We start from the raw sequence: 256,222 nt of genomic DNA, 5'->3' as shown, positions 1-256,222 counted from the left end.
CTGCCCGCCGGCCTGGGGGGGGGGGGTCGGGAGGCCCCCAGCTGTGGCGGCAGCAGGAGGAGGAAAGACATCCTTCCGCTGGTTTCGGACAGTCTGGGCCCCAGGCTGCCCCTGCTCCTGTGGAGACGGGAACTGGCTGAGCGTCTGTAGGAAGATGCGTAGGTTGGGGAGAACAGAATGGGTGGTGGGCGTGAAGGGGCAGGTCTCTGGGAGCCCCTCCCCAGGAGGCCAGCCAGGGGGCACCGAGGCCTAGAAGGGCAGTGGGAGGAGCACTGCGGCCTGAGGGAAGGCGGGGCCTCGGCTTTGGCGTTGGGGGGGGACAGGGGGCACTGTGGGCACTGGGGTGGCCTTGGGGCTGCAGTGAGTGGAGATGGAGACAGGGCCCACATCCTCAGCAGGGTGGACGCTGACCCTCCAAGGGCACCCAGAGGCCGGCCATCAGGTCAATGTGGGGACTCCCCCCGAACTGTCCCACCTGTGGCTGGAGCTTCAGAGAGAAAGGAGCCCTGGCCAGAGCTGCTCAGTGGTTAGAGTGTCGGCCCGTGACTGAAGGGTCTCAGGTTCGATTCCAGTCAAGGCCACGTACCTCGGTTGCAGACTTGATCTCTGGCTTCGGTCTGGGCACTTGCGGGAGGCAACCAATTGATGTGTCTCTTTCACATCGATGTTTCTCTCCCTGTCTTGCCCCCTCCCTTCCACTCCCTCTCTAAAAAAAAAAAAGAGAGAGAAATCAATGGAAAAAATATTCTTGCATGAGGATTAACCGAGAGAGAGAGAGAGAGAGAGAGAGAGAGAGAGAGAGAGAGAGAGAGAGAGAGAGAGAGGTGAAAGAAACTCAGTTGTTCTTACGAAATATCCTGAAGATATTAGCAACTATTGCAAAGTCTGAAACCTTGGGGTGGGCAGCCCAGGTGGACACTGGGCCCAGGGTCCCTGCCGGGGGACAGCCAAGAGCTGAGCTCATTTTGGCCACAGACTGTTGTCCCCACTTTTCCCAGAAGTGGAAGCAGAGGCTCCGAGGCCGTGGAGGGCGTCGGCCACAGGGCCCTGTGCTGCGCTCTTTGGCTGCCGACCTTCCTGAGGTTGTCCCCAGGGACCTCTCGCCCGAGGCCTCTGCCCGTCCCGCTCCCTTCCTGCCCAGGCTCCACACTGCCCACCTCCTAATCTCTCACTCATCCTGCACCCCCAGGAGTCGGGGGGGCACGAGGCAGGGTCTTCTCACCCCCAGGAGCGGAGGCTGGAGCAGGGCGTGCACCTGAGCAGGGTGCACAGGAGCGAGGTAGACGTGAGAAAGGAGAAAGCGAGGTGGTAAAGTTCCTGTTGGGGTCAGAGCCCAGGCTCCCGCCATGGGCTCCAAGGGGCTGCTGACCACCCTGCCAGGGGAACACATCCCCACTAGGCCCAGGGGGGGTGCTGGCTGTGCCCTCACAATCCTAGGAAGAGGAAGGAGGCAGCGTCCCCGTGGGCCTCCTGCAGCCAGGTGCCTGGCCCAGCCACCTGCTGGCAAGAATTATGACCCGGAGAGCATCCTAGCAGTCGTGATACTGAGGCCCAGAGAGGGAAATACACTTGCCTGAGATCACACAGCGACTTAGAGACCAGTAGGAGTCACTTGTCCCTCTTCGTCCATTTATCACTCAGCAGGCACTGCTAGCACACCTTCTGTGTGCTCGGCACTGGGGGGCCGGCCCTGGATTTCTGGGACTGGGGTCAGGTGACACCCGTGGCCTCTGGCTCTGCCACCCTTCCCACCGTGTCTCCTCCTGCTCTCTCTCCGCCCAGGTCACCTCTCGGGCCCCAGCTCCTCGCCACACGGCCCTTGCATGTGCTGTTCTTTCGCTTCCTATAGGTCTCTGCACAGACAGCCCTGCCCTCTCAGCTCTGTGCTGGGCATCTGCCCTCTTGTTTCACTTCTCCCCACCTTAAGGGCAGCAGCACCTGCCACAGGCCTGCACAAAGGAGGCGCTCAGTGAACACAGGTCAGCAGCCTCTGCACCCCTGAGCACGCGGGTCTGGAGCCCTCAGGCTGCAGATGGGAAATGAAGGCTCCTTGACTCCCCGTGATTCCAGGTCTCAGGGACCCAGAGCCAGTTCCCCTCAGAGGCCTGTTCCATTGCAGAGATCAGCACGAGATGAGGGGAGCCACCACCCAGAACAGAAGCAGAGGGGCGCTGGGACCCAGGTGGGCTCGATGTGTGGCTGTGCGTCCCCCCCCCCCCCAGGGCACAGCAGGTCACCACTGTGCACAGTGAGGTGGTGGGTCAGCCCCCAAAGTCCCAACTGACCCCAGAACCCAGAACCCAGGCCTGGGGGCTGAAGCCCTCGTCCCTCTCCAACGGCTCAAGGGGCCACCCCACTCCTTGGATCTAACTGCGCCTGGGAACCCCAGTTCCTCTGAGCAAACAGTCCTGGTGCTGAGCCTCCAGGGATGCGGAGGGCTCGCCTGCCCCAGGGCTGCCTGGAAGGTGTCTGCAGGCATGCTTCCACTGCATGGCCCGCCGGGCCACTGCCGCCCTGATCCCCGATGGCTCCAGGTGGTCCCCCAGGGGCTCCAGGTGATCCCCACCCTGAGGGCTCCAGGTGGCCCCCACCCCGAGGGCTCCAGGTGGCCCCCACCCCGAGGGGTTCCAGGTGGCCCCCACCCCGAGGGGTTCCAGGTGGCCCCCACCCCGAGGGCTCCAGGTGGTCCCCACCCCGAGGGTTTCCAGGTGGTCCCCAACCCAAGGGCTCCAGGTGATCCCCAACCCAAGGGCTCCAGGTGATCCCCACCCTGAGGGCTCCAGGTGGTCCCCACCCCGAGGGCTCCAGGTGGTCCCCCAGGGGCTCCAGGTGATCCCCACCCCGAGGGGTTCCAGGTGGTCCCCACCCCGAGGGGTTCCAGGTGGCCCCCACCCCGAGGGGTTCCAGGTGGTCCCCACCCCGAGGGTTCCAGATGGTCCCCACCCCGAGGGCTCCAGGTGGTCCCCACCCCTTGGGTTTCCAGGTGGTCCCCAACCCAAGGGCTCCAGGTGATCCCCAACCCAAGGGCTCCAGGTGATCCCCACCCTGAGCGCTCCAGGTGGTCCCCAACCCAAGGGCTCCAGGTGATCCCCAACCCAAGGGCTCCAGGTAATCCCCACCCTGAGGGCTCCAGGTGGTCCCCACCTTGAGGGCTCCAGCAGGTCCCCCAGGGGCTCCAGGTGATCCCCACCCCGAGGGCTCCAGGTGATCCCCACCCCGAGGGTTCCAGGTGATCCCCACCCTGAGGGCTCCAGGTGGCCCCCACCCCGAGGGCTCCAGGTGGTCCCCCAGGGGCTCCAGGTGATCCCCACCCGAGGGCTCCAGGTGATCCCCACCCTGAGGGCTCCAGGTGGCCCCCACCCCGAGGGCTCCAGGTGGTCCCCCCGGGGCTCCAGGTGATCCCCACCCTGAGGGCTCCAGGTGATCCCCACCCTGAGGGCTCCGGGTGGCCCCCACCCCGAGGGCTCCGGGTGGTCCCCCAGGGGCTCTGGGTGGACCTGAGGGCTCTGGGTGGACTCGAGGAAGCCTGCTACTCCCTTTCCACACGCTCTCTCCGCCCAGCACTGCTTCCCATTTACAAGGAGAAACCTGAAGGCCGGGGTGAGGGACGGTGTCAAGGAGGTGGGCAGCCCCACCCCACATTCTGCACGCGCCCTCCTGGCCACCCGCCCTCTGCCCTAATTGGACGGACCTGTGGCCTCAGTGCCCTGCTCATAGGTGCGAAGCCCTGAGGGAGGCCCGGCCTGGAAGGCTGCCCCCGCCCCCCACCGCCTGCTGACTGTGAGCCCTTTCCTCGAAGGCCTTGCTGGCACCCCCGGTGGGAGCGTCCCAGCGTCCCTGAGCCCTGTCCCACACTCCTAGTGCCCACACCCACCCCCTCCACCCCCTCCAGTGCTGGCCCCACGTAGACGTGGCCCTCTCTGGCCAGCCGGGCGGGAGACTCAAGGCTGTGCCGGGGATTTCCTGCAGAGCAGCTGGTGCTGGGTGGGCCACAGCTGGCTGGCCCCGCCCACTCCTGCACCAGGTTGGTCCAGATGGCCCCTGTGACAAGGCAGCCCAGCCACAGGTGGAGGGAGCCGCACGCTGTGCCCTGGGAGCGAGAGCAAAGCTCCTCTGGAGTCAGATGTCCTGGTCCCTGCGGTCCTGCCACCCCCAATCCCCACAATCAGCCTGCAACCCCCACCCCCAAAATGCCCTGCCTTGGCGCTAGCTCCCTGCCTGAATCCAGCCTCTCAGAGGCTGGCAGCACCTCTGAGAGGACAACACCCTCCCCTCTACTGTCAGGGCCAGGCTTGCCTGGGAACCCAATCTTCAGGGCTCCCCAAAAACCTCACAGGAAGGGGCCATCGTCCTCCCCTCCCCCTGTCACAGAGGGGAGCACTGCAGGACACAGAGGCGCTGCCTGAGGCGGTCCCTAATACCTTAGAATGGGGGGCTCATGTCTGAGGCGGGTCCCCAGTAGCTAAGAATGGGCAACTTTTATCAGTTGGGTCCACAGTATTCAAAAAGGGGCCTGTATCTTAGTTAGGTCCTCGTAGTGTAGAGCCATGGTCGGCAAACCGCAGCTCGTGAGCCACATGTGGCTCTTTGGCCCTTCAGTGTGGCTCTTCCACAAAATACCACGTACAGGCGCACATACAGTGCGATTGAAACTTCGTGGCCCATGCGCAGAAGTCAGTATTTTGTGGAAGAGCTGGTATTTTGTGGGAGAGCCACACTGAAGGGACCTAAGAGCCGCATGTAGCTCGAGAGCCGCGATTTGCCGAGCCGCAGTTTGCCGACCACTGGTGTAGAGCAAGCATGTCAAACTCAAAGGCTACCATGGGCCAAATAAACAAGGTTTAAGTTTATGTGGCTGCAAAAAGCAAAAGCTTCCATTTTCATAGAAACGTAGGTTTATTTCGATAGAGACATGCTGACTACAAAAAGCTGAAATAAATGAGTCATCGTTAACATAAAATAATAGAGCATTTTAATAAAAATTATTACTTTTTCTTGAACATTAACTTACCAGACACTGAATAACTTCACAAATTAATAAGTGTGACGCAAATAAACCTATTTTTCTTATTCTCTGAAAATGAAATATTTCCTGTTACACACACCAAACAAGTCAGTCCAAGACTAATGACGTGGCCATCCGCTGCTAAAATATTCGCTGCTGGTATTAGTGGAGAGAAATGGTGCGCCTGCGCGTAAGGGAAATGAATGCAACACAATTACAGTAACCAGTCATTAGCAAACGTTGTAGTTCATTATTAATAACTAGAGGCCTGGTGCATGAATTCGTGCAAGGGTAGAGTCTGGCCGGCCTGCCCCAATTGGCTGATCAGGGGCAGGGCTGGCCAGGGGTGGGGGGAAGGAGGAGAAGAACCACGGTCGAACTCCCAGTCCAACTCCCAGTTGAGGGGACAATTTGCATATTAGCCCTTTTTATATAGGATTATGTATAACAGGATATTTTAAAAATTAAGTTATGAAATTTTTATTAAAATGTTTCTTACATACTGTTATAATGGCTGGGCCACAAAAATATTCATTGTGGGCTGCATGTGGCCTGCGGGCCGTGAGTTTGACACACTTGTAGAGCAGTGGTTCTCAACCTTCTGGCCCTTTAAATACAGCTCCTCATGTTGTGACCCAGCCATAAAATTATTTTCGTTGCTACTTCATAACTGTAATGTTGCTACTGTTATGAATTGTAATGTAAATATCTGATATGCAGGATGGTCTTAGGCGACCCCTGTGAAAGAGTTGTTCAACCGCCAAAGGGGTCGTGACCCACAGGTTGAGAACCGCTGGTGTAGAGGGAGGGACTCATGTCTTAATTAGGGCTCAAGCAGCTCAGAGCATGGGCCATTTCTTATGTGGATCCCCAGTGGCTCAGAGCAGGGGTGTGTGTCTTAGGTGGGTCCCCGGTAGCTCAGTGTAGATGGCCCATGTTTAGGTGGGTTCTCAAAGCTCAGAAGGGAGTAGTGTCTTAGGGGTCCCCAGATACAGAGAGTAGGGGAGTGTTTGGGGTGTTTCCCTAGTACTCAGAGCAGGAAGTCTATGTCTGAGGGGAGGCCCTGCGTCCAGGGGGGGCTTTAGCAGCGGAGGCAGGGGCCGGTGCTCAGGTGGCTGTCCGTGCTGCAGGAGCCCCAGTGGTGGGCTGTGTGCAGGCAGGTCTCGCAGCAGCTCCTGGGCAGGTGTGCAATGTGCGTGAAGTGGGAGGAGGGGACCCGGGAAACAGTAACGCAGTGGAGAGCGAGGCAAAGAAGGGCAGGATGCCAACACTGGTGTCCTGGGTTGAACAGTGTCACCCCAATGCTCATTTCTACTCAGAACCTCAGAATGTGCCGTTATTTGGAAATAAGGTCTTTGCAGAGTAGTTAGTTAAACTGGGGAGAGCGTGGGTCCAAAGCCGCTGCCGAGGAGAGGACACAGGGGAAAGGCCACCTGATGGTGGGGGTGAAGACTGGCACGGTCACCACGGGCCGAGGGCACCAAAGGTCACCAAGAGGGCTGGCTGCTGGAGAGGCGAGGCGGCTCCCCGCGGGCTAGCAGAGGGGCGGGCCTGCTGACACCTTGCCTTTGGACTCCTGGCCCCCAGAGCAATAAGAGAATAACTTCCGTTCTGTCATGAAGCCATGAAGTGTGTGGCTATTGCACAACAGCCGTAGCAAAGCACCGCACAGCTTGCAGAGGAGAGAGGTGCTGCTGTACCCAAATCCTAACGCTGGAAATGCCATGGGCGCGGGCGTGTGCAGGTGCTAGAGGAGTTCTGAGGCTTCTGATGGAAATGCCTAGATTTCCTTGAAGAGACTGTTGATGGAAACAGAACCGTGGGAGGTGAGCCTGCGAGAGCGCAGGAAGGAGTGAGGAGCAGGCAGAGCAGGGTCTGCTTCAGAGCACGCCGTCCCAGCAGCCGAGGCGGCGGGGTGAGCATGGCAGGCGTGTGCTCAGAGGCTGCGGCTCAGAGGCTGCGGGACAGGCTCTGCGAAACGGGATGAAGACCGTCCCGTGAAGAGGCAGAAACGTGGCTGCACCGTGGTCGAGTGTTGAGCAGAAAGTAGACGTTTTAAGGGATGAACGTTTCGCTGAGGAGCTGTCCACGCTGGTGTGGGCAGTGGAGCCGGGTCTCCTGCGGCAGGTAACGGTCTCAGAGGAGAGAAGTCAATTGGGGAAGAAACTGTGAAGCGGAAGGAACCAGCGCTCGATGACTTGGGAAGGAAGTCCTTAGCCCGTCCAGACAGTTAAAATTAGGAAGTTCACTGTTTAGCCCTGGCTGGTTTGGGTCAGCGGATGGAGCGTCAGACTGTGGACTGAAGGGTCCTGGGTTCCATTCCGGTCAAGGGCACAGGCCCGGGTTGCGGGCTTGGTCCCCAGTTGGGGGCGTGCCGGAGGCAGCTGATCAATGATTCTCTCTCGTCATTGGTGTTTCTATCTCTCTCCCTCTCCCTTCCTCTCTGAAATCAGTGACGGTATATTTAGAAAAAGAAAAGAAAGTTCACTGTTTAGAAAGTGTGGCCCGAAAAGAACACCAAGGAGAACACGATGGTGCAGGAACTTGCTGAGGAGGTTCGGTGGGGACCTGGGTGCCCCCGCGCAGTGGGGTGCGGAACCAAGGTCAGGTGCCGGGGGAGGGGGCGTCTGGAGCTCCTGACAGTGTGGACCCCTGTGAATCACATGGGAGGCCGACACGGCGTCTGAGAATGTTATACGAGCAGAAACCCCGCCAGCCTGGCCCGAGAGCAGCGAGCAATGGAGTGAAGGAAGAAGAACTTGGAGGGCAAAGCCATGAATGCAGACAGAGACCAGAGGGGGGCGGGGCTGAGGCTGCTGCAAGGCCCCCAAGAGGAGGGGCTACAGGAACCAGGGACGCTCTTCTCAGGCCTGGGGCTCGCGGGACTGGCACGGGCCTCAGGCTTGCTTGGGGCAGTGGTCATCCTTCCATTGTCTCCCTTTGGACTGAGCTAAGACCGGAGAGATGTTGAGATGAGGAGGGTGTGTTTTAAACATGGGACCAAAGTGACTTTTGAGGGGGTCAGACAGAAGATGGGGGGTTGAACAGTGTTCCCCCAAGTTCATGCCCACCTGGAGCGCTAGGATGCGACCTTGTTTGGAGAGAAGGTCTCTGCAGGTGTGCTCAGCTGAGGTCACACGGCATTGGGGTGGCCCCTAAGCCCAGTGGCTCGGTCCTTGTGAGGAGAGGACACGCCGATGAGGTGGAGGCCCGGGGCGGCGGGCAGCACAGCGAGGAGCCCGGGGTTCCGCTGCTGTTGGAAGCCCCTGGCTTGTGGTACCTGGTGTGGTGCCCAGGTCACCGGTACCCGAGGCTGCTGTCAAGCACCTGAGGTCTGGAGGCAACGGAGCTCGGCTGCGGGGAAGCCCCCGGGCAGCATTGCCCCCAGCAGAGCCTGGACCTGGAGCCTGCCCGAGGCCAACCACGCCGCGTCCCCCTCCCCCGGAAAGCCCAGTGTGTCAGGGAGGACTAAGGGGGAGGACGCAGGCTGGATGGGATGCCGTTAGGAAGTGAGGCTTGTTCTATGCTTGGGAATCAATACATTGAGTAGAAAGTGTGGGTGGCGGGGGGAGCTGAGGCCACAGTTGGTAAGGAGGCCGCAGCCACTCAGATTCCCAGGACGAGGACGCTCGCTGGCTCGCTCGGGCCATCGCCACTCGCCCGTGTGCAGACAAGGTGACGGGTGGTGGTGACCTTGTCTCAGGGTGACCTTGTCTGAGGCCAGTGACCTGCGATTGTTTCTCTTTAACAAAAGAGCCCGGTGGCCCAGCTTCCGCCCAGTGCAGAACCCTCTGGCCCAGGAGAGGAAGCACACACAGCCGCACGGGGCTCTAGGCTTTGGCCCGGGTGGCTGCTGGTGGGGGGCCTCAGATGCCCAGGAAGAGGTGGGGTAGAGAACAGGAGGCAATAGAAGTGAGCGCGGCCACAGCCTGGAGATGCGGCAGCTTCCCCTCCCCCTTCGTCTTCAGGATGTTTGCTCCCAGAAGCCAGCCACCGCGAGGTAAGGAGGCTCAAACCCCCTTCCCCGCCAGGGGAGGCGTCCAGCCGGGACCAGGAGGCTGAGCAGAATGCCCGCAGCCGTTCTGAGCGGTGCTGTTGCCGTGCGGCCTTGCCCAGGGCTTTCTCTGCTGCTGCTCCGGAAGGTCAGATGCACTGGCCCCTGGCCTCCAGCTCTGGGACCCTGTGGCACAGGGCCTCCCTCGGAGCTCAAGCTGCCAGCAGCCATTGCCCTGGTTGCAGCCGCCTGAGGCAGCCCCTCTCACCCCCTCCCAAGAAGCAGGCCTGAGCCTGTCTCAGGTGTGGAAGGAGCTCCCTGGGCGCCTGCTTATTAGGACCGTGCAGCTGTCAGCGCAGGACAGAGGGCCAGTGGCATGGGGTCTGTGCTGGGCAGGGGGAGGCCAGCAGGGAGCACGGAGGGAGGGGAGTGTGGAGAGCATGCTGGCACACTTCAGGGGGGGAGGGGTCAAGTGCCGCCTTCCTCCCCTGCACACGCTGGCTGGGCGGGTGCACTGAGCCCCTGGATGCCTGACCCGCGGGCACTGCTTCCTGCTGCTTCCCTGGAGCAGCTGGGCGGTGGGCACACCCTGTCCCCAGCAGGCGCCCAGCCCTATCACCACAAGGGAGCCCTCAGCCAGTCAGCTGTCAGGACCCAGCACACGAGCGCCTTGGCCAGGACCGTCCTCCTCTCCCAGCCTCGGGCTCCCATCTGTGAGGGAGGCGTCAGGCCAGTGTCTCCTGCAGGTGGAATTCAGAACTGTCCTGTCCGTGTGTCCAGTGCACCCACCCTTAAACCTTTATTATGTCCTGCTTTCTGCTTAGATAACAGGTCCAAGCTCACACACAAGAAGTCAAGCGGCAGGAAGACATAACCACAGTCGGGCTGCCCAGAAGGGCAGGGGAGTCCCAAGTACACAGTCCCAGTTCGGGGAGGCCTGGCGCGCACAGGGCTGGTCGTGTCGCCTGCTCTCGCCCTCTGCGTGTCTCCAAGTAGTCACTTCAAACCTGTGGCCAGTGGCTCGATGGCATCTGAAGTGACTCCACGGTCTCCTCCTGAAAACCCAGGAGAGCCTGGCTTGTGCGGGCGCCTGGCAGGGAGGACACTCTGGTCAGGGTTCGGACCAGGGTGGTGAGTGGGCTCCAGGCAACGGCTGCCTGCATAAGGGCACCAGCTCTTCCTGTGGGATGCCGGGGCCTGTGCGTGGAGGGTACCAAGCAGCCTGGCAGAAAACGCTGAGGGAAATTCTTTTAATTTTTATTTATTTTTTTTAAATTGATTTCAGAGAGGAAGGGAGAGAGAGAGAGAGAAGCATCCATGATGAGAGAGAATCATCGATCGGCCGCCTCCTGCACGCCCCGCACTGGGCCTGAGCCCCCAACATGAGCCCCCAACCCGGGCAGGTGCCCTTGACAGGCCAACGCTCCGGGGGAAATTCTTCTCTCCCCAAATGCCTCGCTCTTTGGAGCTACAAGCTCAGATTACTTTTATTTTCAAAATGCTTTTAATTTTAAAAGCGTAAAAGAAAAAGAGGCAAAGCCCATGAGGTCACCTGCTCATGTGACTCTTATCTTGCAATGGAACTTCTTGGACTTGGAGTTGAAGTAAAGTTGAAGAATATTTTTTTAGAGAAAAACAAGAGGCATTTTACAATTCTAGTTATGCCTGAACTTGAGGGAAACACACCAATAACCACCTCCCCTACCAGGCTGATGCCCGGGCTCCCTCAGGCCACCAGTGCTGTGGGTGCTGTGCCAGAGGCTGGGGCTGAGGCAGGCAATGCCTCAGCTAAACTGGTGGGAAGAGGAGACCGCCAGACTAGACCCTAACCATCCCCCCGATATCTCTGGCAGCACGTGGAAGCCCCTTTTACAGAGCACAACACTGAGGCCCAGGACTTTCAGACTCCTCCCCCTGCACCAGCCTCCTTGGCTCCTTACCCCAGACTGTGTGCTCCCAGCTGCAAACCTAGATGGGGGAGTAAGTAAGTAATGGGGTGGGAGCTGGACCCCCAAATGCAGAGGTCAAGGCTGTAGTCAGTCCCTCGGCATCTGTGCGGGGCTCTCCTTGCCTCCCTGCCAGCTGCCCACATGTTGTCTCCACCAAGGAAGCCGTATGTGCTCTCCAACTCGCAGACATGGCACAGGCTTTAAGGTCAGAGCGTGCCTGTGCTGGGCAGGCATCAGGGAAGGCTCCCTGAGGAGGTGGCTGAGCCCGAGGGCGAGGAGACACCAGCCCAGCACCACCCAGGCACTCCTCCAGGTCTGGGCTGGGACGCAGAGGGCCTGGGGAGCTGGGAGAGCCCGGAGCAGGTGGCAGGTGCCCAAGTGCCAGCGCTGTGCCATCTTGGAGCGGGTCACCGCCTCCCTTGCCTCAGGAGGCAACAGAACCTTCTCTGTCCCTCAGATGAGAACGTTAAGGCCCGGCACGGGGAGGCCTGTCAGGTGGGGAGAGGTGTGTACAGGGCCCAGCTGGTCTATTGTCTGTGACGGGCTAGAACCTGGCCTAGTTTCTCTCCCTGTGCCGTCGGCGTTGCTGGCACCCTCCAGGAGGCCCTGGGAAGGTGCATGGGGCAGCCAGGCAAGGCCCATCCTGGCCGGGCTTCCACCTCCAGAACCAGCCCCAGGGCCCCCCTCTGCGCCCCGCGACGGCCTCGACAGCAGGTGGGTCCTGAGGTGTGGCAACACGCATGGCTTCCTTGGCACAGGAAGGAGGTCTCGGGCCACCCAGCTCCCAGCTGGTACAGGCAGAAGCTGGCCCACATGCTTGAACACCAGAACGTGTAGCTAAGCCACAGATGGCCGAGAAACCATGTCTGTTATGGACTGAACTGTGCTTAAGTCTTAACCCCCATCCCTCAGAACACGCCCTCTTTAGAGACAGATGCAGCCAAGTTGTTAGGGGCCCTAACCCAGCAGCACTGGTGTCCTGTGCAAAGGGGGAGTGTGGACAGATACGCACCTGGGACAAAGCAGCCATGTGAAGCCGCAGTGCTGCTGCCACAGCCGAGGAACCACTGGAAGCTAGAAGGGCCTGGGACAGACCCTTCCGAGTGTGGCCTCCGGAACCCCCGGACAATACGTTCTGCGGTGCTCAGGCACCCAGCCTGCGGCACTCGCTACAGCAGCCCCAGGAGGCACGTCCACCTCCTGGCCAGGCTTGGATTCAGCATGTGGGCTCCTGGAGGCCTGGGCCAGAGTGTGGCGCTGTGGGCGGCTCCCGGGCAGCTCCCACCAGCTCCAGCCTGCAATTCCAGGGCCACCGAGCTTCTCCCCAGCCTGTCCCCTGCCTACAGACAGCTGCCCTCCGCACAGCCCTGTGCACAGGGCTCAGACCCAGTGAGGTCACAAGGCCCCAGAGGTCGGCTCCGGCCATTCAGCAGGGAATTCTGGGGTTCCAGGTCCCCAAGTTTGGTCTGGGGTGGGGGGTTAAGAGGCCACTGGGGGCCCTGTAGACTCACCTGGCCTCCCGATGTGGCAGACGGGGCTTGGTTTCCCGTGGAGGAGCTGAGGAACGTCCTCCGGTGTGGCCCGCACGTCCGCAGTGGGAATGGGAGACAGGGGAAACCAACCTGACTCGCTGTCATACTGAACCTCAGCTTCCGCCGGGCTCGGAGAGCGAGGCGCCTGCTCCGCACTGCGGGATCCCAGGGAACACTCACCTATAGCCGCCACTGGCCAGGCCTCCAGAGCCAGTCCCGTCCACGGACCCCCTTCCCACACCTCCTGTGCCAGCCACACTAGCGGGTCCCTCAAGCTTCCAACGTGCGCAGACATCGGGGCCTTTGTTAGGGCTGCAGGACCGCCTAAGCCACTCGGCCCCGCATGGCTCCCGCTCAAAAGCCGGCCTGAGCCCAGTCTGGCTCCAGCTCCGGCTGTGGTCTGAGCCCCCCACCCTCCGTGGTGTCCTGGGCTGGGCTGGGCGGGGATGGGGACTGGGCAGGCCTCTTCAGAGGGACCAGGGCAGAATGGGCGGAGTCAGGAGAGTGCGGGTCCGCGGGTGTGTGCGCTGGGCGCGCTGCGCCAGACCCCAGGGTCCGAATCCTGCCCCGCAACCCAGGCGTCCCCGAGTGAGGCGCACAGTGCCTGCCCTGCCTCCGAGGGCCCGGCCCACAGTGACACAGTGGGGTCCCCCTGACATCTGGCCTAGGGAGGCCCGCTCCATCGGAGAGGCGGGGGAGAGGGCACCACCTGCGCCAGGCCCTGGAGCGAGACTTCCTGCTCCTGGGCTTCGCCCCACTTGGGCGTTGGGCTCCCTTGGGGCTGGCCCCGCCCCCGGGCCCACGGGGAAGGGGCGGGACTCTGAGAGGCGTGGCCGGGTGCCCCGCCCCGTCCCGCGGCCGAGTCGGGGCAGTCGGGCGGGCGGACCGCCGGGAGCGCGCAGGGATGCGTCAGGCGTCCGAGACCCTCCGTGGCAGGGCGAGGCCTAGGGGCCACTCGGGGGACGCCACGACCGCCCCCGGGAACAGTACAGGTGAGGCCAGGACCGCGGGGCGCGATCCGGTCTCTGCGCCCTTTTCCCAGACGGGGGGTACCGCACACCCCGGGAGGCGGGGGTTCATCTACCTCCTGGGAGACACCGCACAGCTGGCGGGGGCGGGTGGCGGTGTGCACTGCCTAGGGGGGCGCACTGCCTAGGGGGGCGCGCTGCCTAAGGGAGGCGCACTGTCGGAGAGGGCGCACTGCCTAGGGGGCGCCCTGCCTAAGGGGGGCGCACTGCCTAGGGGGCGCACTGCCTAGGGGGGCGCACTGCCTAGGGGGCGCACTGCCTAGGGGGGCGCACTGCCTAAGGGGGCGCACTGCCTAGGGGGCGCACTGCCAGAGAGAGCGCACAGGGGACCCACAGCGCGCGCGGGTGGGGGACCATGATGGGAGGAGGCACAGAGAGGGAGACCAGCTGAGGGCGCACTTCCCCAACCCTCTCCATCCCGCGGGCGTCCCTGGGGACCGAAGGCTGGCGATGGAGGCCAGACTCCTAGGTGGCCAGGTGCGCGCCCTTTCCTGTGGGTCGTGGGCGCCCCGGCCGGTGCTGGGGAAGTCAGCAGACGTGAGGAGATCGGAACTGGCCTCGCCTTGCGGGGATGTGCCCTGGTTCCTGTCTAGCTCCCAGCCCCCCTTCACTGTGGGGAACCCGAGCCTGGGGGGAGCGACAGCGGGGGGGGGTCCAGCAGATGCCCACTGGCCTTGACGCTCAGGGTATCCTTAAGGGCTGGAGGGCTGGCTTGGTGTTTGGTTTCGAGAATAATCTGAAGAGGGTTCACCTTCGTGCCGTGGTTCCGGGGTAGGAAGGCATCTGAAGCGCCAATGCCGACTTTGTCCCATGAACGCACCTGAAATCTAACGCTTTTAGGAACAGAATCAAGCCCGGACCATGAGCCCTGGATGCCCCAGAGCAGTGGTTCTCAGCCTGGCTGCACATTAGAATCACCTGGGAATCTTTTTAAAGTCCTGATTTCTGGGCCTCATCCTCTGGAAATTGTTTCTCTGTTATGGGGTGGGGCCACAACATGAGTAACAAAGAATTTCCAGAGGATGAGACCCAGAAATCAGGATTTTAAAAAGATTCCCAGGTGATTCTAATGTGCAGCCAGGCTAAGAACCACTGCCCCAGAGGCTCACTGTAGACATTGAGGAGTCTTGGCACCTGTGCCGTGCCCGGCAGGATAGGGCCAGGCGGAAGCTGGCCCAGGTCAGCCTGGGTGCAGCTGGTCCCACTTACAACAACGACACCTGCCATCAGGAGGCGGCGGGTGGAGGGGTTCCTCTCAGATGGGGAAACTGAGGCCCAGGGAGTTGAGTCACCAATAGGAGCTAAGACCTGCCCTGGCCTGGTGGGTGGCTTTATTTTGTTTGGCTGTTTGACATCCCAGGGCAGCTTGATGCCCAGTCCTGACCTGGGTGCTTCGCCGGGTGTGGGAGGGACACTGTGTATGCTAGCGTGCTGGGAGGAGGGTGTGGACAGAACGGCAGGGACTTGCCCAAGGTCAGCCAGGACAGGGAGAGGGGCCTTCCAAGGTTTGCACACAAAAGGCTGTTTGCAGAGGACTCTCCTGGGGGAGAGAGGCACGGAGTCCGGCCCTGCCCTCTGGCCGCCAGCCCAGCCCCAGCCCTGCTTCTGGCCTGCTGCAGCGCAGCTTCCTGCCCATGGAAGCCCTGGGTCCCAACCCATAACCCTCCCTGAAACTGGAGGTTGGAAGCCCCCTTTTACTTGGGGTGCGTCTCAGCCTCTGTGCCTCAGTTTCCGGGTGTGCTAAGTGGTGGACACTATCCACCTGCCCCCAGGCTGTTCTGCTCTGGGGTAACACCGTCCTTCCCACCGCACCCCTCCCCTGCCCTGTGCGCCCGGGCTCTTGGGCTGTGAAATGGGCACCCTTCTCTCTGTGGGGCTGTGAAGGGAGGGGTCTTTGGAGATAGTTTGGCACTGTCTAAAACACAGCAATGGGTTGTGTTTTTCCTGCAATCTGTAAAATGGGTGCATTACTCTGCTCTTCCTGAAAGTCCAACCAGATGGATTCAGTGTCCTGGGGCCTGTGTCCTTCCCTCGTCCCCCTCTGAGGCTGGTGAGGGGTGGTGGGGTGGGGGAACCTGGCTCAGAGCTGGGCTTTAAATGTTTGTTAACTGGCTGACTGGGCGCCCAGCCCTTGTAGAGACCAGCCTCCCACTGCCCACAGGCCCAGGCCTGCTCCCCGAGGCTCCAGCACTCCCTGCACCTGGAGGGCCGGGGTGGGGGGGGAGGGGTAGGACCCAGAAAGGAGGCAGCCGCAGGATGCGGGATGGTGAGGGTCGCTCTGGGTTCCCCTTGGCTTCCCTCTACAGAGGACATACAGATGGCAATAGACATATGAGAAGTAACATCACTGATCATCAGAGATGCAAATTAAAACCACAATGAGAGATCACCTCACACCTGCCAGAATGGCTACCATCAATAAATCAATAAACAAGTGTTGGCGAGGATGTGGAGAAAAGGGAACCATTGTGTATTGTTGGTGGGATGGTAAATTGGTGCAGCCATTATGGAAAATAGGATATTCCTCAAAACTAAAAATGGATATACCATACAACCCAGCAATTCTATTCTGGGTATTTATCTAAAGAAAATAAAAACACTAATTCAAAAAGCTATTTGCACCTCTATGTTCATTGCAGCATTATTTATGATGGCCAAGTTATAGAAGCAACCTAGGGTGTCATTGATAGATGAATGGATAAAGAAGAGGTGGTACATATATACAATGGAATATTTTATAGCAATAAAAAAATTGAAATCTTGTCATTTGCAACAACATGGGTGGATCAGAGGGTATTATGCTAAATGAAATAAGTCAGAAAGACAAATACCATGTGAAAACTTCTATGTGGAATCTAAAAACCACACAAAAACAGACGGAAGGGGGGGAGGGGACTGAAGTCAATCATATTGTGATGAGTTTGCACAGTGACGTGATTACCAGAATTAGTGGGGTGATCAATTGTAAGGTATCAAAATGCTAAATCACCATGCTATCATCTGGAACGAATATAACCAATATAAGGGTGTACTAACTATACTGAAATAAATACACTTTTTTAAATGTACACCAAAGGGGGGGAAAGGTACTTAGTTACGGAAAAATAGAGAAGTCACAGCGCTAAATGGAGGACTGGGAAGTGTTGCTTGCCTGGCGATCCTGGGGAAGGGCCACGTGGCCCGCCTGTGGCCGCCCTGCCCATCTACCCTGCCCCAAAGCCCACGTCCACCTTCTGGCCGGAAGGAAAGCGCGTGTCCAAGCCCACAGATCCTGGGAAGGGAGGAGCGTGCCCTGAGTTAGGTCTCGCCCGCCCGCCCACGCACCGCGCATGCCCTCGCCGCTTTGGCCTTTTGGAGACACTGTGGTCAACTAAGAGCCCAGACACTGGGCTCCGCCGTAGCCATTGCACCTCTCAGCGCCGGGGCCATGGCCAGCGAGTGTCCGTGGGGGGGTCCTGGACATGTGTAGAGGGGGCCCCCTGCCCCTAAGCCAGCACCTGGTGGGCTATTTGTCTTTCTAATCTTAACCAAGCTAAGAGGCCAAAAACTGTATTTTAGGTTTCAAATTTGCATTTCTTTGACATATATATTTCCCCTGAGTTTTGTAATAACTTTATGGAGGTATAAATTACATACCATATGATTCACCCATTTAAATTGTACAGTTAATGTGTACCACTCACTGGCTTTTAGAATATGCACAATTTTAGGACATTGTCATCACCCCAGAGAGACTCACATCCCTTAGCACAGTCAGCCCCCCCCCCAACCCCCGCAACTGCTAATCTACTTCCTGCCTGTGGATTTGCCTTTTCTGGGCATTTCACAGAAACGGATCGTACAATTTTGTACTGACTTCATGCGCTGATCACAATGTTTTGAAGGTTCCTCCACATTGTAGCATGTCAGTGCTTCATCCCTTTTTATGGTCAAATAATATTCCATTGTGTGGATGGACCTATTTTAGTTGGTGGACATTTGGGTTATTTCTCCTCTTGGCTACTGGCAACGATGCTGCTGTGAGCTTTGTATACAGGTGTGTGTGTGTGTGTGTGTGTGTGTGTGTGTGTGTGTGTGTGTGTGTGAACGTGTGTTTCTTCTGCTTCTGTTTCTAGGAGGGCGTCACTGTGACCTGTGATGATGCTCCATGTAACTGCTGGAGAGATTGTCCAAGCAGCCCCCATCCCGCCCTTTGCGGCCCCGCCCTTTGCGGCCCCGCCCTTTGCGGCCCCGCTCCTGCTCTGGGCTCCGCCTGTCCCTGGTTCACCTGTCTTCTGTGTGCAGACGACGACGACAGGGCTCCCTGGGGCTTCGGTTTGCGTTTCTCTGAAGCTAACGATGTTGAGCATCTTTTTATGTGGGTGCTGGCAGTCATCAGGAAACCTTTAGAGAAATGTCTTTTCAGAGCTTTGGCCATTTTAAAATTGGGCTGTTTGTGTTTTTATAATTCGGTTGTAATGATTTATACATTCCAGAGACAAGTCCTTTATCAGATACGTGATTTGCAAATATTTTGTCTCACTTTGTAAACCTTTTCATTTTCTTGGTCGTGTCTTTTGAAGTACAAACAGTTTTAACTTTGCTGAAGTCCAGTTTATTTTTTCTTTTGTTATTTGGCTATTGTTATCATATCTAAGAAACCATTGCCTAATCCCAGGTCAAGAAGACTGATCCCTATGCTTTCGTCTAAGAGTGTTAACGTTTTGGCCTTTATATTTATGTCTTTGATTCACTTTCAGTTGATTTCTGTACAGATGTGGGGACAGGCCCCGCATTATTCTTCTGTGTGTGGGTGTCGTCCCAGCACGATTGTTGGAGACCGACCCCTCCATGGCATCGTCTTGGCACCCCTGTCAGAGGCGAGGGCCTGCAGGTGCGTGGTCCCACCGCCATGTGTCCCTACACACCCCTGCCTCCGTCCCCATAGCTGTGTGGTGAGTTCTGAAATAGGGAAGTGTGAGTCTTCCAACTTGGTTCTTTTTCGGTCTGGTTTTGTTTGGCTATTCTGAGGCTCTGCGTTTCCTTGTGAATTTTAGGAGCAGCTTGTCAATTTCTGCAGAGGCAGCCGTGGGGCCTCTGCTCGGGGCGTGGACTCCGTCCGCATCTGCCCTCTTCACTGCGAAGGCTTCCGACCCCCAGCACGTGGCAGTTCCCATTTATTTAGCTCTTTAATTTCCTTAACAATGTTTTGTAGTTTTCAGAGTTTACGTTTTGTGCTGCTTTTCTTAAATTTATTTCTAAAAATATAAGTAATATATTTTTCTTGATGCTCTTGTAAATGGAATTGTCTTCTTAATTTCATTTTCAGCGTGTTCCTGGCCACTGCACTGAGATGCCTTGGGTTTCATATATTGATCTTGTATCCTGCCACCTTGCTGGACGTATTTATTAGTTCCCATAGGTTTTTAGCAGACTCCTGGGGATTTTTCTGGACACAAGACCATGTTATCTAATAGAGAAGTTTTGCTTCTTTCTTTCTGATTTGGATGCTATTCATTTAATTTTCTTAACTAAGTTTCCTACACCACTGCTTGGGGGCTCTTTGTCTTTTTTTTTTTTCTAACTTAACCTTTTTTGTAGCTGTGATTATTTTTTATCCTCACCTGAAGATATGCTTATTGTTTTAGAGCGAGAGGGATGAGGAGAGAGGGAGAAACATCGATGTGAGAGAGAAACATCCATCAGTTGCCTCCTGTGAGTGACCGACTGAGGATCGAGCCTGCGGCCTAGGCATGTGCCCTGACCGGGAGCGAACCCGCAGCCTTGTGGTGCGCGGGGTGAGCTCCCCCCCAGGGAGCGTGGCCAGGCTGTTGGACTGTTGTTGCGTCTTATTTGTGTACATGCTGTTTATGTCCCAAGGCCGCCCCTCTGGGGTGGGCTGCATGCCCCGCGTCTGCCCTTGCTGTGCTGTAGGAACCTGAGGTGCCGCACCGCCAGGCGCTGCTCCCTCTGTCTGGGCATCGGGCATGCCCGCCCCCTGCGCTTGGCCTTTCCGTGGGAAAGTGGGGAGAGCGCTGCTCCCGGGCCACGGGAGGCTGGGCGTGCGGCTGTGCGTGCATGCGGCGGGCCTCGTGCCGCTGGTGTGTGAGCCCACAGGCAGAGGCGTGCTGCCCCACCTTCTGCTGGTGACTCGGCCTATCATCCAGCTTTGCCGTGCCTCAGTTTCCCCTCTTCCTCAGAGGGCTGCAACCCAGCAAACACCCATTAGGTACCTGGTGCTGTTTGTGCGGATCCAGAAGGCAGCCCCCAGCTCACAGTGCGCCGGCTCCTGGTGGGGCAGAGGCAGGGTGGGCTCAGGCAGCTGGCCAAGCACGGCCACGCCCGGCCTCCTTGTCACCGCAGTGAGGGGCGTGGGCAGCCCGGCCTCCCTGAGCCCCGGGCATGTGAGCTGGTGGCGTGTGTGGTCCCCACACCTGTGTGAAAGGGGGCTTTGTTTCACAGTGGAGCCTCCATGGCCGCTGCCAGGTGGGCCTGATTTTGGGGGCTCTCCGGCCCAGTACAGATGGCCAGTGTGGACTATATCCAGAAAGCAAGTTTGCTGATAGGTTGGTAGCGGGTTGAGAAGGAGTCCAATTAAATTCTAAGGTTTGGGGCCAAAACCAGTAAAAAAGAGAGGGTTTGGTAACTAACCTCAAAGTGAGCATGGGGGCGGCCTGGGAGGGAGCACAAGGGTGTGGCTGGGTGGGCAGGCGAGCGGGCAGCAGGGGCTGTGCCTGGTGTGCAGGGTGGCCCGGCCGCACATCCCCAGGACAGGTCGCCGGAGTAACGGGCTTGGCCTGGAGGAGCTGGCGTCTGTCCCGCCCCCTTGCTCAGGCCTCGGCCACGGGGCCCCCGCAGACGCCTCCCGGTTAGTGTGTCCACGGCAGCCCCCGGTTCTCTGAGATGAGCCACTCTACCTTTCTGCCCAAGTCGGGGAGCCAGTGCTCAAAGTCAGAACATTCTGGAAAAGCAGAAGGAAGAGCCTCTTGCACGCAGGCGGGGAGGCATGTGGGGCGCCCACTGAGCTTCACTCCATGCGGGACACAGCCCTCCGCCCTCCGCCGGCACATGCAGCTATTTCAATGTTATTATTTTATAAAGAACTAGAGGCCTGGCGCACGAATTCGTGCGCGGGTACGGTCCCCAGGCCTGGCCTGTGTTCAGGGCCATCTTCCCCGGCTGCCCACAGCTGGCCCCGCCCCCCGCTGCCACCCACCCCCGGTTCCCCGTTCACCATTAGGCTATCGGAGCCTGCCGTCTGTGGGGAGGAACCAAGAGGTCGGCCGTTCTGCCCACTCCTTGGCCCTGCCCTCCACTCCAGCTCCCCGTTTGTCATTGGGCGATCAGAGCCTGCTGTCCAGGGAAAAGGACCAAGAGGTGGTTAGTGCACCTCATAGCGACTGGCCATCCAAGGCTTGCCTGCGCCTCGGGCCGGCCATTGGCGGCTGGGGGCCTGAGGGGACTGCGGGACTCTGGAGACAGGTGCGTGGAGCCTTGCCGCACGCCTGCCACCCTGGTGGTGATGAAGGGACTGGGCACCACCATCTTGTGGCTGTGGGCACCGCCATCTTTAAGGGCATGACAGTCAATTAGCATATTCCCTCCTTATTGGCTGTGGGTGCCACCATCTTTGTGACGGTGTGATAGTCAATTAGCATATTGCCCTTTTATTGTATAGGATGCCATGATTGCCTCTCTGTCCTTCTGTAAGGATGGCCTTGCTGAGATCACCAGATGTACCTCTCCTTGCGGCACCGTCCCCACAGCTGGAGACGGGGTGACTTCACTGCTCACTGCTGTGAGGCGAACCTCCTGGTGCAGAGGTCCTGGCAGCGGACTCATAATATTTCCATTGGCGACGTCCTCAGCTGCATATACGGCATAAGGCTCTCAATGCATTTGCCAGAACTCCGTCCGGGGGTGGATCTGCACCCATGAGCAAGGTCCAGAGGAGTGCCCAGGCCCTTGGCCTTTCTCCTTCTGCCTTTCTGCCGAGTTGAGGGCAAAAGATGAGCGCTCGTTTGAAGCGTTTCCTCGGTTCCTGTAGCGAGCGTTTCTGGTGCATGCTGGCCAGTTATCTCTCTCTGAAGCTCGCCCACGCGTCAGGCACTTCTTTATTTGGACGTTCGGCTTTCATGGTGTGAGATCTCTATGAATAAGGGCGTTGAACCTTTGTCCTATATCCTCCAAAGATCTTTTCCTGATTTTTAAACCCGAGTTTATGTTTGTTTTTCAATTATTAGGGAGTAACAAAAGCTTTTGCTCTCATGCAGGGCCCCCCCCTGCGCCCCCCGCCCCCAGCCTGCCTCTGGAACTTGTGCTGTGACTCCCAGGTGCCCGGCTGTCTGTCGCAAGGTCGTGTCTACTCAGAGCGGGAAGGAGCCCAGGTCCACTCCCCAAGCTGTTTCCAGGAAGAAAGGCTTAGGCGCCATTGCCAACATGCACTATTTGGTTAATTACACTTTTATTTCTTTGCAGTTGGCTACACTTCTCTGGTTGGGTTCCTGTCAAGGTCATCTTGTTTACAGCTGGTCTGCAACATATTGTGCTACATTTTAACGCGTAGCAAGAATAGCATTTAGTGAGGAACGCCCAGACCCTGGGACCTTGGCCTGTTACTTGGGTGATCCCTGTATTGTTGCTTTCATTGTCTTCTGATGCTGTTTTTTTTTTTTCTTTTTTCTGTGTGCCAAGCTTTGCACATGCGTTTTATTTTTTAATTTTTCCCTATAACTATAAAATCTACCTTTTTTCATTCGTAGGTGTGCATTACATCTCTTTTTAAAGAACCCCCTGCTCAGAATTTTTCTTTAACATCGGATTGTCTCCTTTAAAAAAAATGTTTTACCCATCCCCCACTCCCCCCGACATGGCCACCACCAGCCTGCTGTCTGTATGTTAAGGTCTGTTTCTGGTTTTAGTTTATTAACTTGTTTTATTATTTAAATTCCACATATAAGTGAAATCACATGGTATTTATCTTTCTCTATCTGCCATATCACTTAGCATAATCCGCTCTAGATCCATCCGCATTGTTGCAAGTGGCAAGATTTTATTGTTTCTATTGCTGAGCGATATCCCAGCGTGGTCTTTTCCCAGCACTGGGCCCTCAGGACACGGAGAGTTTGCCTCAGGTCAGTCGGTGCCCAGCCCCTGGCTCTGCCTGCCACTCCTGTCCGGGGCCTGGATGGCCCAGGGTTCACATGGCCGTCGGGCAGCCATGCCCGTCCCAGCCTAGGCTCCTGCAGAGCCCCTGCCTCCGGAATGGGGGCTCATGCTGTCACCTCTCTCCCTAGGCACGTGCACCCAAGTGCGGCCGCCCCAGAGGGGTACTCTCCAAGTGCTTCGCGGTGATGGGGCCTCTGTGGGGACTGTCATCGTGTTCCACTGCCCCTCAGGACACCAGATGGTGGGGTCTGGCCTCCTCGCCTGCACCTGGAAGGGGAGCGTCGCTGAGTGGTCTTCGGGGACCCCTGTGTGCAAAGGTGAGGCCCACTTCCCTCAGCTGCCCCCAGATCCGCGGGCGCCCTGGGAGGGGCCTGGTGCTGTCATGTGGACAGCATGGTGTCCACAGAGAAGGTGCCATGGATGCCAGTCCCGGCTGGGCCTCTGTGTAGGCTCCTGCTCCCGGTGCTGGTGACCCTGGTGGCTTCACGTCCATAGTGTGGATTCAAGTCCCAGGAGCTGCTCCAGACCCTAGGCCTGCCACTGACATGGCCACCACTTCCCAGCGGTTACCTTGCTGTCTGAGCTAGCGCTTACTGTTCTGCATTTGTTCATTGATTCAGGCTCTAAGCATGCATGTGGCAAGCCCTGATAGAAGACTCCATGTGCCAAGAATTCTAGGACCGGGACACGGAGGGCCAGGATGCGTCTGGCCCTGGAGCCCGTTGGGGAGAGGTTTTCTATTTGTATTTGTAGTGCAGGGTGTTGAAGGGTAATACCCAGCACAGCCGTTTTCAAAGGGAGGCCCATGTATTGTGTGATGAAAAGGGCTCAGTAGTCAGGACAGTTTGGAAAAGGCCATGTTAACTTAAAGGCTGCAGGACTTCTCAGAGCCTTTAAAATGCTCCCGTGTTGAGTGAATCTCGAGAAGGAGGGTATCTGCTAGGATTAGATTCCTAGAGATACACAACCCAAGACAACAGGGGTTAGCCACCAGGGGCTATGGGAGATTTCTCTTGCCATGGCCCTCAGGTTGGGAGTCCTCGGCTCACATGGTGCCCCACAGTGGGGACCCTTCCTGTTGTGGCTCTGTTGGGTTTGGCCTTGAGCCCAGCCTGCAGTGGGTGAGAGCCAGAAGGGCCTCCCTGGCACCATCAGAGCTTCTCCCGTGTGCCCCCACGAACTCACACACACTCCAAAACCCTGCTCCAACACCCCTTCTTGCGAGGCAGTCTTCCCTGTTAGCCTCACCCCTACAAGGGTTTGCACAGACCTTCGCCTTAGCAGCCAGCTGCCCTGCCTCCCGATGGCATGGGCTCCTGGGGGCAGGGGGAGCGCCACTGCTGGGCCTCGGCGGGCCGTGCCCGGAGCTGGTCTCGTCTCTCTTGCAGCTGTGACGCCCCATGAGACCTTTGGCTTCAGGGTGGCTGTGATCGCCTCCATCGTCAGCTGCGCCATCATCCTGCTCATGTCCATGGCCTTCCTCACCTGCTGCCTCTTGAAGTGCGTGAAGAGGACCGAGCAGCGGCGCTTCGACAGGCATGGTGGCCCCAGCGTCCTCGTGGGAGGGGGGCCTGTGGCCTTGAGCCCTGACCACTCCCTGGAGCCAGGAGCCGGCCCGGCACTGCCCCAGGGTGCCAGCACTCATGCCCATCTGGGCCTCCTAAGGGTGCCCAGGGGCATGAGGAGCAGGGTCACCCTACCAACAGCTGCCCTCACAGCCCACGACGGCTGCAGACACGGTCGGTCAGGGTCTGCACTGCGGTTGGGACGTGGCATCGTGGTCATGAGCGTCATGGCCCTGGCGGGCGTGTGGGCTGCGGGGACAGGGGCTGGCTCGTCCTGCAGTGCGTGCAGCCGCGAGCAGTGCGTGCTCCGCCATGGGGCCTGAGGGCTGAGGGCTGAGGCCTGTGGTATCTGCAGCTCCAGGCGGACTCTGCTCACTGTGCTTCACTGTAATTTGTCCTTTTTCGGAGCCCAGTGGAACCTTGGTTCTCGGAAGGCTGTTCAAGAAGCGATTTGTTTGTAAACTGAATCATTTTTCCCATTAAAGTAATGTACAGTGAATTAATCTATTCCAGACCCCCAATGATTCGTCTTAGCCTTCCTCAGTTGTCTGTGATCATTGTTTCTTTCACGTCCTTAGCTACATCAGCTTTTTTGGTGGCCGCTTTATGTTTTAAAATTCTGCCAAAACCGGTGTGGCTCAGTGGATAGAGCATCAGCCTGCAGACTGAAGGGTCCCAGATTCGATTCCGGTCAAGGGCATGTACCTTGGTTGCCGGCACATCCCCAGTAGGAGGTGTGCAGGAGGCAGCTGATCGATGTTTCTCTCTCATCGATGTTTCTTACTCTCTATCTCTCTCCCTTCCTCTCTGTAAAAAATCAATAAAATATATTTTTTAAAAAATTGTGCTAATCATCGATTTCACCATGACATACTCAGTAACCAGATCAGACATGCAAACACCTCTGTCCTACTTTGCAGTTATTTTTTTTTTAAGCTCTAGTGTTTTTCTCACAACTTTCCTTTTCACTTTGCTGCTGTCACTAACCTTAGGACCCATGGTACATATTTAATAATAATAAGTAGCAACAAAAGGAGAAAAACATGGAAATATTCACAGCACAATTTCCTGAGATGTTAATAATGCGAGGGTTAGCAGTAAACTGACTCATACTTGAGTATTTTCTTCGTCACTTGAGAGTCACATGATTGGTCATACAGGTATCAGCATGAAAGGGTTGTCAGGTCGAGAACTGAAGTTTTGTTTGACAACAGAGATTTTTTAAAATATATTTTTTAATTGATTTCAGAGAGGAAGGGAGAGGGAGAGAGAGATCGAAACATCAATGATGAGAGAGAATCATCAATCGGCTGTCTCCTGCACGCCCCCTACTGGGGATCGAGCCCTCAACCCAGACATATGCCTTGACCAGAATTGAACCCAGGACCTTCAGTCCGCAGCCCGATGCTCCATCCACAGGCCGATGCTCCATCCACTGAGCCAAACCAGCTAGGGCGACAAATAAGATATTTTTCTGTGAACAACTGAGTAGAGAACCGAATTGTTTGAGGTGGGAGATATATGAGAACTGAGGTTTGACTGTAGTTTTTAACATGGTGGTAAAATGTTTATAACATAAAAGTTGCCATTTAACCGTCTTTATGAGTAGAATTCAGGGGCACTAGTTCCATTCACTACACTGTGTCACTGTCCTTGACGACTTGTCTCTAGAATGTCCCTCGCCTGCTTGGCAGGTAGAGTGGTCTGGCATGTTCCGATGGCCCATGACCACGTCCCTTACCCCCGCCACCCCCCCACACACCCCCCCCCACCCCCCGCCCAGAGCTGAGGAGGCCACAGGGCCTCCAGTGCTCCCAGTCCAGCTTGCAGAGGCTCAGGGTGGCGGCCTGGGCCCTCGCGCACTGACTGCCTTGCATCTCTTCCCTGCAGAGCTGCCCAGCTGTGGCTCCAGCTGCGAGGTGAAGACTTGGAGACGCTGCAGGCCACCTACCTGGGCCTCCCAGGCTTGAAGAACAGCAGCAGCAATGCGGGGCCCAGAGGCCAGCCTGGCCAGGAGTGTGACCACCACAGCTTCACCACGTGGGCACCGGCCTGGGCAGTGGGGCAGGGATAAGGGCGGGGCGGGGCCTGGGTTGATCAGGACAGGGCAGGAGAACCAGGAGCCCGCGGGTACTGGCTGCCCCCTCACGCTGTGCCGCTCACCTGGGCCTCACATCCTGGCCCAGAGACAGGCTATGGTCCTGGTGGCACCTGTGCTGAAGCCGCACCCTGGCTGCGGGGCCTCCCACCCCGTGGCTTTATCGTGAGAATCACCCTGACGGAGAAGGCAAAGCTCCTGAGCCTGAGTGTCCTGTTCGCCCAGCCCGCAGGCTGCGCTGTGTCCTGTGGACTCGCTCTGTCCTCCCCCCTCTCCCTCTGCCTCCCTTTCAGCGCGCGAGCGCACACACACACACACACACACACACTCGGGGTTCTCTCACACACCCTCTTCTGACTCCCAGAGTCTGGTCTGGCTGAAAGTGGTCACCCGCTCTGCACACCCTCTCAGGACCCACGTGGCACCAGCAGCCCTGCCTCTCGGCTTTTCGTCCTGGTGGCCAGCGGTCCCTGCAGAGCCCGAGCTCAGTCTGGCTGTCGGGGACTGGCCCTTGGGCTGCGCTGCGTTTCCGCGCAGGTGCCTGGCTGCTGGGGCAGGGCGGGCGCCCCCACACGTGCAGACGGCGCTCTTGGGGCCGAGGTGAGTCCCTGCCGGCTGATGAGACAGGGTCTGCAAGGGGCCTCTCCCCTGGCCTCAGCTCTCCCCGAGGCCTTACAAAGTGTGATTTCAGCTCTGTTGTTATTCTTTTTTTTTTTCTGCGAGGAATGAGGATGGGTTCTGCTTTTCCCTTTTCATTTATTTTGTTGTATCGCCGTGAACTCGAGGCTGTTCTTCTCTAAAGCTTTATTCTGGGGAAATGTCACAGATGCAGAGGCGGAGACAATGTGTGCAGCTGCTGTCCCTGCTGGTGTCCTCAGCACTCACTGTCCCCATCGTGCCCGGCCGTGGGCTCGGCGCTTCCCTGGGAGCCCCGCCCCGACTGCGCTGGGTGCCCCCTCGGACTCTGTTGCACTGGGTGGAGGCAGCCTCAGGACCAGGCCCGCCTCACAGAGCGGGACCCCGGGAGCCCCGGGCTGCTCCCGCTCCCGCCATGGCCGCCTCCCTGCACAGTGAGGTCCTGGCAGGGCTGAGGCACCAGGAGTGGGCAAGGCTGAGGGCGGGCGGGCACCGCTGTGGGTGCTGCTCTTGGTGCTGCTCTTGTCCCACTGCACAGATGAGAAAGCAGGTGCAGGATGGGCTGGCCTGGCTGCCCAGGGTTGCAGGAACTCTGGGCCTGCCCCGCAGAGGGCTTGGTCCCCTCTCCTGCCCCTGAGCCACAGACCTGGGCCTGCCTGCTGGTGGCCGCACCTGTGCTGCCTCTGCCCTCGGCCTGGGACGCAGCTGTGGTTACACGGCTAGGGGACCCCGATCTCCGCTCCGATGGTCAGTGTTCACGAGACCCCCTGACTGCTCAGGTTTGGGTAATTGTTGGTGCTTAGAGCTGTTTCTCTTTTTTGAGATGACATTTTGGGGTGATCCTAGAAATAGACTGTTTAGGCCAAAGAGTCTTAATATTTTTATTACCAAACTAGAGGCCCGGTGCACGAAATTCGTACACAGGTAGGGTCCCTAGGCCTGGCCGGTGATCAGGGCCTATCGGGGCCTTCCTTCATTCGCGCCGCCCCCTGGTGGTCAGCGCACGTCATAGTGAGTGAGGGGACACTTTGCATATGAGCCTTTTATAGAGAGATTCTTCAGGGACCCAGCACAGTTGAGTGGAGATGATTTCCCCTGGCGGACTGGCAGGGCCGCCTCGCGGGAGCCCCTCTGCGTGCCTTCGTATTTCTTCATCGACCATGAGGAAGGGCGTTTCCTCCGGCCCTTGCTTGCCGGCTGCGCCCCTGGGTGTGGTCATCTTCTTTTGCTTTGCTGACGGGCCTGCTGGTGTTTTCCCGTGTGTGCTGGGAGCTTTGTGCACCCGGTAGAAGTGAGCCTGACTCCAGAGTTGGCGTGAGTCCTTTCCTTTTCGTGTTGGTTAAGTTGGGGTGGTCCTGCTCATGCCTTTCCTTTCCATGAGTCAGATTCCTTTCAGGCCCCGCCCGTGCGGCCCCTCGGGGGTTCACCCTGACAGGTTGTCCTGGCTCAGCTGGGAAAGCCCAGCGGAGCCGGGCAGGCTGTCCCCACCCCCTCACCCCTGCCCCAGGCAGCATGCATCCTGGGCGGCCAGTGCTGCTGCGGGCTGCATGGGTCTCCCCGGGTGGGTGCTGTGGGGTCGGGGCCTGCCCACGACGCCTGTCCTCAGACCTGGGGCCTTGTTCTCTCTCCTCTGATGGCCAGCTCAGAGCCATGTGGGGAACTGTGTGACCACCTCCCCAGAGGGCGACTTGGGGGCCACTCAGAATCAGCTCTAGTCAGGGCAGCTCAGGCAGGAAGAAGGAGGCAAGGCTGAGGGTGCATGGGGGTCAAAGCCCCTCCCCGAGCTCTCCCACAGCCCCCAGGATCCTGCTCTCAGTCCAGCTCATGGGGACCAGAGAAGGCAGCGCCTGCCAGGACTGCACAGCCTGATGGAGGAAGCAAGGCCCCCCAGCCTGGGCCTCTGGGTCCCAGGCAGGGACCCTGACAGCAGCCCAGGGTCTGGCCATCCTAGCCAAGGCCCAGGTGCCCTGTTCTCACACTGATGGTGGTGATTGTCATCAGCAAGGCGAGGTTTGCCCTTGACCTGCTTTTACTTCATAAAGACGTCCCAGGACTCGGCATGGCCGGCACTGTTCTCAGCTCCTTCAGATCTTCCCACTTCTAACCTTAGGGGTAAGCACTGCTCTGATTCCATTTCAAGGAACTTGTCCAGACCATGCACAGCTGCTAAGCATGAAGCTGCTTTAACGCAGGCTTTCTGGCTCCAAAGTCCACGGATTTGCCCCCAAGCTGTCTTTCCTCTTCACTAATTCATTGATTCATTCACGTATCCATGAAACCAAGAGATAATTTCATAATTCCTACTACTTCCAAGGGCTTGTCTGAGAATTAGCTGTGGGTGGGAACAGAGAGCCAGGAAGGCTTCTCAGAGGAGGTGGCACATGATGTGAGCCTGGATTTCGGGGAAGGAGGGAGACAGCCCCTGCGGGAGGGAGCAGCCTGCAGAGGCTGGAGGTGGAGCAGAGGCCAGTTTTTCGGGGGAGAAAGAGGAGCCAGGTGACATCTCAGGCCAAGGTCTCAGGTCTGATCAGCCTGGGGACTGGTTGGTTTGTGGGTTGGGGAGTAGGGGCCACAAGGGAACAGAAGCTAGAGAAGGTAGTGACCTGGCCCCCAGACCCCGGCCTGGGGAGGCAGCCTGACCTGTGGTTTTCACTCTGAAAAAGGCCCTCCTGACACAGCCCGGAGCGGGGTCCCTGAGGCCTGGGTCTCTGCGCGGCTCACTCACAGCCGCGGGCCTGCGGCTCAAGGCAGGGCACTCATGGCAGGGCCTCTCCAGCGGGAGAAATGGGGCTCCCCAGCCTTGGGGTGCTGGTCGGCTCCAGGCCCACTGAAGGCCATGGCCGTGCCTGGGGCCCAGCAGGGGGCAGTGTTGGGCCCATGGAGTCCTGGCTCTTTCCGCAGCTCACACCTCCTCTCTCTGCAGAGGCCTCGGAGCGCTGGCTGGTGTGGCCGGCTGTGTGGACAAGGACCCCCGGGCCCCTGGAAGTGCCGCCTGCTCACCCTGGGCCCCGGTGACGGTGCACAGTGAACCTCGGGAAGGCCCCGCCTGCCCCCAGGCCCACCGCTGCAAGGCCCAGACAGCCCAGGCCCGAGCCGCCCTCCACACCGAGGCGACCAGGCCAACCCGTCAGCTGGCCACCTGTGTTTCGACGTGTGTCCAGCTCGAGGCGGGTCAGTGAAGTAAGCCTCTGGTTTCGGGATCCTCAGGCCTGGTGCTGAGCTGGGAGTGCCCTGTGCCTGCAGCAGCTGTGACAGCCGGGCTCCTGGGAATCGCCCTGAGGCGGGCAGAGCAGCGGCAGCCCCCAGCCAGGGACCTGAGCGGCTGGACATGAGGACATCTGCTCCGCACAGCCCAGAGGGAGTGGACAGCCCGTCCTGGCTCCCAGCGGCCAGGCTGCCTCCACAGGGAGTGCTCCTCCCAGGGTCTGCGTGGCTGCGGGGAGGGTGGGAAATAAACAAGTCTCAAACTGAAAATCGCAGAGGGGGAACCACTGCTCAGTTCAACCCCTGCAAACCACTCAGGGGAAGTGTCTAGAATCTAGATGCAGCCTTTCTCCCACCCCCCCCCCCCCCGCACCCCGCTGTGCCTCTGGGCAGCGCGCTCAGCAGGGCAGGTCTCAGGGCCTCTCCTGGGGAGCCCTCTCCACCCCCCCCTCCCCCATGTGGGGGCTCGTCAGTGGGAGGAAGGCGCTGGATTGTGAAGGCCGCTGGTGGCTCCGGGTGCTGCTGGGTGTCAGCAGTTCCTGGGCGGTGGCACCTCCAGTGCCAGGGCTCCTCACACAGGCGTGGGCTTTCACGGTGAGAGCTGCCAGGGCCCAGGAGTCCTGCTTGGTCACTGCTGGTCAACACAGAGGCAGATCCCACTTTTGAGGGGAGGGCGCACCGGCCAGGAGCTCTCTCAGGCCCGATGGAGCCATCGCAGTCCCTGACCCTCCCTGCCAGAGCAATCGGATACAGAGCCCCCCAGCCCTGCTCCCAAGGGGGCGGCTGGAGGGAGCCCCATCACAGAGCAGCGCAGGGTCCGTCCTGGGTCCCCCGCAGGCTCCGCTCTCCACATGTACCGGAGAGCCAGCAAGGCCCCTCAGCCACGTGCCAGGGGTCCTGCGGGCCGACAGAGGGGGCAGCCCCAGCTTCCTGGCCCTGCAGAGGGCAACGGGAAGGGGGTCGAGTGCCTCGTCCTCAACTCAGCGGGAGCAAGCCCCGCGGGCCTGTGCCCAGCCCTCAAGGGAGGAAGTGGCGGAACCTGGGGGCAGGAGGCCTGCCGTGGGGGCTGGGGAGGGCAAGGGGAGGCCGGTGTTTTGTCCCCGGTGCCTGACCCTGGGCCGCTGGTCAGAGGACAGGAGGAGTGGGGTGAAGTGGCAAAAAGAGGGAGGCCCCTTTCCCCTCCAGCTCCCAGGAGCTGAGAGAGAGGCCTCCAGATGCCCACGGGGGCTGCAGGGGCAGAGGCAGGGGAGGCGGTGGTGCCCCGCTGGCAGGGTGCCGCCTGGTGCCGCCATTGCCAGGCGGCCTGGGGGAGGCGGCCTCAGCAGGGCGGTGCGTGGTCTGGGGGTCTCAGCGGGGTTGAGAGGTGCCCCACCAGGAGCAGGGACAGAGCTGCCTTCCTACAAGCTTTCCGAGCGCAGCAGCCTCACCAGCCATGGGCACGAGGGGGGTGGGCAGCTGGCCCCAGACCACAGCTTGTCCTGGGAAGAGAGAAACCCTTCTCTTCTGTTCCTTGACCCCCCACCTCATCGCGGGGCTGCGCATCGCTTGCCGGCCACAGGGCTCCTCTGCACCCCTTCTCAGCTGAGAAATGGGGACTGTGCCGCTGACAGCACGAGGCTCAGGGAAGTCAGGCTGTGAGACAGCCCCTCGGACAGCTCGGGCGCCACCACAAAGCCACAGCCCCTCATTGCCTGGCCCAGGAGGCTGGACGCTCTGCCTCAAGGTGCGGGCGGGTTGGCCTCTGGAGGCCCTTTGCTGGCCTGCCGACGGCTTCTCCCTGGGTCCTCATGGGCCTTTTCTTGGTTCATGAGAAGGGAGACAGGAGGACGAAAGTGAGCTCTGGTATCTCTTATGAGGACACTGACCCATAGGATCAGGACCCCACCCTTAAGACCTCATCCCCTAATTACTTCTTTAGAGGCCCATCTCCAAATGCAACCATGTGGGAAGGTAGGGCTTTGATTATGTGGATTTGGGGGCACACAAACATTCAGTCCATGCCAACCCGTCTCCCTAGTGTCTCAGAGGCCCAGACAGCCTCACCTGCTCCTGCAGGCCCAGTGTGACCGGCGGGGCTCTGCCCCCTGGAGGCAGGGGCTGCCTCCGCTCCAGCACACGCCTTGTCACAGGACTGAAGGGCCGCCTGCCTGTGCTTCAGACCCTAGGAGGACACACACGGGAGTGCGCAGCACAGACAGCAGGGCTTATTTTTAGGAAATGGCCCAGCCCAGAGACGGGGCTGCTGCTCAAAGACCTGGCGCCCGATGGCTTCCAGGGAAATCATTAATCACGGTGACTCAGGCGTCAGGGCCGGCCCCTCCCGATGGGTCAGGGCTGGGGGGGGGGGGGGGGTTGGGGGGGCGTGATCAGAGCCGCTGGTGCTGCGTTTCTGAGCCTGGAGCTGAAGCACACTGAGGCCTTGCTGTGATCTCTGGTTTGACTGAAACTGGGTCTCTGGAGTCAGCAGACCCCAGGCGTTGTTCCCAAGACGAGTCCATGCTGATCGGAACCTCCTTGTCCGGGCTTCCCCAGGGAGTGGCCGCAGGGAGCAGGGGCAGTGAGGCAGGTGCGGGGTGAGGCCACTGAATCAAAAGGAAAGAAAGAAGAGGTCTCGGGGAGGGGGGAGCCTTGCAGGGCGGCCCCAGCAGACCAGGGTCTGGGCTGGAGGTACACAGCTCCCTGGGTGGCTGCCTGGCGGCACTGACCGTGGCAGGAGGAGCCCTCGGTGTGGGCGGGCGGGCACAGCAAGGAGAGCGGCACCACTGGGCACTGGGCGCATCACCCTCAGGCCTGGGTGCTGGCGAGCCCACGGTGTGCAGTGGCTGTGACGGCTGAGCCTCGGAGAAGCCGCCACCGTCGCTGCTGGGGCCGTCCTCAGTCCTCATCCCCAAGCGGCGAGCAGGGCCAGGCTAGGAGTCGCCTGGGGACCTCACTGCCGGCAGCAGCCGCAGGTGGGCACAGGCTCCGGAAAGACTGTGCCTCACGACTCCCCCGCAGCTGGCTGTGTCCCCTGACCCGCTGCCGGGAGAGAGCCAGGCTGTGGCGACACCACCGCTGCCATGTTGTCCCATCTCTGCCGTTCCTGTCAGTTCTGCGGGGACTCCCCCCGCCCCCCCCCCACGCCTCCACACGTCTGGGAGCTCAGCTGGGTGCTCAGCAGGAAGGCGGTGCCTAGAGCATCCCTCCCGCATGGGGGCGGGTCCAAGGGTGTCTCCTGAGAGAATCAGGAAGCAGGGCTGTGGGTTCCTAAGGTCCGAGCCCAGACTGTGCCCTGTGGGCCGAGCAGTTAGAGGGGTGGCTGCCAGAGAAGGTCTAGGGATTCCCCCACCCCCCACCCCCACCCCCGCCAAACACCCTGACGCACTTGCTCTCAGACCCCACATCCAATCCTGCAGCAAGTCCTTTAGCTCAACCTCAGAATCCATCTGGGAACCGCCTCCCCGCCCCCATAGCCGCCACTCTGGCCCCGGCCTCAGCCTCCTCTGCCTGGACCAGGGTAGGAGCCACCTCCTGGTCTCCCTGCCTCCATTCTGGTCCCTGTCCCAGATTCAGTTTCCACAGCTACCAGAGGGTTGTGTTTCTTTATTGTGGTAAAATATATATAACATGAAATTTTACCAACTTAATTATCTTCCCGTGTACAGTTCAGTGGCATTAGGTACATTCTCACTATTGTACAACCATCCATTTCCGGAACTTGCTCAGGTTCTCAAACCAAAACTGTCCATTAAGCAATGCCCCGCCGCCCCGCCCCCCGCCCCCCGCCAGCTCCGGCAACACCATCTGCTGTCTGCCCATGAGCTGACTGCTCCGGGAGCCTCGTAGGAGTGGGAAGTGGGAGCACACAGTCTGTGTCCTTTTCTGGCTGCACGATGTCGCTGGGTGTGATGTCCTTAAGGTGATCCTTGTTCACTGCATGGATATAGCACGGTGTGGGCCTAAGAATGCACTGGCTGGATATTCAAGACCGCTCTAAGCATGGGTCTGATCGGGGTGCTCAAGGCCAAGATACTTTTATGCAGGTGCAAGGTCGCCGCAAGCCTTACACTGCACAGACGTGCCCTTCTGTGGCCACAATATGATTGTGAAACTATTGGCATGACGCCTTCTTTGTCTAAGGAGCAATATACAGGCTACTGACCAGCTAGTCTGAAGGGGAGTGTGAAGGAGACGAAGCTGGAGGACGGAGCTGAGAGCTGGGACTGCTACGATGTAAGGCTAAGAGCTCACAAGAGCTCAGCGATAGCTGCCATGTTAACCAGCCAGTGTGCTGGGCAGGGAGACAGGAGATGCTGCTGAGCGGAGAGCTCAGGTACTGCTACGATGTGAGGCGGTGAGTCTAGGGGGCAGCGTGCTGCTATTCAGATAATAGCTGTGGGTACAGAGACGGATGCTGCTTTGTGGGAAAGATGTATCTGTTCACCAGCCGGTGTGCGGCCGCCTGCTGTGTGGACTTTGTTGTGAAGGACTGTCTTGTCTGATGGCTGTGTGGCCACTGGCTTCAGCAATAAAGACTCATCCTTATACACCCACAGCCTCTCATGGCTTCTCTGTCTAAGACCCAGGGTCCAGGGAGGTCCAGCCCCAGGCAGAAGGCCGGACCCGACACCTGTTACTGTGAGCAGAGGAGAGAGGAGGAACGTGGGCTAAGTTCCCAACAGTTATCCAGCGGGCAGGGCTCAGGCAGGAGCCAGCCCTGGCACAGCCGGGAAGAATTGAGAATACATGGACTCAGAGCTGAGCAGGGCTCTGGCTGTCTCCGACACACGGGTTATCCATTTGTGGTTGATGGACGCTTGGGCTGTTTCCACTCGGCTGCTGTGAATAGTGCTGCTATGAACATGGGTGTGCACATGTATTTTTGAGACCGTGCTTTCAACTCTATTGTGTAGACAGAAGGTTGTTTTAAGAACATAAATCAGAGCAGGTCACCACACCTTCCCTCACTCCTAACTCTCAGACTATGGGCTCCTGACTGCCTGGCCTGCGTGACCCACCCCTCACCGCCCGCCTTTACCCCCCATCGCTCCCCTCCATCCCCCTGCCGTCCACATGCACAGAAAGGTCATCCGTGCCTGGGCTCTCATATGCACGTTTCCTTTGGAATACTTCCCCAACTATCATGTGACTTGCTCCCTCACTTCAGCGAGGCCTCTGCCCCTAAATGTAGTGGCTCAAAACCAATAATCATTTGTCATCTCACAGTTTTCAGTGAGGCCTGGCAGGGCAACTGTGGCTCCAGGGTCTCTTGTGAGGCTGAGGTCAGACCAGCCAGGGCTCTGGTTTCATCTGAAGGTTTGACTGGGGCCAGGAATCCACTTCCATGTGATTCACTCCCTCATGGCTGGTGGGTGCTGGCTGATGGCTGGGGGCCTCCTCCCCACATGGGACTCTCCTTACGACACAGGCGGGTGGCTGGCTCCCTAGAGCAAGTGGAGAGAAAGGCCGAAGCCACAGTGTGCTTTGTGACCCAGCCTCCAAAGTCCCGACCGTCACCTCTGCCCCATTTCACCGGTTGCACAGACCAGCCCGATTTGCCATAAGAAGAGTTTGGAGAAAAGTGTGACCCAGGATGTGACGATTGTGGAGCCATCTCGGAGCCTGACTGAGGCCCACATGGCCCCTGTCCTTGGGAGCTGATGTTCCAGGGGGAGAGGGACAGCAAGAAGTGCCGGCGACAGGACCGGGGGCCTGGGGAGGAGCGCTGTGGCAGGTGTTCCTCAGGGATGGACCAGACCCTGGGGTTTGTGCTGAATGGATCTGTGAAACATGAAGTTCTTAATATGAATGGAATTGAACAGCTTAGTACGGTGTTTCCTCTTTCTCTGAACATAGGAGTGTTGACCTCTTTCTTCCTGGTTTCTAGGAGCTCTTTATTAATTTGGGAGCTGAGCTGCCAACATTTCCCAGGTTTCTTGTTTGCTATTTGACTGTGATGACCTGTTGGAGTGGAGGCTGGAGACAGGCCTGCACAGGAGAGCGGGCCCTGAGAAAGTCAGGGGACGGCAAGTGCGGACACGTTGCATGAGCTCTCCCTGGTGGTTTAAAGTTGTATTTCCTTCTGATCAGATAAAGACGCCATGATGACAAGGTCTGAAAGAAGCAAAGGAGGTGGAAGCTGTCAGGCTGAGCGTCAGGGCAGTGCGTCCATGACATCAGGGACAGGTGGGAGCAGCCTCAGTCTGCATGGCCACAGGCCCTCGGTCCCTCCAGGCGTGAGCCCACAGTCCTCAGGGGAGCAGACCAGGGCCCCAGGATCCCTCCCCTCCCACCAGCGGCTGGGCCTCCAGCCTTAGCACTCACTCCTGTGGCAGTGGGAGGGGGAGGGGAACAAGCGAGGGGAAAGGGCTCCGTGCCTGGGGACGCCCTCTGACTCCGGGAGCTGCATATGCCCACCTGCCACCTGGAGTAGAGACCCAGACTGGCAGCCTCGCCAGTGCCGGCTCTGCGTGCCCGTCTGAGGGGCACTGGCCTTGTCTGTGCGCTCTGGCCCTGGGAGTGACTCCGCACCTGGACGTCCAGTCTCCTCCGCCACGCCACCACCCTTCCCCTCCATCCGAGCAGCTGGGAGGTGGGATGCTGGTTGCCTGGGAGCCCCTGCCCTCACGGTTCCCACTGTGTCACCTGTCCATCCAGAACCCCCTTATGGCACTGACAGTACTTCTAAGCAGGGGTGGGGAACGTCACACGCCAGAAGCCTCTGTGCACAGTTGCTGTGCCGACAGCGGGTGACAACAGTGGTGCCATGCCTAGACTCTGCCAAAAGCAGAGGGTTTAACGGCCGCCAGTGTAAGGAAGGAGTCACTGAACGACCTCGACTGAGGACGGTGACCGCTTACCAGGTGCAGTGCTGTGGCGGGGCGCAGGGCGTGCTCCTGAGGGTTTGTGAACTGCGGGGAGCCGGGGGAGCCGCGCAGCTCGCAGAGTGGAAGGGAAGGGAAACCGGTCAGGGCTGTGGGTCTAGTGCGCGGTGGCCTCTCGGAGCGGAGCCGTGTCAGGCTGCAGGGCCCAGCCCACTTCTCGGCTCCCTGCTGTCACCGCGAAACCAGTGAGGCTGGACTGAGGCTGAGCACCGGGCAGCTCGAGAGGAACAGGTCGGTGCTCGTTGTTATGCCCAGAATTCAAGATCCCCAAGAAACCATGCCAGGGAGTCAGTCCGATGCAAAAGCAGAAGGTCCTTTATTGAGTTAGCTAACCCGACCCGGGCCTCCAGTCGCCGCAGCGACCGGAAACCGAGTGCCACCCGTGAGAATAGTGAGGGGAGGGGAGCCGGCTGTGGGCCCTGCCGATTGGCCAGGCGCAAGTCCGGTCTTGTTAAATCCTGGGCGTGGCCAGCAGGGGCCTGGGCTCGGGAAGAAGGCACTTTTCTGAGCACATGGCCTCTGCCCCATCATTCCCCCCTTGTCTTGGAACTTCCGGCTCAATCATGAGACGGACTGCACTTTTATTTCACCGTCGCTAGGGGCCCGTAGTGAGCACACAGAACTATCAACTGAGCTATTTTATACACTTAACAAATGGTCCGGTGGAAGGGAAAGAAACCATTTTAGCTTTAACAACTTCTATTGAAATAGGATTTTTCTTCTTAAAATTCCTCCATGGCTATTAAAAAGCCAAATAAAGATTAATTTATTTACTGTCCTGATGTTTGCATAAACACAACAAGAATGGTAACTGACTACCTTTGCTGGAATTTCATGGTTGAACCTTAATGTGCCCCATAGGGCCAGGAAGCCAAGCCATCCAGCTGCCATCAGGCCTGCCTGCAGTATCTGCTGAGTTAGGTGAATCCCTCACCTGTAGCAACTCCACCTGAGCCCATGCTCCAGGCTTTAAGGCCCATCTCAGTAGCCCTCCTACTCGTTGCGGCCCAGAGTGTGTGGGGGTTCTGCAGGGATGCAGAGGCATCTTTACTGCTCCCCTTCTACTCTTACCAACCGCCAGTGATGGTAGGGCATGGGCCTGACGCTCCAGCGCCAGCCGTCTTCAGGGCTCCCAGGCAGGATACCAGGCTTTCTTCGTGGCATTCTTAGTGGCTTCAAGTCTTTAGAGCTCAGATAGGGCTCTTTAAAACATGATACTCCAGTCAAAGTTTTCCGTTAATAAAACCACTACTAGGCACCAGTCTTACTGAATCTATGCAAAGAAACGTACTTACTTAGCATTGCCAGATTTTGGAGGAATTACATAAGGAGAAAAACATACTGATTTACTCTAAGATTTTCTGACTTTCCTTGCTAATTTCTTTTCATGGATTTAAAACAAAACAGTAATTGTTGGTCCATGCCTCAGACTTTCTAATCTAAACAGGCTTTTTCCAGCTTTACTACCCCTGACATGGGCATGGTGACTCAGGCCTGCAAGACAATATTACAGGCTGTCAACTGTTAGCTGTCTCTCAACAGAGACCAAAACCTGATGGGCACCCTTCCCTGCCCAGTTGGGCACTTGTCCTCTTGGCAGCTAGACAACCTTTACTTTTGGGGGTCACCCCACACAGCTCCCTTCCAGGACAGCCAACATACATTCAAACCTGCAAAAGAATCAAAGGTTAATATAACATATCAATACAATGAAACATAATATTGGCATCATGGCCGCTTCAGGTAGCCAAATCTACCACTAAACATGTGATCCTATAAATGGTCCTTGTCTCTTTGGAGCCATATCCATGAAGATGCAGGCATTATCTAAGTGTATTACACAGTATTGTGGGGGCTCCTGGTGACAGGAGCGATCGCGAGTCATGTTACCGGCATCAGGCAGGTCAAGCACTCCGTAGCTTGAGCTTGAGCGGATTGTGTTGATCTTGATCGATCGATGCTCCATTTGGTGATGAAGTCTTTCCGGATGGACCCAGGTCGTGACGCCGTCTACCTTGAGAGCGGTGGGGGTCTTCAGCACCACACCCTTCCAACGTGGCTCTAGGGTCTCCCAGCAGTACCTTCTGATGTAGACCCAATCTCCTGGTCTGTGCTGATGAGGAGTTGGGGTTGGGCTGGTCCCATAGATGGCGTGGAGGCGCGACCAAATGTCCTCGTGCACCCTCTGGAGCCCTCTCAAGGAAAGAGATTGTTAAAGAAAAGCCACCCAGTCCTCACCAGTCTCTGAGTCAGATTCCTCCTCTCTTGGAGAACTTCCAAGTCCTGATGGCTTCTAGGTAACCCTGTTTATCAGTTACAGCACTCTGCTTTTTTTGTCTTTCTACCGGTTCCCTTTGTGGCAGAGCAGCAACCAGGCCTCTTTCAAGGGAGTGCGCTAGAAGTGGGTATCAGCCCCTCCTTTGCTAGCAGCAACAGGTACCAAACTCTTTCAGTACATTTGACCAGCTTCATTCCCGCCCACCTTTACAGATTCTAAGGTCCATTGTTTTCCTTTAACCAGCAAGCTAAATGACACTGGCCTCTATTATTTAATTCAGCACAGGCAGGGGGAAGGGCCCATGGAATCTCTGCCCTGAGGAACTGTGAGCCCCACCCTTAAATGTCCCAATCAGACTAGAAAAGTCACAAATATCTTTTAAATCTACCCCAGAATTCCAAAATCCCAACCTAGCACAGAATATATTTCCACACTTACATAAACAAATACAGTCTTGGGATCTTGAGCAGGTAACAGGAACACCGCCCAAGTCCCCTGATGGGGGCCTGACAGGAACAGATGTGGGGGCCTCCCTTTCCCACGTCCCAGGATGGGATTCTTGACCTATGTCTCATCCAGATAGAAACGGTACTCATATTGAACAAGGAAATCAAGACTAAATAGACATGATAACTAGATACATTCCCCATTAAGAACTTTGAGGTGCATGCCACATTTACATCACAAAATACCAACAAATCAGTTTCAGTTGTGTCAAGATACAGAACAAGTCCCTGAACAGAGGTGGTAGAAAACTGTCTAGGAATGCTTCTTTTCTATCTTTCTAAAACCCTTAGAGATTCTTGATACAATCCCCTAAAAGTTAAAGAGGAAGGAAAGAACCATTCAATGTCCTTCAAGAGGATTAAACACATGGGATCCTCTGACGTTTCAGGGGTACCAAGGAAGGAGAAATTAGGCCATGTTCAGCCCTTCTCACAATCCATCATTAGTGACCAGTCCCAGCTCACTGGTATATTATTCACTTAACATTTCTTTTTTTCTCCTATCACACCAAGGCCATGCTTTCCAGGTAGCTAGAACTCTTAGCCTTAATTCTTAGGTGATTAGCAATACATTTTAAGAGAACTGTGGTTCTACTGCTATCATACCACTGAAATTATATTAAGACCGTGATTGCTAATTTATTAAGTATTAAATAAATCCGCGAGGCTAGCACACTTTTTGCCCCATCCGCATTTCCACAGTAAAACTCCGCCTTAAAACTCCACCCCTGAAATCCCATCCTGCCTCAGTGAGCAGACACTCCTTTTGTGATTGGCTAAGTCAGAGGGAGGGGCTGTTCCAAGATGGCGGCCCCCAGGGGCGCGGCAGGCCATGCGGCCAACATGGCGGCTGCCAAGTCGGGCAGCTCAACATTGTGGCTGTCCACCGTTCTCTGACAGAGCAAACCAAAACCCCTAAAAGTAGATGGCCAACATTATATTGTAGACAAACAGAAATCTCATTAGCTGCTTATACTTTTTATAATTGTCTTAATATCAATTAAGTTTAAACTGGTTTTTGTATTAAAAATCTTCAGTTGAGGTCACAAAATCAATCCTCTCTTCTCAATCAGATTAATAAGCAAAGGCATTTTCAATTAACAGATTAACTTCTATCATTTAGACCTCATATTAGGCATATTTAGATCAACATTTCAGTATTACAAATTTCAATGCTTTTAGATGATTTGCACTTAAAAGTTTTAAGTTTCCAGCCAATAAGCCTGGCATAGCTGCTAAAATGGTCACAATTTTCCTGTTGGGGAAGTCAAGAAACAAAACCATAGCTATTCACATGTAAACTTGATTATCAACTTCCTGGTGGTACTTTGCCTCAGGGCAGGAAATTTCAAAAGAGCTACTTTAAATGGCCTTGAGAAACCAGTCTGTATTTCTTTCTTAGGTTCAACTTTGCCATTTTTAAGGCCAAAACAGTCTCGGGTTTTTATTCTGTACACAGCAAAAGGTCAAGTTCAGCTCAAAACTATGCGCACTCGTTTTTAAACTGGCCTTTTCCCTTTACATGTGTACAGAAATCCCGGATGCATTTATAAATTTGTAAACACTTTTCAATTACAAGAAGGATTTTAATTTTAGAATACACTTTCACCAGACATCCATTCAGAGTTTAAACAATCCATTCAATTCCTAACAACTTCCCCATTCCTGAGGGAGCTCTAAAGCCTCCCCCAATCTCCTTGAAATTATTAATCCAGCAAGTCCACAAAATAAAACGGAAACACAAACAACTAAAGGGCCCAAAAAAGTACAGCCTTCCAACTCCATGGAAGCAAAAACCGAAAGCTAGACGATGGCTGCGTGCCAACCAGCAGGAGCGACCCGCCTTTTCTCAGATTGAGGGGTTCCTACAGACCTTCCGACTCCGCGGAAGCAAAGCTATACCCCTTCAGATGGAGGATCAGGGCGTCCCCCGGCTCCTCCCGCCTATTGATCCTGTGCATCCACTCAGATCATTATTACAGGCATTTACAGGCATTTACAGATTTCAGAAGTGAGCTCACACCGGATAGATACAAAACAAAACACACGACACAAACAAAAGACCTACCGCGGTCAGTCAGGCCCTCCGGACTGGGGGTCCCTCATGGTGTTGGGGATCCCGGACGAGCCCCCAAAATGTTATGCCCAGAATTCAAGATCCCCAAGAAACCATGCCAGGGAGTCAGTCTGATGCAAAAGCAGAAGGTCCTTTATTGAGTTAGCTAACCCGACCCGGGCCTCCAGTCGCCGCAGCGACCGGAAACCGAGTGCCACCCGTGAGAATAGTGAGGGGAGGGGAGCCGGCTGTGGGCCCTGCCGATTGGCCAGGCGCAAGTCCGGTCTTGTTAAATCCTGGGCGTGGCCAGCAGGGGCCTGGGCTCGGGAAGAAGGCACTTTTCTGAGCACATGGCCTCTGCCCCATCACTCGTCACTCAGGAAGGACAGGCCTCTAGGACAGGAGTCTGCTGGGGACTGACGGAGGCCTTTGTGGACGATTCAGGAGTGGAGAGTAAACCAATGGAACTGAGCATCTTGGCCAGCCGTTCAGGGTGGAGCCCTTGGTGTGCCTGCAACACGAATCACGCAGCTGCAGAGCGATGAGGAGCTGCTTGAGTGCTACAAGCGTGGCCTCGGCAGCGACGCGCTTCCCACTTTGAGGAGACATGCACTGACATATGCATCTGTGTCCCCAACTTACTGCTGTGAGTTCTTTCCTTTTTAAAATTAACTCTTTATTGTTGAAAGCATTGCCTATGTCCTCCTCTGCCCCCATTGACCCCTGCTAGCCCGCCCTCACCCCGCCCCAGGCCTTCACCACCCTATTTTGTCTGTGTCTATGGCATATGCATATATGTATACAAGTTCTTTGGTTGATCACTTCCACCCACCCACCCTGCCCTGCCTTTCCATCGAACAGATTCCTCAGTCTGTTTGATGCTTCCTTGTCTCTGGATCTATTTTGTTCATCAGTTTATTTTGTTCATTGGATTCCACATGTGAGTGAGATCATGTGATACTTGTCTTTCTCTGACTAGCTTATTTTTCTTAGCATAATACTCCCCAGGTCCCTCCATGCTGTCTCAAAGGGTAAGAGATCCTTCTTTTTTACAGCTGCATAGTATTCCATGGTGTAAATGTACCACAGCTTTTTATCCACACATCTACTGATGGGCACTTGGGCTGTTTCCAGATCTTAGCTATTGTCAACTGTGCTGCTGTAAACACAGGGGTGCATACATTCTTTCTGATTGGTGCTTCAGGTTTCTTAGGATATATTCCTAGGAGTGGAATTGCTGGGTCAAACAGCAGTTCCATTTTTAATTTTTTGATGAAACGCCATACTCTTTCTTTCTTCCTTTCTTTCTTTCTTTTGTTCTTTCTTTCTTCCTTTCTTTCTTTCTTTCTTCTTTCTTTCAAGTTCAGCAGCAGGGAGACTAAACATTTGACAAGTATTTTTTTAAAGATATATTTTTATTGCTTTTAGAAAGGAAGGGAGAGGGAGACAGAGATAGAAACATCAATGATGAGAGAGAATCATTAATTGGCCGCCTCCTGCACGCCCCCTACTGGCAATCGAGCTGGCAACCTAGGCATGTGTCCTTGACCGGAATCAAACCCAGAACCCTCATTCCCCAGGACAACACTCTATCCACTGAGCCAAACTGGCTGCACCAGTCTGCATTCTCACCAGCAGTTTACTAAGGTTCCCTTTTCTTCACATCCTTGCCAGCACTTGTCATTTGTTGATGGTAGCCATTTTGACAGGTGCGAGGTGATACCGCATTGTCGTTTTAATTTGCATCTCTCTGATGATCAGTGATTCTGAGCATCTACACTAATAAAAGAGAAACATGGTAATTAGTGTCACTCCACTACCCTTCCCATTGGCTAATCCCCCTGTCACTCACAGAGTGGGGCCGAGATATGCAAATTAACTGGCAGCCAAGATGGAGGCCGGCAGCCAGGCAGCTGATGGGAAGAGGGAGGCTTGCTTGCTTCAGTGACGGAGAACTCCAACGTTCCCCACCTGACTTGCCGGCCTCTCAGCTGCAACTCTCAGCAACTATGGTGTGAATAAAGAAGCTAAAAAAACCCCAGAAACCTGCTTTACTCAGCGGAGCTTCAGCCAGCCGGACTGCAACATTGTATCAAATACAGACGGTAAACAAAGGCCAGAAACCTGTTTTCAGCAGCCGAGGCCTCAGAGCTAAAGCTGGCCCAGAATAAAAAAAAGAAAAAGAAAAAACGGAGCGGTTGGGAGCTTCAGTCCCAGCCTGAAAACAGCCCTCAGCCCCTTAGCCAGACTGGCCAGGCACCCCAGTGGGGACCCCCACCCTGATCCAGGACACCCTTCAGGGCAAACCAGCCAGCCCCACCCATGCACCAGGCCTCTATCCTATATAGTAAAAGGGTAATATGCCTCCCAGCACCGGGATCAGCGGAGCCATGAGGCCTTCCGGCACTGGGATCAGCATGACAGGGGGCAGCGCCCAAACCCCCTGATAGCCCTGCAGCTCTGTGTGTGACAGGGGGCGGGGCCCCAACCCCCGCCCCCCCCCCCCCCGTCCCCCACGGGCCCTGCTCTGTGTGTGACGGGGTAGAGCCATAACCTCCCCATTGGCCCTGCCCTGAGTATGAGAGTGGCGGCCCCCCAACCCCCTGATCCGCCCTGCCCTGAGTGTGACAGGGGGCAGTGCCCCAACTCCCCTATCGGCCCTACTCTGTGAGTGACAGGGGGGAGCTCCTCAACCCCCTGATCGGCCCTGCTCTGTGCATGACAGGGGGGAGCTCCCCAACCCCCTGATTGACCCTGCTCTGTGCATGACAGGGTATGGAGCCCCAAACCCCCTGATGAGCCCTGCTCTGTGTGTGACAAGGGGTGGCGCCGCAACCTCCCCATCCACCCTGCCTTGAGTGTGACAGGGCGGTACCCCAACCCTCCAATTGGCCCTACCCTGAGCGTGACTGAGGGTGGCATCGCAACCTCCCAATCTGCCCTGCTCTGTACATGACAGGGGGCGGCGCCCCAACACTCCAGTCGGCCCTGCTCTGAGCCCGAACAGGGGCTGCACCTAGGGATTGGGCCTGCCCTCTGCCACCCGGGAGCAGGCCTAAGCCAGCAGGTCGTTATCTCCCGAGGGGTCCCAGACTGCAAGAGGGCACAGGCCGGTCTGAGGGACCCCGTCTTCCCCCGAGTGCACAAATTTTTGTGCACCGGGCCTCTAGTCCTATATAATAAAACCCTAATATGCAAATCAACCACATGGCAGGAACGACCGGTTGCTATGACGTGTACTGACCACCAGGGGGCAGATGCTCAATGCAGGAGCTGCCCCCAGCCTGAAGAACCCAGATCAACCAAGGGGGGTGCCAGCGGGGAACCCTGATCGCCCCACCAGTCGCCCTGCAGAGGGAGGTGACTGAAGGCAGCGGGGTGAGGGCCCCGCAAGCAGGAGTTCAATTGCTAGCTATGATGTGCACTGACCACCAGGGGGCAGTGCAGAACGAATGAAGGCCCTGGCCTGCAGCTGGAAGGAAGGCTCGGGTCTGCCCTGATCGCTGGCCAGGCCTAGGGACCCTACCTGTGCACAGGGCTCTAGTTTTTTCATATGCTTATTGGCCACCTGTATGTCCACTTTGGAGAAGTGTCTACTTAGATCATTTGCCCATTTTTTAATTGGATTGTTTGTCTTCCTTTTGTTAAGTTGTATGAGTTCCTTGTATATTTTGGATATTAACCCTTTATCAGATGTATCATTGCCAAATATGTTTTCCCATGCAGTGGGCTCCCTTTTCAGTTTGTTGATGGTTTCTTTTGCTGTGCAGAAGCTTTTTATTTCGATGTGGTCCCATTTGTTTATTTTCTCCTTAGTTTCCTTTGCCCTGGCCTAGGAGATGTATCTGTAAACATATTGCTATGAGAGCTGCCTGAGATTTTGCTGCCTGTGGTTTCTTCTAGGATTTTTACAGTTTCACTGCTTACATTTAAGTCTTTAATCCATTTTGAGTTTATTTTGTGTATGGTGTAAGTTGGTGGTCTAGTTTCATTTTATTTTTTTTTTTTTTGCATGTATCTGTCCAATTATTCCCAACACCATTTATTGAAGAGACTGTCTTGACTCCATTATATGCTCTTGCCTCCTTTGTCGGATTGTTTTTTTAATATATTTTATTGATTTTTCACAGAGAGGAAGGGAGAGAGATAGAGAGTCAGAAACATCGATGAGAGAGAAACATCAATCAGCTGCCTCCTACACAACCCCCACAGGTGATGTGCCCGCAACCAAGGTACATGCCCTTGACCGGAATCGAACCTGGGACCCTTGAGTCCACAGGCTGACGCTCTATCCGCTGAGCCAAACTGGTTAGGGCCTTTGTCAGATATTAATTGAGCATAATGGCTTAGGTCGATTTCTGGGTTCTCTGTTCTGTTCCATTGGGCTCTATGTCTGTTCTTGTGCCAGTACCAGGCTGTTTTGAGTACAGTGGCTTTGTAGTATAACTTGATATCTGGTATTGTGATCCCTCCCACTTTCATCTTTTTCAAGATTGCTTCAGCTTCTCGGGGTCTTTCTTGGTTACCTATAAATTTTTGGAGTATTTGTTCTAGATCTGTGAAATATGCCATTGGTCGTTTAATAGGGATTGCATTGAATCTATAGGTTACTTTGGGTAGTATGGACATATTAATGATGTTAATTCTACCAATCCATGAACATGGTATATTTTCTCACTTGTTTATATCTTCCTCTATCTCTTTTTTCAATGTCCTGTAGTTTTCTGAGTACAAGTCTTTTACCTCCTTGGTTAAGTTTATTCCTAAGTATCATAATTTTTTTGTTGTTGCAGTGGTAAATGGGATTGTTTGTTTAGTTTCCCTTTATGATAATTCATTACTGATGTATAAAAAAGCCATTGATTTTTTGGGTGTTAATTTTGTATTCTGCTACATTGCCAAATTAATTTATTAAATGTAGTAATTAGGGTTTTCTATGTACAATATCTTTTATTTATTTATTTTAAAAAATATATTTTATTGATTTTTTACAGAGAGGAAGGGAGAGGGATAGAGAGTTAGAAACATCGATGAGAGAGAAACATCGATCAGCTGCCTCCTGCACACTCCCCACTGGGGATGTGCCCGCAACCAAGATACATGCCCTTGACCAGAATCGAACCTAGGGCCCTTGAGTCCGCAGGCTGACGCTCTATCCACTGAGCCAAGCCGGTTAGTTGATCATAGCAATAGATACAGAAACAGCATTTGATAAAATTCAGCACCCATTTTTTTATTAAAACTCTCAGAAAAGTGGAAATAGAGGGATCATACCTCAACATAATAAAGGCTATATATGAAAAACTGAAAGCTAACCTCATACTCAATGGGCAAAAATTAAAAATGTTTCCCTTAAGAATATTTACTATTGTACCAGCCTGGCATCCGTGGAATAAATCCTGCATGGTCATCATATATGACCTTTTTGACTATGTTGAATAAGAGTGGTCTTGTTCTTATTCTTAAGTAAAACTCTCATTATTCGCAGATGACATGTTATGTACAATATCATGTCATCTGCGAATAATGAGAGTTTTACTTCCTTCTTTCTAATTTGGACGCCTTTTATTTCTTCTTGTCTGATTGCTGTGGCTAGGACTTTCAGCACTATGTTGAATAAGAGTGGTCTTGTTCTTATTCTTAAGGGAAACATTTTTAATTTTTGCCCATTGAGTATGTGGTTAGCTTTCAGTTTGTCATATATAGCTTTTATTATGTTGAGGTATGATCCCTCTATTCCCACTTTTCTGAGACTTTTAATCAAAAAATGGGTGCTGAATTTTATCAAATGCTGTTTCTGTATCTATTGCTGTGATCATGTGACTTTTTCCCATTTTGTTTATGTGATGTATCACATTTATTGATTTGTGAATATTGTACCAGCCTTGCGTCCCTGGAGTAAATCCTGCATGGTCATCATATATGACCTTTTTAATATATCTGTGGGAGCCCGGCTGGCCCTTTCACGCCCCTGCCCCTCCTCCCAGGCTCTGTTCGCTCTCCACTCCTTGTTTATCAGGGTTCTCTCCAGCTGGTCCTCAGTTGATTATTCAGGATGTGTTTGGGGTTTGTTTGTTTTTTTGTATTTTAATTTCAGTTTGGTCCTGGGAGTGTGTCTGTGCAGCATCCACTTATACCGCTGCCATTTTTAACCTGTGCAAGCAGTTCTTTCCAAAACTTACCATCGCAGAGTCCACTGCATTCTAGACTGACAGACGCAAACCTGGAAAAGCAGTTGCAAGTAGCAATATCTTCAACACCAGCTAACAGCACATGCCTCGCCAAAGAGAAGCAGTTCCAGGCATCACATTACGGTGGTTTCAGTAAATGTTTGACCAAATATAGCAGGCTTATTTTTAAGTTGATGATTTTGTATGGCCCACAAAAGATGCTATAAATATCCAAATGGCCCTTGGCAGAAAAAGGACCATTGTTCTAGGTGAAATGAATGAACTAAATGGTAAATGCTAGGAGCCATGACACAGGGTGACAGATATGGGCTAACAGGGTCCAGGCTGGGTTCTACTGTGCTCAAGAGGACTCTCCAGAAGTCCCTGTGAGGACGGTGTAGGGCTTTCCAGGGGGAGCAGGCTCAGGCTGGGCATTTCCTGGAGCCGGGCCAGGTGCGCCCTCAGTTTTAGAGCATGGTGGCTCCCAGCAGTGACCACCACGACTTGGCCCCAGGGCTTGAGGTGTCCAGGAGATAACTGCACCCACTCTCTGGATACCCCAACTGCACAAACCTTTGATGGTCAGTTCCAGTCCTGTTTTACAGAGGACAACTGAGGCACAGACGTGGAAGGGGGCACATGGACTTGGGAACCTGAGCATCCTGTGCTGTCCAAGAAGTAAATACTGAGCTTGGGCCCCCACTCTAAGTCCAGCCCCAGCAGCTCAGATGAGAGCATGCTAATGGGGGAGCAGCCAGCACAGGCAGAGAAGGAACCAGGTATAAAACCAAGTGGCTGCTGGGAGGCCCTGCTTTCCCTTCCCACCACAGCTCTCCATTTTGTGGTGGGAGTCCTGTGCATTTGCATTCTGTGGGCCTGGAAGCTTCCTGGAGTGGGCACCAGAGCTGGAAAGGCCAGGCCTGACAGAAAGGGAGTGGACTCTGGGGAAGGAGGTATTTGTCCAAGGTCACCCATTTTACAGACTGGAAAACTGAGGTTCAGGCAACTTAAATGACCTCCTAGTCGGGGTCACACTGATAGACAGGTGGCCCACTTTTGCAGATGGGGGCTCCAGAGAGGGGAGTATCCCACTCAAGTCACACCATTGAGTCCAACTTCTATCTTGGATCAGGGCGTGGTCACTGTGCAGGCATTGTCCTCTTTGACTGATCCCTTTAGGGCATTAGACGTTCCCCAACCTTTTGCTTCCAGCTTGTACCCCCATGACCTGACCTTCTACATGACCGTAAGTCACTTCCTCTCTCAAAGCCTCAGTTTTAAAAAAAAAATTGGTTTAAATTGATTTTTAGAGAGAAAGGGAGAGAGAAGAAAAAGAATGAGGTGAGAGAGTAACGTCCATCAGCTGCTTCCTGCACGTCCCTGCTGCCATGAGCTTGCAACCTGGGCATGTGCCCTCACCAGAAATCCCACAGGCAGCCAAGCAGGTAGGGCCGGGGGCGGGACCAATCCAGGGAAGGAGCCAATAGGAGGGCACGGCGGGGCCAGGAAGGCGCGCCTGGGCTCTCACAGAGGCTGCCTCGGGCTGGGGGCGTGGCTAGAGTGAGGGGCGGGGCAAAGGGCCTCAGAGAATGCTGTGCCCGGCGAGCGGGGCTGAGGCTCCTGTTAAGAAGGCCTCAGGCTGGCGAGGGCGGGGCTCCGAGAGGCGGGTGCGGGAGCCCAGGCCCGTGGGGGCGGGGCTCAGTGGGGCCGGCTATAGGGCTTGGGTGGTGACATCGTCGTCGGGGGCGGGGCTTAGAGGAAGGGCAGGGCTAAGAAGAGCGGGGTTTGGCGCTTCCGGTGGGGACGCGGCCCGGGACCGCCCTGTTCAGTTGGGGGCGGAGCTAAGGGCTCCGGCGGTCTCTTAGCGGACGCTAGAGCAGCTAAGGCTTGAGGGGCGGAGCTTAGGGGATCAGGGGCGCGGCCTAGCGGGAAAGCGGGGCCTCCATGAGGGCGGGGTTAGGGTTGTGCGGGCGACGTCAAGACGCTGGGGGCGGGGCCTTCCGGGAAGGGGCGGGCCGCCTCGGGCGGTGGGCGGAGGTCAGCGGGGGCTAGCGGGCCGCGGCGGCAGCGGGAAGCCGGGCGGCTGCCGGGGGACAGGTCGGTGCCCGCCGGGGCACCTGTGCGGCCAGCATGACAGGTGAGCGTGGGCTGCGGCCGTGCCTGCAATCCCGGGACGGCACGCGCCCCCGGGGGTCTCCAGGGCCGGCTCCCCACGTCGCCCTGGGGGCCGCTCCTCACTCCTTGCCCCAGTGACCTTGTCCGTGACTGCTACCGCGACCGCGTGCCGGTGACCGCCTTCTCGCTCGGCGGGACGACGGGGGCCGAGGGCGTGGTCAGGCCCTGGAGGGCCCTGGGCGGACTCAGGCCGATGCTCACCTGTGGCCGGGCGGTGCTGGGTGAGGATGCCCCTGACCGAGGGGAGGTGAAGTGCTGGGTCCTGCTGTGCTTGCAGGGGGAGTAACACACTGTCCTGCCAGCCTCCTGACCTGGGTCGCAGGCGCCGCGCGCTTGGGCTGTGTGTGGCACCCAGGGACTCTGGCACCCCTGCACTGCACAGCTGGAGCAGGGACAGGCTCGGGAAAATGGGGGGCTAAGCCTCCAGCAACTACCCCGCCCCCCCCCATGAACTGGAGCTCTCAGCGCACTCCTGACCTAGCGGAGTAGGGCCACACTGCTCTGTGGACCCTCCCCAGTTGGAGAAGCCCCGAGTGATGGGCCATGGCAGACCCATGCAGAGTGGTCAGGGACTGTGGGGGCTCCCAGAAGTCACACCTCATCCCTGAGGGACCCACTCTTCTGCCTCATGGGACAGAACTCACCTGGGGGTGCACCAGGGGGTCAGGTAGGCCCAGAAGGCCCTGTCCTTCCCCCCAGAACTCAGTGGAGTCTCAGAATGGATCCTGCACACTCAGGATTTCAGGGGCTGGAACCTGGTGACTTCTGGGACACCAGGTCCCAGTCTAGGCCAGAAGGGACCCCGCTGTTGCCTTCCCCTCCCCTGTCATTCCTCCGAACCCTTTTTACTTGTGGCTGCAGATGTTACTGTTGCAGTGCTGTGGCTGTGGAATCAGTCCCTGCCTTGTGGTGTGCTAGAGAGAGAGCCGTCTCAGCTCAGCTCTTTCATGCCCAAGGCCAGGTCGGACTCTGAGACAGGAGGGAATCCCGGGAGATTCCATTCGGACTGGAGGCTGAAGCCCAAGCATCTGAAGTGCGTGGGCAAGGCCTGGGGGTCGGGGGCGGGAGGGACAGCGGGCTGAGCCTTAGCCAGGTGGAAACCACTGGGATGGTGTTCTTGCCTGGGGCAGGGCTCCTGGCAGGGTGGTGCAGCTGGGGGCTGGGCGCCAGGTGAGAGCAGTGGGGCCGGCTGACCAGGCCACTAGTGCAGGCGGGTGTCATGAGTCTGTAGTCCTAGCGCCAGCTGGGCATGGAGGTGGGGGAGGTGGGGAGCTGGCAGAATCCTGGTGGGTTTTGTGCCAGAGCATGTTTCTTCCTATATCCTGTAAAAACCATCTGGGACTGTGTATCAGGACCTAGACCAAAGTGGTTTCCTTTTCCGGTGCCTTTTCGTGCCTCCGAGTGGCCGCCTGGGTGTGGTGTGCGTGCAGTTGACAGCAACCACAGGGTGCAGCAGAGCCTGGAGCCTCATCCCACGGGCTGTGGCACTGTGCCAGGTGGTTACAGCTGGGGCAGTAGGATCCCCGCCTGGCTGTTGGCCCGCAGGGCTGGAGGAGCCCCGCAGGGCTGGAGGAGCTGCTGCAGGGTGCTGGCCTAGGTGCACCCACCTCCGTCCATTCATTCCAGAGGTCTAGGGACTGCCTACTGTGTGCCGGCCGCGTGCACAGATGCACATGGGGGAGAGATTCCGGATGTCAAGAGGTGGCCCGACAGTGCCTGGATCCACCTTGACCCATCACTCCCTAGCTGGCTGAGTTGTACTTGCTGTGCCTCAGTTTCCCTATCTGAAATCAGGGGAAGGGGGGTTGTGCTTGCACTGACCCAAGGATGCAGATGACCTGTTCCATAGAATGCCCAGCTGTGGGGCACAGCTGGCTGGGGCCCTTAAGAAGGAGTAATCAGAGTGCCGAAGCCGGGTGGCCGGAGGGTCCTGTCACGTGGCTGTGGCAGGTCCCTGGGCATCCTGCGTGCAGCTTGCTCACTGGTGGGTCTGCTGACGAGTCTGTATTCCAGGTAGATTTCAGGGGCTGGGAGAATTTAGAAGTTAGAGATTTGTTTTCTAGGGTAAAAAGACCCTCGTGTGAGCGGGCATTGGGAGGGCGAGATGAGGAAACAAATGGTCTGTTTAGTCAGCCCCACAGAGGAACTGGGGAGGAGACCCACATGTTCCCACATGATGACCCCATTTAAAAAAGTCACCTTACTGAGTATAAGTTTCTTACAAGTGAATGAGTCATTTTAGTGGATAATTAGGTAAGTTTGGACAAGTGTGTGCACCATGGAACGACCGTGCAGGCCCAGTCAGCCAGAGCATCTCCATCACTCCGTGGTGTCCCTGTGCCCCTGCCCAGGCAGCCCCACCTCAGGGGCATCTGCTTGCTTTAAAATTCAGCAGTGGGATTAGCACCTAGGGTTTCTTTCTATTTACGAGGTTTTATTTTAGAGCAATTTTAGTTTGTAGAACGTTGAGCAAATAGTTCAGAGGATCCGCCCCACCCCCACTTCGGTTCCCAGGATTGTTGACATCTTGCATTAGTATGTGCATTTTTGGCACTTGATAAACCAATTTCATAGATTGGTACTAACTGTAGTTTACGTTATGGTTCACTCCTTGTGTTGTACATTCGACGAGTTCTGAAAAGTGTAAGACGTCCTGTATTCGCCATTATTGTCATACGAGCAGTGTCACTGCCCTAAAACCTTTGCTCCATCCATTCGCCCCTCCTGTTCCCTAACCTCTGGCAACCACTGATCTTTTTACTGTCTCCATCGTTTTGCATTTTCTGTTGGAATCATGCAGTGTGTAGTCTTTTCACATTAGCGTCTTTCACTTTTAGAAATATGCATTTGTTTCCTCCCTATCTTTTCATGACTGCATAGGTATTTTTATCACTGAGTTATATCTCATTGTATGGATGAACCACAGTTTAAATATCCACTCAGTTGTTGTTTTTTTTGGTTGTACCACTTTAACAGTATTTCGGTGGCATTAAATACATTCACAATGTTGTGAAACCATCACCACTATCCATTTCTAGAACTTTTTTATCAAACAGAAACTCTATCCCCAATAAACAATAACGCCCCTTGCTTCCATGCCCCAGCTCCTGATGTTACTTTCTCTTTCTAGAATTTGCCTGTTCTGGATATATCATATCCATGGAGTCACACAATGTTTGCCCTTCTGTGTCTGACTTATTTAAACTTAGCATAATGTTTTCAGTGTCCACCCATAGCATGCGTCAGCATCTCCTTCCTTCTTAAGGCTGAATTATACAGACCACGTTCTGTTTACTCACTCATCCATCAGTTGCTTCACCTTTTGGCTATTGTGAGTAACGCTACTCTGAACACTGATGTTTGTTCAAGAATCTGTTTGAGTTTTCTGCTTTTAGTTCTTTTTTTTCCTTTTTATTTATTTGTTGATTTTAGAGAGAGGAAGGGAGGGGGAAAGAGAGAAACATCAGTTGGTTGTTCCACTTATGTATGTAATCGTTGGCTGACACTGTGTGTGCCTGATTAGGGACCAGACCTGCAACCTTGGTGTATCGAGTTGGCACGCTAACCCTCTGAGCTACCTGGCCAGGACTAAGTTCTTTTTAGTATATACCTAGAAGTGGAATTGCTCAGTTATATGACAACTCTATGTTTAGCTTTCTGAGGAACTATCATACTCTTTTCCACAGTGGCTGCACCATTTTACATGCCCACCAGCAATGTATGAGAATTCCAATTTTTACATCTTCCTTCTCCATGTATATATATCAAACTGAATTCAGCAGCACATTAAAGGAGAATGTAAGGATAGTTCACCCTAATAAATATGAACTGATATTTCATTGTGGTTTGGTTTGCATTTCCCTAATGACTAATGATATGAGCAACTTTTCATGTGCTTAGTAGCCACTTGTATATCTTTGGAGAAATTCCTATTCAAATACTATGCCCATTTTTTAATTGTATTGTTTGTGTTTTTTGTTGTTGGGTTTTAGAAGTTCTTTATGTGTTCTGAATATTATTCCCTTACTAGATATATGCTTCACAGATATTTTCTCTCATTCTGTGGGTTATCTTTTTCACTCTCTGTTTTTTCCACTCAAAATACTATTTATTTCTGGACTCTTTATTCTAGTCCATTGGTCTACATGTCTGTCTTTATGCCACCGCCACATTGTTTTGACTCTTGTAGCTTTTAAGTATATTTTGAAATTAGGAAGTGTGAGTCCTCCAACCTTGTTATTTTTCAGGATTGTTTTTGCTATGAGGGTTCCTTGATATATGAATTCTAGGATGCTTCGTTTCCGCAAAAATCATCATTGGGATTTAGATTGGGATTATATTGGATTTGCAGATCACTTTGGGTAGTATCGTCATCTTCACAATATTAAGTCTTCCGGTCTATGAACATGGGATGTCTTTTCATTTATTTGTGCCTTGTTCCATTTCATTCAGCAGTCCTTTTTGTAGTTTCCAGCGCACCAGTCGTTCACCTCATTGGCTAAACTTACTCCTTAGTATTGTATTCTTTTTGATGCTACTATAAATAGAATTGTGTTATTTTTTTTATTTTTCACTGTTAGTGTATAAAAAAGCAAACGGTTTTCTGTGTGTTGATTTTGTATCTTGCAACTTTGCTGTGAATATATTAGTTCTAACAGGTGTCTTTTTTTAAAAAAACATTGGGGTTTTCTATATATAAGATCATGTCATCTGCAAACAGAGATAATTTTACTTCTTCCTTTCCCCCGCTTTTCTTGCCTAATTGCTCTGATGAGGACTTCTAGTACTATGTTGAATAAAAAATAGTGAGAGTGGGTATCCTTGTCTTATTTCTTATCTTAGAGGAAAAGCTTTAGTCTTTCACTATTGAATATGATGTTTGCTGTAAACTTTTCCTATATGACCTTCATTATGTTGAGAAACTTCTTCTATTTCTAATGTATTGATTTTTTTAAATCAAGGAAGTGTATTAAATTTTGTCAAATTGTTTTTTGCATCACTTGAGGTGATCTTTTGTTTTTCTATTAATGTGATCTATTATAGTAATGTTTTTCATGTGTTGAACCATCCTTGCATTCTTGGAATAAATTCTTTTTTTCCCCCCAAATATATTTATTTTTATTGATTTCAGAGAGGATGGGAGAGGGAGAGAGAGATAGAAACATCAATGATGAGAGAGAATCATTGATTGGCTGCCCTCTGCACGCCCCCCTACTGGGGATGGAGCCCACAACCTAGGCACATTGCCTGACCAGGAATCAAATCATGACCTTCTGGTTCATAGGTTGACGCTCAACCACCGAGCCATGCCGCCAGGCCTGGAATAAATTCTTTTAATATGCTGCTGAATTCAATTTGCTAGTATTTTGTTGTGGATTTTGCATCAGTATTCATAAGCAATATTGGTCTATAGCTTTCTTGTAGTGTCTTTGTATCATGGCTTTGGTATCAAAGCAATGTTGGACTCAAAGAGTGAGTTATGGAGTGTTCCCTCCTCTCCAGTTGTTTGGAAAAGCTTGAGAGGGATTGGTGGTAGTTCTTCAAATGTTGGTAGAATTCACCAGTGAAGCTGTCTGGTCCTGGGCTTTTACTTGCTGGAACAATTTTGATTACTGATTTAGTCTCTTACTAGTTATACATCTATTCAGATTTTCTATTTCTTCATGAGTCAGCTTTGGTAGTTTGTGTGCTTTTAGGAATTTGTTCATTTCATCTAGGTTGTCCAATTAGTTGCCATTCAAATGTGTATAGTGTTCTCTTATAAGCCTCCCCCCACCGCCCCTGTAAAATTGGTAGTAATATCCCAACTTTAAATTCTGATATTAGTAATTTGAGTCTTTTTTGTTGTTGTTGTTAGTTTGGCTAAAGGTTTTGTTGATTTTTTCAATGAACCAACTTATGGTTTTGTTGAATTTTTTACTGTTTTTTTCTCTATTTCATTTACCCGCACTCTAATATTTTTCAAAAATATGTTTTTATTGATTTCAGAGAGAGGAAGGGAGAGGGAGAGAGAGAGAGAAACATCACGAGAGAGAATCATTGACTGGCTGCCTCCTGCACACCCCCTACTGGGGATCGAGTCTGAAACCAGGCATGCACCCTGACTGGAATCGAACTGTGACCCCCTGGTTCATAGGTCGATGCTCAACCAACTGAGCCACGCCAGCTGGCTGCACTCCAATCTTTATTATTTCCTTCCTCCGGCCTCTTTGGGTTTAGTTTGCTCTTTCTCTAGTTCCTTGAAGCATTAGGTTATTGAGTTAAGATATTTCTTCCATAAATTCCCCTCTCAGCACTGCTTTCACTGCATCCCTTAAGTTTTGATATGCTGGGGGGGTTTTCATTTGTTTCAAGGTATTTTCTATTTTCCCTGTGACTTCTTTGATCTGTTGGTTATTTAATTTTCACATACTTGTGAACTTTTCAGTGTTCCTTCTACTGTTGATTTCTAGCTTTATTCCATGTGATCAGAAAAGATCCTTTGTATAATTCCAATATTTTTAAATCAATTAAGACTTGTTTTGTGGCCAAACTTGTTTTGATGCCTACCTTGGAGAATGTTCCATGTGCACTGAGGAGAATGTCTATTGTTACTGTGTGGTGGAGTGCTGTTTATATATGTGAGACATTCCTGCCCTGGACGGTTTGCTCAGGGTCACGGGTTCGGTCAGGGGCACGCACTGCGGTTGCAGGTCCTCCAGCCCCGGAGGCAACCAATCCATGTGTCTCTCTCACGTCTATGTTTCTCTCTCTCCCTCCTCCCTGCCTTCCACGCTCTCTAGAAATCAGTGGGGAAAATATCCTGCACCCTGGGCAGGCACACGGCCTGCTGCAGACAGGCTGAGGGTGATGCTGTCTGGGGTGATGATTAAAAATAGAGAAATTCCCAGGGTTTCAGGAGCTGTGTGCCAGGAAGCGGGACAAAGACCAAATGTATATTTCTTATAAATCATAACATCACAGATAAATTTTGCCAGTCTCTGCCTTTGATGGGACAATTTAATTTATTTAGATGTAAAGCAATTACTGATAGAAATAACTTGTTTCTGCCTTTGCTATTTCTTTTCTGTATGTCTTGTAGCTTTTTTGTCCTTCAGTTCTTCCACTACTGCCTTCTTTTGTGTTTAGTTGGTTTTTTGCAGTAACAATATAGTGTGGCAATTTTCTTTGTGGTTACCATGAGATCATACATACTCTCCTAAACTTATAGCAATCTAATTTGAATTGATACCAACTTAACTCCAATCACATACAAACACTCTTCTCCTATACAGCTCTGCCCGCCCCCCCTGCCCCTATGTCCACCGGGAAGCGGGACAAGCTGGCACAGGTAGGTAAGTAAGGCGGTGCGGTGCATCTGTTCAGGCAGCTGGTGCTCAGGGACTCAGCATCCTCCCTTGGAGACCCTGTGCCCCCACCTGCCAGCCTTTACCCCACCCTTCATCTTTAAAGGCTTGTCATTGTAAAGAATGTTCTTAATGGAAAGAAGGTGCAGCGACGATGTTGTAATGGTGATTCTGAAAGAAAAGACAAAAGAAGAAGCCTTCCCAAACACCCCAGGCAGGCACATGGCCTGCTGCAGGCAGGCTGAGGGCGATGCTGTCTTCCTGTGACTCACGGTCCTGCCGCCCTGCCACCACAGCCCCCGAGCCTGCGCGCTGGCCCCGGGACATGTGCCTGTGGAAGCCGTGGGTCGGGCCTTGCCCAGGCTGCCTGTGCCCTTCCCAGGCCTGGGTATCTCCCGCGGGCTTTGTGGGGGCCCGCGAACAGCAGACTCTTAGCCCCTGAGTTTATTTCAGAGAAGAGAGGGGCAGAGGCCTGTCCCACACTGTGGACAGTTCTCACTGCACCCACCACCCCATCTTCAGGCCAAGGGGTTGGCAGGACATGGAGGGCTCTGGGCTGTGCGTGAGGCCCATGCAGGCTGGGGGTCAGCAGCTGTCCCGGTGCTTACAGCGGCGTGCCTCCCTGGCCTGGGCCCGCTGACTGAGGCCCCCTGCGCTCCTCTGCCTGTTTCAGAGCAGACCTACTGCGACCGGCTGGTGCAGGACACGCCTTTCCTGCTGAGCCCTGGGCACCTGAGCGAGCAGCAGGTGGACAGGATCATCCTGCAGCTGAACCGCTACTGCCCCCAGATCCTCAGCAACAAGGATGCGGAAAAGGTGAGGGGCGGGCCTGGGGGGCGGTGAGGAGAGCTCGAAAGTGAAGACCTGTCTCTTTGGGTGACCTTGGGCCCAGGGCTGGAAGTATCACGGGAGACATGTGACAACACGCCACAATGTGACATACCTGGGAGCGGGGAGCGGGGGAGCAGGGGTGCTGGCTAGGCCCCACCCTGGCATCACAGGGCTCTTCCGAAAGGTCATAACGGGCACATATTTTAGCTGTCATCTGGCTCAGCTGTTTGTGGACACTGGGTAAGAGTGGGTGACCTTGCCTGCTATCCCTGCTTCTCTGGCTCCCCCATGGGGCTGAGGTGGGTGCCAGGGATCAGCCAGGACTTTGGGGTCCAGAGCCTGCTGCCCCACGGGGTGACTGGGCTGCAGCTCCCTGCCTTGGCACAGGGAGGGGTGGGTCCCGGCAGATTGGAAGCGCAGGGACTGCTATGGGCTGCTTTCTCAAGTCGTGGAAGTAGCACAGGAAGTGAAAAAGGAGGAGCCCAAATTTGTATTGCACTGTTGAAATTAAAAGTCTAACACACATTCATTGTAAAAACCATTTGAACAGTTTCCCATGTTTGTACAGGAAAAAGGACACTCAGGCCTGCACTTACCTCCCCATTGTGTCCATGTGGAATGGTATTTCGCCACTAGGTGGCAGCACCAAGCTATGGCCTCCAGATCCTGGAGGTCAATGCCACGTGCCATGTCCACTGACCTTTAGAACTACACATTTCTCCATCAGACACATCAAAGGCGCCAGTTCTTTCCTCCTTACCCCTTTTAAATACTCGCATCACATTCCTGTAGACCCGTGGTCGGCAAACTGGCTCGAGAGCCACATGCGGCTGTTTGGCCCCTTGAGTGTGGCTCTCCCTAAGCCTTAGGAGTACCCTAATTAAGTTAATAACAATGTACCTACCTATATAGTTTAAATTTAAAAATGTGCTCTCAGAAGAAATGTCAGTTGTACTGTTATTTGGCTCTGCCGACCGCTGCTGGACGATAAACCACTAGAAGTGATCATGCCATCGCCTCAGCGCTGCCCTCACCAGCCCTGCAGGGGGCTCAGCACTCCCTTTCCACCACAAGCAAAGCAAACCGAGGCTTCAGTTTGCTGAGGTCACAAACAGGCCGCTGGGTTCCCACACGGATAACGTCCCTGCCGCCTTCCTTGGTGGCTGCTTTCCATGTCACGGGAGTGCGAGGACTGGCCGTGCTGTGACCCAACGCAGTCTTGGCACCGTGAGGCCGTGGTTCAGTCACTCTCTGCAGGGGCGTTCGGAGCCCCTGGTCGGAGGCACCTCCCACGAGAGAGCTGGAGCCAGTGGGGGGGAGGGGCGGGCGCGGCCCCTGAGGGCCTGACTGTCCTTTGTGTGCCTCCTGCCCCAGTTCCGGAACCCCAGGGCATCCCTGCGCGTCCGGCTCTGTGACCTGCTGGGCCACCTGCAGCGGAGCAGCGAGCGGGACTGCCAGGAGTTCTACCGCGCCCTCTACATCCATGCCCAGCCCCTGCACCGCCGCCTGCCCAGCAGGCACACCGGGCGTAAGTGCACGGCCAGCGCCGGGCCTCAGCATCCACCTGCTCGGCCAGAGTCCTCCCGCCACCGCATCTCCTCTCTGTGGTCCCAGAGCGGAGGGAGGGTGCCTGGCCACACAGATATCTCTGTCTTCCTGTCTCTGTCTCTTTCTTTTGTGCCAGTTTTTTACACAAAAGGTAGCATCTGCCTCTTCCACCTGTAACCCAGAGCATTGTGGGAACCCTCCCCTTGCTGACCGCACCGCCCCAGTTGGGCCAGCCTGAGTGAACCGGCCCGTGGTGGGTGCTGAGCTGTGTCCCTTTGACCTGCCGGGCCCAGGACAGGGACGCGCAGGCCCGACGGCAGCCCAGTCCTGAGGCGTCTGCACCAGGCCCAGGAGGAGGGGCTACTCTCCCCGAATCTTAGAATTTAGAGGCCCCCAGGGACGGGGTGGCTCACTCAGGCCATCAGCCGTGACGCCGGGCTGGCATCTGCCCCACGACGGGCGGCAGGACTGGCTCTGGGCGCCGGCACCGATGGTGCTGTCACGCCAGCCGTGGCGCCCTCCGGCCCTGCGCGGCCCGGCTCACGGGTGCCCTCGAGGGTGTGTGGCGGGCGGCCACTTGGGGAGGCCGGGGAGAGAGCACCTGCTGACGTGGGCATCACCAGACCTTTGACAGGCACCTCATGGTCACGAGGGAACAGTGCCCCCCCTCATGACTCCCAGGGTCCCAGGAAGTGGACAAAAGGAGACCCCCAACTATGCAGGGTCCCTTCCCCAGCACCAGCTCCACCACGCGGGCCGGAGGCTCAGTGACAGCACAGCCTGGTCCAGCTCTGCCAGGGGCTGGGGGCCCCGGGGGCAAAGGACCTCGGCAGCCCCCTTGGCTTTCTGAGGCCAGCGACCACTTTCCTCTCTGGCCCCCACCAACTGCGCCTCTGCTTCTGTTTCCAGAGAACTCCGACCTGGAGTGCACAGACCTGGACTTGGGCACCGCCAGCCACGCGCTCAGCGACAGGGGTAACTGCCGCCCCCACCCCGGGCTCCCCTCCGCCCCGGGGTCCCCTCCACCCCGGGGTCCCCTCCACCCCGGGCGCCCCTCCACGGTGGGCTCTGGCCATGTTGAGATTGCTCCCCGTGGACAGATCCCCCAGGGTGCTCCCTGGGGGTGCCCCACCCAGCTGACCCCACCTGGGTCCTAGCCTGTCCCTCGTGGCCCGAGGACTGCACCCGCCCTCAGGGGTACAAGAGCCGCTCACCCATGCTTCTCCCCCAGGACCCATGGCCTTCCTGGCCTGCCTCGGCCTGGCCGCGGGGCTGGCCCTCCTCGTCTACTGCTGCCCTCCAGGTGGGTGCCACTCAGCGCGGCCTGGCCCCGAGCCCAGGACAGAGGCTTCCCCTCCCGCCCCCGGGGCACAGTGCCCGCCCGGCTCTGCAGGAAGCCCGCCCGGCTCTCCGTGCCTCTGTGTTCCCACCGCAGTGGGGCAGTGGCCGGCTGAGGGGAGAGGGTGCGGGGCCCAGTGGTGGTGGCCCCAGTTCCTGCACTTGGCCCTCAGTGACCCCTCCAGGGGTCAGAGAACGAGGCCCCTTTGGGAGGAGGGGTGCATGAAGCAGGGCTCAGGGGTTAGAAAGCGCTGCCTGCGTGGGGCCTGGGGTCCCCTCCAGTGTCATGGCCCTGACGGGTGGCCAGAGGCCCAGGGCTGAGGCCCCCAGGCCCGGCATGGCCCCACCGTTCCTTTCTGGCCACGTTGAGATTGCCGAGGTCCTGGGGTCAGTGCCTGGCCGCCTGCTCGGCGGTGCGAGCCGCGTCACCTGGGTGTGGGCTGGCAGTGCCGAGAGGCCCTAAGACCCCCATGTGCTCCAGACCCCAAGGTGCTGCCAAGGGCCCGGCGCGTCCTGGGCTTCTCGCCGCTCATCGTGGACAGACACGCCAGCCGCTTCCTGCTGGCCTTCCTGGCGGCCGAGCTGGGGGGCCTCTGACGACCAGCCCCCCTCCAGCCCCCCTCCGCCCACTGCACACCAAAGAGCCCGCCTCCCCCGCCGGGGCCTCCTCTTGCCTAAAGGCTTGGATCTTGAAGGCACGTTCTCATCTTGCCAAGCTGTTCAGTGAATTAAACGGGAGTCTCCTGCCTTCTCAGGAGTGCTTTTGGGTGATCCTGACCTGAGACTCCACACACCTCAGGCAGAGGCTGCCCCTGAGGCTCAGGCCGCACTCCCCACCATAGGCCCCCTGCTCTGCCCGACCCAGACATCCCCCCCACTGCCCTGCCATGTCCCCCGCCCTCCACGGCCTCCTTCCAGTGCTCTCCTGAGCTCCCACCTCCCACACTCACCGCCTCACCTCCGCTCCGCCTGCCCCAGGCCCGTGGGGGGGGGGGGGGGGCCGGGGAGAGCACTCACCACCCGCCTCTGCACCAAGCCTGGGCTGTGGGCCCTGCCTGCCTGTGCCGCCCGGTGAGGCCGAGGCCAAGGTGGAGGCTGGTCAGCCGAGAAAGAGGACCCTGCACGGGGCATGCAGGCTGAGCCACATTTCCTCCCCCGCGGCCGGTCCCCACAGGCACCCGTGGAACAGCGCCCTTCACCCCCACCCACCTGGGAGGGGATGGCAGGTAGCAGTGGTTCAGAGCCTGGAAACAAACACCAAGTCTTGTCCGGGATCCCAGGAGAAAGGGAATCCAAACTGAAAACAGCCCAAGGAACATTCTAGAAGTTTTAGAGATGAAAAACATCATTGTGCTTTCCCAAGTCCTGAGCTCTGGCTCCTTAAGCCCTCGATCAGCTGCTGGGGTTTGGCACTGCTGTTCCTCTTCCTCCTCAGTGCATGGCCCCTGCCCAGGTGCTGCCCCCACCCCCCATCTCCTCTGGCTCACGCTGTGGGAGTAGCTCATGCATGAGGGTGAGCGTCACGTGTGGGGCCCGGCACTGCTCCCGGGACTCACTGCTACGGCTCTGCTGCGGACACGCTGGCTCCCCACGGGCCTGATGGGCGCCACCCTCCCCTTGTTGGGCCTGTTGCCACCTTCTGACAGGTGGGGGATCCGAGGCTTGGAGCCCAGGACCACACAGAAGCCGAGAGTGGGCTCCACCGCCCTCCCCACACGTGCACAGGCACAGGCAGTCATGCATGCACGCAAACACATGCATATGCGCAGCTCTTCTGTCCACGTGCACACGCATGGAGAGCAGGCTGTGGGCTCGGCCTGGCCCGGTGGGTCCTCTTGTGACTGTCTCCCTCTGCCAGCCTCCCCCCGCCCCTTTGGGGAAACAGAAGCATATTTGTCAACCCAGGAATCATGAGTTTGTGTTTTCCACGGAGGCTTCCGGTGGCACGAGGCACAGAGGAACCAGCTCCAGGACACGGGGTCTGCCCTTGGGGAAGTGGGTGCAGGAGCCCTCCCCGTGCCAGGCAGCCAGGACGGTGGCTGGCCACTCGCTCCACCACTCGGGGCTGCAGGCTGGGGCATCTGTGCGTGGGCACCTAGCTGGGCGCTGCTCCTCGGGCACACTGGGTAGCACTGCCCAGCAAAGCTGTCCCTGCGTGTCGCCCCACCCGCTGACCGCCTTACTGGGCACGTGGCCCAGGCAAGTTTCTGGGGCAGTTATTGCCCCCTAGTGGGCAGGTGAGCGAGGGGACGCCTCGGGGCCTGGCTCAGGGTCGGGGGTGAAGGCTGTGGTGAGCCTGCTGCCCACTCCCCAATGGGAGAATGTGTGGCGCTCCAGCCCCATGTCAGCCATCGCCCAGAGGCCCTGAGGCGAGACGGGACTAGTGCCTGTGCCACTTCCAGGGTGAGCTCGGCGGGGGCTGGGCAGGTCCCCAGGCCAGCAGACCCCTGCACTCAGCCTGGCACGGCCTGTCCATCTGCAGCTTCTCCCACCATGGCCGGGCAAGGTCCTGGTTCCTGGGTGAAGGTCTGCGGGCAGAAGCTGGGGGTGTTCTCCATGCTTGTCCTGCGCCCTGAGACACGGCTGGGAAAGGCGACAGGCAGCGCTGGGTGAATGTGACAAGGATGCGATGTCCATGTGAAGGTGACTGACAGAGATGCCAGGGGGCAGAGGCCCCAGGGGGCAGGGGGCGGAGGCCCCAGGGGGCAGGGGCAGACACCTGTCTGCAGGTTGCAGACTGAGAAATGAGTGCTTGGGTCTAAGCAGCCCAGGCTGCGGACTCCATCACAGCAGCCTGGACAGACTGAGGCAGGTCCAACAGACAAGCGGCCCAGCTGCCCTCACCTCAGGCGCCTGAGGCCCACGGCTCCCTCCCGCGTGAGGCGAGCTCAGTGCTGTCCCAGGGCCTCGGTCGCCCAGGAGCTGTGAGGCCAGGGTGCTTGTCTCTGGCTGCGGCTGGGCCACTTCCTGTGCTCCTGATGTTTTCTTTTATCCACGACCCCCAAGTCCTGCCCTCGAGGCCCCAGGCCCGCCCTTGAGCCCAGGCCGCCTTGGAGCTTCCTCAGGTCTCCGCCCCACGCCCTTCCCAGCGGTGCCTGGACTCTGCCTGGAGCTGGGGACCCGGCAAGGCCTCCCCTGGGCTGGGCTCGGGGAGGGAGAAGCGGGCAGCCCCTGTCAGTCAGTGCTCGCGACCTGGGGTGAGTGAAGCCCATCGGCACCGACACCACAGGCACAGCCTCTCCTGGTGACCCGCCCGCAGGACCTCACTGCTTGTCCCCAGCTTCCCCTGCCACACGCTGGTGAGGACAGGCTCGTGGCCACGCCTCCCACCTGTGCAGTGCTGCTCCCTTGCCTGGAGCACTCCTTCCTGCTCCCCAGCACCTCCTACTCCCGCTCAGGCCCCGGGCAAAGTGCCACCTCCTCCGGGAAGCCCTGCCCAACAGTCCATGTGCCGCACGGTGTTCACTGCACATCAGACCACACGCGCAACAGGGCCGTAGGTCTGACTGGAGCCTCGAATCCCTCTCGCCCAGCACCTCCTGGCTGGAACTCGTAGGCAGGCATCCCTCACGGGCTCGTGGCGAGGCTGCTGACAAGCCGGCCGACCACCGGTCATAGAAAAAGCGCAGCACGTGCAAGTGTGCACAGGACATAGCCTCTGACAGTAACATCACTGTTACTGTTCATGTGTTTACTATTTATACTTGTTATGGGGGAGTATACTCTTCCTACTTATAAAAGAAAAAGTTTGCTGTAAAACAATATGCCAAGCTAAGCTGGCAGCAGCCTCATGCATCTCTTTACCGCGTCTCTCTCTTTTTAAAATATTTTATTGATTTTTTACAGAAAAGAAGGGAGAGGGACAGAGAGTTAGAAACATCGATGAGAGAGAAACATCCATCAGCTGCCTCCTGTACACCCCCTACTGGGGATGTGCCCACAACCAAGGTACATGCCCGTGACCGGAATCGAACCTGGGACCTTTCAGTCCGCAGGCCGATGCTCTATCCACTGAGCCAAACCGGTTAGGGCTACCCCGTCTCTTGAGCAAATCATTTTCTCTGGCGCTCGATTTATTCTCGTTGTTTTGTTCACTGTGGCCGCTCAGCAAACAAGTCCACCGCCGACGCCAGCGAGACACACCGAGGGACGCCTGGGGAGGAAGGCAGAGATGGCGAACAAGGTTACAGAGGTCGACAGCCAGGCCACTGCTGGGCAGGCGGGCGTCACCTCAGCCTCGGTCTTGAACAAGAGGAGAGAGAGGAGAGAGAGAGAGAGAGAGAGAGAGAGAGAGAGAGAGAGAGAGAGAGAGAGAGAGAGAGAGAGAGAGAGAGCCGGCGCTGTGGAAGCATCTGCTCCCCGGATGCCTCGGGACCCACGGATCCAGCAGCTCCTCTCCTCCCTGGAGCAGCGCCCGGGCCTGGAGGGAAGGCGGCCGCAGCGGGTCCCGGGCACCAAGGTCACAGCCACCGGACAGGTCGCTGGTGTAGAGAGCGGCCAGGCCTGGCGCAGGCTGAGGCTGCTGGCTCTGGCCGGTGGGAGCAACTCAGGGCCCGGCATTCCCTCCCCAGTGAGCCGAGCGCGGCTGCGAGAGCTGCTGGAGGCGGCGGGAGGGCGGAGGCTCCGGGGAGCTGACTGTAAAGGAAACGCCGCGGGGACCCTTCCCGTGGGTGGAGCCGCCCTACCTGGGCGCCGGGGAGGCCCTGGTCCACAGGGAGGCCGCAGGCCGGCCGCTTCTAGGAGCGAGAACAGCCTTGCCCGGGGCCAGGGCAGGGCCCCCGTGGAGACCCTGTGTCTGGCACCGTGAGACCCCTTCCCGCGTGTCGGGAGCGCGCACGCCAGGGACCTGCGGAGCAGTGAGCATCCTGGGCGCGGCTCCTCTCCCAGATGCCGCCTCACTGCCGGCGGGAGATGGGGAAGGGCTGCGTGGGGAGCAACACACTTGCAGGATGTGCCGACTGTGGACAGGCGCCCTTTGTGGGTGCTCTTCACCCCGATCTCCAAGGGGTGTGCATCCTTTCAACCCCCTCTCTCGCCAGGAACCGGGGGTGCAGCCTTTGGCGTGTCCTGAGGCCGCCCTGTGCCTGGTTGCTGCGCAGCTGGGAGGCCGGGTGCCACTCCAGGGTGACGGCGTCCATGCTGCACCCAGAGCCTCGCTGTGCGTCCCCAGCGAGTCAGGACTGTCACTCAGGAGAAGACACTCGCGAGGTTCGTCCATGACGTCAAAGGCCTTGCCAAGCACGAGGAGCTGCCAGCGCAGCAGCTGCGGCTGAGAGGCCCAGGGCTCCCCTGGGCGGGGAGGGGGTCGCCCTGCGGAGCTCCTAGCGGTGGGCCCTGAGGAGCTGCTGAGGGAGGAGCTATTGGACCTGGAGCAGGAACGCGGAGCTGAGAAGAGCCAGAGAAACGGAAGCTGCAGGAGAGGGAAAAGAAGAAAACCCCCAAGAAGACGCGCAGTGAAGAGTTCAGCGGAAGCTGTTGCAGAGCTCAGCAAGCTCCTGGAAAAGTCTGGAAGCACCTGGCAGGAGAGGGCTGGTGCCTGCTAGTTTCCATGGAACTGGGAGTCTCCTGACTCCCTCCTGGCCCCTCTCCATCTTGGGCTGACAGCCGACGACTGAGCCTCCTTTGCTCAAACCTCTGACAACTACAAAGCACTGGAGGCCGGAGGAGCCAAAGTAAGTGGCTGGCCACGGTGTGTGATGGGCTGGGGAGCACCTTCCCTTCCGAAGCGCCGTCTCCCGTTTCCCGGCAGCTCTGCTGCCACCTCAGAACAGACAAATCATGAATGAGCAGGATGTTGAATGAGCTACAGTGGTCAGCAAACTCATTAGTCAACAGAGCCAAATATCAACAGTACAACGATTGAAATTTCTTTTGAGAGCCAAATTTTTTAAACTTAAACTGTATAGGTAGGTACATTGTTATTAACTTAATTAGGGTACTCCTAAGGCTTAGGAAGAGCCACACTCGAGGGGCCAAAGAGCCGCAGGTGGCTCGCGAGCCGCAGTTTGCCGACCACAGAGCTAGAATGTTGCGAGAGCATAGTAAGTGCCTACCTCGATATGGAAGTACACGTATCGCGAGCTTTCCCAGCGGGCAGTGGCCTGGTGCAGGGCCTGGGCAGCTACCCGCGGCCAAAGGGGGGCCCTGCGGGTGGAGAAGGCAGTCAGCGTGAGCCTTGGCTGAGTGAGCGTCACCTGCTGAGCGGCTGCCGGGGCCTGGACGGGCCTCCTGCTGTCCCCCATCCTGAGGCGGGTGCAGGCACAGGGCCAGCAGAAGGGGGCCCCTTTGCACGGGCAGCTCACCACCCAGGCCCTGGGAGCTCTGCCTCACAGAACACAGGGCCGAAAGCACCTGGTTTTCATGGCAAAGCCCCACCCCAGAGCCCCTTTAACATGTTAATTAAGTGCAATAAATTTTTTTAGAAAATGGCAAAAAAAAAGTTTGAAAGCATGGACCCCAACACCAAAAGGTTTTCATTGATAGAGAGGAATGTTCATGGAGCATTATATGCTTGCAACATAATCTATGATTCAAAAAAGAAATAAATTGCCCTAGAGGTGCTCAGTGGTTAGAGCACCGGCCTGTGGACTAAAGGGTCTTGGGTTTGATTCCCAGTCAAGGGCACGCACCCGGCCCAGGTCAGGGTGTGTGTGTCTCTCTCACATCGATGTTTCTCTCCTCCCTCCCTCCCTTCCACCATCTCTAAAAATCAATGGGAAAATATCCTCGTGCTTAAAATAATTAAAATAAAATAAAATGAGCAAATTGCCACTGACATAGTTCTGAACCGAGCGGCACCTTCCTCAAGGTGGAGTTGGGTCTCAGTGGCTCTGGCCCAGGAGGGGCTGCTGCAAGCTGTATGACACAGTTCTTGTTTTCAGAGCCCGAGATGCAGCTGCATCTTGCACAACACGGGGTTCCCCTTGGCAAGGGGGGCGGTGACTGTGGGCACCGGGCCGCAGGGCACTGACGCTGCTGGAACGGCTTGTTTACAGCTCCCACTGACTCAGCTCAGAGGCAGTGCTCCGAGGGAGCCCCGCCCGCCATGCTCCCCTGTGTCCCCCCAAACTTCTGCCCTGCGTCAGGCCCCTGCCACACAGGCCCTGGACCCACAGCATGATAGAGCCCAGCTTGCAGGGCTCAGGAGATGAAGAGATGGAGGACCTGTCCTGCCCTAGGCCTGCCCCTGAAGCCTGCGTTGGCTCCCCTGTATATCAGGGGCAAGAAGGGGACCCCTTTAGGGACTGGGGCCCTCCATCAGCACTGGCCAGGTGGCAGCTGGGACCTCATCTCCTGCTGAGAGGACCCCAAGGGCAGGCGCCGCTGGGCTAGGGAGGTTCCTTCTCGGCCCCCTTGCCCCACCCTGTCCGCTGTCACCTCCTGGGGGCGAGAAGGCCTGCCCTGGCCTCCCGCGCCCTCTCTCCTTCAAGGTGGCTGGGGTTTTGAGTGTGGAAGGTGAGGGTGAAGAGCCAGGACAGGGAGGCCTGCAGCGGAAGCCAGGCCTGGACACCGCGGGTCAGCCGGACATGAGTGGACGCGGTGCCCTGGGGTGCACGAGGACACCCTGGGGCCCCCACCCTGAGTGGGAGATGCCTGCCAGTCTCTGGTACAGAGCTGCTCCCTCACCCTTACCCCATCTGTCCGTCTTCTCCTGTCTGGCATTTGTGTCTGTCGATCACTCACCTATCATCTATCACTTATGTATCCACTTCTCTTTCCTCTGTTGATCAAGTATTCAATTATCTTCCCGTATCTATCCATCTTTCACCTACCAATCAGTTACTCTATCATCTCTTGGTCCATTCATCCATCATTGTCCAACTTTTACAGAAAGAAGGCTAAGCATACAGTCCCCTGCCCTGTCCCACTCAGAACCCGACTCAGGCTCCTCGTGCGGCTCCCTCCCCACCCGACCACTCCAGGCTCCCCCAAGGCCATGCAGGCCACAGGCAGGGCTCGCCCTCCTCCTGTGAGCCCTCCCCAAACCCCCTTCTCTCTGGTGTCCCTCCAGGACACCCCACACCCGTGTGCATCTCCTGCTCCTTAGACCCTCACTCATTCTTGGGGTCTCCCATGTCCCCTGGGAGGGCAGCTGAGCTGCAGGGCGGCGCACGGGAGAGGTGGGAGGAGTGGCGTGTGCGGGTCCAGGAGGAGCCCTGAGAGTTGGCTCTGCTCCACCCCGCTCTGGGCCTCAGCACACATGGATGAGTGAGAATGCTGTAGACACCTACTGAAGACCTACTGTGTGCCGGACACAGTCCATGGGTGGGGGCACCCGTGGGGAGACCTGGCCGACCAAGGTCCCATAAGTAGAAGCACAGGCATGAATGGGAAATATCGCCCCTCTCTGGCAGAACGCCTCCGCGTGGGGAGACTGGTGGGCAGGACGGGTTGCAGCCTGGTCTTAGGCCGGCATGGTGAGGGTGGGCGGGGCTCAGACAATGGCCAGGGGGACATGGTGGCCAGTGAGTCCAGCCCACAGCTCTAAAGGCCGAGTAAACCCAATGGCCCCCTGTGGTAGTGACAAGTAGAGGGTCGAAGGCCTGGGGAGGACTGCAGGGCTGCACACTGTCCCCAGGAGGTGGCGGCACGTTCCAAGGCCCAAGACGGGGGCATGTCTGGAGTGAGGGTCAGGGCTGGAGTGGCTGCTGAGGTTTGAGCCGGGAGCTAGTGTGTTGGGAGGTGGAGGCCATCATTGCCTGGTGGGCACCTTGGGATGGGGCTGTCCCCAATGCCCCCAGCACCCATGCAGGCCACCGGGCTTGGTGGCCCAGCCCCCCATCTGGGGCTGCCCCCGGCTGCGTCCGAACAGACTTCCGGTCCTGGCCGAAGAAGGAACCAAGCCGTGTGCTGGCCACATCGGAGGCGCTGCCATTGCTCCCGTGGCTGCGGGCCACAGGCCACGCGGGACAAGGTGCAGGGGGCGTTTGCCTGGACACTGGGGTGGCCAGGAGCAGGGCTGAGGGGCTGCACACGGCCAGGTGGAGGGGACAGTCCACAGCTGGGAGCCTGAGAGGGGAAGGTAAGATGAGACCCTCTGCCCACCCAGCCACTGTCCACTCTGCCCACTTGCTTTTCCTGGACCTCATCCACAGGGGCCTCCTTTAGAAACTCTCTCCACAGGACCCCAGGCCCCCCAAGCAGGGCTGCCCGGCTCGACCCAGGTCGCAACACTTTCGGAACATGCTTCAGCATTTCCTGTGCTCATGCCGGATGTCTCGCCCACAGGCACTTCTGTTTATCCATCCCTTGGTGCCAAGCTGACCTTCTCGCCCCACAGACCAGGCGGCAGGGTCACCTGACCATCTTAAGGGACCTGGGTGGGTATGGGAAGAGGAGTGAAGACGACAGGGGTTCCCCGGGATCCCAGGCCCCCGAGGGTCCCAGCTGAGGCCAGGCCCCCACCAGGAGATGGGGGAGCAGGGGTCCTGGTGGAGGAGATAAAGGACAGAGTGAGGGCTCAGGTCCTGGCGGCCTTGGGGTGAATGGAAGGAGCTGGGGGTTCCAGCCAGGTGAAGTGAGAGCCCTCGAGACAGGCCAGACCCCAGAGAGCACCAGGCCCTTGTTGGGGGCTCTCAGCCCACCTGGGGCAGCCCCGCTCCCCTTGCTCTCCTGAGAGGAGGGCAGTCACGATGGAGAGTGGGGCCGGGGGGGGGGGGGGGGGGCGGAGACGGTGAGCGCTGGGACTTGGCCTGGGCCGGTCAGGGGACCAGGCGGAGTGCCCAGGAGGAGGCCCCGGCAGCTGCCTGCCACTCTCCCCTGAACGCGAGGAGGCTCCAGTCTAGGTTTCTGACCCCAAATGCCCCCAGAGTTGATGTGGGGACCAGCCACGCCTCCCCAACCCTGACACAGGCACCCCAGGCCGTCGCCTTACAAACGCGCCACGGGCCCTGGGCCTGAGAAGTGCCAGGGAGCCCTGAGCCGGGCAGGGCAGGTGGGTCCCTTCGCTGTGAACAGCAGCCGGTGCAGGGCCTGGCCGGCCCACGGGCTGCCGTGCCGACAGTGTGCCGCCGGAAGGCAGGGGCAGTCAGGCCGGGAGCCCACTGCTGGGAGGTTACAACTGAAGCATCTTTTATTTTTTTGAATTCTCGCCAGAGGATACATGTTTATTGATTTCAGAGAGAGGGAGAGAGAGATAAAGAGAGAGAGAGAAAGAGAGAGAACAAACACATCAGTTGCTTCCCGTACTCGCCCCAACTGGGATTGAATCTGCAACCCGGGCAGGTGCCCTGACCCAATCCAGCCGCAGCTCGTCCTATCGGGACCGCACTCCGGCCACCGAGCCACGGCCGGCTGCAGGGACGCTGTGGAGTCGGCACAGGGTGCGCATCCCTCACGGGGCCCCGCCAGATGGGGAGCACCGGGGAGGCTCCCAACAGAGCGGACGATGACCGCAGTGGCCTGGGCCACGGCCTTGGGCCTGGGCTACGGGAGCTCTTCGACCCATTCTGTGAAAAGAAGACCCTGGGGCACTGGAGACCTGAGACTCTGGTCTCCACCGGGAAACCTGCCTGGAGATGCCAGGCGCCAAGGAGCCGCCAAGCTCCCAGCCTGGAGAAGGCACGTGAGGAGTGAACCAGGCCGTGGCTGCCTGGCGGAGAGGCCGGCACAGGCTGCCGAGCCAGGAGGGAGCTGTGCTGGAAGCCACACGGGAGGAGCAATCATTTTATTGGTCGTTTGTGCTTAGAGAAGCGGGGCTGGGGGAGGTGGGCATACGGCGGGCCCGGGGAAGCTGCTGGTCCAGGCTCCGGGGCAGGAAGGGCAGGGGCCACGAGCTCCCAGCGGTGTGTTGGCTGAGGGGGCATCTCTTTGTCCTTCTGGAAATGTCTCAAGACTAAGGCTGGCCCTGGCCCCTCCCGCCACCCTCGGGCCTGCTGCGTGTCTGTCCACATGGCCCTCCTTGGGGGTCCAGTTCCGCCTCTGGCCTCGCTGCCCCTGCTTCAGGGGGAGGAGCCACGGATGGAGCAGGCCTCACTGGCGAGTGTCCTCCAGCCCAGTCCTGGCTCTGGCGTTCGCAGGGGTGCAGCGCCCAGGCCGGGGCCCGCGGCCGAGGCAGCTCCTGGGGTCTGTGAGGCTGTGGTGGCACAGGCGGGCATCTGCAAAGGGCAGCAGAGCGGTGAGGGCTGCCGGACTAGGGGCCCCGGGCTATCCTGTGACCCTGCCTTAGTGGTGTCCATGGTGTCGGGGCCACTCCGACTCCAGAAAGGCCCCATTCTGACTTGGGCAAGCCTCAGTTTCCCCTCCGGAGTCACTGAGGGCTGGAGGGCCTGGCCCCAGCACACTGACAGGGACCCGGGGAACAGGGCCGGGAGGAGCCCCAGGCTTGGGGAGAGTCAGGGTCATGTTTGAGGACACACTGGGCCATTAATCCCTGGCCTGGTCATCATGCCATGAGTAAGGGAGCACGCTGGCATCCAGGTGCTCTGTGGGGTTCCCACACTGCCATGGGCATCCTGCTGGACAGACAGCTGCCTGTCAGCAGTCCACCCTTCCTCTGGTCAGTCAGGCCGCCCCGCCCTGTGGTGTGCAGCCCTGGCCGGGGTCCCGAGTGCAGGACCCTGGCGTCCCGTGTCCCGTTGCTCCCCTCAAGTCAGCAGAGTGACCTCCTGAGTCTGCCCTGGCGACACTCAGGGTGCTCCACACAGCAGGAGGCCACCGGCCTCCCTCAGCACCTGCCCAGCGGGGTGCCTGGCAGGCGCTGGGCCTCTGAGCAAGGACAGGGCTGCGTGTGGGCGGGAACGCTCCGCTGCAGGCATCGCCCACGAGGCCGGGCAGAGGCCGACGCGGTGGGGGCTGCTCACGGTCAGTGGCCGGAGGGCCTGGGCGGGCTGTGGCGGGGAGTGCCACCGGCCCTCACACTCACCAGAGCCTACTGCCGGGCGCCAGGTCCACCACAGGCTTCTGGACACCGAAGGCCGTGATGAAGATGTTCACCACAACGATGATGAAGACGAGGCCAGTGGCCAGGTTGTTGAGGAAGTCCAGTTTGGCGTGCTTGGCTGGGTTGTTGAGGTCGTACCTGACTGTGGGCGAGAGGGTGTGGACACTGCCCAGGCTGCCCGCACGGGGCCCAGCGGGGCCGAGCATCAGGCCGCCTCTGTCCATCAGAGACACGCCTGCTTTCGTGCACTACTGACAAGGGGCCTGGCCGGACGGGAGCCCAGAGGGGCCTGGCACCTGCAGCCACACAGCCAGTCATCCTGCCAGCCTCCCCTTCAGGTGACAGGCAGGGCAACAGGCAGGTCAAGTAACCGCAGGAGGTCACACAGCAGCCAGGAGGCGGGGAGGCACCCCCAGAGCCCTGCTGCTCCCAGCCCTGACCGCACCTGGGGACGGGGTGGAAGGACAGAGCCACGAGGGGCTCTCAGGGGCACATCCTGGACTGCAGGGCGAAGTGAGGTGCCCCCTCCCGCCCCTGGGCAGCTCTGAGGGCTCCCTGCTCACAGAGTATCCGATGGTGAGTGCCCCGCCCAGGAGGTGCCCGCAGGCCTGCAGGCATGGCCGCCAGCTCATACCCAGGAAGATGAGCAGCACGCCCACGCTGATCTGCAGCACCAGGGAGATGGTGATGAGGGCCACCAGGGGCACGTAGAAGCCGAAGCCGGGGCCCTGGTCGATGACGGCCTTCAGCTGCGAGGCGTTGGCCATCAGCAGGGCGATGTCCAGCATGCTCTCGGCGGCGCTCTTCTTGTTGGCGTAGTGGTTCACGTTGATGAGCCTATTCCTGCCCCAGCGCGTGGGCTGTGGGGAGGGGCAGTCAGTGGGCTGGCCACCGGGCAGCAGGGGCTGCAGGCCCACCCGGGACTCCTCCCGGGACTGGCAGGGAAGTGGGGGCTCAGGTGAGGCTTGAAAGGGAAGCGCTTAACAGAACAAGAGGCCCAAGAGGGTGAGTAGCCCCTGCAAGACCCTCCCTAGGAATCGAGCCCTGGAAGAGAAAGGAGACACACAACCTCAGCACACACGCAGGCTGGAAGCTGCCACCAGTGGCTGCCTGCACGTGGTCTCCCTTCCCGGGCCACTGCCCACGGCCCCTGCCTCCTCTCTAGGTCAGGGGGTGGGGATGCCGGGGCAGAGGTGGCTTTTGGGGTGGGAGGCAGATCCCTTCACTCGTCCAGCCCAGCCGGGAACTGCCTGCCTGGACCCCTCCCCGCCCAGAGCACCCCCGCTGAGCAGGGCGCACAGCAGACTCCAGAGCCGCCTGGGCATTCTATGCTGCAGTTGAGCTTAGATCTTCCTTAAGTTTCATTTAAAAAGTTTAAGCCACGTAATTGCGACATGGTTGACAGGCCATAAGCTGCGCACGTTTAATGCAGACGTTGCAGGGCCGGAGGCAAGTCCCCGCCCAGGCCTCCACATGCCGCCCCTGCCCCTGTGCACAGGGTTTGTGAGGACACGGCCGAGGCCACCCGCAGGGCGGCACTGTGACCCACCGCACCGGAGCCCGCCCCTCGCCTTCCTGCCGGCCACACCACAGGGGAGTCCAGACCCCCTCGCCTCTGCGGAGAACAGCCCGCTCCAAGCGGGGCCCTGCCACTCCCGGCGTCTCCACCTCCAGGGGACCTCAAACTGGCCCTGACTGGCCCTCCGGCCCTGGCCCTTTGTCCTCAGGGGCCGCTGTGCTGCCAAGCTGGAACCGTGGCCTCCTGGGGCCACAGGAGATCCTGTTTCTAGACTCAGGAAAGCTGGGAACGGGAGGCGGGTGTGGGAGGGGCCTCACGGTGCCCGGCCCACCTCCACGCTCGCACCTGCAGGAGGGGGGGCCTCGCTTTGTTAAGCTGAAGGTTAGTCTGGAACAACAGGCCCAGAGGAAGGAAGGATGGGCACACAGAACAGAGCTGGCTCTGCTGCCTGCCCCACTTTCCCTCACGTGAGCGGCTCTAAAGTAGTGAATCCACTCGGTTTAAAATTCCAGACCCAAAGGCACAGGGAAGGCGGCCTCCGCAGCCTGGGCCAGCCGCTGGGCCTCCCTGCAGCCCCCTGTGGGTCTCCCTCTGCCTCCCGCGCCAGGTCTCCAGCTGCGCTCACAGCGGGTGGCCGTGCCTCACGCCTCGGGGCTGCCCCCTCGCCAGGGTCTGGAGCCAGCGGCCACTGCCACGGGCCTGTGCCCCACAGCATGCGGCCACCCCTCGCGCCACACCCAGTGCATGCGTGCCCCTGAGTTTCATAAACCAAGAGGGCCAGAGTGCTCTCACTCGAAGCCACCCCAACGCTCATCCCAGGCTGCACGCCCAGAGAAAAAGCCGGTGCAGACTTACAAAGGGCACCACCTTCTGTGGCCACATACGTACACACGAGCTATGCATACAGATCCACACACACACATCCACACACACACATCCACACACACACATCTACACACACACATCCACACACACACATCCACACACACACACAAACACACATCCACACACACATCCACACACACACACACACACACACACATCCACACACACACAAACACACATCCACACACACATCCACACACACACAAACACACACACACACACACACACATCCACACACACACATCTACACACACACATCCACACACACACATCCACACACACACACACACACACACACACATCCACACACACATAAAACAAAGCCTGTACATAAACATAACATGCACACATGTGGGCACACCGTTATTAACATACATATATTAACATGCACATATATACATACACAATACACATGTATAAGCACACACACATATGTACACGCCCATATGAACCGCTGCCTGCCTCCCCAGCAGCCAGGAGCCACCTGGGAACCTCCTACCAAGACCTGGGCAGTGCAGGGGACAAACACCCTGTTAATGTGCTCCTGGGCCAACAGGACTTCCCAAAACCTCACCTGCGGCCAGGAGCTGGGTGGCTCAGGGCTGTCGGACTGTTTCCCCTAAAAGCCAGGAAGGGCCTGTGGGCAGGGAGCTGACTCCGTGCAGGGCTGCCACCCTCTGTGGACAGGGTCTTGCGGCCTCTCTCTGAAGGCAGCTCATGGTTACCCAGGCCACTGGCCCAGAACACACTGCTGTGCATCCTCCGTCCGGCAGGAGGGCGATTGGGACTTGATTCAAACCCAGGATTTGAACCCAGGTCTGAGGCACCCTGGGTGCCCAGTTCTGGTCACAGTATAAGGGATACTCCAGCCCACTCAGGCTTGAATGAGAGGAGACGGAGGGGACTTCCCGAGCCTCCAGCCCCCGCCCATTGGGCCTGGCTCCACTCTGCCATGGACCCCAATCCTAAGAACAGTGCGGAGCAAGGAGCCGCATGGGAGTCCTGCCTGTCCGCCCGGAGCCCATTTTCACATCTGCTGGGTGACAGACCGAGGACCCCAACAAATCTATGAGGTTCATCACCTGGCCCTCCCCTCTGGCATCCCTGCCCTGAGCCGGGTTCTCTCCCGTCTGTAAACTGGGCTGGCGGGATGGGGTGAGGGGTCCCAGTGGTGGCTGACAGCGGAGGAGGACTGTCCAGGAACGGAGGCCTGACTGGGCCGGGTGTCCCTCATCGGAGCTGCCATCGGGGCCACAGCACAGGCTGTGCCGGCACCGCCTGGGGCCACATCGGCCCACAGCATCCCCAGACCGTCCCCCTCAGCCAGCAAGAGGTCTCCACCCGCTCCAGGCAGGAAGTTTGGTGGGGACGGAGGGGGTGTTTCCGGTGGCAGCTGGGCTGTAGGCTGGGCGCACCCACTTCCTGTGGGCTCAGCACTGGCCTTCAGTGACCCTGCGGCCACATCCACGTCACCTTTCAGAACTTGGCTAAGACCCTGTCAGCCTTGGAATCTGCCAGGAAAGCAGAAAGGAGAGGAGCAAAGTTCCCCCAGCACCTCAGGCTGTGCGTGGCCGAGGTGGCCGGAGCCGTGCCCATCCTGTCCCACCCCCGTGCTGTCCTCAGCTGGCCACAGTCCCAGGATCTGCTGCAGCCGTGTCCCCGGCTGCCCCAACCCAAGCCTCCAGGCAAGACATAGCTGCAGGCCACTTTCACAATAACACTGACACTCACCATTCCTCCCGACATTAGCAAAAAGGAGCTGACTTACAGAAAACATTTCCGGGAAGGCCGGGGAGGGCTGGGCAGATGGGCCTACGTGCTCAAGCACATGGAGAGAGGCATCTCGGATCTCCCCACTGCCCTGGCCCAGAGGGGCTTGTCTGCCCAGAGCTTACATGTCTGACTCCTCCATAGGCCTGGCCACCTGCGGGGCGGACCATACCACCCCATTTCACAAACGAGGAAACTGAGGCTGGATCGACTCTGCACCTGCCCACGGCTGCGCGGTACAGTCCGGCTTCCCAGGTTGTTCTCCTGTGGCTAGGCCCTAGCCGCTAGGGGCGCGCTGGGGACACCGTCCACCCACCCCTGAGGAAGCCCTGGTTTATCCCTCCTCCCAGCAAACCTTTCTTCCTGCCCTCAGGCAGGGACGTGAAGGGAAAGCCTATGACGAGCCAGGAGAGTGTAGGGGAGAGTCATGCATGTCCGGCGTTCGCCCGGGGAACGCGCTGCCTGCGTCCCCACCAGGAGAGGGGCGTGTGTGGCAGGCGGGGATGCAGCACTTCACACATTAACTCCTTTAGTCCTCACAATGACCTCGAGGAGCACACTGCTACCACCCCACTTCACAGATGAGAAACTGAGGCACAGAGTGATGTGCCTTGAACACGACAAGGAAGGTCCTGAGGATGGGAAGGGAGGGAAGAGGCTGGGGTGCAGTGTCGGGTGGAAGTGGGCAAGCTGAGTGGCCCTGTGGCTGCCACCCCTCCAGGAGCTCCCCACTCGTGACCAAAGGAGCCAGACCAGTGTGTTGGCTCACGCAGGCTCCCAGCAAGGCCTGACCTCTCATCACACCTCCTCCCCAGAGCCCACGTGTTTGGTGGCCCAGCCTGAGGGCCTTTCTCTCCCTATTCCCTCTGCCTTGGGTGCCCTACTCCACATCGCGGGGGTAGGGGGCGCACCTGCACCTCTCCAGTCCTCCAGGGCCCACTGCCACCACACCAGCCCCTGGGGCTTCTGTCTGCTCTGCTTACGGGATGCAGAGCCACCCCGTCCAGAGCCAATGCAGTGTCCCACCCCCTCCAGAGCCAATGCAGTGTCCCACCCCCTCCAGAGCCAATGCAGTGCCGCCTCTCTCTCCAGAGCCAATGCAGTGCCCCCTCCTCCTCCAGAGCCAATGCAGTGCCTCCACCCCCTCCAGAGCCAATGCAGTGTCCCCTCCCCCTCCAGAGCCAATGCAGTGTCCCACCCCCTCCAGAGCCAATGCAGTGCCGCCTCTCTCTCCAGAGCCAATGCAGTGTCCCACCCCCTCCAGAGCCAATGCAGTGCCGCCTCTCTCTCCAGAGCCAATGCAGTGCCCCCTCCTCCTCCAGAGCCAATGCAGTGCCTCCTCCCCCGCCAGCGCCAATGCAGTGGCCCCTCCCCCTCCAGAGCCAATGCAGTGCCCCCACCCCCTCCAGAGCCAATGCAGTGCCACCTCCTCCTCCAGAGCCAATGCAGTGCCTCCTCCCTCTCCAGAGCCAATGCAGTGCCCCCACCCCCTCCAGAGCCAATGCAGTGCCACCTCCCCCTCCAGAGCCAATGCAGTGTCCCCTCCCTCTCCAGAGCCAATGCAGTGCCCCCACCCCCTCCAGAGCCAATGCAGTGTCCCCTCCCTCTCCAGAGCCAATGCAGTGCCCCCACCCCCTCCAGAGCCAATGCAGTGCCCCCTCACCTGAGACCGCAGGTCTGCAGCAAAGTGTGCAGCCAAAGCTGGGAGGTGAGCAGGACCCCTCCCTTCAAAACGACTTCCACCCTTCTGGCCTGGTGTTACCTGCTGTGCTCCCCACACAGCCCCAGGCCAGGAGAGAGCCCAGGGAGGAGAGCAGCTCCCCAGCACACAGCCCAGGGCTCCAAGGTTCCCGCCAGGGCAAGGCCAGTGAGCTCCCTCGCCAACTGGCTTCATCCCTAACCAGGACAGACATCCTGGGCCCCAGGCCGCGGGCTTTAGGGAGGGCGGGTAAGGGGCTGGCTGGGGGGGTTGCTGTGAGAGAAGGAGGGAAATGATGGTTGTGTGGGACCGGCTCCACCCAGGGCATCCACGCCACCTGGCGCCTCGCTTGCACGCACTCCTGGGCCCTATCATCTCTGCCCCCACCCCCCTCCAGGCCCTCCCCGCAGGGGGGCAGGAACGGAAAGACTGTCAACCAGTCCCCGAGGCTGTGCCCAGGGCAGCTTCACACCCAGGCTGGGAGTGCTGGGGCCCCCCAAGCGGCCCAGACCACCACCTGGGCCCAGCCCGGCAGCAGGGGGACCAAGGGCAGGAGGGCACCAGCTCTGATGTGGGGGGCACCTCTGCCCTTGCTTGCCCCACGCTCCCCACTCCCCTGGCCTGGCAGGGCAGGCGCTGCACAGGCCGCGGGCGGGTGCGGGAGCGGGGAGGGCCCCAGTGGCCTCAGGTTCCCCGTCAAGGCAACAGGGACTCTGCGGTCGCCGTGGCCGCCGCGGGTGATGTCACTGTCTGCCCGCCGCTGGCCCGGGGCCTGGAGGCGGGTACCCCTCCCGCCCGGGCGCAGGGAGCAGATAAGGCGGCTGCAAGTTAGAGGCTGCTGGGAGGGGGTGGCCGGCCGAGGGGAGATCGGGCGCCCCTGGCCCGCCCGATGGCAGCCGGCCGCGCTCCCCCTCACCTGCGGGGCGGCGAGACGGGGGGAGAGGGAGGGGGGGCGCGGGGCTCACGGGGCCCGAGCAGCGGCGCGAAGCCCAGGGAGGCCCCGCGGAGGCCGCGCGGGGGAGGGCTTACCGGGGCATCCCGGGCGCCGGGCGAGTCCGGCCGCAGGTCACCGTTGAGCTCGTACCCCTCGGGGACCGAGTCCATGGCGCGCACGGCCGCCGCCGCCTCGCTCCGAGCCTGAGGCCGCCCGCTCCCCGCCGCGGGTGTCCCGTGCGCGCCGCCCCCGGACCGGCCCGCCTCGTCCGCCCGCCCCAGGCCCCGCCCCGCCCGGCGCCCCGCCCGCCGCCCCGGGGACTCCCAGCGCTCCACCCTTCCCGAGGGAGGACCCGCGCGGCGCCCCGGCCCCTCCGCCCCGGCCCCACCGCCCCCGTCGGACAATTTTCATCCACAAAACAAGGCCCGGGACGGGCCATCGGCAAACCGCGGGAGCCCGCGAAGGCCGGGGCGGGGACCGGCGCCCGGCACACGGTGCGCCCCCGAGGCCGCCTCCGCCCTCTGCGCCCCCGCCTTCCGCCCGGGGAGCGGGACGCGAGGGCCTCCCACGCACTCGCCCGCCACCCCGCGTGCCCCCGGTGGCCCCTGGCGCCCTCCAGTGTGCGGGGCGGGTCAGAGCCCGGGGCTCCCGCAGCCCTAACTGGTCCCAGAACCTGGGCCTCCGAGGTGCCGGCGCGGAGCCGCCAGTGTGTGACCCCCAAGGGAGCGGCTGCTGCGCCCTCCTCTCGGGCCCCTGACCCCCTGACCGGGCCCCAGGCACCTCTGCCTTCGCCCCCTCCCGGTGGAGACCCCGACTCTGCCTTGCCCCCCGCGTCCGTTGATTTCCGCTCTGAAGCCCCTCCCCCCGGTGTGCCCTGAGCAGAGCTACCACCCACCCCGCGCTCCTCCAGCCCCCTGGGGAGGCAGCTGGCTGCGTGGGTGCCAGGCTGCGGGGCTCCGTGAGCTGAGCTTCTGCCAGCAGCTGTGTGGGCTGAGGCAGGAAAGGGGTCCCCTTAGCACGCGGCCGGGGCATGGTCTCCCCCAGAAACGGTAGCTCAGCGGGGTGGCCCCTGAGCCCCGCTGGCTGCGGGGGGGCGCAGTCATTCCGGCAGTCAGAGCCGTGCTGTGTGCCAGGCCCCAGGTCGCTGAACTGTGCTCGTGGGGCGGCCCTGCTGGGCCCAGGCGCCCCGCTCGGCTCTCCCTGGGAGCAGGTGTTCCCCGCACCTGACGGAGGACACTGAGGCACAGCTGGGGACAGGCCCCGCCGGCCAAGCACTCCGGGAGGTGGCGCAGCTGTCTGAGTGGTGGCCCCTGTGGTCTGCCTGCCTGCCTGCAGGTGGGCGCCTGTGGGGGCTGGAACCCGAGGCCGTGCCCAGCACTGCTCTCCACACACACACACACACACACACACACACACACACACACGCACACGCGGGCCCTCCCCCTGCTGGCCGCTGTGTTCTGTGTGTGAAACTGAAGGCATGGAAAATGCAAGTCACCCTGGGGATTTACCAGGAGAGGAATCATCCACTCAGCCCTGGTCAGGCCTCCCTGTGACCCCGGGCACATCCATGCCACCCGTTGGGCCCCGGCTGCTGTAGGACCTGCTCACGGAGGCATTCGGATCTGGCCCCTCAGGGCTCTCCTCCTCTGGGGCTGAGGTCAGGGTGTGTGTGCTGCCCCAGGAGCTCACCCAACGGCAGGCAGCCTCGTCTCTCTGTCCTCCACGCAGACCGCCAGCTGGGGGCTGGGGGCAGGGTCCCCTCCGCGGCGGCATTCCTGCGGCTGTCCCCAGCGGGCGGACTGCTGTCAGCCTACCTCCCAGCTACGGAGGCAGCTCAGAGAGCCGCTCAGTTCCCGGTCTGCCTCCCCTGCTACAGGCACAGGAGCGCAGGGTGCTGGGGCCAGTCAGGCCTGGCAGCGGCCCTTGCAGCGGCCCTTATGCTCACATAACCCAACCTGCACTCAGGAGCCGCTGGGAGTCCAGACTTAGACGTTGGCGCCCTTTGCACAGAAAGCACGTGCCCCTGCCCCAGCCACATGGGACTCACACCCCCACCCTCCCAGGGCAGCGCTGGTTCGGAACGGGCCAGGGAGAGGCGGCCAGGAAAGAGGTCCCGTGTCCATGTGCAGAAGGCAAGAGTGGAGGGGTGGGGGGAGTGAAGGGGCTGAGGAGCCTGCCCCTGCCTGTCCTGCACCACGAGTGTCTCGGTGGCTCAGCGGGGAGTTGGGGTGCCTGGCCTCCCACCCTGAAGATGCTGTCCTGTGGGGCTCCCGACAGCTCTGGTCTGGGGTCCCGTGTCCCTGCGTGCAGAAGGAAAGGCCGTGGTGGGCAGTGGGCCGACAGGCCTTTAGGTCTGGGTATGTCGCCCTGCTCTGTAGGGAAAACACGTGTGCAACTCACGCACACATGCGGACACGCACGACCGGCTGCACACGCAGCGTTGGCTGAGTGCACTTGCCCCTCTGAGCGGTGAGACTGGGCCATGCCTCCTGTCTGTAAAGTCGGGGTGCCGTGAAGAGGTGCCCCTCCGCACACTGCTGCTTGGAGCAGGCAGCCTCGACCCGGGGGCAGGCCCAGAGGTGCAGCCTCGCTCTGCTCCGGGCACTCCCTCACCGCCCCCCTCAGTGGCCCCTGGAGAAGCGTGGGTGTGGGGAGGAGGTGCGCTGAGACACCCTGTCTGTGGAAGTGGCGGGCTCCTGTCCCTCTCCATCTCTGAGAGGCGGGAGTGGGGCGGGGATGAGACAAGCTGGAGGTGGCGAGGCCTGCCCTGGCATCCTGGGCGGAGGGAGGCAGCCCTGGCATCCTGGGCAGAGGGCGGCAGGCCTGGCATCCTGGGCGGAGGGTGGCAGGCCTGTGCGAGGTCCTGGCCAGGAGGCTGGCTCTGCAGCTGCAGCTCTGCCCTCCTGGGCCCCGGGCCCGCCCACACATGCCCACCGCCAGGAGCAGCGCGCCTGGGGCAGCGGACACTCCCTAGGAGCTGGTGGCTGCCCACGGGGCACCCCGGGCACAGTTACATGGCAGTGGGTGGGGCCCAGTGCTCTTTGCTTCTGTCAGGCACTTTCAGGAACCACAGCCCCCACCAGGTGGTGACAGCGTGAGGGGGAGGGCGGCCACCGGAGGAAGGTGCCCGCCATCGCTCCCACTTTGAAGACAGGGGAGGAAGCGTCGCTGTGTCACATGGGCAGCCGGCCGAGCCTGGTAACCGGCCAGTAACACAGTGGGCACCTATGCAGGCACACCGCCCCCTCGGCCCTTGCAGGACTTGACATGCCAGGGCCACATGGAAAGGAGCAGCTGGCCCTCGAAGGCCCTGATCCCCAGAAACAAAGTGGGTGCTGAACTGCCTTGCAGCCATCAACAGAGCCGGCGCCGCAGCGGCTGGCTCCGGCAAGGGGTCCCAATGCGCAGGCCGTCTGCTCGCCTGTAGCCCGTCTCTCCCCGGCACGGGTAGGCCTGGCTCCACTGTCAGCTACTGGCACCTGTGCCGGCAGAGCCCTTCCCCAGCAGTCAGGGCAAAGGCAGCGGGGACAGCGCTCAGCCCATGGGAGCCCTGACTTCGGTGCAGCAAGTGGTGCCCCGTTTACCTGTAGCTTCGCGTGCCCTGGCCGCTTCCTGAGGGTCGGGGGGCTGTGCTGTCCTCACGACTCCCTCCTTCCTGCTGCCTGGAATACGGTGCAATGGCCGGAGCTCCCGCAGCCACTGGCCCAGGAGGAGAGCGTGGGCTGGGGGTCTCGCACAGCCCAGTGAAGACAGAGAGCCTGTCTCTCCAGTGGGGCACTGAGCCCAGACCCTCCCCAGTGCCACCTCCGCACTTCTCAGGGGGAGTAAGAAAGAAGTCTGTCTTGTTTTGAGAGCGCTGTAATCTTTTTTCTGATATCCACAGCTGATCTCAATCCTATTTTTCTTTTTTTTAAAAAAAAAAGAACGAACTATATTCTTTAGAAATAGTTGTTTTATTTTTTTTTAAATATATTTTATTGATTCTTCACAGAGAGGAAGGGAGAGGGATAGAGAGCCAGAAACATCGATGAGAGAGAAGCATCGACCAGCTGCCTCCTGCACACCCCCCACTGGGGATGTGCCCGCAACCCAGGTACATGCCCTTGACCGGAATCGAACCAGGGACCCTTCAGTCCGCAGGCCGACGCTCTATCCACTGAGCAAAACCGGTTTCGGCTCAATCGTATTTTTCATATATTTTCATTAATAAATCATTTTTTCTTTAAGCACAGAACATAACAACAGATTAAACACCGCCCCTCCCCTCAAGCCTATGTTGAAAAGCACATCCCACTGGCCAGCTGAGGCCCTCCGAAGTCTTCTTTCGAAAGTCCTCACTCCTGGGTGCGCCCACTCCCCTCCCGCCGCCCTTCTCTTGCCCATGGACTCCCGTTTACCTCGGGGCCTTCGCATGGCCCCTGCCCCCAGGCTCCGCCTTGTCCCCTGACTGCAGACTCCTGTCTGCCACAGCCTCTGGCCCTCACCATGCCCTGGGTCAGGCCTGAAAGCACTGGTCTTGTTTGTGTGGGGCTGACTGTGCCCTCCCGGGGCCCAGACATAAAGCCCAGGCACTGCTGACCCGCAGCCCCCCCACCCCCACCCCCCCGGCCACCTGCGCGGGGCACACCCTGGCCACGTCCCTTGCTCAGCCTCCCGGCAGCCCTCAGCGAGCGGGTGCGGCCTGTGCTGCACAGACTGACAAGGCCACGCTGGAGCCGCCCAGCCCCGGGCTCGGCTGGCCAAGAGCGGAGCCAGTGGCCGCGGGGAGCGTGGAAAGGAGGTGCCCTTTGGGACCCTCGGGGCAAGTGGTCTGTGGTTTGGGGAAGAGCAGGCGCCGGCAGCCAGGTCTCGTCTGGGTGCCCCTTCCTCTTCCCGAGGTCCCTGCTGGCTGTGGCCGGTGCCAGCGGTGGGGAAGCTGGGCAGGCCACGGCTGCCCCTTAGGAAGCTGGGTCTGAAAGCTTCACATCTGGCCCAGGGGCTCAGCGGAAGCTGCTGAGTGAGCAGTGAGGCGAGCAGACCCCGCTGACTCCCTCCTGCCTTCCCTGTCCAGGGCCAAAGCCTCTTTATTCCCCAATCTGGGTGCTGCCTCCTCCAGGGAGTCCCAGGTGCCCCGAGGGCATCCTCTCTGTACCCTGAGGTTTTCCTGCCCCCTGCCCCATGAGACTCCCCCCTTACTGGGGCTCAGGAGCTGCCTCCTGCGGTACCCCAGCATCCAGGTGCTTCCCAGCCCTGAAGGCTCTGAGTTGTGACATGACCTCGTGGTTCTGGCCGAGTGGAGACACTGCCACCCAGAGCCGGGCTGGGCCTGACGGTGCTGCCGCACTCCTGCTTCGGGTGGGGAAACAGGTTCCCAGAGCTGAGGTTGAATACAGGCCTCCTGAGCCCACCCACCCACCCTCCTGAAATGGGTGCCGAGAGCCACCCGGAGGCCATGGTGAGGCCCGAGGGAGCCGGCTTTTCCCTGGAGTGTGGCCACCTCAGACCCCAGGCCAGCACGCTCCAGGGCCTGCGGGAGCGGGCTTCGGGCCTGGTGTGCACCTGAGTGGGGAGGGGACGGCAGGCGGCCTCATCCAGGGGTGTCCTTGTCCCGCTCTGGCTGGCCAATCTCAGCACCATGAGGGACAGGCTCACCAGCCCCCGCTTCCGTTTCTGCCAGGCCCAGGAGGGGTTGCTCTGAGGACCTCCCTCTGTGCCCTGAGGTGGGGACTAGGGTCAAGTCATGGGTTTGACTGGGGACCCACTTCTGGGCACGAGCCATGTGCTCCTTCCCGCGGCCCTCCCTGTGCCTCGGCCTGTGCCCTCTGCTGTGGCAGGTCTGGGCCTGTCCGTGTGGCCACGGAAATGGCCGCCCTCAGAGGCACTGTTTGCAGTCGTTTCACCGGTGGCCTGGGTTCCTGCCACCGGTCACCTCTCACGGTCGAAGAGCAAATGCAGTCCAGCAGATGCACGCACTGCCCACCCAGGGCAGGCGGAGACCTTGTTTGCTGAGACCCTGTGGTGGGGCGGCCGGCGGGGAGCGGGCAGCTGTGGCTTCTGCCTCCGTCTGAAATGCTGGCTTCCAAGTTCCTTCCTCTGCTTCCTTCCTTCCTGCCTGCCAGCTCAGGCTGACCAGATCATCTGGGAGCTGAGGTGTTCCATTTGATTGCCCAGCTGCTGCCTACAGACTAGGGAGGGCGTGGTCAACGGCAGGGGCTCCGGGGCCGAGCCCCAGGGTCCAGCGCAGGGTCAAGGCGGTCCGGACGCCGGCCTCTTGGTGGGACCAGCTGCCTGTGCCGCTCCTGGGTGGTGTCTGCACTGGGCAGAGGCTGCCGTCTCTGGGGCGGCTCCCCGAGCGCCACATTCTCTGTCCATGGCTCCAATGGCACCGGGGTCGGCAGGCCTGGTGCTGGGCAGAGCCCAGGGCAGCATGCAGCTGGCTCTCACTAAGGGCATCTCCCAAGCTGATGGAAACCCAGGCAACACAAAGGGGTTTTTATCCGCTGGACGGCAGGTCCCCCTCTGCGCACAGGGAGGACAGACAGCCTTTCAGGAAGCCCCGCAGGCTGGCCCTCCTGCTCGGCAGGGTTTTCCAGATCCTTCTCCAACCCATTACTCATTCTGTCCTGGCAGGGCCTCCTGCCTCTTTCCTGCAGAAACCATGAGAAAGGAGAAAGCTGAGAGGGCAAGAGAGAGATGGAGGGGCAAAGAGGGAGAGAGATGGGGCCTGGGAGACAGAGGGAGAGGGACTGAGGGGGTCGGAGAGAGCTAGACAACAGAAACATGGAGACAGGTGAGTCTCATCTCCCTGGGGTGCTCTGCCTCAGCGGCTCCCTGGGTGTGAACAGGTGAGTTTATGCCTCCCCTGACACCCTCTCGTTAAGCTGAGAGCAGGCTTCACACTCCAGGATGTGACTTCCTGTCCCTGAAAATGCCTGTGCTTCCCTCCCAGCCGGTACAGTGTGGCTGTGCTGCTCCTGCAAAATGCACGATTAAGTCACAGTTAACTCCTAGTTGACACCTATAGTAGCTAAACCTTTTCATGTGTTCAAACCAACGTTACTAGTTCTTTGGGAAGGTTAAGAAGTAGCTTGGTTGCTAGTAATAGAGACCTTCACTTTCACATCTATACCCTTGTCTGGCCTCCCTCAGTCACTGGGCCTGTCTCTGTGCCCAATCAATTACAGCCAGGTGGCCTGTGGGATGTCAGAGGCTGGGTCACAAAGGACATGGTGGCTCTGGCCTTTCTCTCCTTGGTCACTCGCTCTGGGGAGCCAGCCACTTTGTCATGAGGAGACCGGGTATAGGGAGGAGCCGAGGCCCCTGGCCGGCACCTACTGGCCGTGAGGGAGTGAATCACAGGAAGTGGATCCCCAGCCCCAGTCAAGCCTTCAGATAAGACCTCAGCCCACTTAGAGTCACCCTGCAGAGTCACTGCTAAATTGGCCCATAGAAACTGATAGAGACAGTAAATTAGTTCTTTTTAAAGCCACTAAGTCTTAGGGTAAGTTGTTTCACAGCCATAGGTAACTTAAACAGTGAAGATTTGGGTCAAGAGGCCAAATTCTGCTGTGGCGTCAGATAACCCCAACACAGTGGTGGCAATCACACTGAGGGTTATTTCTCACTCACGCACATCTCCTGTGCACCCAGGTGGCATCCCGGCACCAGTGTATTTCACTCTAGTAGCAGGTCACTTCCTGTTACATTCAGAGGCCGAGTTGGGTCATGTGATCAAACCCAGATGTATGGAACCAAGAAAGTAACTGGGCACACTATGCGCATTGTTTCTGCCATAGGAATCAAAGTCACTACAAATGGCTACTACCTATTTTTAAAAATGACCTCAATCTAAAGATCATAATTTCAATCATTTTGAAATTATGATTCACAACTTTTCACTTCCTATGGAATAAACGAAACCTTTTTTCATTTTAAACCTGAGAGTATCCAAACTTCCACAGTTGTTACAAGACAGAAACTTGAAAACAAAGCAACTCTTCTTCACAAATATCTGATAACTAGAGGCCCGGTGCATGAATTCGTGCACAGGTGGGGTCCCTCGGGGTGGCCTGCGGAGATCGGGCCACAGCTCGCACCCCCTGCCTCACAGCCCCGCAGCCCCACCTGGCACCCTGCCTTGGCCTGGCACCACCCCCTCACCTGCTCCACCATCCTGCCTGCGGGGTGATCGATTGGGGCTGGGCTCCCCTGCCCGGCTCCCTCAGCACCTGGGAGCCAGGCGGCGGCCCCACCGCCACCGCTGGTCACCATCTGCAGGATGATTGGCGGGGTGATCAGGCCCCACTACACCCACCTTGACCTGGAGCCACCCACTCACCTGCTCCACCATCTCGCCATGGTCCCTCTCGTCGGGGCCCATCGGGGCCAGCAGTGCCTCCACTGCGGCCTGCTGCCAGCACCATGTCACTGATGCCTCCATGTTCCGCACCACCCCCTGTTGGTCAGTGCACATCATAGCGAGCAGTTGAACTCCCAGTCTCCCGGTCAAACTCGCGGTCAAATGACCGCCCGAGGGGACAATTTGCATATTAAGCTTTTATTGTCTACTGGAGGCCCAGCACACTAAATTGTGCGGGTAGGGTCCTAGGCCTAGCCTGCGATCAGGGCCATCTTCTGTCCATTCGCCAGTCCCCAGGCTGAACACCGCCTCCGCCGCTGGGGCGGGTAGGTCGCAGGTGCGCTCCGCAGCTTCCATCAGCGCCGCAAGCCCCAGCAGCAGCAGCAGCGGCGGTGGCAGTGATGGCAGCGGCGCCCGCGTGAGAGGCTCCAAGCAGGCAGCACGTTCCATCAGCGGCCGGCCCAGGGCACATGCATGGAGGTGAAGTCGCTGGCGCCTGCTTTCCTGCTGGCCTGAGCCCCTGAGCAGCCGGGGATGAGCTGGGGATCCCAACGGCCTGACAGCCAGCCCGGTCCTCCCGCCACCCACCCTGGTTCCCTGATTCATCATCACTGATCCATCGGAGCCTGCCGACTAGTGGGAGGGACCAAGAGGCCAGCCGTTCCGCCCGTGCCAGTCCCCAGTCCCACCACTGCCACCCACCTGCTGCCACCCACCGCTGCTTCCCTATGGTTCCCTGTTCACCAGCAGGCGGGGGTGGGAGGGTGGGGGAGTTGGGGGAGGGGAGGGACCGAGAGGTGGTCAGTACCTCATGTTGTTGCCCTAGCCGGTTTGGCTCACTGGATAGAGCAGTGATGGTGAACCTATGACACACGTGTCAGGGGTGACACGCGAACTCATTTTTTTGGTTGATTTTTCTTTGTTAAATGGCATTTAAATATATAAAATAATATAAAAAATATACATCTTTGTTTTACTATGGTTGCAAAGATCAAAAAATTTCTATATGTGACACGGCACCAGAGTTAAGTTAGGGTTTTTCAATTTGCTGACACGCCGAGCTCAAAAGGTTCACCGTCACTGGGCTAGAGCATCGGGCTGGGGACTGAAGGGTTCCAGGTTCGATTCCGGTCAAGGGCATGTACCTTGGTTGCGGGCACATCCCCAGTAGGTGGTGTGCAGGAGGCAGCTGATCGATGCTTCTCTCTCATCAATGTTTCTAACTCTGTATCCCTCTCCCTTCCTCTCTGTAAAAAGTCAATAAATATATTTTTTTAAAAACACCTCATGTTGACTGGTTGAGCGGTCGATCTGGTCGTTAAGCTTATGGTCCCTGGCCTTTTATTATATAGGATAATAATAAAAGCATAATATGACAGCGGAATAACCGTCTGGACGACCACACCAGGACACCTACTGGCACCAGGCCAGCCACGGCGGGTGTGATGCGATTGGTTGGGGGCCCATGATCGCCCCACAGAGGGAGGCCCAGGCCACTGACTGGCGGATGGGCGGGGCCTCCCTCTGCGGGGGGCAATCCATCGCAGCACCCCAGCTGGGTGGGCAGGGCCTACCTCTTTTGGGCGATCAATTGCAGATCCCTGTGATTGATCACCCCAAAGAGGGAGGCCTCAAGTAGAGAATATGTATCAAAAGGCTAAATTGTCTATTTTTTCTGATCCAAATAATTTTGCTTCTGGGAATCTAAAGAAGCATTCTTTACTGTCAGAAAGCTTTACATATAATTCACCATAGTGTTGTATGCAGTAAAGAAAAATCAGAGGCAACGTAGGTATAGACTGCAGTACCCCTGTGAGAGCGCCAGTGACCAGTCCGAGCAGTGCTTGAGTAGAGTGCCTCCCAGGCGGGCGAAGGTCGCAAAGGGAATGAACGCAGTGATACGCACGCTTACAGAACAGAAGCACTGAGACTCTGCGCGTCTCCTCGGGCGATGGGAGGGGTCGCTGCTGACTCGACAAGCTTCCTCCAGTGGCCCCGTAAGCCTGCCGGCCTCCTTCTCCATCCACCTGTGCAGATAATCGCATGTGTATTTCATACCAAGGCCAAGAAGGAAAAGGAAGGCACTTACCCAGAGGTGCTGGAGTGTTGGGTCCCTAATCAGAGGGGGATGTACTGGCTTCCCGCCTTCTCGAGGCGACAGCTCCCTGCGTTCTTGGGAGCTTCCCCAGGAGCAGGGACAGGGAGGGTGCAGCACAGAGGATGCTCTGGAGCAGCACCCGGAGGCTGGTCTTGTATCCATAGGAACCAGGTGGGGCCCACCATGGGCTCCTGGGTGCGACAGCCAGGCCTCCCACTCACTGGCCCCCTGTGCCTCCCTGACTCACACCGCATGATGCCAATGACCCTCCAGTGCCCACACCCCTAACATGCCAATCCATACCATGCCCACCCCCATAATGCCCACCCCCATAACGCCCACCCCCATAACGCCCACCCCCATGACGCCCACCCTCATAATGCCCACACCCCATAACGCCCAACCCCATAACACCCACCCCCATAACGCCCACCCCCATAATGCCCACACCCGTAATGCCCACCCCATAATGCCCACACCCCATAACGCCCACCCCCCATAACGCCCACCCCCATAACGCCCACCCCCACAATGCCCACCCCCATAACGCCCACCCCCATAACGCCCACCCCCATAATGCCCACCCCCATAATGCCCACCCCCCATAATGCGCACCCCCCATAATTCCTACCCCCATAATGCCCACCCCCCATAATGCCCACCCCCATAATGCCCACCCCCATAATGCCCACCCCCCCCATAATGCTGAGGCTATTTGGAATCATTTTTGGTTCCATATAAGTTTTTGGAATATTAGTTATAGATCTGTGAAATATGCTGTTGGTATTTTAATAGGGATTGCATGAGGTCTATAGGTTGCTTTGGGTAGTATGGACATTTTAATGATGTTGATTCTTCCAATCATGAACACAGTATATGCTTCCACTTTTTTGTATCTTCCTCTATCTCTTTTATTCAGTGACTTAGAGTTTTCCAAGTGCAGGTCTTTTACCTCCATCATTAAGTTTATTTCTAGGTACCCTATTTTATTTTTTGTAGCAATGGTAAATGGAATTGTTTTCCTGGGTTCTCTTTCTGAGAGTTCATTATTAGTGTATAAAAATGCCACCGATACCTGGATATTAATTTTGTATCCTGCTACTTTGCTAAATTCATGTTTTAATCTAGTAGTTTTTTGGTGGCTTCCTTAGGGTTTTCTCTGAATAGTATCATGGCCCCACAGCTTTATTCCCCGGCCATGGCCCTGGGTGCGTGGCCTGATGATGCTGTGGACTATATTCTGGGTAAGGGAACTTCGATAGTGGCCTGTGCTTTATTTTATCACTAGAAGCCCATTGTACGAAGATTCACACAATAGGCCTTCCTTCCCCTGGCTGCTGGCACCAGTTTTCCTCCGGCAGCCGGGACCCAGGCCTTTGGCCTGGCCGCAGCAGAGAAGCCAAGCCTCTGCAGTCTTCAGTCTTCAGTCTTCGCTCTGCACCTGCATATGCAAATTAACTGCCATCTTTGTTGGGTTAATTTGCATAGTCTCTCTGATTGGCTGGTGGGCGTAGTGGATTGACACCAATTAGCATGTTTCTCTTTTATTAGTGTAGATTTTTTTTTAAACTAGTGGCCTGGTGCACGGATTCATGCACATTGAAAAGAAATTAATTAGAAGAAATATTTTAATATTGCTATTCGCCCTTTCTCTATAATAGAAGTGTCAACCAAATTCACGATCGACAATGACAGATGGAAAAACACATGTGCGATTGGCACCAGCTAGAGCTTTATATGTACTGCACATGCACAAATCAACTTAGCCTTTTATATATATAGAATAAACTTGCTTAATTAGACCTGCTTTCTGATTTAGCTAAACATTTTCCCAGCCCAGTGAAGCACCCCAACTTCTCTTTCAGGTAATTGTCAGCAACACAGCAGTAAATATCAACAGGAAGCAGATTATTATTGTAGATCATGCAAAGAGAACAAAGCGTAAAATATTTAACTGCAGCAGTGTTTGACTATATTCTGTGCAGTGACAAAACCTAAAGTCATTTTCAAGTTCCACCATTTCTTACTTCTTTTTTTAAAAAATATATATTTTATTAATTTTTTTACAGAGAGGAAGGGACAGGGATAGAGAGTTAGAAACATCGATGAGAGAGAAACATAGATCAGCTGCCTCCTGCACACCCCCTACTGGGGATATGCCTGCAACCAAGGTACATGCCCTTGGCCAGAATCGAACCTGGTACCCTTCAGTCCGCAGGCCGACGCTCTATCCACTGAGACAAACCGGTTAGGGCCATTTCTTACTTCTTTTCAGTCGGGTCAAGTTTCTAAATTTTCTAAATCTCCATTTTCTGGCTAATGAAAAGAAAATAGGATTCCACTGAGTCTCCTATATACCTACTCCAGGACTTCTGTGAGGATCAAATGAGATGAGGCACGAGAAAACACTTCATAGACATTTGTTTAAAGTGTAAAACATTTGCACCTGGCTATAAAGTAAGCCGTGTTCTGAGCTGAAGAAACTCCAAGGGGGCTAGTCACTAGGCAGAGGAAGCCAGGCATTGCTATGTGACGTCATTACCCGGAGCCCACAGCCACCATTTCTGGGCTGGGCTGGGCTGTGGGCCACATTTTGTGCCATGGGGTCTCTGCAGAATTGGCTGCGATTTGGTGGGCTGTCACTCAGGGGTGGTGGCAGGGCCTGTGTCCCACTTGGGGGAAGCCGAGTGTTGCTTTGTTGGTGCCAGGTCTGCGGTGCTGTTTCTTTGTACATGGCCAGTGTGCGTCATGGCAGCTCCTGCATTGAGCATCTGCCCCCTGGTGGTCAGTGTGGGTCATAGTGACCAGTTGGATGGCTGGAAGAACACTTAGCATATTAGCCTTTTATATAGATAGATGTGTTTTAAAATTGATTTTAGAGATAAGGAAGGGGGAGGGTAAAACATGGATGTGAGAGAGAAGCCTTGTCAGCTCGCAGCAGCCCTTGCTCTGAAGTCCCTTCTCCTTCCTTCTCTTCAGCCTCAGGCACGCGGGGGCAGTATGTTTATTATCTCCTGGGATATAGCCATTTCGAAAACATGATAAGCTTTACGACTCCAAGGGACAGAGAAAGCACGCACGTTTTCTCCTAGGAGTGTTGGGGTAAATTTCTCTACTATCAGAAGTCCAGTAAGTGCTACTCAGCATTCCCTCCGTATTGGGGCTGAATGGCACGGGCGCTCCATGCGTGTCGCTGCCAGGCACACCGCACGGCCCTTTGCTCTCCTTACTTCCCCAGGGTTCCCTCTCCTCATCCTGGTTCTGCTCTGTCTCGGCGCCTGGACGTCCGTTGGCAGCAGGTTGCTCCCGGCTTTGTCACCGCCCACTCTGCCGCCTTCCCTGCCGGGCCTGGAGCTGATGGAGGGAGACCGCCTCACGTCTGTCTCTGTTCTCAGCTCTTCCTTCCACTTTCTCACTTGAGTTTCAGCCACAGTGGCAGCCACTGCATGCAGCTCTTCAAGTTCGAGCAGCCAGTGTTCTGGGGTGTCCTTGTACTCACGCAGAGCCCACAGCTTCTAACCCAGGGGCCCGCCCCACAGCGGCCATGGCCAGCTGCGGTTCCCAGGCGCTCCTTTCCCAGGCTCATGTTTTCCATCTCCTGGTCGGATCGCCAATTGTTGGTTCATAAAATGGCCCCTGTACCCGGAGGGCAAGGGGACTGGCAGGACCCTCCCAGGCTGGTCTTGGCCACAGGACCGTGGGTCTCAGCCCCTGCCACTGGGACCTCTGAGCTGGTAGCGGCCTGCCCGGCATCGGCCCGTTGCCGTCCAGCGGGTCTCAACAACACGGGCTGTCTCCAGGCTGGTCCCGGAAGCAGCAGGCTGGGGCCCGTGGGCAGAGCGTGCCGGCCCTCTAGGGTTGGCCAGGGCCGCCCCCCTGGATGACACTTCTTCGCCGCAGAAGGGCCTCACCCAGGCTTCAGGGAGCACTTCCGTGATGGCTGCCGGCGCTGCGGACACTCCCATGTGCTCAACTACTTGCATATCTTCTTTGGTGAAGTGTCCATCCAAGTCTTTGGCTCGTTTCGAAATTTGTTCATCATTTCAGCCTTGATTGTTTAAGGACTCCCTTTTTAATTTGCAAAAATGTTATTTCTCCCATCCCCCACGGCTGGCAACGACCAAATCTGTTCTCTGCACCTGTGAGATTTTGTGTCGTTGCTTAAGATTCCGCTTATAAGAGAGCTCATATAGCATTTATCTGAGGAGTTCTCCATTACGCATACGCGTCGTTTTTTGGAAACCGGTGCTGTAAATATTTTCCCAAGTCTGTCTTGTCTACTATTTTCTCAGTGGCATGTTTTGATAAGCAGAGGTTTTAAATGTGGTGAAGTTCAGTTTGCCAGATGTTCTGGTTATTTCTGTGCTCTCCCGCGGTCACTGCACCGGCTCATTGCCTCTGAGCTCCAAGCCCCTTCAAGACCTTGCCTGTGGGATGTCCTCCGTCCTCCTTCCCGTGAGGGCAGTGCCAGGCTCTTCCAGCCAGGGGGAAGGGGCTCTGTGGTGGGGCGAGGGCATCAGATGCCCAGCCACCTGCCCTGGCTGCTATTCCCGTGCCACCTTGCAGCCCCACCCTGGCCTGCTGATTACCTTCCATGTACCTTCCTTTTTTAAAAAATATATATATATTGATTTCAGAGAGGGAGGGAGAGAAAGAATGATGAGAGAGAATCATGGATCGGCTGCCTCCTGCACAGCCCCCACTGGAGATTGAGCCTGCAACCTGGGCATGTGCCCTGACCAGGAATCAAACCTCGACCTCCTGGTTCATAGGTCAACACTCAACCACTGAGCCACACTGGCTGGGCGCCATATACCTTCTCGATACAGGTTTTGAGCTGTAGACCTGTGCCTACATCCTGATGCCCTGAGCTCGCCCACCGTGTGCCTGACCACCAGGCCCATGGAGCCTGCACCCTGCTGGCTGCAGACCAGCCTGGCCCGCGGGAACCAGCAGACTTCCCTGGTGTCTAGTGGACACACACTGGCACACCCTCTCCATCGAGGCCTAGGCCCCCCCCAAGCCAGTCCTCTCAGTCAGGCCCTGGGGCTTCCTTACAGCTCACTAGCTCCCTCCCTCACTGTACCAAACGCCCTGCTCAGGCCTCACCTCAAACTGGACACAGACCATTCCGTCCACAGAGATGCTCTCTGAGAAGGCCTGTGACCAGCCAGCGAGGAGACACATATGTACATAGTTCACCATCTTAACCATTTTTAGTGCAAAGCTCAGTAGTGTTAAGCATATTCACATTGTTGTGCAACACGCCGCTAGAGCTTTTGCACCCTCCCAATGGAAACTCTGTCCCATTAAACACTGAGTGCCCACCTGGCCCCAGCCCCTGGCACCCACATCCTCCTTTCTGTCTCTATGAAGTTTCCCACGTCCACATGTTGCTGCGTGTGTCAGAATGTCCTTCTTTTCTAAGTCTGAATCATGTTGTTATTCGTATGTATAGACCACACTTCTTTATCAGTCACCGATGGGCACGGGGCTGCTGCCACCTGGGACTGGGTGGAGATTGCTGCTTGAGCCTGGGCGTGCAAGGACGAGCCACACGTGCTGATGACTATGGCCGGGCTTGGCAATGGCGGCTGCTTCCTGGTGTGTGCTTTGTGCTAAGACAAGGGAGGGAAGGTCAGGAAGACCAGGTGGGAAGGCTTGGGTGGAACCCAAAGCTGCACCCAGCCCTTGGAGCTTAGAAGACAGACTACCTGAGCCACACCTGTGCTGCACTGCCTTGCACACACTCTCACTCATACACACATGCACATGCACATGCACACACTCCCATTCATACATACATACACACATATGCTTGCACACACTCTCTCATACACACATGCACATACTCACACACACACACTTGCACATGCTCACACACTCTTGCTCATGCACATGCACACACTCTCATACACACATGCTTGCACACACTCTCATACATGCATGCACATGCACACACATGCTCTCCCTCACACCCCTTCGCTCTTAGCTGACCTCCATCTGCTTTTTTACAAGGGCTCAGACCCGTGCTGGCCGCCCTGATGCTCTGCGCGTGCCCCTCGGGGCCTCGGGGACACGGCACCAACCCTGCCGCTCCGGGACGCCCGTGGGCACCTCCGTCCCTGGGCTGCTCCTCCTCTGGCGCCGGGAGGACGCTCCTGCCGCCGAGAGCAGCTGCTCAGGACGGGAAGCCTCACTCTAATGCCAACCGGAGGAAGCGCTAACTCTGCTGACAGAATGCAGGGTCAGAAAGCATGTGGCTGGGCACGTCAATGCGGCAGGAGGTCAGCATTCACGGCAGGGAGCCCAGGCCCAGAGCGGGCAGGGCTGAGGCAGGGAGCGGGCTTGCGTTCTCCTGCGCCAGTGCCTTCCCAGGCTCGCAGGCCCAGCTCATCCCACCCCGCCTCAGCCAGAGCTGCGCGCTGGGCCAGGTTCGCAGCCGGGAGCTGCGCCCGGCGCTGTATTTGTTTCTTTTAAAATTAGCTGTCTTTTTAAAGGCAAGCATCGCTGGCGTACACTATTACATCAGCTTCAGGTGGCTGTGTGGCGGTTTGGCATGGCGACACCTCATAATCGATCACCCCCAACTCTAGTAATCCCCTGTCACTGTGCAAACTCATCACAATATGATGGACTGCACAGCGGTTCTCCACCCTCTGGCCCTTTACATACAGCTCCTCGTGTGGTGACCCAACCATAACATTATTTTTGTTGCTACTTCATAACTGTCATGTTGCTACTGTTATGAATCTTCATGTAAATATCTGATATGCAGGATGGTCTTAGGCGACCCCTGTGAAAGGGTCGTTCGACCGCCAAAGGGGTCGCGACCCACAGGTTGAGAACCGCTGGACTACAGTCCTCCTCCTTCTCCCCCATCCTCCCGCCCTCCCTCTGGTAACCACACCGTTGGTCTGTTTCTATGAGCCTGTTTTTGTTTTGTTGTTAGATTCCACACCTAAGTGAAATCATATGGCATTTGTCTTTCTCTGACTTATTTCAGTGAGCGTAATACCCTCTAGGTCAGGGGTCCTCAAACGACGGCCCGCAGGCCACATGCAAATACAAATATTGTATTTGTTCCCGTTTTGTTTTTTTACTTCAAAATAAGATATGTGCAGTGTGCATAGGAATTTGTTCATAGGTTTTTTTTTTTGAATTATAGTCCGGCCCTCCAACGGTCTGAGGGACAGTGAACTGGCCCCCTGTTTAAAAAGTTTGAGGACCCCTGCTCTAGGTCCACCCATGCTACTGCAGGTGGCAAGGTTTCGTTCCTTTTTATTGCTGATAATACTCCTTGAATGTATGTAGCACATATATTCATTCGTCTATTAATGGACACCAGGTTGCTTCCAATCTTGGCTGTTTTTAATAATCCTGCAGTGAACATAGGGGTGTACATATCTTTTTTTCCAAATATATTTCAGAGAGGAAGGGAGAGGGAGAGAGAAATATAAACATCAATGATGAGAGAGAATCATTGATCAGCTGCCTCCTGCATGCTCCCTTCTGGGGATGGAACCTGCAACCTGAGCATGTACCTTGACTGGGAATCAAACCATGACCTCCTGGTTCATAAGTTGACGCCCAACCACTGAGCCACATGGGCCAGGCCGTATAGTTTTAAAATTAGTGTTTGGAGCTCCTTTGGTTATATACACGGGAGTGGAATTGCTGGGCCATTAGGCAGTTCTATTTTTCATTTGTGAGGAACCTCCACACTGTTCTCCACAGTGACGGCACCAGTCTGCACTCCCACCAACAGTGCACGAGGGTTGCTTTTCTCCATATCCTCGCCAGCGCATGCGGTTTATTGACTTTTTTATAGTAGCCATTCTGACTGGTGTGAGGTGGTATCTCATCATGTTTTGTTTATTTGTGTTTTTTTTTAAATTTATCTTTATTGTTGAAAGTTCATTGCGGTTTTAATTAGCATCTCTGATGATTAGGAATGTTGAGCATCTTTTCATATGTCTCTTGACCATCTGTTTGTACTTTTTGGAGAAGTGTCTATTCATGTCCTCTGCCCATTTTGGGGTCAGATTGTTTATTTTTTGGCTGTTGAGCTGTATGATTTCCTTACATATTTTGGATATTAACTCCTTATTGGATGTATCATTAATGAATATCTTCTCCCATTCAACAGGTTTTTTTGTTTTGTTGATGGTTTCCTTCACTGTGCAGAGCTTTTTAATTTGATAAAGTCTCATTTTGTTTATCTTTACTTTTGTTTCCCTTACTTGAGAGAACATATCCAAAAAGATATTACTCAGGCTAATATAAAATAGTTTACTACCCATGTTTTCTTCTAGGGGTTTTAGGGTTTCAGGTCTTAAATGTAAGTCTTTAATTCATTTTGAGTTTATTTTTGTATAGGATGTAAGCGAGTGGTCCAGTTTAATTTTTTTTGCACGTATCTGTCCGTTTTCCCAACACCACTGTTGAATAGACTATCTTTTCCCCATTTATGTTCTTGCCTCCTTTCTCATAGATTAATTGACCATATGAGGGTGGGTTTATTTCTGGGATTTCTATTCTGTTTCACTGAACTATGTGTCTGCTTTTGTGCCAGTACCATGCTGTTTTGATTATTATAGTTTTGCAGGGAGCATAACTCTCACTTTGTTATTTCTCAAAATTGTTTTGTCTATTTGTGATCTTTTGTGATCCCATATAAATTTTACTATTATTTGTCTTGATTCTGAGAAGCATATCATTGGTATTTTGATAGGGATTGCATTGAATTTGTAAGTTTATTTGGGTAATATGGTCATTTAACAATGTTAGCTCCTCCAGCCCATGAGTCAATTCCTTTATATGCTGTCACATATGACAAGTGTGACTGTGAGTGGCTTAAGCAAGAAGATGTTTCTTTCTTACGCATCGAGGGTGCCTGAGCCGAGCAGGAAGGGCAGTGGTGGCATCACGCGGTCAGAAGCCCAGGCTCCTCCTATCTTCCTGCTCTGCCATCCTCAACACGCTCCCCCTCGTGCTCTGAGACAGCTCCGTGAGCTCCAGCCCAGCCAGCGGGGAAAGGGGGAGACAAAGGAGTGCACCCCACTCTCAGACACCTCTCAGAAGTTCCTGGACACGCTCGCTCACACCCATGGCCAGAGCTCATCCACGTGGCCAGGCCTAGACGCGAGGGAAGTGGGGAGGTGGGCTTTCTATTCTAGGCGCCATGTTCCCAAGTAAAGTCCAGGGTTTCTATGACAGAGGAAGAAGGGAATGGACAGTGGGGGGCGCCTAGCCATCTCCGTTACACACGCCTAACTCTAATAAGGTGCAATGAGTCCTAAAGTTTGCTCTGGCCAGTGTGGCTCCAATGGTTGAGCATCAACCTAGGCATTAAAGGGTCTCCGGTTCGATTCCTGGTGAGGGCACATGCCCGGCTGTGAGCTCCATCTCTGGTAGGGGCATGCGGGAGGCAGCTGATTTATGTTTCTCTCTCCCCATCTCCCTTCCTCTCTTTCTAAAAATAAATAAATAATAAAAATAATTTCCGAAGTTTAAATCTTACATATTTTTGTTAAGTAGCCTGATCACAGTATGAAATTCAAAATGGCATGTAGTGAAACCTGCCCCTCCCTCTCCTGCCCCCAGAGGGCAGCAGAGGTCACGTGGGCCAGCAGTTCTCAAAGTGGGTCCTTGGACGGGCCAGCATCCTAGGGGATTTTTTAAATGCAGATGCCTAGGCCATGGTCCTGTCTGTGGGTGGGACCAGGCATCCGTATTTCAGCTCGCCCAGGGGTTTCTGAGCCAGCTCAGTCTGAGGGCCAATCCGCGGGCAGCACTGCGGATGCTCACCGGCCTGCTGCTGTGTCACTCAGGACCACAGACAGCTCCTCTGAGCTGAGAAGGGGGCGGGGGGGGGGGGGTGGCCGGAGGGGATGGGGGAGGGACACGGGTGCAGTCACCCGCATCTCACCCAGGAGTGTGCTCTGACCTTGCCCGGGGCGCCCATCCCATAGCCAGTGCTGACACTCTGATCATTCTTTCATTTTTAACCTAATTTTTGAACAGTCTTATTTAAGTGACTCAAACGTTTTAAGAAGGCCTCTCCTGCATGCCGCCCCCACCAGCTCGGGGGCCCCACACCCAGGACATCACTGCCTTGGGGGTTTGTGTTTCCTGCCGGAACCTCTTGCTGGCGTGCGGCAGGGACACAGACACGCTGTCTCCACGCGTGGACTGGCAGGCTGTGCTCTCACAAGGCTGCACTTTGCACCTTGGTGATGGGGCCCACCTGGCCAGCCTGGGGCCGCAGGGGTTCTCTGGGTGACAGCTCACTCACAGCACAAGCAGGACCAGTGAGGCTTTGGACACCCCCTCCCTGGGTTTCTTTGGCCAGCGGTCAGCTCTGGTTGCCAGCTAGGTGAGGGGTATCCCTTCTCCCATGCTCCCATCTCCCAAATCCTGGGTCCAGGCTGGGCTCCGGGGGCCTGGCCCGCACTCCGCTATGGCACCAGTCTGTAAGTCTGTCCCACCGGGGACTGTGAGCTCGAGGGGCTCAGCCCAGGTCGGGTGGGGTGTGTCCTCACGAATGTTTGTTGAATGAATAGAGGAGTCAGCCTGTCCCTGCAGCCACCCAGTAGCTCTGGCCCTCAGGCACTTACTGCACTTTCTGGAGCCCCAGGGTCCTCTCCTGGAGCAGAATGGGGACCTCACAGTGCTGGGGCCACATTGAGAGACAGCACGGGACTGGGGACGGAAACAACATCCTCTCCTCCCTTCTCCCCAGAGGAACAGCAGTCTTGAGCACAGGTTAGCAAAGGAACCCAATTAACGGCTGATTACGCTCCCACGCTGTGCCAGGCGCCAGCCAGCAGGGGGCGCAGCACACCCGGGGCTGGAGAAAGGCCTGCCCTCGGGGGACCGAGTTGGAGGAGGCCCAGGACTTGGCCAGAGGAGTGTGGAGAATTCAGTTAACAATTATGTTGGGCACAGACAGCCAAGGGAAAAACAGACTTCCTCAAAATTAAACACTTTTGTGCATCACAGGACTCTACCAAGGCAGGCACCCACAGAATGGGAGAAAATATTTGCAAAGCACAGATCTGATCATGGTCTAATGCAGGGGTGGGCAAACTTTTTGACTCGAGGGCCACAATGGGTTCTTAAACTGGACCGGAGGCCGGAACAAAAGCATGGATGGAGTGTTTGTGTGAACTAATATAAATTCAAAGTAAACATCATTACATAAAAGGGTACGGTCTTTTTGTTTGTTTGTTTTATTCATTTCAAACTGGCTGGATCCGGCCCGCGGGCCGTAGTTTGCCCACGGTTGGTCTAATGTCTAGAATATATAGAGACCCCCCAAGACCCAGCAGCAAATGTTCAAACAGCTGGATTTTAAAATGGGCAAAGGACTTGAATAGATATTTCTCTCAAGATACGCAAATGGCCAATAACCATGTAAAAAGGCTGCAAATCAAAATCACCTCCCACCCATTAAGACCGTCAGGACCTCTGAAGCAGAGAGTAAGGCCTGGCAGGCGCATGGAGAGCGGGCCTGCTGCCGAGGGCGGTCTCAGAGGCTGCAGGGCGGGAGGACAGTCTGCTCGGCTCCGATGGCTAACAGTGACCTGTGGCCCAACCCCACATGCACCCAAAAACGTGAAGTTCATCGCAGCCCGCAGTGGAAGCAGCTCGAATGTCCATCATTGGCTGTCCTCGGCCGTCAGAGGAGTGGAGCTCGCGCCCAGGCTCCTGCCCAGAGGAACGAGGAAGCACTGTGAGTGAGGAAGCCAGGCACGGCACCTGGGGTACGATCCTGTTTATACGAAACAAGTAGCCCAATGCAGGACGTGCAAGAATGGGCCTTCCCCTGGCTGCCAGCACCACCTTCGCTCTGGCCGGAGCTGCCTTTCTGCCTTCCCACGCTGCCCAGAGGCCCGGAGTGCCTGGGGCTGTTCAGAATGCCTGTGTCCCACCGCCAGCCACTGGGGACCTGCTATGCAAATTAACCTGCCATCTTTGTTGGGTTAATTTGCATACTCACTCCTGATTTGGCTGCTGGGCGTTGCAAAGTTATGGCCAATTTGCATCTTTCTATTTTATTAATGTAGATGTCTTGAGTGGCACGTCCAGAGACAGAGGTGGACAAGTGGCTGTCAGGGGCAGGGAGGGTGGGAAGTGGGGTGTGACTGCTTGATAAGGGCTTTCCACCAACTTTCCCAAACTTTATTTTAAAACATTTTTTTTTCCAGCCCTCACCTGAGGATGCGTTTGTTTTAGAGAGAGGAAGGGAGAGAGACAGAAACATCCATCGGTTGCCTCCCATATACAGCCTGCCCGGAATTGAACCAGCAACTTTGTGGTGTGTGGGACAGTGCTCCGACCAAGTGAGCCACCGTCCAGGGCCCTAACTTTAGTAAATAAAGAAGCAATGATGGAAATCTCTAGGAGATAGTCAATTTTGGGGGCTGCGCCCTTGAAAACATGGCCTTTGATTTCCAGACACACGCGGGAGCGCACTGAGCAGGTGAGAGGGGGGCCCGGACCTGCCCCTCCTTCCCCTCTGCATCCTGTGGGCACTGTGGCTTCCTCCCCTTTTGTCTGCAGCTCCCTGAGTACAGCAATGAAGGACTGGAGCCACTACATTGAGCTGTGGCTCCTGTGTCACAGCCAAGACCCTGCGGTGTCCACAGAGGGCCAGCCCTCCCGCGCCCATCTCCTTAGCACCTGCACCGGGACTGGCTCCTCGTCCCCCGCCCCCCCCCCACCCCCCACCCCCGCGCCTCTGGTTGGGCTCCTGAGAGCTGTGCTGAGGATGAGGGAGCAAGAGGGACATCAGCCTCAAGCCCAGGATCATGCACATCCCAGCCCATCAGGACCCTGCGTTTGCAGCGGCATTGCCGGCATGTCTGTGTTGTCAGGTGCGCCTGCTGTTTCCAGCATTTTCTCCACATTCTGGTCTAACGGCTGAGCACCCGGCCGGAGAGGACGCTGGGCTCTGAGATTCTTCCCGAGGAAAGAAGCCAGTCACAGCCGTGGGTGTTCCTTAAATCACCTGTCTTCCATCCACTTGTCTGGTCGTCACGTTGAACCGTCACGTTTCTAAATTCTGCGTCATCTTTGACCTCGGGCAGCAGGACCCGCAGCGGCCTGGCTCGTCGGGCCCCAGAGTGAGGGACGCTGGGGGCGGCGGCTCCGCGAGACCGGAAGGTGCTCACAGCCGCCGAGCGTGTGGGGGAACACAGGAGTCACACAGGCTTTGTCGGTCAGTGTGAACATGCCCGCACGTTCATGAAATGCTGGCCCAGCGCCCCCCACCCCCATTGTTAGACAGCCCCGCCCATTTCCAGACATTTCCGCTTTCTGTTGACTGCATGTTCTTGTTAGCATCTTCCTGTGATGGGGGGTGGAGGGGGGGTGGGGGTGTGCGGCATGGTGAAAAGTTGCAATGTTGCAAACAAGTGTCTGGTGTCTGGTCTGGGCGGAGGGGCGCAGTGGGGCACTGGGTGTGCAGGCGGAGGTGGGGTGCTCACTGCCCTCTGACCCTGCTGTGTGGTCCTGTTACTGGACAGGGTCCTGCCCCTTGGTGGGTCTGCCTGGGGCCAGCCGGTAGTGTGTGGGTTCTTGAGTTTGTTAACGTAAAAAAAACATTGAAACCTGTAAAGAATTTTTGTGAGTTTATTTGAGCCAAACTGTCGACATATGCCGGGAAGCAGAACCTCAACGAATTGAGATAGTGCTCCGGAGAATGGCGGGGTTACATCCGTATTTATACATGAAATTCATTGGTGACACATTTAAGGAGGTGGGATTAAGCGAAGTGGGGGAAACCTCTGTGATAGTATAAAAAGTAAAATGATGGACACATACTCAGGTGGGTGCAGGAACAATTAACATGATAAATGAAAGAATCTGCGGCATCTGTCCTGGGCCCAGCACACCTGGCCCTGCCCCAGGGGCTCCAGATACAGGGAAATCACAAGTTACCCAGACATCCCAAGGGTATGTTATCATAGATGCAAAAAGACAGATAGGCTCAGTTACAGTAAAGGTTGACCTTATCAGTGAAGATATCGGCTTAGGACTTAACTGCCCACCATAACTGCTTTTAGTTAAAGTTTAATTTCAGACCATCCTTTGTGGTTACTTTAGGTCTCCGAGTCTGCAAAACTGCCATGCAGGCCCCTCCTGAGCTTGTCCAGTCAGCATGTGGCCCCTTTCGTCCACAAGTTCATGGAGGAAAGATTTCACAACAGGAGTCCAGGTGACCATGCGGGAACGTTTATTAAAGCTGGGACAGTAAAACAAGAAAGGGCTTAGCATAGAAGCAGCAACAGGAGAGCCAGGCTGGGCTGCCTCAGGTCTCTGGGAAGGCAGAGAAAAGGGGGCCTTGGGAAGGGGTTCAGGGGTGAGCCTGGGACGAGCTGCCAATGGTTGCAAGCCTCGTTGGGGTCCTTTAGGGTTTAGGAGGTGCCTGCCTGAGAGGGATGGTGGGGGAGGGAATTTCGGGAGCTGCTCCTAGAGGAGACAAATGCACGGGGTCCTTTGTCTCACAGGGGAGCCTTAGGGGAGGTGTCAGGGGAGGGTTCCAGCAGAATATTCGACAGCCTTCCAGGTGGGCTCCTCCAGGGCCGTGGTCCCCCTGATGGGTCAGTGCCAGGGCCGGGTTGTCAGTCATCACAGCTGGTCCTGGTGTCGCCCACCTGGTTTTGCTGCTTTTCTGGGCCTGGAGCTGAAGTACAACCGAAGCCTAGATGTTATCTGTGGGGCGGGGACCCGTGTATCTGTGTAAATTGCTTCAGTGTGTTCAGCTCTCTGCCTCCGTTTCCCTGTTCACTGGCTGTCAGCCCAGGGCCTGACGCTGGCACCGGAGGCGCAGGGCTAGTCTGAGCATCTTGAAGGCTTTGTGCTCCCAGCAGTCAGCCCTCAGGCCTGGGTGGGGCTCACTCCAAACACCTCTAAAGTGCAGGTGCCCCCTCCCCCGCCGTGGCCTGGAGACTAAGGCGTGGCTTGGTGGGGTCCCGGAACGGAGGTGGGCTCTGGCCCCGCCCACTCACTCCCCCCAGGGGCCTGCGGGAGGCGGGGGAGGGGGTAGAGGGGTGGACACCGGGCTGCGACCTGGCTGTGGGGGCAGGGGAGCGATGATGACGGTGACTCAGGGAACCGGCAGCGGGGCGGGGCCATGGGCTGGACAAGCCTCAGGCCCCTCCAGCTTCCCAGCCCACGGGGGCCGACGTCGCCGAGACCAACGCAGACCCGTCGGCTTGAATGTCCCCTCAGCCGGGAGTGAGCTCTCAGCTTGCTCCTGCGCACCCAGGAGGTGGCCGGCTGTAGGGGCAGCGCTAGGTCACACGGCCAGAGGCTGGGAGGCCAGTCCTGGCAGGGAGGGCAGGGAGGCTGAGCTCACGCCTAGGAAGAGGCAGGGAATTAACCCTGGCTGGTGTGAGAAAGGCTCGCCTGTCCGAACTCAGATAACGGACTGAGACAGAAGTGGGCAAAACCCAGACTCTTAATACGTTTTGGAGAGGGGGTGTCCGTGGCACAGGCCCCCGCCCCCGCAGCGATCACGGCCTATTTACCTCTAAGGTGCGAGAGTCCCTCCCCCGGGTCCTCATTGGCTGACTGCTATGGGCTCACCTGTTTCCTCATATGCCGCCCAGGTCTTGCTGTCTCCCATTGGGCCATTTAAAAATGGGCTGAGGCCTTTTCTAGTTGCCTGCATCTTCCCCTGTCTGAGGAGGTGCCCCGGGGTTCCCACCGTGATGCTGGCCCAGTTCTTTGTTCCTACATCCTCTTCCCTCCTCCCTACATTCTGTTTGCCAGGGACATTCGGCAACCGCTTCCTTTAAACGTGGACTCTGCTGGAGAGGATCGCAGAGGCCCCCTTCCCACGCTGGGAGGCCACCCTTGCCCTGCGTGAAGCCGGGTGCCTTCCCTGTGGGCACGGCTGCTTGGCTTGGGGATCAATTGGTACAACCTCTCCGGGGGACCATCTGACAAAATCTGTCACAATTACAGACGCACACAGCCCGCCCACAGCTGGCTGCCAGGTGAATGCGTGTGCCAGAGAAGCAAAAGGAGGTCTGTGTTCACCCAGACAGAGCACTGCTGGCACCCAGTGTGTGTTTCTCAGTACTTTTCTCTGAGTTCTGTTTTTAGTCCTCACTGGAGGATATATTTTCCATCGCCCCCCCCCCTTTTTTAAGAGAATGATGGGAGAGAGACACATCAATTAGTTGCCTCCCCCTGTTGCCCCAACCGGGACGGGAATCGAACCCATGAGCCATGGGTGCGCGGGCAGGTGCTCTAACCATTGAGCACGCCCGGGCTCATGCTTTTATTTGCTGTTTTGACAGCTGCTCGCTGAGCTCCCATGATGCACCAAGCAAGGCCCCTCGGGGAAGTCAGAAAGGTGAGAGGCCTGCTGAGGTAACATGTTATGCCCAGAGTTCGGGGTCCCCAAGAATCAACCACCAGGGAGCCTCCTCTGATGCAATAAACAAAGAGTCTTTATTGCAAACACGGGTTGGCTCCCAACACAGCAGCGAGACGAGAGCACGACCCCCAGGAGAACAAAGGTTATACAGGGCTAGTCATTGGGGGGGCTTAGGTAAGTGACATGGGTTACGGAGACTGGTCACTTTGGTCAGGGCCTTACAGCACAGTGGTCAGGAAGTGACCAACACATTCTAAGGTTTGAGCCATCCCTCACTACGTCCTGATTGGTCAACAGCGACGCATAGGGAACAATTTATGGTATAGCCTTGTTAGGACCTTAGCTGTGTGCCTTGAGCTTCATTGGTCCACTCAGGTGGTGGTTGGGGGAGTTAGGACATTTCTGGCATTCCTGTGGTCACTCCCGGGGCGGGGGGGGGGGGGGGGGGAGGACAGGCTGGAGACCCAGCTCTACAAGTATGGAGACAGTCAGTTCTGCTTTGTTCTTTCACACAGGTCTCGGGGCGTGGCCTGCCAGGGGACCCAGGGACGACCCAGGTGTCCTGCTGGATTTGATTGTTCCAACTTTTGCATTTTTCATAACTCTGAGGGAAACAACACAAGGCTGAGTCTTTGCTTTTCTCAAGGTGGATTCCAAAAAGGGGTCAGAGACTAGACGTAAGCGTGACCCTCCCTGCCTGCGCCTGCACCTGCACCCTCCGCGGCTCCAGGCCTCCTGGTAAACAAGGCCGCTAATGGCGCATGGAGATGGCTGACCTCCGCATGGAGATGCCCTGGATGGTTCTGGGAGAGGAACCCGGTAAGGCTGAGTGTGTCCTGTGCATTCTCTTTGGGGGAATTCGGGCTTTCCATCTCCACTGAACCTACATTGACTCACAGGAGCTTTTTGCAAATTAATGATGAGCCCCTCACTTTCCACAGCTGCTTTGAATCTTTTTTCTCAAGCAAAGGCCTGCCATTCAATCTGGCTTCCGAGTAGTTTGGAGCCAGTTTTATCTTTCTTCCTAAAGCCCAGCAGTGCTCCCCGCATGGCCCCACCAGCCATCGCTCTTGTCGGGAAGCCGCCCCGCACAGGGGATGAATGTTCACAGAACGCTCCCTCCGGGCTGCGACAGGCCTCAGGTGCGGTGCCCTGCCGCGCCTGCGGCCAGCTCCCTCCCCTCCAGGACTGGTTTCTCCACCAGTTAAAAGACCTGTTTTGCTGGCCGGTGTCTGCGCTGGCCTCCACCCTCAGCTTCCGGCCCCAGGCCCCAGGCCCTGCCACCTCACCCAGCCCTCATCCTGGGAGCAGGGCCAGAGCCACCTCACAGCCCAGGCAGCACAGGCGCTGTCCCGCCCTCCCATCCTTACCTTGTGACTGGCCGGGCTCTGCTCTGGCCTGGCCAACCCTGCAGGGCTGGGTGGACAATGTCCTCAGCCCCAGGCTGCCGGCAGCACTCTGCTGGTGCCCTTTGGGGGCCAGTCATATTGTAGGCCTTGACTTAAAGCACAGGGCACTCTGGTTATTGGGGCCCAACTTGCAAAAGGGCAACCCCGATAAGTTCATCAAGTTTCACTGCTGAGATTCATCCCTGGGTGTGTAGTGCACATAAAACCTAGACAAATGGAAATTGCCACCTGCTCCCCTGGCAGGCACCTCCTCTGTGCCAGGACATCTGGGACACTCCCATACCCCTTGCACAGCACGATGAGGATACGCCCTCGAAGGCCATGGGGGTGAGGCATGCCTGAGCCCCAGGAGGTGGTGCATCCCTGCAAGGGGCCCCATACTGCACCCCAGTCAAGGGGGCCCAGCCTGCACCCCAGGTCAAGGCCAGGAATGCTTTCCTGTTGGTTTGGGGAAACCCCCCTGCTCCCAGCCCTCAATCCGGAGGCAGGTGCCCCAGGTGGGGCGTCGGAGTGTTCCAGCCTGTTCGCAGGGCGGGGCGGGTGCAGCGCTTTTCCCAGGGCTGCTGTTGGAAGGGAGTGGCAGAGGCCAGCGCTGCCTCTAGGAAGCAGCAAGCTGGCCCAGGAGCCCCGCAGGGCACCGAGAGGACACAGCAGGACCCGCGCAGAAAGAATAAACAGCAATGGTAGCAAAACCTCACACCTTTTCTTGTGAGTTTCAAATTCTTCATAGTCTAGTTGAGAAAAAGAAAACAAGCCTGTGCCACACCCATTTCGGCCAGCGCGGGCTGTGGGAGGGGCTGCTGTGCCCACCCTGGAGCCCGTGGGGCACCTGGTGGGGCGGTGGGGCCTCTGCCTGGGTTGCATCTGCCCCTTAGGGACCTGCCATGTGCCCGTGGCAGGTGGTTAACAGTGTCTCAGAGCCTGGCTTCTCTGTGGATGAAATTTAGTTGCAGTTCCTGCTTCGTCTGGTGGCCTTGGGGCCTGAAGTCAGGATGCGTGTGCTGGGCCTGGACCAGCCCGGCCCGGGGAGCGACAGTCAGTGCTTGCAGGGTGTGGGGGCACGTCCAGGATGGCAAGGGAGGCTGTCTGCGTTGTGCCTGAATGGCACAGGGTGTCTCCAATCTGCTGGTCCTGAGTTGGAGGGGTCTTTGTCCTGTGTGGGGTGGGGCAGTGTGGGGTGTCGGAGGGGAGTCTTTGCCCTGCGGGGGTGGGGCAGTGTGGGGTGTCGGAGGGGGGTCTTTGCCCTGCGGGGGGTGGGGCAGTGTGGGGTGTCGGAGGGGGGTCTTTGCCCTGCGGGTGGTGGGGCAGTGTGGGGTGTCGGAGGGGGGGGTCTTTGCCCTGCGGGGGGTGGGGCAGTGTGGGGTGTCGGAGGGGGGGTCTTTGCCCTGCGGGGGGTGGGGCAGTGTGGGGTGTCGGAGGGGGGGTCTTTGCCCTGCGGGGGGGGGGGCAGTGTGGGGTGTCGGAGGGGGGGGTCTTTGCCCTGCGGGGGTGGGCAGTGTGGGGTGTGGAGGGGGGGCTTTGCCCTGCGGGGGGTGGGCAGTGTGGGGTGTGTCGGAGGGTGTCGGAGGGGGGTCTTTGCCCTGCGGGGGGTGGGGCAGTGTGGGGTGTCGGAGGGGGGTCTTTGCCCTGCGGGGGGGTGGGGCAGTGTGGGGTGTCGGAGGGGGGGGGTCTTTGCCCTGCGGGGGGTGGGGCAGTGTGGGGGTGGCCTCAATGGGAATGAACTGAGAAACCTGAAATCTGGACCTGGTCCCTCTGAGGCACCTCGGCCCATAGGCCCAAGCACAGCACCAGCCGGGGGCGCCTGCGGCTGGCAAGTGTGTTCTGTGACCAGACCCGCCCCCCAAGGGCCTCACTCCCAGACACTGGAGGAAGGGAGATGCGGAGAGACACAACCTTCACACACGTGACGAGGAGCCCAGGGCGCCCCACGCAGTAGGGGAGGGTCCGTCACCCGGCGGTGCTCCCGGGAGGGGCAGGAGGGGCCCCTTGTTCTCACTGGCCGTGGCACCTGAACTCCGAATGCCCGGCCTTGGCCAGTTCCTGGACGGACCTCTGGACTCCCCTGCAGGACTCACATGTGCTTCCACTCGACATCCATTATTCCGAGCACCGGAGTGACCCGTCCCCCCGGCGCCCTCCCCCCAGTCCTCCCAGGCGTCCTTCCCCCCCCCCGTCCCCCCGGCGCCCTCCCCCCAGTCCTCCCAGGCGTCCTCCCCCCCCCCCGTCCCCCCGGCGCCCTCCCCCCAGTCCTCCCAGGCGTCCTTCCCCCCCCCCCCGCCCCCCCGGCGCCCTCCCCCCAGTCCTCCCAGGCGCCCCCCCCCAGTCCTCCCAGGCACCCTCCCCCCCCTCCTCCCAGCGCCCTCCCCCCCGTCCTCCCAGGCGCCCCCCCCCGTCCTCCCAGGCGCCCCTCCCCGTCCTCCCAGGCGCCCTCCCCCCAGTCCTCCCAGGCGCCCCCCCCCCCCCCGTCCTCCCAGGCGCCCTCCCCCCAGTCCTCCCAGGCGCCCCCCCCCAGTCCTCCCAGGCGCCCCCCCCCCCGTCCTCCCGGCGCCCTCCCCCCGTCCTCCCGGCGCCCTCCCCCCCCTCCTCCCGGCGCCCTCCCCCTGTCCTCCTGACAGCTGCCGGATAAGCACAACTGATCACTCTCAGGACGCTTTTCACTGTGAGAACTTTTCACTTGCCTTTCTTCTTTGAGACATTGCTGCACTGTTGCCTGGCTGTGTCCCCTGTGTGCACACTCTGAGGCCTCCAAAGAACTGCTTGCCATTTATTTCTAGCAAAGCCTGCAGCCCTTCCTGGGTGGCTGGGCAGAGGCGTGTGTGCCATGCTGTGGACCACGGCACAGGACCGCCCCTCCGCAGCCACTGCGATCTCAGACTTTCCCGGGTCTGCTAACCCAGGGGTGGGCAACCCCTGGCACGCGTGCCAAACATGGCACGCCAGTCGCTTTTTCTGTCATGTGAAACCCTCTTATAAGCTACCATTTGCAATTTTTTTCTTAATATCGACTTTTTTATATATATATATATTTTATTGATTTTTTACAGAGAGGAAGGGAGAGAGATAGAGAGCTAGAAACATCGATGAGAGGGAAACATCGATCAGCTGCCTCCTGCACATCTCCCAATGGGGATGTGCCCGCAACCCAGGTACATGCCCTTGACCGGAATCGAACCTGGGACCCTTCAGTCTGCAGGCTGACGCTCTATCCACTGAGCCAAACTGGTTTCGGCGACTTTTTTATTTTTCAAATAAATTCAGTGTAAGTGCATCTTAGATAAATAAATAATTTTACATAACATGTATACATTAAAAAATAAATGTATTGAAAAAAAAACTAAGATGGAGGCATAGATAAACACCGGGAAATTGCTGCCTCCCACAACAATTGAAAACTACGTCAAAAACACAAAACGGACATCATCCAGAACTACAGGAAGGATGGCTGAGTGTAAATTCTACAACTAGAAGGAAAGAGAAAAGCACACTGAGAGCCAGAGGAGCTGCGGGAGTAAAGTGCAGAGGTAGGGGGCTCGCACGCGCGGAAAAGGGCTGGCACCTGAGGACGCGGATGTCTTTTGAATCTGGAGGGAGTCACAAGCTCCTGACGGCTCTGAACTCCGGTTCCGGGAAGTCTCTGGGGACCCAGGACTCATACGGGGAGAAACTGGACTGTTTGGCAGCGGGCGAACTTGAGGGCGGCTTTCCCTCAGAGGTGCTTGCAGCCGTTACCGGGACACTGAGACTCGGGACTCCTTAGGGCAGGGCTGAGGCTCCGCCATAGCTGCTTGCTCCGCCCTTTGATTCCTTGAGCCCCCGCCCCACCCAGGCTGCAGCAGAGGCTTTTGCATATGAATGCCCTGGCCCTTTGTAAACTGTAATTACCTAACTGCAGCCTGGCCAGACAGACCCAGAACTTCCAAGAGAAGGCCCAAGGCCCCACAGCAGCTTGCATTGCTTCACAGCTGAGCCTCATCAGGGCCAAAAAAAGGAAGGGGAATCTGCAGTTCTCTTCATAGTTCCTGCTGTGTAACCTCAGGCAGAGGCTAAATTAGCACCTCCTTAGATCCAAGAGCCACTGTACCCAGTGGTCAGAGGGGGACCTCCAGATCACAACTCCTCAGATCCATAAGGGACACACTCAGGGGGCAGTCTCAGTGAGCACCAAAGCCCCACTGAAGCAAGTCTTGCCCCAGAAGGGTGTCTCCAGCACAGAAGTTCTCCCACTGCAGACACAGCTGATTCTCACTGCCAATTGGCCTGGAGGTCAATTCCTCCCAGTGATCCTACAACAATCAAGGCATAGCTACCTCAGGTAACTGGGGAGGCTGAGCCACTGGGCCCTACAGGACACCTAGCACACAAAGCCACTCTATCAACACAGGGAAGCAGCCAAAATGCAGAGACAAAGAAACAGGTCACAAATGGCAGAAATGGAGGAAAGCAAACGACTGGATATAGAGTTCAAGGCCACGTTTATAAGGTTTTTCAAGAATTTTATGGAAACCGCCGATAAATTTAATGAGTCCCTCAATAAGTATAGTGAGACCCTGGAGGACATGAAAAAGGACCAACTAGAAATTAAGCATACACTGACTGAAATAAAGAATAATTTACAGAGATCCAACAGCAGACAAGAGGATCCCAAGAATCAAGTCAAAGATTTGAAATACAAAGAAACAAAAAATACCCAACTGAAAAAGAAAAAAGAAAAGAGATTCCAAAAATATGAAGATAGTGTAAGGAACCTCTGGGACAACTTCAAGCGTACCAACATCAGAATTATAGGGGTACCAGAAGAAGAGAGAGGGCAAGATATTGAAAACCTATTTGAAGAAATAATGACAGAAAACTTCCCCTACCTGGTGAAAGAAATAGATTTACAAGTCCAGGAAGCGCAGAGAACCCCAAACAAAAGGAATCCAAAGAGGACCACACCAAGACACATCATAATTAAAATGCCAAGAGCAAAAGACAAAGAGAGAATCTTAAAAGCAGCAAGAGAAAGACAGTCAGTTACCTACAAGGGAGTACCCATACGACTGTCAGCTGACTTCTCAACAGAAACCATGCAGGCCAGAAGAGAGTGGCAAGAAATATTCAAAGTGATGAATAGCATGAACCTGCAACCAAGATTACTTTATCCAGCAAAGCTATCATTCAGAATAGAAGGTCAGAGAAAGAGCTTCACGGATAAGAAAAAGCTAAAGGAGTTCATCACCACCAAACCAGCATTATATGAAATGCTGAAAGGTATCCTTTAAGAAGAGGAAGAAGAAAAAGGAACTCTTACCATTTGCCACAGCGTGGATGGAACTGGAGAGCGGATAAATACCACATGATCTCACTCATTTGTGGAATATAATGAACAACATAAACTGATGAACAAGGACTGATCCAGAGAAGGAGAGTCATTGATTGGACTGTCAGGCTTTGGGGGGAGGGCAGGGGAGGGTGGGGGTAAGGGGGAAAGATCAACCAAAGGACTTACATGCAGGCATATGGGCCTAACCAATGGACACGGACAACTGGGGGGGGGGGGTGAGGGCATGAGCGGGGGGGGGGGGTGGTAGAGGGTAACGTGGGGACAGGACACATATGTAATATCTTAATCAATAAAAAATATATTAAAAAAAAATAAAAAAAAATAAATAAATAAATGTATTTTTCATCATCATGTACTGTGTTTTTGTTGCTCGAATGAATTTTATTATTTCTTCAAGGTTCTTCACATACGTACACCTTAAGAGATATCAAGTAGGTGTAACATGTTCTCAACAAATTAGGATTGGCACGCAGAAGAATTTTGAGTCAGAGATTTGGCTGGTTTTGGCACGCACTCACAAAAAGGTTGCCCACCCCTGTGCTAACCTGATGGTGGAATGTGGTATCAGGAGGGTTTAACTGGAAATTTTCTTATTATGAGCAAAGTTGGGCTTTTCTTGTATTTACGAGGCAGTTGTATTTTTTCCTCTTAGTTGTCTCCTTCCATGACTTGTCTGTGTTTCTATTATGTTGTTGGTCTTTACTTACTGATTTGTGGGAGCAATTTATGAATTAAGAAAACTGTCCTTTGTCTTCCTACTTTATGGTACTTTTTGCTAGGCAGTCTTATATCATTAAATCCATCCTTCTCTTATCTGGGTGGTATGCATTGATGCCCATCATTCGTGGCCTCTGTATTTGTGAATTCACCTACTCACTAAAACTTATTTGTGACGCCATAGTCCATGGTTGCTGCCCTTCCAAGGTCATGGTGGACGTGCCAGAGCGAGGAAAGCCCGAGTCCCCACGAGCACGGCCCCGGCTGCCAGGGGCAGGCACACACTGCCTTCTGGTCCCAGTTCTCATCTCAGACGGGAAACCAGTGCTCTTTTCACAATCTCTCTGTATCGCAGTTTTTGCGTCTTTCTGCCTTTTTGTGAGTGGTTTTGCAGTTTATAATGGTCCCAACTGCAGACCTGGAGTCCTGTCCACCAGGAAGTGTGCGGGCCTCGTGGAGCAAATACACAGGAGGCTCAGGAGGCAGGAGCCACAGCGCTGCGCTTGGAGCTCAGTGGCAATGACCTGACAGTCCAGTGACCAAGCTGTCCCAAATGGGAACATACAGAAAAGTTTGTACTAGTTGGTTGAGGAAAAGCACTGTGGCCAGAGGCTTACAGGCGTGCGTCTGCGTCGCCCCGTGTGGTTCAGGGCCACCCGGTGTGCGGTCCCTTTCAGACGGCACCCTGACCTTCCTGGTCTCTGTGTCTCCCTTTAGCAATAGCACCTCCGTCTCCCTCCCTGGGGCCTGCCTGTGATGTGCCTGCTGGGCCAGTGCACTGGAGGCCTGGCAGTGACATGGCGCTGTGCCATGTCACGCGGGCACCTCTTCAGCCTGAACCAGTAGGGGCTGCCAGGGGTAGGCACACACGTGCAAGTGCACTGAGCAGCTAGGAACTCTCACAGGCAGAAGAGCTGCAGGCCAGCGGAGAAAGCCGTCTGCGGGCAGTGACTCAGAGAGGGCGCTCGCTGCACCCGGAGCTGCACAGCGCCCACAGAGTACAACGTGGAGACGGGGGGGGGGTGGGGGGGGGATAGGCCCTGCAAACCCCAGACCCCAGCTGGTCAGACATACCTGGTCTGTGGTTGGGCTCTGCTCCCAGGACCCCAGCCACACCCACTGGTTGGCTGCCAAGATTTGTGGCCACCCAGCTCCTCAGGCATCTTCCATCTGCCGTTCACACAAGCCCACACCTCTCCCAGGGGCATGGCCATGACCTCCAGAGCTCCACCCTGGAAATGAGGGCTGGACAGCTCTCCTGAGTCAGGCCCTTTCCTCTCTCATGGCGGGTCCCACCACAAGGGGCAGACACTGAGGCCGGAGTGGCGGAGCCCAGGAGGCACGCGCTCAGGCCTGCTGTGCTGCTGGAACCTGGGAACTTCAGATCCTCCCAGTGGTTCTCAATCTTCTGGCCCTTTACATACAGCTCCTCATGTTGTGACCCAACCATAACATTATTTTCGTTGCTACTTCATAACTGTCATGTTGCTACTGTTATGAATCATAATGTAAATATCTGATATGCAGGATGGTCTTAGGCGACCCCTGTGAAAGGGTCGTTCGACCGCCAAAGGGGTCGCGGCCCACAGGTTGAGAACCGCTGTCTTAAGCCCTTGGGAGGTGGAGTCCACTGCCACGCAGTGACTGATCAGAAACTGAAGTTCAGAAAAAGGAAAAGTGACAGGTCAAAGGTCGCAGCCAGTGGGCGGCACCAGGATGTGAATCAGACCCGTGCCTCCAGACACACCCTGCTCTCCACTGACCCTCACTTATCTCATCGCTGCCCCCTTTCCCAAGGACATGGGCCAGAAGTTAGGAGCAGCTGCCTCTTGTCCAAGGTGCAGAAAAATGCACAAAAGTAGGACATTTTGGTGTATCTCTTTCTGCTCCTTCTCCTGTGCAGTCACTTTCGACTGTCTCTCACTATAAGCCTCCACATGCAGCATTTGAAGGGCAGGGCTTCACCACGCGTGATTATGTAGGAACTAGAGGCCCAGTGCACGACATTGTGCACTGAGGGAGGTGTCCCTCAGCCCGGCCTGTGCCCTCTCGCAGTCCAGGACCCCTTGGCGACATCCCCCGAAGGGTCCTTAGTGCTGCCGTGGAGGCGGGAGAGGCTCCCACCACTGCCACTACACTCCACCAGCCGTGAGCCCAGCTTCTGGCTGAGCGGTGCTCCCCCTGTGGGAACACACTGACCACCAGGGGGCAGCAGCTCCTGCATTGAGTGTCTGCTCCCTGGGGGTCAGTGTGTGTCAGTGACCGGTCATTCCACTGTTCGGTCGATTTGCATATTAAGGTTTTATTATAAAGGATAGCATAATTTACTGAGCCATTTTCCAATTATTGAATGTTTATGCCATTCATGCTTATTACAAACAACCTTTCAGTGAACATCTGTAGGCACCACTGGCCGCAGAGCTGGTCCCTTCCTGGTATAAATTCCAAAAGGAGATTGTCCACGTCAAGGGTAGGAACATTGTTTGGACTTTGCTCCAACCCTGAACTTCTTTCCAGGAAGCCGGTACTTGTCGGCCCAGGGAATCACTTGCAGGCAGCAGACAAGACAGGGTGGTGACATGAACTGTCAGGGCCAAGAAGAGAACATCGCTTAGAGTCCAGGGCCTCCGAGGCGGTGGCTGCCCTGGAGAGCAGGGGATGGGCACGTTGGGTCTGAGATCAAACTAGAATTAAGGGAGGGTTCTGACCCCATGGCCTTCCCATTAAGATGGAGCCCCAAAGAAGAAGGAGTTTAGAAGCACAGAAGAGAGCTGAAGCTGATACTGGGCACAGCAAAGAGTGGGGTTCTTCCAATAGAGGGTTCTACACCATGGCAGTGCCAGGGGCCAGCATGAGTGAGCACATGGGGACCTCTGGGGCCCAGAAAGCAGCTTGCACTGGGGCTGGGAGCAGAGAGGAGCCTGAAGTGTAAGAGGGCGGCCACCTCCGGTGGTGCTCGGGCCCAATGGATGGTGGTGCTGCCATGCACTCACTACTCGCTCACAGGGGCAGTGTGACCAGCGTGAGGCCAAAGGATGCTGGATGCTGTGTGCCCTGCGCCCAGTGGGGTTGATGTAATCGAAAACAGGAAGAGATACCTTCCTTCCACTCAGACTCCTCCCAGCACCTCCACGGCCACCATGGCTGCATGGATGCAGATGCTGACAGAGCTGGTGTGGAGGGCACGTACCAGCCTGGCCAAGGACCTGCCCTGGAGTTAATGAAGGCCAAGAGGCAGGGCCTGGCCATGGAGGCCTTACGAAGGTTGGTCAGCAGCAGCCGCAGGTTGAGCAGCAGCTCGTGGTAGGCTGAGGGGGAGCTGGCCTATCATGTCCAGGACGCAGGTTGAGCTCGGGTCAGTCTGGTGGCCTTTCTGCTACTTCCTACCTGATGATCACAGGGCTACCTCTAAGACATTGTGGGATGAGTGAGAGAATTCCTACAAAGACACAGCTAGGTGCTGGGCATGTACCACGTACCTAGTAGTGCTGGCATCATCATTATTATTTTTATTTTAGCTGCTCGACTTACTTGGGGATCCACATCACCCATTGGGATCAGCGACCTATTCCCACTTTGGGTGGCTAGCAGTTTCTCAAGATCCTTGGGCCAAATTCCTGGGGCTTTAAGGAGAAATAAAAATGCAAACCAAGATGGCGGCATAGGTAAATGCAGGTACTCGCTGCCTCCACACCCACATCAAAATTACAACTAAAATACAGAACCACCATCATCCAGAACCATCTGAAATATTGCTGAAGGGAAGTCCTACTAGAGAAGTAAAGAAAAAAGCACGTTGAGGCTGGTAGGAGGGGCGGAGAGGCAGAATGGGCTGGTCTGACACCTACCTGTGTGATTTTTTAATCAGGAGGGATATCTCCAAGGCCTCCGATGAGAAGCAGGGGGTCCAAGCCCCACACCAAACCCCCAGCCCAGGGTTCCTGAGCTGGAAAGAGAAGTCGCCATAACTCCAGGCTGTAAAAACCAGCAGGGAGTGTGGCTGAGTGACAGGGAGGCTCCTGAAGACCCAGGTGCTCCTCTTAAAGGGCCTGAGCATGAACTCACATGGGCTCACTTCCTCTGAGCTCCAACGCTGGGCAGCGGTTTTGGGGGAATCCAGGGACATATGGAAAGGAACTGGACTGTCTGGTATCGGGGCAGGAAATTGGGGGTGGCTTTCTCTCAGACGGGGGTGCTCACAGGGGTCATTGTTCCTGTACTGAGACCATCCCCATTCAAGAGCTGACTGGAAGCTATATCTGAGTTCCCATCAGTGTGGCCCACACTGTTCACTCAGCCCTGGTGATTCCCTGAGACCCCACCGCATCCAATATGCAGCCCCACCCAAGCTGTTGTCAGCAGCGTTTTTATATGAATGGCCTGTCCTGGCTCAGGCTTCAGACTTTGCTAAAATCTTTTAAACAAGCAGCATCTGGAGTCAGCGTGCCCCAAACCTATCAGTAAGAAGCCCAGGACCTGGCGCTAGCCTGCCTTACTTCACAGCTGGGCCTCGCCTGAGTACTTCTAAGCAATACAAATAGCAGCCATCTTCAGATCTCTGTGTAGCTCCCACCAGGTGGCCCCAGGCAGTGGCTGAGTTTGCACCTCCTAGGAGGCCCCAAACCAGTGCACCTGATGGACAGTTTCAAACCATACCAGATTACAACTCTATACATCCACAAGTGAGGCACTCAAGGGGCAGACTCCAGGACCAAAGTCCCATTGAAGGAGGTCCTGCTCCATAGGAGTGTCTCCTGCCCCGCAGCTCTCCCACTGTAGTCTCAGCTGGTCCTCACAGCCAATTGGCCTGGAGGTCAATTCCTCCCAGTGACGCCAACAGCAATCAAGGTTCAACTACAACAAGATCTAGAGTGCCCAGTTGAGGTGACTAGGGAGGCTGAGCCACTGGGCCTTACAGGACACCTGCTACACAAGGCCACTCTATCAATTCCAGGAGACATAGCAGCTCTACCTAATACTTAGAAACAAACACAAGGAAACAGCCAAATGTGGAGACAAAGGAACATGTCACAAATGAAAGAAATGGAAGCAAGCAATCTATTAGATACAGAGTTCAATACAATGTTTATAAGGTTACTCAAGGATCTTAATGAGAGCTTCAAGGGACTTAGTAAGACTTTTAAGGAGCTTACTGAGGATGTCAAAGACATAAAAAAAAGACCAGTTATAAATTAAGCAAACAATAACTGAAATAAAGAATAATTTACAGGGATTCAACAGTAGAGTAGATGATTCTGAGAGTCAAATCAATGATTTGAAATATGTGGAAGCAAAAATCACCCAATCACAAGAGCAAAAAGAAAACAACAACAACCAAAATATGAAGATAGTGTAAGGAGCCTCTGGGACAACTTTAAGCGTACCAACATTCACATCATGGGGGTGCCAGAAGAAGAGAGAGAGCAAGATATTGAAAACCTATTTGAAGAAATAATGACAGAAAACTTCCCCTACCTGGTGAAAGAAATAAACTTACAAGTTCAGGAAGCACAGAGAGTCCCAAACAAGAGGAATCCAAAGAGGCCCACACCAAGACACATCAAAATTAAAATGTCAAGGGTTAAGGACAAAGAGAGAATCTTAAAAGAAGCAAGAGAAATGCAGTTAGTTATATACAAGGGAATGCCCATACAGCTGTCAGCTGATTTCTCAACAGAAACTTTACAGGCCAGAAAGGAGTGGCAAGAAATATTCGACATCATGAAAAGCAAGGACATACAACCAAAATTACTCCACCCAGCAAAACTATCATTTAGAATTGAAGGTCAGATAAAGAGCTTCACAGACAAGAAAAAGGTAAAGGAGTTCATCACCATCAAACCAGTATTATATGAAATGTGGAAAGGTACTCATTAAGAAGAGGAAGAAGAAAAAAAAGGTAAAAAATATGAACAATAAAATGGCAATAAATACATATCTATCAGCAATTGAATCAATAAATGAATAAGAAATCTAATGAATAAGATAAACTGATTAATAAAATAAAATCAGAGGCATGGAAACATAGAACAGACTGATGAAGTTCATAGGGAAGGGGAATAGGGGGTGGGAAGAGATTAACCAAAGATCTTATATGCATACTGGAGGCATGGATTCATGCACCGGTGGGGTCCCTCAGCCTGGTGTGCGGGGATCAGGCTGAAACCAGCTCTCTGACATCCTCTGAGGGGTCCTGGATTGCGAGAGGGTGGTTCTCAGGTGAAGTATCCCGAAATCGGGCTCCCTCCTCTCCGGTCCCAAGTGCATCATTCAAGAACCGCAGCTGCCAAGTCACCACAGCTCAGCAGCTCCTGCATTGAGCATCTGCCCTCTGGTGGCCATTATAGCTACCAGTTGGACAGTTGAATGGTCGGATGGTTGCTTAGGCTTTTATATATATAGATATGCATTACCTATGGACACAGACAATAGAGTGGTGAAGGCCTGTGCGGGTGGGGGAGGTTGGGGAGGGAGGAGGCAGGAACAGGGTGAGGGTGATAATGGGGGGAAAAAGAGGAACATCACCCCAGCTGGTTTGGCTCAGTGGTTAGAGCATCGGCCTGCAAACTGAAAGGTCCCAGGTTTGATTCCGATCAAGGGCACATGCCCAGGTTGTGGGCTTGATCCCCAGTGGGGGGCTTGCAGGAGGCAGCCTATCAATGATTCTCTCTCATCATTGATGTTTCTATCTCTCTCTCTCCCTCTTCCTTCCTCTCTGAAATCAATAAAAAATATAAAAAAGAAAAGAAAAAGAGGGACATCTATAATATTCTCAACAATAAAGATTAAAAATAAATAAAAAATAAAAGTTTGAAAAATGGCCTTTGTTTTCTTCTGCTCATCCCCATATTTCATGATCCACGTAAGCCCCTTGGGCCTCATGGCCCTCTGTTTGCAGAACAACTTGAGTCTGGTTTTGGGATGCTGCAAAGGGAATTGCCCAGAGGGCCACTGGCACCTTCTCCTGTGAGCACCCAGAGGTCACACCTGATTTCTTTTAGCAAGTCCAGAAGAGAGTGAGAAGCCAGGGCACAGAGGGCATCAGGGTGAAGGCACCGCTCCAGCTCTCAAACTGGCTGCTGCTGCCCCCAGGTCTCAGGCATACAGTCAATGAGGTACCCATGTTGCAGTTCCCAGTGGAGAATGGGCTGCAGTCCCCATTACTCAGGCCACTGACCGGGTTGGAATTACCACTGACTGGTCTTAGCTGTTCTTCCTAAAATTCTTCAGCAGAAAACGAAAATAAACCATTTCTAAGAGTTGTGTCCAGTGAAAAACATTCCTGAGGCCTAGAGTTGAGCCTCAGGGAAGGCTGTGGGCTGATGGACCACCTCCCCCGCCCCCCCCCCCCCCACCCTGGCTGCCTCAGCAGGATATGGGAGGAGATATCAAACACCTGCGCATCCTAGAGCTGCTGAGGGCTAAAGCTCTGTGCTCTGGACCACACAAAACAGGAGGTATGATTTTGCATCTGGTGCAAATCTAATTGAGTAAAATTAAATAATAACTATGCATAAGAGGAAAGGTTCAAACTGCAATTCGCTTATTTGATTCAAGCCTGCTAAGAATCTCCTGAGGAGACAACTGCCACCAACACACACATGCAGCTGCAGGGGGTGCCCTGGGTGTCACACTTGGATAGTAACACAAGGACCACTGAAAAATTTTTATTTCCACTTTTTCTGTCTTATAAATTTTCTATAATGTGAACATGCTTTTAAAAAATCAGTATGTATATCCATTCAATGAATATTTAAAAAAATAAGTTTTTCTTGATTTCAGAGAGAGGAAGGGAGAGGGAGAGAGAGATAGAAACCTCAATTAGGAGAGAGAATCTTTGATTGGCTGCCTCCTACTTGCCCCCTACTGGGGACTGAGCCCACAACCCAGGCCTGTGCCCTGACAAGGAATCAAACTGTGACCTTCTGGTTCATGGATCAACACTCAACCACTGAGCCACACTGGCTAGACCCATTCGATGAATATTATCCTATCTAATAAAGATGGAATATGCTAATTGACCCTCACGCTGTCGCAAAGATGGCGGCACCCACAACCAATAAGGAGGGAATATGCTAATTGACTGCCTCACCCTCAAATATGGCGGCGCCCACAGCCACAAGATGGCGGAACCCATCCCCTCAGCCCTGCTGGAGCAGCAGGTGTGTGGTAAGGCCGGGCCCGCATGCCTGCCTCCATAGTCCCCAGTCCCCTCAGTCCCCCAGCCTCCCAGGGCCGCCCGAGGTGCAGGTAACCAGGGCCGGCCGAGGCTTGCGCTGCCGGCAGTGGCAGCAGCAGAGGTGTGATGGGGCATTGCCTTCCCCTGATCTCTGGGTAGCCTCCCGCCCCTGAGGGCTCCCGGACTGTGAGAGGGGGCAGGCCGGGCTGAGGGACCCCCCCCCCCCCCCCAGTGCATGAATTTTCATGCACCGGGCCTCTAGTTCAGCCATAAAAAGAAACAAAGTACTGCCACCTGCTGCCACCTGGATGAGCTGTCAGTCATGCTGAGTGGGAGAGCCAGTCACAAAGGAGCACCATGGTGAGGCCCCGCTCATGAGAGTCCAGCAGAGGTGGCCCATAGAGACAGGAAGCCGCCTGCTGGGTGCCTGGGGCTGAGAGGGCGCGAGTGGGAGTGACTGGGAACTGGGACAGCTTTTCTGGGGAGTGATGAAAATGTTCTGGAATTAGAAAGTGGTGATGGGGATACAACTCTGTGAAGATACTAAAAACCATTGAATTGTACACTTTACAAGAGTGAATTCTGTGGAGTGTGAATTATGCCTCAATAAAGCTGTTACTTAAAAAAATCAACATGTTTTTAAATTTGGGAGTAAAGAAAATGTTACATCAGCGTATTAATTATGAAGAAGAATAAAATAAAGACTGTGCTATAGAACAGCGGTCGCCAACTGGAGGTCCGTGGACCACGGGTGGTCTGCGAGGTCCGAAAGGCTGGTGACTGCTGCTATAGAACACTGCCCCCATCGGGTGGGATGGGAGTGGAAGGGCCAGACTGCCCCCAAGCCACACAGGACTCTTCAGAGGCCACACAACCCCACCCACGTGTTCCCCCTACTGTACCCTTCCTTTGGTCTCTGAGAGGCCTCCTCTGCAGGTCCCTGTGCTCCCAGGGCACTCCTGCCACCCCCCACTCTGCTCTCCTGGTTCCACGCCCTCACCGTGCCCTCAGGACCAGAGCTCCCTGCTGTCCTGCCTGGTACCGGGCGGCTCCACACGGTGGTCCAGTGGCCCCTGCTGGCGAGGGGCTGCCTCCCTGTGCTGTGCCCTGTGGGGGCTCCAGGAGGCTGCACTTGGTCTGACCACTAGACGGTCCTGGCTGCCTGAGCTCACTCAGAGGCAGTCCCGGACATTGCGCTCCCTCGGGCAAGGCCAACCTCACGCTGTTGAGGTGCTTTCCAGGGAGGAGTGAGCAGAGGCGGGCAGTGGGGTCTGCCTTCCTCCCTCGCTGCCTCCGTGAGTGAACTTGTGTTGAACACTGACTGCACCTCAGCATTGTTGATTATGGCCATTATGTCCATCTCACAGATAACCAAACTGTTGACATGGTTCTGTTGCCTGCTGGGTTCTGGCCCTGGAAGTGCCCATCTTACTGACTAGGCTGGGCACCAGGGCAGACTAGACTTGGGGTTACTTGGGGCTCGCTGGCACTGGAGTGTGAGGTAGGCGTCTGAAAGCTCTTGGTGGTGGAGGGTCACCGTGGCTAGCTCTGTGGCTTGAGCAAGCTACTTAAAATCAAAAAGTCTCTGGGCTGGGCCTCAACATATTCATCTGTGACATGGAGAGAATCAACCCATTTGGCTCCAACAGCCACTGAGATGGCTGCTCCAAGCAGCAGAGAGAGGTGCTGCCATCACCAGCCAGGGCAGACCCTTTGTGGAGTGTTTTCCACCGGTTTGGCTGTCCCAGCCTAAGGCAACCAGACAGGCAGTGCTTCTCTCCCCGTCAGAGCCAGGGGTAGAGGCTCAGAGGCGTCAAGAGACGTGGCTGAGGACACACAGTGATCCTGGCAAAGTTCTGGTCCCAAGGTCTGTTCAAGGATGCCTCCGGCTTCCCCTTCCCGGATCCTAGGGTCTGTACCAGAGCCTAGCGCAAGGTTTCTCGCAAAGGGAACGGTGACCTCTCCACTAGCTGCTCAGCCATGGACTCCATGGTCATGGGGCAGCAGAGGAGTTAAGCTTCCTGCCACGGAGGCGTGTGAGCAGGGGGCCTGCAACCAGCCTAGGGCCGAGAGCACACAGCACTCAGCAGAGCAGGCTCTCCCCCTCGCCCAGGCCCTGAGCTGCTCTGTGATGTGTGGGGACACTGCTGCCATACTTTGCACACCTGCCGGCTGTGGGTGGGCATCGGCTCACAGGCCATAATGTGAATGGCCAGTCATTTCCTCCATCACCAGGCAGGCATGATGGCCACATGCCACCAGTGGGGCCAGGGCAGCAGAGAGGAGGCCAGTCTGGTGACATGCATCTGTCTGGGACATGCAGAGATCCACCCCTGCTGAGTTTTCCCTCGGAAAGGCGAGGCACGCCCATCCCAGGTTGGGACTCCTGGTGCCTCGAGGACGTACTGAGTCTTGAGAAACTGGCAGTCTTCCAGATGGGAGAAGCCAGGAGGTCAGGCCAGTTCTTCAGGGGGGATACTGGGCTCGGCAGGGCGGGGCGGCCCAGGGCCGTGCGAAGGGCAGGGCCAGGCTGGGTCTGTAGCCCCACAGGGAAGAACTTCACCCGCCCTCCTCTGCCCTCCTCTGCCCGAAGGCCCCCACTCGGGGGGAGGACCTGCTCAGGTCCCCACATCAGAGGGTGTCCTGGGGGCAGAGCTGGGTCTGCTGTTAACCCTTCCTCACGTGGACTCGGAGCTTGATGCCCGTCCCACGAATAGAAGTGAGGACTGCAGTCTGTATTTAGCAGGTGTGAGACACATGCCCAGCCCAGTCCAGCACTCCGTGGAACCATGGCTCTTGGGGGTTGTCCTGATCCGTGGCACCTGCCCATTTCCATGGTGCGATTTCTCCCGGTTTTGCCACGTGTGACTGCAGCTCTCGCCAGGTGGTCTCTGCTGGCTCCAGCCCCACCGGCACCAGCACCACCAGGACCTCACAAGTCGTGCTGCTCTGTAAAGTCAGCTGGCCCCGCCCCACGCGGAGGGCGTTGCTGAGTGCCTTTGTGCCACGGCCCCGGGCCCAGCAGCCACAGGTACACCACCTGTTTGAAAGTTTGTGTGCTTGACAGTGTGCCAGGCCAGGGGGCAGGGACCAACATGAGAACAGCCTGGCATTTCCCCTGGCAGCTGCCTCCCCGTGCCTCCCTTTCCGGCTCTGGAAGTGGGCCCATGACCACACACCACAGGCTCACGGAGGACAGGGGAGAGGGTGAGCTCAGGGCCTGCCCGCAGTGGGGCTGGGAAACTAGCAGTGTAGTCTGCGGGAGGCCATTTCCCTGACGCAAGGTTCAAGGTGCTCCAGAGAAGGGCATGTCTGTGGGAGTCCAGAGGATCTGCAGAGAGGACGGTGCCATTTAAAGGAGGGGGTGAGGAGGCGCTGGGGCGGGGCCTCCGCAAGGCTCTCCTGCCCTAGCCACCCACAGGGCAGGTCGCCTGTTCAGGAGCTCTGGGGCTTAGAGGAGATAATTTCGGCCTTTGGGGTCTCGGTTGTTCAACTGAAAAATGGGAATTATGAGGACAGCACTCACCCTCCTGGTGAGGTGGTGAGGTCGGGCGGGTCCTAGTGAAGTGAGAGGGGCACCGCACCCCTCCACCAGGCTGAGGCCCCGTTGGGGCGGGGCGGGGCGGAGGCATCTTGCGGTCTTCCTAAGGGCGGGGACCCCGGCGCTGGACCGCTGCCTTCTGGGCTGGCCAAGCTGCCCTGGCGCAGGGCTCGGCGGCCTGGCACACCTGCGGCGCTAGGTGAGGAGGTGAGCCTGTTTCTCCTCTCGCGGACACACGGGCTCTCCGGCCGGCAGCTGCGCGAGGCAGGTCCAAGGCCCGCGGGCCGGGGTCGCCAGGGCTCAGCGCTGAGCGTGCAGCGGCTCCCAGGGCGGGCGGAGGCCTGGGGGCCCGGGAGCCCGCCCGCCCGCCCGCAGGTGGCGGCCAGCCCCGCGGCCAGGTGGGCGTGCCAGCCCCGCCCCGCGCCGCCGCGGACGCCCCGCCCTCCCGCGCGCCGGGTCGGAGCCGGAGCCGGTGCGGAGCGCAGCCGCGCGGAACCCGAGCCGCACGCGGGAGCGCGGCCCGCAGCTGAAGGCTCCAGGGAGCGCGTCACGACCGGACCCGAGAGCGACCGGCCCGAAGCGCGGCCTTGCCCGCCCCGGCCGCGGCATGGACGGCGCCCGTTCGCCCTGTGAGTGCGGAGCCCCCCGCCGCCTCCTTTGTGCGCGCGCCGCGCCGCGCAGCCCCCTCCCCGCGCGCCCCTCCTGCGCCCCCGGCCGAGCCCTTTGTGGAGCCGCTGTGCGCTGGTCCCTCCGTCCGCACCCCTCACCGCCCGGCCCCCAGCTCTCAGCCCGGGCCCCCGGGGACAGCCCCTCAGGCCTCTTCCCCGGCCGGGCGGGCGGGCACGGCCTCCTCCCCCACCGGGCCGCTCGCGCCGCAGCCCCTCCGCGGGGACAGCCCCGAGTCCCTCCGCGGCCGGGCGGGCCCCGCGCGGCGCTGTCTCACCGCGGCCGGGACAGGTGCGGGCCCGCTGACGCGGCCTGTGTCCTTGCCCGCAGAGATGGACGGTGATGGCCGCCTAGACGCCCGCGGAGCGCCGGGGGAGGCCGGGCGCGGCGCGGAGCCCGCGGGCATGGCGGAGCCGACGGCGGTGCCCAGGGCGAGGGCGGCGCGGCCCGGGCCGCACCGCTTCCTGCGGCGCAGCGTGGTGGAGTCGGACCAGGAGGAGCCGCCGGGCCTGGAGGCCGCCGAGACGCCCGGCGCGCAGCCCCCGCAGCCCTTGCAGCGCCGGGTGCTGCTGCTCTGCAAGACGCGCCGCCTCATCGCCGAGCGCGCCCGCGGCCGCCCCGCCGCCCCCGCGCCCGCCGCGCCCGCCGCGCCGCCCTGCGCCCCCAGCGCCCCTGGCCCGGAGCCCGCGGGTGCGCAGGATCCTGGCCTGGATGCGGTGTCGGCGCCCGCCCCGGACCGGCCTCCAGAGGAGGCGGCAGAGGCGAGGAAGGAGGACGCGGGGGCGCCGGAGGCCAGGCCGGAGCCCGGGCCTGTCCGCCGGGATGAGCCCGAGGAGGAGGAGGACGATGAGGATGACCTCAAGGCCGTGGCCACCTCCCTGGACGGCCGCTTCCTCAAGTTCGACATCGAGCTGGGCCGCGGCTCCTTCAAGACGGTGTACAAGGGGCTGGACACGGAGACCTGGGTGGAGGTGGCCTGGTGCGAGCTGCAGGTGCGTGGTGGGCCCTGCATGTCCTCCTTCCGTGCCTGGCCCCCCTGGCCTGAAGCCGCTCTCACCTTTGTGTGTGACCGGCGCGTGGGGCGGGGTGAGGGGTGGCTCCGTGTGGTACCGATTGGGGGTGGAGGTGGGATCTCCTGGCGTGTGGCCTCCGATCTGGCACAACGTGGCCCACAGAGAGTGAGCACTTGGCGGGTGTGTCTCTCACGGCCCTCCCTACTCGGAACTCAGGGCTGTACTGACCCAGGTGGTCCAGGCGGTGTGGATCCTGTGTCCGTGCAGAAGTGTGGGGGCTGCCGGGCAGTCCTGGGCTTGGGAACTCTGAGCTGCTCTTTAATGAGCACCTTCCAGTCTTGCCAGGTGTAGGTGCCCTGGCCTGGGTCCCTAAGGGGCTGCCCCTGGCCCAGGCCTGTTTAGGGTGGGGCTGGTGGTCCCGGGCTGCTGGACAAGGCCTGGAGCTGCTGTGAGTGCTTCTCGGAGCTCCCAAAGCCCATTTGTTCACAAAGTGGGTACGTGAGGTCTTAAAACTAAGTCATCCTGAAGGCAGATGGGTGGCTTTTTTTTCTTTTCTTGCAAAGGCTCTGGGCATGCATTTTTCATCACCTTGCCCTTGCGATGGCTGTGTCAGTCCCAGCCCTGGAAGATTATATAAACCGAAACCCGAGCTGCCCTGGGCGCCGTGGCAGCCTGGGCCGTGCCTGTCACAGTGGGTGTTTACTGGCCCTCTGTCTCGCGGGGGCAGCTGTCCAGCATGAGGCCGGCGTCGGTGGTGTAAGCCGACCCCAGCGCCCGTAAGGCTAGCCGGGCCTTCCAGGTTTGACGCAGGCCACTGCCACACTGCAGGCCGCCTGCCTTTTGGTTCAGAAAAGGGATTTGGTTGCTCTGTCCTCCAGGCTCTGGCTAGATGTGTGTGTGTGTGTGTGTGTGTGTGTGTGTGTGTGTGTGTGTGTGTTTGAGAGAGAAGGAGAGAGAGCACGCGCACGCTGGACTAGGCTGGTAGTGCTGACTTGTCCTCAGCCTTTTTCCTGAGACAAAGGACCCAGAGGTCGCCCTCCCGAGTGAAGCCCTTGGCCCTGCTATGGAAATGCAGGCGTGTCCCAGGGAGTCCCCGGACGAAAGAGCTGCCCTTCGCCTTCATGGCCCTGCTGAGGTGGCCGGGGCCGAGACGGCACGGGAGTGAGTGGGCGTCACTGCTCACGAGAGTGCAGAGGAGCGAAGATCTGAGAGGGAAGATCGGGACGAGGGGTGGGGGAGGGGGGAGGAGGCTTCCTGGTTCTAGAGAGGGGGGGAGGAGGCTTCCTGGTTCTAGCAGTGCAGGCCCACCGCCAAGTGACCCGGCCTCCGGCATGGCAGTGGGCACCCCGGTGCTCCCGGGTAATGCCCAGGCAGGAGGCGGCAGGCCTGGTGAGACCTCAGCCGTGGAGCACAGGGGATTGGCCGTGGCATTGTGGGTGCTGTGACCCCGGGCGGGAGGAGGAGGCTGTCGCCCCTCATTTCCTTTAGGGCAAGGGCCTGAGCAAAGCTCAGAGGTGGAGCCTGCCTCGTCCAGGGCCTGGACTTGGTGGTGGGAAGGCTGGAGATGGCCTCTATGTGCCTTGGCCCGGCGTTACCGGGAGTCCCGAGCCAGCAGGGGAACCGTCCTGTGTCCCCCAGTGAGGGTCCTGCTAATGTTTGCTCAGCCAGGGCAGCACTGGGCGTCTGCCTGCTGCTGGGGGCGTGAGAGGACCAGCTGAGGGCAGCCGAAAACCTGCTCCTCACCCACCAGAGGCTGCTGTTTCCCCCATTATTAAGGACCCCACTCAGGCCAGAGGTGAGGACATAGGTGGAGAGGGAGATAGCATCATCCTGGGAGGAGGCCCAGCCTGGTGGCCGTCCACTTAGGCTTGGGGATGAGTGTGGAGGGTAGGGTGCCAGGTTAGGCCTGGAGGCCACTGCACATGGGGAGCACAGTGGGTGGCGTTCTGGCTTTGTGCCTGGAGAGGGGCTCCAGTGTGGACGCCTGGTGTCAGGCTCCCTCCCAGTGGAGGGTGGGTCGCCTTCAGTGCAGGGAGTTTTACACAGGAGGCTTCCTCGCCCTCAGGGCCTTCCCTGTCTCAGAACGCCTGGCCGGCAGCTTCGGACACCCGAAGTCCCACCCTCAGAGTCTGTGTAATTTCTCACCCTCTGCATGCAGGGGGTGTTGGCACCTCTGGGTGCCTCTGGGGCACCCAGAACTGAGACAGCGTCACCTGCTTGCTTTTTCTGGTTTCCTGCCCGGGGAAGGCCGTGCGCGTTTCTGGACCTCACAGTGTGACTTGGAGGACATCAGATCCCCTTGGCGTCCTCAGTGTTGGAAGTGCTTTGCCGAGGGAGCAGTGAGGCGTCACCTGAACTCTGCACATGTCCAGAGATGACACTGATGTTTTGGGGAAGCCATTTTAAAGCAGACTCCGGTCTCTTTTCTTCCAAGTGGGCGTTTATCCTGGCATCAGACCACATTACGATATTGAGGTAGGAAGTGCAAGTGTGCCCAGAATCGCTGCCCTCGCTCTGGCTCAGGTTCCCACGTCTCCACGTCCTTGGGCACCGCCGGCCCACGCGGGGTCCACGAGGACCCCTCTTACAGACGGTGCTCGGGTAGCGGCTGGTCCTGCCCTGCGGCCGGAGCGGAGTCTGCGCACGGCCCAGCTGCTCAGGTCACTGCACTTCTGCGCCGGTGGGAGACCTGGAGAGAAAACAAAGCCAGCCCATACGGGCCGAGGCGGAGCCTAGCTGGAGGCGCCTGGCCCACCTGCCTCTCCCAGGTCTTTCTCAGGGACCAGGCGTCCCTTCTGTCAGAGTCCTAGGCCCCTGGGCACCTCCCCCCATGGAGGCTCTGAGCTGCTGTTGCAGGGCTGGGCACAGCCTCCTGGGCGGTCCCCCTGGAGCCTTTGTTTCCCACGTGTGTCCGGGTTCAGGCCTGGCCTGGGGTCATTCTGCCTCATGGGGTGTGTCAGTCCTTGACCTTCACCCAAGCTCTGAGCGCCCCTTCAGGGTAACCCCGAGGCCAAGCCCCACTCCTCAGGCCCTGGGTCTCCCCAGTTCTGTCATGGAGCCATCCTGCACCTCTGTGCTGCCTGGAGGTGGCTGGCTCCCGGGGGTGGGGATGGCCTGGACTCAGGCCAGGGAGCAGCTTGTGAATGTGGGGACCACAAGACCTGATAACGTGTGACCTGCTGGTGTCCCCTGATGCGGCCACAGAGGCACCGTGTTCCCCACCTCCTGTGCCAGGCAGACGTCTGTGTCCTGTTCACCAGTCTGTGCCTCGGATGTGGGTGATGCGCCTGGGAACGTGCTGCATGTGGCCATGCTGACTGCGCCGGTCCACTCCCTGGCCTCAGAGGATGGCCAGCTGCCTCTCCTGTGGCCCTGAGCTCAGGCGCCTCCTGCCGGTACACCCTCCCCTTTCGTAGACAGGCCGTGCCCACCCACCTCACCAGCAGCCCAGCCAAGGTGGAGAGGCCCCCCTCCCAGTCCCTCCTGCTTTCCCAGGAGCCCTCCGCAGCTGACGGGAGGGGGATGTTCCGAGGGGATGGTATGCGCACGTAGGGGATGGTATGCGCACGTGTAGGACCTGAGAAGGGCTGCAGTCAGTTTGCAGGTGGTTACCCTGTGTTGGTATTTTTATTAACCTCCTAAGAGCTTAGTTTTGTTGCGAGAGCTATGTTTTGGAGTCAGTTGGATGCCAACACTGTGTTTGTTTTTTCCAAGTGAAGTCACACCACGGTTCTGGTTTGGTTGGTGAGAAAGGTTGGTACCAGCCACCTAGAGGCCTGTGAGGACCGCTCCTGCCGCCAAGGCAGGCCGTGGGTGCCTCTGCTTGGGTGGTGCTGGCGAGAGGGATGTGGTCTGTGAAGATGGACAGGCTGGGGCCACCATCGTGGGCATATCGGGCACTCTTGGCTCCTTCCCTTTGGAAATAAGCGCTCCTGAGACCGGCTGTGTGCCCTCTGGGCGTCCTTGGAGGCCCTGCTGTGTGGGCATCAGCTAAGCCTTATTCTGGGCCAAATCGCTGAAGGACTTGGGCCCAGACAGCCTCACGCCCTGAGAGGGCTGGCGGGCACCTCCCCACCCTGTGCCGTTTCTGGGTGGTGGCTGGGGGCTTACTTGAAGTGGGTGAGCATTGCTGGTGGGTTGTGGTTCCAGACATGATGGTAGTGAGAAAAAACATTGCTAAGAGGAGAGGGAGCAGATGTTCCAGAAGTTTCCGGCACCAGGCCCCGTGCTCAGAGCTCCGCAGTGCAGTATGGTTCATTGGCTCAGATGTATGGCATGGTTGAGTGTGTGCTCTGGTTTTACCTGGGGTACCACCGTGGGCGGGGCCCGTCACGGAGAGGCGTCTGTGAGAAGCGGCAGGACAGGGCGGGGTGCGTGTGGGGAGAGCCCGCCCTGCGGTCAGGGGCCAGCGGGCTTGCCTGCGTCTGCCACTCACCTTGCATAGCGGCCTGGACTGGCGGCCTCTGACCATCTTGTGGGGCCAGTGGCTCAGACCAGCTTCAGGCCAGAGCTGGTGATGCCCAAGGTGACGACACGGAGCTCCAGTGTCACTGGTGGGAGAGAGCTTGACCTGGCCTAGCAGAGGTGTGGCCACCTGCCTGGTCTCCTTTGTGGTCCGCGCCCCCGCCGGGCTGAGTGGCAGGCGGGTGCTTGCTGTAGGGGTGTTCAGGAGCCCTGCAACTAGTCACACAAACACCCTAGAAACAGGAGGCCTGCTCCGTGCAGACCCCAGCCCCACAGCTTCCCTTGGGGCGCCTCAGTTTACCTGAGTGAGGGCAGTGCCCGCCAGGCTTCAGGGCGTGGAGACTGGAGGGCAGGCACTCGCGGGCAGCTCTCCTCGCCCTGTGCTCCCCTCGAGGACACAGTTTTGAGAAGCACAGGTGGAAGGGCCAGGCCTGCCTGTCGCTCCCCGCTGGTGCAGGCCGCGGTGCAGGCCGACCAGGCACCCGCCCACTCTGCGCTGCAGATGAGGAAGGGGTGCGTGGAGGCAGCAGCTGGGATCTCCAGGAAGCAGGTGAGGCTCTGCCTCGACCACAGATGGTGGAGGCGGAGGTGGAGGCGCTGCGGGTCGGTAGAGGCCCGGAGAGATCAGTTCAGAGCAGAAGCCCAGCCCTGGGACGTGGGCAGCCTGAGTGTTTTCCTGCTTCAAAACGTTTCCAAATCTGGCTGTTCCTGGGAGGGCTGAATTCTAAGATCGCCCGGAAGCCTGGATTCCTACATCCAATTATGCCAGCATTTTAATAATATAAAGATTTTTGGAAAAGAATAAAATAAAAGATCAAGACTGTATATTGGGTGACAGAATAGCCAATAGATCATTGGGACAGACTAGAGAGCCCAGAAACAGACCCACATCGTAGAGTCAGCTGCCCTCGGGGAGGCAGGCAGGTAGGCGGGAGCAGCTGGCCACCCACGTGCAGAAAGGGGGTGTGTACGCAGAACTTCCTCCCTTCACAAAAGTTAGCTCGTAATGGATCAGACTCTGTAAAACCAGAGCTAACACTCTTAGAAGATAACAGGAGAGAACGTAGGTGGCCTCTGGCATGGAGATGACTTTTTAGATACAACTCCAGAAGTAAAATGCGAGAGAGAAAAACTGTAAGTTGAACTTGATTAAAATGGAAAACTGCTCTGCAGAGCCACTAAGGGAGAATGGAAAGACCGAACACAGACTGGGAGAAGGTCTTTGCCCAACACAGACCTGACAACGGACTGCGACCCAGAATGTACACAGAACTCTTAAAGCCCAACGACACCCAAGCACGCACAGGGTGATTAAACAATGGGCCAAAGACCTTAGTAGACACCTCATTAAACAAGATAATCAGATAGCAAATAGGCATATGAAAAGGGAAGACACCTCACATACTGACAGGGAAACGCAAGTTGAAACAGCACGCCTATTAGAACGCGAAAAAGCCGGAGCCCTGGCAGCCCAGCGCCGCCCGTGAGCCCCAGAGCGCCTTGCTGGTGGGAACGCAGATGGTGCAGCCACTGTGGAAGGCAGTTGGGAAGTTTCTTACGTAACACACCACACGATCCAGCAGTCCTGTTCCTTGGCGTTTACCCAAAGGACCTGGAAACTATGTCCACACAAAAGCCTGCACAGGATGTTTATAGCACTTGATTCACGGCCGCCAGGACTCAGACGCAGCCAGGGCGTCCTCGGCAGGTGACGGACACGCAGACCGTGGACATTCTGTGATTTTACAAAAGCTGTCAGACCACGGAAAGATACGGATGAACCTCATGTGCACGTGCTGAGTGAGAAGGAATCTGGAAGGCCGCCTGCTGTGACGTTCTGGAAAAGGCGAAGCTGTGGAGATAGTCAGAAGATGGGTGGTTAGGGCCGGTGGCCCTGAAAATGCTGTGTGGTAAGATAACGCTGGATGCGTGTCCTTGTACATCAGTCAGAGCCCGTAGACTGAACCCTGTGTAAGCTGTGGATTTAGGTGAATAATAACGTATCAGTATTGGCAAGCAGTTCTAGCAGACGTACCATGTTAATGCAAGATGTTACTAATAGAAGAGGCTGTGTATGGGGGAGAGTTCGTGACAACTACTTTCTGCTCAGTCTTTCCATAAACCTAAAACTTCTCTGAAAAGTAGTCTGTTAATTAAAAAACAGTGTAACAGCTACATTAAAGAAGTTTGCAGAAATGAAAAAAACCACTCATAATCCAAGTGACTATAACTTACTATTTTTGCATGTTACCTTGAAGCTTGTTCATATACACATACATCTTTTTTATAAATGCAGCTGCAATTGCAGGGCGTCATAGCTTTTACAATCTGTTGTTTTTTTGTTTCTAGAGTGTCTGCTTCCAGGGGCCTTGGTGCGGGGCGGGCTGGGGAAGGTGGTCCCTCACACCCACCTCACCTCCAGCAGGTGTATGTCCCAGTGTTGAGGGGTGAGGTCTCCACAGTGGCTCCGGACATGAGAGGTGTGCCGTGAGCCCTGCCGAGCGAGACGCATGGGCAGAGGAGCCCGTGGGGTGGTGGGGGCGCTGGGTCCTGGTAGTTGTCAAGAGCTTTTCTGGCTGGGCTTCAGGGGTGCCTCCTCGGCAGAAGGTCCAAGCCTGGCCATCAGCTGGCCGTGGGCAGGACACAGGTGGGAGGGGGGGAAGGAAGCTCTGAGCACATCAGGTCCTCAGAGCCACTGTTAGGGTCCCAGGCCTCTCCCAAATGAGGGGGTGCCGGGGAGGTGGGTCATATTTAAGCTCATAGAGCGAGACGGCAGCGCCAGGACTCCCCTGGGCAGTCACCTTTCAGCGTCCAAAGGGTTGCTACAGAAAGACGTGGAAGTGCGGGGTCAGGCAGGCTGCTGTGGTGGACTTCTCAGAGCCTGTAAGACGCTGGCCCTGTTGTGAGGCTCTTGAAGGGGTGGGCGTGGGAGGCGCCCCTCCACCTTGTCCTTCGTGCTCCATGGGACAGGACAGGCCATGGGGAGAGGTGTGCCCATCGGGAGGCAGATGCCCCCAGGGCATGTCTTGGCCCTGTTGCTGCTGGGGTTGGAGTGCTTGGAGCTAGACGTGGAAATCAGCCCTGCCCTAGACCCCTGCTGGTCTCCCACGCCCACTCTTCCCCTCGCCCGCTTCCCTGGCTGTGTGCCTGCTCAGGAGCCAGTGCCTGGGAACAGTCTCACCTACAGGCCACGTGACCAAGCAGTGCAGAACTTGGGTCGCCCTGAATCTGACTCTTGGAGATGGCTGCTGGAGGGCCCTGGCGCTGGCAGCGTCCACAGGGACAGACGGCTCCCTGCTCTCAGCCTGGCTGGGTTGTCCCCTCTCTCAGGCCTCACGCAGCAGACGCTGCCACACCAGGAATCCCAACCGCATCTTAAAGCAGGGAGTAAGGGCCTGGCTAGGTGTAGGTGTCACACTTGAATCTGTAAAGGAGAATGTTGGCTGTAATCCTCTTGGTCTCTCTGGCTAGAAGGGGGTTGCCAGGGGTTCTGGGAAAGGCTCGAAGGCCCAGGTCGGTTCTGTTCTGTTCCCTGGGCACAGTGGGTTTTGCTGGGAGGGTGGGCTGACCTGCCCTCTGTTTTGGGTACCTCATCCCCCCAGGTCTTGCAGGGGCCAGTGCTCCCTGAGGCTGAGGCATCCGCTTCTGGGTCTGCCCTGCCCCACCCCTCCATCTCCAGGCTGTACAGGGGACTCCCGCCCACCCTGGGACCTCTCCTCCCTCCTGGGAGCTTTTGTCTCTCCAGCAACCCAGTTTTTATTTCTTAACCAACTTTTTGTTTTGGAAAATGTAGGAAAGTTGTGTTACCAGTTTTTAACAGTTTTCCACACCTGCATTTCCTCTCTCCCTGCATATGCGTTATTCTGGCCCATTTACACCTCGCCCTGAGCACCCAGCAGCAGCTCCTATAGGAACAGGGCGTTTTCCCACACAACACAGCTGTGCGCATCGAAGCTAAGGGGGCGGCAGCCGCGGCTGACGTGGGCTGTGCCCATGTGCTCGGCATTTCCGCCTGGATCCAGGACTCAGTCAGTAATGGGGGGTTGCTTCTGGTTCTCATGTCAGTTTTTTTTTAAATAAATATATTTTAATTGATTTCAGAGAGGAATGGAGAGAGAGAGAGAGAGAGAGAGAGAGAGAGAGAGAGAGAGAGAGAGAGAGAAACATCAATGATGAGAAAGAATCGTCAGTTGGCTGCCTCCTGCACGCCCCTTCCTGGGGATAGAGCCCGCAACCCAGGCATGTGCCCTGACCGGGAATCCAACCATGACCTCCTGGTCCGTAGGTTGACACTCAACCACTGAGCCAGGCCGGCCAAGCTCATGTCAGTTTTAATCTAGAGCAGCCCCCCACCCCTTTAATCATTATTTTTGTATCTTTTGCCACCTCACCTTCTTCTTGGCCCCACAGTCTCTGACTTGGGCCCCCATGTGGGATGATCCTGTTGGAATCATCCAGGATTTGGGGAAGACAGATCAGATCATGCTGGTCTCTCCCAATGGGCAGTCAGGCGGGGCCGGGGCCTGACCCAGCCGTGAAGGGTGCTGCTGGGAGGCTGCTGCAGATGTGGGCCTCCTGGCCGCCTGCGCTGCCTGCCTGAGCCAGCCACCTGCACGGGGTGCCCACCTGGATTACGCTGGACGTGGTGCTGCTCGTACCCTGAGCTCCTGGTGCCGGCAGCGTGGGCTTCTGCAGGAGAAGGGGCCCTGCCCTGAGACTTGTCAGGGGACCCCGACCTCTAGGGGCCATCCTCAGGCCTTGCTGCCCGCAAGGGGCTTTTGTCCACCCCACCCCTGCTCATCCTGGAAGGGGGCAGTAGGGAGGAGAGGGCCAGGTCCCCCGGGTACCAGTGCTGGACCCCCCAGTGAGCGGGATGTCAGGATGGAGGTGGTGGCCGGCAGTGGGTGGGGAGGCCACTTCACAGGGATGTTTCCAGCTACTTTAGTTCTTCGGAATGTGACAGACGGGACAGGTGCTGAAACCTGAAAAAGAAGCTGCCCCGGAAAAGCTTCCATTGTGTGCGACCCCTGGGAGTTCCCTTCTCGTTGCTAGAAGGGATGCTGCCTGATTCATGAATCGTTTAGTAAAGCCAATTAAATCTTACAAAAAAGCTGCCCCGAATCTCCTGAGACAGCCATCTTCACTTTGGTACCAGCCCTTCTTGTCGTTTCTATGTTCTTGGTTTTCTTACAAAGTCATACTGTGCCCCCACCTGCGTTGTGAGCCCACGGCAGGGGTGAGCGAGGCCCTCAGCCTCCCTTATCCCTGGGTGGGGGTGGAGGTGGGCTGAGCACTAGCCCCGCCCCTGCAGCTGGGCCCAGCCTCCAGCATGGGCGAGGCCTGACACGTTTTGCAAGATGTGGGTGTGCCTCCTCAGCCCTGTGGCCAGGGCCCCGCCACCAGGGGAGCATGGTGGCCCCCTGGGAGCATGGCGGCCCCCTGGGAGCATGGCGCTGTGCTGTTTCTTCAAGCCAGAAAGGCATCTTGCCAAGTTGGCCAGCAGCAAACCATTGACACCTGCCCAGACAGGTTCCGAGGAATTTCTCCTTTTTAATTAAGGGGTTCAAGCAGGAGAGTGAGTTCACTTTTGGAAGAATCATTGCAAGGGCCCTGAAGGGCAAAGGAGAGAGGATGGGGAGCAGGTGGGTGCAATGCTGGGACCTCTCCCGGGGTTGGTGGGGCTCCCGTGTGCTTGGATTTTGGGAAAACCTTTTACACAATGCCAGGGCTGACCTGCTGGGACTTACGAGAGTTGAGGGTGGGCACAGGGTCCCTCCACGGCTGAATGACCCTTGGAGGAGCCCCTTTCTCCATCCTCCAGGGGTCACGGGCCAGCCTGTGCTCCTGCTCGGGGAGCAGGCACCTGGGGTCTGGGGTGGGGTGGCCACAGGCATAGGCAGAGAGGCCAGTTCTAGGGGCCCCATGGAGTGTTGTGGGCGGCGGCATGTCCTTGGGCCTGGGGACACACCGCACCCTCTGACCCTGGCTGCACACTGACCTGCTTGTGAGCTGTGCTGGCTTGGCTTCAGGATCGTTTGACCCTGACAGGATGCAGGGGGTTGGCTTGTCATTTGGGCTCTCTTGGAGCAAAGGCTGCCTCATGGGGCTGCCTTCCTGTCCGGCTCGCAGGCACGTTCTGAGCAGAGTGGGTCTCCTTGGGACAGCCCCTGAGCTGGTGCTTGAGGGCGCAGGGGAGGACTCCGGATGGAGGCTGGACTGGGCCTCATGTGGGCATTGAGCAGACTGCTCATGCTGGGAGGGGTTTGTGCCCTGGGGAAGGGCAGGGGCTGTGCTGTGGGGAGGGCAGGCTGGGCAGCGGAGGGTTCTGTTTTGACCGCGGGGTGATGAGACGGCTTCTCTGCTCGTGCATGGTAGTGCCACCAGTGATCTGGAACCACGCAGAGTAGGGCAGAGCCCACTGGGAGGGGGTGGGACGTGGTTCGGGGGCACCCCAGGCCCTGCTTCTCTGGCTCCCGGCTGTGGGTGGGATGTTCTGCCTCTAGATGCCAGTGGACCCACTGACCGCGTCTCCGGGGCTTGGGGCTTGTCTGCTCCTCCCACCTTGTCAGCTACCGCACGGCCTTCCTCGGCACGCAGGCCCGTGGGGCTGCACGAGGGGCTGCACAGACGCCCGCATTGGCCGTTCGTGAAAAGAAGGCTGAAAGGAGGCCAGAAAGTGAGTAAACTCAGAGAGAGAATAGGATGAGTTGAGGGAAAGTGGCAAAACCCATTAAAAGCAGATGAAAAGAAGTGAGAGTTTTTTAAAAGAAGTCGATAAATGGTATTTTATAAAAATAAGATACTGCCCGCCGGAGTGGCTCAGCGGCAGAGCATCGACCTAGGAACCAGGAGGTCACGGTTTGATTCCCGGTCAGGGCTCATGCCCAGGTCGCGGGCTTGATCCCCAGTGGGGGGCGTGCAGGAGGCGGCTGACAGTGGTTCTCTCATCACTGAGGTCTCTCTCTCCCCTCCCCTCCCTTGTCTCTGAAATGAGTAAAAAGACACCGAAGGACCGAGGCACGCACTTTCCTGTTTTAGAGCGAGGCTGCTGGAGCCGCGGTGGTGGGTGTGCGGCGCCCTTGCAGGGGGGCGGGCTGCGGCCGCAGGCACGCTGCTTCCTGTGCTGTGCGTCCCTGGATCTCCTGTTTCCTGCACGTGGGTCCCAAGAGTGTGTGGCCTCTCCTGCTGCCGTGCTCTTTGGGACTCAGCCCGGCCGAGCAGTGGGCAGCCGGCCCCTTGGCCACCATGTGGACCTCCACAGTCTGTTGTCCATCCACCCGCTGTCAGGTTCTTGGCAGTGTCCACTCTGGCGTCCTTGGCGGAGGGACGCCGAGGCGCATGGGCTCGGGGCGCCCCTCCCCTGCCCCCGGCTCCCAGAGCTGTTTTCTGTGCCTGTGTGCTGGGAGCGAGGTGGGTGGCGCCGCCTGCCAGGGCTCCTGTCTAGGTGACAAGGATGCAGACCCGCCCCGCGGGCCCCGCCGGCCCACCTGCCCCTCGGTCGCGGAAGCAGGTGTTCAGCTGGCGTCCGGCTCGGGTCTGTGGGCCTGGAGGGGCGCCCGCCTCTGTGAGATGCGCTGAGGTGACGATAAGGCACAAAGGCTGCTCTGTTCTGGAGGCGAGAGGGGCCTCTGGAGCCCTTTCCGGACATTCCTGAGACTGGCCTTTGTGTGGAGCAGGGCCGGGCCTTCCAGCCTGGCAAGGTGGAGCCGTCAGCCCCGCCTGCTGCCCCTTGTTCCTGGGCTGGGCCCGAGGTCGCAGTGGGGCGCACCCTTCAGGCTCACATTAGGGCAAACCCTCGGCCCCAGGTCTTGGGAGGGCCTCAGAGGAGCCAGGGGTCTAGGTCTGGGGTGGGTGCCTGACCGTACAGTAGAGGGGTCAGTGCCCAGTGGACTGGTGGGCCCTGCTGGGCTCGGTTGGGCTGCTACAGGCGCGCTGTGTGGTCTTGCTCCCGTGGCCTGTGTGTGGCAGCCGTGGCACCTGACCCTGGCTTCCCCGCCCACTGGCTGCTGCATGGACAGGCCGTGTGTGCCATGGTGTCCCGGGCTGCTTGTCAGTGTAGAGGCCTGCCTGCCCAGGGTGCTGCAGTGGGAACGGCGAGCCCTTGGAGGCCCGGGGTGCCGGCGGCGTGGCCGGGGTGCCGGGCAGCAGAGGCTTCCTCCTGCGACAGGGCAGGAACTGGGAAGGCGGATGTTGTATGGCTGATGGCCTTTCAACAGAAGGCTTCTGTTGTGTTTTCTCTTTGGGAAGGGAATATGCAGAGGGCGGGGCGGGACAGGTACAGTTTGGCGGAGGCTGGATCAGGCTGGTTTTGAAAGACTGAGTGTAATTACGAATGGCCCTGCTGACAGCCACAGGTCCTTGCCGGCCGGTGCGGACCTCCTCTTGTTGAGTTCTTCAGCCCTGGGCTGTGGGGCCTTGGGCCATGCCGCTGTGCTGGCTGGAGTCAGTCGGCTGCCTTGGCTGGTGCCCCTGGAGCTCAGAGCCCTGATCGTGATGGGGGCACTGGTGGAGGCCTGGTGGAGGCACTGTCTGGGCCGTGAGCATCTTTGTGGATGTGACCGCTGGGGCGCGAAAGCTGGACTGGGGTACCAGTTGGGGGTTGGGGTGTGGCCCAGGGAAAGGTGTGGCAGCCAGAAGGGCACGCGGGCCTGGCCCACTGGACAAGGGCCTGGGTGGGCAGCGGCAGAGGGTTGCGGTAGCTGGGGATGCAGACGGTGTGGCCACTCGGACCTTCCTTCTTCACTTAGAGAAGGAAAAGGAAAAATAAGAGAGATGGTGGCGCTGCCTAGACATATGGCGTGAATCCTGGCGCTGCCCGATCCGAGGGAGGCTGCAGGGAGCCTGGGGCAGTTGCTGGGTCCAGGCCCAGGGCCCAGTGGACAGCCAGGTGCAGGGCTGGGTGACAGAGGTGCCCGTGGCCACGTGCCCAGGGCCCGGTGGACGGCCAGGTGTAGGGCTGGGTGATAGAGGTGCCCGTGGCCACGTGCCCGGGGTCCAGTGGATGGTCAGGGCGCAGGGCTGGGTGATAGAGGTGCCCGTGGCCATGTGCCCGGGGTCCGGTGGACGGCCAGGTGTAGGGCTGGGTGATAGAGGTGCCCGTGGCCACGTGCCCGGGGTCCGGTGGATGGTCAGGGTGCAGGGCTGGGTGATAGAGGTGCCCGTGGCCATGTGCCCAGGGTCCGGTGGACGGCCAGGGTGCAGGGCTGGGTGATAGAGGTGCCCGTGGCCACGTGCCAGGGTCCGGTGGATGGTCAGGGTAAAGGGCTGAGTGATAGAGGAGGTGCCCGTGGCCATGTGCCCAGGGCCCGGTGGACGGCCAGGGTGCAGGGCTGGGTGATAGAGGTGCCCGTGGCCACGTGCCCAGGGCCCGGTGGATGGTCAGGGCACAGGGCTGGGTGATAGAGGTGCCCGTGGCCATGTGCCCAGGGCCCAGTGGATGGTCAGGGCGCAGGGCTGGGTGATAGAGGCGCCCGTGGCCACGTTCCCGGGGTCCGGTGGACGGTCAGGGCGCAGGGCTGGGTGATAGAGGCGCCCGTGGCCATGTGCCCGGGGTCCGGTGGACGGCCAGGTGCAGGGCTGGGTGATGGAGGTGCCCGTGGCCATGTGCCCGGGGTCCGGTGGACGGCCAGGTGTAGGGCTGGGTGATAGAGGAGGTGCCCGTGGCCATGTGCCCGGGGCCCGGTGGATGGCCAGGTGTAGGGCTGGGTGATAGAGGCGCCCATGGCCATGTGCCCCGCTGGGGGGACTGCAGGCGCAGTTGACTCGAGGGCCTCGAGGTGGAAGATGACCCTGGGTTCACAGTGGGCCTGGTCTTTATAGGAGGGGCATGGGGTCTTGGGGAGATGTAGTGGCGGAAGATGCCAAGGAACTGGTACTGTCTATAAACTGGACAAGGGGCCCGCTCCCCACAAAGCCCTAGGAGGCAGCCACGCCTGAGACATGCCTCCGCAGGCTGCTCTGGCCACAGCGCTAGGGGCTGCGGGAGTGACAGGGGCTGACAGGCTCCTATGCTGGGCGCTGGGGGACCATGGACAAGGCTAGCTTTGAGCCGGCCATTGGTAGCAACTGGCATGGCCTCCAGGTCAGGTTTCTGGGACAGCTGACTGGGTGGGGTTGTGCCTGGGTAAGGGCTGGAGAGGAGGGCTCACCTGAGGCCACACGGGGGTGTATTAACCTTCTGGCCGGGTCAGTGGTACCAGGGCCATTGCAGGCCTTGGAGGATAATATGAAAACAGGAGCAGGGACTGGGGCGCTGTGTGGGAGGTGCAGGAGCATTAACCCAGAGTGGCCATGATCCCTGTAGGGCCCCTCTGTCAGGAGCCGCCTGGTCCGGGCTCACTTGCCTGGCAGGGGTGGCGGAAGGAAGTGAGGCCTCTGAAGGCTGCATGTACTGAAGACACGCCAGGCTCCCGGTAGGGCGGCTCCAGGGACGGGCCTGAGCCCCCTGCGCGGGCCCCTGGCAGGTGTGGCTGGGCCAGGACTGGGTGCAGGACTCAGGGTTCTGTCCTGAAAGCTCCTCCTGGGGCCTGGCCTCTGGGCTTGGGGACGAGGGGCGCCCGTACCCTGTCTACCGTCACAGAGCTCCGTGTGCCAGGGCTGGGGACGCAGCGGAAGGGGTGGGGGGGGGGAGCCTGTGTCTGCGTGGCTCTTCCTCGGCACCGTTGCCCTGCCTGGCAGTGTCCAGGGGCAGGCCGGGCTGAGGGCGGTCCGGCTACCCGCACAGCAGAGAGAAGCCTGCGGCAGTGACAGCGTTAGTGAGGGGAGCTGGGGTATTAGAACAGGGCTGACCCGTGGTGCTCACGTCAGAGCGTGTTCATGTTGGTGGGAGATGCTGTTTCCTCCCGGCCTGAGCGCTGTTGCTCAGCACTGGCCCCTCCCCAGAATCTATTGCAGGTCAGCGTTACCCGGTCAGAGGCGCCAGTGACTGGGCAGGAGGGCCAGGCACCGCTCCTTTTCACGGCCAGTCTCTTCTGCCCCTGCCAGCACCTCTCTGTGCCGCCCCATCTCTGTCTGTCCCCATCACTGCTTTGTCCCCCTCCCCCACCCCCCGTGTACATGTCTCTGCCCACAGCTCAGCCGTCCTGCCCATCTTCGTTGCTTCTCCCCTATCTGCCCCGTCCCTGTCCTGTCCTCTCCCCAGTCTCTGCCCCATCTCTGTCCACTCCCTGTCTCTGCCCGTCCCTGCCCCCTTCCCCAGTCTCTGCCCCGTCCCTGCCCCCTTCCCCAGTCTCTGCCCCATCCCTGTCCTCTCCCCATCTCTGCCTCAGTGTCTGTCCTCCCCGTCTTGGCCTCTCCCTCCACCTGTGGTCTGTGCGTCTCTATTTCCTCCCCCATTTCTGTCCTCTCTCCCTCACCTCTCCACACAGTCCCCAGCCCCCTGCTGGCTGGAGCCCGTATCCATAGCAACCACTGCTGTTGTGGAAGCTGGCGTGGCTCCTCACCGTGGGGAGGTATTTTTGGCACCGCAGGTTCTATTTATTTTATCTTTGGTGTTGACTGCTGCTTTTGAGTGGAGTGCGCACTACCCAGGAAGAGCTCAGGGCAGCGTGCAAGGAAGCCTTTGCTCTGGGGTAGCTGCCTGCGGGTCCCCCCTTCTCTGTGAGTCCATTAGAGGTGGCCCCTCCCCCGGGGTCCGTGGACAGGGCAGGGGCACCAACTACTTTGTGCAGCATCTAGGGCAGCAGATAATGTAGGTCACGGATTGCATTGGGGTTTTGGTCAGTGACAGGATCCCAAGCGGGGAGTCTGGAATGGGGGCCCTGACCAGCCGCCGAGCCCAAGCTAGTGGCCAGAATACAGCTCACCGGCAGCACCCAGGCCCCATGGAGACCCGCGTGGAGCCTCACATGTGCTGGGCAGTCACGCCCCTGCTTGTGGGTGACCAAGGACACAGAAGGTCCTGCCTCCGCGGCCCGCGGGGCATGGTGTCTGTCACTCATACCCCTCCCATGTGGGCCCCATTTCTTTGGATGCCAGGGCTGCGTCCCCCCACTCATTCTTGTCCTGGCCGCTAGGGGCAGCCATGTTGCTCAGTGTTTGCAACTACTGTGACACGGCCTCACCCCTTGTCAGGGTGCCACCAGGATGCCCAGAAGACGCTGTCTGGCTTGGCACACCTGGGCGTTGGCTGGGAGCGGGTGAATTCCTAGGAGTCCTTCATTGGATCACCAGGGAGGAGGCAGCCACTTGGCAGGGGCCAGGGTGTGGTTGTCCTGTGAGCCAGGAGTGGGTCCTCAGGGCACCTGCTGCCAGCCGCCAGCAGGAGGGGAGCAGGAAGTCCAGCTAGTGCAGCTCTGGTCCCTCACAGCCCTCCCCTCGTTTTCTTGGGGAAGGTTGTGAAGGCATCTGGGGGCCAGTCCCTAGGGGTTGCCAAGCGCCGCTCCCTGTCTGTCTCGTCACCTGCTGTGGTGATGGCCTCTCGTAGGGGTCCATAGGGCTGCCCACAGTGCCTGCGCCTGGTGCGGCCGCCCCCTGGGTCATGCCTGGTGCGTCCACATTGGGGCCAGGTGAGCTGCACCAGAAGCAGGCCGAGGGCCAGAACCCCAGCGTCGTTATTTCTGACATCAGCTTGGCCCTTCCAGCAGGCCAGGAAGTGGAGACTGTGACTAACAAACCTTGTCCCACCCCCAGGTGCCATCAGAAGTCTCCCATGTTTACCTTTCCTTTTTTAAAAAATTAAAAAATATTTTTAAATTATTTCAGAGAGGAAGGGAGAGGGGGAGAAAGAGAGAAACATCAACGATGAGAGAGAATCGTTGATTGACTGCCTCCTGCACACCCCTCACTGGGGATCTAGTCTGAAACCTGGCATGTGCCCTGACCGGGAATCGAACCATGAACTCCTGAGCCACGCGGCTGGGCCATGTTTATCTTTTACTCAAGCCCTCAGACTTGGGTAGCCCCCCATGCACCCCTGGGGGTCACCTGCCCAGATCTCGGGCAGCTCCTCATACATAGCACAGTCCAGGACAGGCCACCCTCCTCTTTGACCTGGAGGAGACAGAGCCCCATATGGTCGGAGGCTTGTGGGTTTTGCAGTGTTGGGATTCTGTATCCAGCATGTTTGGTGCAAACCCCGGAGCCACTTACAGGACAGACACCAAAGGTGGCACTTGAGGAAATTGGGGGCTGCCCCTCTGTGGGGGGAGAGCCTCGGCCACACGGTGCTGCCGGGCACAGCCAGCACACAGCCGTGCGCTTTCTGCTGTAGCCGTGACGTGAAGCAGGCTGCGGAGAACTGGGGACACCAGGCAGGAAGAAAAGGTCACACACGCCCACTCCGCCCTGAGCACAGCCCTTTTCTCGCCCTTCCCCTGGCGAGGGTGACTTCCTAGTAAATCCCAGCCTGGCGCCTGCGCCCTCGCCCGCTCCCAGCTGCCCTGAGGCCCGCACAGCCCTCTCTCCACCGCAGGCCCTCGGGAGTGCGCTTTTCCCGTGACTAACTAAGCGGCCAGACTCTGTCCGGTCCGTGAGGCTTTGGAGGGCTCCCGGGAGCCCGAGGGGGCGGGTGAATGCGAGACAGACTGGTGCTACTCTGCCGCCCTCTGGACTTTGCCCCTGAGGAATATCTTGAAAACAGTAGAGGGAGCAGGTGTTTACAGGGCAGAGTGCCCTCCTGCCCCGGCCGCAGCACATGCTCCCCGGAGTCCTCAGGCCGGGACTGCAGGCCGGGGCTTTGCTCAGGAGGAGCCCTCCCAGGACAGAGCTGCGCAGTGACCGCAGGCGCCCCCCTCTGACCCCCCGGGAGACGGGGACGGCCAGGTGGCTGGGAGCAGGCGCCTCCTCCCTTGACATTAGCCCACGTCTGCCCCGGCCCCAGAAAGGAGGGCCCCTGTGTCTGGCGAGGAAGCCAATGGGGCCGGCCGTTCAGGTCCTGGGCTGGGCATCATGGGTACCTGTGGGTTCAGGGGGCACAGGGGATGGAGGAGGGGCACAGAGATGGAGGGAAGAGGCTCTGGGGTGAGGTGCCCTGTGAGGGCTGGAGGGGGAGAGGGAACCTCCTGCCTGGGACTGAGCTGGGCACCTGCGAGGGCGAGACTTTTGCCTCTGAGCGGCCCTGCTGTGGGTGAGCTGAGGGTGGGCACTCCCTTGTGGGCAGAGGGCCCAGATCCCTTCAGACCTCCTGGCCCAGGGTGGTGTGTGCTCCACGCTGCCCGAGACCCACTGCCTCCTGCAGTGCTGCTTCACCTGCGCCAGCCTCGCTCCCGGGAGTCTGCAGCCAGGACACAGGTCCACGTCCTTGGGCAGCTGAGCAGGGGGCAGGCAGGCAGGCCTCAGGCCTGGGGGGGTCCCTCTGCCTCGGGGATGCTGAGTCAGGGCAGCCCCCAGGCCTGGGAGCCCAGTATACCATTGTATCCCTTTTCTGTTTGTGCAGGAACAGGACAGATATGCCTTGTCCTTCTGTGGTGATTGGTTTAGGGGACACACGGATGCATGAGGAGTGTGATGAGGAATGATGGGGCCCGCTGGGTCCCCAGAAGTTCCCTGGGGGATACATCCCAGGAGGCTCACTTTCTGGGAGGGCTGAGATGGCGGTGGGGGCTCAGATGCTCGCTCCTCACCTGTCCGATGGACAAGAGGTAAGGGCCTCACTCTGCCATTTGAAAGTCTTTGGTGCGGTAGGTACTTCTCTTCCTCTTCAGGATGTGCTGTTTGGAAGATGTGGCCGGGAAAGAATAAACGGAAATCACGCCGATCTTACAGAAAAAAGGGAGAGGCCCAGCCATAGCTGAGGTGATGCGATGTGCGAGTGCCGTCATGGACAGCATGCGTGCGGTGACCTGGTGTGTGAGTGGTGTGTGGCCTGTGGCACGTGGCATGGTGTTCTATGTACTGTGCAACATGGGCTTTTTAGGTTGGACCTTTGCGACATGCGGTTTCTCCCTGGCTGTTGTGCAGCCTTCAGCCCCTCACTTATCTCTGTTATCCATCTCAGTCTGCATTCCTTCATTCACTTCCTCCTTCATTTATTCCCTCACTCTTCTGTCATTCACTCCTTCATTTGCTCTCATCCATCAGTGGTGGGGCCTCCCCAGACCCTGCAGGGGACCCCACAGGAACGGATTTCCTTCCTGTCTGGGTCTGTGGGTTTCAGCAGAGCCAGCTGCTGGAAGGTGGGATAAGGGAGCACTGGCTTAGGTGTCAGAGCTGCTCCTGTTGCTGTGCTTGGTGCAGCTTACCTGCCTGGTGTGGTCACAGCACGTGCACCAGCAGGCCAGTGTCCAGAGTGGCTGGCTCCTCCCTGTCCCTCTGTCTGATAGAGACCTGCTTGCTTCAGTCAGGCCCCCATACCGCCCCCTCCCCTGTTGTCCCCTAGGGTTTGGGACACACAGGCCCCCCACACATCTAGAAGCAAAAAGAGCCAGGCTGGCTGGTGGTCACATCTGACCTGCACTTGGGGGTGTTGAGCCTCTCTGAGCCTTAGCTTCCTCTTTGTAAATGGGCAGCATGCACGTGCATGGCTTTTAAGGGTGAGCACCAGGGGCAGAGGTCTTGTCTCGGGGTCATCTTTGTGGGCTTGGCAGGTGGCTGTCCAGTAGGTCATGGCCATTACATGTTTGCCTGAGGGAGAGAGCGATGGGGATGTTGAGGAGGGGCATTCCTCATCCACCTCCCCACTCCAGCTCTCCCAGCCTTGGGTACACGTGGTGTCGGACCTCAGAGCTGCTCCTGGCCTTGGGTTATTCGCATCTGTTGGGGATGAGACGTCACGGGTGGAGGTGGAGAAGACCCCGTGGGATGCCGGACAGCTTTTGTGGGTCTCAGCCCTGAGCTGGCAGGAGGCTTACCATCACCTGGGGAGCAAACACACCTTCAGGAAGGAAGCCCCACTGAGCACTGGCTCTGTGTTGTATTTGGGATTCTGTTCTGATTTTAGGGAAGGACAAACATGCCATCTTCCCGTGGATGATCAGGGCACACCCTGGGAGACCTGCGCTGTAAGGCTGGGCAACTGGAGAGGGTAGCAGGAGGACGACAGAGAGCAGGGCCCCTGGGTGGCATGCTCATTTCACTGTGTATTTGTACTTTGGGGTCATTATTTCATTGTATACTGTGTATCCACACAGTAGTGATTTTAACAACTGAGGTGTGGTCTCAGATGTGTCTGCCCAGTAGTTGGACAGACCATTCTTGGAGCTCCAGGCTTTGGGCAGTTTAGAGCTTGCACCTAGAAAGCTTGTTAGGCATTCTTTTACATTTTTTTTTTTTTAGTGGTTCCACTAGAGATTACAGCATGTATCCCTGATTATTAAAGTCTGATATAAACTTATAGGTCTTAGAACATTGAACTCTTTCTACCCCTACCCCCTCTGCCTGCCTTTTGTGATACTGCATCCAAGACTTTCTTTGTGTTTTTAGTTTCCAGGAGGTTTTTTGTTTGTTTTTTATTGTAATGTGGCTTGGTGTGGGTGTAGGTGTGTTTTTTATTTTTATTTAACTTTCTTGGGATTTATAACACATCTTGAATTTCAGTTTTGCAAAGTTTTGGGGCATTATTTTAAATATTGCGTTTGTTCTAGTCTTTGTGCCCTCTTCTTCCAAAACTCCACTTATACATGGGTTGGACCTTTTCACTGTGTTCTATAAGTTTTTTTAATCTTCTTTCCCTTGTTTTCCATCCATTTGTCTCTCCGTATTTCACTTTGAATATTTTCTATTCACATGTCTTCCAGTTTGCTGATCCTGTCTTCAGCTATGTCTAATCTTCTGTTAAACCCTTACATTGAGTTTCATTTCTTAGTTCTAGCTTTCATTTGATTTTTTAAAAAATTAAAAAAAAGTTTTTATTGATTTCATGGAGAGGGAGAGAGAGAAACATTAATGATAGAGAAACATCGATCAGCTGCCTCCTGCATGCCCCCTACTGGGGATTGAACCACGACCCAGGCATGTGCTCTGACTGGGAATCGAACCATGACCTCCTGGTGCATGGGACGACTCTCTACCACTGAGTCACACTGGCTGGGCTAATTTTATTCTTATTTTGCAGATTTCAGTTCTGGTGAACTTGGCCATCTTGCTCTCTATTTTCTTGACCACACTAATCACAGTAATGTAAAGTCTGTGTCTGTTAACTACAATATTTGGATCCTGTGGGGGTTTGTTGCTATTGTCTGGTTTTTCCTCTTGGTTTTCTGCTGTTTGGTCTTACCGCCTGGACTAGAGTAAAAGCCTGGGCATTACCCAAGGCCTCCCTCAGCAGGCCCTGCCAGACTGGGAAGCATTGTCCAGCATCTCAGCTTCCAGTCCAGTGCCAGGTGCTGACACTGAGACAGCACTGTCCTGTGGAAGCTGAAGTCTAGTGTGTATCTTTGTGTGGACTAGTGCATGTGAAGTACTCCTAGCTGTTGTCTTGGACTACAGAACACTAGGGAGAATGTGCTGGGTGCAGGCAGACACGGAGCTGGTCTCAGCACATGCCTTGGCACTGTGCGACTGCTGTCTAGTTCGGACTGTGGCCCCACGGCTCTTGCTGCCAACTTGGGGAAGAACCAAGAAGTTAGTTCACAGGGTTGGGCCAGATGTGAGCTGCAGAGCCTTACCTCACCTGCCCTGGGCCTCTGTGGTTCTTTGTAGCCCTGATCACATGGGCAGGTTTACCTGTTGATGCTCCCCAGCCCCTACCACATACTCTGGCACAGTGCCTGGCCCAGGAGACATCGTGGATGATCAGTTCTGGCAGCATCTCCACTGGCCTGAGGCTATCTGGTCTGTGAGGTCATCTTAGGTCTGGTGGTAGCGTTGCTCAGGCTGCCCAGGGCCTCTGGACAGAAGAGTGAGGTCTAGGTGACTTCTAGGTGACTTAATGTGGGGCTCAGAGGACTTGGCAGACAGTGCCTTCTGCAGCCAGAGGCACCAGGTCCCCCGCCTCTCTGAGCCCAAGTGCTAGAGCTGTGGATCTGAGCTTTCATTGGGGTGGGTTGTGTGCGGGGGAGGGAGGTGTGCTTTCTGGGGGAGGGTCCACAGAATTTAGCAGATTGTCATAAGGACCTTGCTAATCTGGGGTGCCCCAGCCTTTGGATAGGGGTGGGGCAGATGCCTTTTGACTGGCCCCACCCAAAAGAGTTGACCTGGGGGTGTGGGGTATTGACTGTCCTGCCCCACCTCTTCCTACAAGCATGATCCTCTGTCCATGGTGTGTCCACATCTATCTTTAGGGGGTCCCCAGGGCCTGGGGTGGGTGGTCCTTCCTGGCAATCAGACATGTGGTGTGGTCAGCTGCAGGGTGGCCACTGCCCAGCCTTTGTGTGCTGTGCTTCAGGGGCGCCTTGGGTGCGTGCTGATGTTCTTGCCTGGGGGTCTCGGGGGTCCTCCTGGTAGTCCCAGGGAGGGTGGCCAGTGCACATGCTCTTGCTGGCTCTCGCTTGCAGTTCACACCTTGAAGACCTGCTGCTCTGGTCCACTTGGGGTTAGAACTGAGTGCCCCTGAGAAGAGCCATGCCCTCCATGATGCCATGGTCCTGGGTGGTGTCTGCTGCCCTGGCCTCGAGGTTTCTCTCATCCCACCTGAGAGGGCTTGGGTCAGGAAGAAACCAACTCCGCTGTGACTCTGTCCATGCCCTGGACTGTTGTTGGGTCTTGTTCAGGTCTGCCCATGGCGTGGGTGAGGCCTGCGGTCCCTGGGGCAGGTTTTGTGGGGTGGAGGGCCTGCCCAGTCTGCTCCTGCCCCTGGGGGTGCTCATGCCCTGTGGCCATGACTCTGAGCAAATGCTCCCCACCCCCAGACTGCCAGCTCCATAGACTTGGCAGCCCCTCCACCCCACTCAGTCCTCTTCCTTCTCTTGGCTCCTCCTTAGCCTGTGCCCGCTGTGGCTTCCAACAGTGGCCCTGGCTGTGCCCCATGGTGAGGGTGGTGGGCAGGCCTGAGATGGGTAGGCCCTGCAGTTTGACCTTGACCCATGGCTTGGGTAGGGGATGGAGCAGAGACCTTCATCCCACGATGTCCACCACAGAGGGCCTATCCCAAAACTGTCCGCCGTACTCATGCCAGGGGCGGAGTCTCTCTGATAGGCAGCGGGCACCCCCACCCACCCTGACTCTCACTTCACAGCCGACCCTGCCCAGACCCCAGTGGAGGCCCGGGGATGGGTCACTGGACGGGCTGACAGCCGCACTGTGTTCCTGGAACCTGAGGAGGCCCTGATGGTGCTTCCTTGTGGTTGGGGACACACTCAGGTTGAGTCTAGACCAGGGGTGGGCAAACTTTTTGACTCGAGGGCCACAATGGGTTCTTAAACTGGACCGGAGGGCCGGAACAAAAGCATGGATGGAGTGTTTGTGTGAACTAATAAAAATCCAAAGTAAACATCATTACATAAAAGGGTACAGCCTTTTTTTTCAATAGTTTTATTCATTTCAAACGGGCCGGATCCGGCCCGCGGGCCATAGTTTGCCCATGGCTGGTCTAGACAGCTCTGCACGTGCTGTGATTTGCTCCGTCACCCTTGCCTGCGGGCTGACATGCCGTGAGCCCACGGTGAGAGAAGCAGTGCTGGCCTGGACTCATCTGTGGTGATAAGGTGCACTGTGGGTGGTGTGTGAAGCAGTTGGGAGAGGTGCATGTTCAGTCACATTTGTTATCTGTTTGGTAACTCAGTCCAAGAAAAAGCTGACCATCAGGGCTGTGCGGCCATAGGAAATAAGTGGAAATTGCAGTAAGCACTGTCCTATAGCAGACAAGCATGGCAGGTGGTCAATAAGGACTTTCAGGAAAACTGTTCCATTAGGTCTGTGGGTGTGGAAATGTGGGTCTGGACTGCGGTTTCATTCATGTGTTTGCAAAACGGCCAGAGAGACTATCAAATGCCCTGGGAACTGTTTCAGAGCGTGAAAGTAATGTCAATACTTACAGAGTGCTGGAGGTGACGTCCTCTAACTAAACAAGCTATGACAGAGCAGTCTAGATCCCAGCTCCCATGTGCGAGAGCACCAGTGTACAGTCTCCTATAGGTGGTAGGTGAGCCAGCCCACCAGCTGGCTCATGGTGACTCTACCTTTTGAGGGAAGAGCAGGGGTCCCATGACCCATGGTTTTCATTATTTTAAAAAATACTTCTATTTATTAAATATGTTTTTATTGATTTCAGAGAGAGGAAGGGAGAGGGAGAGGGAGATAGAAACATCAATGATGAGAGAGAATCACTGATTGGCTGCCTCCTGCATGCCCTCTACTGGGGATTGAGTTTGCAACCCGGGCATGTACCCTGATGGGGAATAGAGCCATGACTCCCAGTTCATAGGTCGATGCTCTCAACCACTGAGCCATACTGACTGGGCCCAGCATGGCTTTTAAAAGAGCAAAGGCCCCTTAAAGACACTGGTTTGGAGGGATTTGTGCACCTTCCCTCTTTAAAGATAGTGTTTATAGCCCTAACAGGTTTGGCTCAGTGGATAAAGTATCAGCCTACAGACTAAAAGATCTCAGGTTCAGTTCCGGTCAAGGGCATGTACCCAGCAGGGGGTGTGCAGGAGGCAGCTGATCAATGTTTCTCTCTCATTGATGTTTCTAACTATCCCTCTCCCTTCCTCTCTATAAAAAAATCAATAAAATATATTTTTAAAAATGTTTTTAAAGATAGTGTTTATACACGCTGTGAGGAGCCGGTAGCAGCATTCAGCTGTCCTTCTCCGGGAATGACAACTTTGTTGGCTCTGTGACAGGGAAGCTGTGAGTGTTGGAGTGCCTTACCCTCCCTGAGCCACCTGTTCCCAAGATTTTGCCCTCAGCCCCTGCCCAGCGGGATCTTCCTCAGGCCTGCGGGGGTGGGGGCAGAGATAGGAGGGGAAGGGGCATGTCTTAAGTGGTAGCAGTGGCCAGAGAACTCTCGAGGACTGCTTGTTTTAATAGCAATGCCTTTATTCTAAATGTGAATTAGAAACAAGAAAAAGCATGTACAGAGGGCAAGGTGGTGTCCTAGGTTCGCCCAGGTGCTTGCCTCCTCCCACAGCCACATTAAAGTCACTAGTACAACTCGGCTACAGAACCGCCCATTCAGAACCACACGAAAGCTGCTGAATGGAAGCCTCCCACTAGCAAAGTAAAGGAGAAAGCACATTGAGACTGGAGGAGGAGCGGAGGGGCGGAATGGGTTAGTGCGACACCCATGTGTGCCCTTTTATTTTAATCGGGAAGGATATCTTGGTGGTAGAGGTCCCCATGAGGAGCAAGGGGTCCCAATCCCACACCAAATCCATCAGCCCAGGGTTCTAGTACCGGGAAGAGAAGTCCCTGTAACTTTGGGCTGTAAAAACCAGTGCGGATTGTGGCTGAGTGACACGGAGGCTGTGGGAGTCCCTTAAGGGCCTGCTGATGGACTGACTCAGACTCACTGCCTCTCAACTCCACGCTGGGGCAGTAGCTTGAAAAGAATCGGGGACATACAGGAGGAACTAAATTGTTGGCATCAGGGCAAGAGCTGTGGGGGCAGCTTTCACTTGGACAAAAGTGCTGGCAGAGGTCATTGTTCCTTTGCTGAGCCTTCCCAACCACAAAGCCCACAGGCAGGTGCCATATCTGAGTCTCCATCAACCTGGCTCACACTGTTCGCCCTGCCCTGGTGATTCTGAGACCCTGTCCCACCCAAATTTGCAGGCCCACCCGAGCTGTTTCCAGTGGCTTCTCTATATGAATGGCTGGTCCTGACTCAGGCTTCAGATTTTCCTAAAATCTCTCCAGCAAGCAGCAGCTGGCCTCAGCATGCACATACCTCTCAGTAAGTAGCTCTGGGCCCAGCACTAGCAGCAGCCGGCCTTGGTTCACAGATTGGCCTCTCCTGGGCACCTCCAAGCCCAAACAAGTAGCAGCCATCTGCAGATTGCTTTGTAGCTCATGCCTGGTGGTCAGAGCCAGTGCACCCAATGGTCAGCTTCAGACCACACCAGATTACAACTCTACACATCCACAAGTGACACACTCAAGGGGCGAACTCAGTGAGCACCAAAGCCCCACTGAAGCAAGTGCTACTCCATAGAATCAGCTCCTGCATAACAGCTTCTCCTCTGTTACAACCGGTCCTCACAGCCTGTTGGCCTAGAGGTCAATTCCTCCCAGTGATGCCAACAGCAATCAAGCCCAACTACAACAAGACTGTTGTAGGGGTGTACCTAAAGTGCCCAGCTCAGGTGACTAGGGAGGCTGAGCCACTGGCCCTACAGGACACCTGCTACACAAAGCCACTCTACCAATTCCAGGAGACATAGCAGTTCTACCTAAAACATAGAAACAAACACAGGGAAGCAGCCAAAATATGGAGACAGAAACATGTCACCAATGAAAGAAAAGAACAAAACTCCAGAGAAAGAACTAAGTGACATGGAAGCAAGCAAAACTATCAGATACAGAGTTTAAAACAATGGTTATAGAATGCTCAAGGAACTTACTGAGAACTTCAAGAAACTTAGTGAAAACTTCAACAACATAAAAAAGGACTGGTCAGAAATGAAGGAAGCACTAACTGAAATGAAGTATAGTTTACAGGGAATCAACAGTAGAGTAGAAGATGCCAAGAATCAAATTAGCGATTTGGAATAGGAGGAAGCAAAAATCACCCAGTCAGAACAGCATAAAGAAAAAAGAATCCAAAATTATGAAGATAGTGTAAGGAGTCTCTGGGACAACTTTAAGCGTACTAACATTTGCATCATGGAGGTGCCAGAAGGAGAAGAGAGGGAGCAAGAAATCACTGGAAATCCCCTGAAACTAGTATAATATTGTATGGCAACTATAATTGAAAAATAAAAAATGACTAAAAAAACCCAAAAAGCATATACCACTCACCTGTGATTTCACATATTTTATTACTCAGGTGAGATAGGAAAGCACTTGGGATTAAAAGAAGTGAGTTTACTTTTAAAACTGCAGTAAATATTAGAGGGTGCAAGTCACAGCCCAAAAGTATGACATATCACACTCTATCAAGGTCTCTGCCTTGGTGGCCCTGGTGGGAGCTGGGGCCAGGACAGCCCCACCATCGGGCTGCTGGCCCCTGAGGACATAAACCACAGGTGACCTGCTCTCCCCGACCTCACACCTGCATACGGGACACTTCCTCCCGGGATACCTGCTCTGCCTTTCGCCCAGGCCATGGGAACTTTCCCCGGCCCAGGGGTGTCCCAGCTGGTGTGCCACCGTCCCTCACCATTCTCAGGTGTGGTGTAACTGCATGGTTATCTGTTCTCAGGCGTGGTGTAGCTGCATGTTTGCTGGGGTCCAGCCCCAGCAGGTCCAGGGGTCCCCAAAGGTGTGGAGGGAGTCGGCGAAGAAGGAATGACACGGAGACGGCGTTCAGTTGATCAGCAGCCTAGCCAGGATCTCTAGCCAAGTTCTGGTTAGGATCTCCAGCCAAGTTCTGTGTCCATGTTCCCTCGCTAGGTTCTCCAGCCAGGCTCTATCCAGGTTCTCCTGCCAAGTTCTGTTGCCAGGTTCTGTCCGGGTTCTGTTGCCATGTTCTCTCGCTAGGTTTTCCAGCCAGGTTCTGTCGCCAGGTTCTGTCCAGGTTCTCCTACCAGGTTCTCTCGCTAGGTTCTGTCTCTAGGTTCTGTCTCTAGGTTCTGTGGCCAGTTTCTGTCCAGGATCTTTTGCCATGTTCTCTCCAGCGAAGTTCTTCTGTCTCTAGGTTCTGTGTCTAAGTTCTGTGTCTAAATTCTGTGTCTAGGTTCTGTCTCTCGTTGTCTTGTTACATCTGTATTTATACCAGTTGATTCCAATCCTATCAATCTCTATTCCAAAGGTTAGGGCGTTTCTTATCTCCATTCCAGGGAGTAAAGATTATGTAGCTTAAGCATGATTGTTGGTAGTTAAAGTGATTAATTATCCACCTGGCACTTAGTTAAGGGGTTTTATTCCCTCCCTAACTTCAGGGGAAAATCCCTACCTGGGGAAACAACCTTTCTCAGAGAGGTGACCTTGGTTAAAACACATAGTGCCAAGAAGGTGAGCAAACATATTAAGAACAGTATGCCATATATGCCAGGTCCCTTGAAACAGCAAGGATGGACCGGCTCCCGGCACATGTTTATCCGTTCTCAGGCGCGGTGTAGCTGCATGGTTATCCGTTCTCAGGCGCGGGGTAGCTGCATGTTTATCCGTTCTCAGGCGCGGGGTAGCTGGATGGTTATCCGTTCTCAGGCGTGGTGTAGCTGCATGGTTATCCGTTCTCAGGCGCGGTGTAGCTGCATGGTTATCCGTTCTCAGGCGCGGTGTAGCTGCATGGTTATCCGTTCTCAGGCGCGGGGTAGCTGCATGTTTATCCGTTCTCAGGCGCGGGGTAGCTGGATGGTTATCCGTTCTCAGGCGTGGTGTAGCTGCATGGTTATCCGTTCTCAGGCGCGGTGTAACTGCATGGTTATCCGTTCTCAGGCGCGGTGTAGCTGCATGGTTATCCGTTCTCAGGCGCGGGGTAGCTGCATGTTTATCCGTTCTCAGGCGCGGGGTAGCTGGATGGTTATCCATTCTCAGGCGCGGGGTAGCTGCATGGTTATCCGTTCTCAGGCGCGGTGTACCTGCATGGTTATCCGTTCTCAGGCATGGGATAGCTGCATGGTTATCTGTTCTCAGGTGTGGGGTAGCTGCATGTTTAACTGTTTTCTTGGCTGTTGCCTGTTCCCCGCGAGGTTATCCACGGCCCAGACCTGCAACCCAGAGCCTCAGAGACAATCTGGTAACTGAGTTGGGCCAGTGGACGCCCACTAGGAGCAGGGGCCTTGATGGATTGAGCTGTGCCCTCTCTCCCGGGCCAGCCCCATCCCTAGAGCCCCATTCCTGGGCCAATCCTGCCCCTGCAGCTGCATGATCTGAGCTGACTTGGCACCCAGAGTCCCATCCTGGGCTGACTTCCCTGTATAAGTGATGGGTCTCTTTAAGCTTTTCTGGTTTTGATTTATGGTGTAATGGGGCTAGAGAGAGGTCCCGGGCCAGGTTTGACAACCTGTGCTCATTCTGGGCACTCTCTTTCCAGCTGCTTATTATTCCTCTGCCCTGTGTGTGTGGATCCCACACCCCTGGCTGGACTTGGGGTCCCTGGGCAGCTCTGCCCTCATGGGACTGGTTGGGCTTTGCCTGGCTGGAAGGAGATGGCCGCAAGACCCGACCTCAAATGGAGGGTGGCCTCTGAGTCTGAGGACTCAGCCTCACGGGCGGGGCTGTTGGAGCGGAGCTGGCTCCTCCTGAGCCACACGGGAAGCCCTTCATGCTCAGGGCTGCCGTTCCTGGCCAGCTTGGCCTCCTGACCCGAGCACCCCACTCACCTTGCTGCCTGCGCTCTGAGGGTGGCGCTGGGGACGAAGTGACATTTGCAACTAGCTTGGCTTTTTTCCTGTGGAGACGAGAGCCAGCATTGTCCAGAATGTTTTCTCCTTTGTAATCTGATTGGCTCTCACTATCTTTGGGGGAATAGGAGCCACTAATCTCGGCAGCATCAGGGCCTGTTGGCAGGGAGGCTGGTCTGTGACTACCCACCTGTCTGGGGGCATGGGCCGTCCCATAGCAAGGCCCTGTGAGCAGCAGAGCACCTTTCACCACTGCACCTGGAGAGAGCAACCTGACTGGCAGGGTTGGAGGGCCCCGCAGGGACCAGGAGCTTCCCTCCTGCCCTGGTTTGTGACCACAGCCGTCCCAGAAGCCAGGGAATGAGTTCCTCCCACGGCAGTGACAATGCCAGTTGCTGAGGGGCTCTGCCTCCGTGGAGGCACTGATCGCACAGCGATCAACAAACGGTGTCGAGGACTTGGACCAGTTCAATGGGGAGACACTGAGCAGCACTCTGAGGACCCGCCAACTGACCTTTCAAATTATCAAGCAGTGTGTCACGTAGTTAAAAATAGCCTGGTGGCTTAGAACATAAAGTAAGGTCTGTTTATCCTGTTTCTGCCCCCACCCAGCTCTGAGAGGCATTGTCTAAAGAGGTCGCCTCCGCATCGTACCCATGTCCTTGTCACCACTGGCCTGTGTCGGTCACAGGGAATGAAACTACCATGTCCTGGGCACCTTCCTCCCTCTTAGTTGTTGTCAGTTATGCTATTTATACAACACGAATCTTTTGCTCTGAGACTACAAGGAAATCTTTTACTTTGCTGCTGGCTAGTGCTGAAATATTGGCAAAAACAATTTCTATGGTAAGCAAGTCTGAGTTTCCTGTAGAATCCGTGGGCAGACCTTTGGAAGGAATTGGAACTGAAATGTCATTGTCCTGAGCCAGCTGCCCTGCGGGTGTGGTGCAGGGGTGCCCCACGGCCATGTCCAGTGGCGGGCACAGCCCCACAGCCACGTTCGGTGGCAGGCACAGCCCCACAGTCATGCTTAGCCACGTTCAGTGGCAGGCACAGCCCCACAGCCACGTTCAGTGGCATGCACAGCCCTGTGGCCGCGTTTAGTGGCAGGCACAGCGTGCCACACTCACTCATTGTTTTGTGTTGTGCGGAAGGAGAGTTACCTTTGAGTTCTCCAGCATTTGAGAATCAGACCTGGGGCCGTGGGTTTGACATCAGTTTGGCTGGGTATAGAGTTCCACATCAGAGTCAGCACTTTGAGGAGGCTGCCTCATTGGCTGTGCCCCCCAATAAACCACACCACAACAAACCACACAAACCCTTCTTGGTGGGCAGGGCTTGGTCTCAGCCCTCAGGGGTCTGAATTTCTCTGGAACTGGTCTGATGGTGGATCATTTTTTCATTTACTCTTGCTTTTATTCTAAACTAGAGGCCTGGTGCATGAAATTCGTGCACTGGTAGGGTCTCTAGGCCTGGCTGGCAATCAGGGCCATTTAGGGCCTTCTGGCTGCCAGCTGGGGCCTTTCTTCGCTCCCTGCCACCCCCTGGTGGTCAGCACACATCATAGTGAGCACTTGAATTCCTGAGGGGACAATTTGCATATTAGGTCTTTATATATATAGACTAGAGGCCCAGTGCATGAATTCGTGCACCAGTGGTGTCCCTTGGCCTAGCCTGCGCGATCAGGCTGAAACCTGCTCTCTGACATCCCCCGAGGGGTCCCAGGTTGTGAGAGGGCGCAGGCCAGGCCAAGGGACCCTGCTGGTGCATGATCAGGGCCGGGGAGGGAGGTGGGAGGTTGGCCAGCCAGGGAAGGACTGCGGGAGGGCTCGAGGGCGTGTCTGGCCTGTCTTGCTCAGTCCTGATAGGCAGGATCCCAGCAGCAAGCTAACTTACTAGTTGGAGCGTCTGCCCCCTGGTGGTCAGTGCACATCATAGTGAGCGGTTGAGAGGCCTTAGCATATCATTAGCATATTATGCTTTGATTGGTTGAATGGTTGAGCGGTCAACCGGACACCTAGCATATTAGGTTTTTATTATATAGGACTAGGGGCCCAGTGCACGAATTCATGCATCTTGAAAGGAACTGTGGGCTGTGAGGCAGCGGTAGGCACAGGGGCGGGTCTCAGCCCATGCTCTGCGCCCCCGCCCAGCCCCTCCCACCACAGCCCCTGGTCCCCTGTCTGCCAGCAGCCCCACTCCCGCCACCGCTCCCACGCACTGATGGTGCCAGCTCTGCTCACATCTGCTGATGGTGCAGAGTGATTGGGGCCAGTGCCAGCAGCGGGTGTGAGTGGGGCTGGTGCCGGCAGTGGGTGTGAATGGCAGCTGCTGCCTCGATCGCCCCCCAGGATCAGGGGGAGGTGGAGAAGCCCTCAGGGGTGATCGGGGCCGACAGCCACCACTCACATCTGTTGACGGCACCGAGCAATCAGCGCTGGCTGCAGGTGCGAGCGGGGTCATCACCGGCAGCGGGTGAGAGAGGTGGCTGCCAGCCCTGATTGCCCCTCAGGAGCAGGGGGCGGTGGAGAAGCCCTGAGGGTCGATCAGGGCCGGCAGCCGCTGCTTGCACCCGTTGACAGTGCCGAGTGATCAGGGCCAGCGCCGGGTGCCGGCAGCAGGTGTGAGCAGCGGTTCTGGTGCTGGTAGTGGGTGCGAGTTGGGGCCAGAGCCAGCAGCAGGTGCAGGCACCAGGCTGGACTGCTGCACATGGGAGTTTTCAGTAACTACTAGAGGCTCACCCCAATAAAAGCAAACGGCGCCCCACCTTGGTCTGGTGCCCCCCTCACCTGCTCCACCATCCCACTGTGGCCAACACCCACCATGTTCCGCGCTCTGCTGCCTGCTGCCAACACCCACCATGTTCTGTGTGCGCCCCCTGGTCAGCGCACGTCATAGTGACCAGTTGTTCTGTTGTTCAGTCTGTTTGCATAGTAGCCTTTTATTATATAGGGTAGTTCTGCTTTCAGCTCAGGAAAATGCTGTTTCTTTATCTCCTCTCCTTCCTGATTCCTCTCCTTCCCTCTGAGCTCCTGGTACATGTTGTCAGGACTTCCATCTGGATCTCCATGTTTTGATGTTTCTCTTCTATTTCTCACATTTGGTTTTGGATGTTTTCTCTTTATTTTTTTGACACTTGGAAAGTCGAGCACTGACTGACATATAATAAAACACAACTTAAGTGTACAAGCAGGTGTCTGTATTGGGGTGACTGCACCCAGTTACCTGCACCTGCCCCCCAGAAGCAAGTGCTGTTCTGATTTCTACCCCACAGTTCTGCCTTTTCTGGAGTTTGGGGTTGTTGAGAGTGGAGCAGCTCTGAACCCTGTGTGCCTGTCTTGTGTGGCTGCCTGTTTCTTTTCCTTGTGTGGGTACCTGGTGGGGTGTGACTGGGGCTAGAGCTGGGTGTGAACCTACCAAGGCTTCTTTGAGACTTGTGCCACCTGCACTTCCAATAGCCTCATGCCCGAGGGCTCAGTTTCAGCACCATCCAGGTTGGAAGGACGCTTCTTGGAATGACTCTGCAGGTGGGTATGAAGCGGGATCTTGTGATTGTAGCTGGATTTTCCTGATGACTCAGGATGCCAAGCACCTTTTCATATGCATCTTTTGTGTCACAGAGCCATTCTGCTCTTGTTGTTGTTGAGTTATAGTGGTACCGTAATGAACCTAGTTATGAATAAAGGAAAGGAGCAAAGGGAAGGCCAAATATTATAGCCATTTGTTCAGCTTTGCAAGGGAGGCACCCATCAGGGGGAGAATAGACACATGACCAGTAAGGTCTGGGTGAAATAGGGAAGGTACTGGCCATCAGTCACACCTGGGAACAGGTCATTGGCCAGAATGGGCATGGCCACTACACGAGCGGGAAGATTGGAGAGACTTAATCTCCTAAACAAAGGAGTTCTCCCTCTTGCCTTCTTGTGCTCCTGGTTCCTCAGGGGCTCTCATGCATCTGCGCTCCTGCATTCATCCCCGTGGTTCACAGCCACGTGGACCCACACACAATGGACTGTTGGACTGCAACTAGCCTGATGCTGCGTGGACCCAGTTCCAACATGGAACAGGAGCTCTGCACACTGGCTTTGCTTCTAGTTCTACTGAATCCACAGCTTCACATCTTCCAGGACTGGGTTAAAGGGGAAAGGGTCTTTAGAAACCCAAGGATTTAATTCCACACAAATAAAAATCATTCATCCGCCCATGTGCGTCACAGAAAATTATTTCTCTTGAGATATCATAAGGGCACGACTCCCAGTGCTCAGGGGGGAAGGGGATACCCCACTTCTGGTAACAGCAGGAGTTCATATGAGTCCCTGTCAAATACTTGTCTTGGGAATAGTACTTTCTTAAATATTTGATGAGTCGAACATGTCTCCATGTTATCTAGATTAAAGTTGACTTTTTGACTTGAAGACTATTATGCTAAGTGAAATAAGCCAATTTGAGAAAGACAAATATCACATGATCTCACTTATTTGTGGAATCTAATGGACAGAATGAATTGGCCAACAAAATAAGACCCGAAGCATGGAGGCATGGGACAGACTGACATACCTCCATACGGGGTGGGGGACAAGGAGAGCTAAATCAAAGAACGTATATCTTATATGCATAGGCCATGGACACAGGCAGTAGGGTAGTGAAGACCTGGGGGGTGGGTAGGGGCTGAGCAGAGGTGTGTAAAGGGGGAAGAATGGGAGACATCTGTAATACTGTCAACAATAAAAGAAAATAGAATCCCAGCAACAACACAGCACTGGTAACTCTTATGCAGCCAGCTCTGGGCAGTGAACTTCCACTGGACAGAGAGGCCCTGTAGCCTCAGAGGCCAACCCCAGAACACTGCCACCCAGAGGCTGACCCACAAACTGACTCTTTGCTAAACACAAAATAAGGCAGTCTGGGAAACAAATGCGGCTTGCTTTAAAATAAGGACTGTGGTTTACAACACAGAGGAACAGTGTATCGCAGGGAAACTCAACACTCTCCTGAATACCTGGCAGGTCTAAGGCGAGCCACACTGAAGAATAGAAGAACCGAAGGACCTTCACTACTGCAATATTTTTTTTTTTTCTTTTTTTCACCTTTTAACTAAGAAACCAATTTTTTTTCTTTTTTTTTCTTTTTTTTTTTTCTTTTCCTCTTCTTCTTTTTTTTTTTTCTTCTTTTTTCCATCACCTGATTTTACCCTTTTAATTACTACCTTCTTATTTTTAACCAGTATTATTACTGCTACCATTTTACCATTTTTTTTAAAAGTGCCATTTTATTTTCTCTTTATTTTATTTTGGGATTAGTGTTCTCCATTCTATTTTCATCGTTATATTATTGGTTGTTTCTAGTTTGCATTCATCTCCAGGGAGCTGTTGCTGGAATTTGTTGGGATTAATGGCTGTTTTATAGGAGTATTCTCCTCATATAAAAAGTCTCTTCCCCTCTTCCACTTCATTCTCTCTTTTCGCTCTTTTTTTTTCTTTTCCTTTCTTTTCTCGCTTTTACTTTCCCCCCTCCTTTTTCCCAATTTCATTTTTGCACTCCTTTTTTTGGTCCCTAATTTTCTTTTCTTTTTTCTCTTTTCTCTTTTTCTCTTCCTTCTTCCTTATCCCCTAATTCTCTTAATTCAGGTGGTCACCTTTATTTGGGGTTATTAATATCGTGAATATATTTGTGTATAGTGCCTGGTACGTGGTGCCTTGTTGTGTTGTATTTTGTGCCTTTAAATCAACACAGCAGATCCAAGCAACAGCAACCTCCTGAGCACCACACCCTCTGCTGAGGAACAGCAGCTGTACATGAAACCTCGCCCCACCAGCCAGAAGAGCCACCACAGCTGTGAACAGCACCCACCAGAGGAGTTGCTGCCAACTGAAGAGCAGCTGCTACCGCAACCGCCCGAAGAGGAACCGCAGACCAAGGAGTCACTGCCACCAAGGGAGCAGCCACTGAACGACTCAACGTCTAGATATGTCAGTGAGATCAAACATGGGTAGACAAAGAAACCCCCAAAGGAAAGAGAAGGAGGACTCGCCAGAAAAGCAGCTAAGTAATACAGAGGCATGCAACATGACAGAAAAAGAATTCAGAATAAGGGTCCTAGAGTGCATAAACCGGATGGAGGAAAAAATCGACAACCTCAGCAAGAAGCAAGAAGAAACAGATGAAAAAATCGATAACATATGGAAGAAGCTAGAAGAAACAGATGAAAAAATCGATAACATATGGAAGAAGCTAGAAGAAACAGATGAAAAAATCAACAACTTAAGTAAGACCCAAGAAGATATGAAGAGTGATATAGCTGCAATGAAAAACTCCATTGAAAGTATCAACAGTAGACTAGGAGAAGCGGAGGACCGAATTAGTGATTTAGAAGACAAGGAAGCAAAACACACCCAAAATGTACTGCAATTGGAGAAAAAAATGAAAAGACAGGAGGAGAGCCTAAGGGAGCTTTGGGACAACATGAAACGAAACAACATACGAATAATAGGGGTACCAGAACAACAGAAGGATGAACAAGGATTAGAAAACCTATTAGAAGAAATAATATCAGAAAACTTCCCTGAGGTGGGGAAGAAAAAAGTCACACAAGCCCAGAGAGTCCCAAACAAGGTGAACCCAAAAAGACCCACACCAAGACACATCATAATTACCATGGCAAATGTTCAGGACAAAGAGAGAATCTTACTGGCTGCAAGAGAGAGACGGAAAGTTACATACAAGGGATCTCCCATTAGATTGTCAAATGATTTCTCAACAGAAACACATCAGGCCAGAAAAGAATGGACGGAAATTTACAAAGTGATGCAAAGCAAAGGACTGAATCCAAGAATACTCTATCCAGCAAGGCTATCATTCAAACTTGAAGGGGAAATAAGAAGCTTCACAGACAAAAAAAGGCTAAGGGAGTTTATCACCACCAAGCCAGCAATGCAAGGAATGCTAAAGGGACTGGTATAAAAATAAGAAATAAAAAGCTCAGAAAGAAAACAGCCACACAAAAACAGAAATGCCTACAAACAAGTACCTTTCAATAATAACTTTAAACGTAAACGGACTAAATGCTCCAAACAAAAGACATCGAGTGGCTGAATGGATAAAAAAACATGACCCATACATCTGCTGTCTACAAGAAACCCACCTCATTAGAAGGGACTCACACAGACTGAAAGTGAAAGGATGGAAAAATATCTTTCAGGCAAATGGAAAGGAAAAGAAAGCTGGGGTAGCAATACTTATATCAGACAAAATAGACCTCAAAGTGAAGGCCATAACAAGAGATAAGGAAGGCCACTTCATAATACTAAAGGGATCAATACAACAAGAAGATATAATCCTGGTAAACATATATGCACCCAATGCAGGAGCACCCAAATTCATAAAAAAACTCCTGGAAGATATCAAAGGAGACATCGACAACAATACAATCATAGTTGGGGACTTTAATACACCACTGACAGCACTGGATAAGTCCTCTAGACAAATAATCAGCAAAGATACAGCAATCCTAAATGACTCACTAGATCAGATGGACTTAATAGACATCTTCAGAACACTTCACCCGAAAGCCAGGGAATATACATTCTACTCAAATGCTCATAGGACATATTCAAAAATAGACCATATATTGGGTCACAAGCAAAGTATCCCCAAATTCAAGAAAATTGAAATCATAAAAAGCGTCTTCGCAGACCACGATGGCATAATATTAGAAATAAACTACAATAAAAACAACCCAAAATACTCAAACACCTGGAAGCTGAATAGCATGCTATTAAATATTGATTGGGTTACCAATGAAATCAAAGAAGAAATTCGAAACATCCTGGAAACTAATGACAATGAAAACACAACAATCCAAAACCTATGGGACACAATGAAAGCAGTCCTGAGAGGGAAGTTTATAGCTCTACAGGCCTATCTCAACAAACAAGAAAAAATGGTAGTAAATCATCTAACTCTACAACTCAAAGAATTAGAAAGAGAGCAACAAGAAAACCCCAGAGTGAGCAGAAGGAAGGAGATAATAAAGATTAGAGCAGAAATAAATGACATAGAGACCAAAAAAACAATACAGAAAATCAATGAAACCAAGAGCTGGTTCTTTGAAAGGATAAACAAGATTGACAAACCTCTAGCCAGACTCACCAAGAAGCAAAGAGAGAGGACCCAAATAAACAAAATCAGAAACGATAGAGGCGAAATAACAACAGACCCCACAGAAATACAAATGATTGTTAAAAAATACTATGGACAGCTCTACTCCAACAAACTAGACAACCTGGAGGAAATGGACAAATTCCTAGAAAAATACAACATTCCAAAACTCAATCAGGAAGAATCTAAAAATCTCAACAGGCCAATAACTATGGAAGAAATTGAAGCAGTCATCAAAAAGCTTCCAGCAAACAAAAGCCCAGGACCAGACGGCTTCACAGGGGAGTTTTACCAAACATTCAAGGAAGAACTAAAACCTATCCTCCTCAGACTACTACAAAAAATTCAAGAGGAAGGAACACTTCCAAGCTCATTCTATGAAGCCAGCATCACCCTAATACCAAAACCAGGTAAAGACAACACAATGAAAGAGAATTACAGGCCAATATCCCTCATGAACATAGATGCCAAAATCCTCAACAAAATCTTAGCAAATCGGATCCAGCAGTACATCAGAAAGATCATACACCATGACCAAGTAGGATTTATCCCAGGGATGCAAAGATGGTACAATATCCGCAAATCAATAAACGTGATACATCACATAAACAAATTGAAAGAAAAAAACCACATGGTCATATCAATTGATGCAGAAAAAGCATTTGACAAAATTCAACACCCATTTTTGATAAAAGCTCTCAGCAAGGTGGGAGTAGAAGGATCATACCTCAACATAATAAAAGCCATATATGACAGGCCCACAGCCAACATCATACTCAATGGACAAAAACTAACACCATTTCCCCTAAGAACAGGAACAAGACAGGGATGCCCCCTCTCACCACTCCTGTTCAACATAGTACTGGAAGTGTTAGCCATTGCAATTCGGCAAGAAGAAGAAATAAAAGGCATCCAAATTGGAAAAGAGGAAGTAAAACTGTCCTTATTTGCAGACGACATGATATTATACATACAAAACCCTAGAGACTCCATCAAAAAGCTACTGGACTTAATACATGAATTTGGCAATGTAGCAGGATACAAAATTAACCCCAAGAAATCCGAGGCATTTCTATACACCAATAGTGAACTTTCAGAAAGAGAGATTATAAAAACAATCCCGTTTACCATCGCACCAAAAAAATTAAGCTACCTAGGAATAAACTTAACTAAAGAGGTAAAAGACCTCTACTCAGAAAACTACAGGACGTTGAAAAAAGATATAGAGGAAGACATAAACAGATGGAAGAACATACCGTGTTCATGGATTGGTAGAATCAACATCATTAAAATGTCCATACTACCCAAAGCAATCTATAAATTCAACGCACTTCCCATTAAAATACCAATGGCATACTTCAGAGATCTAGAACGAACTCTCCAAAAATTCATCTGGAATAAAAAAAGACCTCGAATAGCTGCAGCAATCCTGAAAAAGACCAAAGTAGGGGGGATCTCAATACCAGATATCAAGATGTATTACAAAGCCACTGTTCTCAAAACTGCCTGGTACTGGCACAAGAATAGGCATATAGATCAATGGAATAGAATAGAGAGCCCAGAAATCGGCCCAAACCAATATGCTCAATTAATATTTGACAATGGAGGCAAGAACATACAATGGAGCCAAGATAGTCTCTTCAATAAATGGTGCTGGGAAAATTGGACAGATATATGCAAGAAAATGAAACTAGACCACCAACTTACACCATACACAAAAATAAACTCAAAATGGATAAAGGACTTAAATGTACGACAGGAAACTATAAAAATTCTAGAAGAATCCAAAGGCAACAAAATCTCAGACATATGCCGAAGCAATTTCTTCACTGATACAGCTCCTAGGGCACTTGAAACTAAAGAGAAAATGAACAAATGGGACTACATCAAAATAAAAAGCTTCTGCACAGCAAAAGAAACCATCAACAAAACAACGAGAAAACCCACTGTGTGGGAAAACATATTTGCCAATGTCATATCCGATAAGGGCCTAATCTCCAAAATTTATAGGGAACTCATACAACTTAACAAAAGGAAGATAAACAATCCAATAAAAAAATGGGCAAAGGACCTAAATAGACACCTTTCAAAAGAGGACATTCAGAAAGCCAAGAGACATATGAAAACATGCTCAAAGTCACTAATCATCCGAGAGATGCAAATCAAAACAACAATGAGGTACCATCTCACACCTGTCAGACTGGCTATCATCAACAAATCAACAAACGACAAGTGCTGGAGAGGATGTGGAGAAAAAGGAACACTTGTGCACTGCTGGTGGGAATGCAGACTGGTGCAGCCACTATGGAAGACAGTATGGAGTTTCCTCAAAAAACTACAAATGGAACTCCCATTTGACCCTGTGATCCCACTTCTAGGAATATATCCCAAGAAACCAGAAACACCAATCAGAAAGGATATATGCACCCCTATGTTCATAGCAGCACAATTCACCATAGCTAAGATCTGGAAACAGCCTAAGTGCCCATCAGTAGATGAATGGATTAGAAAACTGTGGTACATCTACACGATGGAATACTATGCTGCTCTAAAAAGGAAGGAACTCTTACCATTTGCAACGTCATGGATGGAACTGGAGAGCATTATGCTAAGTGAAATAAGCCAGTCAATGAAGGAAAAATACCACATGATCTCACTCATTCATGGATAATAGAGACCATTATAAACTTTTGAACAATAATAGATACAGAGTCAGAGCTGCCTCAAACAGATTGTCAAACTGCAGCAGGAAGGCCAGGGAGGGTTGCGGGGCAGGAGGTAGGGGGGTAAGAGATCAACTAAAGGACTTGTATGCATGCATAGAAGCATAACCAGTGGACATAAGACATTGGGGGATAGGGGAGGCTAGGGGACTGTCTAGGGCAGGGGATAAAATGGACACATATGTAATACCCTTTGTAATACTTTAAGCAATAAAAAAAAAAAATAAAAAAAAATAAAAAAAAAACAATAAAAGAAAATAAAAGTTGACTTTTTGTACTTTAATGTTTCATTGGATTACAAAATATCTTATTTTTAAAACATTGAACTGTAATTTTCAAGAATTCTTGATTGTTCCTTTTTTAAAACTTTTATTTATCTTTTTTAAAAATATATTTTTTATTGATCTCAGAGAGGATGGAAGAGGGAGAGAGCGATAGAAAAATCAATGATGAGAGAGAATCATTGATTGGCTGCCTCCTGTACACCTCCTACTGGGGATCAAGCCCGCAACCTAGGTGTGTGTTCTTGACCAGAATCAAACCTGGGACCCTTCAGTCCACAGGCTGATGCTCTATCCACTGAGCCAAACTGGCTGGGGCTATTTATCTTTTCTTTTAAAAAAATCTTTATTGTTGAGGGTATTACAGATGTCCTCCTCTTCCCCACTTTGTTCCCCTCCGCCCAGTCCCCGCCCCTCCCCAGGTGTTCATCATCCCACTGCCTGTGTCCATAGGTAATGCATATATGCATACTAGAGGCCTGGTGCACGAATTTGTGTATGGGTGGGGTCCCTTGTCCAGGCCAGCGATTGGGGCTGATTGGGGGGCGGGGCAGCTGGCTGGGGGGAGCAACCGCAGGAAGTTGACCAGCTGGGGAGAGGGAGGGACCACGGGAGGTTGGCTGGTGGCGGGGGGGAGGGGCACTGCGGGATGTTGGCCAGCCAGCCCCCCTGATCAAGGCCAATGAGAGAGTTGGCTGGCTGGAGAGAGGGACCTTGGGAGGTTGGCCAGCTGTGGGAAGTTGGCTGTGGGAGCGCACTGACCACCAGGGGGCAGCTCCTGCATTGAGCGTCTGACCCCTGGTGGTCAGTGTGCATCATAGCAACTGGTCCTTTGGTCGCTTAGGCATATATATATACATACACTAGAGGCCCGGTGCACAAAAATTTGTGCCCTCTGCGGGGGGGGGGGGTCCCTCAGCCCGGCCTGTGCCCTCTCGCAGTCTGGGACCCCTCAGGGGATGACCACCTGCTGGCTTAGGCCCGCTCCCCGGGGGATGGGGCCTAAGATGGCAATCAGACATCCCTTTGGCAGCCCGGCAGCCCTCAGGAGATGTCCACTTGCCAGCGGGGAGTAGGCCTAAACTGCAGTCAGACATCCTTAGCGCTGCTGAGGAGGCAGGAGAGGCTCCCACCACCACCGCTGTACTGGCAGCTATCAGCCTGGCTTGTGGCTGAGCAGAGCTCCTCCCATGCGAGAGTGCCCTGACCACCAGAAGGCAGCTCCTGCATTGAGCACCTGCCCCCTGGTGGTCAGTGTGTGTCATAGTGTCTAGTCATTCCCAGTCCTTCTGCTGTTAGGGTCAGTTTGCATATTACCCTTTTACTATATAGGATAGAGGCCTGGTGCATGGGTGGGGGCTGGCTGGTTTGCCCTGAAGGGTGTCCCAGATCAGGATGGGGGTCCCACTTGGGTGCCTGGCCAGCCTGGATGACGGGCTGATGGCTGTTTGCAGCTGGTCACACTCCTTCAGGGTGGGGGTCCCCACTGTGGTGCCTGGACAGTCTGGGTGAGGGGCTGAGGGCCATTTTCAGGCTGGAGCGTGACTGAAGCTCCCAACCTCTCCTTTTTTTCTTTTTTTTTTTTATCCTGGGATTTATTTACCTCCTATGGCTGTCACTGGAACTGAGAGCTGGCTTTAGCTCTGAGGCTCGGCTCCAGCTCTGAGACCTCGGCTACTGAAAGCAGGTATCTGGGTTTGTTTGGCTTCTATAATTGAAACACTATTGCAGCTCCAGCTCTGAGGCCGGCTGGCTGAAAGCAGGTTTCTGGGTTTGTTTAGCTTCTATAATTGCAACATTGTTTCTTAGCGTGCAGATCAGAGGCCGGCAGTGGCAGGCGGGGAAACTTGGTTTCCTCCATCACTGGAGAAAGCAAGCCTCCTGTTCGCTTTAGCTGCCTGGCTGTTGGCCGCCATCTTGGTTGGCAGATAATTTGCATATTGCCCTGATTAGCCAATGGGAAGCGTGTCGGATGTATGGTTAATTACCATGTTTGTCTATTATTAGATAGGATATATATATATATATATATATATATATATATATATATATATCTCCTGTCTAATAGACAAACATGGTAATTGACCATGGGCTACGCCTCCCATGGGCTAATTAGCACGATATGCAAATTAACCACCAACAAAGATGGCAGCTAATTTGCATACTGCAGGCAGGGCGGGACAGTGCGATCCACCCGCCCTGCCACCAGCTGCCGCCTTCCCCGCCGCCTGCCAGGCCTGCAGTCCATGTGCGTGGCCCAGCGGATCGCATTGCGCCCGCCCCTCGCCCCGCCCTGCCCTGCCGCCTGCAGGGCTGATCGCGATCCGCCCGCTCCATCCCACTGCCCGCTGGGCCTGCCATGTGTGGTGGGCAGCAGGGCGGGGCGGCGCGGCAGAGGGCCTGCCATCTGCGACCCAGTGTGGGATCCGGTCCTGCCATCTGCCACCTGGGGAGCCGGCCTAAGCCAGCAGGTGGTTATCTCCCGAGGGGTCCCAGACTGTGAGAGGGCACAGGTCCGGCTGAGGGACACCCCCCACCCCACCCCCGCCAATGCACAAATTTTTGTGCACCGGGCCTCTAATATATGTGTGTGTGTGTGTGTGTGTGTGTGTGTGTGTGTGTATTCATTCATTCCTTGGTTAATCTCTCCCTGCCCACCCTTCCCTCTGAGATTCATCAGTCTGTTCCATGTTTCCATGCCTCTAGTTCTATTTTATTCATCAGTTTATTTTGTTCATTAGATTCCTTATTTGTTTATTTTGATTTTTAGATTCAATTATTGAGAGCTATGTATTTATTGCCATTTTATTGTTCATATTTTTACCTCTTCTTTATCCTTTTTTCTTTCTCCTCCCCCTCCTCCTCCTCCTCCCCTCCTCCTCCTCCTCCTCCTCCTTCTCCTCCTTCTCTTCCTCTCCCCCTTCATCCCCCCCCCCAACTTTGCCCTTTCCACATTTCATGTAATACTGGTTTGGTAGTGATGAACTCATTTAGCTTTTTTTGTCTGTAAAGCTCTTTATCTGACTTTCAGTTCTAAATGATAGCTTTGCTGGGCAGAATAATCTTGATTGTAAGTCCTTGCTTTTAATATTTCTTGCCACTCCCTTCTGGCCTGCAAAGTTTCTGTTGAGAAGTCAGATGACAGTCTTATGGGAGCTCCCTTGTAGGTAACTAACTGCTTTTCTCTTGCTGCTTTTAAGATTCTCTTTTTGTCTTTAAACCTTGACATTTTAATTATGATGCATCTTGGTCCATACCCTTCTTTGGGTTCCTCTTGTTTGTGACTCTCAGTGCTTTCTGGACTTGTAAGTCTATTTCTTTCACCAGGTAGGGGAAGTTTTCTGTCATTATTTCTTCAAATAGGTTTTCAATATCTTGCTCTCTCTCTTCTCCTTCTGCCCCCCCCCCCCCCCCATGAGAATGTTGGTACGTTTGAAGTTGTCTCAGAGGCGTCTTACACTATCTTCATATTTTTGGATTATTTTTTCTCTTTTTGCTCTTCTGATTGGGTGATTTTTGCTTCCTCATATTCCAATTGTTGATTTGATTCTTGGAATCCTCTACTCTGCTGTTGAATCCCTGTAAATTATTTTTTTTATTTCAGTTAGTGGATGCTTAATTTCTGACTGGTCCTTTTTCATGTCTTTGACATTCTCACTAAGGTCCTTGAAAGTCTCACTAAGCCCCTTGAAGCTCTCTTTGAGTCCTTTGAAGCTCTCATCAAGATCCTTGAGTAACCTTATAATCATGGTTTTGAACTCTGTATCCAGTAGTTTGCTTGCTTCCCTTTCATTCATTTGTAACACGTTTCTTTGTCTCCACATTTTGGCTGCTTCCCTGTGTTTATTTTTATGTATTAGGTAGAGTTGCTATATCTACTAGAATTGGTAGGGTGGCCTTGTATAGTAGATGTCTTGTAGGGCCTAGTGTTCAGCCTCCCCAGTCACCTGAGCTGGGCACTCTAGGTGCACCCCTGTGTGGGCTTAGTGTACAGTCTTGTAGTTGAACCTCTATTGCTGTTGGCCTGAAGGTCACTTGGCTGTGAGGACCAGTTGGGGCTACAGTGGAAGAGTGGCTGTGTAGGAGGCACCCCTGTGGAGCAGGACTTGCTTCACTGGGGCTTTGGTGCTCACTGAGTCTGCCTTTTGAGTGTGTCACTTGTGGATGTGTAGAGTTGTAGTCTGGTTTGGTCTGATGTTGTCTACCTGGTGCACTGGCTCTAGGGCCTCCCAGGAGGTGCTAAGTCAGCCACTGCCTGGGGCCACCCAGCAATAGATACAGAGAGGTCTGCAGAGGCTGCTACTTGTATTGGGCTTATAAGTGCCCATGTGAGGCCCAGCTGTGGAGCAAGGCAGGCTGGTGCTAGTGCTGAGTCTTGAGCCTCTTACTGATATGTTTGGGGTATGCTGACACCAGCTACTGCTTGTTTGAGAGATTTTAGCAAAGTCTGAAGCCTGAGCCATGATAGGCCATTCATATGGGAAAACCACTGCAAACAGCTTGGGTGGGGCTGCAAATTGGATGGGGCAGGGTCTCAGAATCACCAGGGCGGAGTGAACAGTGTGTTCCAGCTAGTGAAAACTCAGATATGGTTGCCAGTCAGCTCTGTGACACAGGAGGTCCCAGCACAGGAACAATAACCCTTGTGAGCTCCCTGATCTGGGAGAAAGCTGCCCCTGAGTTCCTGCTCCAATACCAGACAGTCTGGTTCCTCTCCGTATGTCCCTGGGTCCCCCCAAGCCACCTGGTGCTGGAGCTCAGAAGGTGTGATTCCATGTAAGTCCGTGCGCCTTGTCCTTTAAGAGGAACACCTGGGTCTCCAGCAGCCTCTGTGTCACTCAGCAACAATCCCTGCTGGTTTTTACAGCCCAGAGTTACGGGAACTTCTCTTCTCAGCTCTGGAACACTGGGCTGGGACCCCTTGCTCCACATGGGAGGCCTTTGCAGCTGAGATCTCCCTCCTGATTTAAAAAACACCACAGGTGGGTGCTGGACCAGCCTGTTCCACGTCTCCGCCCCTCCTACCAGCCTCAATGTGCTTTCTTCTTTACTTCTCTAGTTGTAGGGCTTCCATCCAACCCAATTTCAGGCAGTTCTGAATGATGTGGTTCTGTCTTTTAGTTGTAATTTTGATGTGGTTGTGGGAGGTGGCGGGTACCTGCGCCACCATCTTGGTTCTCCGGGAATTTTGATTGCTCCTTTTTCAGTAGAAACTTGCTCTCATTTATGTGTGTCAGCCTCTTGGACCTTCAAGCACATGAGCTAGATGTTCTCGAAGTTGTCTTTGTTTTCTCCTGGTATTCCTTTGCTCTTGGGTGCTCATGCCAGCTGGGCCCACTTGGCATGGCGAGGCTGATGGGGGTTTGTGGGATGGGGCTGGTTTGTGGGGAAGGGTGCCAAATGCTCAGAGCACTACTTGGGATAGAATCCCGTAACCCAGTGACCTCTATGTGACCCCAGCCCCTCCCCGCCTCCTCTCTGGATTTGTTGGAATCTTTATACCTTTGGGCTCTTTTGGAAATATCCCCGGAGTCCAGGCCTGTGTTTCCTTTCAGCTTTGATTTCTCCAAATACACCTCTTCTGCTTCCTGCAACTCCTCAAAGCTCCCCGTTCACTTACAGCTGTGTTCCTGTTTCCTGGGGCTCCTTCTGTGGGAGGGTCGGGTGTTTGCTGCCAGGCTCTGTGGGCTCTCTGGACTGCGACAGAGGTGACATTGGGGGCCATGTGCTCAGGATGTGGGAGAAGCGTGCTGGGGCCTGCGGAGGTGAGGTTGATCTGTGAGGCGAAGTTAGACGCAGGAGGCTGCTGGGACGGACGAGGCAGGGCCTGGGTGTGGCAGGCGCGGGGTCAGGTGTGGCCTTTGGGTGGGGTGCTGGAGTGTGTCCCATGTGCTGAGGGTGTGGGTGCAGCGTGTGTGCCTGTGCCAGCGCCGACGTGGGCGTGGCTGGGACCCTGGCCTTCCGCCTCTGCCGTTGGCTCTGGTCTCTCCTGGTTTCTGGTTGTGATGCTGTCTGTGGGCATGAACCGGCCTCAGAGTCCCATGTCAGTGCTTCCCTTCAGCAGCGCTGGATCCCAGGTGCACCAGGAGGCACCCTCGGTGTGCGCAGGGAGGGGAGCACGGGCACTGCAGCGGCTGGAGGTTGCTCTGGCTCTGGAGATCTTTTTCTTTTTTAACCCTCACCCAAGGATATGCTGTTCATTGAATCTAGGGAGAGAGAGAAACATCCATCAGTTGCCTCTGTGTGTGCCCCCACTGGAGATTGAACCCGCAACCCGGGTATGTGCCTTCACCCAGGAATTGAACTTTGACCCTTCAGTGCCCTGGACAACACTAACCAACCGAGTCACACCCACCAGGGCAGAGCGCTTTCTGATGAGCTAGGGGCTCCTCCTCAGGGTGGGCTCCCCCCTCCCCCTCCCCCTCCTTTGTGCTCCCTGAGCAGGAGGAATGAGGGAGTGACCCCCTGGGATCAGCAGGCTCTGTGCAAGGCCGTGCCCTGTCCCGCTCAGCTGTGCCTGTCTCTCTAGGACCGGAAGCTCACCAAGCTCGAGCGGCAGCGGTTCAAGGAGGAGGCTGAGATGCTCAAGGGCCTGCAGCACCCCAACATCGTGCGCTTCTATGACTTCTGGGAGTCCAGCGCCAAGGGGAAGCGGTGCATCGTGCTGGTGACGGAGCTGATGACCTCCGGGACGCTGAAGACGTGAGTGTGTCGCCTGCCTGGCCGCCTGGCCCACCGGGGCCTCAGGGTGGGCTCGGCCCAGGGTGCGGGGCCCACAGCAGCCGGTGGTCCTGCCTGGTGTTTGGTCAGCACTCCTGCCTCACCGGGTGCCCTGTTGGGTGACAAATGCATGGCCCGCCGCAGTGGGAAGCCCTTTCACACATGAGTAGCCAGTGACCGGCAGCCCCGCCCCCCCTTGCAGGTACCTGAAGCGGTTCAAGGTGATGAAGCCCAAGGTGCTGCGCAGCTGGTGCCGGCAGATCCTGAAGGGGCTGCTGTTCCTGCACACCCGGACACCCCCCATCATCCACCGGGACCTCAAGTGTGACAACATCTTCATCACTGGGCCCACCGGCTCCGTCAAGATCGGCGACCTGGGCCTGGCAACCCTCAAGAGAGCGTCCTTTGCCAAGAGTGTGATAGGTGAGCTCAGCTCTCCCAGGCCCTGCCACCACCTCTCCCCCCTCTTCCCCTCAGCCAAGCTGTGGCCTCCCGGGCCTGCGTGGGGCTGTGGGTCAGGTGGTGGGGCTGGCTCCTGTGGGCTGTGGCGCTCAGGAGCAGGAAGGCGGCCTGATCGACAGAGCGGTTCAGGGACTCCGGCTGGTGAGGCTGGAGCGCCCTCTGCAGGTGGGGAGCCGAGGTATTTGGGCCTGGAGTGAACAGGTGTCTGGGTGGGCGGGGTCTGGGGCTTCATTGTGGATGTGGCTTACTGGCTGTGCTGGCCTCTGCCTTTCTCTTCCTCCTCTGAGAGCCACTCCGCAGCCTTTCTGGGCAGAGCCCTCAGAGGAAGAGAGAGGGAGAGAAAGAAATATTGGTTGACTGCCCCCTGCACGCCCCCTGCTGGGGATCAAGCCTGCAGCCCCAGGCATTGCCCTGACTGGGAATCAAACCTGCGACCTTCTGGTTCATGAGATGATGCTCAACCACTGAGCCACAGCAGCTGGGGCCCTGGCTGCAGTCAGGGGAGACAGGTGCGTCTGGCCTCTGAGTGTGGCCAGAGTGGGGTCCTGGCTAGCAGGGGGTGCTCTTTGTCCACAGGGTCTAGGCCTCAGGCAATGGGCCCTCCTGGCTTTGCCAAGAGAGAGCTTGGAGGGGCTTTGGGGCAGCTCTTTATGGGGTTCAAGACATCTGGAACACACTAACGTGCTGCAGGGCTTGCCGGCTCCCAGTGGGGCTCCATGAGACACCACAGAGATAGCTGTGTAAATCCTCAGCTGAGGACATGTTTCCACTGCTTTGAGAAAGAGGGAGAGATAGAAACATCAATGATGAGAGAGAATCATTGGTTGGCTGCCGCCTGCACTCCCCCAACCCAGGCATGTGCCCTGACCAGGAATCGAACCCGTGACCTTTCAGTGCACGGGATGGTGCTCAACCATTGAGCCACGCAGACCAGGGCTGCGGTATAAACATTTTGAAGACAACCCTCCTCCCGCCATTTGCTTTCTAACACAACAGCTAGTTCATGGTATTTTGCATCTGTTTTTTAAAAAACTTGGACCTTCAGAAAACCTTCCATAGTCACTGGAGAAGTTAAAAAGTAGCCTCACTGAAGAGGATGCCCCTTTGTGTTTAGCTTGACAGATGCTCAGTTGGACTTGTTCTCACAAAAGGAGTGTGATTATTAGAGCAAAAATTTGTTACAGAAAAACTAAAAAAACCTAGACCAGTGTCACTAAGGAAAACCGCTGTCACAGCTGCCAGATGAGTCCCGTCTGTGCTCATGGCCGCGCACCGTGAGGTCAGCGTGTGCACACGTGTGTATTTTGTGTACTTTACTCTGCCTGTGGTAAGTCTTCACGGCCTTAATTCAGAGTGAACATCATTTTAAAACCTTGTGTCTTGGAACGCATGAACGGTCTCCACCTGGTACCTGCCAGCCAGTGCCCGTGCCGTGCCCTCCTGGTCTGCTGCCCACGCTCTGCCGTGCGATGGGCCTGTCTGGGGATATTGGGGCTCTTCGGGGTTTTTGCCATCTCAGCTGTTCTGTGGTGGCCACGGGTGTTGTCTGCTCCAGTTCCCTGGGCTTGCGGAGGGGAGTGCGGGCTGTGCTCTGCCCTGAGAGGCACCCAGCGTTTCCCCGCTCTGTGGGCGGGTCCAGCCAGAATCAGGAGGGTCCTGGGTGGGCTTTCGGGAACCTCTGTCTACAGAACAGTCCTGTTTGAGTCAGGGTTCCGGGACCTGCTGCCCGGCATGTGGATGGGGCGGGGCTCTGGGCCTCTGACCGCTGACCCTGCCCCTGTTGCCCCGGCACAGGCACCCCCGAGTTCATGGCGCCCGAGATGTACGAGGAGCACTACGACGAGTCGGTGGACGTGTACGCCTTCGGCATGTGCATGCTGGAGATGGCCACGTCGGAGTACCCCTACTCGGAGTGCCAGAACGCCGCACAGATCTACCGCAAGGTCACCTGTGTGAGTGCGCGGCGAGGCCTTCGGGAAGCCCAGCGCTGTGAGAGGAAGGGCCGCGCCTCCTCCGATGGGGAAGGCGGAGGTGCTCCGGCTCCAGCTGCAGGTGGAGCCGCAGCAGCAGTGATGCAAGTGCTGCAGGCAGTGCCCAGGGCTGCCAGGGCCTTAGCGCTGCAAGGCTGGAGCCCCTCCTCTGGGCCATGCCAGGGGCCGCGGGAGTGTGTGTCCCCAGGATTTAATCAGACAGACCACGGTTCTTCCCTGCAGCCGTTCTGCCTGGGGGAGCGCAGCGGGCATGGCTGTTCCGGGCCCTAGTCTGTCCCTGTCTGCGCCTGCAGCACTGGGCAGGCTCCCCCAGACAGAGCACTCCCTTCTGTAGGCTCCTGGCTTCTGCAGAGGAGCCTGGTTCTTGCCACCCCAGGCACCAGCCCACTGCACACTCCCGAGCCAGCCTGGGGTTCGCTGGCTCTCGCCTTTGGTTCTCAGTTCTGAGTTAGCGGTCACGTGTGAGCTCTGAGCCCCTCCTGCGTGCTGCTCGGGCTTCGGGCTTCGAGGAGGAGAGCAGGGCTCTGGTTGGAGGCCCCGCGGTGGGTCAGGACCCACAGTTGGGTGCAGCTCCCTGTGCTGCTGGCAGGAAAGGCTGTGGGCAGTTCCTCCAGGATGGCGGGGCCTGAGAGATACAGGTCCACGGCGGGGCCTTGGTGTTGGCTCTGGGTGTGGGAGGAGCCGCCTGGAGACCCTTGTTCTGGTCCACCTGCTGGCCTGGGGAGATGGGCTGAGCCCCGAGGGCGTGCTCCTCGGCCACCTGGTTCTCCCAGCAGCCCCAGTGCCCTGTTAGGCCCCAGAAACAAGCCATGGCCAGGTCCCTAGGCGCCTGTGGTACCCATGTTGGTTTGGAAAGCAAGGCACAGCGTGTTCCTGACCCTCAGTGTGTCCTCGGGCCAGTGACACCTGTGCTCCTGCCGTCAGCTCACTCCTTGTGCACCCACACTCGGCCCAGGCTCTGGGGGGGAGCACTGTGCCCTCGGCTTTCAGCTCCCCTGGCTCCATGCAACGAGCCCAGACATGGCCCCTCCAGAGCCGTGCCTTGTTCTTCTGGCACAGTCTTCACCGGCTTGGGGGCTCCGGTTTCTCAGATGTAAGTGGCAGTGTGCCCACCTGCCTGTGATGGTTCCTCAGACCCGCCCACAGGGTCCTCTCTTCCTCCCGGCAGCGGGAAGCCTCTTGCTCTGTGGCTTCGGGGAGAGGCACAGCTCTTGCCTCCACGGGGAGCCCTCTCCGCTCCTGAAGCCCAGGGTCCCGTATCAGACTCTCGCCCGCGTCAGACACAGCACGACTCCCATTGGCTACGGGTGTGGTCCTGGGGGTCAGGGTTTGGTGGGTGCAGTGGGGCCTCACCTGGACTGCGGAGTTGTGGGACATTTTCTGGCCTGTCCCCCCTCATGGTGGGAAAATGCACTCCCCATTCTATACATGAAAAAGGATATCAGGACAGGCCTGGGAGGGGGTCTGATGGCTGAGCCCTCAGTGTGTTTAAATGTTTAACCACCGATGTCCCTCAGGCAACCCCTCACTCCCGCAGATGACAGAGAAACCCTGCGGTCTGGCCCCGCACCTGCAATACTGTGCGCTTTTGCCGCACCGTGGCCAGGCTGCACGGTGACTGCCCACTGGGGCTCTGGTCCGTGTGGATGCTTGGCACACCCTGGCACCCCTGCCTAAAGGTCATCTGGCCTGGTTGCTGCCACAGAACTGGATGGTGGAACTGAATAGCACAGTCGTTTACAAAAGCCTTGAGCTACGAGCCTGGGAAATCAACCCTCAGTGGGCCAGGGTCTCGGCGGCCCTGCGTCAGCCGCAGTAGCGCCCCTGAGCAAGCGTGTGGGAGAAAGGCTGGCCTGGGAGGGGCCTTTCCTCCTTCAGCCTCCCAGACCCTCGGGCAGATCCACCAGCCCCCGCCTCCTCCATTCACCAAAGTGGATGAGGGTCCTCACTTCCTTCCCCAGCTCACGCCCACCGGTCCCCACCCGAAGCCGGTGCACTTCCTGCCTGGTCTTCGGGGTTAGTGTGAGGAGAGTGGGGGCCCTGGAGAGCCCAGTTCCATGTTAGGTGACGCTGCTCATCTCTGCAGGGCATCAAGCCAGCCAGCTTTGAGAAAGTGCACGATCCTGAAATCAAGGAGATTATTGGGGAGTGCATCTGCAAAAACAAGGAGGAGAGGTGAGTTCCCAGCGGCACTGGACCCGCTGAAATCTTTCCAGCTGGCCTGCAGAGAGCTTCAGCCACAGGCGCCAGCCTGCTGCAGTCAGTGGGACACACTGGAATACACCCCTTGACCTTGGGGACTGTCCCGAAGCCCTCTTTCCATCTGCTGGGAGCTTCCGGCCCACCAGGGGGTTCCTGGGGCCTCGCTCTGCCCCTTGCCTTTTCTCTGTGTGTTCTCTGGTGGATCTGTCTGTTGCGGCTTGCAGGATGCCCCCGTGCCCGGCCTCCCTCTGCGGCTCATCTTGCCCACTCCCCTGAACTCCAGGCTGCACATCCCATGCATCTCTGTCTGATCCATCCAAATCTCCTGCAGCTTATTGTGTTCGAGTTCGGAGGCCGCCAACCGCCCACCTCCTCAGGTGGTCTCAGGTCTCCCTCAGCTGCTCAGCAGGAAACGAGGCTGTGCTTTGAGCTTTCCTCCTTCCCCTCTTTCAGTTCCTCCCTCCCTCCCCCTGCGCCCCCCTCCTCTGCCTTCCCCCTGCCCTTCCTTTCCTGCCCATCTTTCCCCTCCTGTCCTCCTCCTCTTCCTCAGCCCTCGCCTCCCAGCCCCATGTTCAGTCACTGTGCCCAGGGTTGGTCACTGCCGTTCTCCACAGCCACCATCTCTGGGGCAGGGCCCTGTCCTGGTCCCTGGGCACTTCTCCCCCGCAGGTTGTCCTGTTTTGTTCGTTAAGGAGAAATACTAAAAAGTGTGAGCTATAACCCCTATCAGAACAGTGCAGGAACACACATAGGGTGGGAGAATCCTCGCACAGACCCTGTGAGACCAGGACGCCAGCGCCCGCCAGGACCTCGCCCGGTCCCCTGCGTGTGCCGGCCCCGCAGGGCTGGGCCCTGGAGCTCGCAGCCGTGGTGACCAGAGTTGACTCTGGTGGAGGCTGTGTTGGGACAGTGCATGGATCCATTCCTGCCGGACAGCAGCTAGTGTTTGGAATGCTGGGGGGAGGGAGGGGGGCAAAGTGGTTACCATGGCAACTCCCAGCCGCTGCGCCTGCCCTGTCCTGAGGAGCTTCCAGAAAACCCTGAATATGGTTCCAGATCCAGGTCCCATTCAGTCCTATGGAGCCAGGTGTCTGACGCCCGGCGCCTGCCCCACAGCGGCCCGTGTCCGCACCGCAGAGCCTGGCTGACCGGCCCTCCCTGGGCTCCTGGGCTCTCACCCTGGGCATGCCTTCTCTTTATCATCAGAGAAGAGCCTCAAATGCTGCCCGGTGAGATGTGTCAGGAGCCATCTTGTCCCCCCAGGAGGCAGGGTGTGCACTGGTAAGCTGCTCCGTGCCCCCTGGAGGCAGAGCAGTCAAGCAGGTGGTCCAGACAGTCCAGAGAGCGGGTGGCCTCCGCCCCAGCAGGTGTGCCCTCAGCTGCTCCCTCCCCAGGTACGAGATCAAGGACCTGCTCAGCCATGCCTTCTTCGCGGAGGACACGGGCGTGAGGGTGGAGCTGGCTGAGGAGGACCACGGCCGGAAGTCCACCATTGCCCTGAGGCTCTGGGTAGAGGACCCCAAGAAACTGAAGGGCAAACCCAAGGACAATGGGGCCATAGAGTTTACCTTCGACCTGGAGAAGGAGACGCCGGACGATGTGGCGCAGGAGATGGTAAAGTGACACTCACTGCGGTGGGCTGTGGAGAGTGGCGGTGGGTGGTGGTGGGCAGTGGACGGTGGTGGTGGAGGGTGGCGGTGGGCGTGGGTGGGCAGTGGAGGGTGGTGGTGGGCGTTGGGTGGGCTGTGGAATCGTGGGGCATAGCCTTGAGAGTCTGTGGTTTCCAAAGGTTGGAACAGAGCCAGAAGGGTGTTGCCGTGGGAGGCGTCTGGAACGAGGGCGTGTTGTGTGTGGCCGTGAGGGACAGCGTGGGTTGGATACCCCGCTGCCCAGATGCGGGACGTGGCTCAGAAACGGGGTGTCAGGAAAGGCCCCACTCTGACCGGCTTCTTCTGACTTTGCATAAATGTGGGCCTTAGAGTTTGGCCTTTACGTTGTGTTTTGAGCCGCATTTGGCCCAGGAGGCTGGCAGGAGCAGGCGGGGGTGTGCTCAGGGTCGCGGAGAGAGGAAAGGTACCGTGAGAAACTGATGAGACCGGCTTTTCCTGGAGAAACTGGCAGAAGTGAGAGCCAGCAGGGTCCCTGCAGAGGGCGAGCCCGCCTTCCCTTTAAATGACCGTGACTGAATATAGCGCATCTATCAGAAGTGCCCACAGGGTACAACCAACAGGTGCTGCCCAGCTGGACTCGCCAGTGCGGGGGGTTTAGGAGGAGGAGTGGCCGGGCAGGGTTGGTCCGGAAGAGGTGCAGCTTCCCGCTGGGTCCAGGCCCTGCTCCCAGGAGGAGCCAGGCTGGTTGTGCAGGCGAGTGCGGGAGCCACGGCCGAGGGCGGTCGGTGGGCTCACGGGGCCCAGGCACGTGGTGAGGTGAGGGTGCAGCAGGCCAGCGGGAGACGGAGTCACGGCCAGTCATGGCCCCACCTTCCACCGGGTGCGGCCTGTGCCTGGCAGCGCTCGCATTTGCAGTGGGTGTGACGTCCTGGTGGCCTGGCTCCCAGGTCAGGACCAGCCTGCCCCTTCCCAGCGGCCAGTCACGGGCAGACACGTGTTGCGCACGGATTGGATGGGTCTGTAGCGCCCTGCCGGGAGGCTGGCCCACGTGGCATGCTGGGGACTGCTGCGCGTTTACTGAGCGTCGCACCTGCACAGTCCCCTGCACGGTGCCCTGTGATGCGCCACGCGTCCCCCTTCACGCTGATGGCCCCTTTCCGCGCTCTGCTGAAATTTAAAGCACGGATAAGTGACATGCAAGGCGGCGCGCAGGCCAGCAGCCTGAGGCGGCGTTAGGGTGTGGGTCGTGTGCAGTGTCCTGGAGGGACCTCGGGCCGGGGACCTGGCCAGCAGCGCACACTGACCAGGGGGCAGGAAGGAGGCCCTCCGAGGAGATGAGGTGCCCTGGGACAGCCTTGGGGGACGGTGCTTCTGGGCTCTGAGGGTGGGGCCAGGGCCAGGGACGCAGGAGGCACAGGCGGCCAGCGGTGCGCCCGCCCTCTCTGCGGCAGCCTGGGCACCAGGGCGCCTTCCTGCCCAGAGGGATTCACTTCGGGGGCCAAGCCAGGTCCAGTGTCCAGTGCCTGGGCCACAGGGGCGCCTCCCGGTGCTGCCTGCCCCTCAGCCTACAGCCTCCTCCTCCTGCTCAGGGGTCTGGATCCAGCTGCCCTTTGGGTCTGCCCACCTCCCTGGAGGGCTCTTCCCCCCGATGCTGCTCTCCTGCAGCCCAGCCGCCCCCCCAAGGCCCGACTCGCCCATCCCTGGCACTCGCTGAACTGGCAGCAGGTCCCAGTGGAGGCCCTGGACCAGTGTTTCTCCTGCCCCCCCCCCCCCCCCACCGTCTCCTTGTGGAGCACTTTCCCTGCAGCGCAGTGTCCACGCAGCAGGCACGTCCTGTGCTCAGTTCCAGGCAAAACCAGAACAGCGTGTCCCCACTGCTCTGCGTGGCGCGCGGGCCGGACTGGGTGGAGCGGCCGTGCTGACCGAGCGCTGCCTGCCAGTGCTCTCGCCTGGCCCCTGCGGCTCCCGCCGGGCCTGGCTGGTGCTGGTCCTGTGGCTGTTGGCCCAGTTCTTACCTCCCCACCCACCGTAAACCCCAGAGCTGGCACCAGGGTCCCGGCCTCGGCAGCCCCAGGTCTCCCAGCCTCGGCAGCCCCAGGTCTCCCAGCCGGCCCTGGGCCGGCGCCAGGACCTGAGGAGGCTCACTGCCCAGCAGCCTTAACTCAGCACAGACTTCCTCCAAACATAGAGTAACAGACGTCATGAATGAGACGTGCCAGTTGTCATAAATGGAAGGTAACTCACAAGGAAACTCAGCAGGAGCACAGGCTGACCCTGCACTGGGGCTGCTGCCTCGTTCTAAGGCTGAGGTCTGAGCACGGGGGGGGGGGGGGGGGGGGGGGGGGGGGGGGCGGAGAGATTCTGGCACCCGCTCTTGGTTCTGACGAGGCCCTCAGGGTGGCAGGGAGCAGGGAGGACAGCTCTGCTCTCCCTCTAAACACACCCTTGTCCCCTCCCAGCAGGTCCTCAGGCAGGGACATGGGGTGGGGGACGTGGATCAGAAAGACGATGCCTGGGGGGCTGAGAGCAGGCAGGTCTCTGATCTGGAGGTTCCCCTCAGTGGGCCCTGGGCGGCAGGGGGGCGGGGGGAGCCCAGCACAGGGGGTTCTCGAGGTTATGTGGCAGCTTTACTTCTGCCTCATTCCCCGGATAATGGGGCTTTCGGGGTGACATATGATATGGCTACAATCTTCCCTGGTTGGGAAAAAACAGAAACGAGGCCTGGCGAGGCTGACTGGTGGGGAGGCGCGGCGTCTGTGCCGTGCAGGGAGGAAAGTGGGTCACGGGCAGAAATAGAAGTGGCAGCAGGAGCCGGGGCGGCCTCTTTTCAGGGCCTCCAGTCAGGCGGCTGTGCCCTGGGCGGTGCGTGCTGACCCCCGGCCTGGCCCCTGCTCTCACCCGCTGAGCCTGGGGTGGGGGGCAGGGGGCACGCTGGGGTCATGGTTCATCCGTCAGTCATCTGGCAGGAGGCGTCCCTGAGTGCGTGAAGTCATCACAGACTTCCCAAAGGGTTGCAAGCATGCGCCCCAGCCCTGTGTGAGGACATCGCCGCTGGGCAGCCTGGGGCCTGCGCCCCAGGACTAGGACGAGGACGGAGCTGCCCAGCTCCCGGGCTCAGAGCCGAGTGCAGCCCGCCCCTCGGCCCATCCTTCAGTGCCAGGCGGGGCAGCCCGCCCTCTAGTTCTCCGGCCGGACTCCCTGTGATCGCGTGGTGGGGTCTGCAGGTGCAGCCCTCATTAGTGACTGTTGGTGGGAGGTGCTGTGGAACCAGCAGTGTCTCGTTTCACCAGGTTTTTTATTTCTATTTCTGTGGATGCGCAGCTTGGCTTTATTCAGTAGGTTATATGCTCCGTTGGTGAGTTAGCCCTCACCGTGCAACAAATGCCCAGCTCCACACTGCACACACCTCTCCCCATTCTCCGAGGTCGGGGGTCCAGGTGTGGCTTAGCAGGCGGTTTGGGGTCAGGGCCCCTCGTGAGGTGTGGCTGAGGTGTGGCCAAGGCTGACCCGGGCTGAGGGGCGACCAGGGCTGAGGACCAGGCCAGCTCACGTGGCTACGGGGAGACTCAGTCTCTAGCCAGGGGGGTTGTTCCACAGGCCGTTCATGACGTGGCCTCGTGTGAGCCAGTGAGCCAGGAGGGAGGGAGACAGACAGACGCTGGGGCTGAGAGACAAAAGGAGGGAGGCAGAGAGAGGTAGAGATAGGGATTGAGATGGACGCAGATAAGAGACAGGCAGGAGAGGGACAGACAGACGGAATGCCCATACGTGGCCCCCCTTTGTAACCTCGGACCACAGGGACACTCCCGCTGCTGCCCGCAGACCTGTGTCCCTTGCATGTACGCGTGTGGACACGCCCTTTAACCTGCCTGGTAGCAAGGTGCACTTGGACGCTCAGAATGTCCAGATGCGGCCGGCGGGCAGCTGGGCACTGGCACCTGCTTCCCCTCTGGCAGGAGGCGTCGTTCAGCCCCTGCCCTCTTCCTGCCGACCTGACCCCGTGCACGGGCTGTCTGTCGCCCTGTGCCACGCTCCTGAGCGTGTTTGTCTGTTGTGCCTGGACACTGTGGGCCACACTTTTCCAGGCAGCACCCAGGCTTCCCCTCTGATTTTCTCTCTTCTGCATGGGGTCCGAGTGACGGCCAGCACCCTGGCTTCCCCTCTTCTGTGGTTTGACCATGAATCTCCTTGGAGAGAGCCATGGTTTCTCCCAGGAGCCTCGGCGCCTTTACAAATGCTCCCCAACACCCTGTGGGTTGCACCGGGTCCCTAATGCTGCACAAGGTCCTGGTCTCCAGCTACAGAGCCGTGCCTTCTCGGAGAACGCTGAGGACAGCGCTGGCCTGGGGTCCTGGTCCCTGCCCCCAGCACAGGCATTCGGCAGGACACCTTCCGCTCAGGCAGCCTGGCGGGGGGAGGGGCACCAGGCAGCCTCAGGGCTCAGAGGGCGGGCTGCTTCCTTCCCTCCAGCTCACCTCAGTGAGGCCCAGAGGGTCACTCCCCCTGTGGGTGTGGTTGGCGCTGGAGGCTGTCCTCATGGGATGAGGAGAGGTCCCTGAAGGACGGGAGAGGCCTGAGGAGGGACTTGGTGCTGAGATCCCTGACTGGGCAGTGGCGGTGCGGGCGGAGGGCGGAGGGCAGGCGGGCCGTGGGGTGTGCGGGGAGGGGGAGGGGGATGGCCCCAGTAACGACCGGGGATCCCCTTGCAGATCGAGTCTGGGTTCTTCCACGAGAGCGACGTGAAGATCGTGGCCAAGTCCATCCGCGACCGCGTGGCGCTGATCCAGTGGCGGCGGGAGAGGATCTGGCCGGTGCTGCAGCCGCAGGAGCGGCAGGACCCGGGCAGCCCCGACACAGCCCGGGCTCCGCACGCGCCCCTGCAGGTCCAGGTGACCTACCACACCCCCGCGGGGCCGCCGGAGCCCGAGGAGCCCGAGGCGGACCAGCACCTCCTGCCCCCCACGCTGCCGGCCAGTGCCACCTCCCTGGCCTGTGAGTGCCGCTCTCCCCATCCCCGGCTCTCCCGTGGGTGTGGGGTTGGCACGGGAGGGCTCTTCCCGGGCGGGCGTGGCAGCATCCCTGGTGCTGCACAGAGCTCTCTGCCAGCTCCTCAGGACAGGGGCACAGACGTGCAGGTCCCCCAGAGCTGCCGTGCCAGGCCGTGGGTGTAGCAGCTCTGGCAGCTCCTCATCCACTGGAGGGCACCGGCCGGCAGCATGGGGCCCTGGGCTCCACACCGGGTGGGACGTCTGTTCAGGGCAGGGCATCGAGGGCTGCCGGCCGAAGGTTGAGTGGTCGTGCGGTGTGACCTTTGTCCTGAGGACTGTCTGTCCCCAAGGTGACCTGCCTTCTAGTGTCGAACCTTGAGACCGCGTGTGTTGCCGGCGGGCAGTGGGGTCCGTGCGTACCTGGCTCCACCCAGGCCTTTGGACCAGAGCAGTGTCTCCTGCAGATCCAGGCAGGAGCGGGCCTGCCTTGCCCTCCGTGCCCACATGTGGCTGTGGCCGAGGCGGGGCGGCCTTCCTGTCTGGAGAAGCACAGAGTTGCCGGGCAGCACTGTGGGCTGTGGTTGGGTTGTGTGCGGGGGAGGTGGAACAGTCTGAGTGACGTATTGAATAGGCACACCCTCCGTTTACCGTGAACGTGGCGGGATGGTTTTCAGAGCAGGCTCTTTAAGCTGAAAGCAGTGGCTGGTGTCACTTTGAGACAGTTAGCTTACTGTTTGCTTCCTTCCCAACCTCCTCAAGTTTGTTGTGGAGAATAAAACCGCTGTAGCATCTTACTCCATGTTTTTATAAACCAAATCAATCAATCGACGTGCATAACTTTAAAGGAGAAAGCGCACACACTCTGCAGATGTCCTCGTTAGCTGCACGGTTTCTGGGACGGGAGTGAGGAGGTTGCCTTTTGTTACATTCGAAGAGGATGTACACGAAGCCAGTGAGTGTCCTCCCTGGGCCGCTGATGCCCGCTAACTTCCCGAGACAGCCTGCACGCGCGGATGCTCACACCCACACTGCACACTCGGCTCTCGCCGCAGCACCTGCACACTCAGCACCGCACTCGGCCAGAGCAGGGAGCCCATGCACAGCCGTGCCTCTGGCCACAGTGCCCACGGACAGACAGCTGGACAGATGGGGCCCAGGCAGCACACCCGGGAGAAAGGACCGGATCCTGGGAAGCAAAGGGAAGCACATGTGCCTGCACCCGTCGGGAGGTGCCGCGTGCGCCGTGACAGCCACCGCAGCTCAGGTCGCGCTCCATGCAGGGGGCGTGGTCCCACTCCCCGGACGTGAGAGGAATTCATCAGTAGTTTAAAATCTCTTCTTAAAATTTGATTTTTAACTGTACAAATAATAGACATGCCCACCTCAGAATTTTGGGAATTACACACATGGTTAGAGCTGCTGTACATGAGCCTTGTCGGGTCTCTTCCCATCCTCCGTGCAGTTCTCTCTGTCTCTGTCTTCCTCTGTGTCTCTCTGTGTCTCTCTTGTGAACTCCTTTTCTGTCTGTCTCTTCGTCTGTCTATCTCTTTCTCTCTCTCTATAAGTGGAAATGACTGCCAGTCACCTCATTACAAACCAGAGCCACTTGTCTGGTTGCTTTTGCACAGTCCCACCTCAGCATTCTTCTGTCTTCCTCGGTCAAAATACGTCCTAATCAGTCCTGGGGAAAAATTATTTTTATATACAAAGTTGAAAAGATACCCCTTTTACTTTATTTGTTTAAATAATATTGCCAGTCTGAACAGTGGCCCCCTGTAGAAATAGCTTGGTGTACATCCATGACAAATTGTAATGTTTGTGTAGCTTTTGGAATCTGGTAGTTATGGACTGGGAGTGCCGTTTTAAACAGTTTTTGAACCTTTGGTCAGATGAGCAGGTGGGCCATGTGGGTCCTGTCTGCTCCCTTCACAAGCCCCGCCCCCAGGTGTGGGCAGCTCCGCCCACTGGCCATGTCCCAGGCCATGAGGGGCTGACTGCAGGAGAGGCCGCAGAGCCTCCGGGTCCCCTCTCACGGCCTCTGTGGGGTGAGGGCCTTGTCAGCCCCATTTTCCAACCAAGTTAGACCCGGCCTGTGACTTGGGGGCCGGGTTTGGACCCAGACCTCCTGCTTCAGACCCTGTCACTGTAGGTGAAGATGGTCAGGGTCTTCGAACCCCCCATCATAAGACACGGGTGACCGCTGACCAGAGTCTTTCCGGACGCGGTCATCCAGCCTCCCGAGACCCTGCGCCCTTGCAGGGCTGGACGAGGGCTTACTTCAAGGCCAGGCTGGCACTGTGAGGCCCCGTCCAAGCCAGGGCGGGGGCAGCTGCCCGGCCTGTGCAGACTGTGTGAGGTGCCCTGGGATGTGTGGTGGCCTCGGCAGCCCCCCAGGTGTCAGCTGTGTGGGTGGGCCACCAGGGCCGTCTCGGGGTGCAGTTGGCCCCTTACGGCTCTGTCGCTGGTTATGTGAAATGATGCACATTCGTTGCTGACACCACCTGGAAACACAAGCCTTCTCCCAGGAGAAACGTCCGGACGAACTGCGTGTTCGTGGGAGCCCACGTTTGCCTTCCCGGGGTCTGTGTGGCGTGTCGTGGGGGTGGCGTTTGGGGGCCCCACTCTGAGCTGTGCTTTTGTCCTCCCTAGCGGACAGCACATTCGACAGTGGCCAGGGCTCCACCGTGTACTCGGACTCACAGAGCAGCCAACAGAGCATGGTTCTGGGCTCACTGGCAGATGCCGCCCCACTCACCGCCCAGAGCGTGTGCAGCGCCCCCGTGAGCGTGAGCGTGAGCGAGGGGCTCGTCCTGCCACACAGCCTGCCCTCGCTGGGGGCCTACCCGCAGCCCGCCACGGTGAGTCAGCTTGGCCCTGCCCCCAGGAGCCCGTCCACGCAGCGTGGAGCCGGGGATGGGCCCTCGGCTCTGCGGCCGTGCTCAGCTCCTCCTGCCTGAGCAGGTCCACAGGAGGTCCGTCTGTGCCGGGAAGTGCAGGCTGCAGGCTGGAGGCCTGCCGGCGAGAAATACAGAAAACAGCCAGTAAACCCAGTGTGAGGCGTGGAGGTGCCTGAATCGTGAGAAATGTTTTCAGTGCCATTTGAGAAGCAGATTAAAAGGGCTCATGTGTTTGAGGAATAATTTGTAAGCCTCCTAGGTGAATGGAAATGGCTAGGTAAAGGGTCACATTTGGCATATATTTTTCAACCAGAGGCCCAGGGCATGAATTTGTGCACGGGTGGGGCCCCTCGGCCTGGCCAGCAATCGAGGCCAATTGGGGCCAGCGGTCGGGGGAGGGACCGCAGGAGGTTGACCGGCAGTGGAGGTTGGCTGTGGGAGCGCACTGACCACCAGGGGGCAGCTCCTGCATTGAGCATCTGCCCCTGGTGGTCCGTGTGCATCTTAGCCACCTGTGGACCTGTCGTTCGGTCGTTGAGGCTTTTATATCCATAGATGTTGATTTTAATGCCAAAGAAAGCAAAGCACTTGCTTGCTTCCCAATCCTAAGCAGGCAGAGAAGTTGCCCTTGAGGCAGGCGGTGCAGTGGGGTCCAGCAGGAGACTGAGGGCCCCTGGGCTTAGGAGTGGTCAGGGCCAGGCCTGCCTGGAGCGCGGTCCCAGGCTCTCCCTCCCTCTCCGCACCCTCCCACGGGGGCCCCGCCTCCTCTGTCCTCTGGGCTCAGAAGCTGCTCTGGACAAGCAGTCGGCGTTTGGGGGCGGAGCCCGGCTCTGTGCACTGGCATTATGGTTTGCTCATATTGTGAAATGAAGTGCAGTGCAGTTCGTCATCAGCTCCACGGGCAGCTGTCGGGAAAGCCAGTGTTATCGGAGCACGTGTCTTGGCTTGGGGCTTGCCCGGCGGGAGCCGAGCCGCTTCTCAGGTGCAGGTCAGGCCTCTGGCTCCCGGCCGCCCGTCCGGGCAGCCCCTGCCTGTCCAGCTCCTGCCTGCAGACAGGGAAGGCTGAGCCCCGGGGGTGCAGGCCGGCGGCCAGGGCGGAGCTGGATGCGACCAGAGTGCTTTCTCCCATGTCTTGCCTGTTTATGCAGAAACAGCTTGGACGGAGGGTGGGAGGGGATCCCCAGTGTCCGGGGTCTCCTGGGAAGGGTTATTGTGGTGAAGGAGAGCAGGGCGGAGGGGCTGGGGCCTCCTGAACCAGCGTGGCCAGGCCGGGCGGGAGCCGTGCACTGCGACTCGCCCGGGCTCCGCTGAGTGCATGGCAGGCTTGTCCGTCGCAGCCTTCACTGCGAAAGGTGGACACGACAGAACAGGTGCAGGTGACAGATTACTATCCTGGGTCTCACCCAGAAGCCCCGGAGACTACGGGCCCATCTCTGAGAGCAGGCTGGCTCCTGCCACCTGCGGTGTCCTCCTGCTTCTCAATTTCCCACTATTTTGAAGTAAATCCCAAACGGAAAGATATTTTGTCCGTAAACACCTCAGCCTATACCTGCCGGATCCAGACTCCTGAAAACAGCCCACTCCCATGGTCGCACCAGCGATGATCACATCAGCAGCCGTTTTGACTGTCCCCCCACAGCCGTGCTGGAGACCCCGCTCTGCAGGGGCCCGGGCTGCAGGCCGGATGTCTGCCTCCACGTTTCCATGTTGTGTGCATGTGCACACATGTACGTGTTATACAGTCAGGAAGCAAATGCATTTTATCTTTCCCCACTGTTGTCATAACAAGCGTTTCTCTAGTTCTACAAACCCTTATAATGGCCTTTTCTCATGACTGCATCATATTCTCTGGTGCTAATGTTCTAGAACCTTCCTAACGCCACAACCCTTTAATACAGTCCCTCATGTTGTGGTGACCCCCAATTTCATTGTTACAAATTGAACATAATTAAAGCATAGTGATTAATCACAAAAAGAATATGTAATTATATATGTGTTTTCCAATGGTCTTAGGCGACCCCTGTGAAAGGGTCGTTCGACCCCCAAAGGGGTTGTGACCCACAGGTTGAGAACCACTGCTCTAGAACATTCCTTGGTTAGGAGTTGTGACCATATTTGCCTTAAAGGCCGCCACATCTTGCTTCTGTGAGTCATGTTCCTAGGCAAACCGTTCCTAGCAGGTGATGGGCATGGGGAGTGAGTGGGTCCCTGCATCTGTCAAGCTCGTGGGGGGTGGGGTCTTCAGGGCAGCCACTGAGCGTGCCCCCCTCTCTGCAGCCTGGCCTGCCGGCGGGCGCCATCCCGCCCTCCACCCGCGCTTCGCTCCCACCGCATTTCCCGGAGCCAGCCGTGAGCTTTGCCCCTGTGCTGACCGGCCCAGGCCAGCCCATGCCCTCGGGCCACCAGGTGAGTGTGGGCTGCCCCTCCTATGGCCACCGTCGGTGCCTCAGTCTCCCCTGACAATCAGCCATGGCTGGCCTGGGCCCAGGGTGCTCATGGGAGGGGGGGGGTCTCGTGTTTGTGGAATTCAAGTCCCATAGCACTGGGAGGGGCCTCATTCACACACCGCATTCTCCCAGATCTGCATGTCTGGGCTCCCTGCTGGGTGTAAGTGTGTGTGTGCATGTGTGTGTGCACACTCACTGATTATCTCTGTCACGTCCGAGCACCTGTGGGCATTTCAGTGGGACGCTGTGTAAGAGACGCCCCTCTCCCTCCAGCCTCCACTGGCCCAGCCAGCGCCCCTGCCACAGGTCCTGGCCCCACCACCCATGCGCCCTCTCCAGCCGGTGCCCGCTCATCTGCCTCCGTACCTGGCTTCGACCTCCCAGGTGGCCGCGGCGCAGCCGACGCCCATCCAGATGCCACCGGTGCCCCTGCAGCCACTCACTCCAGTCCCCCCGCAGGTACCGCCCCTCTCCTGCCCTGCTCCCTGCTGACCGTGGGGTCCTTGACGGGGGTCCTTGGCAGCACATGCTTGGTGCGGGGTGCCGTCGCCCAGACTCATGCCAGTGATGGTCATGGGGTGCTTTTGCCTTGTGGGGGTCACCGAGCTGTGCCGCTTCCTGGGAAGGCATGAGTGTCCCTGAGGTTCCCCCACGACACAGGTTCCTACCTGCCAGCTGTCACCTGGCACAGCCCTGGTTTCCCTTCCCGCCTAGTTAACCACCCCTCGCTTGTTGGTGGCCGCGGCGTTTAGTTGCTTTTCAATGCACAGAGGTCGGCCTGCACCTCGTCACCACCTTCGAGCTGCCCGGGCTGTGTGTGCGACGCTCGTGTGCTGCCGCCAGAACGGCTTTCTCTTTAGGGCAGCGGCTGCCAGCCCTGTCACCTGATGGCACACAGACTGGTTCCTGAAACTCGGCAGCACTCGGAAAATGTATTTTTTGCCAATCTGACAAAATAGGTTGAATTTTGATTCATTCACAGCAGACGTCTATGGTTGTGTCGGCTGTTGTTGTTTCCTCATTTGACAATCTAAGGGAGCGGTCAGTGCCGCTGACATACAGTCAGGCGCTGCGTGCGGCGAGTCCTCGTGCACACCGGGCGGAATCCCTGCTCCAGAGAGCTGGCCGAGAAGCGCTGGAGTGTGAAGTGTGGAACCCAGGGGCCAGGTGCTGGGTGCCTTGGACCAGAAGGTTTGGGCGCTCCCATGGTGGCACAGCCGACATGCCTGGCCATCCTCAGAACCACCCGCGGCCCTCACGGTGGGGCCAAAGGGGGCTCCCCCAGGCCACCCCACCCTCTTTCCTTCCCTGTGGAAGGTGTCCTGCGCTTGGTTTCACTGGAATTGAGTTTCCTCTTGGGTTCCTTTGGCAGCAGCTGCACAGAAGTATCTCAGGCAGAACCTGGTTGTGCCGGCGCTGTCCCGGGGGCCGAGCCTCCCATGGGCCGCGCCCCGGGGCCGACGTGCTCCATCTCTTTCAGATGCCTCCACCTCCTGTCATCCCGCCAGTTGCTCCCCTGGCCGCAGTCGACAGCCTCCCCTCGGCACTCCCCGACCTGCCGGCTGCCAGTGGGCCTGCGGTGCCGCCTCCCTCTCAGTATTTCTCTCCTGCCGTCATCTTGCCAAGCCTCCCGCTCAGTGCTGCCGGCCCCCTGCCCGCGTCACCAGCCCTGCCTCTGCAGACGGTCAAGCTTCCCCACACCGCCGGGGCACCCCTGGCCATGCCGTGCCAGACCATTGTGCCAAATGTGGCGGCCACCGCCACTGCCATCCCTCTGCTGGCCGTGGCCCCACAGGGCGTGGCCACCCTGTCCATCCACCCCGCTGTGGCCCAGCTCCCGGCCCAGCCCGTGTACCAGGCAGCCTTCCCGCAGATGGTGCCCAGTGACGTCCCGCCTTCTCCTCTCCACACGGCGCAGACTGTGCAGGCTGCCCCTCTGCAGCCGGCACCCCCCGTGCTGCCGCAGCCCCGCCTGCCCAGCGTCACCCACCTTCCTGAGCCGGCTGCTGTCCCCCCGGTGGGGAGCCAGGTAATGCCTGCCAGGAGGGCCTGCTGTCCCGCCCTGGGAGACCCGGTGGTGCCCAAGTTGCAAAGGGCCCGAGGCTCTACTCCTTCGTGGCTGGAGGGCGGCTCCCGGTGGGGACAGGCCAGCAGACAGCACTGTCCACAGGCTGGGCTCTCCTGGGTGTCTGCTGCCTCCTCCCACTCCCAGCACCTGGCAGAAGCCAGAGGTTCCACGGTAGGGGCAGTAGCTGCTTGTGGGTTCCCCACCTTGCTGTGCCGCGGCACCTGCCCTCACCTAGTGGGGCCTGGCAGCCTCCTCTGAGGGTGCTGGGCAGGCTCCACTGTCCATCTTGTCACCTGTCAAAACGAGGTAGGTTAATAACCCCATGTCAGGGAAATGGGCCCCAGGGTCCGGGGACCTGATCTGACAGTTGGGGTCCAGGCAGTGGCTGGGAGCGTGTGGCTGCTGGCTCCAGGGTGGGCCTGGCAGACAAGGATGATGTCCCAGGGTCAGGAGGGGATCTTGGCCGGTGCAGGCGGACAGTGAAGGGACGCAGACGCGCCGGGCTGGCCGGGTGAGCTCCGCATGGCTCTGCTCCCTGCCCAGCCCTGTGTTTTAGAGTCAGGGCTGTGATCCACCCTCTGAGGAGAGGAGTGGGGTGGGGCCTCTTGCCTGGGCACTCTCTCACCTGGTGCCCTCCCACCTGGCCCTAACCCTCAACAGCCTGCACCACGGGCACCGTGCTTTCCTTGTAACGCTTAGGCTCCCAAGCAAAGGTGGGCGGATGCCTCCTTTTGATTCTGTCGGGAAGATCCACCCCGAAGCATGGGTGCCGGGTGCCAGCTCACGGCGCTGCTCCAGTCTGGCTGAGAGCCGTCCTGAGTCGCGCAGGCTCCTGGGCGTGCTTCTTACTGTCTGAGTCCCAGAGGGGCTGGCATTCAGAGAAGGACAGTGGCTTCTGTTGACCACCGGAGGGCGTTTGTTTAAACACGCGCGTGAGGAGGTCAGCAGCCGGTGCCCTGGCTGTACAGGCCCGGGGCAGCTCGTGGGTCAGAGTGGTGTCCACTCACGGGTCAAGGCCGTGTGGGGAAAGCCAGGGCCTGTGGGAGGCTCGGGCCTGCGGTGGCAGGGCCTGGCTGGCACATGGTAGCACTGCACTGGCTCGATTTCATCGAGGAGCCTCCCCCTCCCTCCCCTCCCTCCCCTCCCCCCCGCACCCCGCACCCCTCCCCCTCCCGTGGCTGAGCAGTCTCGTGCCAGCAGGCCCAGCGGGGGTCCTTCCATTTCCGACCACGTTGTTTTTCTACAGAGAGCTTTTAAAGGGAACAGTGGGGAGTCAGGCCCGGCTCCCAGGTCACCCCAAGGAAGGCCAGGGTGCAGGGCTTCTCCCTCAGGAGGCAGGGGTCAGGGCGGCGTTCGGTCCAGGCCCCGAGGCGGACACCGAGTGACCACGCGTAGGGCTTTTCAGCCAGACTCACTAGACGTGCAAAAGGGAGGTGTGGTTTTAGGTTACAGTTGACACAAGTGGGGACTCAGAGTGCCTCTGTTTGTTTCTTCTAAGTCTGTGTACAAGGGCTCGCCTGGGCAGGAATGAGTGCCTTGGAGAGGGTGCCTCGAGACCCCCAGACCTGCTCCCGCCCGGACAGGGAGGTGCCTGCTGTGCCCTGGCTGCTGGGCCCCGGGAGGCAGTGGCACTCCAACTTGCATGCCTCCTGTGCTCACAGATCCTGCTTGGCCACCCGCCTCCGTATGCTGTGGATGTCACCGCCCAGGCCCCCGCGGGGCCCACTCCTGCCGCCGCCCTCTCTCCGCCCCTGCCGGAAGGGCTGCCCCCTCCTGCCCCCGAGCACCTGCCGCAACTCCCCAGCTCGCAGGCCCCCGTGCCGACGGCTGCGACTCCGAGCTTGCCTGTCCAGTCCGCTGCGCTGCCCCCCGCCAACCTGCCCCTGACCAGTGGGCCTGGGCTCGCCAGCCTCAGTTCAGCCGTCCAGCTGACTGTGGAGTTGGCTCCAGAGGTGTGTGGGGAGGTGGGATGTGCACCCTGGGACACATGGTGCCTGCTCACCGTCCTCTGCTGCCCCCAGATGTCAGTTTCCTTAAGTGCATTCCAGGTGTAAGGTGTGGTTGTTTTTTTACAAATAGATTTTTTTTACAAGCCTCCCTGGTGGTGTGCTTCCTTGTAGGGGTGGCCAGAGTGGGTTAGTGTGCTTGGGAAGGGGAGGGTCCCGGCTCTTAGGGATCGGCTTGGCTCCAACAAGATGAAACCCTCATGCCCGCTGCCCTCCGGGGTCTGCTTGCTACGATCAGAAGGGACCAGGCAGCGGCTGGGCTGGCTGCTGCGCTGGCTGCGGAAGGGATGTGACCCTTCACCCTCGTGTTTATTTCAGGAGCAGGCCTCCCAGGACACGCAGCCTGGCCTCCTGCAGAGCTGTGAGAGGTATGGCCCGCGGCTGTGTCACGGGGACCCGCCTGCCCAGCCCCTCACCAGGCAGGGCTTCTGATGACATCAGTGGGGCCTCCCTGACCTGCTGGGGCCTCTGGGAGCCTCTGGGTCTTGGCCAGCACGTGCTGGAGTTGGGTTGTGCGATGCCCCAGGCTGTGTCCTGGTCCTGGTGCTGGTCTGTGTGAGAGAGTTTCCAGGTGCTGGTGGGGAGGAGACTGGGAGGGCAGGGCCCACACCCCGTCCCCTGTGGCTCCCAGGCATGGGCATGCGGAGTTTGGGAGGGAACTGGTTACCGGAAGTGGCCCTGTGTCCCACCCTCTCGGTAGGTCAGCACCAAGCTCACTGCTCTGCAAGTTCTCATACTTGCAGCAAACCATGTGGTTGGCATGTTTCTGTTGCTTTTGCACAGATAGGGAAACTGAGGCACAGGAGAGGATTGTTTCTGAATTTTGATGTTTACTGTGAGGAGGCAGGGCTTGCTTGATAGGGCAGGAGGCTGAGAGGACCAAGGTCCTAGGTCAGAAAGCCCACGCGTCCCCCGCCACCTCAGTGCTGCCCAGAGCAGCAGGAGGGCTGCGTGCAGGGTTGCCCCGTGGGGCACGGCTGGCTGCAGCCCTCAGGTGGTCTAGCTGAGCACGCAGATGCTGAAGTTCCTGGCTGCTTCCTGAAGAGCTGAGCTTCCCCGGGAGGCCAGTGTGCAGTCGTTTTGTAGGTGAGTAACCCTGGTTTTCCAACAGCTACGGAGGGTCTGACGCCCCTTCTGGAAGGGAGCTGAGTGACAGCGGTGACGGCACCTTCGGAGCGGGGAGGCTGGAAGGCAGGCCGGCCCGGAAACACCACCGCAGGTCCACACGCATGCGGTCCCGCCCGGAGAGGCTCAGCCGGCCCCGGCTGACCATCCTGAATGTGAGGAGGCAGGGGTGATGGGCGGTGGGCGGGAGCTCCCACCTGGCTGCAGGTGTGCAACACCTGGTCTCACCGCCCTGGGTCTGCAGGTGTGCAACACCTGATCTCACTGTCCTGGGTCTGCAGGTGTGCAACACCTGGTCTCACTGTCCAGGACCCGTAGGTGTGCAACACCTTGTCTCACCGCCCTGGGCCCGCAGGTGTGTAACACCTGGTCTCACTGTCCTGGGTCTGCAGGTGTGCAACACCTGGTCTCACTGTCCAGGACCCGTAGGTGTGCAACACCTGGTCTCACCGCCCTGGGTCTGCAGGTGTGCAACACCTGGTCTCACCACCCTGGGCCCGCAGGTGTGCAACACCTGGTCTCACCGCCCTGGGTCTGCAATGTGTGCAACACCTGGTCTCACCGCCCTGGGTCTGCAGGTGTGCAACACCTGGTCTTACCGCCCTGGGTCTGCAGGTGTGCAACACCTGGTCTCACCGCCCTGGGTCTGCAATGTGTGCAACACCTGGTCTCACCGCCCTGGGTCTGCAGGTGTGCAACACCTGGTCTCACTGCCCTGGGTCTGCAGGTGTGCAACACCTGGTCTCACCGCCCTGGGTCTGCAGGTGTGCAACACCTGGTCTCACCGCCCTGGGTCTGCAATGTGTGCAACACCTGGTCACTGTCCAGGACCTGCAGGTGTGCAACACTGGGTCTCACTGTCCTGGACCCGCAGGTGTGCAACACAGGTGACAAGATGGTGGAGTGCCAGCTAGAGACGCACAACCACAAGATGGTGACGTTCAAGTTCGACCTGGATGGGGACGCACCCGATGAGATCGCCACCTATATGGTACGCAGGTGTCTGCCAGGTGATTGCGTCGGTGGCACTGCCCCTGGGTTGGCCAGGCTGCCTCCTCCAGGTCCTTTGGGCACTTGGCTGCCCACTCCCTTGTTGCCAGCCTTCCCTGTCCTGCAGCTTCTGCGGTGGCTGCCGGGTCCAGGTCCCCGCGGGCTGCTGCTCACACCTGGGCTTCTCCTGCTGAACTGTGCAGCCCTGAGCTGGGACCAGGCCACGGCTGCCTCTGCGCACGGGGGTTTAGTGCGGAGCAGAGGCCGAGCAGGTCACTCGGTGGAGATCTGCAGGCCTGCTCTGCCTCGCCACGGGCAGGGCTGTGTGCACCCCCGTGAGTCCCCACAGGCAGGGCTGTGCGCCCCCGTGAGTCCCCACGGGCAGGGCTGCATGTGGCCCCTGTGAGTCCCCATGGGCAGGGCTGCGTGTGCCCCGTGAGTCGCCACGGGCAGGGCTGCATGTGCCCCGTGAGTCCCCACGGGCAGGGCTGTGTGCGCCCCCGTGAGTCCCCACGGGCAGGGCTGTGTGTGCCCCGTGAGTCCCCACGGGCAGGGCTGTGTGTGCCCCGTGAGTTCCCACGGGCAGGGCTGCGTGTGCCCCGTGAGTCCCCACGGGCAGGGCTGCGTGTGCCCCCGTGAGTCCCCACGGGCAGGGCTGTGTGCGCCCCGTGAGTCCCCACGGGCAGGGCTCTCTGTGCCCCGTGAGTCCCCACGGGCAGGGCTGTGTGTGCCCTGTGAGTTCCCACGGGCAGGGCTGCGTGTGCCCCCGTGAGTCCCCACGGGCAGGGCTGCGTGTACCGTTGCAGGTGGAGCACGACTTCATCCTGCAGGCCGAGCGGGAAACGTTCATTGAGCAGATGAAGGATGTCATGGACAAGGCAGAGGACATGCTCAGTGAGGACACGGACGTGGACCGTGGCTCCGACCCGGGGGCAAGCCCACCACCCCTCAGCACCAGCAGCCTGGGTGCCGGAGAGGTGAGCTGGGCGGCTGTCCTGGGAGGGCAGGGCCTGAGTCCCCCACTCCAGGCCTGCGGGCAGCAGCCACCCACCTTCCTGCCGGGAGAGCCTGCAGGGTGCAGCGTGGGGCGAGGTGCCCGCCCAGAGCACGCCGTTAGCACAGGTGGAAGTGCCCGGCTCCGAGGCCACGGGGCTGCGAGGCCCGGGCTCCGCGTGCTCAGTCCGCGGTTTACTGATGGCCGCCTTCACCTCCCTCAGGAGAATCGCCAGTCCCAAGCCAACGCCCCAGTGTATCAGCAGAATGGTATGTGTCTCCTGGGACCCCCAGACTCCTGTCATTGTCCCTTCTTTCTCCAGCGGCGGGTGATTAGAGCCCCACTGAGCATGTTGTGCGGGAGGTTGGCCATCACACTGGGGGTGTTGGACTGTGTGGTGACCTCACCCCCAGCTCCTCCCTGTCGGGCCCAGGTGTTGGCAGGGTGGCATAGATTCCCGCTGTCTGCTGGCCTCGGCTGGCATTGCCCCTTCAGTGATGGTCCCTTCGGCGTCCTGGGAACTAAGCCGGTGGGAGTGCTTGTTGGGGCCCCGGGCTGCCACCGAGGAGCCGCGAATGGCTGCATGCTCCTCAGTGGTGTGAGAGTTCCCCAGAGCGTCTCATGGCAAGTGTGGCCCAGGGGCAAGGGTCCCCGGGAGAAACATGCCTGCTCTCACCAGCTGCTTTTGTCCTGCCCTTTAGTCCTGCACACCGGGAAGAGGTGGTTTATCATCTGTCCGGTGGCCGAACACCCGGCTGCAGAGGCCCCCGAATCTTCGCCCCCACTTCCTCTGAGCTCCGTGCAGCCAGAAGCCAGCCCAGGTAGGACCAGCCGCCAGGCCGCCTGCTGGGGCCAGCGCTTCTCTCCCTGGCACTGCTCTGCACCTGGCTCCACTCGTGCGCGCAGGTCAGCGCCAGTGCTGTGTGCCCCGCTGTCATCCCAAAGCCCAGAGCCGCCTGCGGGCTGTATTCCTCTCCAGAATTTCTACCGAAGGGCAGGACCCAGGCTTGGGCTGCTGGTTACCTTGGCTGTGAGGTGCCGCCAGGGCTGCACAGGTGTGTGCTGGAAGCGCTCCCCCTCGTTCTCTCTTCCAGTGTCATCTTGCAACTCCCAACTCCCTGCTCCATCCCCCAGCGGCCTCTGGCAGGGACGCCCTGCTGGTTGGGGTGGGAAAGCCCCTTGTAGTGTTGAAACTCTGATTTTAAATGGTCACCAAGGAAAAAAAAAATAAAAAAAAATAAATGGTCACCAAGGAAAATGACACTTGGATATTGATCTTTACCTGGTGGGCAAACACCAGCAAGCTCGCCCTTGGGCTGTCAGTTACGTCCTGGTTTTTGTGGTTCCTTGGGAGGCTGAGAAGAATCACTTCAACAGAGTTAAGGTTAATTCCCTATAAGCTGGCAGGAAGAAGTTGCTGATTATATAACTTGACAGTAGTCCTTTTCATCCACATTTCCACTTTCTGTTTTCAGTTACCTGCAGTCATCTGTGGCCCAAAAAACATTAGATGGAAAATCCCAGAAATAACAACCCATAAATTTTATTTACTTATTTTAATTTTTTTAAAAAAATATGTTTTTGTTGATTTCAGAGAGAGGACGGGAGAGGGAGAGAGACATAGAAACATTAATGCTGAGAGAGAAACATTGATCGGCTGCCTCCTGCGCGCCCTCTACTGGGGATCAAACTGTGACCTCCTGGTTCATAGATTGATGCTCAACCACTGAGCCATGCCAGTTGGGCTATTTCTAAATTTTTATTGAATTTATTGGAATAACATTGGTTAATAAAATTATAGGTTTCAAACAATCCTATAATATAGTATCTTGACCCAAAGTCAAGTCTCCTTCCGTCAGCATTCATGCCCCTTTACCTTCTTGTACCTCCCCCTGCGCCCCTGGCCTCTGGTAATCACTTTCCTGTTGTCTGTGTCTGTGAGGTGTCTTTTTGTTTGTTTAATCCCTTCGCCTTTATTCACCCAGCCCCCCAGCTCCCCTCCCCACTGACAGCGGTCAGTCTGTTCTCTATGAGTCTCTTCCTGTTCTGTTTGTTTATTTTGTTCATTAGGTTCCCATACAAGTGAGATCATATGGTACTTGTGTGTCTCTGACTGACTTACTTCACTTAGCCTGATCCTCTCTAGGCCCCCGCATGCCGTTGCCAAAGGTGGTAAGAGTTCCTTCTTTCTGAAGACTGAGTAGTATTCCCTGGTGTAGAGGTACCACACTTCTTTATACACTTACCACCGATGGTACGTGGGCTGCTTCCAGGGCGTGGCTATTGTCAATAACACTGTGATGAATAGGGGTGCGTATCTACTTTCATTAGTGTTTCAGGTTTCTTTGGATATATTACCAATACTGAATCCTGGGTCATAAAGCAGTTCCATTTTAAAGTTTTTGAGGAAACTCCATACTGTTTTCCACAGTGGCTGCACCAGTCTGCATCCCACCAGCAGTGCACGAGGGTTCTCTTTTCCCCACATCCTTGCCAGCACTTGTTTGTTGATTTATTGATGATAGCCATTCTGACAGGTGTGAGGCGATAACTCATTGTGGTTTTAATTTTCATCTATCTGATGATTAATGATGTTGAGCATCTTTTCATGTCTCTTGCTATCTGTATGTATGTCCTCTTTGGAGAAGTGTCTACTCGTGTCCTGGGCTGATTTTTTAATTGGATTGTTTGAGGTTTTTTTGGTGTTGAATTACATAAGTACTCTATAAATTTTGGATATTAACCTTTCATCAGATTTATTATTGACAAATGTGTTATCCATTCAGTGGTTGTCTTCATTTTGTTGCTGGTTTCCTTCACTCTGCAAAAACTTTATTTTTTTAAATGTCACTCTACTTAAAAAAAAAAAATGTTTTTATTGATTTCAGGGAGAGGGAGAAAAAGTTACAAACATCATGATGAGAGAGAATCACCCATCGGTTCCCTCCTGCTGGCCCCCTACTGGGAATCGAGCCTGCAGCTCGGGCATGTGCCCTGACCTGGAATTGAACCCTGTCCTGGTTCATGGGTCGACGCTCAACCACTGAGCCACACTGGCTATGCTGCAAAAACTTTTTAGTTTTATGCAGTACCATTTCTATATTTTTTCTTTTGTTTCCCTTACCCGAGGAGATATATCAGAAAATATATTGCTGTGAGAAATGTCCACGATTTTACTGTTTGTGTTTTCTTCTAGGATTTTTATGATTTCTAATCTTACATTTAGTCTTTAATGCATTTTGAGTTTATTCTTGTGTATGGTGTAAAAAGGTGGTTTAGTTTAATTTTTTTGCATGTGTCTGTCCATTTTTCCCAACACCATTTATTGAAGAGACTGTCTTTACCCTATGGTATGCTCTTGCCTCCTTTGTCAAGTATTAATTGACCATAGCTGTGGGTTTATTTCTGGGCTCTCTATTCTGTTCCATTTATCTATATGCTTATGTTTTATGCCAGTAATTTATTCCCATGTATTTTTGCAATGCAATTGTAAATGCAATGTTTTCTTAGTTTCCCTTTCTGATAGTTTATTACCTGTATATATAAAACCCTAATATGCAAATTAACCGAATGGCAGAACAGCTGAACAACCAGTCGCTATGACATGCGCTGACCACCAGGGGGCGTGCGCAGAACATGGCGGGCATCGGCCGCAGCAGGATGGTGGAGCAGGTGAGCGGGGGTGCCAGACCAAGATGGGGTGCCGGTCACTGTCATCGGGGAGAGCCTCTGGTGATTACTGAAAATTCTTCGTTCTTGTGCGCCACGGTCCCACCAGGTGCTTGCACCTGCTGCCAGCGCCACCCTGCTTGCACCCGCTGCTGGTGCCCAGTGTCAGCCCCGATCGCTCGGCGCTGTCAGAGGGTGTGAGCAGCAGCTGCCGGCCCCAGTCGCCCCTCAGGGCTTCTCCACCTCCCCCTGCTCCTGAGGGCTGGCAGCTGCCTCTTGCACCCGCTGCTGGCCATGGCCCCACTTATACCTGCTGCTTATGCCAGAGCCTGTACTCACACCTGCTGCTGCTGTCCGGCACTGGTCCCAATCACCCGGCGCTGTAACTGGGTGCAAGCAGTGGCTGCTGGCCCCAATCGCCCTTCAGGGCTTCTCCACCTCCCCCTGCTCCTGAAGGGCAATCAAGGCAGCAGCCACTGCTCGCAACTGCTGATGGCACCGGCCCTGCTCGCACCCACTGCTGGTGCGCCAGCCCCAATCGCCAGTGGGTGTGAGTGGGGCCACGCCGTGGGAGTGGTAGCAGCAGGAGTGGGGCTGCCAGCAGATAGGACTGGGGGCCTTGGCAGGAGGGGCTGGGTTGGGGCACAGAGGATGGGCTGAGACCCGCTCTTGTGCCCACCACAGCCTCGCGACCCACAGTTCCTTTCAAGGCACACAAATTCATGCACTGGGCCCCTAGTTGGTGTAATAAAAGGCAACTGATTTCTGAATATAAATTTTGCATTCTACTGCTTTACTGAATTCATGTGTCAGTTCTAGTAGTGTTTGGTAGAGCCTTTAGGGCTCCCTGTATAGTTTCTTGTGTGTCCTCTACAGATAGTGACAGTTTTGTTCCCTCCTTTCCAATTTGGATGCCTTTTATTTCTTCCTCTTGTCTGATCGCTGTGGCTAGGACTTCCAGTGCTCTGTTGAATAAGAGGAGATCCCTGTCTTGTTCACGATCTTAAGGGAAAAGCTTTTAGTTTTTGCCCACTAAATCTGATTTTGGCTGTCGGTTTGTATATATGGCCTTTATCATGCTGAGGTATGATCCATCTATTCCCACTTTGCTAAGAGGTTTTTTTTTGTTTTTTATAAATGGATACTGGATTTTATCAAATGGCTTTTTCTGCATCTATTGATATAATCATGTGGTTTTTATTCTTCAGTTTGTTTATGTGATGTATCACATTTATTTATTTACAAATATGGATGCAAGTACCAACTTTGCATCCTCCAAATAAATCCCACTTGGTCCTGGTGTTTGATATTTTTAATTTATTGCTGGATCCAATTTGCTAATATTTTGTTGAGAATTTTAGCATCTATGTTCATCAGGGATATTGGCCTGTAATTTTCATTCATTGTAGTGTCTTCATCTGGTTTTGGAATTAGGGTAATTCTGGCCTCATAAAATGAGGTTGGGAATCTTCCCTCTTCTTGAATTTTTTTGAATAGTTTGAGAAGGATAGGTGTTCGTTTTTCTTTGAATGTTTGGTAAAATTCACCTGTAAAGCCATCCAGTGAAGTACTTTGTTGGAAGTTTTTTGATTACTGCTTTGATTTCATTATTTGTAATCAGTCTGTTCAGATTTTCTGTTTCTTCTTTTCTTAAAATATATTTTTATTGATTTCAGAGAGGAAGAGAGGGATAGAAACATCGATGATGAGAGAGAATCATTGATTGTCTGCCTCCTGCATGCCCCACACTGGGGGATTGAGCCCGCAACCTGGGCCTGTGCCCTGACCAGGAATCGAACCCTGACCTCCTGGTTTATGGGTTGATGCTCAACCACTGAGTCACCACGGCCGGGCTTCTGCTTCTTCTTAATTCAGTTTTGGAAGATTGTATGTTTCTAGGAATTTATCCATTTCATCCAGATTTTTCAATTTATTGGCGTATAGCTGTTTATAATATTTTCTTACAATCTTGATTTTCTTGTTAGTTGTTACTTCTCTTTCATTTCTGATTTTACTTATTTGGGTCCTCTCTTTCTTTTCCTTGATGAGTCTTGTTAAAAATTTGTCCATTTTATTGTTTCAGAGAGCAGCTTTTGGTTTCATTTTCCTTTGTACTATTTTTTTAGACTCTATTTTATTTATTTCTGCTATTATCTTTATATCTTTCTTCTATTCAGTTTGGGCTTTGTTTCTTCTTTTCATAGTTTATTTAAGTGTAAAGTTAGAGTGTTTACTTGAGATTTTTCTTATTTCTTGAAGTAGGACTGTAATCCTCTGAAGTTCCCTCTCAGAACTGCTTTCGCTGTGTCCCATAGATTTTGGGTTGTTGTGTGTTCATTTTCATTTGTTTCAAGGTATCTTTTGATTTCTTCCTTAATCTCATTGTTAACCCGTTCACTGTTTAGTAACATGTTATTTAGCCTCCATGACTTTGTGTGTCTTTCATTTTTTTTCTTGTGATTAATTTCTAGTTTCTTACCATTATGGCTAGAGAAGATTAGGATTTCAATCTTAAATTTATTGAGACTTGTTTTGTGTCCTAACATGTGGTCTATCCTAGAAAATGTTCCATGGGTACTTGAAAAGAATGTACATTGTGCTGCTTTGGGTTGAGAGGCTCTGAAGATATCAATTAAATCCATCTGGTCTAGTGTGTCCTTTAAGGTAGCCATCTCCTTGTTGATTTTTCTGTCTGGAAGACCTATCCATAGATTGCCATGGGATGTTAAAGTCCTCTACTATAACTGTATTGCGGTTGACTCTCCCTCTATGTCCATCAACATTTGCTTTTATATTTAGGTGCTCCTATGTTGAGTATATTAATGTTCACAAGAGTTATAACCTCTTGTTGGATTGATCCTTTATCATTATGTTGTGTCCTTCCTTGTCTCTTCCTTGTCTAAAGTGTATTTGGTGAGATATAAGTATGGCTACCCTGGCTTTCTTTTCCATTTCCATTTGCATGAAAACTTTTTCCACCCTTTTATTTTTAGTCTGAGTGTCTCTTCCATTCTGAGATGGGTCTCTTTTAGACAGTATATATGGGTCTTGTTTTTTTAATACATTCAGCTACCCTATGTCTTTTGATTAGAGCATTTAAGCCATTTACATTTAAAGTGATTATTTATAAGTACATATTTATTGCCATTTTATTGTTTTAACTACGTTCCTTTTTTCTCCTCCATCTCCTCTTCCTTCTTTCTCTTTTTTCTCCTTCCCCTTCATTCTCTTCTTCCTCATCTTCCTTTTTCCTCCTTTTCCCTTCTTCTTCCACTTCTTTTTCCACTTCCTCTCCTTCTTCCTCCTCTTTCTCTCTCCCTGCAATCCCTTCTGGCCTGAAATGGTTCTGTTCAGGAATCAGCTGGCAGTCTGGGTGAGGGGCTCAGGGCCGTTTGCAGGCTGGCTAAGCCCCCCAGCAGGGACCCTCACCCCATGAGGGTGTGGCCAGCCTGGGTGATGGGCTGATGGCTGTTTACAGGCTGGCCACAGCCCCCAGCCACCCAATCTCCTAGTGGAGGCTGGCTGGAATCAGGTATCTGGGATTTATTTAGCTTCTATAATTGAAACTTTGTTGCCATGAGCGGAGGCCTCAGCTGGCTCAGGGCTGGCGGGAAGCTTGGCTTCCTCCATCGCCCGGGCAACCAAGCCTCCTGCTTGCTCCAGCTCTGTGGCTGCTGGCCGCCATCTTGGTTGGGTTAATTTGCATATAGTTGCTCTGATTGGCTGGTGGGCATGGCTTAGGGCATAGCGAAGGTACAGTCAATTAGCATCTTTGTCTTTTATTAGTGTAGATTTATTTTTTTAGAGCAAGTAGAAGGGAGAGGGAGAGACAGAAAGAAACTGATGTGAGAGAGACACATCAGCTGGTTGCCTCTCACACATGCCCTGACCAGGGCCAGGGATCAAGTCTGCAATTGAGGCACATGTCCTTGACTAGAATCAAATTCAGAACCCTTCAGCCCATGGGCTGATGCTCTATCCACTGAGCCAAACCGGCTAGGGCCAGTATATTGTTTTAATTGTTCTATTTTTATTATGCTGTTGCTTTTCATCTCTTGCTGCACCTAATTATAAATTAAGTTTTAACAAGTATGTTACATATAGGAAAAATCATAGTATATCTAGGGTTTGGTACTGTAAGGCAATTTCAGGCATCTACTGGGGATCTGGCGATGTGTCCCATGCAGTGGAACTACTGTACATTTAAGAAGAATATCTGTTAATCATTTTAAATGTTTTACCGTATGTTTCCAGCGACCCCCATTGTATCTTTGAAGATTTATTCCCAAAGCGAACAGGTCAGCCCACTAAGCCCTAACGAAGCCACAGACAGACCTGGTGAAGGGCCTGGCCCTGCCTGGCAGAGGACCGAGGGGGAAGCAGCGTTGCCTGCAGGGGCTCAGTTTTAAAATAAGAACATGTTCATGTATTACTTTTTCACTTTGCTATAGCCAGTTAATGGGGGAGAAAAACCCTTACAAATAAATGTTAATTTTCAGTATAGTTTAGTGATTAAAAGGACATGCCTGCAGTTAGACTCTAGTCCTTCATCTATGCACCAACCTCAGGAAACCTTCCAGAGCCAGTTTCTTTATCTATAAATGAAAGAAAGAGGAGGTGGCCGCCTCCAGGCATGGCAGATCTATGGATTTGGATTAGCTGTTCACTGAGGATGACCAGACAAGTTGGATGAAATATAAAGTCGCCTGTGAAGGTGTTTGGGAAATCTGCAGACTATGGAGAATGATCAGGCTGGGGTCCAGAGAGGACGGAGACTTGGGATGTGAGCCCAGTATTGGTCTGTTCCCTTGGGGCATTTTCCATTCTCGAGGATGGCTGAGAGGCTGAGCATTGATGCTTCACCAGCCTGGGGTAAGGGGCCCTGAACTCCCGGCCAGGAGGCGGGCCCTGCTGGAGTACTGGGCTGCAGAAGCAAGGGCCGCTGGAACGAGGCCAAGAGAGGGGCTGCTTCCAAGCATGGTGCCCTCATGAAGGTGATTTCAGAATGCTGCGTGCTCAGGCAGAAGTACAGAAGTTCTTTTTACACAAAGGTGACACCATTCTGGACCCAGTATTTGGCACATCATAAAAAGTAACAGGTCAGAAAGTCCTGGTTCTGGATAAGATGGTGAATACACAGCCCATTACCCCTTTCCTCCACTGAACCTAACTATACACCTGGGTCCATTGATGCAGGGCACAGATCTTTGCGGACTCAGGAAATCTATAGCAGAGGCAGGATGGGGACGCACCCAGAATTCCAAGTACCATGGAGCTGGTGGCAAGCTTAGTGTTTCCCTTCTGGTGTCTCCTGACCTTGGCTCAGGGCAACGTGAAGATTTGGGTGAACTCTGGGTGCAGACAGAGAAGCTCCAGGAGATACCCTCTGGTTTCAGCCCACAAAGCAGAAAGGGTACTTTTCAAGCTCTGAGAGAGGTGTGTGGATCCCTCTGTCTCATTCCCTCTCCTCCTCCTCAGCTCACAAAAAGTTCTGAGTGGCAGTAACAGGTAGCAGGAGACAAACTTCCTCTCCACTGGGTGGAGCTGGGGCTCAAAAAGTTTATAACCAAAACCATTACTTTTTTTCTCTCTGACCTGCCAGTTAGTCCTGCTTCTTACAATTGTGGGAGTGGATGGTTTCTCTCCAGAGGTCTGTAAGGGGGGTTCCAAGGAACCAGGAAGTACCAGGGCAACCATGGAAAGAGGAGCTTGGGAAAGCAACCTGATAAAGCTGTTTTCACCTGTGCATGCATGGTTCTGATCCGAATTAGCATATACAGAACTTTGAGAACTGAGCTAGTAGATGGATTCTCACCTTGGTCCTAAACTGGTCCCTGGATGATACACACGTGTTTCAGATCAGATTAGTATAGCAGAGACACAGATAACTGAACTGACTGTGTAGCCACAGCTCATAGAAGGCTGGTTGCAACTTGCAGCTTAAACCTAACCAGGTCAATTGCCTGCTAAAGCAAAAATAACATTTCCGTAGGATTTAAACAGACTTAGAATCTCATAATATTATGCAAAATCCAGTCTAATCCAACCAAATCAAGGCAATCCAAAGTATTCGTCAAATGAAGAACCATAGAAATGTCAACTTGCATGGAAAAAGATGCCCATCACATGATAATGGCAAGATAACATAGATGTTGGAATGATCTGACTGACAAAGGCTTCAAAGCAACTATTATAAAAATGCTTGAACAATCATAAACATTCTGGAAACAAATGTGAAATAGAAAGTATCAGCAAAGAAATAAAAAATATGAAGAAGAGAGCAATGGAAATTGTAAAACTAGAAATTAGAATACCTGTCCCATTAAAACTTAGAAAAAGATCCAAAAAAATGAACAGAACTTGTGGAACAAGAAAAAAGGTGTAACATTTGTGCCATCAAAGCCCCAGAAGGAGAGGAGAAAAGTTCAGTGCTTAAAAAATAATGAAATAATGCTGAAAACTTCCTAAATTTGGTGAAAGACATAAATCTACAGATTCAAGAAGTTGAGTGAATTTTAATAGGATTAACCCAAATAAATCCATACCTGGACACATTGTAAACTGCTGAAAACTGAAGACAAAACATTGTGAAAGCAGCCATAGAAAAATTATGCTTTACCTTTAGGGGAATGGTCATTCAGATAGCCATGGAGCCATGGCACCCAGGAGGAAGTGGTGCTGTATTTTTAAAGTGTTGAAAGCATCAACCCAGAATTCTGTATTCGGGGGAAATAGTCTTCGGGACAGCTGGAGTTTGAGGAGTGAAGAACTCTGCCCAGATTGAAAAGACAGAGGGAGAGAGACCCCTGAGAAGATAATGGGACGGAGTGACACCAGCAAGATAGCAGAGTAGAAGATACCAGCCCCCATCTCCCCATAAAAACAACCATTAGCCACCTATCTATATAAGGAAACATATCTGCGAGGGATTAAGAGTCCAATTAAGAACCTGTGGGAGCACAGTAGACCAAAAACAAAGAATAATTGCACAGAAAGGCTTGCTGGGGAGATGGCCTTAGCTGAGCTCTCAGGAGACAGCTAGGAACAAAGAGGGCTGGTATCTGTATCAGTCACATGGTCTGCTTTTAGAGAACCCATCATCCTCTGCTGCTGAGGAGCTCTGCAGCCCCCAGAACAGCCCTGGGCTCCATACAGCTTTCAGAGCAGAGGACCCACATTGTGACTTGGCCTGGAGCTCACTGGCCTGCTTTGCAGAAGACATTGGCAGCTTTTGCTGTCAAGGTAAGCAACAGCCATTGCTGCCACGGACCCTTCAGGGAGGGAGATGCTATTGCACTCCCCCACTCCCCAAAGAGCTTCTGCTGTGCTATCCTGGGACCAGGCCTACCAGTTGCCTTCCCCAACCCCCTGCAGACCCCTGATCCCAGAGCTCTGGCTGCTTTGGGTGCACACATGCTTTATTCCCCAGCTCCATGGTAGCTCCATCCTAGTGTACCCCAGACACTGGAGGCCCTGCTGCTGTGGACTAGCCAGCACCCAGAATCTGGAGTTGCCATCACTCTGTGAGCATCTGCACTTTTAGACTTCTGCTCTGTTTTTGCACCATGGGGGCCTACACATCAGACACCAGTGCAGCCACTACCACAAGAGTGCCCACATCTGGACCTGGTGCCAAAGGGGATCGCCTTAGCCACAATATCCTCATGGGAGAAAAAGAGAGCAGAAGGTGCCCAGAAGCCTTCACCACTGAAGACCCCAACAGCCCCCACAGCCACTTCAGCCAGTGGTTGAGGACACCTGAGGCCTTTGCCAATGCTGATCCCAACTGACAGAGCTGCACAGAGCCCCGTAGCCAGAACCACCCCATCCCATCTGGTGTCCTTGCACCTATTTGTAAGTGAAGGTCTTTACTCAACAAAAATCAGTCTCTAATGACTAGAAGGGATGACTGCACCATCAGATGCACAGATATCAACACAGGGCTACAGGAGACACAGAAAAGCAAGGAACCATGACACCACCACGTAAGCAATAATTTTTCAATAAGTGACCCCCGAAGAATTAAAAGATCCATGAATTGCCAAAAAAATCAGCTTAATATACTTTAAGGAAGTTTGGTGATCTTCAAGAGACAATTCAATAAAATCAGGAAAAACAGTATATGAACAAAATGAGAAGTTCAGTAGAGAAATCTTATATAATAAAAGCCTAATATGCAAATTGAGTGAATGGTGGAACAGCCTGTGGAAAGACCAGTCACTATGACACACACTGACCACCAGGGGGCAGACGCTCGATGCAGGAGCTGCCCCCTGGTGGTCAGTGCGCTCCCACAGGGGGTGCGCCGCTCAGCCAGAAGCCGGGCCCACAGCTGGCAAGCGCAGCGGCAGTGGCGGGAGCCTCTCCCGCCTCCGTGGTAGCACTAAGGAGCAGCTAGCCAAGTGGTAAGGAGCAGCGAGCGAGCAGGTGGGTGGTAAGGAGCGAGGAGTCCTGGACTGTGAGAGGGTGCAGGCTGGGCTGAGGGATCTCCCTCCCCCCACCAGTGCATGAATTTTACGCACCAGGCTTCTAGTAGAAATAATAAGAACCAAACAGAAATTCTGGAGTTGAAGATACAACAAATGAAAGGAAAATGCAATAGAGAGCATCAAAAGCAGACTTGATCAAGCAGAAAAAAGAATCGGTTTATTTGAAATTAACAAGTCATAGGAGCAAAAAGGAAGAAGAGTGAAAAATGTAAAGAAAGGCTATGTGAATTATAGGCACCAGAAAGCACGTGATACTTGCATTATGGAATCCCAGAAGGAGAAAGCACAGAAATCCCCAAATGTAGGAAGAGCTATACTTATCCAGGTATATGAGTCTCATAGGTCCCTACACATACTCAACCCAAAGGAGACTTGATCAAGACACAGTAACATAAAACTATCAAAAAATCCAAGACAAAGAATTTTGAAAGCAGCAGGGGAAACCCCCAGTAATTCATATCTTACTCGGGAGTGTTCCAAGGCTTTTCACAGATTTCTCAGACACCTTGCAGGCCAGGAAAGGGTGGAAATAATATAATCGAAGTGCTGGGAGGATAAAACTGACACCCAAGGACACTTCAATTGGCAAAACTGTTCTTCAGAAATGAAGTCAAGGCTTTCCTCCATTAAAAAAAAAAGTTGCAGGAGCTCCTCACCACTGTGTCTGCCTCACAAGGCACGCTAAGGGGAGCTCTTCAAGCTGAAGGGAAAGGACACCAGTTAGCAACATGGAGACACAAGAAGGGTGAAATCCACAGGTAAAGCACATGTACCGTCATTCAGAACAGTAGTATAATGGTTGTGTGGAAACCACTTAATTCAAGTAAAAAGGTTAAAAAAGTATTTAAAATAATTATAGTAATTTTTAATGGATACACAATATAAAAAGATGTACATTGTGACATCAAAGACATTAAATGTGTGGGAAAGTAAAAGTGTAGAGTTTTTGTATGTAATCAAAGTTAGCAACTTAAAATAGACTGACAACTATATTTTTAACATAAGCCTCATGGTAATCACAAAGCAAATACCTATAGTAGATGCACAAAATATAAACAGTGATTACCACTGTGGGAAAAATCATCTAATCACAAAGGTACACCATGCAAAAGAGGAAGAAAGAAACTACAAAACAGCAATATGTCGTAAGTTCTTACTTTTCAATAATTACTTTAAATGTAAAGGGACTAAGTTCTCCAATCAAGAGATATAAAGTACCTGAATGGATTAAAAACACAAGATAAAACTATATACTCTCTACAAGAGACTCACTTCGGCTTTAATGACACATGAAAGTGGAGGTTGGAAAAAAATATTCCAGGCTGATGTAAACCAAAGACCAGGAATAGTTATACTTACATCAGACAAAAATAGATGTTAGGCCAAAATTTGTATCAGTAGATAAATATCATTTTATAATGATAAAGGATCAATTCACCAAGAGGATATAGCAATTGTAAATATATACGCACCCAACATTTAAGCACCAAAATATATTAAGCAAATATTAACAGATTTGCAGGCAGAAATAGACAGCAATGCACCAATAGTAGGGACTTTAATACCTCAGCTTTCAACATGGACAGATCATCCAGACAGAAAATGAATAAGGAAATATTGGACTTAAACACCATTTAGAACACATGGACCTCACAAGTGCACATGAAACCTTCTCCCGAGAGGTAATGTATCAGACCACAAAACATGTCTTCACAAACCTGAGAAGGTTAAAGTCACGTCAGGTTCTCTTTTCCAACCACATTGGAGATCGGCAACAGGAAGGCTGGAAAATGCGCAAATACATGGGAATTAAACAGCACACTTTGGAATAACCAGTGGGTCAAAGGAGAAGTCAAAAGAGAAATAAAAATATACCTTGAGAAATGAAAATGGAAACAGCATCCTGAAACTAATAGGATGTAGCAAAAACAGTTTTAAGAGGAAAGTTTAGACCACATTAAGAAACAAGAAAAATTTAAAACAACCTAACTTCACACCTCAAGACCTAGAAAAAGAAGGACTAAGGCTTATAGCAGAAGGAAGAAAAAAGATAGGAGCAAAAATAATGAACTAGAGATGATAAAAATGTAGGAAAGATCAATGAAACTAAGAGGTAGTTTATTGAAAAGTTAAACAAAATTGACAAATCTCTAGACTAAAAAAAGGACAAATTAATAAGATTAGAATCGAAAGAAGAGACATTACAACTGTAATACAAGGAATCATAAGAGACTACTGTGAATAATTGTGATCTAACATATTTGGTAACCCAGAAAAAAATTGTGTAAATTCCTAAAAGCATTGTGCAACCTACCAAGACTGAATCATGAAGAAATAGAAAATCTGAATGGACCTATACCTAGTAAGGAGATTAAGTCAGTAATCAGTAATGTCTCAACAGTGGAAAGCCCAGGACTAAATTACTTCACTGGTGAATTCTACCAAACATTTAAAGAAGAATTAATACTAGTCCTTCTCATCCTCTTTCACAAATAAAATGGAAGAGGAGGGGACACCTCTAAACTCATTTTATCAGGCCAGAATTACCATGATAACAAAGCTAGATGAGGACATGACAAGAAAACAAAACTATAGGCTAGTGTCCTTGATGAATATAGATGCAGAAATTCTCAACAAAATACGAGCATTATAAACTCAACAGCACATTAAAAGAACCATACACTATGATCATGAGATTTATTCTTGAGATGCAAGAATGGTTAAATATAAGCAAAAAACAAAACAAAACAAAACAAAAAACAAATATGATACACCACATTAACAGAATGAAGGGTAAAACCACAATCATTTCAATAGATTCAGAAAAAAAATACTTAACGAAATTCAACATCCTTTCATGATTAAAAACTTTCAACAAATAAGGAATAAAAGAAATGTACCTCAACATAATGAAGGCCATCTACAGAAGCCCACAGCTAACATCATACTCGGTGGTGAAAAGCTTAAAGGTTTTCTCTGAGGTTAAGAACAAGACAAGGGTGCCCCCTCTGACCACTTCTGTTCAACATTGTGTGGACGTCCAAGCCAGAGCAGTTAGGCAAGAAAAAGCTAAAGTGTATCACACTCAGAAAGGAAGAATAAAATGGCTTCTGCTTGCAGGTGACGTAGTCTTACATGTATCAAACCTTAAAGTCTCCACTAAAGTGGTTAGAACTAATAAGTGAATTCAGTGAAGCTGCAGGATGCAAACTCAACCTGCAAAAATCAGTTGTACTTCCATACACTAACCGTGAACTACCGACAGGTGAATGAAGAAAAGCAACCCCGTATAGTAGCATAAAAACACAAGCTTTGGAATCCGTTTCACTAGAGAGACGAAGCCCTCTATACTGAAAACTGTGAGACCTTAGTGAGAAAGACGGAAATAAGTGGAATGCTATCTTGTGCTATCGAGTTGGAAGAATTAATATCGGTAAAATGTCCACACTCCCAAGCCTTCTACAGAGTCAGTGCAATCCCTGTGAGAATTCCAATTGCATTTTTCACAGAAATAGGAAAAACAACCCTAAGTTCATTTGGAATCACAAAAGACCCCAAATAGCCAAAGCAATCTTGAGAAAGAACAAAGCTGGAGGCATCTCATTTCCTAATTTCAAATTCTGTTGCAACGCCATAGTAATCAAACAGCATTGTACTGGCGTAAAAGCAGACACTTAGACTAATAGAATAGTGAGGCCATGCACATGCAGTCAGTTAACCTATGACAAGGGTGCCAGCACACAGTGGGGAAAGACAGTCTCTTCAGTAAACGGTGCTGGGAAAGCTGGATCTCCACATGCAGAAAAATGAAAGTGGGTCCCTACCTCTACCATTAAGGAAAATCAACTCAAAATGGTTAAAAGACTTAAACGTAAGACCTGAGACCATAAAACTCCCGGAAGAAAGCAGGGGAACCTCCTTGATACTGGTTATGGCAATGATTTTTTTTTTTTTTTTGCATCTGACAATAAAAGCACAAGCAACAAAAGCAAAAATTGGAAGTGGGACCACGCCACACAGAAAGGCTGTGGCACAGCAGAAGTGCCATCAACAAAATGAAAAGGCAGCTGCGGATGGGAGGACATACTTGCCAGTCATACATCTGATAAGAGGCTAATATCTAAAATATGGAAGGGCCTCACAGAGCTCAAGAAAAAAGAAAACCAATAATTCAATTGGAAAACGGCAGAGGACACGAGGGGACGTCTCTCCCAGAAGACATGCAGACGGCCCCTGGAAAGGCGCTTGGCGGCACTGACATCAGGGAAATGCGTGCAGTCCGGGCCGAGCGTCACCTGGCACCCGTGAGGATGGCTCTGTTACAGAAGACAGTAGATGAGCCCTGGCCGGTTTGGTCCAGTGGATAGAGCATTGGCCTATGGATCAAAGGGTCCTGGGTTTGATTTCAGTCAAGGGCACACACCTTGGTTGCAGGCTTCTCCCCGGGCCGGGCCCTAGTCAGGGCTGGTGCAGGAGGCAACCAATCAATGTGTTTCTCTCACATCGATATTTCTCTCCGCATTTCCCTTTCCCAACTCTCCCTAAAAATCAATGGGAAAATATCCTTGGGCGAGGATTAAAAAAGAGAGGAAAAAAAGCAGTAGATGCCATGCTGGAGAGGATCAGGGAACAGGGACCCTTAGTCCCCACTGTTGATGAGAATGTATATCGGTGCAGCCACTATGGCGGTTCCTCAGAAAATAGTCCTGCCTTTTAACCCAGCAGTCCACTCCCGGTGTGCAGCCAAAGGAAGCGAAATCCCTGTCTCGCAGGATGGCCGCACCTGCGTGCTTATTGCGGCAGCATCCCAACAGCAAGACGTGGGAACAGTGTCAGCACCTGATGGGGTAAAGCAAATGGGGTAAATCTGTGTACAGTGGGGAATTCTTCAGCCTTAAGAAGGGAAGCCTGTGACAGCATAGAGGCACATGGAGGTCCTTATCTATGGGAAATAAGCCAGAGAGAGACAAACACTGCGTAATCTCAGTCATATGTGGAACTGGGGGGCGGGGGGATACAGTCGAACTCAGAACCAATGAGAGAAATGGCGGTTGTCAGAGGCACGGCGTGAAGGAGGAGCATTTGACCATCTCAGTAGATGGAAGAAAACATTTAATCAAATTCTACATTCATTCATGGCTTATTATCTTTTATAGGACAGTACACCTTTGTCTAAATATCAAAACAAACTCACAACAAAATCCTTTCTCTCTGTGTAGCTGCAGTAATGCCAACGGCGAGCGGTGAGGCGGGAGGATGAGAACCGGTGTGGTTTGCCGTTTTGCAGTGAGAGTGCCCCCGTGTGGTGTGTGTGTGATGGTTTGGATGAGAACTGGGAGGATGATGACTGCAGGACACAGCAGCATCTCAACGGACTTTCCCGGCTGCCACTAAGGCAAACTATTCTTACCCACAATGCAGCAGTTTTTACTAAATAAATGCTCCTCCGTCTGTTGCATGCCTTTGGTTTATTCCAAAGTCCTGGAATAATTGTTGTTTTCAATACGTATTTTGTCCAGTTTTATAGTTGTTTTTGGGGGAGAGGATTTGCCAGCCTTTTTACCCACGGTTGCTGGAACTCAATCATTTAATTTTTACTTGAATTGATTTTTCTCTGAGCTCATGTTTTCATGTTTATGGAGTCTGTATTATCTGCCCAGGGTTGCCATGACAAGGTGTTCCAAGCCAGGTGACTTAAAACAACAGAAATGTCTGTTCTCACAGTTCCGAAGGGGGAGACTGAAAGGCAGTGCCGGCAGTGCCGGGCTCCCCGAAGGCTGCGGGGCGTCTGCGCGGTGCCGCCCGGTCTGTGGCCGCATCCCTCCATCTGCCTCTGTGGTCCCAAGACTCTCCCTCGTGTCTGCACTTCGTCTTCCCTGTGTGTGTTCTTTAGTGACTTTAATTAACAGGGACCTAAGTACTTGTATTTTAAAAGCAATAGGAAATTCTCCCTTGCTGCTGTGTGGAGTGCTTTCTCTCTGAAAGATCAACATAAGGATACACATCATCCCCACTTCCCCTCAGTACCCTCCTGGAGGTGCGGAGGGGAGGGTCAAGGAGGTGGAGGGAGAGGAGAAAGGGAGAAAGAAGTCGCAAAAAGAAGGAAAAGCCACCGGACGGAAGAAGCCGAGGCCTGCCTCACACAGTGCGACCTGAATTCTGTGGCGGGGACAGTTCACCCTGGCACCCCGGGGCCTCCGCTCTGCAGGGAGTTTAAGAGCGCGCCCTGTCTGCTTCCTGTAAATGTTTAAGGATGTGTCGTGGTGGTCAGACAAAAGCTTTATTTTTCGTTTGAAGAAAATGCCATTCATTTCAAAACAAGGTTTTTTAAAGCAAAGTTTTACTTGGAGTTGGTACCAACTTAAGGCATCCACTCTTCTATTATCTAATTGTTGTTTTCAATACGTATTTTGTCCAGTTTTATAGTTGTTTTGGGGGGAGAGGATTTGCCAGCCTTTTTACCCACGGTTGCCTACTCTGTCAGTGGAAATAAATACATACTTCCTGCCGTGTAGTAAGATGCTCAGAGCTGAATGGCAATTCTGATTTCTTGATGTAACTCAGTGTTGGTGTACATAAAAGGGGAGGTTCCATTTTAACATTACCACTTTTTATTAAAAATTTGGACAGAATAAGATACCTTATCTTATCCTAAGAAGCCCTTGCTATAGCATTTATTGTATTGGGGCAAATTATAATTCAAGGAATATGTGTGTTCAAAGTTGCCCTGTTTTGAAGCTGATGCATCAGAGAAAAGGAGAGGAGAGCAGTGTGTGGGTGCTGCCGGCGCGTGCAGGGCACGGTTTTGGCAGCAGGTGCCAGGTGACCAGGACCAGCGGGCACAGAGCTGCCTCTTCTGTTTCTTCCAGACCCAGCTCCCTGCAAAGACCAGTTGTCCTTGAAGGAAAAGCCCAGCGCCCCGGCCGGTGTGCAGCCTCCGAAGCCACCAGGCTCCAGGGACACCACCGGGGGCACACCAGCCCCTGCGGTGCCATCCTCCCCTCCTGTAACTGCTGTGCCCCAGGACATGGCCGCACCAACCGCCAGCCCCAGGCCAGAACCAGCGAGGGGCGCTGCCATGCAGGCAGGGGCCCCAGTGACCTCTCAGGGGATGGCCAACGAGTGTGATGCCCCCCAGCCGCCGGCAGAGACTCGTGATGCCCAGCTGGCTGCTAGGCCCCTGGATGTGGCCCCAGGGCCCTGCGCCTCCCCTCCAGAGGCCCCTCTTCACCCCCCAGGCCTCGGGGGGCCCACCTCAGCCAACGAGGCCAACACCCAGATGGATGCCCCGCCAGCTACGGCCCCTGTGCCCAGTGCCTCCAGCGAGACCCCTCAGCCTGCCCTGGGCCAGTCCCTGCCTTCTCTCCCTAACACGGTGGGGGCTGCCAGCCTGGCTGCCCCCCAGCTCCCAAGCCCTCCTCTGGGGCCCAGCACCCTCCCCCAGCCACTGTCAGCCTTGGAGTCGGATGGGGAAGGGCCGCCTCCCAGGGTGGGCTTCGTGGACAGCACCATCAAGAGCCTGGATGAGAAGCTGCGGACCCTGCTCTACCAGGAGCACGTGCCCACCTCCTCAGCCTCAGCCGGGACCCCGGTGGACACGGGAGACCGAGACTTCACCCTGGAGCCCCCGAAAGGGGATCCGCCCTGCACAGAGGCCTCCACGGGGGACCTGGCCCTGCCACCCCAGCTGGTGGTGAGTGCTGGCCTGGCCAGAGGTGCCATCCTGGGCCAGGGGTCTGGGTGGGGGTAGGGCCAGCTCTGGTCTGGCCATGCAGCACCGCCTCCCTCCAGCCGGCGCTCCTGCTCCGAGACCCACCTCTGAGCCCGACCTGCCCAGTGTGTTTTGCAGCAAGTGGCCAGTATGGGGGGCGCAGGGTGTGGTGTGCGAGTCAGGACCCGGCGGCAGAGACTCATATATGTGTGTGGAGCGCCTGGGCCACCCGGCGCCAGCCTGGAGGAGGCAGCGTGGGTGGGGAGAGCTTTACGGTTCAGCTGCAGGGATGGCAGCAAGTGAGGCTCCTGGCTCCTCTCTATTTCTTCCTGCAGCTGGACCAGCCCGGACTGGCACCTGGGCCGGCAGCTGCGCTGGAGCAGGCCAGAGCCTCGCCAGGGACAGGTGATGAGCCCAGTCGCCGACCCGCCCCAGGGCCCGGGGGGCACGGTGCACCCCCACTCTTCCGCCCCAGCGCCTGCGTGGGGACCAGACAGGGCAGAGCCCGTCATGGCGCCTTAGTACGTGCTCATGCGCCAAGAGAAAGTCCACAGTCTGGGCGCAGCGGCCCTCCCTCCGCCTGGCGGGGTGTCAGCCTGTCAGTGCAGCCGGCTGACGGTGCCACCGGCATGGGTTTTGTCGCATGTGGGTCTTGGCTCAGGCCAGACTCCCAACATCAGCTCGCTCTACTCTGTCATTCACTCCTCACAGCAGTTCTGGGAACGCGGCTCAGAAATACCAGGCTGTGCTCCCATTCTATAGAGGGCAAACGGAGGCCGCCTCGGTGACCTTCCCTAGACACAAGCAGCAGGGCCAGGCATCAGCCCTATTGATCTGCACCTTCCAGGGCCTCATGAGGCCTGTTCATACCAGACCCTGTCAGGGAGAGCGGTGACACCATGAGGTGGGAGAGGTGAGAGGGAGGGAGGTGACACCTTTGGGTGGTAGAGGTGAGAGGGAGAGCGGTGACACCTTTGGGTGGTAGAGGTGAGAGGGAGAGCGGTGACACCTTTGGGTGGTAGAGGTGAGAGGGAGAGAGGTGACACCTTTGGGTGGTAGAGGTGAGAGGGAGAGCGGTGACACCTTTGGGTGGTAGAGGTGAGAGGGAGAGTGGTGACACCTTTGGGTGGTAGAGGTGAGAGGGAGGGAGGTGACACCTTTGGGTGGTAGAGGTGAGAGGGAGAGCGGTGACACCTTTGGGTGGTAGAGGTGAGAGGGAGAGCGGTGACACCATGAGGTGGTAGAGGTGAGAGGGAGAGTGGTGACACCTTTGGGTGGTAGAGGTGAGAGGGAGAGCGGTGACACCTTTGGGTGGTAGAGGTGAGAGGGAGAGCGGTGACACCTTTGGGTGGTAGAGGTGAGAGGGAGAGCGGTGACACCTTTGGGTGGTAGAGGTGAGAGGGAGGGAGGTGACACCATCAGGTGGTAGAAGTGAGAGGGAGAGTGGTGACACCATTGGGGGGTAGAGGTGAGAGGGAGAGAGGTGACACCATTGGGGGGGTAGAGGCGGCAGAGACTCATGATGCCCAACTGGCTGCTAGGCCCCTGGATGTGGCCCCAGGGCCCTGCACTTCCCCTCCAGAGGCCCCCCATCACCCTGCAGGCCTCGGGGAGCCCGCCTCAGCCAAGGAGGCCAACCCCCAGATCGATGCCCCGCCAGCTCTGGGCCCTGTGCCCAGTGCATCTGGCGAGACCCCTCAGCCTGCCCTGGGCCAGTCCCTGCCTCCTCTCCCTAACACGGACAGGTGACCATCACTGTGTCGAGGGCCTGCTGAGACCCGAGTGGAATTGGGCTGACACCTGCTTCCTCCCAGGCTCTAGGGCGCCCCCTGTGAAGGCGGGGAGGTTGGGACAGCTGCCCGCTGTGGCGCCTTTTCTCCCACCGTGCCCTCCCTGTGATTCCCTGGCCTGAGCGTGGCCGGCCCTTGTCCTGGCTCTCGCCCGAATGATGGTGTCCCTGTTCCCAGCAGCACCTGTGAGCAGCACACTGGGCCCCGAGGGAGGCCAGGCAGCCTCGGGCTCACCTGCAGCACCCAGGGCCCCTCAGGTAGGTTGTTTTCCGTGATGAGACCGTGAGGGGCTCGGCCGGGTGGTGGAGTTCGCTCTCTCTGGTATTCGTGTGGAATCGTTTCTTTTCCTGTTTCCCAAGGACACCCCCGCGCCCGCCGTCCCCGCACACCTGGAGCCCGCAGACCAGAGCGGCCGGGCCGGCCCCCTCCAGCCCGCTGGTGCCCTGACCTCAGGGTCCCCTCAGAAGCAGCCAGGGCAGCGGGACGGCAGCTCTCCAGCCAAAACCGTGGGCCGGTTCTCCGTGGTCAGCACCCAGGACGAGTGGACCCTGGCCTCCCCCCACAGCCTGCGGTACTCGGCCCCGCCTGACGTGTACCTGGAGGAGGCGCCCCGCAGCCCCGACGTGAAGCTGGCCCTGCGCCGGGCGCAGACGGCCTCCTCCCTCGAGGTCTGCCAGGAGCCCTTGTCCAGCGACTCTGGGGACGAGCGTGCCCCCGGGAGGCCGCCGGCGCTGAGGCCGGGCTCCCTGCCCCGCAGCAGCGGCAGCTCGGCTGGCGACTTCGTGAGGAAGGCCGCCGCCCTCCTGCACAGGTCGGCGGGGGCCGGCACCCCGGGCCCCGAGGCCCCCCGCAGGGCGGGCGTGAAGGTCCCCACCATCAGTGTGACCTCCTTCCACTCCCAGTCGTCATACATAAGCAGTGACAACGACTCGGAGCCCGAGGATGCAGACATCAGGAAGGAGCTGCAGAGTCTGCGAGAGAAGTAGGTCCCGGGCGGTGGCCGCGGAGGCCCAGGCCCTGCCATGCGCCCCAGGGCGTGGGCCGGGTGCCGGTGCCGGGCAGAGCCACGCTGCTGTGCTGTGGGCTTGGCCCCTGGTCTTGGGGCGGTGCCTCTTCCCCCACGGCCGCCCCCTCCTGTGGCCTCAGCAGGACAGCCGGGTGTTGCTCAAACCAGGCCCCTCACCCTGCGTCTGAAGTGCGGCCACCACCTGGTCAGGGCCCCAGCAAGCTGCACCCTGGCCTCCTGGGCAGGAGGACCCCATGTGGTTGCTACCGTGGGAGAAAGCTGAGGGCGGAGAGCTCTGGGGCGGACCCAGGAGCTGCCCACAGGCCCAGGAGCCTAACCAGCCTCTCCTGCTCCTCCCTCTGGGTGGGCAGGCAGGGCTGTGCCTGCAGGGAGGGGGCAGGAGAGCTTGCCTGCCCTGCCCTGCCCTGGCCCCTGGCCCCCTCCCCCCACCCCTTGAGGGGCCAGCCCCTCCCTTCCCCACCCCCTCATCCCTGCCCTGGGCACCCGATACTTGAGCTCCCTCCCCTGGTGCCTTGTGTCAGCCCCCGGACACCCTGTGGGGAGACAGTGCCTGCCTTCCCACCTGCACTGGCAGTTCTTAGAGCCCCAGGGCCCCATAATCTGAGAGGCCCACTTTGGGCAGGACTTGGGGAGCGTGCGGGTCTCCCCCAAGTCCTGAATCAGGCCCTCCCAGCTGACCAGGCATCCCTCCCCCACTCCAGCCAGCTTCCCCCTGGAAACTTCACACTCTGTGAATCTAATCTGATGCAATAGCACTTTTCTGTTTAGAGAATCATTTTTCTAAAACAAATCTGGCAGGCGCGGAAGACGTAATAGGAGAAATTAGAACTTTTTTCCTTCTGCCTAACCGTGAGAACACCTATTTCCCTGCCACACACCAAGGAGGTGGGCAAGGATGCCCACAGCCAGGCTTGTCCACCTGTGCGGCCTGCCAGGTCCGCTCTGCCCCGTGGGGGTGGTGCCCGAGCTGGGAGCCCCTGGCAGGGAGGGGCTGCAGCCAGGGCCTCAGATCCCTGGCTGACCACATGTCTCCACTCGCCCCTGCCGTGCCCTCTGAGAGACCCTGGTGCTAGCTCCCTGTGGGGAGGAGAAAACAGCTCGTAAACGAGGCACCTCCCAGTTCTGAGTGCTGGTTAATCACTGGATTATGTACAGGGTTTATATTGTGAGCATAAATGTGTGAAGGTGTCCATACCCCAGCCTCCCCCCACACCAGAAAAACCAAAACAAACAGCCCAGCCTGTTCCAAGCCTGGAGGGAACCGCGTCTCTGCAGGCTGGTCAGGGCCCCTTGAGTCCCACGTGGTTGAGATGTAAACAGGAAGATGTTGGAATAAATGCCGGCTCCTTTGAGCAGCCGCACTGCCCACGCTCCCGTCCGCCCGGGGCCCGGGAGGCCCACCCAGCCCTCCTCTGCTCCCCCCTGCAGGCACCTGCGGGAGATCTCAGAGCTGCAGAGCCAGCAGAAGCGAGAGATCGAAGCCCTGTACCGCCGCCTGGGCAGGACGCTGCCCCCCAACCTGGGGCTCTTGCACACGGCCCCCCCTGCCGGCCGCCGGAGGAAGGCCAGCAGGAGCAAGCTGAAGGCTGGGAGGCTGCTGACTCCACTGGTGCAGCAGCTCAAGGTCGTGGCCTCCAGCACAGGTCGGCCCTGTGCCCTGCTGGGGGCTGGGCTGGGGGCTGGGCAGGTGGAGGCAGGCACCCAGACGTGGAGGGGCGCTTCTTCACCCCCATGCGAGCGGGCCATAGGGCTGTGGCGGGCTGGGCCCCTATGCTGTGGCCAGAGGAAAGGACCCAGCCCGGGAGTTGCAGCGAGGAAGGGGGGGGGCGGGGGGGCTCGGGCTCTCCAGAGCAGGGGCTGCTCTTCCCCATGGGCTCCGCCCCGCAGGGTGCTGCCAGGACGGGGCTGTTTCCTGGCCCTTTTCTTAGACATATGTCACCTGCTGACAGTGGGGGCTGAGCAGCTGCCTTGGGGGAGGGGAAGGGAGGTGGGGCTCCAGCCCTTGCCCACAACCCCCAGCACTGAGGTTGCCCGCGGACCCTGAGCCCTTGCACCCTGGGGTGGAGACCCAGTGAGTTGAAACGCTCGGTCACGCCAGGTGGGAAGCTGGCCACAGGCCCTCCCTCTTGGCATTGAATGGCACCTGCAGGGTGTGGGGCACAGGTACAGAGCCACAGGCCCCAGGCCCGCCTGAGAGCCGACAGAGTGAGGAGGCTCGCTGGCCCGAGCAGCCAGGGCCTCCGGAGCTGCCATGTCCTTCCCATGCGTTGGCGTGAGGCAAGCCCGGTCGGTGCTGTCGACCAGTGGAGACTGGTCATTCCTTTAATCCTCCCACCTCGCCCACGTGGCTCACCAGCCCCTGCAGGGACTCAGCTTCCCCAAGGTCACCCAGCAACAAGCAGAGAGGACAGCTGCGCACCGTGCTGGCCGGCTGCCCTCGGCACCTCATCGTGCCTGTCCCCTTCTCCCCACTCAGGTCACTTGTCAGACTGCAGCCGCGCCCCTCTTGCCCAGGACCCCGCCAGGGCCGGGGCAGGGCCCGCCGCAGCGGCAGACTCCTGTGGGAAGGCAGTGCAGACCCAGCAGCCTTGCTCCGTGCGGGCCTCCTTGTCTGCAGACATCTGCTCCGGCTTAGCCAGTGACGGGGGCGGAGCGCACGGCCCAGGTGATTCCCAGCTTGCCGCCTCTGAGCATGTGCTAGCCGCGCAGGCCGTGTGGTGTAGAGGGGACGTGCGCTGTGGCCAAGGCTGCCGACAGCTTCTGAAAGACGTGATCCTAGAGGTAGCCTTTGAATGAAAAGAGTGGGTGGCCACGCATCAAGGCTTTAAGTGGCTCCGAGGGAGGCATGCTTGGCTAGAGCAGCCTGGGGAGGGACCACAGGTCAGACGTGGCCTCAGTCTGCTGTGTGGTCTGTGCCGGGTGCAGGTGCCGCCCGCTCTGCCCTGCCCGTTCCCTGCCACACATGGGTCCAGAAGGGCCGCTGGGGGCCCAGGGCGCAGCTCTGGAGATGGGAGTTGGGCCTTGAGGTGGAATGGCCGTGGACACAGCAGCTGTGCGATGAGGCGCTTCTCCCACGCCATCTCTGTGCAGAGGCGTGGGGACCACAGCCCCTCCGGCCCCTGCCCTGCCCCGCACGCGCTCCTGGGTCTGCCTCTCTTCCGCTCCAGCGCCTCCTCCTTTCCATTATGTGGTCAGTGGCTGTGGTCCTCGGGGCTGGGCTAGGTGCAGCCGTGGATGCTAAGTGACGAGGCTGAGTGGCTGGTGGTGCAGGAGGCAGCCCGAGACTGTACTTGATGCCTGTCTCTCTGTTCTCTTCCCTCTATATTCACTTGCAGGCTGGACGGTTTACCACCCAACGTCTGAGAGAGTGACCCATAAGTCTAGTAGCAAACCTCGCGCTCGATTCCTCAGTGGACCCGTGTCTGTGTCCATCTGTCTGTATTTGTTCTTTTGTATTTTATCACCTCCCGGCCCTTGGTTCTCCCTCCCCTCTCCCTGTCTCCATCACCTTCCATATGCTTTATAGGAGCCTCCCCTACACCACTGACCTCCTTTATTTAATATCGAACAGAGCCTCGTCCACACCCACCCGCCTGGCCCCAGAAAGCACGGTGCATGCTCGCGGCTCCTGCCGGCACCGGCGCACGTGCAGCGGCCGCCTGAGCCCACGCAGACCCGCCCCGCCCCGCCCCAGGCCGCTCTGCACTTCTCTTGTCACTTTGTATTTTTTTAACGTTGGACATACTTTTATTTCTGTTGCGATTGTGGCAAATACACACTGTCCCCAGTTCCAGCAACAACAAGACAGCCCGGCCTTCTCTCCATGCATGCATGACGTGCTTCACACGTGTCTGGACTTTGAAGACATGCATGTGAGCGAGATAGTGCCGGCAGGTCACCGTACAAGGCCCGTGTCACAACATCCAGTAACCCCCACCCCCCTGCATGCAGACATGCTGAGCGCGCACGCCAGCTGGGACACCCAGCCCCTCCCCTCTCGCCCCAGAACCTCCCAGCCCCTCTGGGGTCTCTAGCGCCTGCACTGCACCTGGTGACTCCCCTCGCCTCAGGGCCAGCGAGGCAGCCGGCTGTGCAGCCCACAAGCCCCGTGACAGCACTCAGTCCCAGCCGCCCACACCCTGGTGCCCTCCTGCGACCAGGATGTGTGCCCAGGAATGGGGTACCTGCTCAGGGCTCTCCCAAATTGTTTCTTATTCCTCAGATGGATTGGCAAGTGAATCAAAAGCTGTGGGCTTTTAGATTTTTGTTTTTAACAGGAAAATTAAGCTTTTTGCCAATTAGATTGGACATGCTGGTTTGGGGCGTGCGGTCTTTTGCTTGTACAATAAAGATACATTGTGCTTGCTGGGACCTGAGGCCACGCCCACGGGAGGCACCCATCCCCCCCCAGAGGGCACGGCTCCTCCCAGGCAGCGGGCGGGTCGCGGGCGGGGACCAGGGAGCAGGGCCCAGGGACTGCCCGCCGCTCCTTGTTCAGGACAGATGCCGGTTCAGCTTGGGGGGCTCAGGCTGCTGGTCAGATGGGGGCCAGCTCTGTCACTCCTCTGCCTTGTGCGTGGCTGCCCGGGAGCTGTGGTGTGAGCACACCTGGGTTCCCAGGCATTTCTGTGGGAAGTACCTGCCAGCAGGGGCCTCCCTGGGGCCTGGAGGAAAGCCAGCCTGTGAGCAGCACCAGCCTCAGGCCATCACCACTTTCCCTGCAGAGCCACCTGGTTCTGCTTTTCTCTTTTAGGGTTTTCTCTTTTTTCACTATTACTTATTGTTCCAACATAAAAGACAAGTTTGAGGCCCAGCAGGGACAAGGAGATTAGGCTTTGCTTCTGCCCTGGCCCGGAGGAAAGGAAGGTGTGAGGCACAGCTTGGCGCAGACCCACCTGGCCAGTGGTGGGTTTCAGGTGGCACCCGCTGCCTGGTTAGCCTGCTCCCTCGGGTGCTGGGAAGGCGATGACCCTGCTGTTTGCACAGCCCATCCGGCTCTCAGGCCGTGAAGTGGCCCGCTGGCTCTGAGGCTGTGGTGAGCAGTGTGCAGCCTGCACTGGGCCCTCTTGTCTGGGGCATGGAGCCGTGAGCGCCCCTGCCACACTGCTGGGGCTGGAACACCCAGGGCCCCTCCCTTCGGTCCTGGTACCCACCCGGCCCTCGGCTCCTGGAGCTCCTGTCTGCAGGTGCCTGGTGCCCCAGGGGCACACGACAGGGGCGGGACAGGGTCTGGGAGGGCTGAGAGGTTGGCCATGGGGAGGCGGAGCGGAGCTGGAGTCAGGGTTGCAAGCCTGGCCTAGGCCGGAGGGAAAGCAGAGAATGGTCTCGGTTCCCCCTCCTGAAAGGAACAAGAGACAGTCAACTCTGTGTAAAGTTCTGAAGCACAGAGGCCCCAGGTCCCCTAGGACTCAGAGATGAGAGAGGTGGCTAATGGGTGGTGGCCCCGCGGAGCTGAGGGCAGTGCCAGGCGCTGGGAGGCCTGGGCCGAGAGCAAGGTGGGCACAGCTTCAGCAGCTCAGGTGGGCGGCCCTGAGCAGGGCAGACCCTGCTGCCGTCGAGCTGCTGCTCATCCTGCAGGCCCCCTGCCCAGGTGAACGGCTTGGGGCGGCCGGAGCCGGTTGTGGAAGTGACCGTGTCCTGGTGTCCTGTTGTTAGGGAGGGGTCCTGGCTGTTCCAGCCCCAGCAGAGCGGCAGGGGCGCTCACGGCTCCATGCCCCAGACAGGAGGGCCCAGTGCAGGCCCCACGCTCCTCATTGGCCCTCCTGCCTCGGCTCCCCCAGACCAGAGGCAGGGCTCACGTCCTCCGGGACTCGCTCTGCACACGGACCAGCGTGTGCTCCGTGCCTTTGGCCACGTGCCCGGTGTCCAGGCTGCAGCAAGTTTGTCTCTGGGGCCCGTGGCCCCTGTGCAGACCCCGAGGCCCGCCTGAGCCTGGTGTGTTCCCCCTGCCCTCCCTGTGAGGACCTGCTGCGGTGGGTGTGGGAGCGGGCCCAGGGGGACGGAGGAGGAGAGCCCACATGCGGCCCCCGCACCTTCACTCGCGCAGGTCCGACTGGTGAGCGCTGGCCCGCAGGCTGGCTGAGGGGCTGACCCCTGTGCTTGGGCCTGTGTGTCCCAGACGGGGCTGCTGGGTGAAGCCCCGGGGCAGAGCCGACGCACCTGCTGCCCAGTGTCTGCTCCACAAACCAGTTTTGGCCCTTTCCTCAGCTTGAGAAGTTGGTGGCTCAGTACATACTAGTAGACGCCCAGAGCAGTACCTTGGTGCTCTCCCATTTTCCTCTCTGCAGAACCGAGTGCGCACTGCCGCTGTCGGGGTGCACCACCCCTCAGCGACGGGCCTCATCATGGGGTGGGGAGCCCCGCGGGGCCCGGCCCCGTGGCAGCATGTGAGCACATGGCAGAGGCAGGTGTGGGTGTCTGTGGGCCTGGCCCATTTATAAGTAGCAGGCACCCTCACGTTGGAGGCATTGCCTGGCAGCCAGCCAGAGGCCGGGGAGGTGGGGGCAGGTGCCCAGCAGGCACCCAGCCGGCTGGCTGTCCACACCAGGAGCAGCCCCTGTGCCTGTGCAGGGTGAATGTGGGGCGAAGGCGGGCCGCTCGGCACCCCTGCAGCCGTGAGCCGCATAGGACAGACTGCACGGCCTCCGTGCTGCCCTCAGGCAGGAGAGCAGCTGTCCCACCCACGTGGACACTCCCGAGTGTTCTGGGGCCTGGAAGCTGGCTCGTCTCTTCCCAGGGCCTTGGCTGAGGACAGAGTCCTGTCGGGGACACCCTACTCCACAGGAAACTAGGGGCGGGTGGGAGCTGGTCTGCTATTCTCCCTTGTGCCCCCGAGGCCTCCTCGGGCTTCCTTGTGGGGCCTGTGTCAGCCCCGTGTGGTTCCTGGTGCCCTGCATTGCTACCGAGGCCTTGTGGGTGGGAGCCAGGTGTACCGCAGTGCAGGGTCCAGTCGCTTCGGTGAGCATCCAGGGCAGGCGTGGGCAGGCGCAGACCCTGGGAGAGGCCGAAGGGGCAGGGCTGTGCGCTCCAGCACACGGTGGCTGCTCTGCCTCAGCCCGGGGCGTGAGCGCGGAGCATGGCCGGACAGGGCTGCTTTGTGTTTGAAGGTCAGCGGAGGGCCTGGAGCCACTGTGCTCTGGCTTTCGCCGGCCTGTCGGTGTGGGGTGGGGCCTGCACGGCTCTGCACCCTGAGCAGTGTTCTGGTGGCCGCCCCGGCCCTGGGTTTCCGGTGAGGTCTGTGTGGGCTTCCATTGAGGGCCCTCTGGGGGTCTGAGCAGGCACCTGGCGTGGTGGCCGTCTCACGGGAGGACAGGAGCCAGCCCTGCCCCAGAACTCCAGCCCGGTGGCCCGGCGGCCCGCTCAGAACTCGGTTCGGCTGGAGACCCGGCTGGCGTTTGTCCCATGTTCTGGGTCGCCGGTTGGGGCCTGCTGCGGTCTTGACGCTGAGGCTCCCACTCCAAGAGCGTGACGGGGAGCGTGCAGATAGGCTCTGGGTGGCCAGCGCCTGCGGCCCGGAGGCCCGTGGGGAGCACAGATGCCCAGGCCCTTCAAGGCCCACCCCCCGGGGTGGGTCTGGGTGCTGCTTGTCCCTTTGCTTTATGTGCTCGTTAGAGACGGCAGGATGGACTGAAGAACAGGCGGATGGGAGCCCGGTGGCTGTCCTGCCCTCACTCAGGGCGCGTGGCTTGCCTTCCTGGGCTCGTGCTGGGGGCTGGGGGCTGCAGCGCCTCCGGGAGCAGCATGGTTGTGCGCAGGGCCTGCTGCTGTGAGGGCCGTGGGCAGGAACCCAGACCCTCCGCTGGCGCAGCCTTGCTGAGTGACCTTGGGGATGCCGAGCCTCCTGCCTGTCCCACCTCAGCTCCTGACTCCCGGAGTCCCTCCCGCTCTGTCAGGACCCGCCCACACTGAGGTCAGGCTCTGGGACCCCAGGGTCGGCAGCCTGGGGTGGGGCCTGGCCCTGCCTGCTGGGTAGGAGATACCAGACAAGACCCAGTGGAAGAGAATCGTCCCTGCCTCTCCCACCCTGGACAGGACCCTGCCTTCCCTCCTGCCCGCGCTGGCCTCAGCCCGCAAAGCAATGTATCTTTTTGCACTTGGAAAACCCCATGGCCCGAGGGCCAGGTCGGCTCCAGAGCCAGTGGCCAGGGGCTCCCAGAGCCCTACCTTAGAGCCAGGTGGTGAGCTCTGCCCTTTTCTTGGTTTGGTTTTCTTTTCTTTTCCTTTTTGGAATATGTTTCTAGAGATACACACTCTTCTCTCTGAACGTGGGCTTGGCCTGCCCCTCCGCCCTCAGCGAGCGTGCGGAGCTGCACCCCGAGCCAGGGGCACCCTGAGCCCGAGGCCGTCCTGCTCCGGCCTGCTGGCCACCACTCCTCCTCGCACACCGATGACCTTCGCTTAGAGTGTGGCTTGTCCCGTGCTACTGTCTGGCCTAACCCTGTGGTCTGTGTCGTTCTCTCTCCCTTGCAGGGTCTGCCTTGAAGCGTCTCTGTCTAGGCAAAGAGCACAGCAGTCGTAATTATCGGTTTTTCACTCGTCCGCTCTCCATCGCATGGCCTTTCTTGTGGCTAGTGCCCCTTGGCTTCCGCGGCCGCCTGGAACCACAGGGCTGGCGGGCAGGCAGGCGTGGGCCTGCACTGTGCCCGCCCTCTGTGAGCACCACTCACCACTGCCTGGTGGGGCAGCCACTGGCGGTGCCCCTTGGCGTCTCCATGGGTCTGAGACTGTGCCTTCCAGCCAGTTCCCATCTAACAGGCTGGAGCAGCAGACATTACCAACCTCTGATTGGCTCCTTTCCAAAACCGCAGAGAGTATTTCCGTGAGGCGCTAAGGATAGCGCCAGAGGAGGGTGCGGGGCAGGGCGAGACCAGCCTACCTGGGCTGCCCGCTGCTCATCTCACGCCGTTTTTTTTTTTTGTTTTTTTTCTTTTTTCTTTTCTGGCTGAAACATTCATGTAGATACAGCTCGTGTGTAGAATCTCATTACTAACGTATAACTGTCGTGTCTGCTTTTTGTCGCTAAACACTAAAGTAGACTACATTTTGCAATAGCTTGTTTGAAGAGATGGTTGTTAGGTTATTTTTAAATGCAGAACTTTAATAAAGTGGCCTATTCAAAATTGCCAACCAGAAATTATATGTTGAAGAAAGGGAGGGCACACCATTTTTTTAAAGTAAAACACCCTGTTTGGGTCATTTAAAATACACCTTCTAGTGCCATGGGGAGGGCCGTGTCTCTGACCAGCTCTCCGAGCCTCGGCCGGGCCTCCCGCTCCAGCTGCTGGTGGCAGCCTCAGGTGGCTCCCAGGTGGCGGGCCCATTGCGGGTGGAAAGCTCTAGGCTTGTGCCCTTGATCAGCACCTCCCCCAATGCTCTGGCGAGGAGAGGTGCAATTTCTGTGTCTTAAATTCAAACACCAGGCCACTGAAGTCACAGGAATGCCAGCGATCCACCCACAGCAGCAGCTGTGTGCCCTGAGCAGCCCCTTGGCATCCTAATGACAGAGCTGAGCGTGGAGGGCCCCAACAGGCTGCCTCCCATCTGCGCCAGGAGTTTCCTTCCCGAGCTCTCCCGGGTCTGGCAGGCCAGGCAGCACGGGCACAGAGTGGATGCTGCCTGAGGCTGCGGCAGCAGGCCCTGCCCCTGCTGGTTGATGAGGGGGTGACAGCCCAGGCCCCTGTGGCCTGCGGAAGCACTTCACCACGCCCACAATGGGCACGTGGGCTCCTAATCAGACCATCTCCTGAAGCAAGCTGTTGCCTGGCCTGCGCGAGACCATTGAGTGATGCAGCTGGCCCTGTTGCTGGTGGCGAGGCCGCCAACGCTGCCTGTGTGTGCCTCCCCAGGGTCCTCCACCAGCAGCCTGGCCCCAGGTCCTGAGCCGGGCCCTCCCGCTGCCCTGCACGCCCAAGCGCAGGTGAACAACAGCAACAACAAGAAGGGCACGTTCACGGATGACCTGCACAGACTGGTGGACCAGTGGGCCAGCCAGACGGCGGGGGCTCCGCAGCTGAAGCCGTCACTCAACCAGCTGAAGCAGACGCAGAAGCTGCACGACATGGAGGCGACAGCTGGCTGGCCCCCCGCCTCCGGCGAGATTCGGGCTGTAAGTGGGGCGTGCCGGGGTCAAGGGGACAGGATGGCTGCCGGGCTGGGACCTCAGATTTCAGCAGAGCAGCAGCTTGCAGCCTGGCATGGGCACATCTAGGTGGGCTGCTCCGGGTCTGGTGACCTCAGGCTAGAGGTGTAGGGGGCCTGCACACTGCCCTCAGGGGCACCCCTTGTTGGGCTCGGGTATACCCGTAGCAGGTGGGCAGGAGCCGGGAGCTGTTGGCTGACCTTGTCACGTGATGCGTTCCTGTGTCGGGGCTGTGTGTCTGCCCTGCCGGAGGAGCGCTCCCTCTTCGTAGTGTTCCCGGGGAGTTTGTGCAAGATGTGCTCTTTCTGAAATGTTTAGCAAAGTTCGCTGGGGACACTGTCTGGGCTGGAAGTTCTTTTTTGAGTGTGGGAAGGTTCTCCTATGACGTTTTATTTTGAAAAATTTCAAACACATGGGACAGTTTAACATTCTGCAGTGACCTCCCGTGTGCCTCCTGCCTGCACGCTGTGATTGACTTTTTGCTGTTTTTTATCCCAGGCCTCCATCCCATGAGGGTAAGGTTTCGTTCATGGATTCCATTTCTTTTATAGTTTTAGTACCATGTGGAGTTTCTCTTTCTGTTAAACTCTGCTTTTCTAGCAGTTGGTACTTCTCTAAATTTATCGAAGTTTTCAATTTAATTGGCATTTAAGTTCATAACCTTTCCCCCGGTCTGCAGCAAGGCAGCTGTGCACACTCCCTTTCTGTAGGGCAGTGATGGCGAACCTATGACACGCGTGTCAGAGGTGACACGCGAACTCATTTTTTTGGTTGGTTTTTCTTTGTTAAATGGCATTTAAATATATAAAATAAATATGAAAAATATATGTCTTTGTTTTACTATGGTTGCAAATATCAAAAAATTTCTATATGTGACACGGCACCAGAGTTAAGTTAGGGTTTTTCAAAATGCTGACACACCGAGCTCAAAAGGTTTGCCATCACTGCTGTAGGGCTTATGAACGGCATTCGCCTTTTCAAGGAACTCTCCTTGGCTCTGATGATATTCATTATTGTATGTTTCATGAATTTCTTCCTTTTATTATTTCTTTCCTTCTATCTTTCGGTTGTCATTTTTGTTCTAGAAAGTTTCTTGAGATGTGCAGTTCATTGATTTGCAGCCTTTTTCCTCTTATAGCACAGGCTTTCGGCTGCGAAATTCCCTCTAATTATTTTAGCTGCAGCCCCAAGTAGCATTTTCTTTGACCTTCAGTTCAAAATATTTGCAATTTCCACAATGATTTTAAATGCTATAGTTATTAATTTCCTCGTGATCTTTGTATTAACCATTTATTTGTTTTGTTTTGTTTTGTTGGGTTTTTTTGCCTAATTGAACTGATGAGGTCAAACTTTAGTGATTTCAGTTTGTTAAACATTGCGGGGCTGGCTGTCTGACCCAGGCTGTCAGTGTTGGTCACTGCTGCGTGGGGGACGGAGGCCCGCCCCTTCCACCCCCTCAGAGGGCCACTCCCAGCCCGAGCCTCGCTTACTTCTCTCCTGGCGCCGGCAGCACCTCCTGGCAGGCACACCTCTGTTAGTCTGACTCCTCATGTCCATTCTTCCTTATTCTGCAGCAGAGCTGAGACCCTTACCGTGGCCCCAGGCCCTGCGGAGCCCACACCTGGACAGGCCGTCCGCTCCGCCGCTGGCCCCACGCTGCTCAGCCTGGGCCCAGCCTCGCCCTCCCTCAGCTGCCAATCCTGCTGCTCAGATGGCTGAGATTCTTACTAATGGTTTTGTTTGTTTCTTTCTTTATTATTTTTTGTGATAAATCTAAATAACAAAATTTACCAATTTAATCATTTTGAGTGTGTGATTCAGCAGCATTAAGAATATTCAGCCCTAACCGGTTTGGCTCAGTGGATAGAGCATCGGCCCACAGACTGAAAGGTCCCAGGTTCGAGTCCGGTCGAGGGCATGTACCTTGGTTGCAGGCACCTCCACAGTGGGAGGTGTGCAGGAGGCAGCTGATCGATGTTTCTTTCTCATCGATGTTTCTAACTCTCTCTCCCTCTCCCTTCTTTTCTGTGGAAAATCAATAAAATATATTTTTAAAAAAAGAATATTCACAATGCTGTACAGCCATCACACTGTCCACATCTAGACCATGTTCATTATGAGCCAGACAGAAGCGGCTCATCAGGAATAGCCCTGCTCCAGGCCTCTGGCTGCCCAGCCCCTAACTCCCCTTCTGCTTCCTGCTTCCTGCTTCCTGCTTCCTTGCATGCGCACGGCTGGTACCTCATGGACGTGGAGCCACATGGCATTGTCCTTTCCATCTGGCTTTCTCCACTCCGTGTCTTCAAGGTGCATGCGTGTTTAGCATGTTTTAGAACTTCATTCCTTCCCCTAATTTTTAAAGATTGTGGTGAAATACATGTAACAACATTTGCCATCTTAATCATTTTTAAGTGCTAGTTCATTGGCATTAAATACATTAATATTGTTGTTCAACCATCACCACCATCCCTCTCCAAAATTGGTTTATCTGGCACAACTGAAATTCTGTACCCATTGAAAATAGCTCTTTATAGGAGCCCCGCCCCTGGCACCCACCGTCTACCTTCTGTCTTTATGAATCTGGCTATTCTAGGTCCAGTCCCCATATAAGTGGAATCATACAGTGTTTATCATTTTATAACTGGCTGATTTTATCTTGCATAATGCTCTCAAGGTTCATCTATATTGTAGTATGTGTCAGAATGTCCTTCCTTTTTAAGGCTGAATAATACTCCATGTGTATATACCACATTTCGTTTATTCATTGATCCATCCATGGACACTTGGATTGCTTCTGCCTTTTAGCTATTTTGAATAATGCTGCTATGAACATGTTTGAGACCCTGCTTTGAGTTCTTTGGGGCATATACCCAGCAAGGGAATCACTAGATCACATGGTAATTCTATTTTTAATTTTTTGAGGAATTGCCAAATTGTTTTTCACGGTGGTTGAACCATTTTATGTTCCACCAAACATACACAGAGGTTCCAGTTTCTCCTCATTTTTGTCAATAGTTTCTATAGTCTTCTTTTTTAAATGGTAGCCATCCTAATGGGTACGAAGTGTAGTATCTCATTGTAGCTTTAATTTGTATTTCTGTAATGATTAGTCATGTTGAAATGTTTTCATGTGCTTATTGGCCATTTCTATATCTTCTTTGGAAAAATAACAATGCAAGTCCTTTACCCATTTTAAAATAGCATTGCTTTCTTTGTTGTTGAGTTTTAGGAGTTCTGTATTCTGGAGATTAATACCTTACCAGACATATGCTTTGCAAGTATTTTGTGTCATTGTGTGGGTTGCTTTTTTACTCTGTCAATAGTGCCTTGTGATGCACAAAAGTTTTTAATTTTCATGAAGACCAATTTATCTATTTTTTTCTTTTGTTGCCTCTGTCTTTGGTGTCATATCCAAGGAATCATTGCCAAATCCAATGTCATGAAGATTCCCCTATGATTCCTTCTAGGAGTTTAATAATTTTAGTTCTTATGTTTATCCCTTTAATCCATTATCTTGTATGTGGATATCCAGTTTTCCTAGCAATAGTTGTTGAAAAGACTGTCCTTTCTCCATTGAATGGACCAGGCACTGTTGCTGAAAATCAGTTGACCATATGTGCAAAGGCAAATTCTGTATTCTCTATTCTATTCCATTGGTCTATATGTCTGTCCTTTTGCTAGTATCATACTATTTTGATTTCTGTAGCTTTATGGTAAGTTTTGAAACCAGGAAATGTAAGTCCTCCAACTTTGTGTTTCTTTTTCAAGATTATTTTGGTTATTTGCCATCCCTCGAGAATCCTAATGGGGTGTGTGTGTGTGTGTGTGTGTGTGCGCGCGCACATGTACTTTAGGATGGTTTATTTATTTTTTTTGAAAAAATGCCATTGAGTCTTTAATAGTGATTGCATTGAATCTGTATATCACTTTGGGTAGTATTAAAGTATTAAAAATACTAAGTCTTTCAATCCATAAACATGGGATGCTTTATTTATGTCTTTCTTAATTTCTTTTAGCAATGTTTTTTAGTTTTCAATGTGTTACTCTTTCAACTCCTTATATTTACCCCTAAATTTTATTCTTATTTATACTATTGTGAATGTATTGTTTTCTTAATTTATTTTTTAGATTATTCATCATTCATGCATAGAAATACAACTGATTTTGTGCCCTGAAACTTTTCTAAATTTTTTGAATTAGCTCTAACAATTTTTTTGTTGGATTTTTAGGGTCATCTACACATAAGATCATGTCACCTCTGCATAGAGATAATTTTACTTTTCCTTTCCAATATTGTTGCCTTTTACTTATTTTTTTCTTGCCTAATTTCTCTGGCTAGACCTTCTAATACTATATTGAATAGAAGTGGCAAAAGCAAGGATCCTTGTCTTGTTTCTAATTTTAAATCTTTTACCATTGAATATGGTATTAGTTATGTGTTTTTTAGATATGTATATCTGGCCTTTATCATATTGAGGAAGTGCATTCTATTTCTAGTTTCTTGAGTGCTTTTATCATGAGAGAGTGGTAATTTTGTCAAATGCTTTGTCTGCATTAATTTTGAATGGTATATCACATTGATTTTCATTCCTGGGATAAAACCCATCTAGTCATGGTGTATACTCCTTCTAATATGCTACTGAGTTCATTCTGCTAATATATATCTTTTCTTCTTTTTGCTAATATTTTATTGAAGTTTTTGCCGTAAATAGTTATCAGGGGTATTAATCTGTAATTTTCTTGTGTTGTATTTATCTGGTTTTGGTATCAGGATAATGCTGGCCACATAGATTGAGTTAGGAAGTATTCCCACCTCTTCAACTTTTAGAAGAGTTTAAGGAAGATTGGTGTTCGTTCTTTTTTAGATGGTAGATTCACCAGTGAAGTCATCTGGTCCTGGGCTTTTCCTTTTTGAGAGGTTTTTGATTACTGATTCAATTTCACTACTGTTATAGGTCTATTCAGATTTTCTGTTTCTTCTTGAGTGAGTTATGGTAAAAGAAAACTGTTTTATGTGAGTTATCCAGTTTGGTAGCTAAAAGTTTGTCCATTTGTTCATCTTTTCAAAGAGCTAATTTTGGTTTCATTGATTTTTCTCGGTTGTTTTTCTGTTCTTTATTTTGTTTATTTTTATTATAACATACCGTTATTAATTTAAGATCTTCCCTTTTTTAATGTAGGAGTTACAGCTGTAAATGTCCCTCTGAGAATTTCTTTCTCTTTATCTCAAATATAGATGTGTTGTCTCTTCATTTGTCCCAAAGTATTTTCTGATTTTCCTATGATTACTTCTTTGGCCCTTTGGTGAAGAGTATGTTGTTTAATTTCTGCACATGTATCAGTCTTCTAGTATTTTTTTGTTATTGATTTCTAATTTCATGATTTTAATCTTTTAAAATGTATTAAGACTTGTTTCATGGCTTACTAGATATCCTGTTTTGGAGTATCATCCATGTGCTCTTGAAAAGAAAGTATATTCTGGCCCAGCTAGTGTTGCTCAGTGGTTGAACATCAACTATGAACCAGGAGGTCACAGTTTAATTCCTGGTCAGGGCACATGCCCAGGTGATGGGCTTGATCCCCAGTATGGGGCATGCAGGAAGCAGCCAATCAGTGATTCTCTCTCATCATCGATGTTTCTAGCTCTCTATTCCTCTCCTTTCCTCTCTTCAGTCAATAAAAATATCAAAAAGAAAGTATTTTCTGCTATTGTAGGGTGGAGGCTAGGGCTAATTGGCTTACGGTGACGTTCAGGTCTTTTCTTTCCTTACTGATAGGTCTGGTTGTTCTACTTATTGAGAGTGAAATAGTGAAGTCTACAACTATTAGTGTAGCATTATCTATTTCTCTCTTTAATTCTCTCTCTTTGTATCATTATTAAGTTGGAGCTCTGTTGTTAGATATGTTTAAATTTAAATATCTTGATGGATCCAATGTAATGTCCTTCTTTGTCTCTTGTAACCTTTTTTGACTTAAAATTTACTTGGTCTGATAATAAAATAGCCACCCAGCTCTCTTTTTTCATCCTTTTACTTTCAACTCTTTGTGTCTTTGTATCTCTACCTCTCTCTTCCTTTCTGAAACAAAAAAAATATATATTTTTTAAAAGTTTAAAAATATATTTGATTGTTCTTTGTAGTACATAATTTTGATTCCCTTTCTCTTTACCTTTAGGGGATTACAATTAACATGTTAAATTTATAACAACCTAGTTTAAATAATACCAACTCTTTTGAATAGTATATAAATACTCTGCTCCTACATATTTCCATCCTACCCTCTTTGTATTGTTTTTGTCACAGATTGAATTTTTTAAAATATATTTTTATTGATTTCAGAGAGGAAGGGAGAGGGAGAGAAAGATAGAAACATCAATGATGAGAGAGAATCATTGATTGGCTGTCTCCTGTACAACCCCCACTGGGGATCGAGCCGGCAACCCAGGCATGTGCCCTTGACCAGCATCGAACCCGGGACCCTTCAGTCCGCAGGCTGACACTCTATCCACTAAGCCAAACTGGCTAGGGTTGAATTTTTAAATGTTGTGTGCCCATTAACATATATTTATAATTATTATTTACTAGAGGCTCTGTGCACGAATTCGTGCATTGGTGGGGTCCCTCTGGATGGCCTGCAGGGATCAGGCTGAAATCTGCAGTCCAACGCCACCTTCAGCTCCTACCTGCCGCTCCTGCTCATCCCGGCCCCACTGTGCCTGCTGCGGGCTCGCGCCCAATCAGTCCCGATCGGGAGAGGCTCGCACCACCGCAGCAGCGCTCGCCAGCCATGAGCCCAGATTGCCAGCCAGGAGCCCTGTGTCTGGCGCCCTCCCAAGGGGAGTGGGCCTGCGGGATCGGGCTGAAACCGGCTCTCTGACATCCCCCGAGGGATCCTGGATTGTGAGAGGGCACAGGCCAAGCTGAGGGGCCCCACCAGTGCACGATCAGGTGGGGAGGGACTGAGGGAGGGCTCCAGGGTGTGTCTGGCCCATCTCACTCAGTCCCGATCAGCTGGAACCCAGCAGCAAGCTAACCTACTGGTCGGAGCATCTGCCCCCAGGTGGTCAGTGCACGTCATAGCAACTGGTTGACCAGTTGACTTTCTGCCCCCTGGTGGTTAGTGCACATCATAGCTAGTGGTTGGAGCAGCCTTAGCATATCATTAGCATATTATGCTTTGATTGGTTGTTCAGTTGTTTTGCCATTCGATCTATTTGCATATTACCCTTTTATTATATAGGACTAGAGGCCCGGTGCACAAAATTCGTGCATGGGGGGAGGGTGTCCCTCAGCCTGGCCTGCACCCTCTCCAATCTGGGACCCCTCGGTTGATGTCCGACTGCCCAGGATCAGGACTAAACTGGCAGTCAGACATCCCTCTCACAATCCAGGACCACTGGCTCCTAACTGCTCGCCTGCCTGCCTGATCACCCCTAACTGCCCCCCTCCGCCAGCCTGATTTCCCCAACTGCCCTCCCCTGCCAGCCTGATCACCCCTAACCACCTCTGCCTCGGCCCCCACCACCGTGGTTTTGTCCGGAAGGAAGTCCTGAAGATGTTTGGTCTAATTAGCATATTACCCTTTTATCAGTATAGATTGCATTTGCCTTTTAAGTTATACATGGGAAACAAGGAATTAAAATGAAAGCCCAACATATTCACCTGTGTAGTTACTTTCTTTTTTCTTCATAGGGCTCTGAGTTACTGCCTATTATACCTTCATTTCAGCATTTTTTGTAGGGCAGATTTTTTAGTAGCAACCTCTCTTAGTTTTTGTTTAGCTGAGAGTCTTAATTTCTCCTTCATTCTTGAAGCATTATGTCATTAGATGTAGAATTCTTGGTTGACAGTCTTTTCTTTCTGTACTTCAGGTATTTCTTCTGCCCCATCTCTCTTTCTTCTCCTTCTTAGATGCTCATAATGCATAAGTTGGATCACTTAACAGTATCCCACAGGTACCTTAAGCTTTGTACACTTTTCTTCATTCTTTTTTTCCTTCTGTTTCCCACACTCCGTAATTTCACTTGTATGATTTCAAGTTTGTGATTATGTACTCTGCCTGCTCTGTCTGCTGTTGGTTCCCTCCAGTAGAATTTTAAATTTCAGTTCTTGTATTTTAGCTCTAATATTTCTGTTTGGTTCCTTTTATAATTTCTGTCTCTGTTGATATTCTCATGTTGTTCATTTGTCATTTTCCTGGTTTCCTGTTTGTCCATGGTTTCCTTTAGCTCTTTCAGCATAGTTAAGATAGCTGATTTGCCCTAGCCCAGTGGTCGGCAAACTCATTAGTCAACAGAGCCAAATATCAACAGTATAATGATTGAAATTCTTTTGAGAGCCAAATTTTTTAAACTTAAACTATATTGAAGGTACATTGTTATTAACTTAATTAGGGTGGCCTTTGCTAAAAATGTCCTCATTTTATAATAATAAGCTGGCCTTTGCTAAAAAGTCCTCATTTTATAATAATAAAGCCACCAACACAAAATAATTACAATTCTTACATTTTTGATGACAAAAATACCTGTAGGATTTGCAGCTAGTTGGAAAAATACAGGTAACTTTATGCTTCGAGTAGGTACTTTTGTCGCCCGCGCGCGATTTGCCAACGTGACTAGCACTAACCACTGCACAATAAGACTGCTGACTGACTGGCTCACTCAACTCATGCATGAATCACGCGTGCCTCCCCCACACTGCATATCTCGCGGCCCGCCTGCACCACGTCTCCCGTCGCCCAACCGACCAACACCCCCCCCTTCTTCTAATGCCACTTCTTCAAAATAGTCTCGCCCAGGCCAAAAACCGACTTATGCGCATGGGCTACGAAGTTTCAATCGCACTTTACGTGCGCGCCCGCAGGTGGTATTTTGTGAAAGAGCCACACTCAAGGGGCCAAAGAGCTGCATGTGGCTCGCTCGCTGCTGTTTGCCGACCACTGCCCTAGTTTGTTTGGTCTGATAATAGAGCGTTGGTCCCCAGACTGAAGGGTCTTGTGTTCAGTTCCGGTCAGGAGTACAGAGGTCGGTTGCAGGTTTGATCCTTGGCCCTGGTCGGGACATGTGCAGGAGGCAATCAATCGATGAGTCTGTCTCACATCTATATTTCTCTCTGTCTCTTCCCCTCCTTCCACTCTCTCTAAAAATTGGTGGAAAAATTATCCTCAGGTGAGGATTAACTATAGCAACAACAAAGACAGCTGATTTAAGTCTTTATTTAGTAAGTCCAAAATCTGGAGTTCTTCACGAGTGGTTTCTGCTAATTATTTTCCCCTTTGAATGAGACATGCTTTTCTAATTGTTTGCATGTTTTGTGATTTCATATTGAAAACAGGACATTTGAATATTGTAGGTAGTAACTATGAAAATCAAATTCTCATTTCCCCCAGTATTTGCTGGCTTTATTTGTTGAAGACTTAGCTTGTGTTTAGCCATTGTTTTGACTAAGATTTTCTTGAACACCAGGAGCTTAATTTGCCCGAGCCTTTACTTCTTACTTCCATTGAGACTAATAGTGAAGATTAGGGCCTGCTCAGGTCTTCTCTGCGCAGGGTCCTGCTCTGGGCGTGCACATGGCTTTCTAGGTTCCCGAGTACACAACACTGTGAATGCCCTAATATCCCAAGGAAGCTCTCTTGCATGCTTTCCTGTCCTGGCTTTAGGCCGCCTGCGTATGTCTGTCTCGGTCATGATCTTTGGCTCTGAGCAATTGTGGATGTTTTGATTGTCTTGCAATGTTTTTAACCATACACGCCATTTTTCTGCCCTGACAGAGTTCCACATTTGGTCAGGCAGAGATATGCGAACCTTGTGTCAGCCCTTCAGGTGGCCTCCAGACAGATTAGGACAGACATACAAAATAATTTGTGAATAAGATCTCTGCTCCCTCCAGAACCATGGACCAGGTACCACACTGGGAATGCAGGCTGCCTTCTTCAAGATAGCTGTAAAGCCAGGGAGGGGGTGGGCCACGGGCCAGTAAAATGCCACAGTGCTTTTCTACTTTCACAATGTTGCCTTTTTCTTTATTTGCCTTTTGCTTCTACTTGATTGCTACAAACCTTTAACTGTTTTCTGGAGTTTTGATAAAGTTAGTTCTGACAGTTTCTGGTTGTTCTTTCAGTGTTTCTGTGGAAAGATGAAAGTTTGGAGCTACCTACTCTTCTGTTTTGCTGACATCACTCTTAATGAGTTTCTGTGTGTTTGTGTATATTCTGTCAGTTATTGAAAGAGGAATTTTTAAATTTGCCATCATGGTCATAGGTTTGTGTATTTCTTACTGTAGTTCTTTTGGTCTTTGCTGTATATTTTTTGAAGCTATGTTATTGGGTATATTCAAATTTAGATTTATCATGTCTGACTTGTGAGTTGAACTTTTAATATTACCAAGTATTTCTATTATGATGTTTTTTTAAAAAAATATATTTTTATTGCCCTGGCTGGTTTGGCTCAGTAGATAGAGTGTCGGCCTGAGGACTGAAGAGTCCCAGGTTCAATTCCAGCCAAGGGTACTTGCCCGGGATGTGGGCTCGATCCCCAGTAAGGAGTGTGCTGGAGGCAGATGATCAATGATTCTCTCTCATCATTGATGTTTCTATCTCTCTCTCCCTCTCCCTTCCTCTCTAAAATCAATAAAAATATTTTAAAAGAATAAAATAAAATATATTTGTATTTATTTCAGAGAGAAAGGGAGAGGGGGAGAAAGATAGAAACATCAATGATGAGAGAGAATCATTGATCATCTGCCTCCAGCACTCCCCCTACTGGGGATTGAGCCACAGTCTGGGCATGTTACCTGACTGGGAATCAAACTGTGACCTCCTGGTTCATGCGTCAGTGCTCAACCCCTGAGCCACGCCAGCTGTGTTCTGTTATTATTTTTGCCTTTAAATATACTTTGCCTGAAATTGTTATAACTGTACTAGGTTGTATTGGATTATTATTTGCATGGTGTATGATTTCCCATTTTTTACTTTCAGTCTTCCTATACCTTTGTTTTAGATGTAGCTCTTGTAAACAGCACATAATTTGGGTCTGTTTATTTTTTCTCTCTTTAAATTATTTTGTTTATTTACATTTAATGTAAATTATGAAAGTCTATCTTTTTCTTACCCATTTTCTAGACACTACAAAGACCATAAAACATTTTGACTGCATTTACTTCCCTCCTGGCATTTATTGTTTAAATTATGTATGGTCTTTCAATCCCACAACGCAGTTTTTTATACAGTTAGTTTTTATCCATTCCATGTTTACCAGTTGTGCCATTTCATTCCTTCTTGCTTCTGGTCTTCCATCTGGAATCATTCTGAAGATCCTTTATGTGTACCAGTGACTATTTTTTCAGTTTTGGTCTAAAAGTGTCTTTATTTCATTAGCATTTTTGGAGGATATTTTCAATAGTTATACAATTCATGTTGACATTTTCATTCCATTGTTATTTAGCTACACTTGTTTTTGTTGGAAGTAAGCTGCCAATCTGTATGTTGCTCCTTTGGAGATAATAAATGTTTTTTCTTCTGGTTTCTAATAGTTTAATTTTCAGAGGATTTGTTATGTGGTGCCCAAGAATATAAATTTTTATCCTGCTTAGACTTCAGAGGGCTTCATGACGCCAGGGCTTGATTTCTTTTTTTTCTTTTTTTTTTCTCTATAATTGTTTTTTGTTTTGTTTTTGTTTTTTCATTGCTAAAAGTATTACAAAGGGTTTTACATATGTGTCCATTTTATCCCCCCCCCCCTTGACAATCCCCCAGCCTCCCGTACCCCCCAGTGTCTTATGTCCATTGGTTATGCTTATATGCATGCATACAAGTCCTTTAGTTGATCTCTTACCCCCCTCCCTCCTGCCCCCCAACCCTCCCCGGCCTTCCCCCTGCAGTTTGACAGTCTGTTCGAGGCAGCTCTGCCGCTGTATCTATTATTTTTCAAAAGTTTATAACGGTCTCTATTATCCATGAATGAGTGAGATCATGTGGTATTTTTCCTTCATTGACTGGCTTATTTCACTTAGCATAATGCTCTCCAGTTCCATCCATGCTGTTGCAAATGGTAAGAGTTCCTTCTTTTTTACAGCAGCATAGTATTCCATCGTGTAGATGTACCACCGTTTTCTAATCCATTCATCTACAGATGGGCACTTAGGCTGTTTCCAGATCTTAGCTATGGTGAATTGTGCTGCTATGAACATAAGGGCTTGATTTCTTGATCAAATTTTATTTCCCCCATTATCTGTTCCCATACTGCTCCTGCTGCACTCGCCTCTCATCCTAAGACTCCAGTCCACTTGTAATTGTTTTGGGGTTTTTTTGAGAGGAAGGGAGAGGGGGAGAGAGAAAGAGAAACATTGGTATGAGAGCAAAACATCAATTGGCTACATCGTGCACTGGCCCTACTGGAGATTGAATCCACAACCGGGGCATGTACCCTGACCGGGAATTGAACCGGAAAACTTTTGGTGCATGGAAGGATGCCCAACCAGCTGAGCCACACTCTATCCTTGATCTCTTACATCTTTTGTCTCTTGATACTTTATTCTGGATATCTTTACAGTCTCCAGTTCTGTGTCCAAATTCTCAGTCTTCTTTCTCCTCCACTTCGTATTTTATAGTTTCCGTTTTCTGTTTCACCTAGTATTACCTTGTCTTTTCTTGTGACTTTTGTAAAATGCGTGGGGGATAGTATATTTGAAAATTTATCTGTAAAAAGAATTTGAAGCCTTAGAAGTAGGTTCTTTATTGTTTTTGTTTAAAAACAACTTAAAAGTTGAAATAACTCTTTATTGTTGACTTATTGGAGTTCTTTGTCTATCCTTCACCATGTACAGTGGACCCTTGGACAGTGCCAGGGCTGAGGGTGCCAACCCCCATGCCGCTGAAAATCCATATATGACTGTCATCAGCCTCTGTATATGGGTCCCCACTGCGCTGGAACAGCAGCTGGCCTTGAACAGCACAGGCTTGACCTGCTCAGTCACTGAGATGTGGGTTTTTCTGCTAGTCTGTGGCTTTTCTCTGTTTTCTTATTGTAAATATGTCTCTCTTCTCCGCATCCAGCATGGCTAGAGAGCAGGCCGGTTCCTGAGTAGGGGCGGCTGGGGATTGGGAAAATGAAAGAAAGAGATAGACACAGAGATGGAAGAAAAAAAGCTGGGGCCGGGTGGGACCACTGTCCTCTGATGATGAGACAGGGACAGGGACCCCGAGCCAATACAGCGTGTTTATTTTATACAGCAAAAAAACAGGAAGTTTTACTAAAAGTCAAGACAAAGGAGATTATGTGCATTCTTGGGTATTCATTCCTGGTACTCGGCTGGATTTAAATAACAAAACCTACCTCCTGGCACCTGGCTTTTGGCAAAGTGTGTTTCCAGGACATGGCTTTGCCAGTGCCACTGGCTGCAGCTGACAATAATTAAAGAAATGCCCATGTGCCTTCCCAGGCGCTCTCTACATCTTATGGTGAAAGTGAAATGGCAGGCCTTTTAATTTTGTTTATCAAATTATTTATGTTCAGGAATATTTTTGTCCTATTTAAGGAATCGTATCTCTTCCAAGACCAGGAGACAGTCTCCGTGTCCGCTGTTGCAGCCAGCCTGTGAGCACCTCGGATTAGCTCTGTGTGTGATGTGATGTGGGCTCAGGTCCCCCACGCACAGCTCCAGGCGTACAGCATGTTCCTTGTTCAGCAGCAGCTGTGCAGGCCCATGTTCTGAAGTCGTTGTCTTGTTCCACGGAGCCATTCTTTTATCCATGTGGCAATGCTACTCCCTCCGAATCACTGTGGCCTCATAGTAAGTTTCCTATCTGATTGTGTAAGACCTCCAGCATTGATCTTCTTCAAGAAGTTCTTGATTTTTCTAGGTTCTTAATATCTCCATGTATGTTTTAGAAACAGCCCATCAATTGCTACAGAATTGCCTGCTGGGATTTTAACTGGGATTGTATTGGGGTTTTGGGTTTTTTTTGTTTAACTGGGTGAGATTTGACATAGTAACAGTATTGAGTGTTCCTATGAACCTGACATATCTGTTCATTTGTCTTTTTTATTTTCTCTCAGCTAAGTTTTGTAGGGCTCAGTGTAAAGTTGTTATACATATTTCAGTAAATGCATTCCTCGGGAGTAGATGGTTTGGAATGCCAGTTGTAAATTGTATTGTTTTAAAATTTCATTCTGCAGGTGTATGTTAGCAGAGAAATGCAGCTGAGTTCTGTATCTTGTAACCTGCAGTCTTGCTAAATTTGCTTGTTAGTTCTAGAAATTGTTCACTCTTCGGGGTTTTCTCCATACACAATCTTGTCATCTGTGAATAAAGCTGGTTCTGCTTTTTCTCCGTCTGTGCTTCCACTCCTTCCCTTGCCTCGGCTGGGCCTCCCCACGCCTGTGGGCTGGAGCAGAGGGTCTGGGGGAAGAGCGAGAGCGAGAGCGCCCGCGGCTGTCCCTCCGGTGTTCCCGGGGCACACCCCGTAGTGGGTGAGGTTTTACCTTTTTTAGTTGCTGGATTCGATCTGCTAACACTGGGTTAGGGGATTTGAAGTTTGTTGGCCTCTGTTCTTGCTGCAGCTCCTGAGGTTTCCGCTTCAGAGCCTGCTGGCCTCCCGACCTCTCTGTTCACTGCCCGCCGCCCCCGCACTTCTGCTCTGGGGTGTGGGGAGCAGGGGGCTGCCCTGTCATTGGCTCGCACTCTGGGCACTGCCCCTCACAGCTCCTGGGCTCTGTCACCCTGTACGGCACTGACCAGTCAAATAGGAGGCCTTGGGTTGGGGTGCGTGGTCTCTCGCGATGCCCTCAGAGGTCTGGCCTCCGCAGTGGCTCTGGCCTGTGAATGGCGGGAGTTTGGCCCAGAGGTGCCCGGGCTGCAGATTGGAGAGTGCGGAAAGGCAGGCCTCTGCTTCCTGCCCCTCACTGTCACACTGGTGTCTGCTGTCAGGAGGCGCCCATGGCAGGTCTTGGGACACTGTCCCCTGAGGATGGGGACACTGCAGGACCCGGGCCGCTGGAGGCCAGCTGATCCAGCCACATGTGCCCCCCCTTCTTGTCTTGTAGATGAACACACCTCGAGCAGCAGTGGGGACACCATGTTTGGCCCTGGCGTCCGGCCCTCTACCCACCACGGTCATTCCTGGAACTGCCCTGGCCCTGCCCGTGCCCATGCCAGGTACTGCCCTCTCTGGCCTCTCCACCCCACCCTGTGCATGGCCTCTGGGCCAGTATAGAAGCCCGCTTCCAGCTCCTGTGTCCTGGGGTCCCTGGGCCACCCAGGCTGGCAACCGGAGCTCTACCTGGGGGCCGGGCGTGGGCACAGCCGGGGGGCCCATGCTTCCTGAGTTCCTGTGGCCACCTGTGGTCAGCATGCCGGGCCCCAGGCCGTGGATCCTGTAGCTCTGTCTAGCCACTTGCCAGACGGAACGTGTTGAACTGAATGCCCATAGGAGTCGGGCTGTGGTTTGGCCTGCTGCTCCTGCCCTACCTGCCCGAGGTGCCCAGGGAAGGGCCTGCTGCTGACCCCACTTACCCCCAAGGTTCCCATAGGCCACACTCACCGTCTTGCATCCACTTTCTGTACTTGAATCGAAGCTTAGCACGTTGTAATCGCCCTGCAGGATTACAGTGCCTGGGACTCCAGTTTTCCTGTTCACTGATGGAAAGAGATGTGTAAAATCATGTCAGGAAAAGGAGTATTTCATTGACAACAGGCTTGTGTGTTGATACCTTATTTCCCATTTTAAGTTGCAGAGAGAGATCAGTGGTTTACAAATCGGAAGCTGCAGTCTGACCTTTAGGTGCTGTAAGTGGTCATTTTTTAAAATTGAACTAGTGACCTTGACTATGAAGAGCTGCAGATGGTGGGGAGCCCTGCTTCCTGCGTGTAGGAGGCCTCTCTGGCTCCACGTCCCTGGGCGCAAACATGGGCACACCCACAGCTGCAGGCGGGCACTGCCCGGCGCCAGGGTGCGTGGTCCCGGCCGTGCGTTTGTCTCAGTGAGGAACGTTAGCAGCTGTGTTTGGCTGTGTGGAAGCTGCTGGAAAGTGCTAGGTGAGCCGACAAGCCCTCGGGCCCACAGCCAGGCAGGACTGCTGTGAGCTGGGAGGTGAGGGTGTCTGCTCCTGGGAGCTGCCTCCTTCCTGCAGACACAGCACCCCCTTGGCTCGGCGCCCCTCCTCCTGCTGGCCTCCTTCTTTTCCCCAGGCCTGGGGCTGCCTGTGCCAGCCTCTATGGCCTGCTCTACCCCTGCATATCCCCTCCCCCACCCCTGGAGCCCCAGGCTGCTCTCCAGATTCCATGGCTGCCCAGCAAGGGGCAGTGGGACTGGCCCAGGGCAGCAGGAGCCTGGCGGGAGCTGGAGGCCCTGCCCCTCACTGGCCACTGCTCGGGAGGCCCTGGGGGCTGCGCAGCTGTGACTGCAGACACCTGTCCTGGGACCTCGCTAGCACGGCTCACTTGCTTTGGTGTCTGTCTTACTCCGTCAGTTCAGTGAGGATTGACTTGTGGGGAGGTTGTGCAGCATCTTCTGCCGGCTGCGCGCGCGCCACTTCTTTCTCCATGAGGGGCCCCTCGTCTCTTGTTGAGTTTTATGTCTGGAAGCCCCACCCGCGCCCTGCAGCCCACTGCACCCTCGGGAGTGTTGGCGCTCGGCCTTGTCCACGCAGGGCCAGTGGCACAGAATCCCCAGGAGACTGTATATGAAGGAGAAAAATAAACATTTTTGTTGGAAAATAGTGTGAAACCACATTTTTCTTACTCTGTGTCCACATAAAAGCTGAAGCAGCGAGCCTCACAGGGAGGACAGGAGGCGGCAGCCGGGTGGGCGGGCGGCAGGGGCGCCGTCGCCCGTGGAGTCAGTCTCGGGAGACGTGAGTGGGGTCCTGTGGACTCGGGCCTCTGCTCCACCCGCGGGTGCGCCTGGGCCCCGAGGAGGGCGGCCTCCTCACTCTCCACCTCTCTGAGCCTGAGCTGCGTGCCGATCCGGGGGCTCTGTCCATGGACTGCGTGAGCCTCATGGTCAACCAAACGGGATTCCCACCCCTGTCCACAGGGGCTGTTTCCAGGAAAGCTGCGTTGGCGGGCCCTGCAGGGGGAGGGCCAGACCTAGCCTTGTGAGAGGAGGGTTGGGGCTGAGCCACCCACGGTCATGGAAGTGCCTCTGTTGTACGGGAGGCACAGGGCCAGGTGCCGGCTGGGTTTGGGAAGGGTCCTCCTCCTGACCGGCCCCCTTCCGCTCCCCCCTCCCCCGCCCTGTGGGACTCAGCGTGTGTTTCTGGCCTCTCGCTCCGTGGCCTGGGCCCTGCACTCACAAGCTGGGGTCACAGTGCCTTCTGTCCACCGGCGAGGCGGCCGCCCATCTGCAGGCCTCACTCCCACTCCCGCTGCCATGCAGTCGGGTCTGGGGCCTCTGCTCCGGAGTGGGGACCCCCGGCTGCCTTGGGTGCCTCCGCTCACTGCTGGCCTTGGGCCGAGGCCGGGCAGCTCGTGGAGGCTGTGCCGCGGGAGCCGGAGGCAGGTCTCCCCCTGACCGCCCGGGGGTGGGGGGCTGGGGGTCCTGGCTGGTTCGGGGAGCTGCTTAGTGTGTGGGCGGCCGGCGGGCATAGGGCAGGCCTCCCAGGAACGGAGCCCCACTCCCCAGGCCGGGGCGGCCAGTCGGGCCTGTAATGAGCTGTGGTGGTTTTGTTTTCTAGATTCTGAGAGTGAGAAGCCCAGCTGAGCCCAGGCAGGCTGACCCGACCCCGACGCCAGGCCAGGTCGTCTCACGCAGAGAAGGCGAGTGCGCCTCGTGTCCACTCACATTGTTTTGTAATCACTTTCTAAGCATTTTTTTTATTCACAATTGGAAACACAAATGTAATGCAAGAATAAAGAATATTTTGGGGGAAAAAGGACTTTGGTTTTTCAAACTCTCCTTTTCAGTGGCTCCCAGAGGAGCAGACGGCCTGAGACGGCAGCGGGGTGGGGGTAGGGGGGTGCTGGAAAGCTCGGGGACCACAGGGCAGTCTGGGTGCCCTTGGCCGAGGGTTCTGGGTGGTGATGAGCTTTGCAGTGTCCGGGGCGCTGCAGTGCCCTGGTCACCCCCAGCAGCAGCCGGAGAGGTCAGAGGGGCGACATGGCCACACACCTTGGAGAAGCAGCCTCAGCCCTGGGTGGCAGGGGGCCTGGCCCTTTCCAGGTGTCTCCCCCTCGGGCCCAGGGCACGCCCATTCTTTCCGGGTCCCTGGAGGCGGAGCAGCGGGGCCTACCTCAGGTGATGACGCAGGCCTGCAGGACTCTGACCTCTGCACGCTTCGCTCCATCCATTCCGCCAGCCTTGGCTCTCCTGCTCCGGACACTTGGTGTGTGCCCCCCCACACACACTGGCACGAGCATCCCAGCGGCCTGAAACACTCTTCGTCCTGAGTCCACAGTGCAGGTCTGCTGTCCCCCGTGGCCCTGGGCACGCTGTGAACGGGGGCAGCCTGCGTGTCGTCCCACAGGGTCGGGTGGAACCCAGCCTGGCCCGGACCGCTCATACTGGGGCCAGGCCAGGGCCTGGGCAGGACGCGGGCTCCATGCTGGGGTGGGAACTGCATCCTTGTTTTCCCTGATTTCCAGGTAGCAACTGAGGGCTTGCTTGGGGAGGAATGGGGGGTCGGGATATCAGCACCTGGGGTGTCGCCGCTGGAGCCCCAGGTGCTGTGAACGATGTTGCAGCCGTGGCAGGTGTCCCCAGACGTCATTGACGCTCCTCACAAAACGCCAGCCCTGGGCCGCGCTCCTGTCCAGCCGCCGGTGAAAGGTGAGTGGGTGGCCTCCTGCCTCCCGCAGCCCCCCAGGCTCACGGACGCCGCGGGCTGCCCACCCATCTCTCACCAGTGGACCTGCCCGTCTGCGCCTGGGCCTGCTCTGCCCTGTGGTAAGCAGAGGCGCATGGCGCAGCGGCCGGGACGCAGTCCTGGGTTTTCACTCTGGTTTGTTCTCCCGTCATCTGTGACTCATGTTACTGGGTTTCTCTCAGTTTACCTTTATTTAATTCATCCCTTTTAAGAAGTAACATACAGGTGCTAATGGTAAAACTTGGTACGATAGTAGCTAATGGTAAATGGGGGGATAATACAGGAGCTGATGGTAAAAGCTGCGTGGGCAGAGGGACCCGTCACACCCCACCCCGTGGAGAGCGTGCCCGGCAGCCCCCGTGCAGCCAGTCTGCCCCCACACTGGGAGCATTGGCTTGTCCCGTGAACGGGCGTGGCCTCTGGAAGCTCCGCACTGCAGGTTGATCCGCCCAGGCCAGGCCAGGCCAGCGACGGGACGGCCAGGCCACCACCCGGGGCCATGGATCCTGCACACCCAGCCTCCAAAGCCCCCAGGTAAACCCAGCCCCTGGTGGTTTTCATCAAGGGTGTCTGAAGGCAGAGACGGGGTGGGGGGTTGGGGAGCAGGGGGGCGGTGAGCTGTGCAAGCCTCAGCGTTTTCCTTCGTCTCATTCATTCAGTTTCTGATGTTGCCTTGTCTGGTGCCTTCACCACTGGTCAGTGACCTGACCAGGTTGAAGAACCAAGATTCTGCAAAATATCTCATAATTGTGCATCTTTGAAGCAAAAGGCAGACATTGAGGTTGTGTTATCATTGCCGTTGTGTAAGCCGTCGTTGTTTTATGCTTAGCTGGCTGCATGGTTCTGTCCTCTCAGCAAAGTTAGCTTTAAGCATTTCTCCTGGGACTGGCTTTATAGGCAGGTCTGCGAACATGGCTCACATTGTTCATAAACTTTGACCATAAGTGACTAACATATTTTCTTAAGTTTTGACTAAGCTATGTCACAGCCAAAGCAATTAAAACACTTAGCCCAGACGACATGGCTCAGTGGTTGAGTGTCAACCTTTGAACCAGGAGGTCACAGTTCGATTCCCGGTCAGGGTGCATCTGGGGGTTAAACTACCTGATTTAAAAGTGTACTATGAAGCCACAGGGATAAAGATTGTGTGCTAATGGCATTAAGATAGCTTAGTAAATCAATGGGCCACAATAATATTTGGACACCTGATTTTCAACAAAAGCACAAAGGCAATTCAGTTACGAGAGGATCTTTTCAACAGATGGTTTGGGACAATTGGCTGTCCCTGTGTAAAGTCTAAAACTGACCCATACTTCTCCTTCTATAACAATCAAGTCAACATGGGCATAGGCCCAAGTATCTAATCTAATAAAAGACAAACATGCAAATTGACTGTACCTTGGCTACAACTTAAGCCACACCCACCAGCCAATCAGAGCAACTATATGCAAATTAACCCAACCAAGATGTCGGCCGGCAGCCACGGAGCTGTAGCAAGCAGGAGGCTTGGTTGCTCCAGTGATGGAGGAAGCCAAGCTTCCCGCCTGCCACAGCCGGCTCTGAGCTCAACTCAAGGCAACAAAGTTGCAATTATAGAAGGTAAATAAACCCCAGATACCTGCTTTCAGCCGGCCGTGGCCACAGAGCTGGGGCGAGCAGGAGGCTTGGGTTGCCCCTGGTGATGGAAGAAGCCAAGCTTTCTGCCCGCCCTGGCCTGCTCTGAGCTCCACTCAAGGCTACAAAGTTCAATTATAGAAGGTAAATAAATCTCAGAATAAAAAGAAAAAAGAAAAAAAGGAGAGGCTGGGAGCTTCTGTTGCCGGGGGGCTTGGCCAGCCTGAAAACGGCCCTCAGCCCCTCACCCAGACTGGCCAGGCAACCCAGTGGGGACCCCCCCCACCCTAAAGAAGGTGTGGCCAGCCTGAAAACAGCCGTCAGCCCCTCACCCAGGCTGGCCAAACCTCCATTGGGTGAGGGTCCCCACTGCGGGGGGGTTGACCAGCCTGCAAACACCCATCAGCCTCTCACCCAGGCTGGCCAGGCACCCCAGCGGGACCCCCACCCTGATCCAGGACACCCTTCAGGGCAAACCAGCCGGCCCCCACCCATGCACTCAGCCTCTATCCTATATAATAAAAGGGTAATATGCAAACTGACCCTAACAACAGAACAACTGGGAATGACTGGTCACTATGACACACACTGACCACTAGGAGGCAGACGCTCAATGCAGGAGCTGCCCCCTGGTGGTCAGGGCGCTCCCACAGGGGGAGCTCTGCTCAGCCACAAGCCAGGCTGATGGCTGCCAGTACAGCGGTGGTGGTGGGAGCCTCTCCCGCCTCTTCAGCAGCGCTAAGGATGTCTGACTGCAGCTTAGGCCTGCTCCCCGCTGGCAAGTGGACATCCCCCGAGGGCTCCCGGGCTGCCAGAGCGATGTCTGATTGCCGTCTTAGGCCCAATCCCCCGGGGAGCGGGCCTAAGCCAGAAGGTGGTCATCCCCCGAGGGGTCCCAGACTGCGAGAGGGCACAGGCCGGGCTGAGGGTCTCCCCTCACCGCCCCCCCCCCCCCCCCCCGCTGAGTGCACAAATTTTTGTGTGCCGGGCCTCAAGTAAAACATAAAAGTGTAAAAATTTTAGAAAAAATTAAAAGGTCTTTATGACCTTGAGCTAGGCAAAGATCTAGATACAATACCAAAAGCACAATACATTTTAAAAAGAACCCTCATGAATCAGAGTTCATCAAAATTAAGTACTTCTGTTCAAAATACACTGTTAATAGAATTAAGAGACAAGCCACAGACCGATACCTGATAAAGAACTTGTATCCAGGCATAAAAAATTCTAAAACTGCCATAACAAGAACATAAACCAATTCTCAAAAATGAGCCAAGGATTTAAAGAGATACTTCACCAAAGAGAAGTTATGAATGGCAAAGAAGCAATGCAAAGCCCTCGCTGTCATTAGCCATCACAAGCACATTGATGTAACAGCAGAGACACGGCCGCGCTCCCGGAAAGGCGGAGCGAGGAGCACCAGGCACAGGTGCTGGGAGGTGTGCGGGGCCAGGACTCCTGCTGCTGGTGGGAGTGCCACATGGTTCCAGTCCTTTGGGAAACCATGTGGCAGTGTCTTAAGGAGTTAACTGTGTGTTCGCCCTGTGGCCCAGCTTTCCCACTCCTGGCTGTTCACCTAGGACAGTGGTCAGCAAACTGCGGCCCCTTGAATGTGGCTCTTCCACAAAATGCCACGTGCGGGCGCGCACGTACAGTGCAACTGAAACTTAGTGGCTACACTCAAGGGGCCAAAGAGCCGCATGTGGCTCGCGAGCCACAGTTTGCCGACCACTGACCTAGGAAAATGAAAGCTGTCCACGCCGAGGCTGCATGTGAGCGTCACAGCAGCTTTAGCAGAGTCGGGCACTGAGGAGGAGCTGGACCCCAGCCGTCCATCGAAGGCAGCAGTGGACACCTCGCGCTCTGCCCTTACATCGATGGTCAGTGACGGGGAAGAATGTATCCAACAAAATGGATAAATCTCAAGTGTGGGCCAAGTGAAGACACAACCAAACAGGAGTACCCGCAAACCATATGTGATCATATGTGATGATGTTACTTGGTGCGGAGGGCCTCGTCCTCTCCTGCTGCTCATGGGAGTGGAATTTTTGTGAAATCCCAAGAAAAAGAGTTTCTGAGACTCACACAGGAGGATGAGTAATTTTTATTTGTGTGGAATCAAATCCATGAGTTTCCAAGGTCCCCTCTCCCTCAGTCCCACCATAGAAGAAGCGTAGCTGGGACTTCAGTAGAGCTCCAGTCAGAGCCAGAGTCCAGTTTCCTTTCCATGTTGGAGTCGAGCCCAGTCTAGCATGAGGCTGCTTAGCTTGTTTCCCACTCTAGTCCATTGGTCCATTGCATGTGGCCATACAGGTGACACAAGAGAGCCAAGAGCCACGCGAGCAGCAAGAGAGGCAACAAGCAAGAGTTCCTTTGTTTAGGGGATTACGTAGTCATGCATTTCCCTGTGCATGTAGTGGCCATGCCCATTCTGGCTAATGACCTCTGCTCCCAGGTGTGATGGAGAGGCACCTTCCCTAGCCCCGCCAACTTCACCAAACACGCATCTGTCTCCCCTTTGTTGACCTCTTTCTCCCGTGCTCTGTGGGGAGTGCAAAATTGCAGCTTCTTGGTGAAGTTGCACAAATGACATGCCTATAATGTGTGCCTTCTCTTTGCTCCTTTCCTGTCTTATATAATAAAAGTATAATATAGAAATTGACTGAACAGCAGAATGACCAGTCGGTGGGGGGTGAGGTTGGCAAGCAGGAAGTGCCAGGCCATCCAAGGCGCATGCCAGCATGAGATTGGGGGGCTGCAGCAACCAGTGACTGCTGAGGGGTGATGGGGGGGGGGTGGCAGGACCGGCCAGCCCCTGATCAGCCCACCTGGTCACCTCCCGCAGAGGGAGGCCATACTGCGGCTTAGACCCGCCCCCCTCCACCCCCGGGAAGCAGGCCTAAGCTATAAGTTGGACATCCCCTGAGGGCTCCCAGACTGTGAGAGGGTGCAGGCAGGGCTGAGGGACCACCTACCCCCCACCCCCAGTGCACGAATTTTCATGCACCTGGCTTCTAGTTATTAACACGTTAAGTCACCGGTGACTGACACTATATTTTCCATCCAGAAGACAAAACAGGCTGGGCACTTAACGTGTTAATAACTAGCTAATTACGGCAGTATAAATGAAGCAGTGTGAACTTATTTATAGTATTGGGAAGACAGCCAGCAGTTGCCTAGGGAGAGGTCGGAGACTGCAGAAGGAAGTCCTGGAGGTGAATGATGAGTCTGCTCTCTTGGTGGTGATGTCACCAATATATCTGTACAGTTGACCTTTGAACATCATGGGGGTTGAAAATCTGTATAACTTTTGACTCCCCAAAACTTAACTACTGGAAGTCTTATAACTTAAACAGCTGATTAACACACATTTTCTGTTATTTTTATAATAAAGTAAGCTAGAGAACAGAAAATGTTATTAAAAGTCAGAAGGAAAAGAAAATTTATAGTATGTACTGTGAATATTTATTGAAAAAAATTTGCATATAAGTGGACCTTTGCATTTCAAACCCATGTTCGAGGGTCAGCTGTGTGAAGGCTTACCACACTGTTCACCTTTAATAAGCATGGGCGCTGTGTGCCAGCTACACTCCATCAGCCACCACCCTCCCTGCCCGTCCCCTTTTTAGGGGAGCCCAGCTCCTCACTCTGGTGCAAGGCCCACCTGGCCCCTCCACATTGTCCTCGTCATGGTGCCTCAGCTCTGCACAGAGCACTGGTCATTCTGCTGTCATGTTGTTTCTGCCCCGGCCTCCTGTCTTCCCACAATAGAATGCACGTCTCATCGCAACAGGCCTGCTGTGAGCCCCCGGGTGCTCAGTGGCTCCTGGTTGGGCGAATGAATCATTCAGGCAGGTGCACAGGGGAGTGCGCCTGGCCAGAGCAGGGAAGGCCCCCAGTGCACGGTGGGCCCAGGCATGGCTGTTCCTGCCCTGTTCAGAAGTCATGAAGG

At 55.5% G+C, this 256,222-nt stretch overlaps 4 protein-coding genes across 17 annotated transcripts; 3 read left to right on the top strand and 1 right to left on the bottom strand.

The window, feature by feature from the left end:
• Nucleotides 1-13,345: 13,345 nt before the first annotated feature.
• On the top strand, nt 13,346-30,418 carry SUSD3 (sushi domain containing 3). The gene is made up of 5 exons (XM_036302422.1): nt 13,346-13,472; nt 22,784-22,972; nt 24,044-24,191; nt 26,111-26,260; nt 29,878-30,418. Exons 1-5 carry the CDS (start codon nt 13,385-13,387, stop codon nt 30,131-30,133), a joined length of 831 nt encoding a protein of 276 aa, XP_036158315.1. The 5' UTR covers nt 13,346-13,384; the 3' UTR covers nt 30,134-30,418.
• Nucleotides 30,419-50,031: 19,613 nt separating this feature from the next.
• CARD19 (caspase recruitment domain family member 19) lies at nt 50,032-62,026 on the top strand. Of its 2 annotated transcripts, XM_036302396.1 has the most exons (7): nt 50,032-50,168; nt 57,481-57,540; nt 58,226-58,368; nt 59,758-59,911; nt 60,841-60,906; nt 61,163-61,234; nt 61,751-62,026. In XM_036302396.1, the coding sequence occupies exons 1-7, from the start codon at nt 50,162-50,164 to the stop codon at nt 61,864-61,866; spliced, it is 618 nt and encodes a 205-aa protein (XP_036158289.1). In that variant the 5' UTR covers nt 50,032-50,161; the 3' UTR covers nt 61,867-62,026. The 2 variants fall into 2 exon arrangements, with proteins under 2 accessions (XP_036158289.1, XP_036158290.1); XM_036302397.1 differs by lacking the exon at nt 57,481-57,540 and having other exon boundaries at nt 50,039-50,168.
• A 9,297-nt stretch (nt 62,027-71,323) lies between these two features.
• Nucleotides 71,324-81,748, bottom strand: NINJ1 (ninjurin 1). Of its 2 annotated transcripts, none has more exons than XM_036302393.1 (4): nt 81,650-81,748; nt 73,785-74,010; nt 73,133-73,292; nt 71,324-72,365 (listed from the first exon to the last, which is right to left on the bottom strand). In XM_036302393.1, coding segments are annotated over exons 1-4 (471 nt in total). In that variant the 5' UTR covers nt 81,734-81,748; the 3' UTR covers nt 71,324-72,364. The 2 variants fall into 2 exon arrangements, with proteins under 2 accessions (XP_036158286.1, XP_036158288.1); XM_036302395.1 differs by lacking the exon at nt 81,650-81,748 and adding an exon at nt 80,053-80,225.
• Nucleotides 81,749-125,609: 43,861 nt separating this feature from the next.
• On the top strand, nt 125,610-249,696 carry WNK2 (WNK lysine deficient protein kinase 2). 12 transcript variants are annotated; one of them, XM_036302385.1, is made up of 31 exons: nt 125,612-126,590; nt 126,958-127,619; nt 175,060-175,232; nt 175,453-175,673; nt 177,507-177,664; nt 179,790-179,878; nt 181,300-181,519; nt 186,225-186,507; nt 189,153-189,361; nt 191,678-191,806; nt 192,121-192,306; nt 193,328-193,876; nt 195,577-195,867; nt 196,240-196,289; nt 197,033-197,201; nt 197,921-198,037; nt 198,843-199,013; nt 199,254-199,299; nt 199,732-199,851; nt 202,613-202,702; nt 218,058-218,881; nt 219,235-219,304; nt 220,867-220,946; nt 221,049-221,671; nt 223,145-223,359; nt 224,193-224,381; nt 225,052-225,150; nt 230,186-230,230; nt 231,562-231,821; nt 246,898-247,009; nt 249,529-249,696. In XM_036302385.1, the coding sequence occupies exons 2-31, from the start codon at nt 126,960-126,962 to the stop codon at nt 249,552-249,554; spliced, it is 6,474 nt and encodes a 2,157-aa protein (XP_036158278.1). In that variant the 5' UTR covers nt 125,612-126,590; nt 126,958-126,959; the 3' UTR covers nt 249,555-249,696. The 12 variants fall into 12 exon arrangements, with proteins under 12 accessions (XP_036158282.1, XP_036158272.1, XP_036158271.1 ...); XM_036302379.1 differs by lacking the exon at nt 249,529-249,696 and having other exon boundaries at nt 125,611-126,590; nt 220,870-220,946; nt 246,898-249,505; XM_036302378.1 differs by lacking the exon at nt 249,529-249,696 and having other exon boundaries at nt 125,611-126,590; nt 246,898-249,505.
• The last annotated feature ends 6,526 nt before the right edge of the window (nt 249,697-256,222 follow it).

This window comes from Myotis myotis, unplaced genomic scaffold, assembly GCF_014108235.1.
Source record: "Myotis myotis isolate mMyoMyo1 unplaced genomic scaffold, mMyoMyo1.p scaffold_m19_p_31, whole genome shotgun sequence".
Lineage (NCBI taxonomy): Eukaryota > Metazoa > Chordata > Mammalia > Chiroptera > Vespertilionidae > Myotis > Myotis myotis.
Note: the sequence above shows the minus strand (reverse complement) of the source record. Positions and strands in the feature narration are given on the sequence as shown.

Coding starts and splice junctions, on each gene's coding strand:
- SUSD3 (XM_036302422.1), top strand. CDS start 13,385: ATGCGTCAGGCGTCCGAGACCCTCCGTGGCAGGGCGAGGCCTAGGGGC. Junction 13,473..22,783: donor CGCCCCCGGGAACAGTACAG/GTGAGGCCAGGA, acceptor CTCTCTCCCTAG/GCACGTGCACCCAAGTGCGG. Junction 26,261..29,877: donor GACCACCACAGCTTCACCAC/GTGGGCACCGGC, acceptor CTCTCTCTGCAG/AGGCCTCGGAGCGCTGGCTG.
- CARD19 (XM_036302396.1), top strand. Junction 59,912..60,840: donor GCCCAGCAGGCACACCGGGC/GTAAGTGCACGG, acceptor TTCTGTTTCCAG/AGAACTCCGACCTGGAGTGC. Junction 60,907..61,162: donor CCACGCGCTCAGCGACAGGG/GTAACTGCCGCC, acceptor CTTCTCCCCCAG/GACCCATGGCCTTCCTGGCC.
- NINJ1 (XM_036302393.1), bottom strand. CDS start 81,733: ATGCCGCCGCGGAGGGGACCCTGCCCCCAGCCCCCAGCTGGCGGTCTG. Junction 74,011..81,649: donor ACGAGGCTGCCTGCCGTTGG/GTGAGCTCCTGG, acceptor CCCTCCCCACAG/CCCACGCGCTGGGGCAGGAA. Junction 73,293..73,784: donor CGTGCTGCTCATCTTCCTGG/GTATGAGCTGGC, acceptor TCTCGCCCACAG/TCAGGTACGACCTCAACAAC.
- WNK2 (XM_036302378.1), top strand. CDS start 126,960: ATGGACGGTGATGGCCGCCTAGACGCCCGCGGAGCGCCGGGGGAGGCC. Junction 181,520..186,224: donor ACGATGTGGCGCAGGAGATG/GTAAAGTGACAC, acceptor ATCCCCTTGCAG/ATCGAGTCTGGGTTCTTCCA. Junction 189,362..191,677: donor CCTACCCGCAGCCCGCCACG/GTGAGTCAGCTT, acceptor CCCTCTCTGCAG/CCTGGCCTGCCGGCGGGCGC.